The 235,522-nt window shown below is 43.3% G+C and overlaps 9 protein-coding genes, 2 long non-coding RNA genes and 1 pseudogene across 18 annotated transcripts; 4 read left to right on the forward strand and 8 right to left on the reverse strand.

Moving 5' to 3' along the window:
• Positions 1-30,739: 30,739 nt before the first annotated feature.
• Positions 30,740-36,964, forward strand: mych (myelocytomatosis oncogene homolog). 3 transcript variants are annotated; one of them, XM_035152116.2, is made up of 3 exons: positions 30,740-30,939; positions 32,556-33,110; positions 34,075-36,964. In XM_035152116.2, the coding sequence occupies exons 2-3, from the start codon at positions 32,567-32,569 to the stop codon at positions 34,662-34,664; spliced, it is 1,134 nt and encodes a 377-aa protein (XP_035008007.1). In that variant the 5' UTR covers positions 30,740-30,939; positions 32,556-32,566; the 3' UTR covers positions 34,665-36,964. The 3 variants fall into 3 exon arrangements, with proteins under 3 accessions (XP_035008007.1, XP_035008006.1, XP_047195368.1); XM_035152115.2 differs by having other exon boundaries at positions 30,740-30,928; XM_047339412.1 differs by lacking the exon at positions 30,740-30,939 and having other exon boundaries at positions 31,566-33,110.
• A 68,762-nt stretch (positions 36,965-105,726) lies between these two features.
• Positions 105,727-109,942, reverse strand: LOC118105033. The gene is made up of 5 exons (XR_004695085.2): positions 109,837-109,942; positions 109,578-109,644; positions 108,580-108,722; positions 107,653-107,780; positions 105,727-106,259 (listed from the first exon to the last, which is right to left on the reverse strand). It is a non-coding gene; the product is annotated as an uncharacterized LOC118105033 (long non-coding RNA).
• A 1,028-nt stretch (positions 109,943-110,970) lies between these two features.
• On the reverse strand, positions 110,971-112,846 carry LOC124851558 (annotated as a pseudogene).
• A 1,256-nt stretch (positions 112,847-114,102) lies between these two features.
• Positions 114,103-115,812, reverse strand: LOC124851557 (nuclear factor 7, ovary-like). The gene is made up of 2 exons (XM_047339339.1): positions 115,648-115,812; positions 114,103-115,560 (listed from the first exon to the last, which is right to left on the reverse strand). The coding sequence occupies exons 1-2, from the start codon at positions 115,727-115,729 to the stop codon at positions 114,167-114,169; spliced, it is 1,476 nt and encodes a 491-aa protein (XP_047195295.1). The 5' UTR covers positions 115,730-115,812; the 3' UTR covers positions 114,103-114,166.
• Positions 115,813-118,052: 2,240 nt separating this feature from the next.
• On the reverse strand, positions 118,053-163,570 carry mtss1 (MTSS I-BAR domain containing 1). Of its 3 annotated transcripts, XM_035151989.2 has the most exons (14): positions 162,632-163,570; positions 149,165-149,226; positions 144,756-144,829; positions 136,774-136,858; positions 135,451-135,542; positions 135,286-135,360; positions 126,605-126,762; positions 126,286-126,491; positions 125,825-125,903; positions 125,335-125,508; positions 123,851-123,973; positions 123,066-123,216; positions 122,923-122,949; positions 118,053-122,333 (listed from the first exon to the last, which is right to left on the reverse strand). In XM_035151989.2, exons 1-14 carry the CDS (start codon positions 162,701-162,703, stop codon positions 121,060-121,062), a joined length of 2,652 nt encoding a protein of 883 aa, XP_035007880.1. In that variant the 5' UTR covers positions 162,704-163,570; the 3' UTR covers positions 118,053-121,059. The 3 variants fall into 3 exon arrangements, with proteins under 3 accessions (XP_035007880.1, XP_035007881.1, XP_035007882.1); XM_035151990.2 differs by lacking the exon at positions 122,923-122,949; XM_035151991.2 differs by lacking the exon at positions 125,335-125,508 and having other exon boundaries at positions 162,632-163,569.
• A 5,120-nt stretch (positions 163,571-168,690) lies between these two features.
• On the reverse strand, positions 168,691-181,008 carry osgn1 (oxidative stress induced growth inhibitor 1). Of its 3 annotated transcripts, none has more exons than XM_035152930.2 (8): positions 180,834-181,008; positions 176,105-176,167; positions 174,712-174,848; positions 174,399-174,590; positions 172,517-172,608; positions 171,874-172,073; positions 171,438-171,781; positions 168,691-171,111 (listed from the first exon to the last, which is right to left on the reverse strand). In XM_035152930.2, exons 2-8 carry the CDS (start codon positions 176,160-176,162, stop codon positions 170,542-170,544), a joined length of 1,593 nt encoding a protein of 530 aa, XP_035008821.1. In that variant the 5' UTR covers positions 176,163-176,167; positions 180,834-181,008; the 3' UTR covers positions 168,691-170,541. The 3 variants fall into 3 exon arrangements, with proteins under 3 accessions (XP_035008821.1, XP_035008819.1, XP_035008820.1); XM_035152928.2 differs by having other exon boundaries at positions 180,830-181,008; XM_035152929.2 differs by lacking the exon at positions 180,834-181,008 and adding an exon at positions 179,598-179,832.
• A 15,352-nt stretch (positions 181,009-196,360) lies between these two features.
• Positions 196,361-201,107, forward strand: LOC118105064 (tubulin-specific chaperone cofactor E-like protein). The gene is made up of 8 exons (XM_035152451.2): positions 196,361-196,508; positions 196,869-197,008; positions 197,278-197,459; positions 198,131-198,387; positions 199,115-199,241; positions 199,353-199,469; positions 199,590-199,701; positions 200,447-201,107. Exons 1-8 carry the CDS (start codon positions 196,361-196,363, stop codon positions 200,678-200,680), a joined length of 1,317 nt encoding a protein of 438 aa, XP_035008342.2. The 3' UTR covers positions 200,681-201,107.
• A 926-nt stretch (positions 201,108-202,033) lies between these two features.
• On the forward strand, positions 202,034-206,649 carry LOC118104994 (membrane-spanning 4-domains subfamily A member 4A-like). Its single transcript, XM_035152358.2, has 7 exons — positions 202,034-202,239; positions 203,578-203,688; positions 204,584-204,640; positions 205,041-205,178; positions 205,471-205,584; positions 206,194-206,268; positions 206,357-206,649. Exons 1-7 carry the CDS (start codon positions 202,093-202,095, stop codon positions 206,438-206,440), a joined length of 726 nt encoding a protein of 241 aa, XP_035008249.2. The 5' UTR covers positions 202,034-202,092; the 3' UTR covers positions 206,441-206,649.
• Positions 206,650-207,480: 831 nt separating this feature from the next.
• ccdc51 (coiled-coil domain containing 51) lies at positions 207,481-211,615 on the reverse strand. Of its 2 annotated transcripts, XM_035152355.2 has the most exons (7): positions 211,472-211,615; positions 210,394-210,486; positions 210,077-210,287; positions 209,783-209,920; positions 209,142-209,306; positions 208,730-208,936; positions 207,481-208,545 (listed from the first exon to the last, which is right to left on the reverse strand). In XM_035152355.2, the coding sequence occupies exons 2-7, from the start codon at positions 210,396-210,398 to the stop codon at positions 207,958-207,960; spliced, it is 1,314 nt and encodes a 437-aa protein (XP_035008246.2). In that variant the 5' UTR covers positions 210,399-210,486; positions 211,472-211,615; the 3' UTR covers positions 207,481-207,957. The 2 variants fall into 2 exon arrangements, with proteins under 2 accessions (XP_035008246.2, XP_035008247.1); XM_035152356.2 differs by lacking the exons at positions 210,394-210,486; positions 211,472-211,615 and having other exon boundaries at positions 209,728-209,920; positions 210,077-210,218.
• Positions 211,601-213,950, forward strand: tma7 (translation machinery associated 7 homolog). The gene is made up of 4 exons (XM_035152359.2): positions 211,601-211,747; positions 212,302-212,357; positions 212,664-212,748; positions 213,439-213,950. Exons 1-4 carry the CDS (start codon positions 211,732-211,734, stop codon positions 213,471-213,473), a joined length of 192 nt encoding a protein of 63 aa, XP_035008250.1. The 5' UTR covers positions 211,601-211,731; the 3' UTR covers positions 213,474-213,950.
• A 135-nt stretch (positions 213,951-214,085) lies between these two features.
• On the reverse strand, positions 214,086-217,115 carry LOC118104996. The gene is made up of 2 exons (XR_004695082.2): positions 217,054-217,115; positions 214,086-215,171 (listed from the first exon to the last, which is right to left on the reverse strand). It is a non-coding gene; the product is annotated as an uncharacterized LOC118104996 (long non-coding RNA).
• Positions 217,116-219,786: 2,671 nt separating this feature from the next.
• LOC124851570 (NLR family CARD domain-containing protein 3-like) lies at positions 219,787-221,815 on the reverse strand (the record flags this gene model as incomplete). The annotated part of the gene is made up of 1 exon (XM_047339426.1): positions 219,787-221,815. A coding segment is annotated over one exon (1,707 nt), but the record flags the coding sequence as incomplete, so codon positions are not given.
• Between the last annotated feature and the right edge of the window lie 13,707 nt (positions 221,816-235,522).

Genomic DNA, 235,522 nt, shown 5'->3' on the forward strand with positions numbered 1-235,522 from the left:
ATCAAAATCTTTTTCATTGCTATTTTTGTTTAGTTTTTACAATAACTCTGGAGAGTAAAAACCTGCACCGAGGCTGATTGGCCACTTTATCACCGTATTGCCGGTCTTGTGTTTCTTCTCAGATTCGAATGTGTAAAAGTTTTAATAAAACCAGGTCAGTAGGTTTTGCGGTATCCTGCAAACAGACAGAAAACACAACCTCTTTGTCGGAAGGTAATAATGCTTTAGGGCACAAAAGCTCCTCTGAAATCAGTGTGTGTGTGTCTGTGTGTGTGTGTCTGTGTGTGTGTGTGTGTCCTCACTAGTTAAACTGCCTCCAGCTGATTCTAATGCTCAGAAACTTCAGTCTGCTGCAGCCGCCTCCTCATCGATCCAGGAGATTTGCAGCTACACTTAATACAATACAATACAATACAATTCAACCAGAGTAAATTTATACTTTGAAACGCAAATCAACCACGTCAGCGAACTCATTGCTCCGAGTCCGAAACAATAAGTGAATTAAAGTATTTTTAGTTCGCTGTTCTTCCCTCTTTTTGTCGCTCCAGCGCTGAAACACTCAGGGGAAACACAAAGGGAACGTTTTGTACAGAAAAGACCTTTACTTTGGAATTCACCCAGATGGCTGAACTTCTTTTTTTTTTTTTTGCATGGAAGAAAATACCGTGGACCTCGTCCCCCGTCACTTTGTTCATGTTTCCTGTTGTTCTCAGCTCATCTGACCTCTGTAGGCTCAGTTGTAAATGGTTGGCAGACACTGAACTACAATATTTAGACGTTCATGACGTCGTTGAACCCAGTGCAGGTGTACGGCTGAAAGGAAAACACGGAACAGTCGGGGAATGAAATGATTTTCTCCAGGACGACTGAGAGATGAACTTCCTGCAGAGATTTCCTTTGCCAAACAGATGCAGACACTTCTGAAATGACCGTACTTCCCTCAGAGTGTGGACGGGTTCTGGATTTGACTCATTTCCTTCCCCAGAAAAATGCAAAATATCAAACACGAACCCAAAAAACGCACCAAGAGGAGTCCACCACCGGTTTAACCAGATTTATTTCAGGACGTAGTCAGACTCTGATCCACTGTGACTCACGGTGTGGTTTATAACCTGGTGGAAATTATAAGAATCACAACCGATGAATCAGAAGAAAAGTTAAACAGTCAGTTTAATGGCCCGTGCTGGTGGAGCAGTTCAGCCCATGCCACAGGATTTTAGATGGTTTTCTTAAATAAACAAAAGAAACCTGGATATTGTGCTGCTGCCTCGTTCACCGCTGGTATCAACATGTGGTTTTTGTGATCCGATCACAAGCGAACAGCAAAGTTCAGGTGTGAACACACTCAGATCGGATAGTGATCCACGCCAGACCAGATTCTGAGGTGGTCTGGGCCACTTGTGTCCACAGTGCGAACGCAAAATCCGTCCTGGGCCACATATGAAGGAGCTGAAAAAAACTTTGTGAACAGAAATAAGGAACGTGTTTATTTGCACATCGGGAAGTGAGGTCACCAGACGCAGACGGGGACTTCCAGCGTCTCTGGACTTTCAATTTAAATGTTATGAATTTTTGTTTGGACTTTGCTTTTGTGTATTTGTGTTTCTGGATTCGCATTCTCTGTTTAATTAATTATCAAGTTCCTTTTGTGTCCCTGCACCAGTTTTGTTACTCTCCGTGTGTCATTTCCTTTTTTTTATTTTGAAACTCACTTCTGGTTTGAGGTCACTCCACTTCCTCCTTTTCCCTGCTTCCTTGATCACCTTCACCTGCATCATCATGTGTCTCACCTGAGTCTCATTGTCTTCCACAGTATTTAGTCTGTGTGTCCCTCCTGTGTCCGTCCGTCCGTCTGTGTACATGTGGAAGTTTCTCATGTCGTTGGTCATCTCATGTTTCTGTGCTTTCCTCGTCACCTTCACCTTCCTGACTCATTTTGACTTTTTATTATTCTACTGCTCTTGTGTTTGACTGTTTAATGAGCTAGTCGAAGCCTAAACTTCCCTCAGGGTCAATGAAGTGTCTCTCTATGTCTCTGCCTTCACCAGCCTGAGCTGCATTCAGGTCGTCCTGGATATCACAGCCAGTGGTTGCCTGAAATGAAGGAAATCAGTAATTGACGAGTCAAACACAACAACAGGCGTCGAAACCCCTGTTTTTTCAAATCAAAATCAAATCAAGTTTATTTATAAAAAACAACCAGAGTGTTGTACAATAAAATATGAATAGAATAAGAGGAGATGAGATCGTTTTCGACATTGGGAACACTGGTCGTTGTTCAGGATGTGCTTTTACCCAACAACGCCCGTAAGTTTCAGACACAACGTAGAGAATGTTTTACCAAATTTTCTGAAAATTAACAACAACCATGAGCACAATAAAAGAAGAAATTATAGTTTTTAGATGAACTCACAAAGGCTTGTTTTGAACAAGTCGCCAAAAACTGTCCAATAAACAAGCGGCTTGTCCGTCGTGTGACCTTTTCTTACGATACCTTGTTTCAGTATAAAATAATATATCAAATAATATGTTTTAACGTGAAAGAGCCAAATACAAACAATCGATTCAATTCCTGCAGACGTGTGCGACTGAGCTTGGTTTGGTAACATGTGGTTTTATATTTACAGATGAGGAATCACTCCTGATTCACTCCACGTTCCTCCTGCTCCTCTCTTGTCTTGTTGTGTCTGACGTGACTCAGTCCAGCATCTGAAGCCGAGGAGGGAAGTTCATTTTTTATGGATAATAAAAAAATAAATATTGTGTAAGATTCAGTGGATGTGATTCAGTCTGTCTGTGTGTCTGTCTGTCTGTGGTCAGTCTGTGGTCAGTCTGTGGTCAGTCTCCTGACACTCGGCTTTATTTTTGTTCAATCTGAGCCCTGTTGCACTTTGGGGTGTTTCCAGAGAGAAGTCCCAGATACACATGTGTCTAAATCCCCTTCCACCTCCTTATGATCAAACTTTGTGAGTCAAGTCTCACAAACGCAGACACAATTTTGTGTTAAATTGTGTCTGCGTGCATCCAAAGTGAGTCTGTCGCTGATGTTCCTGAACACGATCAGTAAAACTCAAAAGACTCAAAACACAAACCTGAACGTGATTCTTTCAAACGGCTCATTCAGAAAACAAAGGGAAGCAAGTCAGAGGCTTCTTTAGACATTTCCTTCATGAACAGTGAGAACACAGGATTTCCATCGTCCTTCATCACACTGATATTAGAACTCGGACACCTGACCCGAGCCCGTCAGGACCAGTCGTGTCTGATTCTGACAAACGTTTTGGACGAGGGTCACGATTTGTTCCTCTACTCTTTATGTCCTCTGCACATCAGGCTTGGGTCTTGTTCACACATAAAAAAAACTGAAAGTCTGTCGGGCGCTGCTCATTTTCTCTTGGACTCGGTCGGGGTCGGATCAGAAAATTGTGTCACAAGCCGCCCTCTGATTGAAATTGTGTAATAATTGAAATGCATATAATTGAGGCGTCAGGCAATTCAAGTAATTTAGAAGATTGAAAAAAATCAAACAAAACAACAAACTACTGATGCTGCATCTCTCCAACAGAGACGCTGGGACTTCACTGATCCTAAATCCAGACAAAGTTTCATTCATCTCTGATCTCAGGAGCAGAGACAAGAATCCATCTCAGTTATTTAACAAAAAACCACTTGCAAAACATAACAAACTTTGGTTTTTGGGTCAATAAGAGAGTTTATTGTTTTCAAGACAGAAAAAACCCAACATGTAAATACTCGCTCGTCCAGATTTTGCATGCATGTGCCTGTGTCTCGACGCTTCTAGGTTCCTATATTGAAATAACGTGTGTGCACTCAACGACCCTGTGCAGCCTGTGGGAATCTTCAGAGAACTTTAAAGGTGGACCTCCCCTTTAAATCCAGCTGAAACCTTCCCCGGCGTTTTTTTTCTCCCTTTCCTCTCCACACATTACTCCACGTGTGGACGCCACGTCAGCTGGATCAGCCTGCCTCTGTGTGTGTGTGTGTGTGTGTGTGTGTGTGTGTGTGTGTGTGTGTGTGTGTGTGTTTGAGGAGCTCAGTGTAAGTCTGTCTCCAGCAGCAGGGAGCAGGCTGAGTCCATCCTTCGCCACCAGACCCTGGGCTGTGGGTGCAGATGTGAGTTTAATGTTTTCGTAAAAGCTGCACTCACAAGCCTCACAGGCTCAAAGAGTCACTTCAGCGTCGGGGCTCGGAGTGTGTCAGTTTACGGCCTCTGTGGTTTCCTGCTGTAAATACCGTGGAACCAAATAAAAAAACATATTGTACGCAACAAGCTGGATGAAGCTCTCGACGAAGAGTGAAGTCAAACAGGTCGGTGGAGACGGAGAGCGTCCGGCGGCCGAGACGCTGGAGTCTCGACTGTGGTTAATAATCACGTTAGACCTCGTGCTTCATATCAATGCAAACGGTTTCTGTATAAAACAAAGATCACGATGTTTCCATGATGTTTGACATGTTCTGTGAGAGGGTTGAACAGTGGAGCTGCTGTAGTCCAGCTGGCGTCATGTTCTCTGAGACATACACTATTTACTCTGCATATTTAAACGTGTGTGTGTGTGTGTGTGTGTGTGTGTGTGTGTGTGTGTGTGTGTGTGTGTGTAGCCTGCTGTATATGTAGGTTTTCCACATGAATGGTTAATTTATGTATTAGGCAGTAGTCGTTATTTATCTTAACTCTTCACGATTAAAGAAATACTTGTGATCTTGTTAAATAGGTCAAACTGTTATAGGCTCAGTCAATGTGCAGTTTTAAGTTTGTGGAACTGAATTTATATCTTTGGAAGTAAATGTGATATTTTGAGTTACTAGTACAAATCAATTGATGTGACCTGTTAAAAAGTGATGACTGTGTGTGAGCTGGGGGGGAGGGAGGGGGTATCTAAGTGGATATCTAGAGAGCAGAGTCAGGTGCAGAATCTGTGACGAACCCTGACATATCGTTTTTTTTTAGTCTCCAAAGTGTCGAGGCAGCGAGCTGCAGCCAACACATTCCTGCCTGAAATAGAGCGAGTGTAGAGTTCCTCTGACTTGACCCGCCCAGCTGCACAGCACAGATCCGATTCTCTGTGATGACATAGTAGTGAGTTTATTCTCGGGCAGGCCCGCGCGCCGACAGAGGCCCGCCACGGCAGCAGTGCCGTGTGGGCAGGGCCTGCTGCTGCTGCGGGACCGGCCGCCAGGCGTTGGAGGCGTCCAGGCTGCTGCAACACATGGTCAGAAGTGGAGGAGCGGACTGGGATCTGTGGGACAATGTGCTGTACGTTGTTGTTACATCTAAATCCTCCGTGTTTGAAAGCACTTCATGCTTCTGGCTCGGTTAGTAGCAACAAACTCCAAAATGTCAAACCCCCCGTTGTAATAACATCTGAAGATTTGTTTCATTCCATCCTTCCTATACATTCACACATTTCACCTCCAGGATGCAACGTTCCTCCTCAGATGTGACGTACAGCAGGTTGAGATCCAAGCTCATAAATAGACTCTGCAGCCAAACACAGTTCAGGCTCAGTGTCACTCTGCGAACACTTTGTCACGTTGGCTGCGACAAAAAAAAAAAAAGAACAACCGCCAAGCAGCTGTCCAAGAAGAGTGTTGCTGCTTTTCTCAGAAGATCACCCAGTGAACCTGCAGGAGGAGGAGGAGGAGGAGGAGGAGGAGGGTCGTCAGGTTCCTGGGTTCAGTCCCGGTCGGGAGCAGCAGGGGAATGTGAGTGTGAGTGTGTCACACCGAGCCGCTGCCAAATATGGCGAGGAGAGATGAGCATCTAAACATGTCCGACGACTACAGTGTGTTCCCTTCATACTGCCGGTGTGTGTGTGTGTGTGAGGGAGAGAGAGAGAGTTGTTCTTGCTCTTTATTGGTATCAGCTGATGTAGGACACGGTTTCTCCTCCACAGACAAGAGCAGACTCACGTTAAAACCAGTGGACGGACGGACGGTGTCACATCAGTGCAAGTTGGTCGAGTCCTGAACGAGAGCCGACTGCAGCCGCTGCTGGAGACAGTGTGGTCACAATAATAAATAGGAAATGATACATTTCACACAAAGCGATGTACAACCCTCGACCACACACCGAGAACTGGAGCTGAAATGCCTCCTGTGTATTCACGCAGGAATAAGGGCCTCAGTCTTATAATAACAGCAACAATACATTTTATTCATAGAGCAATTTTCAAGATGTTTACGCAACAAGTTAAACTCAAGAAACTAGAACACACAGCGTCCTTATCCAAATCTGAGATTTAATGGTTTTCTGCAGCAATTACCACCTGAGCCTGATCTGCACAGTGGTCTGAGTGGAATAATAATCATTTGAACACAAAAATAATATAAATCTAAATGTTTAATGACCAGAGTATGAACTCAGAGTCGGGTTAAACTAAAAGAAAACAGAAAGGAGATGTTTGAGGTTGTTCTGAATGGCCAGTCGACGATGAACTGGTCTTGTGCTACGTCCACATTAAAAGGTATTAAAAGTGTTAAGTATTAAAATGCATCTGAATCATTCTGATCTGGATCTTCACTGATCATCCAGTGATGAACTCTGAATGTGATCTCATGCAATAACAGTGTCTCTAGGCGACCTCATATTGACACCTACGTTCAATTTAGTCACCAGTTAACCATGTTGGGAGGAAGCTGGAATACCTGCAGCTCGGAGAGAACGTGGCAACACCACACAGAGGCTGCTGGGTTCAAAACCCGGTACCTTCTTTTTGTCAGAACATCCGTGTGTTTTTACCGTCCTCTGCAGGCAGGTAGACATCTGTGTAACACCTGCCCTCTCTTGGGGCTCTGGTGAACATGAGACGGTGCTGCCTGCATGTTCAGTCAATTATTTACTTTAAAATGTATTTTTACTTTACTTAAGTTAAGTTAAATTCTACTCTGAGGCTCTGCAGGTTCAGGCTGGAGTCATAGATCCAGTCACTCTTCATCAGGTCTTCAGAGACCTTCCTCTCTCTGTGAAACTCTCTGTCTCTGTGTCTTCACTGTGTTGGACAGTCTGGATTAAACCAGATTGTGATGCAGTTCGAATGAAGCTCCGACTTTCTCTTCGTGTTTTTTGTCGAGAACTGAACCAGACACTGTCAATATCCCCGTTTGATCCACATAAAACTATTTGTCTCCGCACTTCCCTCGCTCTGTCTTTTTCTAGTCCTAAAAATAAAGTCCTCTGGTAACACCACTCCACCGCACTAACCCCGCTATCTCCCGCCCTGTTTCCACCGCTCCTCCTCCTCCTCCTCCTCCTCCTGGTCTGTTCCTGAAGTTCCTAGAATCTTCCACACTTCTAGTTTCAGGGAACTCTTTGAAAGTCAAGACACTCCCAGCTCCAGAAAGGGTGGTTGGCCTCAGACTACATGTGTCGCCACATGTAGCTCACATGTGAGCTGGTCTGCAGCCAAAATGCTCTTTCTGTCCATCCATCTGCCCGTCTGATTGGTTCACTACACACAGCTTCTCATTGGCTGAAAGTTGACCTGTCTACTGCTGCAGAACATCCACTCAATATCTTCCAGGTTAGCCTCCAATCAAATTAGTTTTAGAATCCAATATCAAATAAAGATCTGATTATAGCATCTCCCAGGTTATTTCAATAATATAAATTCTAAATGAAAATAAATAATCTAGTGGGTTTTTTCTGTAGATTTTAAACACGGCAGCTTCGAAGCTCCAGTGATTTTATAATAACTCATCAACTGATGAACGCAAAATATGACTCGTAGCCACTAACGTCCAAGTTGATCACCCAACTCAAAAGTTCCCCTCGGCTCTACGGAGGAATTTAAGTTTGTACTCTTGGTTTTGTATCACATTTACAGTCTGGTCTGTTTGTTTCCAGCTGCAGGAGAAAGACACACTCTGATAAACCCACCGTTCACTCAGCACCAACCCACAGACACAGGCAGAGACAAGCTACTGAAGAATGTGGAACATTCAGGGAATAAAGAAACTTGGATTTGTTGGATGGCACCAGATGTAAAACTGCGGCTTATGTGTGCTCAATATGTAAATACTGCATGTTCACATGTCAGCGGTATTTATCAGTGTATAAAGTTAATATCATCATAATGTTGCCTCTGCAGGTCGACTATTGATGCTTTAAACAACAAGTGAACAAACTTATAAAACACGATTCCAACGGTAAACATCATGTTTCTGTGTCGTTCTGTTTTCAGTATGTTTTCTGGTTGAACCCTCACCTGCAGTCGACCCTCCACGTGACCTCTGTTTATTTGAGTAGTGTGAGTTCCTTTGTTCACGGTATAACAGTTTGTTTTACCTTGGACGGTTAGTAATTTGTTTCTGAAACTCTTTTTCTCATATTGGTCAAATATAACGTGTCCTGGCCGCCAGTGTGAATAAAGGGATCAAATCTGCTGTGTTGTGCTCGTGTGAAAGGGAAACTCTGTGTAAACGCTGCACTTTATCCACAGGTCACTACTGGACACTTAACAGACCTTACTGCCATAACACGTATAAGGAAATATGCTCATCTGAATGCAGCAGCAAAACTAAAGCCTGAACTAATCTTAGCAAACATTTAGGCTAAAAACAGCAAGAAAAGAACTAAATCCAGAAACGTCCTTCATCAGGGCGAGAAGCCTCAGACACCACAACACTGCAGCGGTTCATGATTCAGGGAGACCGGACTTTACAGCTCTGGGAAGTTACGCCAGCAGCACTGGATGACGGTGGATTGTGTTGTTGTTCTGTTTGAGCCCAAATCAACTTTTTTACTGGGCAATTCCGAGTTTTACAGCCTGCGCTTTGAGCCAACGTTGTGTTTTTCATGCAGCCCCGAAACAGAAAAAATGCTGTAAAAGCTAAAATACTTTTTTTATTGACAAAATAAAAGAATTGTTTCTGATGAATGTCTCTGCCAAAAGGTGACTAACATCGTGTGTAGAGTCTCTGATCGTAGAAACAAAAACACGATAAACCTTTGGAGAGTAAGAAACTCAAAACCCTTTGAAAGGCAAACATGCAGAATATCATTTTAAAAACAACAATGTGCAACGTTTTTTTTTAGGCTTCTCCATCTGTGCAGTGGATGTGCAGCTCCCAGCCAATGACCGCACTCGGATGTGAGGACCAGGCTCCATAAAGAGGTTCTTTTACTGTGACTCACTTTTGTATAAAACAGAAATGTTCTTTGCGTTGTGCAGAGTTGTGGACGTGTTTGTTTGGAGCAGAACTGCAGAGAAACAATTAGAAAAACATCAGTGTCGCAGGCAGCTGTGGCTCAGGAGGTAGAGCGGGTCAATCTCTACGCATATATTGTTCGGGTTATGAAAGGGCTCTTATTACATTTTTAGAAAGACCTGAAACACAAGTCAGGAGACTTTTATCAATATTGAAATTGAATCAGTCCTAAATATGCCAGACGTTTTTTATCAAGGTCAATCACACCATCTCCTAATGTTATAATAAGTGAAAAATCCCGTGATCCGACCCCTGATCTGGGTTTGTGGAAATCCGTTAAGTTGTTTTGTTGTTTTTGATGTAATCTTGCTCACAAAGAAACAGACATAACTTCCTTGGTGGAGGTAAAAACAATGAACCCGAAGATGCAGAGTCAAAGTCCTGCATCTCACAACAGATCCTGCTCACGTAACAGAGCAGACCATGGAGGATTCACAGCTTTGAAGACCATTATCCATGCTTTGTGGTGATCTCGACTCAACAACACTTCCCAAGCCAGGCTCTCTCCTACATGCACTGTCAGGTCAGACAAACACAATCAACCACTTTGTTTGTAATGGATGAAAACAACCTACGATTAAATTAATATAAAGAAAAGCTTTCAATAAATATCCCAGGGCCAAAATGATCAGGTTACGGTTCACTATCTAAAAATCCATCTGGCACATTCTGTTCGTGTTTATTTCCAAAGTGCGACACAAAGGCAGCTGGTCTCTCAAGGTTATTTCACCTTTCATCTGAAAAGGCCTCCTCAGTTCCGACCGACTGGTCGACAGTGTCAGGCATTTGACCTCTTGTGGGGTCGTTAACGCCTTTTAGAGGCGAGGAGGTCAAATGTGAACCTTTGACCTTTGTGAGTATTTACATGTCACACGAGTCACGTGTGAGCAGGTGTTAAGACGCCTGAGGAGGGATCTCAAACATGCATCTCGCTCAGACCTGGTATCAACGTCCATCTGATCACAAGCTGACGGCTCTAAGAAAAACCAGTGTGAAGATGCATTTGGGATCTGATTCGGACGTGGTCGGGGGTGCACGTGGCCATTTGAGCCTTTGGTCTTTGCAAAACAGAAATTAGGTACTTGTTGTTTTTCTGCATTTAGAGCAGAGAGGGAAAGTGAGATCCAATCACAGGTCATGAAACACGTGTGACGACACAATCTAATTCCAGTTGTGATGTTTTCAGAGCACTCAGGTCCTGATCACCAGAGACGGATGATGATATTACATCCGAACGGGACCTGAGACTCTGATGTTTGGTATCGTGGACGATCTTTACTGTTCCTTGATGGTTGCTCCACTTTCATGTCCATAGCAACTAGAAAAGAAATATAAAGGAGAACATGATTTCATTTTTTATAGATGTGCTTTTAATGCAATTACCGTAAAGTAGCCTCCGGGCCTGCGTTTCCCAGCCAATGATCCAACCTTGATCAAGGCAACGATATCTCAACAGCTACATGGACGGACTGTCCTGACATTTACGGTGGAGATACTGCCCCCCCGAGATTTAACTCATATTATTTTAATTAGCCCATGACCTTTTCTCTAGTGTCACCTTCAGAACAAACTTTGTGATAAGGTCCACGTCATAAGGTCACTACAGGGCTAGACGCGATTCATATCTTGGGTTGTAATCAATATTACAGCTTCTTGGGTTTGCAGGAGGAGCTTTACGGCTCCTTTTAAACAGCCTAAGTGCATTTAGGGTGGGTCAAAATCCACTGTCACTGGTTTAACGGGAGAAAAATAAGGTCACTATGCTCATGGTTCACAAGGGTTCTACGAGATTCTCTGAATCTGTTTTGAGTTTGCAGTTTTGAACGTAGCGGGAGATTGTCCGGTTCCGACTCGTTCACAACAACAGGTACATAGATCAGTGGTTTTCTTTACAGCACATCCGCATCAGCCTTGGCCCTTATCGCCAAAAGTGAGGAAACTGATCTTGTGCACAAAGTGAAAGTGCACAGTTCCAATTCCTCTCCCTTGGAAGAGCCCCATGCTGGGTGGTGTCCCCCCCCCAACGGAGCCCCAAGGGGGAGACTGTAATTCGTCCCCCTTGGAGTTGGGACAACACTTCGCTCCATCATCCGTAGCCAAGTTTCAAGTTTTTATCTGTGCGCACCAAAGTTAACCACGGTGTTCCTCAGGGTTCTGAGCTCGGCCCAATTTTATTCACATTATCTATGTGTCCACTAGGAAACATTATCAGGACCCACTGAACTCAGATAAAACAGAGGTGCTAATACTCGGCCCTTAACACCTCAGAGATGCATTATCGAATGATATAGCTGCTCTAGATGACATCTGGGAGTTAATAACATTGAAGCACTGCTACGCTGACTTCAGATCAGGTGTTTGGTGGTTAACCGAGCAATCGGTCAGTAAAACTTACATCGTGCCCGGCTGCTCTTTGCACCAGGTTTTATTCTGTTGGTGTATTTGTTCATACTGTTCAGTTTGTGACCACCTCTGAGCGAATCCCTGCAGTTTCTGCTGTCGAGCTATCGGTTAACTGCTGCGTCACATGATTCCTGGAAGCTGCCTGCTTACAGCTCTACTGTTCTGGGTGAGATATTTACACACACACACATACTTCAGATACTGGAGAGCCTCTTAAACCCCCCACCGTGTTATTAGCTCAACTGGTGCATGTCAGTCAGGAAAACATGCCGCTCCGCCTCATTCATGAAAAAGGTTTTGCGGGCGCTGTGTTGTCTGACAGGAGGAATTCACAGCATGTGTAAAATAATTTGTTTGTGTTTCTTCCTCTTCCAAGAAAATGTCTTCATAATGTTTGGAGTTGAGAGAATGTGTGAGTGTCTAAAAAAACATTTGTGGTCCTGTAAAATTTCTCCTCACTTACATGGTTGAGTCCACGAGTCGATCAGTTATGAAAACCTCTGACCCGCCAGCTTCTTCGTTGAGCTTTGAGGATTCATGGACTCAAACAGACGGAGCCTCTGAGCAGAATCAAGCACTTCACATATATCAACAGTGAGGTTGGTTTCTAACCAGCGACGTTTAATCCAGTTTTCTAAACCACCTTTTGAGAAGAACAACACCCACTGTGTCTAAACATATTCATAAAACTACAGTAAGCACAGCAGGTCAAAGGTGAGGCAGGAAGCAGCTTCACATCTACCGAGCGCGGCCACACTGGAATTCAGTTGGAGGTGTTGAGAAAGTCTCTATGAAGAAGTCATGTAGAGTTTCCACTGAACAGAGTTACACAGTGTTCAGCCACAGAGCGATTACATAACCTGCAAACTGGCCTCACTCTCTGTGTGAATGTTTAGAGTCATAAAAAACCCATTTGGTGCAATTTTGAGAAACAGCGGCGCTGCTTATTAAATAAAATAAAAAAACGGCAAACTTTTAAAATACTCGTTGTCAATATTTAGTCTGATGCTGCAGAAAGTGTCTTTGCAGATCAGGGTCACATAAGAAAGTCATGGAGTGTTATCATGTCACCAGAGGAGAGTTGACTGACATGAGGGAGAGCTTGGTGTCAAAGGATGGTAAAAAATATCATGGATGTTTTGAGAGTCCACCCGCAGATGGACCAATATACTCGTGAGGGAGAAAGCGGGTCAATGAAAGTCTGCACACATATAATGAAGCTCTCTAGTGGATCATTATGGAACTGCCTCATCATTTACATGACTGGAGTGGCATCGTCATCACTACCATCCGACATCAGACGCCTCGTGTTTATTATTTAAGAGCGGCCCGCAAAGAATGTTGAAAATACCGGAATTGCTCAGCTTCAATCTGTTCAATCAAGTGTCCACTCGAGAATCGAATGAATGAATCCAGAGACAGAATGTCCCCAAACGAAATACAAGCAAAGTGGCATTAAAACCTCCTGTAGCTTCTGTCCCGAAATAATATAATAACCGACCGGAAAAACAGACATGTGATGATGAGAGGCACAGAAAAAAATGTCCCTGCAGGGCTGTACGAGTGTTCGATCACACAAAGGAGCATCTGTGGCCGAGGTCTGCAGGGGATTAACTGCTGCTCAATAGGACAGTGTGTTTTGTTTATGTCTGTGTACAATATTGGCGGCGTGACAATAGCCGCAGTGTAACTGAATGACTGTACCATAAGTGGGGCAGGCCGGTGACTCAGTGGGCAGAGGCTGCTCACTCTGATCCGGTGGCGGTCCAACCCTCACTGCTGGCTTCTGTCCCGTGTCAGCTGCTGTATCCCTTCAAAATAGGAGCGTGAAATGGGATGAGGGTGATTCTCAAAAGGTTTAGAAAGTCGCAACCCACGAGGAAATTTAAATGTCAAAGCTTGATTTTCAAAAAAGTTGCGGGAACATCGTGTCATTTATCGAGCTAATCCAGAATCGGCAGTAATTGCCGTTGTCGTGAACACACTCGTGTTGGATAACGTCACTTGCGTCCGCGATTTCCAACCACCGCTTCGCCACAGCGCTGGTCACCTGTTTGTTCAGAATGCGTGTCTGAATTGCACCAAAATCCACACTGCACTTCCTTGAGCCTGTTTCAATGCACGTGCTTGTGTGTGAAACCGATAAGTTGAACGGTTCTCGAAATGTGCAAGTTAGACGGACGGAGACTTCTGGAATTATTAGGTAGATGTTTTAAAAAGTAAGATTTTAGCTGCAATTCAGTTTTATGGTAATTTGTCAAATAAAATCCTTCTATAGCTGCTGTACATGAATTAAGATTCAACTTAATGTCCTTATTTAGTTCAGATGTAAGTGTGGTGATGAAATTAGTGCAAAGGGGAAAGGGAGGACGTCCATGCTTTGAGCAGCTGTGGTCCAACTACACTGCCAAGCTGTGTCTTTTATGAACTTGTGCACATTCCTGGTAACGTAAAGCTGGTGTTTCTACAACTCGCCCACGACATCATTAGGGATCAAATTATTCTCACCGTGATAACTTTCCAGAGTTGTGAAGTCCTCTCTCTGTGCAGTGTTTTGGCATCTGATGAACCTTTAGGGATCTGTTACTCAAACTCTCCTTCATAGATCCTATTTCAGCGTCTCAAATGTAACTGGAACAACGTGTCCTTATAAATGTAGCTCCTGGTACTATTTTCTCTTTGCAGCCCTGTTCTCGGCCTGACTGCCTGGTAACACTACACACCTCTGTGAAACTAAATAACTCAGGAGATAGCAAATAAAATAAATAAATTAGAGTATTAATGTTTTGCGTTTGTTTGAAAATAAGTGAAAAATAATTAAAAAGCAAAATGAAGTTGGGATTTTTTTCCAATTCGGTTTCAGATCACTTTCAGACATGCACATAACTATTAGATAATCTACAGATATTATCCAGAGGGGCTGTATGACAGAATGAAAATGTTGGAGCCAGTTGCTCTGGTCATTCTCCTGCAAAACTGATAAATACAAATAGAAAGCAAAAGCCCCACGAATAAAAAACCGGAGCCATACATGAAGGAGATGCCGACACAAATGTCAGTGACAGCTTTTGGTGATGCAGGCTGATACCTGTGTCAATGTGCTGAAAACAAAAACATGTGATCTCTGCAGCGGCTGTCCAATTTGGACACATGATATGTTCAACAAAAAGCTTTGAATAAACAAGCAACCGGCACCCTGCAGAAGCGGAGGCTGGGATTCATCAACGCAGGTAATGTTCTTGAGCACGACAACATTGCGCTCTCAACACACAACAACAACAACAACTTTTGTTTTGCGCACTGAGTTGAGCATCGTTTACCTTTAAATAAGCAGGTGAACAGCTCTTTGTGCAGCAGCAGCAGCAGCTTCAGGTTCTGTGGACTGACTCCAGCAGCAGCTCTTAATTTGCCGCAGCTCAATTACTACAGGTCACTTCTACAGTTTCAGAAAGAACTAGAATTACCGCACTGTGCTTGTACGCCTCCGCCAACCAGTGCAGTTTCTGTGTTCACATTTCTACACACTTTTTTTCATGTGAAGGTCACTGTTACCTTTACCTTTGACAACTGAAACACAGTAACATGGGGTCATTGTGACCTTGACCTTTGACCTCCAAGCACCAAAATCAGGCAAATGAATCCTTGGGTCCAAGTGAATGTTTGTGCCAAATGTGAATGGATTCCTTGATGGCGTTCCAGAGATGTCACCTTCACAAGAAGAAAAATGTAATCAGTTCATCCTGGAGTACAAGTGAATACATTATGCCTCCGGCTACTGGCTGTGGCAGAGGCTAAACTGAAACCAGCATCACCAGAGACCAAGTAAACAGCCCATTCCAAACAGGCAGGTCACTGCACTGGTAGCAACAATAACCAGAACCACAGCATGGTGGTGTTACATCACTTCAGAAACCTTATCTCGTTTATCTGCTCATTTTTGCCTGTCAACTGCTCTTCACACCTCTCCACTGACATGAAGAGTTATTTCTTTTTGTGCAGCATGTTCTCACAGACAGAGACGTACTGTCTGCATGCAACACGTTCTCGCCACTTGCGACATGAATCGTCCAGAACATCCTATACTTGCTATTTTAGAGCAGAAAGAGGAAGTGAGAGCGGGTGGTTGGGGTGATGGAGGCCTCTTCCTCTTTCTCCCGTTCATCCTGTTGCAGAGTCATGAATGAGCAGGTTTTTGGCAAACTGAATGGAGAAGTGGTGTGTGTGTGTGTGTGTGTGTGTGTGTGTGTGTGTGTGTGTGTGTGTGTGTGTGTGTGTGTGTGTGTGTGTGTGTGTGTGTGTGTGTGTGTGTGTGTGTGTGTGTGGCCTGCAGGCAGATCTCCTTGTCATTCATGTCCATTCATTCAAACAAGAGCGTGTAAAACTCTCATAGGCTTGTTGCTTTCCCCGCTGCTTGAACGAATGTGTGTCCGACGTCTCTAGCTCCACTTGAATGAGATGTGAAATTGACCTATTGTCACATTGAAGAAATAATGACCTGAAACCAATCAGGCTGAGAATCTGGACTTGAATGGACCCCGAGGATACGGAAACTAACCACGGTGCGAAAACCCTTTGTGCCTTTAGATGGTGTTAGATGTATAAAATGTGCTCATGACTACATCTCATGGTTTTTCTATCCACTCATTCATTTTCTTCCACCACTCTGGGGTCACGGTGGCGGCACACTAAGCGAATTAGCTTTTACATGATGGTGGGGGGTTTCCGGTCTCTGTGACTCAATCAAACCTCTCATGACACTAATTGATTTTCTCTGCAATAAAAGAAAATATCATAAAACATTCAAGGTGGTCCCCTCTGGCTAAATGGTCACAACCAGGGTGAACAAACACACACGTGTCCTCAATGGAAAGCTCATTACTGACAAGCATCACGGCTACAGAGCACACGTGGATTGTCACACAAGAAATAAAGAAATTATTATGTTTTAGTTCAATTAAAAGCGAAGCCAGAGTTCTTAGTTTGTGGGAATGTGGTCAATGTCAAGCGTGATTAGCCGCAGCTGGAAACATGCAGCTGAACTGGACGAGTTTCAAGGACAAAAACTCTGGGATGTCTTGTCACCAAGTTTTCACAATACAACATTTTGACAGTGACAATGTTACACAGGTCAAATTGAAAGTTTGTCTGATGCAGCTATTTATGATTTGGCTGCAAAACCAATGAGAAAATCCCATCGTCAGCATTTGCTAATTTGCTAATTGTAGCATGGAATCGACTTTACCCGGGATAGTTTAGCTTCATTAAACAGGAGTGGAGACCAGTCGTCCATATTTCCAGTCTATGGTGCAGCCTCACACAGCTGCTAGCAGGGCTGGGGACTCTTATCAATACATGTTTATGTGTGTGAAACAGTGTGAGATGGTAACTGTTACATACAGATTGTTTATCTGGCCCCTGGTGTTACTGAATTCAGCTGAAAACCCCATCGGCACGAGTGATGCACAAATAGATCTCATTGATTTGAATGAACTTTCTGTCTGTTTCACAGTTTCCTCCCAACGTAAGAGTTCTTAAAGTAACAGGATCCCAACAGGCCCAGGGAGTGTTGACGTTTCCCGTTAGCTCTCTAAGTTCCATGCTCTGCTAAGAAGTAATTCATTACTTCTGACAGTGAGGTATGATTTCATTGTAAATTCTCTGTTAGCAGGATCATGCAAAAACTATTGAACAAATATCTCCAGGTGAAAAAGCGAGTGTCAAGAGAGTTTGTGGTGATAGGAGCTGGCGATGGTGTCGGGAAGATGTAAACACGATCACATGACCTCCGCAGCAGAATTACTATGTCACTTCCTGTCTCTGTCTGCTGCACCCGGCTGCTCCACCTCTCATCTGAATAATGAGGAGGATTTGTTTCTCCTTCTTTGTTGGGAACGCGTCAGAAAACCTCCCGCTGTGTTGCGCATGTGTGAAAGGAAACTCGGGTTAAACTCCGCAGCCGATTCTCCGGAGGTCATGTCTGAAAATGGCTTTACCGATCAGCTTTGGTCGGAGGCACACGCTCTCCGAGTGCCCTTCTAGTTGTACATGGTTTGGTGTAAAAAGGAGATTGGAGCCAATTTCCAGGTTAAAAGTTCATTTTTTTAATGTTCAGAACAAAGTGGTCAAAGGTGTCAACACTTCCTCTTTGGCTTGGACCTGAAAGAGCTGCTTCCTGGCACACCGTTAGTCTGCGTGAAAGTGTTTGGACACACGTATAAATGTCTTAGTTTATATTTATATGCACATGTGTACATGTGTTTGAGTCCTTATCTTTCACAGTTTGAGGTGTCTTGTTCTGCTCTGCGAGCTGTCAAACTGAGAAAGAGGTCTAAAAGAAGAGGAAGGAAAAAGCAGTAGTACAAGCAGTACTAAAGATATTGTCACGGATACTGTAGCTGTTGCATTTGACCCCAAGAAAACTGTCAGTAAGTGAGTAAGACCACGAATACTGTCGGAAAAAAGAACACAGTTGGAAAATGTCCAAATAATTCGAAGTGATTGATGCAAAACTGAAAGAAACAAATATCTTAGGATAAAAAAACACCAACGTAGAAAACTAGACTCGAGAGCTTTTGGCAAAAAGAACCTGTTCTGGTGTTGATGTGCTACGAACAAAAACATCTGATTCCCGCAGCAGAGTTTATACGTCATTTCTGCTCATACGCCATCAATCTCCTGCTGCGTTCTCCGGACCCAATTGTCCGCACATTTTGCAGAAATCACGTCTGACAACAACTTCAGTCTCGCGGCAGTTCTCGTGTATGTCACCGTTCTCAGTAACAAAAACTTGACAGTAGACTGGAGCAACTGGGCCGGTTTACAACGTACCGTCAGGGACCAGTGTGGAAAGTGGGTGGCTGGTAAAGGGCAGGAAAAGGGCTTCGTGGTGGGGGGGGGGAGAGAGGCCGGTGTCATCTCGTGGTTGGGCTGCCCTGGTGGCTGAAGGGTTAAAGTGCCAACTGTGCAGTGTAACGTCCCTGGCTTGAATCCAGGGACGTTTGCTGCATGTTACGCCCAACCCCCCCTATTGAACTCTGTTATAACTGACCCAACTGACCCCAGATGTACTCGAGAAATGAAACCCTGAATTAAAGTTTAAAAAAAAGAAATGATGGCCGTATCGTGGTGGTGGATCTGCTTGATAAACAATACGTCAACTCACATATTCTACCACAACTGACAATAACTCCTCCATTCATCTGAGGCTTGTAACTTTTTCCCCTGTTAATAAAGTATTTTTTTGTAGTTTTACTCGCACCTTGTTAAGATCTGTGAGACAAATTGAGTTTTGTGAATATGAGCTATAGGGGTACATTTTGATTGATTGATTGATTGTAATAATCTTATTGGGTTTGCGCTTGAAGAATTCTGCGTTTTACTCTGACACCAGCTAACCACACCACCTGAGTTACTGGTGACACATAAAACAGGTGCTTCCTGTAGGTTTCTGCATATCTACCTGAAAGATGGCGAGCAAGTGGCTGTTGTATTAACAGACCTAAAATACGTACATTCATCTTCGGGGAGTTTCAGGTGAATCGTGTCGGATTTGGAAGAACGCAGCTGCATGAGGTACTTACAGTCGATTGCGTGTTGCTTAGTATCCGAGACGCTGCCAAAAATGCATCAATGTGATGGGAGCCGTGGCGGCATGGAGGCTTTGTGTTTGTCTATCGATTTATTTAGGCATCCAGACTGATCGCCGCCACAGCTGCCATCTTGGTTACTATGGTTACAGGTGTAGCTTGAGCTTTACACAGGAATCAGTTGTTTTTTTTATTATGGAGTTTTATAGTGTGTGTGTGCGTGCGTGTGTGTGTGTGTGTGTGTGTGTGTGTGTGTGTGTGTGTGTGTGTGTGTGTGTTGGTTGGGTGTGTGTTAGTTGGGTGTGTGTGTGTGTTAGTTGGGTGTGTGTGTGTGTGCGTTAGTTGGGTGTGTGCTTCTGAAGAAAAAACACTTTCTCTAACGTTTATATCATCTGACAAGAAGGCGGGCATTAAAGTGTGTGTGTGTGTGTGTGTGTGTGTGTGTGTGTGTGTGTGTGTGTGTGTGTGTGTGTGTGTGTGCATGTGTGATGCAAGCAAAAGGAAATGGGTTGTGTGTGTGTGTGTGTGCAGTGAAGTGATAGTGTGTGTTTGTGTGTGATCAGATGCTTGTGTTGCACCATACTATCAGGCTTTTTATCAATGAGCTTGTGTCTGGTGTGTGTGTGTGTGTGTGTGTTGCGGGTGCGTGGGTGTGTGTGTGTGTGTGTGTGTGTGTGTGTGTGTGTGTGTGTGTGTGTGTGTGGCAGCAGCAGCATGTTGGTACTGATAGCACTCTGGAGATGAACAGTGTGTTTCTGTTTTCCATTGATTGTCAGACAGGATTCACTTATCTGTCCTGACACAGCAGGCAACTGATTACACACACCACACACACACACACACACACACACACACACACACACACAAGCAACTGATTTCCTCTGTTGAAACACATTAAACTGTTTCCTGCAGCAGGAGGTTTCCACAAATTTACAAATTAGCTGTTATTTGATGATGTCATAGTTACAGCAGGTCTCGCCTTTTTGAATTTCCCGTTTCCATGTAAATTATAAGTTGTTCATTTATTAAAATGATGTAAAAAAAAAAAAAGGAAAATAATGGAGCATCATATGTGCAAATGTGTCTGACACGGAACGACAGTGATGGCGAAGAATTGAGATATTGTGTGTAAATACTCTGTTACATACAAAGACCTGTTAACACTGTTGGAGCACAAAATGTTCCCGTCACAATTACAGTTAATTGCCAAGCTTGAAGAAAATCCGCATCAACTTTTGCCAAAACAAAGTTTCAGCTTGGAATAATGGTTATGGAATATTATGGAATAATCACTGCGGTGTCCCTCAGGGGTCCATCCTTGATCCACTTAGAGCGAATGCATACAAAGATTACATATCGACTAGACGTCTCTTTTAAGTAACTCCGTTAAACCTGCACCGAACTTAAAACTTACATTTCCAATCAGCTACAAGTAAAAGAAGGATGTTGACTTCACATTGACCTCTCCTTTCCTTTCCTGTACTGTCTGTCACACGCACACACACACACACACACACACACACACACACACACACACACACACACACACACACACACACACACACACACACACACACACACTCCTTTGTCCTTATGAATACATGCATGCAGAACAATGTGTCTATGCATGGCATCCCTCACCACGCACACATGGGAATTTGCACTGAAATATGTTTGTGTTTATTTCTGTTCTCAGATCAGCTGATGAAGCTCCAGGACTTGAACTCTTCCAGTCAGAGTTAGGAGGCTCTGAGTCTTTAAACTGAAGTATTCAGTTACCGTGTTTGATTCAGTTCAGATCAACACAAAGTTGACTTATAACAAATAAATGTTATTAATTTCATGTCAAAATTCAAATGGTCGGACTCAAACCTTTTATTAACTGTCCAGCTGCATCTGTGGCTCCCAGCATTAATTACTGATGACGTCGGTTCACTAATTCCATTCATTTATTTTTTTATTAAATTAATACCGTAAATGACTCAGGGATAAGTGGAGCATTATCCCTACTTTTACTATTTTTAACAGCAGATTAATCAAATTAATAATAATTCTAGAAATTTCGACTCGGAAAGTCGGAGGAGCCTCACCACCCCCGACTTCGAAATCAGAGACGGCTGCACGATGTAGTAACAGTAGTGAAAGCTGTAGTGTTTACAGTTTATAAATACTACTGTCATTAAAAGTGAGGACACACAGCACTGTCCAATTACTGTCTGTGTGCGGAAGGCGTTATCAAGAACTGGTTTTGCAAACAATGGCTCGCTGGCTAACGTAAACACTGCTCCTGTGCAACTGGAACGCTGTGAACTCGGGTTATTTGGGTGTGATGTTATTACGAGCTCCGAGATGTGATGGAACGCTGCATGAACATCAGACTTTGGATGAACAGAGAATATTTGTTAGTAAAACCTCTTTTACACCAGAATTAGCAGGTACACGATGAAAAGGAGCAGGCACCAGACAAACTGGGACTCAAACCTGGAGACGTGTTGCCCGCTCACGGCACTGTGTCGAGTCTTCATTGAGGAAATCATCACATGGATCTGAGCCTGCGGTGTGATCACAGGACTTGAACTGTGATCACAGGACTTGAACTGTGATCACAGGACTTGAACTGTGCATTAACATTATGACAGAACGTCCCATTAAATGTGGGCGTTCCCATGAAACAGGGGATACGAAGCTGCTCAGAGCTGAAAACTATTTTTAAACATTGTTGTGAAACATCTCGACAAGAAATAGACATAAAAGAAAAAGCATTGTATGTCTAAGTGTGAATTTTAAATGGCAGTAACATTACAATACAGTGATTACACACAGGGAAGAGAGAGGAGGCCCAGGGGCCCAACAGGCCTACAAGGCCTCTTATCTGATTAATATGAATATTCATTGATTTATAGACACAGAACTCTGCTAATGAGACTTTAGAAAGTAAATTTAGTTAAAAGACACAAAAAAAGTCCTCATGGACATAAAAATGACTAAAGAAAGATGAGAGGAAATGACCACAGAGACAAACCACCACATTCTCCCAGAGGGTGGTGTTCAGGGCTCAGTCAATAAAAGAACAAATGTGAGAAAACACACACGTCTCCCTGACTTCAGAGGACATTACATTGACTTACATTCATTTCCTGGTCACTTACTCTGACTCCCAATCCTTTGCTCTAAACTTAAAACATGTTTTCATCTTAAAATATAATGATTTACATGATGAGGATTTGCAGGTCCCCACAACATGAGTAATACCTCGTCTACACACACACGCAGCCCTGGAGAAAGTACAGCAGGATGCACTTTTACATGTTCCTGGCAAAGCTGTGGTTACTCCCTTTGATGATTACCACCAAGTAGCTGACACACACACACACCACACGGAGGCTGTTCCAGAAGGAATGCTTCATGGTTGCCTCCCTCTCTCTCTTCGTCTTCCAGCAGCTGACTGAGGTCAGACAGACGTTCGCTTCCTTTCAAAATCCTCGTAGGAAAAACTCCACCCGACCCAACTCCATTAACTCCTTTAGAAACCGGCTGCTGGTGGTCGGCTGTAGGTCTTTGGCTCAGGCTGGTGTTTGTGTGGTGATATGATGGCAACATAATGTCCAGATATTGACATTGTGTTGGCAGAGAATGATTCTTTGCTCTGAAACAATAGTTATTGTCTGGTTTTGGGGTCAATTTGTATTAAAGCTCCATATATATTGTTTTAGAAATAGGCCGAGACAATGGAATTCATTCTCTTTTGTGGTCGATTTTATTTCTTGAGAACACGTGAAATTGTGTCTAAGTTTATTCACTTTTTTCACGGATTTCCCGGATTTTTCATCGAGATCCTTGAATTATTAATCAAATTGGTAAAAAAACTGTAAAAATAGAAAAGCCTGATGGTGCAATGTGAAAGAAAGTGAAAGTAAAATCCTGGATCTGCCTCCAAATTTTGTGAGTTCTGTCTTTGCCCATGTTCGTGACCTTCTACCGAGTTTAGTGGAAATCTGTTCAGCAGTTTTTGTGTAACCGTGCTGACAGGGAATTACCCACAGTTCATAGCGTTGTGACAAAGATAAACAAACCAAACGTAGTAATAAACACACAAGCTTGGAAAGAGCAACCGAACCGGATGCTGAGTGTGTTGTTACTTGTCCTAGCAATTTTTTTTTATGTTTGCATTATGATGCCATCCAATGAATTATTAACTTGAGAGGATCCTGAAACCTACTCCCTGAAGCACTTAGGAGCACTTGCTGCCTCTCACACTTTTCACAGCTGATTCTGTGAAGGTTCAGGGTTTGAATTCTTTGGGCGGACAGCTGAGCTTTCCTTCTCCTTCAGCCTCCCTCTGTCAGGTGGAGCTAATTCTGCCTGACGACTCTCAGTGGACGCAGGTTGAAGGTCGTCAGGGAGAATTAACTCCACATGCTCCACCATCATGTGCCCTCATGTGTCTCCTGCGCTCTGGTTTGGTTATATCTGGGCTGAATGCTGTGCCGCACCACATCCTCAAATATCTGCTTCCCAAGCAGCACTGATGAGCCATAAAACCCTCTCCTCACTTTCATTTGTACTTGGCATTTCTATTTTCGGCTCCTGCTCGTGTGTGTGTGGTCTCTCCTCTGTGTTCTCTCTCTCTAAAGAGCTGAATCGTGACAGTTGTTCAGGACCTTTGTGTGATTTTGGGTGGCGCTTGTTTCCCCCCAGTTTTTCAGCGGTGATGGTACAAGCCCCGGTCGTCTTCTTCTGTTTATTAAAAAACGACCTGGAAACATAAAACGCTTCGCTGCCTGTGTGTGGGAGGATGATTTCTGTCAGGACAAATTTATACACTCCCCCAAACATGACAGCACTAACATTTAGAGAGGAGCAGTGTGTGTGTGGGTCTGTCATTACAGTTCGGTCAGATCCTGTGGTGATACTACGAGAGCTGTAATTACAGAGGAATGAGGGGAAGACGGCGACATGTCTCTTTCTCTCTGTCACCTTTTGTCCCACACACTTTCCTTTCTCTTTTCTCATATTTCCATATTATCAAATCACTGAACTCTAACCCCTGGAGGAAAACTGTACCTCTGCAGCAGAACCAGTCCTTTATGGTGTCGGAAAAATCTGATAATTCCCATGAATGTCTTCTCAAGTCGGAAAAAACTACTCAAAGTCTGAGAAAAAGTTCCAGAGTTGCTGACTTCATCATTTTTAGATCGATTAACAGAATTTTACAATCAGCTCTAAACAACGTCGACCTTTTAGCTAACGGAAAAAAAATATTATGATTAACGTGCAAATAATCCATGTACCTTCTGAGGAGCACATGACGGCACAGTTAATTCAGATGGGGATTAATATTCCCAAGAGGACAACGGATAACTGAATTATATTAATAGATTTAATAAATATCAAATTAGAATGTCACTCAGTGCTCAAACCTCCAACAAGGCCTAACAGTCCCTTTAAATTCAAATAAAACCAAGATCCATGAATTATTCTCTGGGAAAATTTGGAGAAAAGGCAATATTCAAGAAAGTCATGAAACATTCCGTGATCCACCTCAAATGAATTCTGTTAAAACCTCTTCTTTCTTTCCCCCGTCTGACTTCAAAGCTCAATATTCTGTCAATAAAAAGACCAAGTTACGTACGACTGAACCTTTTCCATGTGTTTCCCCTTTAAGAAGCGGTCTGAAATACGTTCACGTAATTAAACGCACATTTCAACACAACTCAAAAGCCTTTGAGCTTGTGGTCTTTAACGTGGAAAAGAAGACAGGATGAAAATATCCATTATTGGCTGCAGAACATTCCACTCTTGATATATTACCATCAACTATGCAAGATAAACATAGATTAAATAAAGATGGATGAGCTATTGGTCATTATTATTTAAAAAGCACTCACTGAGCACTTTATTAGGAACACCTGTACACCACTGGGCAGACAGGAGCTTCATTTAATGCTCACATCTAACATGGGACCAGAGTGATTCTGTCTGTGGCCTGATTGTTGGTGTTGGTTTCTGAAACTGATGATCTCCTGGGATTTCCATGCACAACAGTCTCCAGAGGTTTTACTCAGAACTGTGAAGAAAAAAACCCATCCAGCGTGAGGATAAACCCTGCAGGAGGAAACGCCTTGTTGATGACAGAGGTCCGAGGAAAGTGGTCAGACTCTTTGGAGCTGAGAGAAAAGCTACGGTAACTCAGAGAACCACGCTTTACAACTGTGGTGAGCAGAGAGGATCCGGATGAGCGAAACCTCGAGGTGGACGAGACCGTGTTGCTGAGATCTGAGCGGCAGCCACCGTCACGTCTAACTTGAAGCCTTGACTTTGGTATATTGGTTTGGTTTGTTGAAACCAGAAGGAGCCATATTTAGAGGCGCGGGGGGGGGTGGTGGGGGTGGGGGTCAATTACATGGTACCCACACCTCAATGCTTACGCTGCTTTATCGTCTGTTTTACTCTGTATTGGATCATATTTAAACTAAATGAACATCCCGCTGTGTTGAAAAAAGACCTGAAACTAGACATTGAGACCATAAACTCCTGGTTTCACACATTGACTTCACTTTCTATGGCGATTGTTCTACACCGTCGATGGGCTGCACCAAACCTGGACAGTAGAAGTTTGGGTTTTTCTGCCGAGGCTGCAGATGGATCCAAGGACCGAGCCGACCTTGTGTCAACAGTCCAGGCTGGTGGCTCTGGTGCGATATGGTAAATAAATTACAATAGTAAAATGAAATATAATGGTAGTAAAATGTAATAATAAGAGATGTCTGATCCAGAACCAGTCCTCTTACCAGAGTTTGAGAACCACCCTCTTCAGTGCTGTGTGTGTGTGTGTGTGTGTGTGTGTGTGTGTGTGTGTGTGTGTGTGTGTGTGAGAGAGAGAGAGCGAGCTTTATTCAGTATGTGCTTCTTTCTAATTAAAGCCGCTGCAGCCTGTCTGTCTGCACACTGCAGGATGAAGAGTCCTAATAAGGAGGAGATCACAGCGGACCCACACACACACACACACACACACACACACACACACACACACACACACTCACACACACACTGGTAATCCCATTCCCTCGCCGTCTCTCCCCCCTGTGGTTTTGGCTGTGTACTTGTCCTGAGGGCTTTGTTGTGCCGTAGAGTTCACTGGGCCAGTCAACCAGTCAGTCGGTTAGTCGGTCACTCAGTCAAACAGCTGATTAACCTTTCACCTACTCGGCCAGAAAGGTTCCCATCGCAGCTAAAAGACGCTGAAGAGCCGAGCAGGAGCCACAGAGGAACAGACTGTGTTGCGTGTTCGATCGTTCGATCAAGTTACAGACAATCTGTAAATCAGTTAAGATAATATCCTAATAGAGACATGACTGGTTCCAGTTACTGGAGTTACTGCAGCTAACTGAGGCGACGTCCAGGGTTCAGAACAGCTTAAAAAAAAAGGATAAGAGCATTTCTCAGAATACAGAAAGCTGCTGAGTGAACTACAGTTTTCTACACTTCTCTAATTTCCCAGCGAGTCGTGCAGTGGAAGTTAAACTAAAATTAACTTTGACCTCAAATACAGTGACATCCATAATGCACGTTCAGTGGGAGTCTAACCACGGACACATTTATGGTTAGAAAGACCAAAAAAACGAGGAAGTACATTCCCTTTATATCTGCTCTCTGGTCCTAACAGGGTTCATGTGTTCCCGCAATATTAGCTTCGCATTCCCGTATGTGTGACGGTGCCTCGACACATATGCAAATGCAAAGCAAATATCGCAGGTCAAAGTTCAGCATAGTTTGACTCCACGACTCGCCACACAAAGCGAATGTTGTGTTCGCCTCCTCGCTCGCAACGATTGGAAGTGACCGGTGGCCACTGCTACGTTCAGATATGTGGGAATTTGCGGCATTCTCGTCCCCCGGTGAAATGTCTGTCTTTTCTTGACTTTGTATTTAATCTAATCGCGTTGTCATGTGCCGCAGCCGATCTGGCGCTAACTGCTGGTTCTGGCTCACTTGGTCTGTAACTGCCATCAGGGGAATTTCACATGTGCCTCATGAAAACAAACAGCAGTTAAAATGCCATTTTCCAAACCCAGGTCCTTAGTTGTAATGTAAATGCTCACAACTTGGCAAAAGATTCCCGTGTATGATTGTTTCCGGTTACACTTCAGCCGTCACCCAGTTTGAAACCCACCACGTATAGGCCTGACTTTAAGAATATGAGCTTTGGGCTTAAACAACATTAAACTAATGTTTTTAATGCAAACTGTGTTTTGCACATTCTTCAGCTGCTTATTTCCACGACAGAAAAACACACACAGACAAGGTTTCATATGCAGGACTGTTACAAAAGCTCTTCTGTACAACAACAACTGGGATATTGGACCATTCGGCCAAAACCATGAGTTATGTTCAGAATCATTTCTCCCTGCAATACGTATCTGTGTGTGGAAAGTACAGTGTTGTGAAGGCTACAGGAAACGATTGTGGTGTAAAAACAACATTAATTGCAGGTCTTTTGCATCAAACTCCGGCGTGCCAGTCGTCTTTCCACTTCCCAGAATGCCTCACCATCACTTTCCAACTAAACACTAATTCTTGGATTGAGCTGTTGGCATCTGGTGTAAAAAACGTGAAGCGCACAATCGTCCAATATGAATACTTTCAATGTTACTGCTGTAAACACTCAGAGTGCCTCCCTGCTTCCTTAAAATGTTTTATTTGACTACTTTATTTGTCAGATAGAAACTTGATGAAACTTGTGAAAAAGCAGAAACACACAGCATCCAGAGAGCTGACTTCAAAGTATACAAGTTATGTAACAGTGTTAAAAAATGAATAGATCAACCACTGACATGCTGTCTTTGTCCTGAATCTGAGAGAAAATGCTCTTTTCATTCAGGACGGATGTTGATACCAGGTCTGAAAAGCTCCTTTTACTTTGTTCACCAACGATTACTGATGAGCGTAATGTCAGATTCCATGTGTGTGTGGCCTGCAGCGATTTAAGTGTCTCCTACCAGGAACTGCGGCTAATTTAAGACCCAGTAAGTCTAGATGGTGGAGATGTTTCTGGAAAGTTAACTCAGGCAAATGACATGCTGGAGAGTTATGTAACCCGGCAGTTAGTCAGAATCTAAACCGGCGAGTCCCCCCCCCACCCTGCCAGACAGCAGGTTTAGTATTCAGGGCTGAATCCAGTCAGTCAGTCTGCCACTCGTCCTGTAGGTGGCACATTAACCCACTTCTTCACTGATGCTCCTCTTTGTCTGGGTTTTTTTCGCTGCTGTTACAGAATGTCCTGTTCTGCTCTGCTGCTGTGATCCGCCCCACGTCAGCTGCTCCACACACAAAACCCCAGCCTCCAAATGTGGAACGGCACATTTTCTGTTTTTTAAACCCCCCAGTGCAGTTCAGTGGGAGGATGCTGCGTCCTGCCTTTGTGTCGATGCGTGAAAACAAAACCCAGCGTGCAGGGGGACAGACGTCCAACCGGGCTGAGGTTATTACTGAGAGAGCCGAACGCATCATGCATCGATCATAGTGATCAACAAAAACAAAGAAAGAGTTTATTTACATGCACGAGGACACAAAGGATTGTGATGCAGCTTCATACACCAGCCTGATATCATACATAGACCAGACTTCAGGCATATTTTGACCACTTTAACAGAATATACAGCAGCAGGTCTTTGGGTTATTATTGTTATTACTGCAAGAATAGATACAAAAATAATAATTAATTACAAGCTATGTGGCGTTTGTCTCTATATATGTATTGGTTAATTATCAGATGACTTACTAACCCTCACATGCTAAATATCAAAGGCAATAATATAGGTGAGGGTGTGTATTTAAAGAGCTGGATATAAGTGTGTGTGTGCGCGCGCGCGTGTGTGTGTGTGTGTGCGTGTGTGTGAGATCCACCCCCCGTTACAGGATCCTTGTGCTGCTGAGAACTCACGTGACTCGCGCTCTGATTGGCCGGCGCGGCTGCACGTGTACCGGCGTATCCCCGTCCGTTATGTAACGTGATTTGTTCAAGAGACTTGTGTGAGCGTGTGTGTGTGTGTGTGTGTGTGTGTGTGTGTGTGTGTGTGTGTGTGTGTGTGTGTGCGTGGGTGTGTGTGCGTGGACTGCGGTATTCGAGTGGGACTCCTATGGAGTTCATTCATCCCGATGGACAAACTATGTTTTATATCTACATTTTTTTGTATTTTCTTATTTTATTTGACAGCCCTTATTTTAATGTTTCCTGTCGTTCAAAGTGTTGTTATTTATTTTATATATCGTTGGGGTTTATAAAGAGCATTTGAGTGAAGGTGACACAATGTAAAAACTTAAAATACACTTCAAAGTAAAACAAATAAAAGAAATGAGCATAGATTAGAGGATCCTATACAACTGTAAGTCAACTTCTCATAGGAAGAAAATAAGTAAAAGTATATATACACATAGGTAACACGAGACTATACAAATTACCCTTTTACTGCAAAAACAATACAAAATACACACGCACATAAGTTAGAGGATCCTGTGCAACTGTAAATGAAAGTTTTGCAGCAGAAAAAAGTAAATTTTAAAATGTATGCACAGATATTACATGAGCCTTCACGACTATAAACTGTTCAGAGCAGATGAATAGATACAAAATAATTTGCACATAGGTCCGAGGAGTTGTATATTGTGCATGGGCTGAAAATGGAGTGAGTTTTTATTGTAGTAGTAGTAAGTAGCAGCAGTAGTAGTAGTAGTAGTAGTAGTAGTAGTCGTAGTAGTGGCATGGTGGGGAGGGAGGAGCTGGGATGGATGGACGGATGGTGAAATCCTCCTGCAACAGATTCCAACGTGGCTGCGAACGCCTCCCTTTCTGTCCCTCCGGCACATTACTGCAGTTAAAGGTGAAGCCGAGACGGGCTCACCGTGCCCGGTCCCTGCCGTGAACATGCCTCAGAATCCCCCCCCCACACACACACACATTCACACTGCACTGTGACCACCACATTCCTCAGCCATGACCCACTAAGTTTACGTTTCTCCGCCACGAATCACACATGTACTTCAACGGGCACCATTGACCCCTGAACGCACCGCTTCACTTTGTCCTTCTTTTCGTGAATACGTCTTGTTGAACGATGAGCTGTAAACAACCTACGCTCTTTGCGCGCGTTACGCAGAGTTCCTGGGGGGCAGACAGACAGACAGGCAGACAGACAGGCGGACAGACAGCCGGCTTCTCTTCTCGGTCCACGTGTGTTTCTGTCCTAACTTTGCCGCCACCATTTTCCAGGAATCCCCGTGTGCGCCGCGTCACTCCGTATCCCTCCGCACGTAGACCCGCACTCCGCCGCGGGATTGCCGTGAATCCACCGGTCCCGGTTCCCCCCGCGAGCGCCCGTTTGACCCGCGAGCCGGCGGAGAATTTACCCGCGGTGGGTTCGATTCCCGTTAACGACCCGCCGGGGGTTTTGGCGTTTTGGCGCGATTTTTCCGCGGAGGCACACCGGCGGATCTCGGTGGGCGTATAAAGCGTGCGCCGCCGCCGGGCCACACCCACTGTGTCTGACCGAGGCTGCGCCGGACGAAACGCGATGTTTCCCCGCAACGACTTCGCCCTCACACGCGTAGAGAACAGCCCCGGCTCCACGTTGTAGCTCCCGGTGGACTTTACTGGATCGCACTCGGTTTTCCCCGGTGGCTGTGACTTCTTCTCCCCGCACGGACACTTGGAGGTGAGGCAGCTGTGCGTAATTCTAATGCCGGACAACTTAACCGTGTGCGTCATGGGCTGATGTTAAATTGTGATTTATTTTTTTTAATTTTTTTTGCTGTGGTAATTTGTTTGTTTGTTGATTGTGCGTTTGCGGTTGTTGTCGTTTTAAATGGTGCATTGGGGAGAGCGGGCGGGTTTCACGTGGGGACCCGGCGTGTCTCTGCCCATGCTGGGTTTAAATGACCCCTGCAGCGGGTTCATCCCCTCCGCCTCTCTGGTGCGGTGACATTAATTTCCACTGGATTCTTTTCCACGCGGAATCACCCGGCCACCCAGAGACGCCACTTTGCGAGGTTCATTTTTCATTTCGAGCCGTTTTACGAGTGAGTTGTGGAATTTTCGCCCAGATTTGACGCAGCTGCTCAACGAGGGCTGGTTTACGCACATGCAGGCAATGCAACCGGACGGCAGCTGTAGCGCTGAAGCGGACCTGCGTTCAAAACCTCGTTCAGAAAATTGGTTTTTTCTCAAATTCCCTTCGCCCAGACTCGTGTTTCCGAGCAGCTGTACTCGGTCTCCACGAGTGTCAATCGAACCTGTGCGTTCGGCTGCGTTAAACAGTCGCTCAGTGTTGAGGCAGTGGGGGGGGGGTGTCATTACAAAAACACTGTTAATTACCTAATTTTGCTGGTGTGTGTTTAAGTTTTGGCTCGGGTTACCCAGGCAGTGATGGGAGAGACGCACAGTCTATACACACACACACACACACACACACACACACACACACACACACACACACACACACTGCTGCTTTGTTCTCCTGCTATACATCCACATTCCATTGCACCCCATAGGAACAGTAAGGGGATTTTCCCCTCATCACTAAATAGACTCCACTCTCTGTCTCCTCCACCCGCTGCTCTGTGGATTTTAAACATTAATCAGTTTGTCTGCGTTTTGCAATGTGAACTTTTGCATGATTTTTTTTTTTTTAATTTTTTTTTTTAACGGCTGCAAAAAATCCTGTATATCCCAAATATTAACTGTCGTCGTGCGTAATGACTTTTTTAAATTGTAATGTGTGTTGATTAAAGCGGTTTATTTACTTTGGCTGGTTGTGTGTGTTTGTTCCCTGCAGTGAAGTTTAACTGCTTGGTCATATGTGTGTGAAGCAACACCAGAGGTTTTATAAGAGGAGGAAGATAGAGGCCCCCCCCACCCCCCATCTCTTTTCTTTAGCAGTGTTGTTTCCCTGTCATCACAAAGCCTTGCTCCCCTTGTGGGTGTTTCCTTTAACTTTAAGAGAAGGGGGGGGAAATGTAAATTGTGGAAAAGAGGTGTAAAGTTTTTGTGGCCCCAGCTGTTCCTGTGATGTCACAGGCGGAGGGGGGGTGTTACTCTTCACAGTGATATATGAGCCTCCTCCCGTGGGGCCGTGGGGCGGGGACACTGATGTAAACACATTTAAAAGGGGCTCAGTCCCTGTTGGGTCTCAGTGTGGAGGAGCTGCTTTAACCGACTACGCGTGCTGCTGATGTGATTAACCCTGCTGCACTCGAGGGGTCTGCGCTGAGCTCCTGGATTTAAACTCTACAGCTGGTCCACCTCTCTGATTGTACTTTTCCTGTTTTTTTTATTATTCTCAGATTCTGCAAACATGTTGCAAAGCTTCGCTCAGTCGCAGGACTGGCTTTACACAGAGCCGCTGCTCTTTGACGACGAGTTCTGCCAGAGTTTGATGAAGGACCTCCAGTCTCTGCCGACTCCCCCCCAGTCCCCTCCCATGAAGGCCGGAGTGGGCAGCAGCAAGCCCCTGTCCAAGGAGGACCAGCTGAGCTATGTGTCGGACATCCTGCTGGAGGACCACGACATGCAGCTCACCTGGAACTGCGACTTCTTCCACTCCGATGCTGGAGAGAAGGAGGGCGAGACGAGCCAGCCCTGCTCCCCTCTGGAGGAGAACAACGAGGACTGCCTGTGGCAGTGCCTGACAGCAGACAAGAGCCTGGAGGAGAAGCTGGTCTCCACCGTGCTCGGCTCCAGCCCCCTGCTGTCTGACATCGACACCAGCATCTTTGAGGAGATAGCTGGCTCCACACTGGACTGCCAGAACCTGATGGACGCTCAGGAGCCCAGCGAGGCCACATCGGACTACGGATCAACTGGTGGCGAGCTGTCCAATTATTCATCCAGTGACTCTGGTGAGTTCCGAACTTCTTCTCTTTGTACTTTTACTCTGGTAAAAGTTTAGCCTGGATGTATTGGTGATAAGTGGTGATGCACTTGGGATCAGATTTGTAACGAAATGCTGCATTTTTGCAAAGATTAAGTTTTATTTACGTTTCGGTGCTGATAGTTGGATCAGACTTTAATCTCATTCCTGCCTCGTTAGTCTGCATCTTATCAGTATAAACAGACCTCGCCCAGAACACCTCCACATGCATTTCATTGATAAATCACTGTTAATGTTTAGTGGCACTAAGCCCAAGTTGTTCTTTGCTCTCAGCTTATCTGGACCAGAACGCCCACCTGTAATCTGCAGAGCCTTTGTGACTCGAGGATACCGGGGGTGCATGGGCGGGGTTTAGGCTGTTGACTGACACCAGTTGATGAGAGGTTTTATAAGAGATAATTGACTGAGGGCGTGTGTGTGAGTGACTCATGTGCAGCGGTAACAGTTGTAACGGTTGTGGCTTCGTCCATTAACTTCCTAATGAGTCATTTTACCGACTCCAGCCCTGTGGTATCCCTGGCTATAAATCAGAGAGGAAGTGGCAGAATGGCATTTCTTTTATGACTCATTGTTAATATTTATTCACTTTAAATAATGTAAGCCCTTTTTGTGGATACATGTTTTTCTGTTATACTTCCTTTCTTCATTACATAAACATAAGCAGTTATGTTTTCGTGCTCCAATTTCAGTAGATACACTGAACTGTTGGTGTAATCTTGAGTCACCTTGCAAACGATTACGTGTGTTTACAGTAGAGGTATATTTTCACTGCAGCTATACACTGAACCAGTCCCTCATGTTGTGCTGTGTACAGTGTCTACACTCTTGTTTTGGTGTCAGTGCGTCTGACATGTCGTCACACCCCCCACAGAGCAGATTTACCACACAACGCCATAATCTAACCCAAGTTTCTCTTATCTCCCCCCAAACAGAAGAAGAGATTGACGTGGTGACGGTCGTCCGCTGTTCCTCCAGCCCCTCCCCTCGGCCCCCATTGGCGGAGCTATCTACCCGCCATCAGAGGCACGAAGAGGAGAAACGGGCTCTTCAACGCCACCATATTGAGATCCAGCTGCAACATAACTACGCTGCGCCCTGCCCCGCCTCACCGCCCCCATCCTCTTCGTCCTCGTCCAACAAGCGCTCGAGAGGGAGCGAAAGCTCTTCGCGTTTCCACCACTCTTCTCGCAGCTCCTCCTCATCGTCGTCCTCGTCGCGGTACCAACACCACCACTCGCCCAGGAACTCAGCGGAGACTGAGGACGAGGAGGAGCGGCGACGGACTCACAACGTGATGGAGAGGCAGCGACGCAACGAGCTCAAGAACTGCTTCATGCGCCTGCGCGACAACGTGCCGGAGCTGTCGCACAATGACAAGGCCTCCAAGGTCGTGATCCTGAAGAAGGCCAGAGACTGTATCTACAACCTGGAGGACCAGGGCCACAGGCTGCAATCCAAGAGGGACAAACTGAGAGACAAACAGGAAGAGCTAAAAGCCAGGCTGGAAAGGCTCCACAGCTAATGGACCATGGGCAGACCACCATTTACAGACAGTGTGTGTGGGGAGGGGGGGGAACAGACTTTGTACAAAGAGGGCGGCGATAAAGGAGGGCGTGTCATGCTGAAAAGAGCGCACAAAGTTTCACATTTCAAATACTTTATGGCAACAATGGGTCCGGGCTGTGTGGACCCACTGTTGCCTTGGACAGACGCAACACACTCATTGCCTCAGAGTTGATCATTCTCATGCCTTGACTGCTGACTGTTGTAGAACGTAGGATGGGTTTTTCTTTCTCTTAAAGCCGAAACGAGGAAAGAGCAAGCAGATATTTTATTTTTTTAAGTGTGGCTGGACGCACGCTGAAAGGCAAAGATGAAATCTTTTCTAATCGTGTCCGTATGTTGTGGAGTGTTTTTTACTTTGGCAGGTGTAAGATGGCACAAGTGATAAGTGTCTGTTGGGTCAAATAACTGGAAGCCACAGCAGCTGAGTAGTTGAATGAAACTTGAATATTGTGTTTTCAGGATGTCTTATAGCCATACTAACCAGTGATCCCTCCACTCTAACCGGTGTGTGTGTTGGTGGCTCCGGAGTTATTTGGTCGACCGTCACTTCCACTTAAATTCCAGTTCTAATGCTAATTCAATTTTTCCGTTCAGGAATGAGGTTGTTCAGTGTGCGTTCAGCCCTGTCTGGCCTCAGGCGGACCCTTGGGCCCAACACCACTCTGTTATCAGGTTAATGTGTGTTAATGACTATCCTGTAGTGACCAGGTTTGATACTGTACACATAACAATGCACAGCATCGGTTCAGTTCACCAACAGTTCACTCACCTCAGCGTGCGCGTGTGTGTTCTCTCGAAATGGAACTAGGTTTTTGTATTTAACTGTTTGTCAATAATGAATTGTTCAGACTTGGACTTAGCCATATTTAAACTTCATTCAGGTTTTGAGGCGGCTGAACCGGAACGTGAACTGAACCGCGAATCGTGCCGTCGTAGCAAATTAGCCAAAGTTGGGACAGAACAGCTCTATATAACATTTTGATTCGTGCTCGTCTGACCGTGTCCTGGCTGATTATTTAATGGTTCTGATTGGGGGACGCTGCAACAGCGGCAATACTGTGACATTTAGTTGTGTAGAGTAGCCATTTTGCCAAGTGTCAGTTAATAAAAAAAACCGGTCAAGATTTTTTATCTTTTATACAACCATTATCCAGTGGAAATGGATTCGATGTTCTTCTGTGGCCCTCGTTGATGACAACTGCTGGAAATTAAAAATATTTTGAGATTGTGTCTCCATCTGTGATCATGAGAATATCGAGGTTTACAGGGAAAGAGATTTTCTGTCCACTGCAAGACCTCCTTTGAACCCGGTGTTACATCAGCGGGGGCCACTGACTTTGACCAACATTCCCCTGTTGTTCAATTTGGACGACCTCCAATGGCGCCACTTTGTGCCCAGTCAAACGTGGCTTTGATCACATGGTAACCAAACCGCTGCTGACAGAGTAATGATGTCAAGAGGTAAAACATTAAACTTAAGGCTGTATGTGTTCACCAGGAACCGGTTGTATTTGTTTAATATCGGGTGTTTTGTTGAACTTGTACCATGGGCTGGATCTGAAGTTTGAAATTTTCAATAATGGGGGTTGAATATTTAACGGAATGCCATTTTATCCCGAATATCAATTATTGCCAATGTTATCAATGAACGTGCTGTTTTGTAATGAAATGCGCAGGTGGCAAAGTGTTTGCTCATTTGTGTCAAATGTCTTAAGATGCATCCTGTTTTTATGAATAGAGTTCTTCCTCCCCCGGACTGAGTGTACTTGAACAGCTTGGTAGAAATAATGAGAAAACAGGTGTTCGTTCAGGACTCTTTGTTTCGGTGATTTGATTCTGTCGCTGTCTGGTTAAAACTTTGTCTTCCTCCACCTCATGGCTTCGCCTTCTTGGCCTTTTTCTTCCAAATGTCTCCAATCCTCTTTCAAAAGATGTCCTCTGACGTTAACTGCCTTCTGAAGAAGCGTCAAGGTTTTAACAAGACAGCAGATATATTTTTTCTTAGCATCTATAAACCTACCTCCACCTGGCTGCTGTCTGGCCTGTATTGTGGTTATTTTTTATTTTTTTTGTGGTTTAAATATTGTACAGATTTTGTAAAATAAAAACTATTTTATGTAAATATTTTTGTTGTATCATAAATTATTTTGGTTTATTTTCCCTTTTAAATTTTTTAATTTGAGGATCCTCAAAGAAATGTTATGTTCTTTACCAAGCAGCACTTTTTAAAAAATGTAATTAAAGAATGAATTGAGAGTTCAACGTCTGTCTGGTTTATTACACGCATGTGCACAGTGTCATATACTGAACGTTTCCATTTCAAGAAAGAAAAGCAGAGAAATCATAGCATTATATCTTTATACAGTTTAGTCTTATTACAATTAATGGGATTGTCGTAATTGTACAAGCTAAACAATATAATACATGTAATTTATATTTCATTTTGCCATCCGGGCCTGGGTCGATGATCTGGCCAAGTGGATTTCCCAGACATCCCTCTCTCCTGAGGTGTTCCCAGCCCAGTTAGGTTATATGATAACTCCAGTGAGTTCTGGGTCTCCTCCCAGTAGGACGTCCCATGTGAACTCCCAATGGAAGATGCCCCAACCACCTCAAGTGTCCACTTTCAATGTGAAGGAGCAGTGGTTCTAGTCTGACCTCCAGTTTGGGGTTCATTGTCTTGCCCAAGGACACTTTGATGGAAATCGAACCACTGACCATCTGATAAGTGGACGACCAAATCAACCTCTTAAGCCAATAATGATATTTAAATGAAGTAGCTGAACCAAGAACACATGTTTTAAAATGTTTTTTCATGGGTTAAGTCGGGGTACTCCTGCTTCCTCTGGGTTCAGTTAATTGGAGAATCCTAATTGGCCGTATAGGTGTGAATGGTTGTGTGTGTGTGTGTGTGTGTGTGATTCGCAGGTGGACTGTCCAGGATGTACCTCAGCTGGTATTTGGCTCCACCTTCCCCCTGCGATCCTCAGAGGCTGTAGATAATAGATGGAGACCTTATTATAGACTTGCATTAAGTGGGGATACAGGTGACCTCACATAATTCATCTAATGGGTCAATGTGAGCAGCGGGTTAATCATCCAGAACCAGTGGAAACATCTGTGTGGCTCCACTCGCTCCACTCACACCGATCAATACGGGTTCAGGTGGAGTTTTGAAAGGTTCAATGTAGTTATCATGATTATTGGGCAACACTAATACTTGGTATTAATACTTTTAGATAAAAAGCAGGTTGAATGCATTAATATGCACAATATAGAAAATCCATATATCAATCAATAAGAGATCTCAGTCTTCTCTCAGACTGGCTCACGTCAGATATCACCTGAACTGAGAATTAAATCATCATTTCAAACCCCGATTGAACTAACAGTGCAGGTTTCAGTGGCACCGTGAGAAATCCACAGTCCTTCGCTTGCCTGGGGGCCAAACTGCTCACATTCACACACCTGTCACCCTCGGGGGCCCCTCCCAGGTGTGGAGATATGTGACTGCTTCCTCGGGGCAAAGTATGAAGCTGCAGGAGGTGGATGTGTTGTGCAACCCGAGCTCCGTCCACGTGTCTCTCCACAGTTTCCATGTTATCTGGTTTCTGTGCGGTGTTTCTTTCAAGGTAAATTCTGGAAACCTTCAGTTTCACTGTTCATTTATTTTCGTGTCCAGTTGCTCTGTCTGTCAAATATTAATTTGTTTAGACATGACATGATTCCTAACTCAAACTATAACCTAAAGTATAATAGATATTATATACTTGTAGGGGTTTAAATAATGAAATAAAAAGAAGAAGAAGAAGAAGAATACACCTGGTTGGCTGTTTTGGTGTTTGTAATAAATAAGAGTGAGCAGTAATTCAGACTCAAAACCTTTATCTAAAGCTTAGTTGGTTTACAAGCCAAGGGTCGATGCATGCTCCCAAACTGTGTGCATTAACAGCTGTGACTCAGCCGGAGGGGTTTGCTCAATAGGATTTTAAAACACTTTTAACACTTGTAAAAACAGCCAGAGCACAATCAATCAATCAATCAATCAATCAATCAATCAATCAATCAAATTTTATTGGTGTGGCCCATATTCACGTATTAGAATTTGCCTCAAGGTCTCAATCCTCTGTATGAGGTGTGGAACTACACATTGCAGCTGCGCTAGACTGCAAGAACTGGGATTGGTCTCATTCATGTTTCTCCAGGTTCACTCTGCTCGGTACAGTGGTCGCACACATCATCTCATTTTCTTTCTATAGATGCTTCCAAATCTGAACTCTGGAGATTCTCCGCACCTCCGGGTAAAGTTTGGACCCAATTCTCCAGACTTTATCCACAGATCAAGTGTGAAAAGAACTTATGTTGCAGTCATTTTAGTAGAAGTCATATCTATTTGCTCACAAACATGTATAAGGACACACAAAGGCGATGCAGACGATGTCGGCCACGTGAGTCGATCTGAGGCAGAAGTATAAACCCGACTCAAAGATCCTGTTTCCTCTCTGCAGGCTCTGCCAGTTCACTCAGTGTGGTCTAACTTTTCGGCAAAGCTCCAGTCTCTGCAGAAGTATTTCCTCGTATTTGCCTTGAACTTAGCACAATCCTGTGTTTCTCTGTGCCTCAGGTTCTAGATTCCTGTCGTGCCTGTTTGTAAACCTCACCCTGCTGCTCAGCTACTTCCTCTGAAAACCCAGAACATCCCGCTTCTCCGTCAGCCAACTCCCCTGAATGCGTTAGAGGATTATTTCAAAGACTCAAGTCAAAGAGTTAGATGTTGTATTAAGTAATGTAAAGATGGTGGCAGACTGTGTGTGTGTGTGTGTGTGCAGGTATGTAGGTCAAGGTGAGCGGGTGGATGTGACTGCCATGTGTGTGCGATAGCAGCGAGCAGATGCAGTAAAAGCCTTTTCATGTGCGAGCGACAGATTAGGTTTGTTGTTTTATGAACGAGTGCAAGGAGAGGCCTGATAATGAGTCTGCTAACTACACACAAACACACACTGTCAAAGACTTGCAGCAGATTGTGGTATTACTTCTTACATGTGCGACTAACTCATACAGGTTCATATCAGAGTTTATATGTTTCACCTTCATTCCTCTATAATCCTGATCAGATCAGGAAAACTACAGAACCCTTTTCACAATCCTGATTAATATTAGATATAAGATATTACCTCTTATCTTATCATTCTCAAGTTAATTCAATCACATGATAGAAAACACATCATTAAAAGTGACCTTTCACGTTGAACTCATGAATTAAAGTTACGCAGAAATTTCAAATTGATATGTTTGACTATTAGTTGTGAGCGTGCAAGATATTGTCAGTTTGTGTGTTTCGATTATTTAAATTATTATTATTATTATTATAGTTGTGAAAGCTGACCTTTAACGTGTGATGTTCACAGGCGGCATCATTCCCGGTCGACCCAGGCTTCAGCAGGCAGCCATGTTTTTCTGATCCGTTTCTGTTTTTCCAGAAGTAAAGGAAGTATTTAAACTTGTGAGGACGTCCTTTATGTGTCCACAAATGTAATTGTGACCAAAAGAATTTAGAATAGATAGCAACAGAAAACGAGCTAATAAAATAAACTGTAAAGAAGCTAAAAGTGGCTTTTCTGTCTTTTAGGCTTTAAACTTTTTTATTTTTTTTGCTTCCCCCAGGAAGAGGGAAACTTGATTTATTCAGGGCCACAGAGCTGAGTGCATGGTTTAGTGTGTGTGCGTGTGTGCGCGTGTGTGTGTGTGACTGTGTTTGCTTCTAATGTGGTTCAGTGACCCACATATTCTGACTCAGAAAGAGAGAGAGTGGGAGAGAGAGAGAGAGAGAGAGAGAGAGAGAGAGAGACAGTGGGGAGGGATGGAGAGATGGAAAATAGAGACAGAGTAGAACAAAGAGATTAGAAGTCAATATAGAAAAACAGATAAGACAACAAGATAAAAAACAATATCTGCTCACTGTGGGTTTTTCAAATAATTAACATTTTAAAAATACAGGTCCTCTGTGTGTTAATAGCATTTAGCAGCAGATTCGGCTGCGTGTGGCAACATGTGGCTAAATAAACAGCCTCTGTAGCTAAGCAACAGATCTAAACACCTCTAAATGCTTCAAGGATAAATAAATAAAGAGATAAAGTCTTTAACTGAGAGCCACTGTTTAACTTGTGACAGTTGGAGAGGATGCCTTCGGGACGACTGACCAAACCAAAAGGCTGTTTGGGATTCAGACCATAGACTGCAAATAAAGATGGACGACGTGTCTACGCTTCCTCCCGTTGTACTAAACTGAAGCCAAAGTAAATACGCCTGAGTGATCGTGATGTGTGAGGCCACGGTATCAAGGTCCCGCTGACCAATCACGCGTCAGTCTCAGCTGTCAATCACAATGTTTGGACTTGTTTTTATGGCATCAAATAACCGATTAAAACCAAATTTATCAGTAAAATGAAGAGCTGATGGTCGTTCCAAAACTTTTTGGACTGAACGGAAACCGATGAGATGAGGGACATGGGATGAGGAATCATTTCTGAGGAAAATATTTGTAACATGACTTTCTATTTGGGAAGTTTTCCATCTGCGGACCTCCCTTCACCCAAGAGATCATTCAGAAAGTCCAGTTTGTCTCCAGAACAGTGTCTGCTGATGAGTCTTTCCTGAGTCTTTCCTGAACATATTTAAACATACAGAGAGTGTGAAAACTTCATAAGTCATAAAATCGCACAGTTCATCTGTCGGACAGTCGGTGCCTAGCAGCTGTCGACCATCATCCTCTTCATCATCCTCTTCATCATCCTCTTCATCATCACGCTGAGATGTTAAATCCACTTTTTGCCTGGATGTGACTCAACAGCCGGTAAATCGACAGTCTTTCTAGGTTGTTCCACGGCTGACGCAGCTGCCCTACATTCCCCTCATCTGTAACCCATTACCCACAAACCTTTGCTCTGGTGGCTGGCCAGGAGCTCCCCCCCCTAAAGGGCCGCCAGCCAACACTGACGATGCATTTCCCGTCTGCACGTCACCGACTTCAAGACTCATGTAAGGCTATTATATCAGAGCTGTGTCACAGACACGGGATCCTGAGCTGGGCTGGCTGGCACAGAGTGTGTGAGTGTGTGTGTGTACAGAGCCGGTGGGGATGCCAAGAGAGTCTGTTCACTTATTTGTGTAACTGTGTGTGTTTGCCTTTGTGTGTGTGTGTGTGTGTGTGTGTGTGGGTGTAGTTGTTCTATAAACAAGTTACATGCAGAGAAAATTAACGTCATTTCCAGCTTGAGGTAAAACAGCTTCACAGTCAAACTCGTGACCTGGAGCCAAATGAGTGAAGTGAGCGAGACACAGCGTCAGAGTGCGTTCACGTGTAAACGTGAGGGACGGGGGTCCAGCGCCTGTCGCAGGTTTTCACCTGATAGTTTAAACACTTGTTTACGTTGCCTGTTTGCTCACACTCCATTCAGCTCCTCCCCTCTTGCGTCGCTGACCTCCTCCGATCCATCAAACGTGTGAAGGTGTTCTCACCGACACATCGTTAGCATGCTAAAGGAAGTAGCCAACTGTCTGTCTCACACGTCGGCTGCGAGGTCGCAGAGACTCCGCAGAGTCTGCTTCCTCAAACTCTGACCTGACTCGTGCTTCCACGCAGCCGACGACGAGCAGATGATGTTACTGCAGCCATTCCCAACGTCACGTCAGCAGCTGTAGAGTTGAAATGCGAGGAAGTAAACGAAAACACTGACGACATCTGAATAAGACGTTGTTAAAACCCAAAGACACAAAGAGCTTCACAGCAGCAGCAAATTAAAGTCGACCAACGAGATTAAACATTTAAAATATAAAGTCTTGTGAGATCTCTGGACTCACTTCTTGTTGTTGACAGTGTTCCGTTACATAAGATAAGAAATAAAGCAACAATTCAGGTAAAATCTCCATAAGCTGTTTGATGAAGGGAGGATTTAAAGATGACTCAGCAGGCGTGGGCAGGTTCCTGAGTGACTCCAGAAAAGACTAATGCATGATTCTAAACGCAGGTCAAGTGTCCTGAAGCTTTCAGACCAGTTCTGTAGTTTGTTTCTTACCATGAATGCAGGACGGTGCTCTCAGGCTTCTGGAGCCCACAGTTTATAATGTCACTCTGCCGGAGGTTCACGTTAAACATGTTTCAATTAACCTATAAAACAAAACGAATCCCTGCGAGACCAGCGCTGAGGCGTCGGACGTCATGTTTCCAACGCTCGTCGCAGATTTCATAACACGATCACGGGATCCGAGCACAGCTTGTTCTCCCATAAAGGTCTACGAGAGAATACTCACTGGCGTTTAATGTACTTCAACATACGGGGAAACATTTTACGAGCAATGTTAGCTTTTGTATTTCCTGACAGCAGATATTTTCCACTTTGGTTACATTTAAACACGTTTCCCACACTTATATCTATGTGCAGCACTTTCTCTATCACACATCGCTCACACACGCGATTGGAGGAGCTGGGAATCTAACCACCGAACTTCTGGTTAGTGGAACGACCCGCTCTTTTGTGAATTGTAAATCATGCAAGTGACTAAAGAGGAATGCACCTTTTCCCCAGGGCCGACATTACCCACGATGCAACTTCACCTCCAGCAGTGTGGTATGGAGATTTGGGTTTGTTATGCTAATGGGAGCTAATGTCGACTCAAGCAGAGATGGTCGTCCTCAGACCAAAACTCATGCTGACTTAGCTGATTCACATTTATCACATTCCGTGCAGCTCCTTCTAAAACCCACAACTGGACTTCACCTTTAAGTTCTATATCATACTGGGTTATTCCTTTTGTGAATCAACGTTCCCGCCACTTTACCATCAGCACCTGAATGCGACACCGAGGAGTTTTTAACCGAACTGCGACACACATAACGGACTCGGGTTCTTTTCACATCCTCGTCAGTTCATTTCCATACGATACTGAAACCAGCACAGAACAGAGAGATTTGGAAATTCACTTGATGACTGTAAAACCTCATGACCTCTTTACGGTGCTTGATTTGGACCATTTGGCCTCAGTTTGGGGGGGAGGAGGGGGGGTGCTTGGACACTGCAGAGTCGAGGGGAACCCACAACAAACTCTCTCCCGCTACCGTTGCTTTGTTATTCAATCGAGACGCGGTGATGTGACACACCCACTCCACAGTTGAACCTGACACAGAAAAGCTCCACTCGCACTGCGGCCGTGCACTTTGATCAGGCTGATACCTTTATCTGCTGCTTCACAGAACCGGGGTGACCGGGTTCACGCGAGCGGCGAGGGGAGGTCCCAGTGAGCGTGAAGCGCGTGAGTGGAAAAACAAATGCAGAGGCTTTAAGAATTCCCCCATGACATCTGACTGATTTCCTCTGTGGTTTGCATGAATGGGGTGTGAGAGAGTGAGAGAGAGAGAGAGAGAGAGAGAGAGAGAGAGAGAGAGAGGTTTAGTCATCTGGTCCGACATCACTTTTATGATGGATCAAGTACTTTGAGTCTGGGTCGGCTTCATGTTCACACTGACTCACACACACACACACACACACACACACACACACACACACACACACACACACACACAGGTTAACAGGAGTTAATATTGACTGACAGGTAACTCATTCACTGGACAGTTTTGGTAACATCATCATCACTCTGTCAATAGATCTAATCCTGGTGACTCTGGTGCGTTGACTCCTCTTCCTGACTGTAACGTATTAAATCCCCTTTTCCTTTGATAGAATCCTGGAGATGAACCTAGATGTGGATGTAAACCTGAGCGGTGCTGGGACTCTGCTGCTGTCGGAGTGGGATGGTATTAATCTCCCTTATGTCTGCGCTGAGCAACGCTGGAGAGAAAATCTCTGAAATGCACTGGGGGGGTTAAAACTCCTTCCAGCTTCAGCAGCAGCTAATCCCACTTTGTAACTCATTAGTCTCCTGCACTTTCTCTGTCTTTGTCTCTCGGGGACGCCCGGTGAGACCCCCCGCCGCACCAATAAATCCACTCAGTGTTCCCGGTGAAGTGGCTGAGGAGCCTGAAGTCGTGCTGCAGAGCTGTTCAGATGTTAAGAGGCCGTTAGGCAGTCTGCTCCTCAGAGGGGATCGGAGCCAGAGGAGTCCTGCAGCCCTGAAGTCGGGTTTCATGCACATGGACCAAGACACCGACACCTTGATGATCACTTCCTCATAACCTTAATTTGATTATTGCTTATTCTGAGTATTATTCAGGTTAAGACGCGTGGAGGTTTTCTGATTTCAGGCTTATCGACACATTAACCGCTGCTTTGTAATGACTCATGTCGCTGAGTCACTCTCTTCATGCTTTACAGGGATTTCCCCCCCACAAAAGATAAACTTTCTCATCTCAGTGCCACATAAAAAGCTCCTATCCAGGTTTGTGGAGTTTCTTTCCTTTGCACTTTGGCACATTTTGTTTTGGAATTCACTTTTTTATCAGGTTGTAACAAACACATAACAAGAAGAGACAGTAATGACAAATAGAAACAAACACACACAGGGTCCCTCAATTACTGTCACAACACACGGCGACAATATCAGTGCTCAAGACGAAACACCGATTCAGATAAATATATATTTTATTTTCATGTAATCGCCCCAATTTCCCCAAATACCTCCTGTCTGTTCAATATACAAATGAAAAGTTTTAACTATTTTCCACATTTCTCCCATCACCCGTTAAAGTTGATTTAAAAACCTGTAAATGAACCAGCGTCCCACTGTGATCTGCTGCTTCAACTTTACAGTATTGAAACCAAGGATGAATTATAAACCACCATGTGGCTTCTTCACTTCCTGCTCTCGCTCTTTCCGTGCCCTGACACAACCCCCTCCCCCCCCCCTTTAAAACCCCCGAACGTTCACCTGCAGGGGCCCCGAGGGGACACGAGGGGCCACATCACAGCTCAAATAAAACAATAAAATGTGACAAATGCACCAAATTGTTGGTGTAATTACGAAGCTCCTTTCTCTGATTACCCCCCCGACTTTCACAGACACTTTCTAAACTTTCAGGAGATTTTCTGGCGTCAGTCTGAACTGTATCTTCCTCAAGAGGCTGCAGATGATGAAAGTGTCAAATGTCCACTTTCTTTAATTCGTGATTCTGGTTTTCTTTACGTCATTGATTCAGTCATTTAACAGTTTTATCTTTTACAATCGCATTTTTATTTATATCTATTACTTTTTCACTTTGATCTGCACAAAAAGATGCTAGAAATTATTTAAAAAAACTAAATCGATTGTCTTTACTTCCTGATCAATGTGAAGGGAAGAAGGAGGCGATGGGGAGAAACACGAGTGAGGCGCGTAAATATAATCAAACCTATAATCAACGTTAACGTGTAAATAAAGTGGGAGTTTGTTCCTTGTGCAGTTGGGAGCAGTTAGGAGCAGTTAGGAGCAGTTAGGAGTTGGGAGTTGATTTCACGGTTGTCGGACGCAGCTGCTCATCCTGACCGATGAGGCCTGTTGGTGCACGTCTGCTCCTGACTGACCCGACTGGAGGAGTAACTGGTTTATCCTGTGGTTCTCTCTCCCTCGACTGCTCTTATCTAAGTTTCCCCACATTCCCTCGCTCAGAAACTATTTCCTCCTGAGCTGAGCTCGCTCCCTGCTCTTTATCCTGCTGCTTGGACTGGTTTGTGATGTTGTAGAGTATTCATTGAATTGTTATACAGACAAACAATACACACAACACATCTTGATAATAGATAGAAGATAATGACAATCTATTTAGCTTTCAATAAAAGTATAATGGGACTTTATTGAAAACCCCTTTCAGTGTTTTGAATTTTAAATTGGGAGAAACCTTTGAAAAATGGGTAAAGGGCTTGTAAAATAAAATAAATGTATTGACAAAAGTAACTACAGGATATTAACATCAGACATTTTCAGACATGACCTCTGTCGTTACTGGTTTTATTTGTATTTCGCTTTATTTGTTTTATTAACGAACAAGACAGGATTTCTCGGTAGGAGGACGTTTTACTAGAAGAGCTCGTGTTGCATTTCTAGGAAAATGTGTCAAGGCCAACAAGCTTTAACTGTTGCTGTTGTTTGCAGCAGTTTGTCCGTTGGGTTCGTCGCAGGTGTTTTGGCCTGTAAGAATGTAAAGAAGATAAATTACAGATTTAAACGAATGTTCCATAAATCTTTGAATCTGAACAATCCCTCAAACTGCTGAAATGAACGAAGCCGTCATGACGATGCCACTAATGTGAGACTTCAGTCAGATTCCCGGTGTTCTGGAATCGGAGGCGTGACGTGTGACACAACAGTGTCAATGTTGGTCCCCCCCCCCCAATGTCGGCTCGTCCTCTTACAGAGACGTCGATCTGCCTCTAGGAGGGAAGACAATGTCCCCACTACATGTTAATACAGAACATTGACTCAGAATGAAGGTCTAACATTCACACCTTCACCAGGGTGACTGAGAGGGGGCTTGAGTTGTTCTTTCCCGTCTCACCTCACTCGTTTGGCAGGTTTGTCTACGTGTGAAAGTTTTTTTTTAAATTCAGACGCTGCTCCTCTGCTGTGAGACGACGGTTATCTTCTTTTAGACTGAGAGGAAAATGCTTCAGAAAACATCAGAGACCCCACACGCTTCCCCCACCTCTTACTGTAAGACCTGATGTGCTGATGGGAACTGAAGACGGAACTGAAAGTGGGCTTCAAGTGTGTGTGTGTGTGTGACGTGTGACTGTGTGTGTGTGTGTGTGTGTGTGTGTGTGTGTGTGTGTGTGTGTGTGTGTGTGTGTGTGTGTGTGTGTGTGTGTGTGTGTGTGCGTGTGTGTGTGTGAGGAAGTCAGCAGTGGGCTGGGTGGGTCGTGGTCGTGTGTGATTGGTAACGGTCTCTTCACACACTCACACTCACACCAGCAGCAGCAGCCTCCTCGTTTGTGTCACTGTGCTCAAACATCAAAATCTCACTGATAAAGTTTCCAAAAACAAGTCTTGATTATTCTTGCTCTGGTGTGGACCCCTCGGTTCAGGAGGAATCTTCATATTCCAACGTGAAGATTTCAACTTAACACATTAAGACTCGAACAACATTTCATATATCTGCCAATACATTTCAAAAGGGATCGATTCTCAAGATGTTATCAAACACATATGACAAACGAATGTAATTGAGGATTGGTATTTTAACTTTATTATAAATAACAGTTAATAAATAAAAAAAGTACCAATACAATCAAATAGACGGAGCTGGAAATAACAAAGTAAACTTAAAGGCATTGTTTATTCTGTGAAATAAGTTACTCTCAGCAAACATAGAGGCCGACGCCAATATACACGATACGTCTGTGACAGGCTCACATCAGCCAGTGTTTATTTTACATGGGTCCGGTTCTATCCAATTATAATGATCAAGATACCAAGAATCTAAATGATGCAATTGGTTTATCTGCACACTACGTTAATGATTATATTATTTTATCGGCTTGTGTCTAAGACGACATCGTGAAACGTGTTGTACTTAAAAACAGTGGCCAATAAGATTGTCTGATGCAGCTTTTTAACGTCGTGCAGAAGAATCGACTTCAGAACAGAAACCGGCCCGGACCAGAAGAGCTTTACCTCCGACTCCCCAAACTACAGAGCAGATAAAGACCAGCTGATACAGGTCATTTAACGACTTGTTTACTCGCCCCGGAGCAGCTCGTAAATCTGACAACACAAGATGCCGGTGAAAAATCTCATCTCTCCCGTTCCGACCTTTTCTCTGCTCTCCAGCGATGCTAACATTAAAAAAAAAAAATGGAGGTGTGGGATGAGAATTTATCGCACACGAGTGCAACTTCACATTCAGTCACATCGCTGCTCCGTGCATTCTTTACAGTGTGTGTGTGTGTGTGTGTGTGTGTGTGTGTGTGTGTGTGTGTGTGTGTGTGTGTGTGTGTGTGTGTGTGTGTGTGTGTGTGTGTGTTCGACACCCCTCACAATCAGCCAGCTTGTCTTCACTTGTCTCCACTACAGGATGAAAGACATTTGTCGAATATCAAACAACCTGACACTCGCAAAGACTCGCACCTCCTCCTCCTCCTCCTCCTCCTCTTCATCACACTGCAGCAGGACATATCTGAGTCCTCTACATTCGTCTGACGGCTGCAGTGACTCTTTACATGTCGGTAGAAACACGTGACACTGTCCTGGTTACTGAAAGTCATGGTTGAGGTGAAATGTATCATTTTCTATATCAGAACAGCAAATTACAGCTTGAACACCAAGACCAGTATCAGCACTATCAATCTTTCCTTCTGGAAACTATGGGAATGAGCCAAGACTTAAAGATATTGTTCTTAAATTGTTCCTGATTTTAGTTTTTCCTCCCTTTCTGTTTTGAATTGGATCTCTTCTCTGATTGTTCCTCACATTTTTCTGTCTTCCACGTGTTTTATCGACCTCGGACAATGTCTCTGTACAACCAGATCACAGCCGGTCAGAGACACATCGATCTTTATCAGAGAAATGGGTCAGGACATTTTCCAGAGTTTCACACATGAAGAACACAGCAGGAGATTCACACTGGACTTTTTGTGGAACATCCAGCTCTCGAGGCTAAACCTGTATTCTCACATGGGCTCACTCGGACATTGGGGAAATCAGATAAATGTGTTATTTATTTAAAAATGCAAATTTCATTGCCTGTTTTTGCTGTATCAACGATTTTAAACACATTCTCCTGGTACCTTCGTTGGGCAGATTCAGTCGGGGAAACTGGACAGTGTTTAGACTAAGAACAACGGCCTCTTGTTTCCCTCCCAGGTCAGAAGGAGCAAGTCGTTCACAGTAGCACAGTTTTCACATTATCTTGTTCTGAAGATGCCTTTTCACCTTTTCAACTCGTCTACTCTTCAGAGTGCAGAGACCAGCTCATGAAGGATGAGTGTGAGGTGAAGTGAGTCACTTACTAACGTTGTGGGTCAGGTTACACTGAGTCCAGACCCTGTTCTACCTTTTCATTACTGTTCTTCCACTTGTTTACTTTATTTTCTTCACTTCTTCTTCCTAATCGTTGACAAGATTGTAAAATATCGAACATCTGCCAAATGTATTTATTCCCTCTGCTACAATCCTGTTGACACTGATAAGCCACAACAATAAATCTGGTATCTGGTTTTAATGCCTATAACTGGTTGTATTGTATGGCATCCCGGTTTACACACACACACACACACACACACACACACACACACACACACATTCACACACACACACTCACACTAGTGGGTGTGGATCTTTCCAGGCTGTCAGGTTGATGTATGGAGGACAGATGGATAAACACAGGGACACAAATCACTTTTACTTGTGCAACTCTCCTGTTGTTCACGTTTGACTTTGCGTATTTTTCTCTCTTCAAACGAAGCGCCAGTTTCTGCCGGACGCGTCGTGTCTCAGGTCAGAATCCTTACGAAACCCATAAACTCTTGGTGTGGATTGGTTTGACTGGTTTCCTATGGACTGCGCCTCAATCTTTTGAAAGTGACAGATCATCAGCCGTCGACAGTGTTTGGTTTTCGATCCATAATTTATGGAAACAGAATAATGACTTATTGGATCAAACACAAGTAAAAGTCGAGCTTATTTCCTCATGAGCTGTGATTGACAGATGAAGCACTCTAACTCCGTTTGGTACCGTTGTGTTCAGATACGCTGCCGCTCCCGCCCGACACCTGGTTTGAGCCTGAGATGGATAGAAACTTGTTGTTAGCATGTGGCCATATGTCCTGTAGCCTCCCAAATGGCTGTAACATCTTCAGCAGTCAGTGCAGTGAAGGATGACTGCACAGCTGCTGCAACACACACACACACACACACACACACACACACACACACACACACACACACACACATCACAGCCTACTAAGCACATACTGCATAACATTTGACAATCGACCTTATGAACGAATATTAAGTTCTTGGTGCACAGACAGACACACACAAACACTATCGCGTGCACAACTGACACAGATGCACACACTCACACACTGACACACTTCTGAACAGACAAGGAGGTGAAAACTCTGGGAAGTCTGGAAGCTAATGGATGATACAGAACGGACGGACAGAAAGACAGACAGACAGACAGACAGACAGACAGACAGACAGACAGACAGACAGACAGACAGACAGACAGACAGACAGACAGACAGACAGACAGACAGACAGACAGACAGACAGACAGACAGACAGACAGACAGACAGACAGACAGACAGACAGACAGACAGACAGACAGACAGACAGACAGACAGACAGACAGACAGACAGACAGACAGACAGATAGATAGAAGTGGTCTGACAGACTGATTTGTGGAACTGAGGCTGGGGACAGGTGAGGGGTCGGTTTCATGTTAAACTCATATGTGACAGTGTGTTTGCATGACAGGTGTGTGTATGTGTGTGTTGGGTCTCTCATCACAAAGACACACACACACACACACACACACACACACACACACACACACACACACACACACACACACACACGCTCAGTGGGATCCTTGTGTCTGACAGCAAGACGAATGGAGGCGACAGATGGACTCATAACTTTTACTTTACAAAACAGTGAGTGTGGAAATAAGAGAGAAGTGTGTGTTTGTGTGCGTGCGGGAGACAAAGAGTTGGTTAGAGACAGGAGGAGGGTGAGAACTCAAATATAGAGGACGAATAAAGGAGCGGGTCAGAGGGTCCGAGCTCAAGACACTTCCCGAGTTTCAGAACAACACATGTTCCCGTCCCGCACCAATGTTGTTTGAATAGAAAACACACAATGCAGCCAACTTTCTTACAACGCTGCACTAAATACAATTTGAAGACGCGGTGGAGTTATGGTGGCACTCTCTCATATCACAGACAGTCCAGGACATCAGTGGACATGTGGGGAGACGATGTGTGTGATGAGCGACTGTCTTTGAATTGAAGTTTTCTTTCTGCAATTTATAAATATTTATCCTGCAGATTACAGAACTGCTTTTCCCGGCGGGAGGCCGAGTGTGAACAGACTGAATAGAGACTGTGAATAGCTAATCTAGTGAGGACACTGTTTCCATTCTGAGTCACTTCACTGTCAGGACTTAAGCTGACCTCAGGGGTCAAGGGGGATTTGTGGTGAAAGGGTGAGTTAGGTGTTGAGGGTACTGGGGTGGGGTGGGGGGGGTCACCAGCTAATGATCTTAAATCCGTGACAGGTCAAAGGTCTCCTGAGGATCCACTTCCAGGACACAATAGAGTCCTGTTCTCTATTGGAGTCCGCTCGGCCGCAGAGCGCCGACCTTTGAGCAGCAGAACCTCCTGTGGAGACGCAGGTCCGCTCGCTCATTTCATTCATAATCACTGCAGCGGTTCTGCATGTTGCAACATCAGAGCAACAGCTGAGGCAGATGAGCGGGACCCGGTCGTGGCGTCGGCACGGAGACATTCATTAGGTCTCTGGTTTCCCCCGGGCATCTTAAAGCTAAGATCATTAAATCCCTCATGAACTGTGTTAAGCTCAAGTCATGTTTCACAAAGGGTCGTAACTTAAGATGCTCTCAGGAATGATCAGAGATTATCGAGTGGCTCCTTCCTCTTCAGAGCCAAGAGCGACTCTGGTCCCGTTCAGACCTGATTTTAACGTCGCATCAGAATGCGACTCGAGTGACCACTTGTGATTGGATCTCACCTCCCCCCCCGCTTGAGGCTTCGTCCTCAATGAAACCTTTTAGTTTAACACCTCATATTATCATGTTTACACCAAAACGTCCTTTAAGAAACTCTGCTGGCCCCGTTTATCTTAGATCAAGGTGTTTAGGACACCAGATTAACCATCATGGCTGCCTCGCGTATCCTGCGTTAGTTCATGACCGCAGAAATGAACACTACCTGACGCACTTGTATGCACATGACAGTGTTGGGGCAGTACGTGCAAATCCAGATGTTTTATATCGTCTGAATTCTGTGGTGTGGCCTCTAGTGGAATACTGCAGTAATATGCAGAGTACACAAAGTATGTGGACACTAGTTGTCCACAGAAACAAGGGGCTAAACGATAAGTATATCTGCAGCCTTAATCTGGATGGATTGGAAGCGACGATGTCGATGCCCACGTTCACTTCCTGATTGGTTTGCTAACTTCTACTCTCACGTTTCCACTTCGTCGTCAGTTCAAACAAGGAAATCACTGCTTTTACTTTTCACTGTTGCCGTTTTCAGACATGATCTCCAGGTAAAATCTGTGTAAACATTGACAGATGTCCACTGTGTCCATTCTCAGTATTTCTCTCTGTGCCTGCAGGTCCTCGTATGTATGTCACATGCATGTCTGCAAAGATCCCTGCGGACCTGTTGACCCCTACATGTTCGTTTTGTGAACATACAGCAAATGTCCTGACTGTAAATTCTCTAAATGGATCAGCGCTGCAACTGGATCGTATAATCGTACAACTCCCTCCAGCCATGGTGCATGTCCCACAGGTGTCTGGGGGGAAAGTGTGAGGTGTTAACGGGCGTTTGCAGCTCGCAGCGCAGTTTGTGACGACAGCTGCGTTCAACAGATTCTCCTTCTTCTCCTTCTTCTTCTTCTTCGTCTTGATTTTTTATAGCTGTTGGCAAACACCTCTGTGGTGCATCACTGCCTCCAACTGGAATGAGGCTCGTGGAAATGCGCAAGCGTTGAATTGCCGGACAAACGCGGACTTTCAGCTACAGAACAGCGTGTGCAGCCGGGACAAGTCCGCAGCTGTCCACGGACGCAGAGGCGGAAAGTTGGTCCGAGCCGGAGTTCACAGACATTCCTGTGTTTTGATGGCCTAAGAGTTTTCTGAGAAGTGCTTTTGTGTGTGTGTGTGTGTGTGTGTGTGTGTGTGTGTGTGTGTGTGTGTGTGTGTGTGTGTGTGTGTGTGTGTGTGTGAGCACTTGAGCTCTAAAGGCAGCAGTGTTGAACAGGAGCACCTCTCTGCAAACCCAAGTGTGTGTGTGTGTGTGTGTGTGTGTGTGCGTATGTGTGTGTGTATTTATAAGTCCCACTATGAAATTACAGGGACGGGTTTGAGGAGTGAGGAGGTCATGTTTGTGTGTGTGTGTGTCCTGCTCGTTGCAAACTGCCCATAAAAAAATTATAGGGCCTGAATGTGGGTTTATAGAAATGTGCAGTGTGTTTGTGTGAGTGTGCGTGTGTCTGTGTGTGTTTATAAATGTTCCCTAACAGTCTGTCAAATTACAGGGAGAACAAAGGACTGTGGATACACAAACGCACAAATGCAGTGTGTGTGTGTGTGCAATTACAATTTCAGACGTCTTACTGTAATGTGAGGAATGTCTGTCTGTCTGTCAGAATCCTTTGGTCCAATCTACTTGCAACTTGAATGTGTGACATGTTTTTAATAAAGAGACGAGCCGCCTGGGACTCATCGAGGTCAAGCTGCTGTCAGACACTGAAGTCGTTTTACTGACCTTTTTCCGACAGGGGCTGAATGTGAGAAAGCAACCGTCCGACTCTGTGGCTTTGCATGTTTACCAGAACTTTTCCCTTGAATGTCCCAGTGAGTCCATGTGAGAACGCAGCAGGAGAAAATGTCCAGAAGTGTGTTGACGACGTTTCTAACATCCCAGCAATCTGGGAGAGAACGAAGGAGCAGCCGACGAAGAGGGCGAGGACGTCTTATATTGTTTGTTTTCCATCACTGAAGACTTTTACTTCACAGTCACAGACACTGACAGTCTTGTTGTCTGTTGATTGGACGGCAGGCGGTGGAGAAACTCAACATTCATTCTACAAACAACACAATGGTCTTTTGATGGAAAACAGCAGTTTGTAATTTTGTTAAAAAGTTTAAATTACACCTCAGTTGTCAGTGACGTTATGGTGGCGAGTTTCCCACAGTGTCTTTGTGACTTGTGTCCTGCAGACATGAGCTGCTTTCAGACACTGATGGTTTCCTGCCGGCCTGGAGGATGAGTGATGACCGACGTTTCCTCAGGGGCCCAGCAGGCTACATGCTACAGGCTACATGCTAATGCTACATGCTACATGCTACATGCTACATGCTACATGCTACATGCTACAGGCTACATGCTACATGCTACATGCTACAGGCTACAGGCTACAGGCTACAGGCTACATGCTACAGGCTACAGGCTACAGGCTACAGGCTACATGCTACAGGCTACAGGCTACAGGCTACATGCTACAGGCTACAGGCTACAGGCTACAGGCTATATTCTCATGCTACACACGAAAACACCTTTTTAAAACTGTTCAAAAGTAATATCATGCACATTACCTTTCATGCAGTCCAACTAAAAGGACAAAGACAATTCCTGTCCACACCGTGTCCCAGTAATGAACAGTCTCCTCGGTTCAGACTGTTTTCTGACTTTCTATGAACACTATTATTTAACACATTTCCCTCAGCATTGCACTTCAGAGTAAAAGCACATCGTCATTCTCTGTCCGCACTAATATGTTTTCATTTTAAAACGATCTCCAAACGCACAGCTGGTGTAAACAGGAAGCAGAACATAACGTAAACACTGCGAATGAGGAGGAGGAATCGTTACTGAAGCCGTTTTCAGACTTTTCTCTGGTGAATTGGCTCCGAACCTTCTCCACAGTTTCAGTTTCCATTTTTTACTTTTACGTCTCAGCATCAGTGGAACAAATAAAAGTCACTCGTCAAAAGTTTAAAATCCCCAAAACACTTTCTGCAGTGAAACCCCAGAATGCAAAGCCTCTAATTGTAATTTGATTAACTTCACAGACGATAGAAGTTTTCTTCCAGCAACTTAGTGACTAGTTTCCAGTGAAGCATCTTCAGCGTACCAGCTCGTGGGCCGTGCACACTCGCCAACATCAACCCCACAGAGCATGTTTTTTTCGGGGGAACACATCAAACATGTGCCCTGCATTACTTTCCCAGAAGCAGCCATATTTTCCTGGCATGTGTCCCACTCCTTGAACCCCCCCCCGCCGCCCCACCACTCATAACCACAATCCTCAGCAGCATGGCGTTTCCAATGTGTTTTTGGGGTAGGTATAGAAAAAGGTGGGGGTGCTGGGCTCTTTAAAGCTATGGCCTTTATAATCTGCAGGGGCCCTAACTGTTCAGGAGAACTCCCTCTCTGTTCTGTATTGTTGAGTCTGTTTTGAGGTCGGACCTTGAAAGCGTCCTGACTGGTAATCAGCAGTTTTTAAGATGATCAAACGGCCTCCATTATGACGGAGGACAATAGAGCTGACAGGAGATTGGTGGGGGGGGATGGAATGTTGGGGAGGGGGGGCAGCAAGAAAAGATGACAATAGATTTCCTCTTTCTTTCCCTCCTCACTTGTTCTTTCCTTTTTCCTCTCTTAGCCATTCAGTCTTTTCTCTTTCCATCCACCACTGGGCTGTTCACCAAAATAAAAGTCCTGGAGCTGTCACTCCGGCTCAGCCTGTGCACGTTAAAAAGTGAACATGCGTCACTTTTAATGTGGATGGTCGGAGTTTAGTGTACGCTCAAGAAAATATTTTACAGCGCAATGCGTTGAAAGTCAGTTAGTTTAAACTCTCGAGGGTCTCATCTGTGCAGGAACCAATTAAAACCCGATTGGGTTCGTACAAACGTACTTACTGTAGCAGTCGCTGGTAAAACACGAGACGGCTGCTGTTAAATCTGTCATAGGCAGAGAAATCCATATGTGACGTCTCTTTGTCTTCCACACTGCACATGTTGGGTCCATATGTCGGCAGCAGTTGTGTCTTTTTTGGACGTTTGCCATGTGGACTATGTGCTAGAGCGTCTTAAATAAAATGTAGCGTGAACAGTTTCCGCAGTAACTTGTGTGTGTTTCAGAGCAGTTATGAGATTTTAACACGGTGACACTTTGACGAGAAGATCGAATCTAAATCAATCTGTCTTTGTTTTTGACTCCATCACTGTCCCTTCGGTCACTCGTGTCGTCTGCAGTGCTGTGGAAATTCAAGCACTTGATTCAAGCACGCTGATTTTCCCGTTACTGTTAAAAAAATAACCTGCTTCCTGATTAATTCTTATCAGTTATGACTCATCTAGGGCTGAACGATAAACATTAACACTTCTTATCAGTAACATTTCCACCTCTTGTTGGTCCCAGACATAAAAATAATCCCTGGTTCCACTTTGCTGTTTCTGCCACATATATATTTTGTGCATCTAAGCAACCAACTGCAGATATAGTCATTCTACTTCCTGTTTACACTGGTGCACTAATGCCCCGAACATGAATGGTCATGTGATATGTGTGTGTTTGCATTAATGGAGAATGTCTGTGCAGTTTTCTGTTTGAACCCGACCGAGTCTGAGAGAAAACTAACAGAGCTCCACTCAAACCCAACAGGGTGTTGGTTCTTTCTGCCTGAACCCAATGTTTTCACCGATATAAGGCACCTGCACTGTATCCACACTGGTCGGACATCGTTTTAAAACTAGTGGGTCTGTATATAATTATTAAAAATCCTCCTTCAAGTAGTTTTTAAATTGTACAAATAAATACTTCATGTATTTGTTTAATCTCCACACAAACAGTTATTATGTTGACGTTTTGGTTTGTGTACAAAAATAGCTCCAGCACACAACATGCATGTTTGTTTTGTGAAGTTCTCAGAGATCATGTAACTAAAAGTCCAAACTCATGGAAAGTGAACATTCAGTTTGAACCGGACCCGACTTCACGTTGCTCGAAAAAGAAAAAATGTCTCCAACTTGTTTACATGTGAAAATCAGATAATGAGGCTGAAGCGGTTCAAATGTGGTTATTGGAGTGGATGTAAACAGAGAGTGAGACCACCTGTTGAACTCCCAATATCCAGAAGACAGGAACTGTTCCAAGAAACACACACACACACACACGCACACACACACACACACACACACACACACACACACACACACACACACACACACACACACACACACACACACACACACACACACACACACACACACACGCACAGAGTGTTCATGCCTGCATGTTAAGTGTGCTGCTGCATGTGAGGAAAGAGCAGTGGGCGAATTTAACCACTTTCCTCCTGACCAATAGAACTGAGGGGAACCTTCTCTCTCCGGCCAATAAGATGCTGAGGAGGGGGAGCGCGGCCACGTGAAGCCAAACAGATCCCAACACTGAAGGAAGGAAGGAAGGAAGGAAAAGGAAGGAAGGAAGGAAGGAAGGAGAGAGAGAGAAAGAAAGAAGGGCTTTGAACATAAGGAAAAATAAAGAATATATTTGGGACAAAGAAGGACAAGATGAAAGATAAAAAAGATGGGCAGTAAAAAGGCAAAGAATAAGACAGAAAAGCAAAGAAATATAAACACATTAAAAAAATCTGTGTTTATGTTTAAATAAGGAATAAGGAGCATCTTCTTAAATAACAAAATATGTAACATTACCAATTACCACTTAATATTATGACTTTTACTCTACTTTATTCCCATAATCCAACTTTTTTCTCTTAATAACAATGTTCAGCTCAAGAAAACCAACAGTTTCATACGTTTACTGTAAATATATTTATCTTCCTCAGGGATCCCCAGTCTGACTGTGAGTAAAAACAGAACAAAACCACCTCTTGTTTGTTTGTCAAACCGAACACATCCGTGTCGACTTCTCCTTCATCTGACAGCTGCGCCGGTGACAAGTGTTCCGACAGCAAACTGTGAATTACTTCAAAACTTTAAAAGACCCTTTTCCACCTTCAGACCAGTGTCGACGACCACATGCTCACAGAGGGGGAAGCAGGGACTCTGTTTCTCAATGGGAGATGAACAGTTCTTCTCAAAACATAAAGAATAACTTCAGACACAGTAAAAACTCCAACTCTCCCGCTGTGTTGTGCACGTGTGAAAGACAAACTCTGGATAAACCCCGCAGCCGATTCTCAGGACTTTACCCACAGGTCATGTGTGAAGTCCGCTTGTTGCAGCTGAACAGAGGATGTTTGGGCTTTGCTCTGTTTTCTGACGTTAAAATGTGTTTTTGATGTTTTGGCGGCAGCAGGTTTCCATCCATTCAAACATGATCTGCACTGATGCTCCCATTGCGTCACGGTACTGATGCTCTCTCTCTCTCTCTCTCTCTCTCTCTCTCTCTCTCTCTCTCTCTCTCTCTCTCTCTCTCTCTCGCTCTGGATAATTGTAATTTCGGTACTTTGCGTTTATTCAAACAGAAACTACATGAACCGTTTCTTTTACTTCTCACCTTCAAACCTCCATAACCTCAAACCTCAAAACAGTTTCTCAAAACCGGGTCACAGGTCTGTAAGACAATAAACTGCACCTCAGTGGGTTCAGGACCTTAAAGGTATTGTTCAGTTCAGTAAGTAGATAATTAGATCAGGTTTATATTTTGTCCTTCTACACGTATATTTGATGTTAAGAGTCTTGAGTCAATCTCAGAATTCGTTATTTCAGGGCAGAAACAGATTCCCCTTCAATGTGAGTCATTTGTAATTCTGTGTAATAACGAGCTGCAGTGTTACACCCAATAATGTTTCATCTGGTCCCTCCACACCGCTCTGCCTCTTCTAAAAACCCTAAGTGTCAGTTTTTAGGGAGCAGAGTCAGTTTATTAGTCACAGGGGTGTGGGGGGGTCTTCTCCGCCTGTAGCAAGGCGCCCTGTGGCTCTGGAGGTTTGTGGAAATGACTCAGGCGACTTGACTTGGGTTTCTAGATTTCGCTTCTGGGGACAAATTTCTGGTTTCAAGCTGAAGGTGTAAAGTTGTGGGTGTTTGTGTTGCTGGGAGCGGCTGCTGAGAAGATGTGATGGAGTTGAATCATGGGGTAATGAGAGGGAACAGCATCCCTCACTGAAACAGCACAGACCATTATTATTATTACATGTGAACATGTAATCATAAATATTACAGACAGGCACTCAAGAGCTTTTATAGTTATTATCACTTTCTTTCTTTTCTGTTTTAATGCATATTTTTATCGAATTTTTGTCTTTCCTTTTCATTTAAATGTAATTTTAACGTGTTCTTATGTTACTTAAAATGTGTTCTTTTATATGATATATTTATTTTTATTAGCGTGTTTTTAAATTGTATTTATATGGTTTGTAAAGCACTTAGAGCTGCATTTCTTATATGAAAGGTGCTGTACACATAAAGTTTAATATTCTTATTATTCTTATTATTATAGTAACAATCTTTTTATAATCATTGAAAGTAAAAAGGCAAAAACTCCACCAAGGAGGATCCAGTTTTCACCCGTTTGTTTGTTTGTTTGTTTGTTTGTTTGTTTGTTTGTCAGCAGGATTACACAAAAACAAACTGAACATATTTAATATAAATGTGGACGAATGGGACGTGGACCAGGATCTGTGTAGACCTGTGTAGAGAACTGATGTCTGCAGGTTTGGTGCAGCTTGATGTGCATTATAAGTTTTTGTGTGAGTCCCATTTTAATAAAGAGCTTGTTCTATGATAGAAAAAGGTTTCATTTCCAGTGAAGCTCTCAGAGTGAATCTGCACCACACAGTTTGCAGACAGCAGCAGGAAAATGACTTGTTTCTCTCTGGTTTGTTTAAAATGTCACCGAGCGAAAATATGCAAACTGACAGATCATTTAGATGGAAGCAAATGATGCTGAACGCCCAAAAAACCCACTTCAGACGTGGCTCAACCTTTAATGTGGCCCATCAATCAGTCTGCTGCGGCGGGGGGCTTTTCCAAGTTGCTCAGTGGTCCCTCGGCAGAGATGGGCACACAGCTTCATCTTCTCCACCGTTCGCTCGGAGCCGAAAGTGAAAAACACAAACGTGTGGTTTCTTCACTCAGTCTGTGTGAGTCACTGGATTGGATGGAAAACACATCAGGGGAACTTTCTCTGCCTCTCTGCACCGGCAGCGTTCATCGAGAGTGTGTGATGAAGCATACCGAAATACATGTGTGTGTGTGTGTGTGTGTGTGTGTGTGTGTGTGTGATGAAGCATACCGAAATACGTGTGTGTGTGTGTGTGTGATGAAGCATATAGAAATAGGTGTGTTTGTGTGTGCGTGTGTGTGTGTGTGTTTTCTGCTCCACTGGTTGTCAGTTGTTCTCACTAGGAAACCCACTCAGTTCTGTGCAGCCCCTTCAACAGCAGCACCTTAATGTCACAAACATAAAACCGAAAACATGCACACACACACACACACACACACACACACACACACACACACACACACACACACACACACACACACACACACACACACACACACACACACACACACACATATCACAAGCTTGGTCAGTAGTTCACCTTCAGATTTATAAAGACAGTTAGTTGCCAAAATACTGTAATCTCATTGGTCCAGGTAATCCAATGTGGGCGGTTCCAAAAGAGCAAACAATCAGACTGATTGATCACCAAACAGTTGCTGGTTTGATTCCTGGCACTGGCAGGTTTTCTGGCGATGAGCACACAGGCACACACCTTCCAACTGAAATAAACCATTCAGTTATTTTCACAAGAATAACTGGGAAACAAACAAGTGTGTGTGTCTGTGTGTGTGTGTGTGTGTGTGTGTGTGTGTGTGTGTGTGTGTGTGTGTGTGTGTGTGTGTGTGTGTGTGTGCGTGTGTCTTACTCATATTGTGGGAACATAAAGTGCGCAGGAGGTCAGAAGCACCAACGTTGGCTAACAATGAATCGTAACCTTCATTTGACATCAAATCTGTTCCTCTTTCAACATCCTCACTTCTTCTGTCTGTGGAACTTGAATTACCTTGGAACGTGTGAATGTCGCTGTCGTACAATAAGAACAAAGCCGGACCTCGCAAGTCAAAAACTACATTTTTCTCCATGACTCCAAACCGGATCCCTCCCTCCCAGACAAGCACAGACATTTCCCTGGAATCTTCCAGAGGAGCAGTATGTGTGAGAACGCAGAATTTCAGTTGCTCCGGGCATTTTCCCAAAACTGTTCCTCCCAGTCCCCTGGTAAAATGTCCGCAAGTGGACGTGTTGGTGACGTTTCAACATCGTGTAGATAGACGCAAATCTGGAAGAGCACAAATGCCTCAGGATGAGAAAGAGGAGCGGTTCATGCAGAAGACGTTGATGGAGACGTCAACTTGGAAAGACACTGAGACTCGAGAGCTTTCGGTCTGACACGGACAATCTCCTGGAAATATCCACACCCAGAAAACAGCTTTACTGTGAGTGACAGTTCCACATTTGCAATTGTCCGGACACGTTCAGAGGAAGCAGACTATTGTCAAATAGTCTGCTTCCTCTGAACGTGTCCGGACAATCGCGTCGACGCATTTCACATCTGAAAACGGCTTTTGTGTCGAGCTATTATTTATCTTTTTCCAATGAAAAATAGATTCCGGATTTTTGAATGAAGACGAAGGAGGAAATTTAACTTTGAGAATTTCTAGTTCGAAATATCGGACACGTTATTATTTGCCAAACGACGGAGGACTGAATGTGTGTGTGATCTGCTCGGTGCAACGCTTGTGTCGTGACCTTGGAGGTGGAGGACGCGGGTGGGGGGGGGGCGGAGGGTCAATAGGGCCCCAACTGTAATTCTCTGCCACATATGGCATCACTAACTAATATGGTTACGTGTGTGAGTGACAGTAACAAGCCTCAGCGCAGACAGAAGAAAAACAACATTACATCCGTACTTTAAGAAGCTGGAGCTCTGGGTCTGTAAAGAGATTTAAAAAACACACACACGACACAATAAATCTGTAGTAACACAATGAGGTCACGGGTGTTTTTCATGTTCGTCCCTTTTATCTGCTGCAAGTCGAACTGTTTTATATTCAACAGATGCACGAATAGAGTTTCTGAGACGGAAATGCACTTCCACTGTCATCCAGCCAGATTATAAACCGCATTTGCTCAGATTATCTTGTTTCCCCTCTTTGTAAAATGATAATCACCCTCGTGTGTTGTGCTCGACGTGAGCAGATGGGATTTTCCTGTCACAAGAGAAACAGCTGGTGGTTTGAATAAAAGTCGAGAAAGTTTTATTTAGGAAACAAAAAAAAAGCCCAGTAAAGCCTTTAAATCCACGTTAAATGCCGGATGTTGTTTTGTATCGTGAAACTGTTCTTTTAGGAAAATCTTTTTTTAAAACAGCTCATTGGCAGATGGTTCGGTCGCTGCAATGTGGCAACTCACCTGCAGTGGACACACACACACACACACACACACACACACACACACACACACACACACACACACACACATTGTTCGGACTGAACGCTCTGCAGGGGGTTAAATACTTCCTTTTTCATCACCCCCCCACACAAGCCCCTTCCACTCAGCCTGTTCAAGGCAGGATGGTTCTGGATAAAACCTTCAAACGTGGAACAGACGGGGTCATTGTTGTTCCGCCTTTAAGGCCACATCGGACGTAGAGAACCAGAACAATGTCTGTGGAAAAAGGAAACGTCGGGACAGGACGCCGGCCTCGTTGGAATACACGTCACGCCCCCCTGAACTGGCACGCCATCCCAAGCAGCGGTTGTGCTCGATGGATTGGTCACCGCGCTCGCCAACTGTGTCGACGTGACGTCCTTTCACTTTCATACGTAGGTGACGCCACTGAGAAAAAAGGTCGGAAAATGTAAGAGGCGGAGAGAACAGTTCGTAAACACGAACTAGGCTTAAGTTTAAGTTAACCAAACCGCTGTCGCTTCCTTTACGTCGGCCGTCCACACAACCGCTAGAATTTTTCTCACGCCTAAAAGTCACAAGTTTGGAAAAGCTTCTGGTCCCATTTGAAATGTTACAACCCCGGGGCTGAGTTGTAGTTTTAACGAAGACAGAGACGTATCTTATCAGAACAACTCGAGCGCCAGTGGGTGAAAGAGAAAAATCCCTCGTCTCAGTTTTCATTGTAGTTTCGCCTTCATTTTATTTTACAACAACCAACAGTTAACAATCTGCTCGCTGTTGCCACAAATGCTAATTAGATAAGCGTTTTCGCTAAAATGTTTTCGTTTTAAAACAGAACTGAGGTTTGAATCGGAGGAGCGATCATCTCTCTTTCTGATGATTCAACACAAACTTTCATTTTCAACTCAAACACCCCCGTCGCCTGGAAACACCACGGGGCCTCGACTCACCTCAGTAACCAAACTTATTGTGTTTTTTGTCAGACTGAAGTTTCACCTGTTTGTTTCCTTGTCATTATGTAACCAGAAACCATCAGACCAATAAGTTCTACACCAAACGTCCCACTAAACTGAAACCACTGCAAACACGGGAAACTCCATTATCGTTATTTTAAACTTGATGGGAAACGTCTTAGAGGAGGTGATGTCAAAGTCCTGTTGAGATGCAAAAGAGATATATATATATATAGTTTTGGGGATGTTTTGGTTTTACAAATATCTCGCCCACTCACTCTTTCCCATCAAATCCAGTTAAAAAGTGAAGTAACATGGTCACGAAATCCAGTTAGAGAAACAGATTCAACAGAATATCCGTTTTTTAAACACTTATAAAAGTATTTACAACTCTGGAAATTGTTATTATAATTACAACGAAAGTTATTTCATCTGTTTCATCAATGCAAAGTGAACAGCAGCTCATGAGACACAGGGATTTTAAAAACAGACGACATGAAAAGATGTTTTAAGTGTGAAGAGAACAAAAAGTTGTTCCAGTTTTGGTTCCTGTTTATCTCTTTTCTCACTGTGATGTTTCTAATACATGAATACAGTTTTTTCAAATGTCATCTGATATAAAAAAGATCTCATCATAGATATCATACAACATGACGGTGTTATTTATAGCAACATTACTGTACATCACAGCGCATATTCTTCAAAAGGTTGTGATTGGGCAGATTAACGGTAAAAACAATGGTGTCGGGGGTTTGAGGGGATTTTTCATGCTGTGACAGAGACCGGGTGAGATCAGTGAAGCGAACAACACAACCACCGCATCACAAAAGTTCTGCAAAACACCCACAACCTCATCTGCATGTTTATTATGGGTCAGAGTTGGTTTTTGTGTGTATTTTCCCAGCAGATTAAACTATTGTTCCCTTTTTTTTTTGTTGTTGTACTGAGTCACAGTCACACGACACCTGAGCTTTCTGTCTTATCTGAGAAAATAGGTATAAAATTCAACGCCCCCGTTCAACAGTAATTAAAATCATAACTTTAAAAAACATTCTCTGGATTTTTCTTTAAAACCCATTCACCATTAAACGCCTCCACATCTCTGAGTCAAAACGAAGCTTCCCCAACACAGCTGCAATTAGACGGCAATGAGATAAATGACAAACGAAGCACAAAGAGAGAAAATGCACCTGTTTCTTACTCTGTATTTTGAAACTCTTCAACCTTTGAAAGATATGAAATAAAAGGAGGTGAGAGAGAGAGAGAGAGAGAGAGAGAGAGAGAGAGAGAGAGAGAGAGAGAGAGAGAGAGAGAGAGAGGCGAATGAGCAACAAAGCTCAAACAGGAAACCACGCAGGAAACAAGGTACCTGTGTGAGAGAGTGAAGGTGTCATGGTGTGACATGGACAGAGAACAAGACAGACACTAGTTTAAAAATATGTTCTATTCTTTCTCTCGAATCCGCCCTCATAGTGTTTCTGTTACGCTGTTATGCAGATGACGTTCTCTTCTGTCTCCCGGTTCACATTATTTTAATTCAGTGCTCTTGACCCCTTTATCCTACTGTAGAAAAACTGTTTTCAGACATGAACTCTGGGAAATGTCCCAAACAACAGGGTCCACACGTGAAGGAGGAGATTCTCTACAAGGCTCTTGAATACCCTTGTTTTTACCGAGTTGACATCTGGCTTTTTCATCCGAATGGAGATATTTATACTTTTGCAGATTTGCACCCACCACTTATTAGAGATGTCATCAACGTTCACTGGGAATTTTTCTAAAAAGATTTCCTCCTGTGTCCTCATGTGGACTCAATCTGACATTTTCCAGACATTTTACTTATCCATCCATTAAAATGTCCCGACTTGTGTGTGTGCGTTTGTGAAAAGCAGAACGATTCTCATCCGTCCCGTATATTTATCAGTGTTGCAGGTTTTAAATCTTGAAGAGTCGCTCTGTGGCTTGTTTGCATGTTTGCTTTTGTACCACAAACGTTCAACCACACGACTAGAAAGATGTGAACTTTCCCTTGAGAAAGTTTCCAAGAAGACGCGTCGCTGTTCGCCTGCTGCCTGCAGTCGTACCTGCTGAGCATCGCCACTCACCTGTAAACCTGCGTGTTCCTAAAACAAACCATGCAGCAACTGGGATGTGTAGCTTTCAAAACAGATGCACAACAGCTTTAAACCTGCAGTAATGTGTGTGTGCATGTGTGCGTGTGTGTCTGTGCGTGCGTGTGTGTGTGTGTGTCCTCATCTAGCCTCTTTATCAGACGTGCACTAACCAAATATAAATGCACGTTTCCTGGCGTAGCCTCGTTTACTATTCGGTGACTCATTCCTCTGCAGCAGAAACACTCTTCTAACCGACTCTGGTGCGGCCACTTTCACAAGTGAGCCGACTCAGTCATTCAGAAAACAGCGTGAAGCGCTCCCCGCTCCGGGTCGCTGGTAAAACTGTGACCTGAAAGTAGATAAAAGACTTTCAGGAGGTTTCACACGAACTGCCTCCGAACGCTTGTTATACTTTAGATCCCGATAAGCTGCTCAGAGGATTATAACATAATTCAGTACGATATCGTGGATGTTAAATAAAAGCAGTCATTGAGAAACCAAGCTGTCAATAGCTTTGCAGACAGAATTATCTTAATGGAAATAATGAAACAGGATAATACAATAAAAGAGGAACGGCTCATTAGGACGAAAGTGGGTTTGGCCGACAGCCTGAGCATCAACTGTTGATATTGTTTTGTTGAGTTTTATCACAGGAGTTAGTGGATTGTTTGTTTTCGTTGCTTTGACCTGAAGACGTCTTGTTTTTCAAGTTCTGTCTTGGACTCTCAAACCTGTGGGACAGAAACCAGCTGACCAGTGAGTCGTACTGGTTTAGAGCAAAGTGTTTAAATCAGGGGTCGGTCCCACTCCCACATGATGTAATGGAGACTGTTCTCACCGGATCATTTTCACAAGGCGACGGACAACGAGTCAAACAGCTGCAGTGCAGACTCTGGAAAACTGAGAAAACTCAAAATTTCAGGCAAAAAAATTGATTGATATTGATTAAAACGTTTAATCTGTCAACATATTACGTTTGCAAAACATATTATTTTATAATCACACTTAAGAATTGATGTGTTTTAATTGATGATTGATATTAATTTAGTCCAATTTAAACTCATACTTGCTTAGAATAAATGCAAATAAGATCAAAGTTATTTGCATATCATAACTTGATATGATGAGGTGAATATACTCATTATGATGTAAAACTAATTAGATAGAAATAGAATAAAATAGAAAGCTTTATTTGTCATTTAAAAACTGGGCAAATTCATAAAAACTATCTGAATGCGACAAACACAAGTGAGCAGAACTTTAAATTCTATGTTATCAGGACTCGTTTACTTTCATTTAGACAGATAGAAGTACATAGAAGTACATAGAAGTACATAGAAGTACATAAAGTTTAATGTTTGTGACTTAAATTAAAATGAACCAAATAGCAGCAAAATGTTTAAAGTGTTAAATTACAACGCTGATAATGTGATGAAGCAGTGAAGCACAACAGCGACAGTACAGTTGGTTCATTTGGAGAAGTTCTTTACGGTAAGTGCTCACTTTTTATTTGGTGTCGCAGCCATAAATACCCACGTGAACGGGTTAATGGCGACTTTCTTTGGTCTCTTTTTACTGTGGGAGTGGAGCAGCTGCCGAGGGTCTTTGTGTGTTTGAGTCATTAAGTCTCTCAGAATGAGCAGAGTGGACGAGCGCAGTCAGAAGGAGAGTTTAATCATTGACAGGCTGAGTTAGAGCCGGAGGACGTTTGCTCTGAGGTGGTCTCTGCACGTCGGCCAATCGCCTTCCTCTCAGAGCGGGAGCTCAGCGGCTGATTGGCTGCTCGATCGTTTGAATTCAAACGCTGCCGGTTCTGTTAAACACGTGTTAGTTTCCCTTCTGCATATTTCAGTGGAACGAGTGATGGTTGGATTTTTGTTATTCGCTGTTTTCCCTTCCAGATCCTTTTCTGAGCCTTCTCCTCTCGAACATCTTTTCCCGTACTTGCTCTCGAACCCTGATTCTGCAGAGGAGTCGTGTTTTCTGTGTCAAATCGTAGGCGGGTAAATTCCCCTTCAGACTGTAATTGAGCTGAATTGCTCTGCAAACAAAATAGGCTGTAACCAATGATCATCAGGTAACACAGTCTGAACCCACTGTCAGGACCACGACTGATTGCAGGGCGGCGAGATGTTTGTGCCCAGACCTGCACTGACGACTAATCAATCCAACTGCAGCAGCAGCACAGAACGAACCTGTGTCCATCCTCCGAGTGAGGAGGAGCTGGATGCTGCCGTTCAACCTTTCACACGGACAATAAAAACATGTAGGTGAACTGTCTTTTACTTTCATTATTATACAATAATTACAAAATTCTGTTGTAAAATGAAAATACTCCCCAACCAGGCTCCTTGTCAGACATCAGAGCTGCTTTCAGACGGGCACTGAACTCAGTGTGAGAACCCAGCAGAGGATCCTCCCCCCCCACGAGCGAGTGGGCGGGTTGATGAAGCTTCTAACAGGCGACAGATAATACAAAACCAAAATAAACAACAAATATCTCCCGGTGAAAAAGCGATGACACACACGACGAAGACACCGACGAAGACGTCAAGAGAGTTTGTGGTGATAAGAGCTGGCCACTGTGTCGGGGGGGGGGGTCCGGAGCCAATTCTCTGGACCCGGAGGTCGTGTCTGACAGCGGGTGAGGCGAGTTCCAGATGGACTGAGTCTGACAGCGGGTGAGGTCATGTGTCGACGTCGGACACTTTCTACTTCAGCCATACAAAGAAAATCTTCTCCAATCCATCCCATGTGATTTTAGTCCTTGATGAAAAATGTGTCCTTGTATAGTTTATTCATGTCCTTGATAATTAAGATAATGACTGATATTGTTTTATTGCCCGGCTCCACCGAGGGAGTTTCCGTTTCCACACGCGTCCACTTGCTGGTTTATTTGTCAGCAGGATTCTGCAAAAACTAAACTGAACTCCACCAAACTTGGTGAAGGGACGAGGCCTGGAAAGAACCAACCCATTCGATGTTGGAGCGCATGTTGATCAAGAGGCAGACGCAGGGGGTTCCACTTTCTCTGGATTAGTCGGCCTTGGTTGGAAGTAATTACATGTTTTTCCAGGAGCTGACTGGCTGCAGCTCAGAGCCACAGATTTTTAAAAAGCAGCTCCTGCAGCACTTCACGTTCACTGTGATCCTGGTCCCATTATGTCAATATGAGCAAAAAGGCATTGTGGGAAACAAAAGAACATAAACTACTGCATCAAACAGGGCGAGTGGGGACAAACACAAACTACATTATTGCTTTCGCACGACAGAGTAACTCGATCCGGGGACAGGAATCTCATCTGAGGCTTTGAATTTGGAAAATGTTGAAACTCCAACCACATCCACTTGCACAGAAACATTTTTCAAGTCGATAAACGTCCCGTCCGTTGAGAGACACACATTCATTCAGCAGGTGTGCGGAGTCGTGGTGTTGACAGGGATTTGTGAGCGTATCGTGAACACGTTTAACAAAACAGAGGTCAGCGTAAGAGTAACTGCCACGCCACCTCTCCGCGCCGGCGCCGGCACAGCGACGGCTCACAGGAGGAGAAGAGCTGCCCCGACAGGAATGTTTCCTCTGGTTTCCCCACAGCTCAGATGAAGAAAAGCCACGACGCTCGCCCTCAGGTTCGTTTCCACTGACATGCAAATTCCATTCAAATCTGCCGACGTCACATTTGAATACCGGCAACTTCTGGAGCAGCTCCATGAAGTCTTGGGAGTGTATTTTTATCTGGAACTCACTGAACAGAACACGTGTGGAGAGATTTACCACTGAGACGTAACTGTAAGGAACCGTGCTTCTGTAAAAAACTCCCAAACCAATTATTATTCATATTGTATACTTCTATAATAAGTGTTTTGAGTAGACCACGAAAAGGGTTCGTCACCGAAGCGCAAAGCATCCTGGGATTGGTCGGCCCGAGAAGGATCCTCCCCTTTGAGCTTTAAACATCAAATACAAATATTAAAACTTCAATTTAGAGATTTCATTTCAATTTTTCCTGCATAAACACGATCTACACCACCAGTCTTTATTATGTTGGGTTTTCTTTTATTCAATTAATGATTAAGAGATTTGGATTGAAGTTCTTGATTTCTTTTAAAACCCCAATTATATATCAAAGAGTCCAACTGGGAACATAATAACGTGGGTTATTTGATCGTATTGTTTTAGTGTTTGTTTTGTTTGAGTGTTTTTATCTTCCAGCTGTTCTCAGAATCTCTCCTCCCGAAATCTCCAGTTGTCTAAATGCTCTGTTGACGGCTCGGCCCTGAGGGAAAGTTTACAGAAATGCAAATCTTATTCAAATACTTCAGTCAAGAATGTGAGATGGGTTATCTCTGCAGGCCGGAGGAATCGCAGGCGGCCCTTTACTGTAAATAACAGAAACTGGAAGTCTATGGAAAGAGAAAAGAAAACACATCTGGAGGCGGAAAGGTCACGTTAGTGGAAAGTTTCACACTTTGGCCCGTTTTTGTTTCTCACTTTGATCGTTTTGCCTTTTGAGAAAACACCTCGAGAAGAGCAGCTGAGCCGTGATTTCCAGATATTCAAAGTGTCGACAGGAAGGTTTCAGAGGAGGAGGTGGGTGTGAGGAGGCAGACGCTCGAACGCGTAGTTTCACATCCGCAATGAGTGAGAAGAAACTAATACAATTCAGTATCTAATCAAGATTATTAAAATTAAGATTGGTGTTTTATTCATTTCTCAAGAATGTTGTTGCAGTTTTTTCAACACTGTTGGTTCCCAGAAAATAATCTTTGAGATATTAAAGCATTTTCAGGCTGTTACACAGCTCAGAGACTTTCTGAAGGACACAACTCCCCTGAAGGTGTTTCCTTCCTGAAATGTGACCACGACTAACTCAGTGTTCAGGTGCACGCAGGTGACATTTGCATGTTTATCAGCAGGACGTTTATCTCAGTAGTTTCCCAGCAGTAAAATGCTTCAATGACACAGTAAATAAAACAAACACAGAATGGACAAAGTAAATCAGTGAGTGTTTGTCTTGTGTCTATTACTTAAATCTTGCAGAGGTTTTTTTCATGGTTTGTCCAGGTCAAATCAGAGAGTCGAGGTCGTAGATCAGTTCTGTAGCATGTCGCACTTTACGTGTGCTGTTCACAGCTGCCTTTAAAAAGAACCTGTCTGGAAAATTATGTCCGCACATTTTTCTGGATTTTTCCTTTCACATATGAAGAAGGCAGTAGGAGGTTGCTGAGGTCAGGTGAGGAGTGACGCCTGACGTAAAAGGAAGTATCGACACCGGCGTCGGTTCTTATCGCCTCTTGAATCTTGTCGTTTTTCCAATTTGGCCTCTTTGTCTACGTCTACGTCTTCTCTTTTTCACCCTGAGCTATTTGTGCAAATTCCAGTTTCATGTCCGTCTCTGGTTAGAAACATCCTCATCACGCCCGGAGAACAGATCCAGAACATGTCTGGAGCAGCGGTGACTCTCACATTTGCATTCTCACATGCAGCCTCTCTGGAAAATGTCAGGAAAGTGTTTAACCTTCCGAAAGCAGCTCTCATCACAAACCAACTGTTTCCTAACTGTTCCTAACATGATTTCCTCCCCAGCCGCGGCCACTTCATGTGTGTTTGGATTGTTGGTGTCTCGACGTCGAGCCGCTCGGATGAAGTGAAACCTGAAACGCTGACTCTCACCATCAGAGGTGGAGACAGTCCCATTAAAGCAGCGGCAGATGGAGGCCAGCTGCCTGTGGTTCAGTCAGTCACACAGTGCACGGCCACACAGCAGCAGGTTATATAATACCACACACTCTTTCTAGGAACACAGAGAACAAACGTCCTTACTACTGAGGGCGCTGACTCCTGCAACCTCTTTCCAGGGAATGTGTGCTTTTGTGCACGTGTGCATGTGTGCATGTGTGCGTGTGCGTGTGCGTGTGTTGTTTTTAGCCAGCCTCTGATTTCTTTTCATGTTCTTCTTGTGCTGAAACTTTTATTGCTCCTGCTAATATCCCTTGGACTTCAGACTCCAGATTTATTGTTCGTCATCGTCTACGACCAGAAACAGAAAGGGCCGAAAAATCCGATGAGGGATTTCTCCTGTTGGACAGACGACTGAGTTGGAACTGTCAGCGATGTTGTGCATTTACTGCGGCTTGTCAAGTGGAGACTGATAAGAACCAACCTCGTAATTTCCAAACGACTCTGGATCTGCACGTCCAACGCACGAGTTTTCAAACAGGACCAGCAGCTTCTCCAAACTTGGCAAAGGAGAACTAGGGAGTTGACGGGGTCTGTTGACTAGTTTGGGCGGCAGGCGTAAAGTCCGATTCAGTTTCCGCGTACGCAGTCTGCTGGGTTCCGCTGTCGTCATTCGACAAAAAGTGTGGCCTCGCTGACAGGATGCTTTGCACATGCCCCAGTTGCAACATACTGGAATGGAAAGTGGGCTCAGGTATGAATGTGTGGAACGTCAGAGCGATGTTGTAAGAATGGAACCGTGGGCATGTACGTGAACGCAGAAAGTTTGGTCAAAACTTAAACATAGCAACAGTGATGCATCTTAAAACTTACACCCAGTTATGCAGATGAAGTTGAAGTTGCATTGTGGGTAATGTAGGCATGTAGGTATTGGCTCGGAGGAGGTGGCATAGAGGGAAACATTCGAAATATCTCTGGTTCTGTGAGCTTGTTAAATCCTATTTACCATAAATCTCCCCGAGGAGTCAAGTCGCCTGAATGGAGCAGATCTCTGAGCAGCAGCTGCTCGCTTCGGGCCACACAAGCTCCTCCCTGTTACCTGCATGTGGTCGTTAAGCTGTCGTTCACATACCTTTCTCTTTCTGATGTCAGACGGCTACAGGAGCAGTAAATACTGATCTAATCACAGGTCACAAACGCTACCTGCTTATCATAGTGATTGTGATTATTCAACTTTCTAAGAAATCACTTCCTCGTACGCACATTTGCTGTGGAAGAAAAAAAACGTTTAACTTCCTGACGGCAGGAGATGAGTCGGGTGTTACCGATGTGTTTACTTGTTGTTGACTGTGCGAGTCCATCGTGAAAGAGAATCCTCTCCGATGCCTTCAGCTCGTGTTCCCTCGTCAGGAATTTATCTCCCCTGAAGCGGCACTTGAGCTGTCAGACACTTCTAGGTTCAAGTGGGATTCACAAACACTTTCAAACACATCAGAGCCGGCCGAATCCAAATGACTGGCAATAAACAGACTAATAAACGTGTTTGTCTGGGAACATTAAGTCGTTATGAAAGAATGGAATTTAAAGCAGGGGCCGACACCCATCTGCTCTGAAGAACAGTTTGACAGGTATAACACTTAATAACAGTCCAGTTACACAGTCCTTCACAAAAGGACGAGAACAACAGTAGAATTGAAATAAAAATCAATTTAAAACATGTAGAGCTGAAAGCAGTTAATAATAACGTTATAAATTGGGATTTAACTGTAGAAACTAGTTGACATTATATGATTTTCAACCCTATTTGCCACCTCCAGCCAATCAGAGCACGGCACGGGGTGAAGGTAGTGGTGAGGTGATCCTGGATTTTTAAAACCGCACAGGTCTGTAAAGAGGGGAAACCAAATAAAAGCCATGTGTGGACAGAGTAACACAAACTTACATGAACTACCTCGTTTTTTAGTATTTTTGGACGCAGCGGTGAAGCCGGAGTGATACCTGTAGAGAATTCTACGAGCCGGTGTAAGTCCTGCCAGGTCGGGAAAAGATTTAGTCTTTAAACTCACCTCAAAGTTGAATAAACGAGACTGGACAAACTTACTTAGTCGGGTTTAGTCTTCACTACATTTAATACCCAGAAAATTCATTTTGGGGCCGACACAGTATTTACATTCAGTCGCGTTCCACTGTGAAGCCTCGGCCTCGTCTCCGAACATCACACGGCCAGAGGGTTCCAATCTGGTCAACGGTTATTACCAAGAGAAGGGAACCTGCACTTTATTAGATTTTAAACCATACATCTAGTCCATGGAATTCCCTGGATCCTTATTTATTAAGTCACCACACACACACACACACACACACACACACACATGTAGAGATAGAGAGACACGCTTAAATTTGGCCTCTGCTGTGCAAACCCCTCACACTTGAGGTTTCTGTTTGGATGGGCTCGTAGCCAGAGGACACACACACACACACACACACACACACACACACACACACACACACACACACACACACACACACACACACACACACACACACACACACAAACACACACACACACACACACTGTACACTGTGACCTGTTGCTCAATGGGCTGTGACCGGAAAGCCTCTGAGCTCAGCAGAAGGAAACATGAACCCTCAACCCCAGAAGGGATGAATAGACTATTTCAGATTGAAATTTGAATAAAAAAAGAGAGAGAGTAGAAGGGAGGAGAGGGAAAGGGAGGAGAGGGGGAGATATTCAGGAGACAAAATCAAAGAAAGAGATCGAACCAAAGAAGAGATTAAAATCTTTTGAAGATAATAAAATACAAGATGAAGGAGAGGAGGAGTTTTAGAAAAGGAAGTGTGAAAAGCAAAACTCCTCAAAAAGGAAAGTGATTGAGAGTCTTCTCTGTAAATGTCTGACAGAAACATCTCCATTACGTTTCCAAGAACTGATGCCTTTACCCTGGAAGTCGTTGAACCACCCACCCAGTGGATGTGCTCGTGTGTGTGCTTGTGCGTGCGTGTGCATACGCGTCAGCTTAGCAGAAAAAACATGCTTGAGTTCCTCGAAGACAAAACATGGCCGTCAGTCAGGGGTCGGGGTCACAGGTCGGAGGCCGCAGAGGAGAAAAGTCCCCGTCTCATTAGTGACCTCGTCGCAGAGAGGAAGGTTTGAGAGGAGGAGGAGGAGGAGGAGGAGGAGGAGGAGGAGGAGGAGGAGGAGGAGGAGGAGGAGCGAAGACTCTGAGCTTCTCTAATACACAGACAGACAGTTTATGTCATCAACGCTGGGTGTGACGTGACAGGCGTGTGACGGCCTGTGTCAGAAACTCTAAAGTGGATGTCTCTCTGCAGGCGTGGGAACAGAACTGAGAAAGAAATTACAGTATTTACAGATTATAATCAACACTTCTGCTTATTAGTTTTTTAAAAAAAACCACACTTATGCTACTTTACATGTGGCGACCGCCTACGACTGAGACGTTTGATTCAGTTTTAGATTGAAAAAAATCTTTTGTCGACAATGAGCCAACTTCCTCCTCCTGTACTCTATTAACATGTAATTAGCTTGCGTCAGAGTTGGTTTGTCTCCTGAGTGGAAGGTTCACATTCCTCTCGTTCATCTGATCAACACCTGGATGAGCTGTGAACACACAGCGTGAGAAAAATGCTTGTTCACTTCTGTGTCGTCGTTTAAAGGTCCAGGGTGAAAGATTTAGGTAGATTCATGTTTACATACTTTATATAGTCAGAAAATCACGTTGAAAACAAATAACGCTGAGGTGTGGAGATGGATTATCTTTCTCTTTACGAGTTGTTTTTATTCTAAACTGGATTAAACAGCAGCACGTTGCTTCACCAGACACTGAAACGACTGCACACAGAGTTTAGGATGAACCTGCTCTGATGACCTCACAGACTGTTCACAACCTCAGCTCCTTCATGTACAAAGCAAACAAACCCAAAGTAAAGATGGAGAGTTCAGCTCGTCCAACTGGAACAGCTCAGACACGCGCACACACACACACACACACACACACACACACACACACACACACACACACACACACACACACACACACACACACACACACACACACACACACACACTTCAGTGGGTATTAATCACAGACACACACTTACACATACACAAGCATTTTTCCTGGGATTCTCCTGTGGGGTTTAGGTGCAATCAGCAGTCTGTCTGTAGTTTGTGTGCGTGTGTGTGTGTGTGTTTGTGTGTGTGTGTGTGTGTGTGTGTGTGTGTAACCAGGCCATTTCCTCAGAGCGCATGTATTTACATACATGGCCTCAGTAAAACAAACACACACACCAGTTAGCTTTCTCTGCTAATAACTAACAGGCTGAGAGTAGTAGCGCTGAAATAATTTACATGACAATTATCTGTTTAGCCATGTGTGTGTTTGTGCTACACCCACACACACACACACACATGTTTACACACTCTCTCATAGCCTTGTACATGCAGTGCGTTTCACTGTGTCCTTTGACAACATCACAAAGAGCATTTACACAGTGTGAACTTGACCTCTGACCCTCTCCAGGCTGTTTAAATTGTGGTGTAAACACTTTCATGTGTCTTCACATGCGCAGCAGTAAAAGTCACTGTGCAGGTCAAAGGTCATCGGACTAATTTGATACGTGGAAACTGGTTTATTAGAGGATACGGTGGCGTGTCTTAAGAATAAAAGAATGTACTGAAATGACAGTGAATTAAATTTAGGATCCATTCACAGCCGTTTTTTAATCAGTAGCTATCGTTGTTGATGTATTTTTTCCGATATCTACGTTACAGTATCTGCGGCCCAATTACTTTCACGCATCAGCAACTTTCTCTCACTTCCTGTTTTGACTCGATGTCGTCAACACAAGAGACGGTTCCCGTATGAAAAATTAGCCCGTGGGTCAGTTGTGCAAGCGGCGAATTACGTCACCTAGCTGCGTCTACGGGTTGAGCGACCTCTAGTGGCCATAAAACACGGGACTTTCCCACAGGAGACCAGTGTTTGTTTTTTCCATTTTAAACCAAAACTTAAACCACACATGTACTTTATGGGATGTATTTACACTGTTAATGTGATACTTTAATTACAGAAGAACACATTTCCTTTAGCGGCTCTGACGAAACACGTACAAACTTTACGTAGTTACTGAATTTACAGTTAGAAAACACTTTCCTCTGTTACACTAAAGTTCGTATTCAGTCCAGAGCTGTTTTTCCTCTCAATTCCTATGAATGTTTTTTTTTTTTGCTATTCTTAGAGAACATAATGACATTTTAGACAATAGCTTGCTTCTAAATCAGCCGCAGCACTTTTGGGAAGGTCCATTTCCCCTCAACGTGACAATGCCCGCCTGTGCGCTGGTAATGGTTTTCCCAGTTTGCTGTGGAGGTGTGACACCACGTCCTGTGTGTCGGCGCGCAGCTGGAACACTGAGGTCGGTCTCACCACCCGACGTCACTGACGGAAATGTCCGCAGCCTGGTTTCAAATCTGGTGGAAAAGGTTGAAAGCAGAAGAGTGGAGGTTGTTTCTAAAAATCACTTATTCGACGGTCACATATGGCCGGAATGTGCTGGTGTCGATTTACTTTCAGCCATATGCTGCATCCTGTCCCCTCTGTCTTTCTACTCTCTCTCTCTCTCTCACACACACACACACACACACACACACACACACACACACACACACACACACACACACACACACACACACACGCACACACACACAATGTAAAACCCCACCGGACTCCACTTAACTACTAAAAACAGGAAGTTGCTCACATCCCACACAAATTCCACATTGCACACACACACACGTGCAACAGAAAGAGCACGGGACGGACGGACGGATGAAAAAAAAAGGAAAACACCAAACCACCCATGAAACGCTCAGTGCTCAGGAATGAATGGAATACCGTTCATGTCACTCAACACTCGCTGTTCATTGGCTGAGAGGAATCCCGTGGGCGGCGAAGAATGTTGTGATTGGCTGGAATAGAACGCCACGGCCGTTTGAATTGGCCGGGGTTCAAGCTGCTGTGTAATTCACTGTCAGAGTGACTAACAGGCTTCTTCCTCTTGCCCTCTCAGTGATAAAAAAAAGAAGAAAAAAAAGAAAAGTGATTTACTTACGGGAAGGCTGGCAAACCGGATCCACCCTCCTTTGTTTCATTCATTCATCCAGTTAAAGGCAAATGGGTTTACAGCAGACTGAGTCACCAAGATAGATGACATTTTTATAACCACAATACAGGGAAGGTACAGATATGCCTTTGTTTTCAAGCAAAGGTCATGGAAAGATAAGAATATTACAAATGAAAACAGGAGAGAACGGAGTCATGAGGAGGGGAAGATGAATCGAGGGAAGAGGAAGGGGAGGACGGGGGGTTGAGATTAGAAACAGCCAAAACAGTAGGGATGACAATCAACAAGGGATTTTCAAAGGAGGAAGGAACGATGAATAACCCAATAAATAAATAGACCGGGAGCAAATAACAGGAAGGAGGAGGAAAATGAGTAGAAAGGGACACGTGCCAACGTGAGGGACGCATGGGAAACGGACGTTTCTCTTTACACTGCAGATGTAACCAACTGTAAAAATCCTATAATCCCATTAACAAATATGTTGGTCTTGTCCTTCCATTCATTGTCTATACGGCGAATCCCCAGAGTGTCACAGAGACAGCGACTCACATTCCCACCTACAGTCAGTTGAGAGTCTCCAGTTCTGCTCGTGTTTGGACTGTGGGAGGAAGCCGGAGAAAAGGAACCCACACGTGATGAAAACATGCAAACAAAGACCTCGGCTGAACCCGGGATTCAAACTGGAAACCTTCTTGCTTTGCGGCGACACTGCTAGTCGCTCTTGTTTTTGGTGAAAATTGATTATCTGCTGTTTTCTACGTAAGATCATTTGATTTAGTTCAAGTAAACGTGATGGAGTCTTGTCTTTAAACACTTTATTTGAGGGACGTTTAACAAGATACAATGGAAATGTGATGACATCTGTAAACATGGCCCTGTTTTAATCATCCATCCACACTGGACAGGTTTCCCTCCAACCTACTTTAATCATGCAAAGACAGAATCAGCAGAACGTGTTGTATGTTGTGGGCAGGGACAGTTTGGACATGTACGTGCATCAGCTCCCTGCTGTGACTCCTCTTCAATCAGAGGCTTCAGATTAGTTCAAATATCTGTGCTGCCTTCACATGGCTGCAGGGATGTAAACCGTAGGAGGAGGATTTCATTCAATGTGAAGCAGCTGTGCAGAAACAGATATTAGAATCACCCTCTTAGTTCCTTACTTCAACCGAAATTGACGCAGAATTTAAATGCATCTGCTGGTTTAATTTGATTTGTTCCATTAGAAAGTCGACCTTCCACACACACAGGATACGGAAGTCAAGTTAGTTTTCTCGCTGTGTGGCACGCGCACACGTATGAGCTGCAGCAACAGCGCTGCTCTACCTTCTGACCTCTGCGCCCACCCCCATCAGCTCAAAACACACACAGCAGGCCGTAACCCCGTCTCAGCAAAGGTCAGGGAGGGTCGCTGAGGATCAGAAGGTAATGGGATTTAAAAACAAAGACGTTCACACATGAAGAGTTGTAGGAAGGAAAGAGAAGAGGAGTGGAGAGAGAGAGAGGAGCTAAACTACACAAGTACAAAAGCAATTGTTCCATAGTGATTTTGAGACTGTACCACATAATAATCATTATAATTAACTCTATATAATTAGGGAGGATAGATAGTTTCACGATGGTTGGGCTTCTACAACTTACAACTGCGTCAGAGCACTTTCACTTTCTTCTGCAGCCTGAAGTTCGGACTTTTGAACAAGTTGAAGTAAATTCGAGACGAGAAGAAAAGAAGCGGCTCGAGGATTGTTCGTCTCCACGTCTGATGATAAAACAACCAGGAAAAGTGCATTGTGTAGTTAGGACATAACGATATTGATGAAGTGAACCGGTTCATTCATTTTCTCCACTCGAACAGAAAGACTACTTCTTATCTGTGCTCTTTATTTAAAAAAGTTAACTAATGCAACAGTCGAATCGACAGATAAAACCAGTCAGTGTCAAGTACAGGCCCGTGCACGTGATGACAGCATGACGTGGAAATCTAATCAGATCAATAAACAAAGACAGGACTCTTCTCCACTGGCACGAGTCAGTCTGCTTCAATATCAACCCCCGAGTGAGGTCTAACCTGAAGAGGATCCCTGTCTCGTCAGGTCTTGAACTAAACTTGCTGGGGCACAGAGACGAAGCTCCATCATCATCCTCATGTTGCTCTTCACTGGATTACAGCTGATGTGGCCTTTTTTTTACGCAGCAGATGCTTCACATTAAAAGCTTTCCACCGGCGCAACCAGCGGGGTGCTTTTATTGTGAAGCAGTGTATCTGTTACCATGGTGCCGCTCTTCAATGAAAACAGGTTTACACACGAAGATATGAACGTTTCTGTTTTATCCGGTTGCACAACCGTCCCTGGTCTCTCTCTCCCTCTCTCTCTCCTCCCCCCGACCTGTCAAAGCAGACGGACGCCCACACTGAGTCACGTTGTTGGAGGTTTCTTTCTGTTCGAGGGACCTGTTGGGATTTTCCATAATATCGTCCGGTGTTGACCGAGCTGTCGCTGCTCTCAGACATTCACTGATCTCCGCACACTTTCCAGCAATTTTCCGGAGAGGCTGCATGTGAGGAAGCAAATCTCTGCGTCAGCTGCTGTGGATATTTCCGGGGAAATGTCTGGAAAATATAGACTGTAAATAAAGATGGACGACGTGTCTCCATTTCCTCCCACTATCCAAAACTGAAGACGTCTTTTGGAGTCTGCACATTAGCGATCGGGGGGGATGGACGCTTCATTTAAGAAGCGTTGTTTACTGAGACAACTACTTACATGCATACAGGACGCGGGCTGTTATTCAAGCAACCTGCAACAATTCGGCATCTAACAACCAAATGCTTCCTGTGGCCACCACACCTGCACATGCATGATACTGGAGTGTGAGCGGTCATGTGACGTGCGTTAGGAAAACCGACGCGCAGCCCAAACGCCACCTTCAAACGGAAACCTAGTCGTGTGGATGTGGCCTGAGGAATGTGTTTGTATCGTGTTTCATTTGTCTCCTAACATCTGGAGTTGCAGCGGCTCTTTGACTTGTTAATGTGCAACGGCTAAAACTGCAAAGTGATTAAGTTGAAATCCGGCGACGGAGAAGTTTGGCTACAACACTTTTAAAGAATTTACAGAGAAAGGAAAGAGAGAGTAAGAAAGAAAAAGAGGATTAATCTTCAGCAGCGGAGCGTTTCCCAGCTTAAAGCCAGTTCTCCCATTCACTGACACACAAAGACACTGGGAGATGCTCTGCTTTGTGTGTGTGTGTGTGTGTTTGTGTGTGTGTGTGTGTGTTCACTCGTGCTTGTGTGAGCAGATCCTTAACTCTCTGTTGACCTTTGACCTCCATGTGTGTGTTACAGCCTGTCTGTAACCGCAGGCTCTGAATAGACGCCCCTCCTCATATCAGGGTATCAATCTAGTCTCTTCTCGCAGCGGCAACACCAGGACGAGCTGTCAATCATCACACCCGGGTACACACGGTGCGTCTTCGTAAACTTTGAGTAAACGGCACAACAAAAACATTTGCGTTCCCCCAAAATCAACAGGACTTTAACGTCTGGAACGCTGGACGCCACCGAATTGCCTCCGATAACTAATCGTGGCGAGGACACGCCCCCCTCTCTCTCCATGCCGTCATCTCCGTAGCCCCTCCCACCGCCCCCTCTTTACCTCATTCACTCTCTCTTTTTCTCACACACTCATTCACACGTTCATCCTCTGTCTCTGTCGGCCCGAACGCTGCAACAACAAACCAGGGGAAGTCTCATTCATCTGCAGGACCCGTGTTTACACAGCACGCTCCCTCTCCCTCACTCTGTTGTTTCACTCGCTCGACCACTCTCTCCCCCATCCTCACTTCATGCATTCTCTCTTTCTCTGTTTGTATTAGTCTGCAGTTTTTTGCTGATGATACTCTCTGACGCTATGGTTTTAAAGTTACAGTCCTTTCCTGCTGATACCGCTTGTGACCCCCCACTGGACAGGACGTCCCCAATATAACCGATCTGGGACATTTTAATAATAACGGCAATAAACTTTATCTTTATGTCAAAACAGTTTCTGTGCACAATTTGTTGAAAGCATGAATGAAAGTTCTATGTTTGAATATTTCTTTATGATTTCAAACTTCTCTTCCATTCTATCAAGCTCAGTTTAAATTTCAAACAAGGAACAGAAACAGGAAAAGTAATTGTCACAGACTTAGGTTCTGTCCAATTCTTCCACTGTAAATAAAGATGGACGCTACGTCTCCATTTCCTCCTAAATGAAGCCAAAATATTCCAAATACGAGTTGCAGCCATCTTGCTCAAAAACATCCTGCTCAAACCTGATTGGTCAGAGCACAAACTGTATTTTCCTAAAATGACAGAAACCATCTTTGGGAACAATTTATTTAATGTGTACTTTAACTATTGAGTTCCGTCCACTAACATGGATGAGGTGAGGTTTATGACCTATACTGCAGCAAGTCACTAGGGGGCAGTCATGATGATTTGGGCTTCACTTCTGTGGAGCTAATGTTACAAAAATAAAAATGCTTTGATTCCTTCAGGTTCCCACGAGAAACTGTGTCGTCTTCACTATTCAGTTCTTTTTCTCATGCTTCATTTCTGTGTTTGGTGTGAAACTTCTACTCTAACGTGTTCTCTGATTTCCTGTTGTTGAGGAAGCTCCTCCTCATATCAGTACGCACTGATCTCACCTTAAAAACCACACATCCTTTCCACCTTTTCTCTTTTCTCTTTCATTGTTTTGCTTTTCACCTCTTCTAACTCTCCCGTGTTGTTTCGGACAAACTCTCTGACAGCTGAACGTGGAGCCGCTCTGTTCTCCGCTCAAAGGGGGATCGGGGAATTCTTCACGGTGTGGATATCGAATTTGAAATATCTTCCTCTCACCCTGGGACCTCGGCTCATTAAATCAATTCTGTTGTTGGGGGGTGTTGGGGGGCACCTGTGAACCATTTGTGGGTCCTGACCCCTACTTGTGAGAAACCCCCGCTGCAGTAATGCAACACCTCTGGGAAAGAGAAAACCTGAGCTATGCTTTGAATGTCGGAGGCCTCCAGTAGCTGATGATATCATATCTGTCAGAAGATGAAGTGAGCGGATACAATTAGATTTGACTTCACTGGGGATTCAAGAGTAACAAGAAATGTTATTACATCATCAGTTTGCTATTGAAAATATCCCCAAATACAGTATTTTATTATAGTGTGAGAATAACAGGTTTTCCACTTGTTTACTTTATAAAAGCGACTACTAGTGTAGAACACCAGTTCACCTCCAGTTCGACCTGCTACCAAACAGCAGCCAGTGAGAGCTTTGACAAATGTGTGTCCAACTTCCAACAAACCTTAAACCTGCATTCTCACTGGTTGTATTGGTTTGACAGCAGCAGCAGCAGCAGCAGCAGCAGCAGCAGCAGTCCCACTGTATAGAAAATGCACAGCTCCAGTAATATTCATATAACATGAATCCAAACGTGGATCCCACTGTGGATATGTGGGAAAAAGATCATTTGTTTTGCGGTTCTGGTGAAACGACCCTCTTTCCCTCCGCTCTCCCCCGAGGTGGATTTTCCAAGGAATTCCCACGCCTTCCTAGAAGTGGCTGAATGGAATTCCTCAAGCAGCTTTTCTCCTTCTCCTTTACTCCCTGTTTTTTTCTTCTTTCTCTGACAGTAAAAGAAAACTGCAGGCCTCCATTCATTCTCCACGCCTCTCTTTCATCTCACCCCTGCTCTCTCCCACTTTGTCTTTGTCCCCGGCTCTCGCTCCCTCGGCCTGACACTCTCTCTACCCACCTTTCTTTCTTTCTTCCTTTCTCTCTCTCTGAGCCACTTTTCAGCCCTGCTTTCTTTCTCTCATGTTTGTTTCTCATCACTTTGTTTTCACTTTGACAGGAAGTTTTGGTAACCATGGAATCGGAGCAGCTTCACCTGTCTCTGCACACACACACACACACACACACCCACACACAGTGACATCAGCAGTGTCTTTCCAGTTTGCAAGACGGCGAGCTGCAGGTAAACCTCCTGTCAGGGAGGAAGTGGTCAGCGGTGATGTCGTACTTCTAGGAAACACATGAAGAAGAGATCTGTGGCAGGAAAAGAGCAGCGGCAGGTCACGGTCTGTTCAGGTTATCGGCCCCAAGTCGTGACTCCAGGTGACGCTTACGTGTGTTGTTTTGTTTATTATGGTTTGCAAAAGTTTGTGTTTGTGTTTGTTCTTACCAGCTGTTGGTGACGGTTTCCTGTCGTGCAAGCGAAGACATCACATCACATCTGATAAAAGACAGAGGCAGTCGACAGCTCGTCAGACGTCAGCTTGTTACTGATGCAACTAAAACTAAATCACCTGAGAACCTCCGTCCTGCATCGACGGTTATGAAATTGAATTTGTGGAATGTTTTAAACACTTAAAGACACTGGCTGGATCTCAGACTGGACAATTACAACTTTATTTATTTTGTTAAATGTTATTTTTGTTAATTAATATGAGCCAAGTCAACACAAAATGATGCATCTAATGACAGGTGATTATTTCCTCACTTAGTGTTGCATCCAATACAAAAAGTTGTGATGATGATTGACGAAAATGCAATGAGGTTACAAACAAAGTCTAGTATATAAAGTATATTATAATCACTTGGTTGAATGATGTCATCATGGTGTCACTGTGAAATCAGAAAATGATGTCATACAGTGTAGTGATGCGTGGACACATGGACACAGCGTATTCAGATTAACCAATCATTCATCATCATCAGGACATTATTAGGAATTGAACATAACATAATTACCATATAGAAAAGTTTGCATTGGATTATTTGGGTGAATACAATGTGTACGCTGGGTATGCATCACCCCCTCGGTGCTTTTTATTTCAAAATCTTGAATTTGGGGTGGGTGGGGGGGGATTTAGCAAATACCCTTAAATCTTAAGAGGATTTTTTTTGCAGTATTTTTCTTTTCATGTGAAACTTGTGGGAGAGCAGAAGCTGCCGTGGACATGATTTCTTCCGGCCGGCAGGACAAACAGTATTAAACTCGTGTGTTTTGGCAAAGAGCCGGCGTGGAGCGGTCTTATATAATTGAGGGTTAACCAAGAAGCACACAGTGTTTCAGGCCAGGCAGGAGTGAGATCTGCCATGAGACGCAGGGAGGAGCCGCAGAAAAGAACACTGTCAGCAAACACTGGCTGTGTAACTGGGGATTAACTGAACAAAAGCTCCTCAGCCAGGTGAAGTCCTGTAAGTCGTGTCTCTTTGCTCCCTTCGTTCGGTCTGTCATCTCAGTGAAAGGGAACGAAGACACTCCCACTGTTCACACAGGTAGCTATTATCTCCCTGGCACTTCGCCACGAGGTCGTTCGGCTGCGGGAGGAGTTGGTGCAACTTCATTACACTGACTTTCACCCCAGTTTGCTAAAATGTGAACGGTGGCGATTTTAATCAAATGCACTCTTTGTCAAATTCTGCTGATATCGCCTCACGGCCCAGTAACGGTACGTTCTGTGGAACAAGTCTTCGTGACTGGTATTTGCTTCAGCAGGTGAGCTACCAGTACGTAACTCTTTCTAATAAATCCCCTGTTTTAAAGCTTACGTAAGTTAACCACAAAATAACTTCCTAGTGCTCAATAGATTAACAATAAGTCATCAGTGATCATGTTTGGAGAGCGCTCATAACTTACTGATCTGTTGGTTTTTCATGATGCACCAGATCCGTACCAGATGTTTCCCAAAGACAGAACGTCATGATTGACAGAATGATCCGTCAAGTATTAGTGGGACCTCGTTACCACGGCTACACTCGGTGATCACCACTGCATGCGCCCGTTTATCCAGGATGTTTGGGCTTTTACTTTCTTGTACAACAAGAGGAAGTGAAGCTGCATCTTCATAAACAATCTGTGCAACCAACTTAAACAGAGCAACATTGGGATCAATGTGGAGACGTGTTTTTTTACTAGATCCGCTCTGGAAACATCTGTCTGCTGTGGCGGCCGAAAACTGTTCACATGTAAATAGTGTTTTATGAAATATAAAGATGAGACAGAAAACGGATTGTGTAATATGTTGTGCAAACTAGAAAGCGGGTTGTGCAATATGAATGATGACATATTTACAATGTGAAGGTGTGCAGGTAAGATTGTGGCCGACCTGTCTCCACCTTTGACTCTGACACTTACACTTTAAATGGCCAATAGCAGTCACACTGTACATATATACACACACAACCCTCTTCTACTGTCTACGACATATTGCACAATCCTTTTTCAAGTGTTTGTCATATTCTATAGTGTATATAGTCTGCTATTTTATATAGTTTTATATTCAGGCCTTCACAAAACACACCACAGCAAATTCCATGTATGTGTAAACCTACTTTGTAATATTTTTCCCTGGTCATCCCACCACCACCCCCCCCCCCCCCTCACACACTGAGGCTCTATGCCATCCTAGTTTATTAGTCACCACCCTAACCTGTATGCACACACACACACACACACACACACACACAAATCCCATGGGAATCTGTGTGTGGGTGTATTTGGCCAGGCACATTTTCATCTGCACGTTATCTGAGAGACACGGATAAGGGACGTGTGTGTGTGTTTGTGTGTGTGTGTGTGTGTGTGTGTGTGTGTGTGTGTGTGTGTGTGTGTGTGTGTGTGTGTGTGTGTGTGTGTGTGTGTGTGTGTGTGTGTGCGCGTGTGTGTGAAGTCTTAAGAAAACAGAGGCTGCTTCATACTGATGCCAACTTATACAACACCCACACTTGTGTTCATTCATTCAAAATGACATGAAGCCAGTTCATGATTTACCAGCCGGCATTATGTCAGATCAGTGACACCTTACACACACACACACACACACGCACACACACACACACACACACGCACACACACACACGCACACACACACACACACACACACACACACACACACACACCAACTTCCTGTTATTACAAGAAATAAGTCAAATTAACTGAGAATTTCCACGTTCATTTCTCTGTAAAATTTACATATTTCTTGTAATAAACAGAAGAAACCAGTGTGTTAGAATAACTTTAGAATTCAACGATACTTCAATTTCAACGCCATTTAATTGTTATCGCACCAAATCACAATCTACATTATCTCAAAGCACCAGGAGACCAGGGATAATTATGGATGTCAAGATGTTATTAATGAGAGCAGCAACAGTTCATATAATAATGATGATGATAATACAAACAATGGTAATAATTATTGTGTTGTTTTGTTGAAACTCAGCTGCTTCTGTCAAGATTTACCATAAAAGAAGAAAGACACTATTTCACCACAGATTAAACTTGTAGATTGAGTTTGCTGCTCCTGCTTCACAGAAACGTTTCCAAGAAAAAAGTCTGAACTGTGTGTGTGTGTGTGTGTGTGTGTGTGTGTGTGTGTGTGTGTGTGTGTGTGTGTGTGTGTGTGCGTGCGTGTGCGTGTTTTACTGACTCACACAGAGAGATACCGTTGTTGTTAGTTGACTCTGTAAATAGCGTCCTGCCCTTTCTCATTGTCGATACATGGGAAAGTATTTCAGTGGAGGAGTGAAATCCACTGTCAGCTGCCCTGGTATTCAAAGAGTGTGTGTCATAGTGTGTGTGTGTGTGTGTGTGTGTGTGTGTGTGTGCGTGTGTGTGTGTGTGTGTGTGTTTCGGAAATGGTCACATCTGGAGAATGTTTAAATATTTCACCGATTATTGACCTTTTCTGTGTCAAATGATTCACTGACCGAACGTTACTTCCCTTAAAGCCGACTCAGAAATTGACTCAGAGAACTGAAAATCATTAACTGATATAATATTATATGGAAATTATCTGTAGTTATTTAACGCTCTTCTACACTTATCGGCTACTCATTCACACACATACAGCTCTACTCTATATTCTATATTCTATATCTTGCCCAAGGACACTTTGGCAAGCAGACCGAAGGAGCCAGGGGATTGAACCACTGACCTTCTATTTAGTGGTCGACCCACTCCCCCTGGGCCACAGCATCAAGAGGCTGTAATGGGTGAGGGGGCCGTGAGTCCCCGCCCACCCTCAGGGCCGGTCAGGGGATAATCCAGATTTACACCACCCACTAAACCAACTCATTAACCAGCAGAGGCCGTTGGGATCTCGATGGTTTCTTCAAATGTTCAGCTTCTGGATATCTCGTTGTTTTAACAAGTAGTCCATGTGTTTCACTAGTCCCTCAGATATGTGACTAGTCTTCAAGGAGCATCTCACAGATTTGACATGTCCCTCACACTGTTGAGTTGTTCTCTTCCTCCCCGGCATTAATTGTCCAGTCCCCCTCTAACTAATCTGACTATTCCTTTGCACACTTGACTGGTCAGGACGACTTAATCCGAGTTGTCCCTCAAACAATTGTCTCCTCCCTGAGTCATTGTCTGACTAATCCCTTCCGTGATTGACTAATCCGTCCACTTGTCCTTTACAATTATGGTTATTTCCTCGTCCCTTAGATATTTGACTTGTTCATCCAACACTCAACTTGTCCTGCATATTTTGGACTGTGCATACAGAACTTTGACTAGTTCCTCTGCCTAGTCCTTCTGTTATTTGACTAGATCTTCTAGTATTTGACTAGAAGCCATTTGAATAGTCCCTCCATCATGTGATGAGTCACTAAATCATCCCCTAAACACATATGTCTTTTCTTCCACTTTATGACTTATCGCTTTGACTAGTCCCTCATTCAATGTATGCCTAAGTCGTTTGACTAGTCCCTCAGACATTGGTCAAGTACCTTTTTTAGATGTTTGACTAGTCACTCAGGCATTTGACTAGTCACTCAGGCATTTGACTTGTCCCTCAGACATCTGACTAGTCCCTCAGACATTTGACTTGTCCCTCAGACATCTGACTAGTCACTCAGGCATTTGACTAGTCCCTCAGACATTTGACTATTCCCTCAGACATTTGACTAGTCCCTCAGACATTTGACTATTCCCTCAGACAGTTGACTAGTCCCTCAGACATCTGACTAGTCCCTCAGATATTTGACTAGCCACTCAGACATTTGACTAGTCCCTCAGACATCTGACTAGTCCCTCAGACATCTGACTAGTCACTCAGGCATTTGACTAGTCCCTCAGACATTTGACTTGTCCCTCAGACATCTGACTAGTCACTCAGGCATTTGACTTGTCCTCAGACATTTCCCCACTCAGACATTTGACTAGTCCCTCAGACATCTGACTAGTCCCTCAGACATCTGACTAGTCACTCAGGCATTTGACTAGTCCCTCAGGCATTTGACTTGTCCTCAGACATTTGACTAGTCCCTCAGACATCTGACTAGTCCCTCAGACATTTGACTAGTCCCTCAGACATCTGACTAGTCCCTCAGACATTTGACTAGCCACTCAGACATTTGACTAGTCCCTCAGACATCTGACTAGTCCCTCAGACATCTGACTAGTCCCTCAGACATTTGACTAGTTCCTCAGACATTTCAAGTCAAGTCATTTTATGTTCCTTTGCATCTAACTAGTCTCCCCGTTAAAAAAGTATAAACCCAACAATTACTCCGGTTTAAATCATTATGAAATAAGTTCTTTACACATGATTCATATAATGATAATGACAATACAAGTTATTGAGATAATCTGTTTTGTTGCTCGTCAAAACGTTACAACATCCCTCAAAGCAAAAGTGACATGTTTCATAGTGTGTGACTTCTTTGGAAGGATTATGAGTCAGTAACAGAAATGTAGCCGGGAGGAATCATGCATAGTTGTGGTTAAGTTGTGTGTGCCGGCGGCACAGGGACCAATTATTTATGTATTTGCGTTGTATTAATGTGTGTAACTGTGTGTGTGTGTGTGTGTGTGTGTGTGTGTGTGTGGGAGAACTCCTCAGGGGACTGTATCCATTTTAAAGGTGTTCATCAGAATTGGACCTTGAGGGTGTGGACGTCTCCCACGATCCTCTGGGAGAAGGAATCAGTTTCACAACCCAAATGATTCACTTCATTTTGTATGGCGCCAATTCTTTATATACACATTATCTCCAGGCACTTTACATAGAAGAATATTAGAGAGACCCAACAGTTTGAATGATCGTGTTACTTTATCTCACACACACACACACACTTATAAATACATCATTACTCATTGATGACACTCACACCAACCATATCTCGTTCTTTCTTTCACGTGCACGCTGTCAATCACTCATCTTCCCGTCTCCTCCTCTCATTTCTTGAACCTGTTCTTCCCTCCTGTCGTCTTCGCTCCTCACTTCTCTCCCCCACATGTGAACACGTACAGTTCCTATGTGAAAACTCGGCTGTTCGTCAAACATCACAGGCAGGAACTTGCAGGTCAGGTGTACCTAATCTGCTCGGGCTTTACTGCTCAGCTTTATTAGAGCTTTCACGGGAGGAATGTCTTTGATTCATCATCTGAAATGTTGCTCAACTTACTCAGCAGCTCAGGGACGAACTGTAACTGTGCAGACTTCAAACGGCAGCGGGACACTGACATGTTTCAGCCTCAGGGACACATACACATGAGCAATGTATAAATCAGCCCAGCTTTTGTGGGGACAAGTATTTGCACTAGCAGGTGAAAGTACATGTTAATAAGAAGGAAGCATTTCAAAAATGTGATTTAACGTTTTTGACAGTTTGCAGCTTGTCTGAACAGATGCGCTTCAATCACCATCAATTCAGAGATCGATACCAGCTCTTGGAGGCTTTGCACACTTCAAACCGTATCAAACCGTGACCACGAGAGTGAATTACATGCCTCGTTCTTTAAACTTTGTTGAGACGACCACAGCAGACACACATTTGTCTTATAATACAGAGAGAAAATCCCAGTATCATGTTTCAGCTGAGTCAAACCAGTCTCAAATCCTGGAAGGACGGGAACTCATTTATAGGAAAGGATTGGCAACGGATTGTAACTGTATCACACACACACACACACACACACACACGCAAGCACACACACACACACACACACACACACACACACACACACACACACACACACACACACACACACACACACACACACACACACACACACACACACACACACACACACACACAGACACACACACGCCCTAACGGATGCCTGATCGTCTTGATGCCTTATATGGCATTTCCTGTGACACACTGCACTGATACACGTGAGAGTTTTAAAACCGTTTCACCCGGCTGCAAGATCATGTTTCTCACACACACACACACGCACACACACGCACACACACGCACACACACGCACACACACGCACACACATGCACAAACACACAGAGACAGGCGGGGCGTGTATGTAACAGCTGCTGCAAACCAAGACATTTCTCTGGAAAAGAGATAAGGAGAGTGGGAACAAACTAAGAAAAGACAGAGGGAGGGAAAGCATGGAGTTGCAAAAAAGGAAGAAAGCTAAAAAAGAGAAGAGCAGATGAAGAAAGTATGAAAGTTGCCGTAGAAAAGGACAAAGGAGAGAAGGAGGCATGAAAGAAAGGACAAGGAGACAGAAAGGATGGACGGTGCAGTGTCGGCAGAGAAGGTGTGATCGAGTTATGGAAGCAGGGATGAGGAGGATGAGGAGGATGAGGAGGATGAAGGAGTGATGCAGACATTGTAAAGCGACTGGAGGTCAGGAGGTTAAAGGCTTTACACTGCAGCTCTGACAGTTTTACAGGAGGAGCATGCGGCAGCAGGAAGTGATCAACACTCCCAGGAGGCACCTTGTTCTCTAAGAGAGCAGCGAGCACAGAGCAGGGTGATGACAAACATGGACGCCATCAGTTTTCATAAAGACTTTTACATGACAGTGACCATCAGGGGGAGAAACAGGTCTCCTGTTAAAAAGAGGGAAATGGTTGTGTTGGTCCTGTGTTGAGTCTGGACTATAGACTGTAAACAAAGATGGACGACTCGTCTCCACTTCCTCCCACTATCCACAAATGTTCTGAATACCAACGCGGCCATCTTGCTCCGATGACGTCATTTAGAGGCAGAATCTGCACAACAGCGATCAGGAGATGTAGCGAGGTCGATTAACAAGCTCAACCAATCACAAGTCCTGGTCGTCAATCATGACCGAGTTGCCATAAATAACTAATTAAAGCCAAACTTATCGGAAACAAACACTTGAACAAACATCAGTGCGATGAGAACGACCCAAAATGAAAATATGTGACGTGTAATGTTAGTTTGGTCCATGTGCCATCCGCTAACATTGAGGTTTTTGACCTGTACTGCAGCCAGCCACCAGGGGGCGATTGAAACAATATGGCTTCACTTTTGGACATGTCGCCCATGGCTAAATTCAGTCTGTGGTCTGGACCATCATCACGGTAGGGATTAGAAAGTATAACTTGAACTTTAGCGTTAAGTTTGGCACTAGGTTAGCATTAGCTTACATAAGGAGAAATATTAATTAGTTTCAAGCAGACTAATCTCTATGAAGAGATATCTTCATATGACGACAGATACATTTTAAAATCAGAGAGTCGATGCATTTCCATCAACGTGTTTCACCTCTTTTGCTTTCTACACAAACTGTTTAGTTTGGACAGGCTCTCCATAGGCCGACACTGTGTTAGCACGTTGTTAGCACGTTGTTAGCACTTTAAGTAGTGCTGGGTCGTGGATGTTTGTTGCATTAGAGTAACATTTTTATATTTTATTCTATTTTGTTTTTGTCTATGTAGCTAATTCAGTTTCAATGTGATTTATGTGACGTGGCTGCAGTTTTCCATCGGGACGAACTGCCCCGAGTGAAACGCAGAGAGAAATGAGGCAGAGGAGCAAACATCCATCATGGTATAAATGTCAAAAAGGGGCTGGGCTTGCAACACATTGCACATACACACACACACACATACATGCACAGGAGGCCAATGAACACGTGTGTCTGCAGTAGATGGACACACACACGTGCGCACAATCAAATACACAAAGGACATAAACACACACACACTGTCCCTCACAAACAAGAAGCCATTCAATTCAATGCGAATCCAGATACAGGAATATTTTTATCACATTTTCACGATTTCCCACAGAACAACTTTAAATTTAAGCTTTAAGATTTGAGAGTCTGAAGGAAAAAAATCAAATAAAAGTATTTTAAACATTGAAAAAGGAAATAAATATGTCCTTTACTCTTTCTATTGTCTGAGCTTCTCTTCTCTTGCAGCTTATTGCTATAGTTTCATGTGGTTTTGTTTTTCTCGTGTGTCATTTTACTTTTCAGGGATGTTTTCATACTTCCTCCTGTGGTCTCGACCCAACCCTGAATCTCCTTGGAATGAAGTTAATATACATCATGTGGGAGATGTAATTACTGACTGTATTAAGTAAGGAGGCAGCTTTTAAAATAATTATACTGACTGATCAGCGTCACCCGGGAGGTGGTTGAGGTGGATGTCGGCCACGCGACCACACGACTGTCACACCAGAGACCAGGGTTCACGCCCAGAGGTCTGTCTGTGGTTAAGGAAATACAAGCTCTTTGGTTTGGGTTAGAGAACGATAATGGTTATGGTTGAATATAAATAAACACGTGTTTGAAATCCCCGGGGAGGATTTTCTGTGTTCAAACCAGATCTCACATCTGTGGCCTCCGTGTTTTTAACCGACTTCTTCTCCGTGTTTACGTCCGCACACAGCGTCCATACGTCAGTTCACATCCGGGCCGCGACCAGTTCACACTGGAGTCTGGTCAGTTAATCAGGACAGTAACATTGAAGTCAATGCAATGGAGGCAGATGTGTCAGTCAGTCGGTGCAGAGCAGTGCAACATGGGTAAAAATGATTCAATGACAGCAGAGACGAAACAGACATGTCGGGACATGAGCGGAGAGAGAGAGAGAGAGAGAGAGAGAGAGAGAGAGAGAGAGAGAGAGAGAAGAGAGAGAGAGAGGGATAATCAGCAAGGAGAGAGAAAGAGACAAAGGGGCCCCACATGAAGGAAGGATTCAGTGTCCAGCTGATGTGTGGGTGTGTGTGTGTGTGTGTGTGTGTGTGTGTGTGTGTGTGTGTGTGTGTGTGTGGTGTGTGTGTGTGTGCGTGTGTGGAAGAGAATGGTCCCTAATATGTCAACTTTTATATCTATCACACACTCACACACACACACACACACAGACTCAAAGGAAGAGACACAGTTGTGTGTCAGGCTGAATGATCTGGAACAAAAGAAGTCAGCGGTGGTGTTTCATGGATCTCCCATGGCTTTGAATTGACCCCACTGACTCCCTGTGTGTGTGTGTGTGTGTGTTACACGCACACAGGAAGAGGATGGTTATTTTAACCATGTGTTGGACGGAAGGCGTTCATCAGGACTGATAACGCTGCAGGAATACATGCAGCTCCGTGTTGTAAAGGTCAAAGGGGTTAAATTTAGATATGTAGAAACGTCTGGGTCCAGAATAAAACACCAGGCCTCACACCCCATCACATCCCAACCCAGTACTGGAAATGTTTTACTCCCTTGTAAGGGTAACAGCATCGACGCCAGAGAGTCCACACTGGCCCGGCTCTATGAGAACCAATCAGGGAGAGAATGACACCGTTACCAAAAGTCTTAATTGGCATTTTTTGAAAATGTCCACATCTGAAAGTCTGACCTAAGCTTCATGTCTTTGTTACACTGTTGGAAATTGGTTTCGGTTTCACATTGTAATTTAGGGAGAATTTTAAAAGTCACACTTACGTCGTCTATACTCGTCGTTGGCGAGTTGTCGTTCCGGTGGTGGAGTAATGTTTCTGTTTGGTCGCCACAGTCACTCGGTTCGTTCACTCTGCAAAGGAACCGAATGAACTGAACCTTGGTTTTAGTTTATTGGTTTGAATTTTGGTCCGTTGGTCCGACGCACCTTTCTCACATTTTATTGTGGTTTGGACTAAACTGAAAAGTCTCAAGATCCGGACGAAACAAAGAAGGTGTGAAAGTGCCACTTGAGTTTAACCCCAGTAAAACTTTGCATAATCTCCACCTGCCCTGCCTGTGAGTCATGCATCTGTGTTCCCACCTGAATTACTCTCACTGTTAAGAAAAGCAAACACGATCGATTGCAGCAGCGTGAGAGGAATTATCTCCGCAAGTTGTGTACACATATTTCTGTGTTTGTTCAATGAACCGCAGTTCTTATGACACAACTGCTCTTTGTTTGTTCCGGGGATTTAACCCGGGATGAAACTTGTTCGAGTGCACCTCTATAAAACGTCTCCCTGCAGAGACGATGTGAAACTGTGCTCCTCGTTTGAAACCATATTACATCTCCCCACTGGACAGCACGTCTCCAGGACCAGATCTGAGGAATCATAAAACTACATCCACTCAGCACCCGATTGTAGATTTTTAAAAACTCTATAAAATCGCAGCTGTTTGCAGATTTTCACGGTCGGTCGGTCGGTCGGAGCTTTAATCTGCAGCCAAAGGAAGACGATAAAATGTTTTATTATTAATGACTAACAGAAAGCGCGGCAGTTGAGGTGAAACACATCCAGTGTGTCACTCGTTCACAAACACACAGTCATACTGAAACTCTCTCTCTCTCTCACACTCACACACACACACACACACACACACACACACACACACACACACACACACACACACACACACACACACACACACACACACACACTGCATGATGATGACATGATGATCATTGTGTAACCAGGTAGTTAATGATAATCGCAGTAAGTTTTCCTTTCCGGTCTGAATCAGAAGTTTCTAGATTACCTGTTGCTTCTCTGACACACTTTCTACTCGTGCTTCATCATCCAGCTCATCTTCATCATCCAGCTCATCTTCATCATCCAGCTCATCTTCATCATCCAGCTCATCTTCATCATCCAGCTCTGTTCTGCACGTTCAACTCGTGTCAGGTCAGAATCCAGGACTGGGACATGAGATCCGTTCAACCTGCCTGCTCTTTTGTTTGGAAACCTGTTGGACCGCCTGAACCCAATCTCATTAAATCATCTAAGTAAATATCTTAAAGGAGAAATATTCTGCTCATATTCAAGTTCATTATTTTAATTACTGTGATGATTTGAGAAGGTTTTCATGCTCTAATGTTCAGAAAACACTTTCCTCAAACTGTGCATTGCTGCAGCTCCTCTTTTCAGCCTCTGTCTGAAACGGCCCCTGTCTCTTTAAGGCCCTTTAAGGCTCCTGATAAGCCACCAAGTCTGCTCTGATTGGCCGGCTGTTGTGATTGGTCAACCGCTTCAGGCTGGTGTAGATAATGTTGCGTGCCGGACTGGCTGGGGTTTGGTATGAAAGTAAACTAAATATTTGTTTCTGTTTCTGCTAACACTCGTTCTCACTCAGACATCCTGCGCTCGGGCTTCCATGCTTCTCCTCGGGACGAGAACCAACTCAATTTGTCATCACTACACTTGTTATTCTGTTGGTTGGGGACTTGTTGCACGAAGAGGAGAAATCCTAGAGCAGGATATCTGTCCAAGCAACAAGACATCAGAGTGTAAGCTCGCAGTTTGAATACAAGCATACCAAATGTGAGTACGAGCAGGGGTTTGAGTGACAGCACGACACAATCTGATCTGTGATGAGATGTGAGCTCAACACGTTCGTATCTGAACCTGAGGACGTCACATCTCCTGCAGTTCAGTTCTCATTGGGAATGAATGTAAGCGAATGAATGGAGGGTGCGGCTCATTCAGTCAACTGTGCTTGGATAAATAAAGATTAATCAGTAGACCAACCACTGTAACCTACCGGCTACCTGACTGACAATAGCACCGCTGTTAATGTTTTACACTGTTAAATAAGAGTGTGTGTGTGTGTGTGTGTGTGTGTGTGCGTGTGTGCGTGTGTGTGCGTGTGTGTGTGCGTGTGTTTGATCACCTGCAAAGAAAGGAAACTGATATCAAAACTTTTCCAGACCTCCGCAGGCGGCAAAAAATGACCCTGAAGAACTTTTCATGAAACATTCCACGTGATTTTATTCCAAGAAATCAAACAAAGGATTTTTTAATGAATATACAGATCAGTGATCAGTTTCTATAAGTTAAATTTACAAAGTTCATTGTTATATGGTCTTCAGCTGCTTTCAGACATGCACTGAAACATGTTCCTGTAAAATGTCTTGTGCAGGAAAAGTGGCGCGTTGATGTTTCTAACATGCAACAAACGATGATGAAGAAGAGGAGACAATTTATGTAGCTCAGGCAGATGAAGACGTCAACTTGGAAAGATGCCGTAAACTAAAACACATGATTTTTGCAGCAGAATTCAAAACGACTTCCTTCCTCCATGTTCTTCACCCCTCGCCTGAATGTTGTGGACGTTGTGAACTCGGACGATCTCCTGCTGCTTCTTCATGGGAAAGACAAACCCCAGAAAAATACCTGGACCCAATTGTCTCTCCAGCTCGAAAACACATTCTGCACTTCTCAGTAAAAACATCACTGCCTCTAAACAAAGAAAAGAACCAGTTGCTGTTTGTTCTGGTGCAAGAAGAAGCAACAGTTGGGATTTAAGATCGAATGTAAATCATCTGTGTAAGTTCGCGGCCCACACTGATGGATTCACTCTCTACTGTAGACGTAGTAGAGATGGATGACATGACAGAGCCCCAAAAATGAAGCTAAAACATCTGGATCGCCCCCTGGTGGCTGGCTGCAGTATAGCTCAATGAATGTAGCAACATCACTCGAATGTCGTTCCCTTGTCAAGTTGGATTTTGAGGCTTTGGAGGCGGGGACAGTGGCGGATGGCTCCCCCCCCCCGATTGGGCATCTGGAACACTCCAGTCCCCAGAATATTGTGAATCTATGTAAAATATGACCTGGAGGATGAAGACTAATTGTCCTGTTAAAAATTTTTTGCATAAATGTGACAAAGTCAGTTACACACATTGAAATAAGGCTGATCACTAATCAGTGGGTTTAATGTAAAATAAACTGTAGCAGTGGAGATAAAGAGGCGTGTTCCTGTTACGGGGAAACGAACATGAAAGACATTTAGGGCAGAATTCCCCCCCCCCAACCGTCAGTGCGCCTGTCAGGTGGGAACCAACTCACCTGTCACTGCTTTACTGCTTTACATAAGGTGTGTGAGTGCGTGCGCTGCGTCTGCTCGACAAACCTGAACTAGCTGGAAATGTGCCCTCCAGCCGACATGCAGGTTAAGACACACACACACATCCATGTATTTATATATGTGCACAGTTTATCTAAGTGTGACACACGAGAGCGCTGACTGAAGTCAAACGGAGCCCGGTGAACCTGGCACATGAGCCGGCTCCATTCTCTCACACACACACACACACAGTCACAAATCACACTGACACTTCATAATTTACTAAATGTAGTGAACTCAAAGAACTCAGAATGTACATTAAATCATTTATTCACTAAAGTATTACTCGTTCTGTGCAACACAAGACACCGTCATTCTTTTGCCGGAGGTTATGTTTTGTTTGTTTGTGACCAGGATTACGCAGAAAACTAGCAAACAAATTTCCTCGAAACTTGGCAGGAGGACGGGACATGTGCAAAGAGAGAAGCCATTACATTTAGGGGGTTGTTGGACGGAATTTTTTATGACTTCCTTCAACATTGAGCTTCTCATTTTCAACAGTTTCCCTGGAAATACTTCTTGATGAAAAGAATCTGGATCTGATATCTGCGAGTGTGAGCAGCTTAGAAGTTAAGGACCTTGGCGGAGTCGGAGCTCCACTGGGTCATCTAGTTCGACAAGCATCCGTAAAACCAATCTGTAATCCTGTGATACTTCATTACCTTTGAGTCTCTTTTGTTCACTTTGCCTCCAAACAAACTAATCAAATACATTTACTCTTTAAACCACTTAAATATTTCTTATATCTTATTTATTCAACATATGTAAATACTGGCTCCTTTTGAAGATAACGGTTTCCGTACCAGACGAATCAGCCTGAACATATCAGTGTTTGAGCTGCAGTATGAGACAGTGCGGTGCGAGTTTGACACGAACTCTGTGAACCTGAGACGTTTGTCGGTCACCGTTTCTCAGTTGTGTGTTTAAACTCTTTTCTCAGTCGAGTGCTGAAGTTTCCAGAGGGGCGGTATGTGAGAACACAAGAGTACGGTGGCTGAGAGAGCTCAGCGCACTGCAAATTTAGAAAACAACTTCATCAGTTTGACACTTTGCTGCAAATTGCAAAAACAACTACGGGAATGTTTCCAGGGGACCCAACTACGGGATGAACCCGGCTGTAGGTCGATGCTTTGTCACGTTCCATCACCACTGACGAGCAGCAGACTTCAATAACTCCACAAAGCTTTGAACTACAGGTTTGTACTTAAACTTTACAGCTTTTATGTGAATGCACAGTCTGACCTCTGCTTACGTTATCGTCTCGTTTTTGAGGGGGTCTCGCTTTTCAAAGGGGTCTCAGGGGATCTGTCCCAGAGTTGAATGGGTTCTTTCCTGGCCCATGTCCCGTCCTGCCTCCTTGTTATTTATGAGTCACTTGACGATTGGAGGGTGTCATGTGTTTCTTTGGGGCTGGGGCCCCTGGTCCCTTTGCCTCTGGCCCCCAAAGTCCTTTGATACGCTCCTGATTGGGGGACAAAACACACTAATCAACATCATTGTAAACACACCAGTGTTCACCCTGCTGGGTTCCTCGTGAGTGAGAACCCCTCTCGTCAGCCATTGGAGACAAATCTGACAAATTGTGAATGATGAATAATGGTTCAGACCAATCAGCGTCCAGCGAGGGAGGAACTACAGAGGAGTCAACAGCAACAGATCTGATCATTTCTCCTCACGTCAAAATGTCCAATGGGCAGATTTCCATGATATCTGGTGTTTTAAATGTCTCTGTTGCTGTAGCGCCACCCTCAGTATGTTTGCATCAGTGCGTGTTGCTCCATCAGTCCGTCAGCTGGGGCTGTGCAGGTCCACGTCAGCACTCTGCAACACTGCAGGTTAATGTGCAACTGCTGTGCGTGTGTGTGTGTGTGTGTGTGTGTGTGTGTGTGTGTGTGTGTGTGTGTGTGTGTGTGTGTGTGTGTGTGTGTGTGTGTGTGTACTCTGTGTATCAGACCAAGGTCACAGTGACATGTGTGTGTGTGTGTGTGTGTGTGTGTGTTTACCTGCGATAGTATCTAAGAGAGTGCGCTATCTGTGAGCTGGGTATTGGTATTGGTTGCACTTATTATCAATTCATTAGAAATTTTTGTTCAACAAATCATCGACTGATTGAAAAGTCCGACTCAGTGAGAACCACGACAGTTATTCTTCATCCTCACCAGCTCCCATACAGGGGCGTTGCAAAAGGTTTGGCAAAGCAGCAACTACCTGGGGCCCTGAGCTGAGAGGGCCCCCCCTCCTGAGAACAGCTGATTTCATGATTTAGACTAGAGCGTCTAAATGTGTGTGAGGTGTCTGGGATGGTTTCCATTTGGTTCCATTTGGGGCCCCAGTGTTTCCTCCAGGATTAGCGGGAACCCTGGGGCCAACCCAGGTACCTTTAAGCCCGGGCCCCCGAAGTCCCTTGAAACGCTCCTGCAACCACGTCAAACTCTAGTTTTTAAGCACATGTTATCAAAGATCAGAACGTTAACAGAGACCGATCTCAACTGCGCAGATTGAACGTTTCACCACTTTCATTGTTACGTTGCATTTACTCAAAGTGTTTTTCGGGCACAAAGATCCAAGGGTTTGATAATCTGCTGAAAATCTCTTTGACCCTGAGCTGGAGTCGGAGCAGGATCCTGTTGACTGTCAGCAACAGCCGGAGTTCTACTGAGAAAAATGACATATTTCCAATACATGTGTTAGAAAGCTCATGAAATCCGATCATGTCAGTGGAGTCGACTGACGGAGAATTGGAGCCTCTCAAATGGAGAAAGATATGAGGATTTTGAGAATAAAGTTGTGATTTAAAGAGAAGAAAAAACGCAAAAACGAGTTTTAAATGTACAATAAAAAACGTGTAGCTTTACGGGAAGAGGAATTTGTCACTTAAGTGGAGGAGGAATGTTTGTTAGTGGTTGACTGGGAGAGACTGGTTCAAGATGATGCATCAGGAGGATTGAAACTTGGGTTCTTCCTGCTGCTTTTCTTTACTCCCATAATACTACAACTCTTTTAAACTGTATATTTATAATATTCTGACCTTTTTTATCATTAAATTACACATTTATTCTTGCAATATCATGTAATATTAACAGAAACACCACGTTGTCAGCTCGGCTCTGCTTCTTGTTCATATCAATTTCACCAAGAATTCAACTTTAGTAAAGTTTTCTACTCTCTACATGTTTTCAGCGTTGGTTTATTAACCTAACGGCAGAAATGATTGAGCGTTACACTTGAGTAACAGACCACAGGTTTCACCTTCAGCCTTCAGGGTAATTTCTCGAATCTTCTGCTGAAGATGCAACAAATGTGTGAAAATTGCTCTTGTGATGCAAGAGCCTGCAACTTGTGGATTCCTCTCCAAACCCCAACTTGAGTCTTGACTCTTTTCCCAACCACAACCTGAGAGTGAGTTTCAAAACAGATGCACGGCTGCCAGAAGAAAATCCAACTGCTCAATGTTTTCTGTTTCTCTAACTTTATTTGTTGGAGACTTGAGCTCCGGTGCAGCTCGAACTCGAATTATCCGACATAATCGGGGACATAAACCCGGTATCATCTGTTGCCAGGGAAACCATCCAAACCACAGGCAGTTGTGTCTCAAACAATAAGTTTTCCAGTTTAGCGTAATCCTCCTCCAGAGACCTTATGTGCCTGCTGAGCAACGCTGTGTAATTATGGGCTCAACCAGACTAAAGTTGGCAATTAGGAAACGCACATGATGAAATCTACAGTTATCTGCTGAAAGTGAAAGCAGAGTCATCTTGATCGCCCCCTGGTGGCCGGCTGCAGTGTCAGTCATGAGCCCCACCTCCTCCACCTTAGTGGATGGGACACGGAGTCAGTCCAATAACAAGTCGAAGTGCGCATTAAATACGTTTTTCTCAAAGATGGTTCGTATCATTTTAGGTTTTGTCTTATCACACTGATGTTTGTTCAAATGTTCAATTTTTCATGATCACGACTGAACAGACCAAATAACATCAAAGACCAAATAACATCAAAAGCGCAAGATAGCGGCGCCCATGTGCAGGATATTTTAGTTGTTAGTATGAAAAGCGTCTGTGAATCAGATTTTAAAGGAAGTCGGTTCGGCAAGTTTCGCATAATCCAGCTGAGAAATAAACAAACACACAAAAACACACACAGGTGAAAACGTCCTTGGCAGAAGGGATATATTCGTTGCACTCTGTGGACAGAGGGTGTGTGTTATGTGACACGTGTTGCTAAATGTGTGGACTGTTGTGAGAGGTGTGTTGTGGAGTCCTGCCGTGTGTCCGTCTGTGTCCTCAGAGACAGATTCAGTGTCGGTGCTGCCGCCACAGGTTCGACCTTTGACCTCCCAGAGAGGGTGATGGTGCCGAAGCCTCCTCCGTTACCAGAGGTGATCGCCGTCAGCTGATCTCAGCAATCAGTGAAAAGTGAGTTCACTGCTCAGCTCTTTTTTTCATTGATTTCACATTTGTAGATTTATAGAAATTATATGTTGAGTTGTTTCTTGTTTTTATGGTTTTTATTTTTTCAAACTTTCACGATCAACCGACTGACATCACTGTTTTTGGAAATACGTCCTTAAGACAAAGAACCAACGGCAACATAATGAGGATATGTTGTTGACACCGATCATATCCGATGTTTGAAAAAAATAGATTTGCTGTTGCAGTGAAGTCGTAAACTTCTGGGAGACGGAAACTGGTTCTGCCGCCGACAGACGTGCACAAATACAAAAAAGATTCATATATCTAAAGGGAAAGTTTGACATTATTAATCAATATTTACATATGTAATGTGTGTTTAAGTTAGATGGAAATGTAATGTGATTGTAGCTTTAAGCTTAATTAATTGTACTGTACTTTGCAGTGTGTGTGTGTGTGTGTGTGTGTGTGTGTGTGTGTGATTGTGTGTGTGTGTGTGTGTGTGTGTGTGTGTGTGTGAACATGTGACGGATCAGCACGTGTCAGTGTGCTGCTGAGAACACACCAGAGGTATTCTGTGTGTGGTGTAACTTTACAAAGACACACACACACACACACACACACACACACACACACTGAGTGAAGGAAGGGGGTATGTACTTAAATGTTTAACTTTTACCTTGTTTACAACGTTAACTTCAGTGTTTCCACTTTGATGATGTGGCTTTATTATATTTTTCTGTTTGAGGTTTTTCTCTGTCTGGTTTAACGTCATCGTTCATTAGTGTGGGGAGGTGTGTGTGTGGTGAGGGGGCGTTTCTAGGAAAACTGTGTGTGACATTTGAAGTCCAAGTCACACCTCAGCTGCAAGTAGGCTGCAACCTGAACTCCCCCTCCACACAACACACACACACACACACACACACACACACACACACACACACACACACCTGAGCCATGTGATACGATAATGCATTAGTGGTGTTTTTATTTGAAGTGTGCGTCGTTTAACGCTCCACAGACATGAAGTCAGTAAAGAAGTCACATGACGATGACATGAGTTTTATCTGTTTGTGCTGACGTCTCCAATGCTTCATTTACTCACTAGCTTTTTTCCTGTGGTGCAAAAATATCATAATTTCCGCAGCTTTCATTTTGGCACAAATGTATGTGGTGCACGTGATGTGAAGATGGACACACACACACACGCACACACACACACACATTTGTGAATGAAAGACTTTCTTTCTCTCTCTCGCTCTCTAAGATGAATGTATTCCTGGCCGGATGCCAGAATTTTCTCAGTGGCGGGAAAACACACACACACACACACACACACACACACACACACACACACACACACACACACACACACAGTTTTATAGGCAGTTTTCTGCCTATAAAACTTTATGTTGATCAACACACAAGATCTGAGTTATTCCGTCTTTTAGGAGAGAATTGTTTTTTGTTCATTTGGGATATTTCATGATTTTACGAGGAAAGAAATAATAAACAAAAACTGAATAAAAATAAATACGAATAAAACTGAGTGGGAAACTGAAATAAACAGAACCGTCATGTGTCCAGTTTACTGCATGTCACAGTATAAGGCTACTGACAACTAAGAATTTTTTTAGTTGTCATTTTTTGCAGTGTTTGACCACCCACACACACACACACACACACACACACACACACACACACACACACACACACACACACACACACACACACACACCCTCACTCCCAGCTGCTGTGTTTTCCTGCTGCACGCTCGGCCCCTCCCACCTCAGCTCCTGATTGGCTGCTGAGCTTTGGCGGGCTTCTCCTCGTGACAACTACTCCTGCCCGGAGTCAACCAGGAACAAAAGTTCAGCAGGGTGGTCGCCCCGGCGACGCATCCCCGAATACAACCTGCTCCGTAAACAGGCCGACGCCGGCCCGGGGCCAAAACACTGAGAACCAGCAGCACGAGGAAGAGAAGCAGGAAGTTTATCTGAACACATTGGAGAATCAGTCGTTCTCCAAAAGTTTGGAGAATCAGTCGTCGGTATATTTCAAACATTTCCATGTGTCCAGTTCTGTGCACGTCTGTCTACACATCTTTTATTATAGCAGTAACAAATATTTATAAAGTAAGTGTATGAAAACATACGAGAGCGCTGTCACTTTTAGCAATGAAACAACAAAGAACATCTGTACTTTCATCATGTCCATCTGTCATCTTTTCTGTTTGCAGAGCAGAATTTGAAAATCTTTCATACTTTTTTCATTAAACTTCACAATTTTGACGCCTTTTGGAATTTTAGCCTTGATGAGAGAAATGTTATGACTTCAGGTATCTGGGACGAGGCTGCAATTCACCTAGAGGGCAGTAGAGAGACAGTGCTCAATGAATTAAATAGCGAAAATAATTGTTTACACCTTTCTCCGCACAAAAAAGCTACGTTTTATCTTAATCTTGGTAAATTTAGAATCAATAATATATCAGAATCTCTTCGTATTTCTTACACTGATTGTGATTTTGCTCGTATCACGCTAGCATTCTGCTAATTCTAATGCTAACGCTAAATGCATGCTTGATTGTTTAGTTCAGGATTTACAACGGACGCTCTGCGTGAAGTGAACGAGCATCTGAAGCAGAACCAGGAGGATTTAAATATAAATCAGGTGAATGTAGCAGATGCTAACTGGTCATGGTGGCGTTAACAACTTTATTCTACGCTCACACAAAGACAAATTTAAAACATAAACGTATCTCATTCAAGTTACCTTTAGGGACTGTAGTTTTATAGGATCCTGTCTATTCTGGACTACCTCAAGAGCGCCCCCTACACGAACTAGAAGTAAAGAGGGTTGAAGTTCTCCTTATGTGATAAATTCCTTGATTTATGCCTTTTTGTACCTTCGCTACCGTCAAATGTTTTTTTTAACATGTAAAACCATCCCATAATTACAAGTGGTGGCTCGTTGTACAACTTGTCGCAATGCTAGCAGCTCTCTCTCTCTCTCTCCGAGGCTAACATGAGGCTAATGCTAACATCGGCGTACTGACATTTAGCACGCGTAATGTTAAGCTACTACTCGATCTAATTGGCTTCATTTACCGCTAAACACAACGTAGGCTGTAGCGGACGTTAATCGCTTTGGTTCACGTTCTAATCTTCACCCGATATTGGCGATAAATAAAACTTTTTCAGTTTCCGGGACTCGCTCCGGGGTCACAAAGGTCATTTCACAGCCGACGTTATTATTGTCTGTTAAAGTGCAGCATCATGACGTGAGCAGGTTATTTCAGAAGCAGGTCAGTCGAGACGTCTCGTACCGTTACGTGGAATCAGATTCCACATCTATTAATACCTTGACCCAGAATCACCAGATACCTCACAATGCTTTAATATCAAATATCACACAGCTCTTAAGTTTCTCAGAGCGAGAGGTCAGTCTTCCTTCCATCTGATCTTCTCTTTTTCATTTTGATGATACATTTAAATACAAGATGAAAATTAAACAGGTCGGTGTTTTATTTTATTGATTGTTGTGAAATGAAAACAAAATGCTGAAATATCAAAGTGATATTCTGTCTCCTCGGACTTTCTGAACGAAAAACATACTTTTGGTGTTTTTAATGAGTATTTACAGAAGGGGGTAGTGTAAGTTGTTTGGAGTTAAATAAAACTACACTTTGTTCTAATGAATGAACAGTGAAGCTCTATGGTTCAGATCTATAACATCTGGATATCACACATTGGATGCATCACACAATCTAATTCATATTATGGAGTTTTCTCCGATTGGTTGAGCAGTCGTGGAGATTTTGATTTGAGGCCTAATTGATTGATTTCTGTTGTTTTTATCTCATGAGATGTTGTTGTATCAAACCCGATGGCAGACGCTCATCGAGTTTGTTCTGGTTCCAAGTCAAACCAGCAGCTGGACGGGACCAAACGTTCGGGACATTTGTTCGCTGTGTCGTCCTGAAAGGAGAGAAGAAGAAAAGAGGAGAAGAGGAACAGAGGCGTCGGATCACAGAGAGCAAACAGAGGGAGGTGAAACCTGGCAGAAAGTTTGGAACAGTATGACGTCTGTTTACTGGACGGATCAGAGGTTTTGTTTTCGGTCAACGGATCAGAGAGAGCGAGAGAGAGAGAGAAAAAGAGAGAGAGGGATGGAGGGAGGGAGAGAGAGAGAGAGAGAGAGAGGGATGGAGGGAGGGAGGGAGGGAGAGAGAGAGAGGAGAGGGAGGGAGAGAGAGAGAGAGAGAGAGAGAGAGAGAGAGAGAGAGAGAGAGAGAGAGAGAGAGAGAGAGAAAAGAGAGAGAGGGATGGCGGGAGGGAGAGAGAGAGAGAGAGAGAGAGGAGGGAAAAGGGAGGGAAAGAGAGAGAGAGACGGGGGTGGAAAAAGAGAGAGAGAGAGAGAGAGAGAGAGAGAGAGAGAGAGAGAGAGAGAGAGAGAGAGGAGAGAGAGAGAGAGAGAGAGAGAGGGAGGGAAAGAGAGAGAGAGAGGGGGGTGGAAAGAGAGAGAGAGAGAGAGAGAGAGAGAGAGGGAGAGAGAGAACCCTCCAAACTGACCCACTGAGGACCTCTAGTGGTGAAATGTGACTCAACGCTCACTCTCTTCCTGACGCTACAGCTTTAATCTTCATATTATGCTCGTCTGTTATTTATCCTGTTTATAACTGTTTTTATGTTTTTCTTTTAGTTTTTCATTAACTCCTTTGAAGGTAACACGTTGCTTTGATTCCAACATGTGATAAATGCGTCATAACACAACAATAATTTAGGTGTTGACAGATATATAAGGTTATTGTGTTTCACCTCATAATAATATCAACCAGAATGTTTTTGAGAAAAGAAGTGTGTGTGTGTGTGTGTGTGTGTGTGTGTGTGTGTGTGTGTGTGTGTGTGTGTGTGTGTGTGTGTGTGTGTGTGTGTGTGTGTGTGTGTTGGTATAACAGGCTCAGGTTCAGCTGTGTTTTGGGTTTGTAGCGCGTCATCTGTCACGTGGCGTCATGGCAACATGAGACAATGATATTTCATCTCCATGGTAAGAGAAGAAAGAGTTGGTACTTTCTCCCGGGCACCACCGAGCTGGACGATAGGTTTGGCGGGAAATGTGTGTGTGTGTGTGTGTGTGTGTGTGTGTGTGTGTGTGTGTGTGTGTGTGTGTGTAAGTACAGTGATGAAGTAAATTGTTGCATCAATGTGGAGCAACCTTCTAGTTGTGAGTCATGTGTTGGATGTGAAGATGAGGAAAGAAGCAGTTTAAGAATCGCAAATCACACACATGTAAAATTAAACAGCAATAAAATAATCATAGGCATAAAATCAGGAGTGTGTGTAGAGAAGTGGAAAGAAAGAAAGATCTCACTTTTTGAAACATTTGACTTGTTGTGAAGTTTTGTCGCAGCAGCAGGAAGAGAAGTGACGTTTCTCAGTGGTTTTCCTGAGATCACGTCTCTGGAGGAATCGAACAACGAGTCGTTGTTGTGTCTTCACCTGGCAAACGAATTCAAAGTGGGTGTGGTTCTCTTCCTCAGAAAAACAAACAGAACAAGTTGTCGAGCCGGTTCAGTGACTCTTCATCAGCTCAGCAGCTTTGATCAAACTTTAACATATATTCAATACTTTCATTTATACTCGGGTCAATCGTGAAGTTAAGATAAGATGAAAGGTCTGTGAGACACGTGTTTCACAGACAGACGGACAGACAGACAGAGAGAGACAGAGACACAGACAGACGGACAGACAGACAGACAGACAGAGAGAGAGACAGAGAGACAGAGACACAGACAGACAGACAGACAGACAGACAGACAGACAGAGAGAGAGAGACAGAGACACAGACAGACAGAGAGACAGACAGAGACACAGACAGACAGACAGAGAGAGAGACAGACAGACAGACAGACAGACAGACAGACAGACAGACAGACAGACAGACAGAGAGAGAGACACAAAGACACATAGAGAGAGACAGACATCTGTGGAGTGAGTAGGTAGATAAATGTTGTTTCTAACATTTGACAGAGACACTGGAGCCTCATGTTATCTTTAGATAAACAGTCACTATCTGAGCTGCTGTGGTTTGACCTTCCTCTTGTTTCACTGTGACTCAGCAGCTCGCTCAGAGGAGACCTCAGGTGACCTCAGGTGACCTCAGGTGACCTCAGGTGACCGCAGGTGCATCAGGTGACCTCAGGTGACCTCAGGTGACCTCAGGTGAGTCATCATTCGACCTGTTGAGTCGAACAACACAAACAAAGACTCAGAAACACACACTCAGGGATTAACTCACCAGTTTCCTCTCTCTGCTGTGTTGACAGATGAAAAGTGGCTGAACAGACAGAAGACGAAGTTTCCATCATGAGTCTGTGCTGCAGGAGACCTCCGGAGGTCGAGTGGTCCACAGACAGGGGGACGGACGTTAGCCTCACGTTACTGAGACGGGAAGGAAAAAGACTTTTAACAGGAGAAAAGACACAATAGAAGAAAACAGAAGAATAATGAAAAGCATTTGAGGAGCGATACAAAGCCTGTTCTGTATATTCACAACTTTTCCTATTGAAATGATGCAGTAAAGCATCGATATTCTCTCAAAGTATTTTTGAATCTATAGAAGCTGTAGAGGTCGTGTCTGCAGTCGTACAAGATGCAGAAATACCTCGAAAAATATATATGTGAATAATGCATCATGTCATTTACTGACATCATCGTGACGTCACTCATATGAATCATTTTCTGATCGCAGCTTTTGAGCTTTGTGATATTTGTGAGAATATCTCGACTGTTCATCTTGCCTCGTTATTCTCTTCGTCTCCTCTTCACTCTTCACTCTAACATTAAAAGCTCCGCCTCAGAACGTCAGTCTCAGTTTTTTCAAAGTGAATGAGATGAATAAAAATATATATATATAAATAAATACAAATATTAACAGTAAGAAATAATAAAAATAATGCTCGACGATTGAAGACCTTGAAGTATTTTTACATTGTTGTATCGTTGTAGAACATCTGAGTTCTTATGGTGACGTAAATGATCTGAGATCGTCGTCCTCTGCTGCAGATGAAACTTACAAACCATTACACTGACTTTTTCATTTCAGAAAACATCTTTTAAAACATCTGTTTGATTTAGAAAAAGTCAAAGTTCACCCATGAACGGCACAAAACCAAAAGCTGTGAGTGTTTCAAGGCCAGAGAAGCTCTTTATAAAAACAGAGTCCGATGGAGAACGATGAAATAAACTGAGAGAGTTCATAAGAGTTTTCATGCAGCTCAGTTCAAGTTCACTGACCAGTGGTGAAGCTGTGAGCTGCTGTTTCCCCCTGGGGGCGTTGAGTGGAACTGCAGCTGGTGCAACACTGGTGCAACAGACCAGAAACACACACACACACACAGACAGACACAGATTTGTGCAGAGTCACTGTGAGTCATTGAGCAGCTGAAATACAAACACAAACACACACTCTCTCTCCCTCTCTGAGAGAAAGTGGTAGACGAGAGAGAGAGAGAGAGAGAGAGAGAGAGAGAGAGAGAGAGAGAGAGAGACTCACCTTCAGTCGAGGGTCAGTCTGACTCACTGTGACATGATCAGTGTGTATGTAACAGTGACTAAGTACCTTTGTTAGTCTCTCTCTCTTTGTGTGTGTGTGTGTGTGTGTGTGTGTGTGTGTGTGTGTGTGTGTGTGTGTGTGTGTGTGTGTGTGACTTAAACTGTGACAGATTACAGTAAATAATATATTTAATCAACATTAATAAATGGACCAATGTTATTTAAAGAAAAAAACAATAACACAATAACATGTGATTTACCAGATGGAGGTGTGTGTGTGTGTGTGTGTGTGTGTGTGTGTGTGTGTGTGTGTGTGTGTGTGTGTGCCCTCGCCTCCCAGCTGCTGCCCCTGAGCGTCATGTGTCTCTGATGACCACAAACAGCAGGTGATGCAAAGAAAGAACAGAGGTTGAAAGAAGAGAAAGAAGAAGCTCAATGAGTCACTGAGGTGATGAAATGGAGAAAGAGAGAGAAAGAGAGAGAAAGAGAGAGAGATAAAAGAGACAAAGAGAAAGATAAAGAGATGAGTCACTACATCGCTCTGATATCCGTTTATCCTTCCCACAGTGCGCAAAACGCATGCAACGCCGAGCCGTGTGCCCGCTCACCGTGTTATATTTACATTTCGACTTAAAAAAGGTCAGAACTCAGTTTCTGTTTTATAGATTTTATTATTTTTATCACAATATTAAATCACATCACTAGGCTGCTGTTGAATAAACACTTTTACAGACAGAATCATTTTGGCTTCATCACATCAAACAGACAAATGTTCATATATGTTGGATTATTTCATATGTGAACAGACTTTATGTGATTAAACATGAATCATGTCTCATGTGTGAGTTTTAATAAAGTTTGTTGAATGTGAGCAATGATCAGCTGTTATTGATAAATGTGTTTTTATGTGGATCTTCATCAGTTTGCTCGACTTCATGGATCCACACAAAATCTAAATGATAGAAAACATTTTCCATGAAAATAAAAAACAAACCAAAGATAAAGATCAGAAAATAATCAAATCTTTTTACACACGTGGAAATAAAAATGAGTGAGAAGTAAAAGGAGAAATAAACAAAGCTTTAGAATAACAAGTTTAACATTTAAATTCAGCAGATTTCTCTTAGTAGAAATAAACATGATTAATAAAATCTTTATCTCTAACTGCTCTGATCCAGCGTCACAGAGACATTCACAGGTAACAGCTTCATGTGATCTATATTGTTAAAGTATGGAAACATCTTCTGAGTGAAAGTGTGTGTGAAGGTTTGAATGTGTGTGTTAGTATCAGGATCAGAGAACGACAGTTCTCCTCTGTTCCAGTCCAGTTTCACTCTGATCCTCTGGATCTTCTGCAGAGAGAGATCAGATGATGCTGATAGTGACAATGTTTGGTATCTATCGAACCATTGGCTAAAAAATCCAAACGGTTTTCTTCCCTTCCTCTGGTCAGACTCTGCTCTTACACCCAGTGTCCAGTTTGTACTGTCTCCAACCAGGACGTCCCAGCTGTGAGTCCCTGAGTTAAAACCCTCAGATCCCAGGACTGAGGCGTAATTCAAACCTCTCTGGATTGTCAGGAAGCTTCTGTCTCTCTCCTCGTCTCAAACTGGTCAGATCTTCAGACAGGACGAGTTCTGGATGAGCAGAGTTTGGGTCCAGAACCACAGGACTGTAGGAGACCACGTCCTTCATCTTGTTCCAGATGTTGAAGGTCAGGTTGCCCAGATGTTTGGCCTCGTCTATCAGAGCTCCTGAGGCCAGCTGTGGATCACCCAGCAGGGGGTGCTGCTGGACTCGTTCCACTGCAGCCTTGTAGTTGAGCAGGAACGAGACGTCTTCAGCTCTCAGCTCGTCCTCTGTGGTTCTGATTGTGTCTGAAAGAGCCGTTATGTCTCTGCTGAGAGACACAATCTTCCCCTTCATCATCAAACTCTTCTGCTCCTCTTCCTCCCTCAGTGCAGCCATCCTGGTCTCCTCTTCCTCCTCCAGAAACCGATGAAGCTTTTTAAACTGCGCCTTGATCTGCGTCTCTGTGAGTCCGGCCTGGACCTTAATGTGTTTTGCTGTTTGTTCAAACTCTACTTTAACACGTTCAAAACACTGTAACTTCTTCTTCAAGGGCTCCAGAGTTTCCTGAAGCTGCTTCTTGTGTTGTGGTGCAGCTTCATCGATGGGTCTGAATCTGTGGTCGCTGTGTTTTTCTGAATCTCTGCAGACGAGACACACTGGCTGCTGATGGTCCAGACAGAAGAGTCTGAGTTTCTCTGAGTGCTGACTGCAGAGAGCATGTGAAGAGCTCTGATCTCTCTCCTGTAAGAAGGTCTCACACAGGTTCTTCAACACCAGGTTACCAGGTGGTTCGGACCTTGAAGATCTTCTCTTACAAAGTGGACACACTTTTACTTCTTTGTCTTTCCACCAGCTCTTCACACAGTCTTTACAGAAGCTGTGGCTACATGACAGAACGACAGGATCTCTGAAGACCTCTTGGCAGACGGGACAGCAGAGATCCTCTTCTAATCTGGAAGCCATTGAGTCTCCAGGTGAAGCTGAAAACAGACAGTCAGTCAGTCACAGCTCCACGAACTTCACTGAGGTTCACTTCCACTCTGAGTCGAGGTGTTTGTAAAACTCACGGTCAGTGTGTGGAGCGTCGGCAGGTTGTAGTGTGACTCTTCTCTCCTGTAGCTGGACTCACTCAGGACGTTTGGTCTGGTTTGGTCCAGTTTGGTTTGGAAGGTGAATGTGATCGTCTGGTTTTCAGCCTGCGTCTCTTCAGGGAGGAACAGATGTGTCCTGGTTTCTCTGGTGTGTCAGGACACGATTGTAAAAAGTAATTCAAGCCTTGGATCTGATAACTGGTCAAAAGTAATTTGGCAGCAACAAGCTCACACAGACAAGAGACTTGGTGTAAAATAGCTGCTTGAATATGTTTGTGATCTGCTCAGTGTTCAATGTTCAAAGGTCGTTCTGCAAAAGTAAAGATAAGTTATGATTAAATATTAACTTTGTCGAGAAGAGGTTTGTGTCAGATCCTATAGACAAAAGTCAGGAAGTGCAGGGGGAGTCTGTGACGTAACTGCAGAGCTGAAGTCTTATTAAAGAGAAAGAAGCAAAGTGCAACCAAATGGACACAATGTCAGAAATTAAAAGAGGGTTTTATAAATTCAAATCAGCTCAAGTTTGCTCATTAATTTGTGTGTGAGTGAAGTAAAAAGTATGACATCATCAAATGATTATATATTTGACATTTACATGAAACAAAAAGCAATTTCTGCCAATGCTCTTTATTGCTTTTATAATCGTTTTGACAATCGTTTGATTTTAGAAATGAAATTCAAGAACTGAGTCTTAAACTTCAAGAAAATCAACATTTCATTATAAACCAAAACGATGTTGAGCAGGCTTTCCGTTCTGCAAAGGTGAGCCCCTACTTGAACAGATCTATTAGTCTGTATGTAATAATAGTGATGGCGCCACCTACTGGCAACAAGAAGTAAGCTTTGTTTTACAACTATCATACGATTTACATAACATTTTAACCGTGTGATCTGCAATGGATAGCGTGGACCGTAATGCGCAATTAGCAGGCAAGGATCGACGTCTCGTGACGGACACAGGAAGTGAAGTGTTTATCCGTCCCGCAGTGCACAAAACACATGCAACGCGGGGCAGTGTGCCCCCCCCCCCCCGATCGCTCTCTCCACCAACCGCAACAGGTCCCGAGTTGCGTGTGCTCGGCCCCGTTCAGTGCTGCAACGTAGCCCTAGTGTTATATTTACATTTCAACTTAAAAAAGGTCAGAACTCAGTTTCTGTTTTATAGATTTTATTATTTTTATCACAATATTAAATCACATCACTAGGCTGCTGTTGAATAAACACTTTTACAGACAGAATCATTTTGGCTTCATCACATCAAACAGACAAATGTTCATATATGTTGGATTATTTCATATGTGAACAGACTTTATGTGATTAAACATGAATCATGTCTCATGTGTGAGTTTTAATAAAGTTTGTTGAATGTGAGCAATGATCAGCTGTTATTGATAAATGTGTTTTTATGTGGATCTTCATCAGTTTGCTCGACTTCATGGATCCACACAAAATCTAAATGATAGAAAACATTTTCCATGAAAATAAAAAACAAACCGAAGAAAAAGATCAGAAAATAATGAAATCTTTTTACACACGTGGAAAAGTCGACAGTAGAAATAAAAATGAGTAAAAGGAGAAATAAACAAAGCTTTAGAATAACGAGTTTAACATTTAAATTCAGCAGATTTCTCTTAGTAGAAATAAACATGATAAATAAAATCTTTATCTCTAACTGCTCTGATCCAGCGTCACAGAGACATTCACAGGTAACAGCTTCATGTGATCTATATTGTTAAAGTATGGAAACATCTTCTGAGTGAAAGTGTGTGTGAAGGTTTGAATGTGTGTGTTAGTATCAGGATCAGAGAACGACAGTTCTCCTCTGTTCCAGTCCAGTTTCACTCTGATCCTCTGGATCTTCTGCAGAGAGAGATCAGATGATGCTGATAGTGACAATGTTTGGTATCTATCGAACCATTTGCTAAAAAATCCAAACGGTTTTCTTCCCTTCCTCTGGACAGACTCTGCTCTTACACCCAGTGTCCAGTTTGTACTGTCTCCAATCAGGACGTCCCAGCTGTGAGTCCCTGAGTTAAAACCCTCAGATCCCAGGACTGAGAGGTATTTATGAAACCTCTCTGGATTGTCAGGAAGCTTCTGTTTCTCTTCTCGTCTCAAACTGGTCAGATCTTCAGACAGGACGAGTTCTGGATGAGCAGAGTTTGGGTCCAGAACCACAGGACTGTAGGAGACCACGTCCTTCATCTTGTTCCAGATGTTGAAGGTCAGGTTGCCCAGATGTTTGGCCTCGTCTATCAGAGCTCCTGAGGCCAGCTGTGGATCACCCAGCAGGGGGTGCTGCTGGACTCGTTCCACTGCAGCCTTGTAGTTGAGCAGGAACGAGACGTCTTCAGCTCTCAGCTCGTCCTCTGTGGTTCTGATTGTGTCTGAAAGAGCCGTTATGTCTCTGCTGAGAGACACAATCTTCTCCTTCATCATCAAACTCTTCTGCTCCTCTTCCTCCCTCAGTGCAGCCATCCTGGCCTCCTCTTCCTCCTCCAGAAACCGATGAAGCTTTTTAAACTGCTCCTTGATCTGCGTCTCTGTGAGTCTGGCCTGGACCTTAATGTGTTCTGCTGTTTGTTTAAACTCTACTTTAACACGTTCAAAACACTGTAACTTCTTCTTCAAGGGCTCCAGAGTTTCCAGAAGCTGCTTCTTGTGTTGTTGTGCAGCTTCATCGATGGGTCTGAATCTGTGGTCGCTGTGTTTTTCTGAATCTCTGCAGATGACACACACTGGCTGCTGATGGTCCAGACAGAAGAGTCTGAGTTTCTCTGAGTGCTGACTGCAGAGAGCATGTGAAGAGCTCTGATCTCTCTCCTGTAAGAAGGTCTCACACAGGTTCTTCAACACCAGGTTACCAGGTGGTTCGGACCTTGAAGATCTTCTCTTACAAAGTGGACACACTTTTACTTCTTTGTCTTTCCACCAGCTCTTCACACAGTCTTTACAGAAGCTGTGGCTACATGACAGAACGACAGGATCTCTGAAGACCTCTTGGCAGACGGGACAGCAGAGATCCTCTTCTAATCTGGAAGCCATTGAGTCTCCAGGTGAAGCTGAAAACAGACAGTCAGTCAGTCACAGCTCCACGTGGTTCACTGAGGTTTACTTCCTCTCTGAGTCGAGGTGTTTGTTAAACTCACGGTCAGTGTGTGGAGCGTCGGCAGGTTGTAGTGTGACTCTTCTCTCCTGTAGCCTTGGATCTGATAACTGGTCAAAAGTCATTTGGCAGCAACAAGCTCACGCAGACAAGAGACTTGTGATCTGCTGAGTGTTCAATGCTCAGAGGTCGTTCTGCTAGTGTGAAAGTGAAAGATAAATATTAACAGGAAGTGCGGGGGGAGGGGGGGGGAGTCTGTGACGTAACTGCAGAGCTGAAGTCTCATTGAAGAGACAGAAGCAAAGTGCAACCAAATGGACACAATGTCATAAATTAAAAGAGGGTTTTATAAATTCAAATCAGCTCAAGTTTGCTCATTAATTTGTGAGTGAAGTAAAAAGTATGACATCATCAAATGATTATATATATCTTACATTTACATAAAACAAAAAGCACACAACTCATTTTAGATGGTTTTATTTCAGACACTACCTTTGCCAATGCTCTTTATTGCTTTTATAATCGTTTTGACAATCGTTTGATTTTAGAAATGAAATTCAAGAACTGAGTCTTAAACTTCAAGAAAATCAACATTTCATTATAAACCAAAACGATGTTGAGCAGGCTTTCCGTTCTGCAAAGGTGAGCCCCTACTTGAACAGATCTATTAGTCTGTATGTAATAATAGTGATGGCGCCACCTACTGGCAACAAGAAGTAAGCTTTGTTTTACAACTATCATACGATTTACATAACATTTTAACCGTGTGATCTGCAATGGATAGCGTGGACCGTAATGCGCAATTAGCAGGCAAGGATCGACGTCTCGTGACGGACACAGGAAGTAAAGTGTTTATCCGTCCCGCAGTGCACAAAACACATGCAACGCGGAGCCGTGTGCCCGCCCCCCCGATCGCTCTCTCCACCAACCGCAACAGGTCCTGGGTTGCGTGTGCTCGGCCCCGTTCAGTGCTGCAACGTAGCCCTAGTTTTATTTATTTTCTTACTTTTATCAATGTGCATTTTCATTTCATCTCTTTGTGGTGGAAAATAGTTTTGTTTTATTTGGGTTTAATGATGTTGTAATAATCATTTTATGTTTTAAGTTTTTATAATCGACCATGACTGATCTTTTTTGAATTTTTACAGATTTACGGCGACGTCTCTTAATATCCTCGGCTCCTTCAAAGTAAAGGAATATGATCAGGCTTAAATAAAATGACCCTAAGTGACATTAAAAAGGTAAAATAAAGTTTTTGATCGGTATAAAAAATCCCCAAAACCTGCCTGCGAGTGTCAGCGAGGTCGTGAGTGTGTGAGTCCTCGTCTCCTGGCTGCAGCAGCATGCGAGTCTCAGATGGGAAATAACTCACTGAAATGATCCTGAAGTGACAACACATGATAACAGAGGGAACAAATTACAACTCAGTGTGTGTGTGTGTGTGTGTGTGTGTGTGTGTACGCCCCACCCTGGCCTAAATTGCACCCTGAGGATGATGGGTAATCACTGGGGACGTCCACCCACAGACTGTGACTCAGCTCTGAATCTGATGGGACATTCTGCAGGGACACATGACAGCATTTACAAGAAGAGACAAAAATATAGAAAATGATCATCTCGAATCGACATGAACTGATCTTTAATAATAAGAAAACAACGTGAGACAGTGAGACGGGTCGGTCCAGAAGTTCTCCGAGATTTTACTTGAGTAAAAGTAGCAGCATCTTGAAGAAACACTTGAACGTTGGATTACTGGTGTGATTACTGATGCAGCACTTATGTAAAGCAGCGCGAGAAAGTACATGTATGTCAAACCTGTACCTGATGCATGTTCAGCACCTGAGTAAATGTACTTCCACCACAAGGTCACCTTCTAAAATGAAAAGGTGAAGGAACTGGAGTTTTCCAGACTCGTATGAGGTCACCGTGACCTTTGACCTTTGTCCCACTGCAATCTAATCAGTTGGTCTTTGAGTCCACTCGTCAATATTTTAAGAGATTCCTGAAATATCATGATCAAGAGGCCACTGTGACCTTTGACCTCCCAAATCTAACCAGTTGATCCGTGAGTCAACGTGAACATTTGTGCCAAATTTGACCGGTTCTTCTCGAGGGGAAATAAGGGTTTTATGAGGTGACAGTGACCTTTGACCCACACATTTTAAATCAGTTAATCCTCGAGTCCAAGTGAATGTTAGAAATTTGAGGATATTCTTGAGAAATCACGTTCACAAGACTGGAACAAACAGCCGGACAGCAGAGAACATAATGACCGTCACCGGAACAACAACAACACAAATATTAAAAAAATTCCATCGGCAGGTTTCGACTGTTTTAAATCTTCAAAATTCAAGAAGAAACTTTTTAATTTTCCGCTTAAAAATAAAGATGTTTACAGGAAACAGGATCAGTTCCAGCAGTGGACACAGAAAAGAAAACCACCAGAAGTGATGAATCAGTTGTAATTATTATTATTGATCCCACAGTGAACGTGAAAAGATGACGAACAACACATTTCTACATTCTTGTTGGTTGGTGTCGTTTCTCCAGTCACTCGTCCAATCAGGCATCAGATCCTCAAACCTCAGAAAGTTCACTTTCAGTTTCCTCCTTTAAAGCTTTTCTACAAAAATACGATCGATCAAGTCGTCAGATCATTAAATCAATAAAAATACAATCAGGATATGTTCACATACATTTTATATTTAGATTTCGGGCTCTCCCAGGAATGAAGCATTGATATATACACAACTGAGGGTTCAATCAATCAATCAATCAATCAATCAAATGATTATCAGAAGCTCAGACTGATCAGAAGGCAACTTTCATCTCAACAACAAAATAAAACACTTGAATAAGCTGCAAAAAAAACCATCCCAAAATACACAGAAACCTTTTCTCTGAAGTCAGACCAGGACCAGAGACTGGACTGCATTTCCCAGCATGCAGCGGGTCTCTGGCAGGCAGCTTCCCAGCAGGGCCGGAGCCGGGATCACGGAGGTCAAACACTGACATTTCATTTTCATAACCGACTCATGTTGCTTTTAAATGTCATTTTCCAACATTATGGACTTTAAACCTGCAGGTACTTAATTCAGGAGGAAAATATTTTAGGTTTTCTGGTTCAAGAAATATCAGAAAATCAGAAACAGATCATGTGTAATGGTTTTGGAATCTGTAACAGAGCTGCAACAAACAGGCAAATATCTAAATAACAGTTTTAATAAATATTACGTCATTCGAACTCTATTCTACTTTAGAAAAAATAAACAAATTTTCATATTTTGATTTTACTCCATTTCATTTTCTTATGTTGCAACTTTCGCTAAAACCTTCAGATATTTAATTCTTTTGAATAGTTTTATAGGTTTTTGACTTTATTACAAATTGACTACATTTTTTGATATTTCTTGCATAAAAAAAAAAACCATCAGAAAATCATAAACAGACTTGAAACACACACTTGCAATGTTTTTGGAAAATGAAAAGTAGGGTTGAATCGAATAACCGACAAAAATGACTTGGCCACCGTTTTGATATTGTATTTATTGTTATATTAAGACAATTTTAAAGCAAAAAATGTTGAAACCTTTTAGGTGATTTTATGATTATTAACTGAAGATCAGAGATATAGTTTGAACATTTGAAGATGACACCTTTGGCTCTCTGGTGGTTGTCAGACATTTCTACTTAATTTCTCTTATTTTACACACTAAATGATTTTAAGGAATAAAAAAATATGTTCATATTAATCCGATAGAAAACAATGACTCAGCAACTCTACTCAAACTCCTGCTAATGTGATTTAACCACCGAGTTGATCCACTGACCGATGTCGTGACCCCGGGGCTTCATGGTATCTACGGCCCTGCTCTGCTGCTCAAACTGGTCCCAACGCCGAGGCCACGCTCCACAAGCAACTTTTAGAGGCAACGGACTCAATCTACAGTCCAGAATATTAAACTGTGCATGTGAACTGAGAGGAGATCAGATTTAACCCACTAGTTTGGGAACAGGATCCAAATAGAACCAGCTACTGGAGCCAAACCCAACTCTGCAGATAAATACTGTTTTTAATGTAAAGTTAAAAGTCTAAGTTTAACAGAACCTCAGTGACGGAAGCTGAGGTCAGACGCTTTAACATGTTTATTTAACATGGCAGATCTCATAAGCTTATTGTTAATTTGGATTTTTTTCTTTGTACAGCACAGATACGCAAACTCCAGGTATCAGAATCTGGATCAGGAAGGGAAATAAAGTATCAGAACATCTCCGGGCTGAGAAACCAGATTTATACATCTCGCCAAAAACAGAACGCTTCCTGTTATTGTTCATCATCAGCCTCACGCATTGTATGTGGGTCAGACTTTAGTTATTAAACTGAGATCTAAAAAGTTCAGTGGTAGCCGAGTGTTCGATCAGGTCTTTAAACATGTCTGCTCTTAAAACATCACAGATCTGAACACGTCATATGAGCAACTCTACTTTTTTCTTTATTCTAAGAGCGACTGTTTTCTTGTTGCCTCTAAAAGCTGCAAACGAACCGGAGCGTCCCATTTCCTCATACGATTACAACCATTCCACATGTTAACCAGATGATTACTTACACAGTAAACCAGACATTTGCCCGCAGTAACATTTTTAATCCTTTTCCACAAATAGTGGCACCGTTTGTCGTCCCGGAGACAGAAACTGCTGCCACTCAAACGGGGAGGAAATCAAGAAATCAAGTTCAAGTTTCAGTTCAGACGACGGAAACACCCAAGCTCCCCCCGGGTGTTCCCTCAGCTTTCTTTGTTCTGATATATTTACAGTCTACAGACACAATAGTGGATGTTTTATTCAGGGAGAGTCTGGTTCTGTGTTCAACTCTTTGAGATGTCCGGGACCGAATGAAACAGTCTACGACAAATTAAAGCAAATTAAAAGCTCCACACGCCGCGGTTCAACCACGTGACACAGTGGAGCTACTGGACTGATAACTAAACCCCACCCTCCTACTGGGAGGAGGAGGAGGCGGCAAAAGGCGAATCAAACGCACAAAGGACTGAAAAGGATCTGAGACACTAACAGCTTCATTTTGGGCCAATTAACAAGCCACAGAACGATCACCTGACCAGGAGGTGAGCGCTAACTAAAACAATCAGCTCTTTAGGCGAGACTGGGTCAAACAAAAAACTTTATGCACAATCAAAATGCAAACAAAAAGCAGAAAAAAGCAGAAAGACGGTTGCTACAGCAACAGGAAAAGACATCAACGTCTCAAAATGTTTTAAAACAGAAATCTAAAACGTCCTAAAGGGAAGAAAATAAAACACGATACACATCAAGTACCAGCGATTAGTCAGTGTGTTTGCAAAGTCTGTGCTAACACCCTCAGGTGCCTCTTTTGGGCGTTGAACCCATTAAACGTAACGTTAACCCCCTGGGAAGCAAAACAGTCTGTCGCTCAGCCTCATTTGTGATTGGTTGGGCCAGGCAGAAGAGGGGCGGAGCGATCGTTGGTGAGGGTCCTTTTGAGCTTTACTCCTCTCATGAGGGTCAGCATGTCTCGCCCTCCTCCCCCTCCGTCCTGGGTCAGCGGCTCCGGGTTCTGATCCTGGCTGGAGGGCGGAGGAGGCTGGGGCTGGTCGTGAGTGCTGTGGCCCGGCCAGGAGGGGTCTGCCTGGGGAGTTGAGGGCTGGAGCTGGGCCTGGTGCAGCTGCTGGAACAGCTTCTGTTTCTGCTGCTGGTTCTGCTGGTTCTGCTGAAGCTGCTCCTGCTTCTGATATTGATCCTGCTGCTGAAGCAGAGACTGCTGAAGCTGGAACTGCTGCTGAAGCTGTGGAAGCGGCTCCTGCTCCTGATATTGATCCTGTTGCTGAAGCAGAGCCTGCTGAAGCTGGACCTGCTGCTGAAGCTGCTGAAGCTTCTGAAGCTGCTCCTGCTTCTGATATTGATCCTGTTGCTGAAGCAGAGCCTGCTGATGCTGGATCTGCTGCTGAAGCTGCTCCTGCTTCTGATGTTGATGCTGCGGATGCTGGAACTGCTGCTGCTGAAGTTGCTGCTGCTGAAGATGCAGCTGATGTTGCTGCTGCTGCTGATAATATTGCTGCTGCTGCTGCTGAATCTGGAGTTGTTGGTTGTGCGGATGCGGATGCAGTTGCTGCTGGTACTGTCTCTGTTGCTGCTGTCTGGTGTTGCTGCCCTCTGCTGGCAGGGAAGGTACAGTGGGAACAGGCACCGGGATGGGCATGTGGCCTGGGACCAGCTGGTAGTACGGGGAGGAAGAGGGCGGTAAGGCGCTGAGGCTCTGCGTGGACGTGCAGAGTTTGCTGTGACCTAAGCCTCCCGCTCCTACAGCAGGGGGCGCTTTGAAAACATTATCGTCGCTACCATCGCTTACTCCGACAGCTTTCATGGGGACCTGCGGAGTGCTGATGGGGATGGGCACCCCTCCGCTGATTGTTCCCCTGCGATACGCCGGCTTGGACGACGGTTTGCGCCTGATGGTCGCCGTGTGGGACGGCAGCTGGCGGACAGACCCGCCAATCAACTCGGGGTCGGCCAACAGGCTGACGGTGGAGGCGGGGCGTTTGGACTGAGCGAACTTCCTGTACTGTAAACTGAGGTCAGAGTTCCTCGGGATGGTCGAGGACCTGTCAAAGTCGGACTGGCTGTTTCCGAGGGACAGGTGATGTAAGGAGATGGAGTCGGCGTCTCTGTGGAGAGAGATGCACTCGTAGTCGACTGCAGAGAAAGAGGCAGACGAGCACATTAGTCATCAGAGTCAAACTGGACTCTGGATTATTTCTGGATTGTCTCTATGACGGCCAGACAACAGCAGGAACTCATAATTACATCAGTGACTCTGTAACATGCAACTCAATTACTTTAAAGCCACGCACACATATATTCAACATAATGTTCTGAATAACACAATTAAAAACAGACACAGACGTCACTTTAAGAGGATAAAACGTAAAACTGTCCGGCTGTTTAAAAAGGTCACACACACACACATACAAATAAGTATTGTATTTTATAGGTAGATATCAGTATTAAATGATCATGATTAGGGCTAAAAAACTTGATTGGCACATCCTTCATGATTTGGCTGCCATTTCAAACTAGTGTTTTCAAAGACGCTCTAATTAATCTCTGCAGTTTCAGCGGAGCACAAATAATTTAAGTTGTGAAAAATGAAAAACTCAAGAGATTCAATAGAGCGGTGCCATGTTGCATGCGGATGTGAGGACATGCAGTTAGACCCTAGCTCGGAGACACGCAGGCAAGAAGGCAGACAGACAGATGAAGGGACAGGTAGACAGAGACCTACCATAGAGGGGAGGATCTCTCTTTACAGCTGGAAGACAAGGAAGGAAGTTTAACCGAGAAAACCAGAGAGGAACTGACACACAGAAGCTTCATCCAAACAAAAACAGGAAATACAAGTACAACAACAGAGGGGAGCTGACGTACTGTGTGAGTGTATGGTGTCCTCGGAGCAGGACGGGGTGGTGGTCTGGGTGCTGTAGCCGCTGGAGCAGTGCAGAGAGTCCCGGCTGCTTCTCGGGGCGTCCGAATTCAACGCACCCAGGGTCAACGCCAGCTGATCCCGGGCCGAGCAAGACTGAGAGAACGAGACGGTTTTTATTTATTAGTCCGTATTAAAACTTTTCATTTACACTTTTCCTAAATATGACAGATTCTATTCGGAGAAAGAAACAAAGAAGGGAAAAGAAAACGAGACGTGGAAACAAGGAGGAGAGAGTAAGCGAGGTCAGTGAAAGGAAACGAGGGGCAGAGGAGAAAGGACCAAGGAGGTGAAACAAGGACAGAAGGAGATGAGGAGGACTTGAAGAGAGAGGAAAGAAACAGATGAGGGTAAGAGTGAAAACAAGGAGAGGAGGAGATGAGGAGGACTTGAAGAGAGAGGAAAGAAACAGATGAGGGTAAGAGTGAAAACAAGGAGAGGAGGAGATGAGACCAGAGGACAAAAGGAAACAAGGAGAGGAGATCAGAGGTTTTCCTCTTCTCTGGTCTCCTGCTGCCCTCCGGTGGCTGATATGTATTTATAAATCAGGTGTATGAACTTAACTCTAGTAAAACAGAGGAGCTCCAGCAAAAGTTACTTTGGTCGTTTTGGCAATTCCCAAAACATAAAGACACTTCTTATAATCTCCCAACGTTTAATTCCTCACACCAATAACACCACTGCAGTGAGTGTGTGAGTCTGTGTGTGAGTCTGTGTGTGTGTGTTTTACCTTCCCAGACGCAGACATGGCTCGTGTTCTCTCTCCGTAGACGCTGTGTGGTGGAGCCAGCAGCCCGTTCTCCGGGCCTCTACTTCCCCCAGCAGCCATCTGATTGTTGGATCCCAGTGTGTCCTGTAATAAACAAACCAGTCAGTCAGTGAATCAACAGGAACAGTCGGCGTAAACACTCAGGTCAAGAGTCTAATAACATGGAGGCTTCACAGACGTCCCTCATCAAGTATCAGATTATTTTTTTGAATAACAGGTACAAAGAGGTTAGCAGGTAAATAATCTATAATTAGCACATCTATTCAAACAGGTTCTCAAACTTTAATCAAAAAATAATTGCTCTCTTTGCATCCCAGCTCTGCACTTAAAGTTAAAAGGGTTTTAAATAGTAGGCGCTCTCGCTGATTGAAACCAAGGCTGCGTCCACACTAATAACAGAAAGTGCAGGACAGAGATGTTTCCTCCTGAAGAGAAAACGGCTGATGACAAACAACCGAATGTAATCGAGGAGTTTGGATCCAAAGTGAAGCTTGAGTTTAAAAAAAGGCTAAAATATATTTAGGGAAGTTAAGGAAGGCCGACATCTCTATTCTCTAAACTCTATGTTCTTCACAGATCTTTAAAAGAACAGTATCTCATTCAAATCATCATTTAAAATCCCTGACTCACAACAATATTAATGTGGACTTTGAATTATTGAGTTGGATCGAAAAATAAACTCTTCAATTTAAAAGCACAATCAGATTTCCATCATCAAACAAACACATTTCTATCTCGGTTTAAAAAGGAAAAGGAAACATTCAGTAATCACATGACCACTGACGAGACGCCACGACACCAACATGACACCAACATGACACCAACATGACACCACTGTAAAGGAGCATTACACCAAATCTCCACCACACAGAGGGCAACAGCAGAGAGCGATGTGACGAGGTATCTGGAGGTGGGACGGAGGCTGGTTCAGGTTGGCAGGGGAAGATGAGGTGAACGCAAACAGGACGTTGAATGTAGTGAAGAGGTAAAAAAAAAAAAAATGTTGCTGCTTTGAGCTTTTTCCAAAAAGAAAGAAAAGACTAAACCGTCAAAGAGTGACGGGTACAGACGGTAAAATAAAAACATTTAAAGATGTAAATTACCATTAATACATGTACACTCACTGAGAGCATCAATCACTGTACACGTACACAAACGTTAGATGGAATGACTTCAACGACGAAGTTAAAAATAACAACACGGGATGAAGCTGGTGCTGGATTAGAAATATATGTGGTTCAATCTCAGACATTTGGAATGGATGAAACAAAAAGTGGAATCAGAGGACGAGAATCAAATCTCTTTCTCGTGTGAGCGGCTGGAAAACACGAGGGAGCAGCTGGAGATGAGGTGAAGTGGAGGAGGTTTCACACACAACACGGCAAGGACACAGGACGGCACGCCGGGTCGGGAGGGATGGAGTAGTTGTAGTTTTTTTTTCTCACTGTGGTCATATCCCTGCGGCTAACGCGGCTCAGCGTGGGCTGATGGCCATGGCCAGCAGCGTAACCATAGCGACCACGGCTGCCCTGACGACCGAGGTGAGAAGGGGAGTTCCCTTCGCTGAGGGAGCGCCCACTTTCATCGCAGCCAATCCGCAGATAGGGGGAGGAGCAGCGCTACACACAGGAGAGGATTAGAGCAGTGTGTGTGTGTGTGTGTGTGTGTGTGTGTGTGTGTGTGTGTGTGTGTGTGTGTGTGTGTGTGTGTGTGTGTGTGTGTGTGTGTGTACAGAAAACTGTTTCCACCTTATGAGGACTTTCACCTTTAACATCTCCCTCCACTGGAACTGGGGCCGAAACAAGGGAAAGAGCTAAGAAGAACATTTCAGTATGTGGTGTACGTTTACTGTAACTTTGAGATCCTCACGAGTTCAGATACTGAACTGTAAATCAGTATATGAAGTGAGTGTGTGTGTGTGTGTGTGTGTGTTACCTGGATGTGTACTCCATCCACAGCAGAGCTGATAGAGTCCAGTGAGGGAACGTGTCTCACAGATCCCAACTGGTAGTTACTGAAAACACACAAACATGAAAACTTAATGAATTGACAGAAGCGCTGCAACAATTGGCCAGTTACTTAATCAGTGACTGTTGTGATAATAAACTCAGGTAATCTTTCAACATTTCATAGATCAACAAAAGGAAAATGAGACAATGATGGCAGAATTATCAATAGTAAAACAATATTTAGCTGCAGCTCTGACTGATGGCGATGAAAAGGCAGAGTGACGATCAGATGAAAATACAGCAATAAACTGAAATGTCAATCAAATAAGAAGAAAGCGTATTATATTTGTCTTTTTTATCAGTGAGGCACAACTGAAACAGAGTAAAAAAAAGCAGCAGACTGATAATAAATAATAATAAAACAGGTAAGTGGTATCTATGTGTTACCTGCTGATGCTGCTCTTCCTGGACAGTGTGCCACTTGGAGAAGCTGGAGGTGTCTGGTAGCTGTAGTTGAAATCAGAACCTTTCAGGTCTGAAATGACCTGCTCGCTGGCCGGAGGAAGTTTATTGGGCTCAGCTGTCAGGTTCATCAGATCTCCCAGGATGGCCTGAAGGTGGGTCACCTCACCCAGCATGTTGATCTCGTGGTCCTACACACACAATGATGTTGATGATGACAGTTGTATAAAAGGCTTCAAAGGCTGCCTCACACTTGTATTGGTGGATTTGAATCAACACACAGACACACACACACAGGACTGACCAGGACAGGTTTCAGCATGGTGACAAAGTTGCAGTAGCGCGCCCTCTCCTCTATCAGCGCCCTGCACACGGCTCGCTTCTCCGTTTCCTCCAGGACAGCGTAACGCACGTTGACGTCCTGCAGTGCGCTGTCCAGCTGTCCCCGCGCCTGGTCCTTCCCTACAGAAACACACACAAGAGGAACTGATGTTAGGAAACTGAGCGGGAGGCTGAAGTGAAAACCAGCGAGTATCATGTCCCGGAATTTCAAGTTTCAGGAAGGAAGTCAGGTCACGTTGGTTAAAATTTACTGTTGGTTTCAGACAAAACCACACAGGTTGTATAGTCACCACTATCTAACTCTTACAGTTACATACATACATACATACAATACATATACAATAGTGTCAGTCATCATCAATACACACACTCAGACTGCGACACTGAGTTTCTACCAGCAGGGGTCAGAATAACACCTCGTGTAACAGCAGCATCAGCTGTTTGTCCCACATGTGCTGTCTGACCTTGTGTCTGAGTCTGAAGCATTTCTGTGATTTAACGCCAAATCTATTGCATATTTATATCTCATTAATAATCTAAACGTAAGGAAACTACCAGAGAAGGGAAATTAGGAAAGAAAGTTTGAATTTAGGAAAGAGAAGCAGCGTTGAGACATTTTTCCGTCTCTGATGTGATTTACTACATTGTTTACTGGACTGGTGTGATCCTGTCCTGAAACCCAGTTCACCGCCTCCTAAAACCTCAAGACTTTCTTAGACAGAAACCACTTTCACAAAAACCAACCAGAGGATTTGTAGACAGAAGATATTTTGTGGCTCTTTCATCCCAAATTCAAAACAGTCCTCGTGACTCCAGCTGGTCAGAGACAAGTTTAACTATCAGACATTTTCAGTGTTAAAAACCAAAAACCTTGACTGTAACTAGAGGATTCAATCCTGATATTAGTGGGGTGAAGGTTGGTTGGTAAAGTGGAAGAGAAGCACTTGCTCCCTTTGCATCGTTTCCACTGCTGGAAACCTGTCGTACTGGAAGCTTCCAGATGTGAATGTGTGTAACTGCGAGTGTGAACATGTTCCTGTAAAAGAGCTTTTCTCTCCACAAACATCTTTACACTGCTGAATTTTGACAGAATGTGTCAGGAAAATAATATAATATCTGTGTGCCGATATAAAAAATCCTAAAGACATCAGAACTATTATTTTAAAGATCCTTAACTGCTGCACACAACTCTATTCTTTGTGTATATCCACTGGAGGCTTCACTTTTCCACATCACACTTGTTAAAGCTGCATATTGAAGCATGATTGGCTCCCAAAGTAGTGATGTCACTAAATCCTGCTTGTGTGTCCACAACTCAAACGGAGATTTAATATAATTCAGGGTTTCAACAAGTTGATATACGTTTTTTTTAAGAGCCTTAATAAGTGAAACTAAAAGGTAGGTTTGTTCATTTGTTTCCAAAACACTATTTTTATCTTATTTGTTGAAATCCTCTTCACATCCAGAAAGCCGTCAATAAATAAAGCTGGTGTCTGTGGCCCCAACGGGACTTTAGTAATAATCCCATTCTAAACAGACGGGTTTAGAATCGCCTTTGCACGAGTATTGAGTCAAACTGAACGACTTGAACACAACAGACGGAGACTCTAAAATGTCAGGAACCGTGTTTGCTAACCATCTGACGAAGCCGAGCTGTAACCGTGCGGTTGAGTGCCGATCCGACCGGAGCCTGGTGGGTGAGAATCTGCAGGTACAGAGCGGACACACGCAGCGCCGACCTGCAGACCACCCAGCTGTGGAAACGCCCACTGGATGTAAAAATAAGTCCAGAGGTGGTGGAGGGTGGGAGTGAGGGAGCGAAGATTTCCATCAATGCAGAGGAGTTTATGAACAAAGCACAGAACCAGCTGCAGGGTTTATTTTCAATCATATTCAATTTACTAATGTAATGAAGGCGTTTGTAGTTAATCTTATGCTAATTTATACTTTCACTTCACTACATTTACTATAAGAAAAACTGTTATTTTTTATACATTTGACAGCTTTAATATTTCACATGTGACCAGTTTATAAAACAATGCACTTTTAAAGAATTACTAAAATTGTACGAGTAAAATTTTGATGCAGAACCACTGACGTTGAAGCCAGAGCATTTATGTCACCCCCTAGTGGCTGGCTGTAGTATAAGTCATTACCTGGCTCCTCCATGTAAGCAGATGGGACGTGGACCAAATTAAAACGTATTATGTTAAATAAATGATTCTCAAAGATGGCTTCAGTCGTTTTAGGTAGTTCTTATCAAGTGGTCGTGTTTCTAATAAGTTTGGTTTTAATTTGTTATTTGATGCTATAAAAACGGGATGAAACGTCATGATTGACAGCTGACACTGACTTGTGATTGGTCGAGTGTGTGTATGGGCGGGACCTCGATATCACGGCCCCACCCCCTGATTGCTACTGTGCAGATTCTGGCTTCAAATGCAAGATATGGCCGAAGTGATATCCAGGATATTTTGGCTTCATTTACTGGACAGACTCACATTTAACATCTGAAATCCCAGATTCCCTGAATTCCCAGAACTTTCTCCAGGTTTAAAATTTGAGATACTTCTCCAGCCAACGTGAGATTCACAAATCTGTCTTTGTGAAGTCACGAGAGAGCAAAGAGCTGAAAAAGCAGCTTCTCGGACAGTAAATCCTGTTCCAAACAGTGAGAAGCCGTTTCCACAGCCACACACAGACACACACACACACACACCCACACCCACACCCACACCCACACAGACACACACACAGACACACACACTGCAGACTTTGTGTCATAAAGCTCAACCCAAACACAGCCTGTTCACTCAGGTGAGTGAGAGCACAGGGAGGACAGAGGGTAATTTCCACGTCGGGAACAGAAGCTCAGTGTCGGCGAGCTGTTGGTTTGCCTGACGTCGGGCCGGTGTGGAAACACAGACGCGCTGTGTGCTGTCACACTGTTTCTTCAAGGCTCTGGCTCGCCCTCGCCCCCCCCCACGAAAACACAGAGACCTGAAGTCAGAAGCTCTGTCCTGCACGGACTCAACTCCTTCACTCTGTTAAAGGTGAAACACAGTTCACATGCAGCAGATTCTCACAAGCTGAAAAACCTTCTCTTAAAACCACCTCGTGTTTGTTTCTAAACAGGATCTCCAGCTTTTCACGTCATTATGTGGACGTTACCTTAATTATCACGCTCTGACTTGGAGAAGGGGATCAGGGGGTGATTATGTCGCCGTTGTTCCCAAAGCTCAGATGCATCTGACTCTGCAGTAAATCGTACAGAAGCGACTGAGAAGCCAACAAACGTGATGCGCAGTGTCAGCCAAAATTCAAGTAACTTAATCCTAATTTAATTCTATTTAATCAGACAAAAGTAACTCGGAGGAATTAGTGTGGCGAGAGGAACCTGTTCCCATCGCTGTAGACTACACTTCCCTAAGAGAGTCTGTGAGTCAAACAGCAGCGTCTGCCACTTCTTCTGTATTTGTGTTTGGAAGATCATGTTTGTCATTTTCCAGCTCACAGTTCAAAATAATAAACAGGTCTTGGTCACAGGTTTTGTATTTATTCCTAATGAGAACATAAAATAAAAGTCTTATCATATTGTATACAAGCGTTCACTGCTTTATCTGCTTCATCAGCATCTCAGTCACATGCTGCTGACACATCCATTAGGAGCAATTTGTTGTCTTAAACTTAGGCCCATTGACCGGACAAGCCGGGTATCGAGCCGCCGACCCTCCAATTAGTGGGCGTTCCGCTCTACTTCTTGAGACAATCTATCTATCTATTTCTCTCGAGCTCAATAGTGTAAACTCTGTTAAGAACACATCAATGACACAAACTGACGTGTCTTCATCAACACACAAGCAGATCATTTTGGACTCAATCCCACACAAACCTTCCTGCTGCAGGAATATTCACTTTAGCACCAAATGAGTCAATGAGTTTATCCGCTGTGGAAAATAGTCCCTAATTCTTCCCATTTGGTGGAAACTAAGTTAATGCAAAAACTAACTAGCCCCAGGAATGATCCCGGGTGAGGGAACAGGAACATGTTCACCACAAACCATTTTCCTAATTGTTTAAAACCACCACAGTGCAGGTGCAGATAGACTCGAGGAATGAAGAGTGAAACCAGCAGTTACGACCGCTCATAGAGTCGAGGGCCTCTGCAGTCGCATGTCCTGCAGCGATAAACCAGTCTGTTAACATTCCTCTGTCACACAGGTACTGTAGCCTCAGGCTGAGGAAAATGAGGAATCACCAACACTGTGAACAAGCCACTGAGAGAGGGAGAACGATGGTGTTTGGTTCGCTGGGTCTGCGGATCCTGTAGATGATGTGGGGATTTTTTTCCAACATCTGGTTTCAGAGGGAATCTAACCGTCACTGTGTTCATGACGTGTTCAGCTACAGGGGTTAAGTTATCTGATCGGGTCCAGTAGGTTTTTGCAAACGGTTCAATTCAGATTTGTGAATCAATGAAGACGTATTGACAGCGTATGTGAAGAAGTAAGAGGGACATAAGAATAACTAGAGGGGCGTTTGGAGGACGCTAACAGCCTCTCGCCATGTTAAAGACAGGGGAAAAAACTAATCCTGGATACGATCCTAATTTCATAGTTTATCCTTGGATCTACAACATTTTATGGAAATTGTTTTTTAAGGAGTTTGAGTGATTCTGCTGACAAACAGACAAAAGGCAACAATGAAAACATGACCTCATTAGCAGAGGTAATTAAACTTAATCCAAAATGTGTTCGGCTAAAACAGAGAAAGAACAACAAGACCAATGACTCAAGTGCAGGGATGGAACCAAGTGGGTCTTTTACCACATCTACCAGTGATGACTTTAAATGATGATCTACGTTATGTTCCAGATGATCGCAAACAGCTGTCATGGTTCGTTTACTTTCTGCTGACGCCTGTGGTCCATCACCATGACTAACTTCCTCAAATAGCCGAGCTCTCACAGTGTCTATGTTGTGCTACTGTCGCTATAAAGTCTTATTCATGCAACAGTCTAGACCATGTGCGTCACACACTGATGATGTCATCAACAGGAGGCCAGGTAGCTGGGTTCAGGTGTTTAATGTGACGCGGTGCGGCTCTCGCTCTCTGAGGCAGGTTGAGACTCGAGGCAGCTGTATGCAAAAACTGCTTCCAGATTCAAATGAGATCATTTTACACGCTTCACCTCCTTTGACATCTCCGACTGCTCCTCACTCTCGTCTTAACTCTTCCTTTAAAGGAGACATGTGTTTTTTAGTGTTTCCTTTCATCCAGTGTGTTGTTTTGAGTTTTTGTAGATGTAAAAGTTCTGGAACATTGAAAAGCCTAAGATCTGATGACGTCTCGTCAATCGTCCGGCTGGTACACGTCTCGTTTGAGACCGTATCTGTCTCGTGTTGGAAACCTCATCAACGCATTCCCCGTCTTGGTGTAAATTCTCCAGACATTTTCCTGCTGTATTCTCACGTGTTCCCACTTGGACGTTTTCTGGAGTTCACCGATGTCTGAAAGCAGCTTATGTGTTGATTCCTGCCTCATTCCACAGTATTGTTCTTGTCCTTTTAGTGTCATAATGAGCTGAAAACACTTGTTAATTCCTCGTTTATATATTGAATGTTTTTTTGATTGGAGCTTCTTTGTTTAGACTTTGCACAAAACAGTGACAATCATTGTGAGATCAGTCTGTTCATCTTGGTGTCATCCCAGGACAGCGCTTCCTATACATGAACTTTTGAAAGCGTGACAGCGCTGGCGTGTCTCGTTTTACATCCCTACAGAAGACGGGATAACCAACAGCACCTTTATGTCTGCCTTTCATTTGCCTCGACTCCTCAATTCATCCGTCTCTCTCTGTATCTGAGCGGTTGGAGATTCCCTATCTGAAGTGGTTACGCACCACATAATGACAGAGCAGGCACACATGCACACACAGAGAAAATCATATGGGATGATTAGTGAAGGAGCAGATGTTTACGGTTACGGCGTTTCTCTTTCCATTCCAGTATATTATATTTTTGCAACAGTCAACAGAAGGAAAAAGAATTGAAGTGAACTGAGAAAAGAAAGACAGGAACAAACTGTACAACTTGAGGAAGATTATTTTAATGCTGCGGCAAAACCTGAGTTTCCAGGAAATACCCGCATCCAAAGAACTGATAAAACTATAAAGTTAAGTCTATTGTGTTGTAAGTGAGACTGTGATACAACAACGTCATGTCTGTAATATGCGTCCGCACACAAAAAGTTGTAGGTTGAAAATAACCAGACTTTTGTGAGGAGTAGTTTCCTTTTACCGGCAGCAGTTTAGTCCGTCTGTCTGTCCTTACTTATTATATGGAGCGCACACGCACACACAACTGTACAACAGCGATAATTATACTGTGAGTGTACAGAAACTGTTTTAGTACACTGCAGGAGAAGGTTCTCATGGCCGTGTGTTTGTGAAGTCGTGGCTGTGGACTGTCTTTGCATCTATTTTGTTTGCGTCCTCACAGTATCGTGGCACACGGGTTATAATTCTGCAGATTTGATCACTACGTATATAACGTTGCTCACCAAGTTAACACCTGAGATTGAGTGAGACAGACTTAAAAAGAAGGCAAACTGCGAAACCATTGCTCAAAACATCTGTTGTAAACATCCGTCACAGTTTACAGACCAATGTTATGCTCAAACCTTCACTCGCTGTGTAATCGTCGTCCTACAGTTGTCCTGTACGACGAGGGAGGACTGCTAACCTTTCAGATGTCCTCGCCTTCAGGCCGACCTCCAAATACAAGTGTTTTACATCAACTGGATAAATTTGCTTGTTTATAGCCTGTTCAACCGCGTCCCATATTTCCTATCCTGTCAGATTTATGGTGGTGCGTCTGTATTCCCACATCTCAGAAGATGACTTTACTGAAAACATGATTCACAACCAAGCACAAATTCAGATAACCTCATTCATGGTATGTATCCTGCTCCTCTGGATGCTGCTGTTTTCATTCCCTCGTGACTTTAATATACTGTTAATTTAAACTTAACATGCTAGGATCAGGTTGAATGCTTAAAATTTATTATTATATTTTGAGTAGCTTCATAAGAACTGATAGAAGACGTGGTAGAAACTTTGAAAACGAGGGATCCAAGTTGTTGAACAAACATTTCAAATCAATTTCTGAATTATTTTGCGCTAGAAAAGGTTGTGATGGTCGATTGGACTGAGAGAGAAAAGAGAGTGAAAAGGAGAAAAGAAGTAGGAGACTGGAGGAAGGAAAAAGAGGCACATAGCAGAAAACATGTTCGGAGATGTTAAACCCACATCAGACATCTCTGTTTACCATGGGCGGGTCTGAAATGGGACTGTGTGTTAGAGTGTGTGTGTGTGTGTGCGCGTATGGTCTATTTCTGTGTACTTGTGTGTTGGATTTGTTGAGATGGACAGTGAGGAGATTTGTATAAAGACGTGAAGGTATCATTTTGATTTGTGTGTGTTTGTACACGTTTTCAGGCGTTTCCATGCTATTTCTTCCACATGAGTGTGTCTGAAGTCTGACGAGCTTTCAGTCTCTGTAGTTACAGGATGGCAGGAAAAAGGTGCAACCATGGTAACCACCGGGGTGTGTCACTTTGATGGCAGGGGAAAGGTGTTGCCCAGGTATTTGCCTGCCTGGCAATACGTCTCTGCTGCTATGGACACAACCAACACTCCAGGAATCACGACACAGAACCTCCTCAAACAATCTGAATGTGGTAATGGTTCAAAGACATTACAGATTCAAAATAGGCTTCTGTTTTAAAAAAACAACTTATATTATCTAGTTTTTAAATTGAGAAAAGTCAGAGATGTAGTATTTCATCTTCTTCCCTACCTTGTAAACCCTTCAGACATATTCTCTTGCGCCTTCATTTCCGTTATCCAAGCAGGAAGCCACTGCTGTTATGTATGAAATCTCAACGCCATTGTTTCCTTGAGGAGAACCCTGTCACCGTATCTGAAAACATCCTGTTACTCATGTTTGTAAAATGGCTCCATCCTCCTAAGGCTGCATTTGACAAATCTGTATCCAGAGGGAGTAAAGTGTGGAATATTTACCACTAAACGCATGAAACAGATGAATAAAATCTATTCTTTCACGATATCAGGAGGGTAAACTCAGGTTTTGATCTCTAAAGTGCAGATAGAAAGTGTTAAACCAAGCAGTATGAAGTTACCAACTTTCATGTTAAAGAAAACTACATAAAACCTGGAGCCGTGGCAGTGAAGTTAGGGAGGACGCATGTTCCAGGGGGATTATTTCCTCCCTCTGGGTGTTGGGTGACAGACAGGCGGCAGAGCATAGCGTAACGCAGCGGAGGTCTGAAAACACTTATCTCAGCACAGAGGGCAGGATCAAACAGGCTCCTCGTGTTTGCTGAGGAGGATTATCTCACTCTGTGGAAGACGGTTTTTATATATTCAGCAGGTGGCTTCCTCCGCTGAAGTAAACTAGCTCAGAGTTCTTCGGCTGAGCAGATAATCTACTCTCCTCTTCCTTCTCTTTGCTTTTGACTAATAAAATAAGTGGACTGAGGATTTTATGTTGCGTTGTGCAGCTGACACGCTCGTGAATGTGAGATGAAGCCAAGGTTGGAGGTGACTGACGTTCTTCTTACCCTTTTTCACCTTCTTCTGCAGTTTGATGGTGTCTGACGACTTCTTCTTGATGTCTGCCCGGGCTTTTTTATACTCTTAAATAAAAAGAAAAACGTGCAGAGAGTGAGGAGAATGTTTTCGTCTGTGCAGGTTTGTGCGTGAGCAGGTGTAAGCATGTTTCATACCTTTGGCGTGATCTTTGTCCAGCTGACTGGCCGCTTTTTTCCACTCCTCCATCTTCAACTCCAGCGGAGTGATGAGACTTTCTGAGAGAGCTCTGAGAGAAAAGATAAAGAGTCCGTCATTAAATTTAAGCCCTTTGTCTTGAATTAATCCTATAAACTTGAGTTCAAGTATAATTTGAGCTCATTATTCTCTGGCAGGTCGAGGAAGAATTTGATGTCATTCGTTATCCCCGTCAAGGAGGTTACATTTCCCCCCCCGTCTGTTTGTTTGTAAGCAACATTACACAAATCAAGTCAGGAAGAACCCATTAAATGTTGGTGTGGATCTTTCTTTTAGATGAGAGAAGGTGAGAGAGAGCATTTTTAAACATTTTCGTTGAGTTCTCCGATAATAATTAATGGCTGTTGATGGAAAAAGGAGGCATTTTTTACAGAACTGTTATATATGAGTGTATAAATTAGTGCATCTTGAAATTTAAGAGGCATTAGCTGAGGTATGTGCTCTCACATGGCTGTCACAACTATACAATGCACCCGTGTAACACATTTTATCTAATACGTTTCCAAAGTGTCCCCATAAGTCTGCATGTGCTAACTTGCATGTGTGAATAAAGTTAGGAGCACAAGAGGACAAAGTTGAGGAGAGGCCTCTGCAGTGGAATTTACAACAACACAGTTTGGATAATAACTGTAATTTACACTGTTCGACGACCAAATCAGTGATTCAGATAACGGGATCAAACTGTGGACGTCTTGAAACGACGACGCGTTTATGGTTCTTCGTCCGACTTATTGAAGAGAGGGAGGCAGAAAACTAGAAGCACGATATGAAGCAGTTAAGTTTAAAAAGTAACTTCATCCATCCAACAAAACAGCTGATGACCTCAATGCTAAAACATATATAAACATGTTCAACTGAACCGAATGTTGCAGACATCAAGTCTGTGACAGAGCTGTTGTTCAAGTGACCTAATAAAATGTGTACGTGTGTGTTTCTCTAACGACAGACAGTACTGACAGTGATGACAAGTGAAACCAGGACAACCTGCAACTTCTGCATACGTCGGTCTGTCTCACACACACACAGACACACAGACACTCTGTCACTGTCATGTATAACGAGCGTACGTTACTTATGAGTAATTGTGGAGTCAAGTTCCCACACTGTCTGATGAGTTGTCAACACGCAATCATTCACACCTCACCTGCTTCGCTTGTAGATAACAAATGCAGTGCTACCGTGTGTGTGTGTGTGTGTGTGTGTGTGTGTGTGTGTGTGTGTGTGTGTGGTTGTGTGTGTGTGTGTGTGTGTGTGTGTCTTACGTAGTGAACAGTTTGAGTTTGGACTCGATGCTGCGGTGTCTCATACACATCCTGGTCAGGGCCGAGCCGATCTCCTTCGTGGCACCTGGAAAACAACACAACATTCAGATGATGAGTTTTACTTTGAAAAGAACCCAAAATTGGTGTTGAAAACAATACATTTTTCAAAATAAAGCTCACTTTGAAGCACTGAAACTACAAAATAAAATGTATTTTGCGATAACTGGGTCTAATAGGTGTATTCATTGTCAAGAAATATTTGTTTGTAAACACATTAGGGCTGAAACAATTACTCAGAAAATGTGCGTGTGGGTGTGTGTGTGTTATCATTGCTTCATAAAGTGGTATTATTGAAAATCAATCTGATTAAGATCTACGAGTGTTGTAATGTGTTTGGAAACAATGGGTGCGTGTACGTGTCTCAATACTTTAATGAATTATGTAAGAGATCAGTTCATTTCATAACCAGCCACAGTTAATTGGATGCAACAACATTTTCACACACACACACTGATGCACTTCATGGGACAATAATAAGTATTTTGACTGCGTGCAAGCACACACACAAACACACAACTCCCAATATGTTCTAATCAAACACATAATAACATAACAGACACACAAACACAACACACCAAATGCTGAGCAGCTGACTCTCAGACACTCAATCATAACACACAATTACTAAAAAACACACAAAAAACATCAGAAAAACACTTTCAAAAATATATTTTTATAAAAAGCATTAAAGATGCAGGATTCACTTTATATTGAGTGTATCTGTTTTGTGTGAAACAAATTTACACACAATATAAAGTGAATCACACACACACACTTTTCTGAAATAATTGGCAGATTAATCAAAATACTTCTCATTGTCAGTCAGTGACTTCAGATATCATTCTGTTCTGTGATGGAACAAAGTGACACAGCAGATTTACACTGGACAGTCTGAGTTCACACTGACTCACTTAACGTCACTTGAATATCTAAATCTGAGAGCTGCACGGGGAGGGAACACATGCGTGCGCACACAGACACACACACATGCGTGCGCACACAGACACACACACACATGCGCACACAGACAGACACGCACAGACACACACACACAGGCTGCAGTGCTGACTCACGGCTGAGTTACATAAAGTAAGGAACAAGCAGTGAACGATCAGGTGTGTGTTCATCCGCCATCTCCAGTGATGTCAGAGTGAAACCTGGACTGACTTTACACACCGACTCTCGTTTTATACATTCACTCATTCCATCCCTCCCTCCTCCCCTTTCTGTCAACGTAGCAGGAGTTCTCTCTCTTTTTCCCTTCCTTGGTTCCAACAAAAACTCATCGATCCTCCCTCTCTCCATCTGCCTCTGTACATCCTCTCCTCCCTCTCTCATTCCCTCCATGTCCTCTAAGCGTCCTCCTTCCCTCTCTCTCTCTCTCTCCCTTTTAATCCATCCCCTTTTCTTTTCCTCTTCCATCATGTTGGGACTTCTCAGAAAACAAAACATTAATTATCAGCTACACCCACACGAACATGTGCAGAAATGTGGACACACACACACACACACACACACACCCTCACACACACACACACACACACACACACAGGTATGCGGCTTGGGTTAATCGTTAAGGTGTGGCGAGGTGTGTTTGCTGTATTTGCCTTTCCCTCCCTTTTGCACTTAAAGCTCTGAGCACAGAGAACGTTTAAAGTCTTTCATGCTGCGACCTCAGAGAACATCTAAATTGAGATGGAGATGTTTCAAAAGTCTGTCTGGTTTGATCTGAGTTACATTAAAAACGTGACCAGGTGGATCGGTGGACGTCAGGTTTGACTGAGACTGCCTAGCGAGTGGGTTTATAAGAGGGACATCAACACAGAGACTCTACGTCCGTACCGCACAGCACTACAGCAGCGCCCTTCGGGAGGAAGTGGAGACCCCCCGCGCTTTCGTTTTTGGAGTAACCGTCAGAGAGGGGAACAAGGCGTCACTAAACTATTCCATGATTGCAGAAATGTCAGTCAGTCTGTCGGTGGCTCGCATTTCTGAAGAACCACTCATCGGCTTCACGCTTGGCATGTGTGTTGTCAAGGGCCCAAGGAAGTGCAGTGTCAAATTTGGTGCGATTAGGACACGTGGTGCGTTCAATTTCAATAAACTTTGAATCTTTAATCCAGTTTGAGGTTCTGCGCGCTGAGCTTCACTGAACTTTGAATAAACAGGTGAACAGCTCCTCTTGCAGCAGGAGGTGAAACAGCTTCAGGTTCTGTGGACTGAGTCCAGCAACAGGTTTTTATTAGCTGCTGCTTAATTACTACAGGTCACTTTTACAGTTTCAGAAAGAAAAGCTGTAACCAGCATCACCATAGGCCAAGAAAACCGCCCATCCCCAACAGGCAGGTTTAGAACAGACACGATTACAGCTGCAATAAACCTGAATGATGCTTTACTCTCAAAAAATATTTACATCAGTGTCGTTGACTTCAGCATAAAACCAAAACAAGATTTTTATGAGTATAGTGCCCAGCCCTGTCCTATACCATATAAATTGTTTTTGTTCATTTAGCAGCACATGAATCACAACATGTGTGACAGTCAGAGTGTGTGTGTGTGCGTGTGCGGTAGCCAGGTGCTGAGCACTGTGGGCGTTTGTTGTATTTGTGTTCAGACATGTTCAATGGATCTCAGAGTCGAGTGGAGATGACTTGTAAAAATGTAACCTGACAAGATCAGACACACTTGGTACGGGTGGCAGTTTGCTTTCGATTCTCAGATTTGGTTTTAATGTGCTGTTCATCTGGAAAGAACTCTGCAAACTATATGTCTACACGACCAAAAAGAAGTGGGACAGCTGACCATTCGTTTCGTGCCGTGTCTCTTCTGACTACACTGCACGATCAAGAGATTGTGGACGACTGACAGACCGAAACAAAAAATGCATATACTTCCTCATAAAACAGTTGGCAAAGCAGATCCTTTATGTATTTTTATGGGGAACTGCATTGTTTCACTCCACGTTCTCCAACTTGATTCCTGTTTCGCTGGTGCGTCGCTACCTCACTTGGCAACGCTTCCTGTTGATGAAGCCCCTGGCAGGAATATGAGTCACGTCACACGCGTGATTGTGCACAGGCTTTCACAGCGTTTGCATCAAACACAAACATTGCCACACAGCGCTACTCGAGGTCAAACAGTCCACAGGGCTCCTTAAACCTGCCGCTGCAAAAGACTCTGCTCCCATTCAAGAGCTTCAGTGACACGTACCGATGAAGAAACTGCCATTCACAGATACAAACTTCATCCAAGGAGACTTGCACCGAATTCACTATAGCAACAATCACACAGCCGGCTTTCAAGTTAACGTGTCATGCTAGCTATCAGCTGTCTCTGGATAGAAAGAATAAAAAGCCGCTCCACTCGTTTATAATTTACCTCCATTTTCCAACAACACAAGGGCAGATGGACAGAGAGAGAACTGTTCCCTCTCCTCCTAAACCCAAACTTTCCAGCTTCCATCTCCTCCTCACCGTTCATAATGTGGCCCTTTCAGAAACGCCTGTGAGTCTGTGTGTGTTCATTTCTGTCGTTTTCTCTGCTCCCAGGTTGTTCCTGTGTTTACTTTTCCTCTGAGTCGACTCCCTGGCGTCTCCCTGAATGTGAACATCGGCAAATAAGCGTCTGTTCACTGCAAGAATACATTTTCTCTAATGTGGAATTCATGTGCAGGTACTGTTTTCTCCTTGAAGACGAGCGGCACAACATTTTTCAAAGTCAAGTATGAAAAGCCGAGCACTCGCTGCCGCAGTTCCAGTTTGTGCCTCTCACACGTGTAGCTGGTGGCGGCATTAGAGTATTAGCGAGCCTAATAGGCACTAATTTGTGAGTGTGCGTGTCCGAGAAACGACGCTGAACTCATGGACATGATTTATTCCTCTGCAGTAGAAGTAACCACACACACACACACACACACACACACACACACACACACACACACACACACACACACACACACACACACACACACACACACACACACACACACACACACACACACACACAGCAAATCTCTCAAAGGGCACCGACAGTAGCTTCTCGTGGTTACTTCTGATCACCACCTCTAAAACCTTACTGTGAAGTCAGTCTGGGGGATTCCTCGCGGACTTCAAGGGTGAAGGTACCCTTCAAAAACCATTATAGCACTCTTATTGTGCATCAAATCCAGACTGACTTCCAGTCTGCGACAATGCCAGCCCCCAACTCCCTCTCTCTCTCTTTATATTGATTAACTGACCAGCAGACCAGTCAATCAGTCGGTCAGGAGGGAGCAAACAGATTCCAGGCTCCTCATTTCTGCACATTCTGCAGCAAACTGACACACAGAGCTGACCTTAGGAAACTAGATAAAGTCAGCACCCAGTAAGTCGTCTTGTGATCTGTGTCTGTGTCTGTGTCTGTGTGTGTGTGTGTGTGTGTGTTTGTTTGCGTGTGTGCTTTGAAAGCCACATGATGCCCAAGACGTCAACAGTTCCTCGGCTGCCGGGGAAACCGGTCATGAGGAATCACCAGAGAGGAGACAAGAGGACCCTGCTTTCAAAATCAGCTGATTGCGACAAGATTTATTGAAGATTTATTTTTAGATCTGGTTCTGTTCACTGATGTCTGCAGTTTTCTACACTGGTCACTTATCTGTGTTTGAGTGTTGCGGATACATTTAGTCATCTACGGTCCGTGTATCATCGGGATTATAATCTACACTCTATCAGTCTGCTACTTCACCAATACTCCTCTCTTTCACAACCTGAAGCTACGATGCTAACCAGCTAACCCTGAGTTTTTCCCTTGAAACCAACAGATAACCTGCTTTAGATGTTTTTAGGGGCCTTGTGGCTCTCGCTGTGATAACATACTTGCCCACACAGCCACAGCATGAGAACAGAGTCGGTCTCTGAGGCATGAAAACAGAGATAAACTGCAGGGGAACACGTTTTGACACATTGTGACACGGAGAAGCTCTCCCATCAGTCTGTCTATCCTGATAAACAATCTTCAAACATGCCGTGTTTTCCAGAAAGATGAGAACGCGACCTTAACCATGGCAACCAACCACAGAACCCAGAGAGAGCCACCAGACCGGTTCTAACACACAGACGCATGCACCCACCCACATGTGCACACGCAGAGTTTCCCTGTGGGTGTTTATGAGAGGCTGAAGAAAACAATTAAGGGTTTTTCTATGCTGAAAGGATCATCAATGCTGAAAGGATCATCAACACGACGAGTGTAACAGTGTGTGTATGTGTGTGTGGTAACTATTGGCCTTCCTTAAATCCAGCTCTTCTTTTGTCTTTGTCACACACTCAGCAGCTGACAGACTGAAGAAGCTGGAGGGAGAGAATAGTGCACGAGGAGGCAGCTGTCAAAACACAGGTGCACGTGAACACACACATGCACTCGCACACACACACACACACACACAACTAGTGGAATGTGCTTGGTCAACAAATGGTCTGCAAAGGCTGTGATATCGTTGCACTGAGCAAACTGCTAACAGATGACAACAGTCCTGTGTCCACTGCAGGGCCAAGCAAGGTTAAACCAGTTGGTTTTATAGATTTATCTGCAAATTATTAATTATCAAATTAATGAAAAGTGTGAAAAACACCCGGCATGATTTGCCAGAACAGCTGACATCTTCACGTGTCTTGTTTTTTCCAGCGAACAGCCCAGAACTGAGGAATGTTACATGAACAATGATGCGTTAAAGCAGAAAACTCTCTTGTTTCAGCTAAAACTGAAGATACTGGTTGAAATTTGATATTGATTGGCATTTTGCATAATAGGACTTAAATGTGAAATAAAAAAATCATTGTCTTAATTCAAGATCTATACATTTCTTTGTCTTTGTCATTTATTCATTGAAAAGTTATGGTTTAAACTGTAAAACATTGAACCACAATTACATTTCTTTATCATAAGGGTTTGATAATGTCCTCTCAGGAATCATTGACATTTCCTCTGTATATATATATATCAGCCAATACATCTGTATCAGAAATTTTCAACTCCCTAATATTGGCATCAGCCCTCGAAGACCCATATGTCGGGCTCTACTATGTGAAAGTGTGCGTGTGAGTCAGAAGTAAACGTGTTGCACGTGCTGACTGCTCACTGTCATGTGATGCGAGATAACATCTTATGATACTGCGGCAGTGAAACTTTACTCTTTATGCTTCAGATGATGGCGACGAGCTGCAGAGTGGCACCAAAACTTTCCTGCAACCGTTTATTTGACATTAACTTTCTGTATCTAAAAAGGACTGTACTGTTAAATTCCTGGATCCGTCAACCTGCTCGGTCGCCACAGGGGAAATCCTGCCAGCACCAAACAACTGAAGCTACACATTTATGTTCTCTGCTCCCGTTTCTTAAATGTGTGTTCCCTCTGTTTTGATAAACCAACATTGACACAAGACGTGACGGAGCAGGTCCGCTGAGGCTTCCACGGAGGGGAGCGGCCATGACTCACCTCCCACACACACACACACACCCACATGTTACTGGATTTCCTTTAAATACCAACTGAATTATGGGTTACATAATCATACCAGCAGCTGACTGGCTTAACAAAGCACCAACACACAGGGTCTGGTTGTCTCTGCAGCCCCTGTGTATTTATACAGCCTGTTGTCGGCATCACCCGGCCCCACTACTGATAACATTATGCACATGAGGGAGGACGTTTTTGAATTTCAGAAGTCGCCCAACAATAAAAATGTTTTATGTCTTTGTCGGGTCAGAAGTCTACAAGACTGAAAATGAAAGAATCTGCTTGTCTCGAGGAAGTGAGGGAGAGGAGTGAGCTGTAGCCTGCTCTTCATCCCTGTATGACGATAGAGCCTCCAGGCTACATTAGCAGCTACTAGCAAACCACAACCAACTCCCGGACGTCTTCTTCTTCATTTATGGTATGTTCCATTACTGACAATGCATTTCAACTTCCTTCAATTGTACAATAACAAAGCCAAATTATCCCAGAAAGAGGTGCCACCATTTTGCACTTTTGATGTCATTGGGAGCTACAAGCTGTGTCCTAATTGAGGGGATGCATCCTTCAGAGGACTTGGCCTACGAAAGCGTGGCCTCCATAAAATTGTCTCCTTATGATGTCTTGTTGTTTTGCCAGATTGCCCCTTTCTTTAAATTGCAGCATTAGCTCTAGTTACCTTGCTTTTTTAACTGTGTGACTGGAGAAGCTTTATCTGTGGAGCATTGTTTTAACATTGAAATGTCCCATACGTGTATAATATTTGTCAAGGACATGACCTCAACACTCATACAGTGAAACTGATTGTCGTATCCAATTCAGAATACAAACGCAAACAAGAGCATGTCAGATTACTTCGGGTCTGAAGAGCTAAGACCGACCTGCATTATGAAGTGTCTGTGTGTGAACGTTAGTGTGTGAAACCTAATCCAGGGCAAAACAAAGACAGCTGAACATGAGGTGTCACTGTGTCACTTCACAGCACGAGAGAAAGACAGTAATACAAAAAGTTTAGAAGAAAAATGACAACGGAACAGAAACAGAAAGGCACAAAAGATGAGAAAGAAAAAAGAGAAATGTGCTAAATATTGTCAGGGCAATTTTCCTGGCACTTTTCATTCTCCAGTAGCAAAAACCTTAATGGTTTGGCTGCATTATATTATTACAGACACACACACACACGCACGCACAACGCCTGGTCTCCAGAGAGTAACTGGAGTTAATTAGTTCCCTCATGATCTCACTATTTAAAATAAAAAGCGACAGTGAAAGATCACACTGTGAGAAGGAAGGAACAGAGGGAGAACTTTTCTCCTGGGTCACTTTTATGATGTTGCACATAAACGTATAAACAACTCACAGAGTGACTATTCTCCTGACTTGTATGGTACAGTGTATATCTGTGTGTCTCTAGGAGAGTGTGTGTGTTTACCTCGGGTCCCGGTTGCCATATCTGCCACCTTCTGAAAAGCATCCAGGAAGGCTCCAGTTACCACGATGGTCGTCCTGAATCAAAGACAAACACATATAAATCAATTGAACACAGAGGTATGTTGTATAAATAAATAATTAAAATGACAAATGTGCCATGTGGACGAGGTGTACACATTTGCCTCATTAAGACACAGTTCAAAGAGAAGTGGGAACCAGTTTTTTGAAAGGCAGAAGCTGCTTTCAGACATGCACTGAAGTCTGGATATTTTCCAGAATATTTCCAAAGGGGCTGTATGGGAGAACACAAACGTCTCGAGTCAGTTGCTCCAAATATTTTCCCAAACTTTTCCTGCCAGCCTCTTAGGAAAACCTCTAGAAAATGTCCAAGTGAGCCTTTGTGAGAAAACAGCCGGAGAGCAGGAGAAAGTATGCGTTCAGAAAATATCTGCCGTAGCGTAGACGAGGCCTAATTGTCCTCAAGTTCAACCCTACGAACACACATCCAATATGACAAACTGACTTATATTAACTAAATAGGATCGACTAGCCGTATTGTTGCACAAACAGCAGATAACAATGCGAGTTGTCAAACCTTTATTTGCTTAGTGAACCATGACAAATTACAAAAGAGTTTCTTCCCTTGTTCAGATCAAATGACCACAGTCCGCAGCCGAGGACACGTCACAAACAAACCTCCGTTGGTTTTTAAAAAGAAAAATAAAGGACTTTTATTTTGGTAGCTGGATTGGTGCAGCCACATGAGGCCCGCCACCCTCAAAGGCCAAAGTTAGGAGTGTAACTGGATCCGTCCTGACACACACATCATCCTCATCAATGGACGTATTGTTTCTGTGAGTGTCCCATTACCAGTCAGGTCCATGTTTCTATAGCTGCACCATGCACACGCACGCACACACAGTCATTATCCCTGCAAACCTAACTAAGAGGATCAGGTGACAGTGCCGTCAATGGGTTGTGTGTGCACATCTACGCTAAAACACACACACACAAGAAATGGATTAGCTTCACAGTCAAGGTTTGCATTGTGTGCAGTGAAATCTCAACTATATCTGAACTACAAAATGATTGAGAAAAGCACAAATTTCCTTGATGTGCACCAACAGTTGCAGAAGAACCATGAGCTACAGGACACCAGAACCCCCTGGTTTTAAACGTATGCTTGATTTGCCGTCCCACGATCCCGACCAGTCAAAACAATCCGACGGCTCGTCAGGAAAAATCCCACGTTCATCAACGAAACACCAAAAACTCCAATGGGTTGCGACTGAGGCTCTGGTTTGTCTTTTTTCAGATGATACCCACTGTTGTATAGTTCAGATACTGGATTACAAGTCAGGGTGGAGCTGTTATGTTGTGAAATTCAACACCAGACTTCTTGAGCAAAATTTGTATTAATTAAACGGGTCTCCAAGAGAGACTCGGAACCACCGGTCTGCCGGGGACTGTCCTTAGATGACCAGAGGAGAGCGTGTGGTTTTAAAGCCAAAGTGAAGCTTCTTCAGACATGCACTGAAGTCTGGACATTTCCCTGAAGTTTTGCAGAGGGGCTGTATGTGACAATGCAAAAGTTCAAGTCGGCCCAGCATGTTAAATGTTCGTAAAATGATGGAATGAGCCCACGGGAAAGACATCAAGGTTTGAGATCTTTTGCCGATAAGGTCCGGCGCTGATCTTTATAAGCAAAATCATGGGATTTCCACAGCATATTCGTCACGTCATGCCTGAAACCACCGCTCGTCTCACTACTTCAGACATTTTCCTGTTGTTGTGAACGTGTTTGATCTGGACAATCTTCTGCTGTGTTGTTCAAATGTGAGAGATAACTTCTGGAAAATGTCCAGACCCAATTTTCTGTACATTTTGCTGAGCTCATGTCTGAAAACAGCTTGATTTGATTTGAGTTTTTTTCTGTTTGCGGCACTTTTGAAGTGAACTGAGGGCAACTGATAAAATATATATATGTTCATGGCATTTTCACTTTACCTTTTGTGCATCCAACTTCTGCAAAGTACTGTAACTGCCTGTATCTGCCCACTTGTATTTTCAGAATAAGAGACTGATGAGGAGTTAATGATAGTAACAGTTTAGCTGTTATGAATATTTTTCGGGTGGCGTTAGCACCTAAAACCTTTGCACAGGACTGTCAATGATTTAATCTGCACAACAATAAACACCACAGCCTCGAGATTTGTGCTGGGTGCAGCAAGATCCCAGCTCCCCACCCTCGTGACTCCAGCCCATAGTTCCCATTCTAACCACCACTACTGTTTGTCATTTTTAACCACGTCTGCTGTGTCTACATTTGTTTCTGTCGGAGGCCTTCAGACTCGTCTACAGACAAACTCATGTGAATCACGTGAAGACTTCTTCTCGTCTGAGCCACAGCCGCTCTTTGACAATAATCTAATCAACTGTTCTCTGCGACAAATCGGTTTAGACTTCATTAAACTATGAAAAGTTATCTGATGAAGAGTTGAGTTCAATGAAGCTCGGGAGTTCGGATTCAAGTCTAGAAGATCCTGCCTAATTATCCCAGAAATGCTCACTGACGTAAGGTCAAGTTAATGTCTATGTTTTTATGCATCAGATTTTAAAATCGTTTTTATTAAATATATTTTTATGGTGGTTTAATGAACAAACACAACAGTGGGGGTGGAGTCTTGATTAAAGCGTATTGTGTCTAAAGTGTGTGTCCGCAGCAGATCACCTAAGTAGCATTCAAATTTTGTGTGGATGTCCTATTTGTGCCTACATCTGTGTGTGTGTGTGTGTGTGTGTGTGTGTGTGTGTGTGTGTGTGTGTGTGTGTGTGTGTGTGTGTGTGTGTGTGTGTGTGTGTGTGTGTGTGTGTGTGTGTGTGTAGCTGGCTAATGGCCTGTAACTGGCTGCAGCAGGCACAGAGATGCTTATCAAAGTAAACTCGCCCACTGGGAAGCACAGCCATTATACTGTCATTAGACTGAGCCGACTACTGGGTCACTGTGTGGGTGACAGAGTCAGAGTCAGAACACATGCAGCCTTCATGTAAAGCACCGAATATAACAATCACAGTATGTTTAGGACTATTTGCAGGGTTACTAGACGTCAAACGCAGACCAGGGGCCAGAAGAAAACCCATGAGGAAGAACTGTTTTCAGTTACTACCTGCGCCAAGGAGGTTATTTTTCCTTTGCCAATTGTCTGTTGGCAGAATTACATAAACACTCCTGACATTGTCATGAAGTTTGGTGGAGGGGTGGGGTTTGAGCCAGGGAAGAACCCTTTGAATGGATTTTCTTTAACAGTGCGAGATTGGGCGTCGGCCTGGGTGGAGGGATGTTCTCTCTCTTAGTGCCCTTCTACTCGTTTCAAATGTTTTAATAAAGCTGCAGATAACATACCTGGATTTTAAGACTAATGATAAACATCCTACCATTCCTGAGTCATGTTATAATAAAACAAAAAAGATTTAAAAAATACAGAATATTCACCAACTGAGATTTGGATCAGGCAAAATCTAATATAAGAAAAACCTGAAAGAAACCCAGATATTTGTGTCAGTTTTACTTGTTGGATGATGATGATGAGTCTTAGTGGGCGTTTAGACCAAAACCCGCCTTCAATGAAAATAGAACAAGATGCTGGATTAACCAATTTCAAATCATTTTCATCTCAAAGATCCCAAGGTAAACGGCAGGTGAAGCATCAGCATTGACATGACAAAGTAATCCAACAGGAAGGTGCACTTCCATTGGCCAGGGGAGCCTTTTAGAAAATAACATCACTCTAAATTAAGCCAGATTAAACTTTTTTTTTTTACTGAACATCACTATGCTATTTTCCAGGGATGAGTGTTTTTCACCAAGTGCTAATGACAACCTGTGCATGACCCCCCACGCAGCTTTCAAACCAAACCTAGGAAGATTTGTGAGACAAGCCATTATGTCCAATAGAGAGATCAGCTCTGTTGTCTCTAGCGTGGCAGGAGACCAGTTGTCTTCAACCAGGCTGCACAGTGAGTTAAAGTAAACAGAACTTCAACCCCAAATATATTGATCCCCATAACCGCCATCCAATGGGATTCTGGCATGGACAGGAGGCAGGTGTTGTGTCAGCAGCAGTTTTACACAAGAGAAGAGTGCACACATCTACCTTTGACTCCTGGCAGGACTTGAATAAAGGAACATATGCATGACAAAATATAGTATAAAGTATTTAAATACCAAGTTGTAAAGTTAATAATGTGATTGTTTGTCTGTAGCATCATGGTGAGCCTTTTGGTGCTGCACTTCGCCTGAGATTTGATTTCTACGATAACATTGACTCGGGGTTTAGTCGGGGGACTACGAGCTGATAATACATCACTAATGACCCATTGAATTTAAATGTGAATGCTTGTGTGTCTTACCTGAGCTGTGACTGCAGTTTGGCTCCTTTGGTCACAAAGTCCTCCCATGTCGGATAACTGGCCTGCAGCAAACACACAGAGGACACCAAAGACATTAAATCCACAATAGCATCACACGGGTGTGACTACAAGAGGACCGACAGTTTATTATTAGACCTGGTTCTTTAACTATTTGTATTTCATAACCATAAACCTAAGACAATTGTGTGTGTTAGCAGACAAAGGGAGAAATATCTGAATATCTCGTGACTTTCCCACACAGCTGCAGTACGAGTGTTTAAAACTGTGAGGATTACTGGATTTAACTGATGTGAATTAGAGATCAGATCTAAATGAAAATCAGATTATATGAAATCCACTAAGTGCAATAAAAAAACAAAGACGTGAAGACAGGGCACAGAGGAAATCGCTGACATAATGCGGGGAAGAGAAGGAGCAAGGTAGAGGGAGAAGGAACAAATGAAGAATGACTGAATGTATTTTGACAGGAAGACATTACACTTCAAGTTAATGAGTATTATGTAGAGTAATCAGTATTTTTGTGTAAACTTAGTATCCTACACAACAAACTGATTATCAAAATGTTTGCTTCACTGTTCTGTTGACTGCAGCTCTAGGTGTGACCTCTGCGTTTTTTTAACCGTCACTGAACATCACATTCCTTTTACAGTTTTCATTTCACCAGCAGCTCAGAACCGTGTAAAAGAAAATCAACAGTCGACTGCCTTGTGTTAGTTTTGGCTTCTCTGGGTTTCACGTGAACACAGATGCTGCCGGGTCTCAGGCCGACCAACAACATAAACAACCTTTTACAAGCAGAACAGTGCTGCTGTCATCCAGCTGTGATCGATCTCCCCATGAAATCACGTTTTTATGTTCAAAGTCATCTCGGAATTTCTGGGTTCATTTCAGTTTTATTTATGACGTGAATTTCACTGGGCTAATAGATGCATCCCCATTCACCAACCTGGTGTATAAACTAAAAAACACTGCCTTGAATGTTGTATGCTTCCACAAACCAGTTACTCATAAGCAGTTTTCAGAAAGCAAAATGTCCAGACCCAGTTTTTCAGATATTTTCTGCAGTTTACCTTTCAGGTATAAAGAACGCAGCAGGCAACTGTCTGGTTCAGACACGTTCACAACAGGAAAACTTCCAGGAGACGTCTGGGTGGAGCAAGAGGCAGGACATATGAATTCTGCTGCAGAGAGCATCGTGATTTGTTTACAGCACATTGACACCGGGCTCAAGCCTAATTTCCAAAAGCTCTCCCTCGTCTTCCCGAGATCTTTGTTGCCGTCTTGCACGTAGTTGAGTGAGGATATAGAATGCCATGACTTGATTATTTTATCCCAATAGACATTGGAAAGAAAATGTGTTTGTGAGGTCACAGTGACCTTGACCTTTGACCACCGAATACTAATGAATTCCTCCATCTGCGCCAGATGAAAATCCCACCAGGCATTCTTGACTTTACAACAACGCGACAATCACTGTAACTTTGACTTGCAGCCAAACCTTGCCTTACGTTCCTGAGGCACAGTATCACGGTCACAAGAATGGGACAGAAGGATGGACAGACGGACTGACGACCCAAAAACAATACACCCGCGGGGGGGCTGAGGCTGTCACCAACACAGAGGCTAAAAGATGAATTGAAATGTCAGAATAAAGCAAATATATCAGGGAATAAATAAAGATTGACTACATTGGCCCCCTCATAATATCATTAAAGATCTCTAACAACGTTTTTACACTTTGCATGAGCTGTCAGAGAAATTCTGAAGAAATCTGACCCACAAATAAAACCATGACGTTTTTGCTGTCCTTGGCATGAAGGCATTACGCTGCATATTTTCATTAAATGACTACTATGTTGATGAAAACAACACAGCACAACATCTGTTGAAAAGCTGTCCATGAAAAAAATAATGCTATTACAGTCTTGAACAGAAATTAGAATATCTTAATCTGTAGGAGGCAAAATGCTAATCTGTCTTTTCTGTAACCACAGCTGATTGATTATGTAATCTAAGGCTGCTTCAGGCTCCAGGGTCTGACCTTGGGTTACATCTGCGCCCAACAGCTGCTGGTGCTGTGTTCTGGTAGCTGAATGTAAAATGGTTGGAAACGAACGGTGAATCCCACTTTCTCTCGCTTTATCTTCCTGAACCCAGTCACCCTGTCTGTCCTCTGTCTCTGCTCGTCCACCAGAGAGAGGATAATACCGATTTAACCCTCAACGCCACACCATTAGCCTCTTAGCTCCACACCGCTAAAGCTGTTAGCTGGCCCCGGCTTCCCAGCTAGCCAGGCATGCACACGGCATGGGGCTGACAGGTTTACTAGCTGCAGGGATTTAGCACTGCATGATGAAATACTGCAGGTGACTGACTGAATGCCTCTGTGAACAACTAACAGTAACCCTGCGATAAATGGAAGAGGAAGGAAATGAAACTCTCCAAAAACTGAATCGATCCCTGCAGAGCGGGAAATAAGTTATGGCTAGAACAAAATTTGTAGTGAAACTAGATCCAAGATGAAGCACATTTAGAACTTGGAAGTCATTTTACAGCATTGGTACGATAAATAATGCTTTTGTCGTTAAAATCGTCACTGAACTGATAGAACTGAGTAAATAAACCATTTCTGACAGCAGGACACTTGTATAGATATGAGAAAATAGTGTTTTAAACTGAAGGCATCCACAATATGATGAAATCTTTACAAAACTTAAACTCATGCTGTGGAGGGACTATCGGCTGAAGTTGAACTAAATGTACATTTTTCTATCCAACCATATGATTTTATTCTTGTAGAGACCGGAGGAGTTTTCAATGTGTCTTCCCTTGGAGACACATTGAAATCTTCAATTCAAACTCTTAAGATCAAATTAGTTTATCTTGCTGAAAATTGCTGAAACCCTTAATTGATTGTTGTGTTGATTGACCAATCAATAACTGATCGTTGCAGCTCTAATTTGCTGAAACGTTTGTAATCTATTACTCTAATACCAATGTGGATTTTTGAGCAAAACAATTATCATACCATTATATTTGCCAAAGTATTAAATAACAATCAAATCCAAATGATATTTTACTGTTTTAACTATAAAGTTATTCATAAATAATTGTGAAGGAAAAAAACATTTATCTAACAATCTTCTTTATCGTTTATTCTGTAAAATAAACGCTTTTATTTCAGTGCATATAAGCAAACAAACCCTGATATTGATGTTATCAGGTCAGACTATTATCTATGATGTTATAGGAGCACACAAGGTCATGGAGGAAAAAGCTGTTGAGCTAAAAACCAAGATCACACAATATAAAACGTCTCTGCTGCTTGGATTTCAGCTCTCGCAGTGCCGCTCTTGTTCCCTCACCACTTCTCGCCTAAACCTCAAATTCTGCCAGGATTTGTTGTGACTGCCAGGAATGTCACACTCAGTCGGAGACAAAATATACCAGCCCTGGCTTTCCAGCCGGCCGGGCTGGGAACACCACAGAGAAGGGTCTCAGGGTCCAGCCTGATACAGAGAGCTTTAAAGCAGCGGTTGCTAAATTAGGGTCCCAGGCCCCACAGAAGGTCACTCACGGCGTCCGCGGGGTTCCCAGAGACAGCTGCAAACAAAACAGCTGTCGACCATCATTTGGCTGGACAGATACACTTACATCTTTACTCTGCTATGGTTCTAGAGACAGGGGGAGAAAATCTATTTAGTCTGAGCCAACAATTGGGTGTTTGATTTGATTGTGATTTTCAAGGAGGCAAAAAGTCTGGCCCTGCCTCAAATAGTGGGTTTTTTCCTCTGGTTAAAATGGTTTCTCCTGTCTTCTGACAACAGTTGAAAGCTCTGTCAGGTAATCTTTTTCTTTGGAACTTGTGATGGACACTTGTCTTACACGCATAGTATGTTAGTCATTAATCTGAACCAGCTTTTGGTGCATAAACACCGTACAGCCGAGTGGAAACAGTCTGCTCTACTGGCACTGACACAGTAAACCCATTCACACAGCCATGGCTCTCCATGTATAGAAGATATACAGCTCTGTTATCTTATCTGCTTAGTCAACCAGACAGCGTGACCAGGTATACAGTTACTTTAGTCAGTGTGAGTGTAGTCACCCTGCCATTGTCTAATCCTGCCCTTATAATCCTGACTTGCTCTACTGACCAACAAAAGGACAGAGATGAAGACAGAACATTGTGGAGGGACTGACGAGACAAGAGTACTTTCCTGTTGACCTTTGCTGAGTCCAGACTGACGAGACAAAGACCAAGTCAACTAGTCAGTCAGAGAGTGAGCTGCCATGGTTGGAGATTGAAGTAGAAGGAGAGTAGAGCTGAAAACAACAATTATTGCTCTTCTCAATATATTTGCTTGGTTCATTGATTTAATGTTTGGTCTAAAAGTGTCACAACATAAGTTTCCATCCCAATTTAAAGCTCGAATGGCACCTAGTAAAACATATACCTCCACCATGTAACAATTGCTTTAAGTTACTGTAAATCAAAGATATCAATTCCCTGAAAGTGCCTGATTTTTTTCATCAAGATCAAACAGTCGATTCTGTTGAAATTGTGGAAAATGTCAGAACCATAAGTTGGCTACAGCCTCGGAGACACTACACACGCTGTGGCTGTAAGTTAACATGTACACAAATGTATTTAACAACAGTTAACAGTCAGCAAACTGACAGCAGAATGATCTGCCTTTTAAAAACACATTCGTAACTTTAGGTGTGTACGCTGCAGCTTCCTCTGCATGTGCGGCCATGCGAGCTGCTGAGTAAATGCATTTAATTTACATATTGGTGTCCAGATGCACTGGTAATAGATGATACATATTTGGTATAATTCAGAGAGTGTTTTTTATTGGTAACGCGTTTAAAGCTAATTCCAGTGAACTGTTTTTTGGGTTCAACTTTGGAAAACACGTACATGTGTAGGAAACGTTCAAAGATGTCATTCAAGGATTTATTCTGTAAATAAAGATGGACAATGAGTCTAACTCCTCACGTTGTACACGAATTACGCTAAAACATCCTGCATGCAAGTGCCACCATCTTGCACTTTGGAGCCAGGGTCTGCCCAGTAGGGATCAAAATCTGGAGCTCTGGTATCAAGGTTAGCGGATGGATTATAGGTTTTCATATTTTGAGGGATTTGTATATAAATAATCTACTATTGATTCTTAAAATACAAACATCAATCTTTGCATGGATGCCTTTCATTTAACAAGGACATTCACCCTGAATGTGATGTTTTCCTTTGATCCGTGAGGACTGCATTATCTGTTGAATGCTTATGGAAGTTGAGTTTAGAAATGTGAACAAAACAGGGAATAACTAACTTGATAACTTTGTAGATGGCTGCCTACAGCGGCCACCTACTGACAATGGTCTTGAAAACTGTGACTTGCATTCGTGAACCTGCTGCAGCTCCTGCACAAAGAGTTGAGATATGAGGTGTGTGTACAAGCTCCTCGGCAGCCTACCTTTACCTGTGCTACTGTTAAAGATAAGCGTTTAAGTTAAGATAAGCGAAGTATAATCCCCACATAACTCACCTGCCACTTTCCCTATGTAGCAGCCAAACACATGATACTAATAAGCCAGGATTACAAAAACTGCTGTTTCACTTCTTTGCCAGAAACAAAACAAAATCTCTTTCACCACGGCCACCAGAGGTTATTTCTAAATCTGTTATTCATGCAACAGAACTAAAGCTGGGTTCGAGTGACAACAGCCGATACTGACTGGGACGTCTGTCATCGAGACTTCTCTCTAAATCGTTGTTGGACGGGAATTGTCCTGGTTTGAAGTGCAGCGAATATTAATGACCCTCTTATCATAAATCACAAAGTCTCACAGAGCGGAGAAGTATTGGCTCGAAGAATGCGACAGTGCAAATTCCTCAAAAACCAGTTTGAGAGTGAAACCGGACAATTACACAAGACGGAGGATCACTATAAAACTATCTCCAAGGTTATGGGCATTTTGGCCATAAAATCATAAAGTTATGAATAAACCCTCATGGATATAAATATGTCGATACATTGCAACAGCCCCACAAATTGGTCCCATAAGTTTTCAGCAAACTTTACTAAAACTGGAGGGAAGTAGTTCATTTGTTGGGGACTATTTTCAGCAGCAGATTAATACACTAATTTGGTGCTTAAGGGGGCTTTCACGCGTACCTTTTTTGGTCCAGACATTCTGACCTTTCAGTTTAGCCTAATCCAAAATAAGGGGTATGAATGGTAACTCAAACCAGGGTGTGGACCAAAGGACCAGAAATCAGTCCGACCAAAAGAGGTGGTCTCTGCCCGCATCAAACTAAAACCCCTGTTCTGGTTTGGGATCTTGCCCATGGACACTTCCACATGTGAAATGGGAAAGACTGGAATTGAACCGCCGACAGATCAGTGGATGGCCCAGTCCACCTCCTGAGCCACAACCGCTTTGGACAGTCGTCGAGTTGAAGTCACTGTGCTGAGGCAACAAAGAGCGAGGGACAGCGGGCGAGGGGGACACTGATCAAACAGCAGGATTATGGGTTTGTTTAACGTTGTGTTTGAGCAACACTGGTTAACGCAAAGAGAGAAAGACAAAAACGGAGAGAGAGTGAGTGAGGGGAAAGGAGACAGGTAGGGTGCGTCAACACCAGGTTAATGGTTTGTTCAGTGCAGTCGACTGCTTGGTCCTTTATCTGAGAAGTAATGAGGTTTTCATTAAGTCAGACAAACAAATAGAGGTGAACATGAACTTTCCATTCCTCTTCTCCTTACACAACTCAGTGTTTTAGCTCTGTGGTCGTTCTTCTATTCCCATTTGTCTGCGTGTTTAATTCTTTACATACCAAAGCTCGTGATAAAGTTCAGATGAATCGAGAGGTGGAAAGTCAGCTGGGCCGGCAGCAGCCGTCGTATGACAGGTTACTAACGGACATGAAGTCTGACTGGAACATTCCTCAGTTACTCTCATATAAATACAATTAAAAATTATCACACTGATACATTAGATCTTGATTAATTTTTCACTCACTTTTTAAGTAGCCTCTATTAAATCAAGTGTACCAGAGATTAAAGAAGATGATTTTGAGACAGCTTTTGAAAGCTGGTGATTAATCAGCGGCTGAAAAGTCGTTATGTTTCACTTAAAGATTATGTGTATTATCATGATTTAAGTTCTTTCCTCGGTTTTTTAGAAGTTCTGCAAAGTTAACAGGGACACAGAAGCTCCTAAAATACCTTGTCGATAGACTGGCCCATACTTCTGTGATGTAACTTGACAACATGGCAGCAAGCGGCTTGTCTGAGCCTCCTTACAAAGCCATGAAAAGCAAGAAAACACCTCAGTCCATAGTCCCATTCATTTAAAGAGCCTGTGTCTGTACAGCATGTTAAAGAAGTATCTGAGTAAACAGATGAACCATAATAATGTTTGTCAGGACAATGTTAATGTACCTGCTGTTTAATGTACTTGCCCGTTACTGGGATTAATCATTGCCTGCTCTGCACTGGAATGTGTTTTCTCTTGTAATTCAACATCTGAATGTGACTCAGAGACTTGAATGTTCTATGAGTCCAACGAGTCCAGCTGTCACTAAGCAGCACGTTTCTCTGCTCCACTCTTTTTCCCTTCGGGCGTCTCACTTGTCTTTTAGTCAGAGTGCCCTCGGTTCCTGTTGGTGCAGGAGATGAGGAAGTAAGTGGAAGCTGATCTCCATGTGACTTTTGACTATTTCTGTAATTTTGCATCGTATTTGTGTGTCTCTCTGACATCGGTGTCTCCATTTGATGAAACGCTGCCACTACAGTTCTACAAAATCTTTAAATCTGTCAAATCAAAGACAACGTGGTAAAATTCCCAGTTTTGGGGGGAAATTGCCTCTAATAAATCTACCCAACACCAGCTCCTTTAAGATCTTCAATAAAGAAAAACAACAATGAAAGCATTCACTTGTGATTCCAAACACTTAACTCCAAATGAGACGATTCCAAACCTCCATCAATAAAATATTTGCAAACATTCATTCATAAAACCCTCACAATGCCCAGATAGCTATGGAGATATCTCAGTGTGCAGTGACAGCAGTGTTTTATAAATCCACACCCTCTATGGAAATTCACTCATCCTTGATGCTTCCCCACCTCCTGCTCCCAGTTGACTCATGTCCATCCATCCGTTTCCCAGTTATTAGTCCATGATTCAACACGTCAGAACGGATCGGCCCGAGGTAAGAGGGCCCATCAAACCTAGTTCAGTAATGCAGCCTTCTTCGACTAAATTTAAAGGAGATATATATATTCATACATTTTTAAAGATATACACTGTATTTTCAATAAGTCTGAAATGATCTATCATAATTATCTTTTATATTAAGTTTTACAATTTAACCACACTCTTTTTAAATATATATTTTTATTTATAACAATATTATACTTGTAAATCAATTTATCAATGTATGGGTGATGTGTAATGTTGCTGATATATTTGCTGTCATGCTCCAAAAATTGTTAAGCTCCAAAAATTGTTAAGCTCCAAGGGGGTTTCATTGGTTTCTGATTTTAACACTTTTATAAACACACAAATTATTCAGATTTATTTGTTCTTTAGATATTTAAAGCATTTCAGCTTTGTTTGATAGAGAGACAAGAGTGTAACAGGAAAGACAGAGGGAGACACGGCAAAGGGCTGGATTCAAACCTTGGCTGCTATGGCAACGTGCTCTAATCATGTGAGTCACTGGGACGTCCCATGGTTTTTATGACAATTAAGTTGCAGAATCAGCCGCTCCCGTCAATCACTTTAGTCATTGCCCTAAAGATAAGATCTTGTTTTAGTTTTATGTGGCACATAAAACTAAAAACAACAGGCGATACTATCAAACAATATGTGTAGCATAACACTGCCTCTTTGTATTGTGTTTACTTGTGTAATGTGTTGCCTCATTTAGGTGTTACACACGTTCTACCAAGTTATGGGTATCGAACACACCCATATTCACCTGAGGCTGGTCATTTCCCCATCAGCACCGACTTCCCTTAAAGCTCCCACACACACACACACACACACACCCCTTCCTATCAGGAACTATAAAGCATATCAGTGATGTCACATCACATTGTGGTTTCTAGTTGCACGGTGTGTTTCTGTTTGTACCCTAACCCCGAGTGTGTGTTTGTTTTATTGTGAAAAGCCTTAAAAAACACAAACGCATGAGATTGCACCCACAGATAATCATATACAAAGGTCTGATTCAAAAACACAGTAATGCAGCCATAACCATTACTTAAAACTGTGTTGTGTGTGTGTGTGTGTGCATGCATGTGTGTAGACACTGAGCACATCTGTAACTCGCTTCTAAAAGCCATTTACTATTCAGCAAACACACACACACACAGTTTTGAGTGACATTATCCTTTAAAGTTAACAGTTAATAAGGAAAAGAAATGTAATATTCAAACGTTAACCGAATCCTCGTGAAGCAGCAAATTACACTGGGAAGTGCTGGTGGAGGCAGAGAAGGAAAACTACAAGGAGGAAGAAGAGGGGAGCGAGTGGAGAGACATACAGCAGGCGAGGAAGGAGGGATGAACATGACAAAAAGACAAGATTGAAGGTGGGGGGGGAAAAAAGAGTGAGGGCATGACAGAGAGTGAAGGTGCGTACTGAGCATGTCTGGATGGAGGGATAGATCCGAGCGGGGGAGTGTGGAAGGTCGATGGCTCATAATGTCAACCCTGATATAGCCGAGACAAATCAATAAGTCGTCTGTCTCTGTCCAGGGGGACTTTAAAAAAAGGTCCCATGAAGCTTCTGCAGGACGACAATTATATAATAAAATCTTTCCCATTTCTTAAAACGACTGTTAACTCACAACATGACCTATAATCTGCATTAAGACTCGCTGTGGCCTCACGTCGACGCACTGCCTGAGGGTTATGATGCCCTAAGGAGAGATTTATCTGAACAGCAACTCTCTGCTTAATTAGATATGAGTGTGCGTGTGTGTGTGTGTGTGTGTGTGTGTTTTATTGATTCAGAGCTTGTGGCATCATATCCTGGTAGTTTACCAACATGGCACAGAACCAATGGGGGCACTCCTGCCATCTGCCACACACATCACCCCTCTTCCTTGTTATCTGACAGCAGAAGTGACTCGCGTGCTGATCACTGTTCTCACCACAGGACGTCTGCATGTTCCATCATGTCTCATCCAAAACAAAATGAGACCTGCGCCGTTGCCGTCACGTTCTTTCATCTCACACAGATCGAACCCGTCGTCTCTCAGGTAGCGCTCGGTCGCAGACAGGTGACTCCACCGTCTGTTCCAATCAGGATTGAGATAAAACTCGCATCTACTTTCCAAAGACAAGAAACCTAACCACAAAAAAGCAGAAGTGCACCACTCACATCCTAACCCTATAGTTCCCACTCAACTGCCACTTAACGCCATCAGGACACAGGTACCTGCAGCATTGGCAGGTCTCTCAGATCCCATCGGCTATCATCTAAAAACCTCCCTAATATTGTCGGACGTCGGGTGTAGACATCTTCCATCTTCTGTTCAATCCAACTACTTTCTTTTATCACAGGAGTCGAACGTTTCTCCACATAAAACACAAAGCGTGAATTTTTTCCGTAGGCGTTAGAGATCCAGATAACATTTTGGCTGATCTCTATGAACAGCTATCTGCATATGAAAGCAGATAAATTTACAAAAAGACAACAACCAATGTATTTCAGTCAATGTGTTCCGCCTACTTCCCCAAATCGTGTCCCTCGCCTTCGGGTGATATACATTCACACGCAGAATCTGTTTATAGAGAGTAAAGGGGCAGCGTTGTGAAACTGAATTTCACAACACAGCAGGGCGAGGAATTCTATGATTCATCTGAAGATCCACACTTACACAATAATCCTGCATGTTGCGTGAATCCTGATCTTTGGTTTCATGACACACAGATGTTAAAAGTGCAAATAGCCACTCTTTGGAAATATCAATTAAAATCAACGAAAATAAAATGTGTATCTCAAAAAAAAAAAGAAAATCATTATTATTGATTCATTTTCTTCCACAGACCGTCGTCATCATTGTTTGTCAGTTTACTGGAAGGTTAATTCCGAACTCTTACTGCAAGGCCCCTAGAAAAAAATCCTAAAAAGCCCTTAGAGCAGGAAAATGTCACGTTCACAGCGAGTGAGCGGGCGTGGTGACGTTTCTAAAAAACACACAACTGTCCAGAAACAGGAAGAATACAAATATCTCTGGATGAAAAAGAGGAACCATGCAAGCACCCCACCCGTTTTCTGAATGTCTTTCCTGCTGTATTAGGGGCTGATGCAAATTCGTGAAGCATTTAGCACAAAAAGAAATTGTCTGGAGCAGCTGACTTGGAGATTTGAGCTCTCAACATGCATCCCCTGCAGAAAATGTCAGGAAAATAAGCAGCAGACTGAAAAGCTGCGATACTAAACCCAGTAGCCAGGGTATGTGTGAGATGTAAAGTCTGCCGGGAGGACGTCGCTCCAGCAGCAGCAGCAGAGGCTTTGCTCCGGCTGTTTCAGAGCCGAAGTCGGGTTGAAAATAGAGGCTGATAACGACGACCATCTGAGAGCAGTGAAACACAGACAGACAGCAAAGGGCAGCCTGCTTAACAAACATCAAAGAGCCCACAGCTGGTAGAATCCTCCCCCCATCCAGCCTCTCACCCTCTCACATGGCCCACTTCCAGTTTTAACCTCTGCTCACTCATTACCCAATCAACATCGGACCCAGCCTCTAACATGCACTCATTAATAACACACATTTAAAGGCCTTTTAAAAGAAAAAAAAGTATGTTAAGCTCAAGTCAGTTTCTGTGTTTTCCTTTTTGAAGTCGACCATTTTTCTTACGTTAGCCGAGGAGGTTGTTTCCCCCCCGCCCCTCGTCTGTTTGTTTGTTAGCAGGATTACGCAAAAAAGATCTGAACAGATTTCCAGGAAGCTCGGGAGGAAGGATGAGGGATGGATCCAGGAAGAGCCCATTAAATGTTTTCACTGTATTTAACACAGCGAGAGATAAGACGTTTTTCAAATATTTTCACCACTATCCCAAAAATAAATAAAACCTGGTTGTTGACGACTGGTATCTACGAATGCGCGAAATGTGGTACAGCTTGATTTAATTTATGGGGATTGGAGGTAGGAGTCTCCTGGGTTCCATTTAAATGTTTTAATCTCTTTATTGCTTTGACTCAACCAGTCTAAAGGGCAGAGAAACAGTTTAATCGCTTTGTTTTTAAAAGTGGTCGATGTAATTTCCCAATCCCCAAGATGGTGCATTTCAAATGAACTGGTTTTTTTTCCAGTCCAAAACAAATAGATGTCACAATTTAGCAGATTACAACATTGTTTGAATGATTAACACAATTAATCCATTATTTAATGATTGACCAATCAATTACTCAACAAACAGGAAGCGCTGACATGGATGATATAATTGAGGAAGTGAAGCAATGCAGGAAGAGAATGAATGGAGCAGCCAACTCGGGCCTCCAGTGTTTAGATCAAACTTTACTCTTTAAAAATCCAATCAACTGTTTTATATCACTTTTAAAAACGCATGATTTTTATATAATTTGTACCCGAGTATAATGACAATATACAGATATTTCATTGCCTCATTTTACTCTCAGTATATAGATATAAATGTCAATTTATGATGTGTCATGACGATAAAGATCTTTTAAGTTTCAAGTTCAGTGTGTGGTTTGTACAAGAGGAGACTAAAAAGATAAAATACGACACAACTAATTGTGAAATGGAAAGTTAGAGAAGAGGTGGAAGAGGAGAGATGAATTATGAAAATGAATTAGGGGCCACTCGGCTTTTATAAATTAAACGAAAAAGCAGGTGATATCACTCAGTGTGTTGATGTCAGTTGTTATTCTGCTGCTTTTACTTATATATTTACCACTTTTACTTATTAAGTTTAAAGACAAACCCAGTTTCATGTGTTGAATGTGGTTTTTTTGTAAAGTTTTTTTTTTACAGGAGGAAGCTCAAAGAAGTCACATATATCAATTAGTGTGAAATGGAAAGTTGGAGAAGAGGTGGAAGAGGAGAGATGAATTATGAAAATGAATTAGGGGCCACTCGGCTTTTATAAATTAAACGAAAAGCAGGTGATACCACTCAGTGTGTTGATGTCAGTTGTTATTCTGCTGCTTTTACTGGTTTTATTTACCTTGCTTATATTTGTTACCACTTTTACTTATTAAGTTTAAAGACAAACCCAGTTTCATGTGTTGAATGTGGTTTTTTTTGTTTTTTTACAGGAGGAAGCTCAAAGAAGTCACATATATCAATTAGTGTGAAAAGGAAAGTTGGAGGAGAGGTGGAAGAATAAGAGATAAAGGAGGTAACTGAGTTTGAGATACGAGTGGACGACGTGTTGACGTGTGGCTCCTCACCTTCATGTCGGTCATGATGAGCTGGAAGAGCCCTCCCAAGGCGCTGCATTCCTTCTCTATACCCGCATCCATTTTCCACAGGCTCGGAAAAATCCTCAACTTCTCCCAAACTTTTTTTTTTTTCCCCTCTTCCTCTTTTTTACCTCCTCCTCCTCCGGGAAAAAAAAATAAAAACACGCACAGAAAAAAAAAAAAAGAGCCAGGCAGGATTTAGTAAAACACTCGTCCGACAGAATGAGATTAAACCCGGGGGAGGACTGCGGCTTAAGAACAGCCCGAGAGCAAAGTCCAGCTTTAAAAAACAGGCGAGCGCGGAGAGAAGCAGAACCCGGGAGGAGAATCCATGTCCGCGGAGCAGGCGTCGGGCTTCGGTCAGCCGATGCTAGCAGCCGGCCAGCGGGACACACGCCCCGAAAAACACCACATCGTGCCCCGGTGTGTGGAGCGGGCCTGCGTGCGGAGGGTCCGGCCGCCTCTGCTAACTTGAACTCCGGCTCCGGCGGGGTGTTTGGTCCCGGTGGTGGTGGTGGGGGAAAAAAAAACGGCGGAGGACACGGCTAGCCGCGGGGAGCTAACGTGGCTAGCTCGGTTAGCGTCAACTCCGCTAGCAACCTGTGACTGTGTGTGTGTGTGAGAGAGTGTGTGTGTGTGTGTGTTTCCAAACGAAAACACACACGCGCATACACACGCACACACGAACCGAGGGTATCGATCAGTGGTCCTCTGACCCGCTTTCCCCCTGCTCTCCTCCGGCTCGCATTCAACCCCGCGTCCGGTGCTTGTTTCCCCCGCAGAGTGTCCGAGCGGCACCGCGGTGTTTTTCCAGTGACTTGATCCGACAGGAGGACGCTTCCCTCCGGATACTTCCAACAGGAGTCCCGACCTGGAGCGAGTGAGTGAGGGTTCGATCCCCGCGGCAAGTTACACACACTGATCCACTCTACATCCGGACCGCGGGGTTTCAAAATAAAAGCCCTTTAAAGCCACCCCAAGTTCTTCTTGTTCTTCTTCTTCTTCTTCTTCTTCTTCTTCTTCTTCTTCTTCTAATTATTTGTATTGTTAATTATTATATAATTTTTGTTATTACAAAAAATTACTTGTATTATTATTATTATTATTATTATTATGATCATTAATTTATTATTGAAACATTTCTCTTGACTCCAGACTTTGACTAGATCTTTTTTATCATTTTTTTTCTTTTTTATTTAATTTAGTCTTTTTCTTTTTTATTTCCTTTTCTTCTAAATGTCATTTTAATGTGTTTACATTTTTAATACATTTATTTAATTTTTTATCTATATTGTATGTAAAACAATTTTAGCTGCATTTCTTGTATGAAAGGTTATATACAAATAAAGTTTATGATTAAAGTTTAATATTATCAATAATCAAATTTAACTTAAACTATGCAGTTTGGCTCATACAGTATAAAATCGTACACACTCATAGATGTGCTCAAAAGAAATCATTAAGATCCATGAACTAGTCTCTGGGAGAAAACTGAAAATGTTGTTTACATAAAAAAAAGCCTTATTGCATTGTGAAAGAATATGATTGTGTGTATGAATGCACGCCAGAATGCAGAATGGCAAATGACAAACACAACCTTGAATGAGTTTTTTTCATTGTTAATTTCTAAATGTATGTTTTATTCAATATTCAAAACAATACACTGTAGGCCTGTGTGATAATATTTTATATATTTATAATGTTTGTTCCAATCATCCAGTTTCCACCCACCTATTAGCAATAACACTTTAATGTCCTTTAATGTTTTGTTTTCTGTATCTTACACTGGTTGTTCAAGTATATATATAACTCATCTCCCTTTAGCTGAAATAATTATTTAATAGTAATTTAAAGTAGTTGAGTTCACTTTATGTGTTACAATGTTTTAAATATCAATTCAAGGTCATATGTATTGATTACAACTCAGTCAAGTGATTTAAAAATACTTTGACAATTTTCTTCAATTTATTTTATTTTATTTCTTGTTTCAGTTTCCTGTTGGTGCAGCCAGTGGAGGGTGGAGGTATGTTGTGTGTCGTAGAGGGGGCGGAGCAAAGATAAAGAGTTTTAACCAAATCAAGGAAACTTAAAGTGACTCTACTGACACTTTGCTGAAAGTTTATGAAACTTTACTGTGAATTAAATAATAATCTTTGCAACTGGATACAGAGGAGAAAAATATACTTTTATGATATTGGTGTAAACAAAGTAATCTCTTAATATAGTTTTTTATCTATTAGATATGTAAAAAAATATATATATAATGGTAAAAAACATTAAGAAAATAAAAGTTGTGCCAACGGTTTGCATAATTTGTGCCACACAAAAATATCCTGAAGAACAAAAAGTGTTGAGTTACTGTAGAACCTTGGTTCCCAGCACGTGGACGACAGAACAGAACAGATCCGCAGAACATTTGCTACAAGTGAACGATATAATTTGGGGGGAAAGTTGAATGATGTGTATGTAACTTTACACCCTGTATTTGCTGTAATTACCTTGAACTCTGCACAGCTCGTCTCTGTTGTACTTTCCCCCCACATTTCCCCTGATGTTCGAGTCCGAGCGTGAGCAGGCGTCCTCTCACATCACAGTTTGGAGGATGTGGTTCGAACAGCGCGTCGTCAGAGATGGAAGAGTCCAGACCTGATCCACACGAGAGTAAAAAGTCTCTGAGCAGCAGGATTTGAGGTCACTAGACCAAAATGTGGGATGAGGGGAAAGGTCAGGGGAGTCCAAAACATCTGATAAACGCATCATGCTGACACTTTAATGTGTTTACATGTGAATATAAGAGCTGAGACGGATGTATTAACTGATAAGGAATGACAGCAATGTGGTAAAACAGTTGTAATATTGAGCCGTTTTCCAGATGTGAACTTCTGATAATGTCTGTCTTTCACATCGGAAGAAGCAGCAGGAGATTGTCCGGGTCAGACTCGTTCACAACAACAGGAAAATGTCCGTAACGTAGTGACGTATAAATGCTGCTGCGGAGTTCGCGTGATTTTGTTTACAAAGCATCGACACCGGCTTCGGCACTCGTCAACAAAAGCTCCCGAATCTCATCGTCTTCCCAAGTTGACGTCTTTGTCTGCGTCTTCTACACTGAAAAAAGGAAATTGTCGGGCCAACTCAAGAAATTGCTTAAATTAAGTTTGTATGAATAAAATCAATGGGTAACTTTAATTTGAAAGAACTTCATTTACTTGTGTGTTATCAACTGAGGTTATTTCTTTGCAGGTGGCCACAAAGTTTCTCTTCCTCACACTGAGAGATTTGTCTTCTTTTTGTTTTTTGTTTTTTTTTCAGTTTTGCATCCGACACATCAACAGACCCACTCGCTGGGACATTGTCTTCTCACACGGGCTTTATCTCGAGTTCAGTGCACGTCTCAAAGCATTTTAAGGTTTGTCTCCATTGGAAGAATTATGTTGTAATTGCCCGACATATACTGGACATTAATTAAACCTTCAATATTTGCTTAGACTCTATCATAATGTGTCATAATTCTTAGTGTGTGTGTGGGGGGGGGGTGAATCAACCACATTTAATATGTTTTTATTTTTGTGTGAACTTTCCTTTTGCTTGATCCTCTTGTCAGTCTGTAACTATTAAAAGGTCCAACAGTTACAGTTTATAAGAGACAGGAAACCTCTGGGACATGAGTCACTGATGATAACGCACAGTTGTAACTGAATCTCTCGTTATCACTCTTTCAGGCTGTTCCTCTTGTTATCATAAACAGCTGATAAACGACACAAAGCGTTTGCTCTCTGTCTTCGTCACGGTGTATTTGACTGATTCACCAGGCAACGAGCTGAGTCACAGGAACCGCAGCCTTCCTACCGGTCCCGTTACCACGGCAACCATCATGCCACAAGGCTGTACATATGTGTGTGTATCTGTGTTTGCCAGTGTTTCAGTGTGTGTGTGTGTGTGTGTGTGTGTGTGTGTGTGTGTGTGTGTGTCAGGTTGGGACCAATGCCATCAACACTCCAAACACCAACATGGTTTCTATGGAGACAGAGCATCAGGGTCTGTGCAGAACAACAGTAAAACAACACTTTTTATTTTCATAACTCCTGTTCTATATTAAAACTGATTAGATTATGCATACGTATATTACTTGTATATATTTATATATTCATATACAACACGTGCAAGACCCGTGGGCGGATCAACTTCCTATTGGGCCCCGGGGCAAGAATTCGTCATTGGGTCCAACCGACCGGTGCTTAAGACGTGAACTGACCGGTTGATTAATCAGTTAGTTGATTGACAGAAAATGTAATGGGAACTATTTTGTTAAATGATCAACAGTCCAAGTCTGTGATTGAAATGTCACAGAAAATGTCCACAAGTCTGTGTCACACCTGCACAGGGAGGCGCAGCAGTGAAGACCAAGAACAACAACACGAACAGATTCAGTTTCCCAAAGTGAAATAAAGAGATTTCATGAATTTCAACCTAAAGAGTTTTTCAACCACCTGAGTCAACTCGTGTCTCTGAGCTGTATATGTATCAGTACAACAGTGACACCTGCTGGTCAGAGGGAGAACTGACATGGCGTCTTTCAGCTGATTTCTTTAGAATTATTTTGATATAAACATTTGTTCTATTTCAGTAGAAAACTCCAGATCATCTTTTAAATCTCTCTTGAAGACACGTTTTACAGATGTGGATTTTTCATTTCTGGATCTGTGCTCTTTTGCTGTGTGATCTTCAAATTGAAGATTCATTATTTTAAATAAAATAAAATTGTTTCCCACTGTTTGCTTTTTAACTGTCTTTAACGGTTCCATGTTTTCATTTTTAACTTGTAACTGTGTTTTGAAAGGTTCTATATAAATAAAGTTTGTCATGATTTCCTATTATTGGTGAAATGAGGGGGAAACAAAGTAATGTTTTGTGAAGCTTATTTCTCAGCTCACTCCAACATGTCCCTCCATCATTCTGGAGCGGGAGAAGAGAGGGAATCTGTTGTTCATTTCCTTCAGTATCTTTGAAACAGTAACGTAAGCTTAGTGAGTGGATAATGGTAGAGATACTATTGTTGTGATGTTATTGTCACACTAGAAGACCGATTTTGTTGCTGTTAAAAAACAATATGTCACATAAAAACCTACAGATCTCTGTGTCGGTCAATGAAAAGTCATCGACCAAAAAGACAAACACAACATTTGCTGGAAATCTTTCTGTTTAATAGAAACTCAGTTGTATATTGAGACAAGTAGATTATTGTCAGTATAAATCAGCCCATTCATACAAACAAGGCATGTACAAACAAGTTGTGTTAATAAAGCTGGACATGAGTTTGACCTGATAACATCAGAGACATGGAGGAAGTTCCGAGCAGCTGGTAAGGCACCGCAGGCTCCTCCAGGTCAGAGGTCACCGTCAGTGTTCAGGCATCAGGAGCCGTCAGGAGGAAAGAAAAGGCTGCAAACCAGTGTTAACTCTTCGATATAACCAGCGGCAGAAGTGGGAAAGACGTTCATGTGGGATTAATGAAAACTACAACTCTGACTGAAGTTAAACCAAAACGATTAAAATAATATTTGATGTCTGATGTAAAAATAAGCTGAATATTTTTATTGTTTTAGGAAAAATGTAAAATATCGTGTATCTACACGTGTTGTGATTGATTTGAAAAGAAAATGATCAGCTGACTAATTAATAATTAAGAAATAGTTAGTTGCAGCTTTAGTTCTCTGTATAATTTACATAGTTTTACAGTAGAGGACAAAATATAAGAATGAATCTTTTGTTTTTAAATTTGACTTTTAACTTCTGTAGCCTATACTGAAGGTGTTTTTGTATATACATGTTTGTATATTGTGTTATATTGAAGTTTTTAATGTCTTCATTGTAGTGAGTGTCACACACAGGGTCTGGAAGTAGAATAAGAGCTGGACTCATAAAACATAATAATAAAACTTGGTCCATCGACTCATCACAAGTTGTAATTACAGCGTCGAGCGCTTCAACTTGTCTCCTTCACCGAATCTTTTTATTTCAAGCAAAATTATTGAGAACGATTAATAAAAAAAAAGTGAATCTTATTAGCGTTGGTTTGTCGTCAGCAGGATCACGCAAAACTACTCGACTTGTATGAAATGTTGTAGAAAGGTGGCGCGTGACTCAGGGAAGAGGCGATTCTGTTCGGTGCCGATCCAGACGAGGGGGCGGATCCAAGCTTTTTAAAAAAGAACTTCATTAAAACTTAAAGCTCAGCATTTCATGAGCATTTTTTTTTTTACCGGATCATCAAAACATTAATAAACACAGTGGAAGGCGCATGTTGAGGAAGCAAAGTAAAGTAATGATAAAAATCATCTTTCTTTATAGGACTTTTTTAAAAACCCTCCTGTTGTCATTTCAAGTTACAGAAGTGGTTTTATGCCTCATGAGGAAATAACATTAAAGTCCACAGGGCTACAGAAACAGTGCTGGTTATCTGGTCTTTCTCTCATTTAACAGCTGCAAATTCAACAATTTGAGTGAATATTTTAAAATATATATATCTATGTATATATATATACGTATATTTCTCTTTTGTTAAGTATAAAATATTTGTTTACGGAGATTTACAAAGATATCAGGTAGAATTTCAGGCTGAGTTACATGATAAAATGACGCTAACATGGAAAAATAGAACAGTTCAGATTCACTACACAGAAAACTCATAATATACAAACATTCACATAAAAACTATGATATAAAGACGCAGGAATTCATTGTTAGTCAGTTTGTGAAGACACGAGCTGTTGATGATGAAACTTCTTAATTATCCTCGTTGCAAACTGATAAATAAAAAAGAAGTTTGGCTGAACGGTTCAACTTCAACCTGGAAGTAACTGCAGTGGTCGAGGATATTTCAGTGATAAGAAGCCGATATGTTAAAGATCACTTCACTTGGTTTCTTTTCTCATTTCTTCTTCTCTTCTACCTTTTCTCTCCACTTCCTCCCCCGTCTCGTCACCATCTCACTTTTTCTCTGCCGCTTTCGATTGCACGTTTCCTTTGTGTGGGATCAACCTGTAAATAAAGTTGGACGACACATCTCTGCATCCGCCCAGAAATAAAGTTCACATATCCCAGGTACAGGTGGCGCCATATTACGCTTTTGATGTCACTTGGGGGCCTCAGTCTGACGGTGGTGTAGAGCCAACGATTATACACGTGCTCGACCAATCACGAGTCAGCCTCAGCTGTCAATCAAGACTTACACTAACACTTCCTGAAGGAGGTGCGAGTTTATGACCTACACTGCATCCAGCCACCAGGGGGTGATCAAGATGTTTTGGGTTTATAGTTTGAGAGCTGTCATGTCGTCCATCTTTATAAACAACCTATTATTTAAACCATGAGTAATTCACGGCTATGGAAGCCTTAAATCCTAATAATGAGATATTTAGTCATTATTTTAAGAAAGTTTCTCATTAGAATAACTTGCAGTTAACCCTAAGGGGCAGAAATGTGCTCCCACACACAGCATAAATATAAATAACAGAAGCCAAGAAGAATCTCGGCGGTTCGTTTACACAGGATTGAAAGTGTTTAAGTCATTTTAAGGCAAAATCCTGATTATTAACCATCCTCCCACATGTGATGTGTCCCCCCTCCGTCACTTCCTTCATTACAGTGTCACCGTCCCGTTGCCCTTTCACGGCTCCGGCTTTTTGTCTGATTATAACCTTCAGGATTCCTCAGGTCTGGCGGCTTTTTTTTTTTTTTGCCAAACCAGATCTGAGGTGATGCCAGAGTCCAGCTGTAGAGTCTCTTGTCTGTCCTCAGCAGCATGTTCGATTTCCCTACTCTGTGATTAGTGTAAAACGTGAGCTGTGTCTTTAGTTTGCTTCGGTCCATTTCATTGCTCGGTCCCTGACATCCTGCTACGAGTCCACGACACAGGCCTCTCCCTCTGTCTGTGTGGTCGTCTGTCTGTCCAGCCATTTGTCCATTAATGTGTCTGTGGCCAAATCCCCCCCTTCCCCCCCCTCTTTTAGTCTCTTGGCGAGGTCGCTAGCGATAGCCAGCGCTCCTCCCTTCAGGAACCTCACAAAGTTCTCGCCAACCAACGGCCCCATGGCGTACATGCCGGGCCCCTCTGCTGCGACCACCTTGCTCGTGAACGGGTCCACCTCGATCGGGTTCCTCCGGCATGTGATCGGCTCTTTGGTGTTGACGCCGAGTTGACGCCCGTTGTCCTCCAGAAAGGAAAGGTTGGGATGGGCGCCGATAAGAACCAGAGCCTTGGAGACCTGGACCACTGTCCGCTGGCCGGACTCGGACTCCAGGATGCACTTTCGGTCTGGTCTGAACGCCACGACCCGGTGACACGGGAAGCTCAGGTATCCCGAGTAGGAAGAGGGGGGCGAGGAAGGGGTGGAGTCGGTGTTCTGGGCGTGGTCCTGTGGGGGAGGAGTCGGTTGGTGCTGCTGCTGAGTCATCATCTGGTGAACCTGGACGCCAAAGGACACAAAAGCAGAGTTTTCATCCGAATCATCCTTCAGTTAAATAACTGATGTGTCAGTCAGCAGGTTAATTCATTAACAATTATTTGCATAATAAATTAACTTTTTATGTAATTTATCAAGCTCGTGGCTTCTCTGCGGGATTTATAAAACCAGGTGAGGTTCCATGACTTTATAAAAGTTATAAAAGTTATTTAAAGTTATTAAATACACACATGGAAACAGCAGACGTTTCACATTACAGAAATGACTGATTGCTTATCGGTCATTTCTGGTATAAAACACTCCTCAGCTTCAGGGTCCGCTCTCCTCACCTTGTGGTATTCTGGGTAGAGAACTTTGGGCAGCTGGTTGAAGATGAGACCCGGGTCCGTGACTGACCGTCTGAAGGCGTGGTAGACGGGCGTGTTGAGATGGTGAGTGGCCAGCACTGCATCAGCCGCCGTGAGACCCGCCCCCACCACCAGCACGGCGTCCGACGTCTGGTCGAGCTCGCCACTCGAGATGGCCGCCTCCAGCTCCCAGAAAGAGTGGCAGACAAATGGCAGGGACTCGCCCTCCACGCCGAGTCTGGCTGGGATGTCGTGGGTCCCCGTTGCCAAAACCACATTGTGGGCCAAGAGTGAGAAAGGAACCTCGTCCGAAACAGAGGAACCGTCTAACAGGAGGAGACAGATGAAGGTGGGAATGTGGCTTTTTCTTTCATTTTCACACTATGACATGAATCAGCAGAGATTGAACTCAGCGTACCTCCCAGCTCTTCCCCCTCGCGGCGCTGCAGTCCCGTCACTCTCCAGTAGGACGGCGACCCCTCCTGGTTGCTGAGCTGCCTGGTTACCGAGGTGACGGTGGTCCCGCAGGCGAAGCTCTGCTCCAGGGACATCTGGGAAACGTAGTGTTGATAGTAGGAGGCTATCTCGGCTGGTGTGGCGCGGTCGTTGCGAACATTTCTGGAATAAAAGGAACACGAAAAGACAGTTTTGTTTAAATACAACACAGGAAAACGTTATATATTATCAATGTATCCAAAATAACACAATTATATAAGAATTTAAAGAGTGTGTTGTAAAACTACTGTTAATTGAAAACAAGAAGTGGAACAGGAGGAGTGTTATTTAATCACTCGTTGTCATTGTATGTAAATCAACGATGTTTCACCCTGTTGTAAATAATCAAATACTAATTAAGACCAAACTTTGCAGCTCAGTGTGATAAGAGCTTCCTTAAATGATGGAAACCATTTTTTGGGAGAACCTATTTGCCGTGTGACTCAGGCCGAAACGAGGAAGTGGAAGTGAAAACAATCTTGTCTCTGATTTAAAGTGACGAAGCTGTGAAGACACACGTGATGCGAGGGAACAAAGTTTGACGTTGTTGTCGTGGACGAACGAACCTGCGCTTCTCTCTCATCCAGTCCTTCAGTTTGAGTCCGGGAAGCTCCATCCAGTTAGCCAGGCTCAGAGTTAGCATGGAGCCCTCCATCGCCTGGGAACAACACACACACACACAGACACACACGGTGTTGATGTTGATTAAGCTCTTAAGGTGAATCTACAGACACCTTGTGTATTCTGCATTCACCTGAGAAAGAAAAACAAAGCTTGTTTGAACACATTAGCTTCAGAGTGCGGATCACAATGTTCGGCCTCACGGAACTTGTTATCGTGACTTCCGTCAGACTTACTGTTTGTGTTTAAGCTCAGGCTACAGTGTCGCACTGAGAGAGAAGAGAGTTGAGTAAGAGCTTGACTTGGTGAGTCGTCAAGGCGTCGGATGAGGTTGATTTTATTTAGCTGTGGCGGGTTGACGTGGAGAAACCAGTGGAATCACTGAACTGGGTGGCGTGTGCGTTTTCTGCAGCCACCCCGAAGACTCTGATCTTCTCCCGGGCTTTTAAATTCATTTTTATTCCATTTCATTTAATGCTGATCGATGTAATTTTATTCCTTTTCCATATTTCGTGTTGTTTCCTTATAATTCCTCAGCATTTTGGTTCACTGCAGTTTTTAAATATGCTATATCAGCCATTCCCAAACTTAAGAATGCCGCGGCCCAATTTGAAAAGTGAAAAATGTGTGCGGCCCACCCACACCTTTAATCACAACTATATAATCCACACACAGGACTAGAATCAACTATTACATACATATTATTCATTTTATAGCTAAAATAATTGTATATGAACGCAGGCATATGCAGTGCAAATCCAATAACATCCACATTTAAGCGTAACAATTTGCAAAGCAACCAATGAAAAAAAACATGAAGTGCAAATAGTGGATTGTTAAACATATATTCTTGCTGTTTGTGTAACAGAGCACAACAAGAATATCCGGGAGAAGACGAACACATTTGAGGCGCAACCAAATATACTTAAGGTCCCAGGGTCTTGTTAGCTAGCATCTCAGCACACACACACACACACAGGCTTGGGGGTTGTCCTCTGGGCCAGCGACAGGTCCTCACTTGAGTCCTTTCTGCGAGACATCTATTTAGTTTTGAATGATTCAGTTTGACTTCCTGATTCCCCTTCGTCATCAGCAGCTTTCCTCTGCTCGACCCAGCTCACAACAAAGTTCTCCCTCACCTGTGATTCCCCCGCTAATGATGCGTTCAGGTGTTAATGTGACGGTCAGCAAAAACAATGACACCTGCTCTATAGGTCAGATAAAATAAGAACAACGTGGAATTTATATCTCATTTCTTTGTTTCATTACCTGTGATGATTACTTTTTTTTAAATCAATCATAATTTTTTTGTGGTAATCAACGCTTACTTACAAATCTGAAACTTTTTTATCTATTTATTTTCTGATGACCTCTCACGGCCCACCTGCAGTGGCTTCACGGCCCACCAGGGGGCCGCGGCCCACACTTTGGGAATGACTGTGCTATATAATCAAACTTGACTTGACCACAATGTCTATATATATATATAAAAGTAATAAAAACTAAATTTTGGAATAAAATATTTGATATATTTGAAATATTATAATGATATATAATGTTGAATTCCAGCATAATGAGCTGATCATATTCCTGCTCTGTGCTGTCACCTTAGCATGTGTGTGTTTGTACAAGTGCAAAGATCCGTCTGTGTGATGCTCACATTTGATTCGAGGACCCAAAAATACATAAATAGACGATTTACAAAAGATTATTAAGTTTTTTTTAAACTCTCTGCTGACCTGATCTCATTGGTTTTCACTTGCATCACAGCAGATGACATAAGAATCATCAATAATCTGTGTATAATCTATAATTCCAGCAACGTACATGCCAGGCTCCTCCAGGTGGACCCTTCCCCAGCACCAGGTGTGGGATGGCCCGCTCGGGCTCGAACCTCCACTCCAGTGGAGAGGTGTAGTCCAGGCCGAAGTCGCTGTCAGGCAGCAGCAGCGAATCAAAGAGCACGGCCATGGGATTGGTCGACCGGCCCTCCAGCCCCTCACACAGGTACTCCAGATCCTAGAGGAAGAGACGGTGAGATGCACTGTGACTTTTATACTTTCTCTCTTACAGAAAAACGACCGGCTGCACGTGTGTGTGTGTGTGTGTGTGTGTGTGTGTCTGTGTGTGTGTGTGTTACCTGCTCCAGCAGCGACAGGTGAGGCTGCTCTCCCAGCTTGCTGTGCAGCAGGGGGTTGGGGTGCGATGCCCCAGGCGACAGGTAGGGGGTGTAACCTGACAGCAGGTATGACAGACAGATGCCTGACGGACCGTTACCTAGGAAACAGAGAGAAACAGAGGTGGGGTGAGTGTAGCTGAGCAATTTCCATTGGTTTCTAGCTGCACTGATAATCCACATAATGCTCTGACAGTGGAGTTATTGTGTGAGTTATTGTGTGCATATTGTGCGTCTCTAATTGGTTGCTGTGGTTACAACTGCCGTTTGTTTGTCGTCCGTCTTAATGTATTTAAAGCTGTAAAACCTTCAAAGAGAAGAAAACTCAGCTACTGTCATCACAGACTAGGACAGCGTTAAAACTCGTTGGACAACCAGACAATCACACGCGCACACAAAGGCACGCACGCACGCACGCACACACACACACGCGCACACACAGCGCCATAAAATATCAAATTTGCCTAAAGTCTCTCATTTGCCTACAAGTGATGAGCAATGTTTTCAAACAAAGCCTCGTCTTCACAGAGACAAATACACACACAGTGTTGTTGTGTTTATAAGAAAACAGGAACTTTTAAAGAAGCAGATTTATTCTAATAAAGTAAAAGGCCTAACAAACACTTTCTGCCTCGTTCCAAAGTCCCTTCACAGGTTTTGCCCTGAAAAGACAGAACGAATAGGGAGAGAGTTCATAACTGCACCTTTAACAATCACCGGGGAATAGAAATATGTTGCTTTTTATCTTTGTACATCTGTGGCGATAAGGATCTTATAACATCCCTGACTCCTGCACTTCCTGCTGAGGCTGAAGCCAACACTTTCTAAAGTCGTTTACAGACATGAACTTCGTCTCATGTGAAGAACGCACCCGGATCATTCAGGCGAGGAAAACTGGAGGAACTGACTCTAACATTTGTGTTCTCACATTGACACAAACATCCAGACTTCAGTGACATCGTTACATCTCACCACCTTCTTTGCTTTGCTGCTCAAATCCTACAGCACTGTAAAAAGACGCTTCTGGGATGTAACTAGATGTGACTACACTCCCTCTTAATCCATCGCAGCCAACAGCGTGTCTGTGACACACGACTCTCATGCTTGTGTCACAGTTTCCCGACCAAGCGGCTCACAGGAGTGAACTTTACTGTTCAATGTGAGTTCAGGTGCTCGTGAGAAAGCAGGAAAACAGACTTGAAAAGAGCCTTGTGCCATTTCACCGTTAAGTAATCATAACACACGTATCATAGCAACCGCAAAAAGCACAACGAGCTGCTGCGCCTCTGAGGTTTCCTGTGACATCACCAAAGCGATGAAGTGCAAGTATGTGTGTGTGTGTGTGTGTGTGTCTTACCAATTATCACCACAGGCACAATCTCTCCGGAGAGAACTTCTTTATCATCGAGATCCATTTTGACTGAAAAGAGAAAAACTTCATTGTTATTATAACTCTGCAACATTTGAGTCGGTTCTATAATCAGCACTTTTATCTAAGAATGAGAGTAAAGGTGATTTAGTTAATCATTGCCAGGTCATGTCACTGGTCACAATGGTCAGTCAGTATATTTCCACTGTAGGACACACACACACAGACACATACAGACACACACAGACACACACAGACACATACACACTTCCTCTTGGCCTCAAAGCTCAACAAAGCAAAGCAGCATGACCTCAAACAGACACCCAGATACGTTGGTAACACACACACACACACACACACACACACACACACACACACACACACACACACAGGAAGAAATGAAAGAGGAAGATCTTTTTAAAAATCCACAGATATAGACAAATATATTTTTTTTAAATTTCATTTCTTCTTGACTCTTTAATTTCTACTGACTGTGGCAGATGATGAACTTCCGTTTATTTACAGACTCACTGCAAACAACCCCGAGTTTGTTTAAAGAATCAGTTATGTCACATGGAAATATGTGTAAGTCGAGGAGTTGCTGAGTCATTCCACACAGGACAGGACACGGGCGTTGAAAGAATTTCTTTGTTTCAGCTACAAATAACTTTCAGATAAATGTCTTGACACGTCACCTACTACGTCTTTTGACAATGACTTGGTTTTGACCTTGAGTTAACAGCCCTTAAACCAACAGACTCTATAATAACTGAGGCGTATGATCTGCTGTAACCGAGCTCTGCCACATGATACAGGTCTTTCAGATGATCACAGGATGCCGGCAGCCGTCAGATCATATTTCACAGCTTGCATGTGTACAAACAAACACCACTGTTACTCCTACAGTCACCAAACTAATTCATCTGCATCAGCAGCTGGATTAAACATCTGGAGGTGGACAGAGCTCGAGGATGTGAAAGCTGTCTCTTGCTTTATGTAATTTTTAATGAACCACTTGTTGCCTGACTGATTTATCAGTTGGGCAAACACTATAAGTTGATATGGAACCTTTCACAGAGAGATATGCACGACTATTACAACTTTTATCATACAGAATAAACTGTATAATATATGTATATGTTTATTTTCTTTATTCGTGTTCCACATGTTCGGTTGTATTTGTGTTTTGTTTATATATTTATAGTTATTTCTAATAGAATTAACGGTTAAACTTTGACACTTTAAGCCTCTATTGAATTTGAAGTTTGAAAACCACCTCGGCCGAATGCAACAACTTATGCAAAGTGTTGGAGGCTGCAGGAGGTTTGAACTCATTCGCAAGTTCAAGGGCGGCGCTGAGTAGCTGGGAGCGTCGGACAACCTGCACAGTCATGCTTACACAGGCAGAGGGAGAAAGGTACAGAGAGGACAAAGGAGGAGAAGGAGGAGAAGGAGGAGTGTTGGTGGAGAGGAAGACTGACGGGGGAAAAAACGAGGAATAGAGAGGAAAAAGTGGAAAGAATGAAGTGGAATGAGTGAGAGAATTTGGGACGAGTGCAGATGGTTACATAAGGTCAGAGCGGACGCTGGCACAGAGCCCGGCCCTCTGCTACACACACACACACAGACACACACACAGACACACACACATACTGTACACAGCGGCGTGCAGCCCCACTAGCCTACATGTGGAGCGGCTTTCACTCTCTGGCAGAAAACTCTAAAGTGTTTTCCAGGAACCAGCAGCGATCACCTGATTTACAGTAAAGACCCCACCTCATTATCGTCTGAGTCACTGGAGCCCATTGTTTTCTGTTCTGTGTTTATTATTGGAAAATGGAGGAATGAAGCTGTTTTTTTAAAAAAAAACATGAAACTTGGTGAAAATCCCAAACTAGGGCTGGGAAATCAACCCAAAATGTCTCAGACCAACATTTATGACCCATAACTGACTTGATATTGCTGGTGTCTGTTAATTTGGTTAATGCTTTCCCCGGTGCGTGCATTTAGGAACTTTAGGTTTCTGACAGGACCTTGAAAACACGGCTCAACACAACCACTCGTCTTCTTCAGCTTCAAATCCTAAGAGTTGTCACCTTGCCGCACTTTTAGTTTTCTTTGAGACTGAAGTCTGCCACGTGTCTTCTTGTTTTCACCCCAAAACACACACGAATACACACACATGCTGACATTTCATCTCCATCAGTTGAGCTTGTCACAGATGAGCGGCTCAGTAGGTCATAATATAATAATAATAATAATAATACTGCACATTAGTAATGACCCAACCTCACCGGCACAAGTTGCTGCTGCAGGCTACTTCTCAGATTGGAACAACCGGTCCCAGTGACCGTTCAACTGGTTTGCACAATATCAAACTGGTTAAAGTTCCTCGACCAGAGCGGACTGTAGTGAACCAAACCAGTCCTGCCACTCGAGTTACGTTTCTGATGCTGTGAAGGAATTCAACTCTGGTGTCCAAAGAGGCAAAGATGCTAAAATGATTAACATGGATACTATGTTCTCGTAAACTTTGAATTTGACAGATTCTGGTTTTTTTGGGAACTGCATACTTAAGTACTGCCTACTACCTACTGAGTTAGTATTTACTGTTTTCTACATAGTAAATAAACGGTTGAGTTTACACTGAAGTACGCACACAGTATCCCAGAGAGCATTTTGCATTGGCCAGCAGCTACAACAAAGTGAAGCATCGCTCGTGACTTTTGTAAGTTTTAACGTGTACATGCTCATTCCAAATACCTCTTATTTAAATACCACCTGCCTGAATGTTTTGAGAAAGTATTTAATCTCCTGTTTTAACTCCGATCTGTCCATTGCATTGAGTTTTATTCACCTGATGCAGACAAATGTGTTCTCTGCCTAATCCGAAGGCATCATATCTGCTCACAACCACACAGCCAAACAGGCTCCTCGCCTCAGATTCACTTGTGATCTCTGGTGTAGGGATGTGCACGTGCAGACTTGTGAAACTAGTTTCCTCCTCAACAAACTAAACTAACTCTCTGTGAGAACTGTGTCGTTATCTAAAGTTTCCTCGTGGCACCATCAGAGCTGCAGGTGCTGGAACACACACACACACACACAACAATTTATTACCGGTTTATTAAAACCAATAAACGTCTTCGACAACAGTGACACAGCACTTCTTCCCTCAGCGTGCATGTTCGGTGTGTCAGCACTTTGTGAATTCAGCCTCTATCATTGCAACACAATCACAACACTCCCATGTAATAAGTTGAAGTTGTGAATCAGCTGGAAAATCCTTCCTTTCAGTTTGGGGGCCGAATTTAAAAGTATCACATTATCTCTGTAAGTAAGTAAACTTTCATTCATCATTAGAAATTTTTACAACAGGTGCTGCTGCTATTGTTAAGGATATATTTACATCTGTTATTATCATTATTAGAACTGTTCTTCGACCCCCCTCTCCTCCCCAATTCTCTCGGATGCAGCTCACCTTCACCTTTGCTCGTCGTCTGCGTCCAACGTCAAGTTGTACTGTCAACGCACGGAGACGTCTGGAATTTTGTTTGGTTTTTTTCCAATTAGACGTAACCATATATATGGAAGAGCAGGGGTGGAGCCTAACCTGCTACCTGCACCCATTGGACGCTACAAGCTGTCAATCACACAGTCTCCACGCCCAAATGCATCCAGGGCTATTTGACTTTAAACAAGACCATCATTTACTAAATGAATATCGAGCTGCAAAGACTTCAAACTTTGGCATTAGCTTCCCTTTGTGGACCCACTAGAGTCCTCACTTCTTTCATCCAGTGAAGGAACGACTCTTAAAACCTGAGTATAAGTTCAAATTGAAGAGAAGACCCAGCCCTGGTTGTTGCTTCTCTGATGCTAACGTAGTAAAGGTCTTTCTCCAGGTGCGGATGTTGCAGGAACACGGACACAGCTCTTTAGTTTCGGCTCTTTTCATTTTGAACTCCCACCTGACTCCACGGCTGCTCCGTACGGCACCTGCTCCGGCTCCCTCCTGACCTCATCCTGCAGCCGGCCCATCTGCCACGAGCACCGGCCAGACGGCTAATGACATTTTAATTATCTTCCATTTGAGAACGGCTGCTGGAATCTGTACAGCAGTCTATGGAATTAATAGAATTATGATGATGTGTGGTCTGCAACATAAAGCTTTAAAGCCACTGCGCTGACAATTAATTATTAAGTTAATGTTAGTTCCTGAGTGTAGTTTGAAAGTAAATGTACTTTACGCGTGTAATTATTACTCACTGATGTGAGCTGTTAAAATGCTACTTTCAAAATAAAGCATTCGTCATAATATTAACTCCCACAAAGCACAAGATTAATTCAAGTGTGAATTGTGGTGTTTTGCATTAACTGTACTTTTATTTGTGATCTAAGCAAAAACGCTCAGGGACACAAAAGATGAAATAGTGAATCATATTTGTGTTGATGATGTAATTACACTTTAATATATTAACATTGTTAATATACTTTATGTTCTCCTCCACTGAACCCAATGTAAAAGTGAAGTCATTATAAATAAAGTTTTATATGAGACTTGAGGTTCAATTCAGGGGGTACAGTATCACACCCCCTCCTCATCCTCGGCTGACCTCCATGACGCATGTGCGGCAGTGATGTGCGCGGAGCCGCAGCGTGCACGCTCGCGGCGCCTTGTTACATATGATAGACTGGATGAAGGTTACTCACGCACACGCGCACACACAAGTCTCTTCCTCCTGCGTCTCTGCGTCTCTGCGTCTCTTCGTATCTTTGTCGCAGACTCTCACGCGCTCATGTCGCTTTGTTCTCTCCTCGCGTGAGAACGTGACTCCGGGATGTGTGCGCGTGTCACGTAGAGCTCGAGCTGCCGCCCTCAGCCGCGCGCTCTCAGGTTATATACCGCGATGCGCAGGCCCGGCCTCCGACCAATCAGCGGCCAACCCATCGCCGGCACGCCCCGCCCCCTTCTGGCGCCGTGTTGTAAAACGCAAGGATCGTCTATGGCGGCGAGATGCTGGAGACACGCGTGTGGCCGAAGATAAGGAAGACGAGTGCCAAGTTGTTGCATAACAGTCGATAGGGCTGGGTTCGAACCTGTGCAGGCAGGGGCCCCAGACCCCCAGGGGCCCCAGACCCCCAGGGGCCCCACACACGACAGATTCCCTCCATTTCATTGATGTCTGCATAATCTAATCAGAAATGTGTATGTATTATATAAGCATATATGTTGCATATGCAATTATAGAGTATATCTATATAAATGTATTATTACATAATTTATTTTATTACATTTTCTTATTCTTTTTGTATATTTTATTGTAATCAATTTTAAAGTAAACTAAATATATCTGTCATCTGTCTGTCAGTCTGTCTATCTGTCTGTCTGTCTGTCTGTCTGTCTGTCTGTCGTCTGTCTGTCTGTCTGTCTGTCTGTCTGTCTGTCTGTCTGTCTGTCTGTCTGTCTGTCTGTCTGTCTATCTGTCCAATCAATTAGAAGATCCAATCCTCAGTCAGAAGAGAGTTGGTGTTTTCCCCGGCTGCACAGAGGTGTGTGTGTGTCATAGTTCATCCAGTTTTATTTAGGTCATATTATATAAAAAAAATTAAATTCTAATTTAGTAAGAAAAAATATAATGTTCTTTGGTGACGGTGGTCGGGTCTGGAAATGCAAACAGAGTGAGGCCTCTGGACTTTCTCCTCCTCTCTGATGGCCAGACCCTCCGTGAGGCAGAGCCCTGAACAACAGGAGTTTGGTCAATGTTTCCAGAAACCTCTTTCTGTGACGTTAGCAGAATAATGTTTATACCCTTTCATCTGAGGGTTGGTTTTCTTTTACCTTTATTTCTTAATAGCGTTTTTTTTACCGTTGCTGGGAAACGGGAAAGTAAAATGTTTGTCGTCTACAACAGACAATTCCCGCCTGTGTGGAGTGAATCTATTAAATACGTTGGTCCAGGTTAAACTCTCTCAACATCTGTCTGATAGAATGCAACGAAATTAGGTACAACAATTCATGTTCCCCAGAGGACGCACCACTGAGCTTGGTGATCCTCTGCATGTGGTTCCAGAATAATTCGAAAATCTGAGTTTTCAGGTATTCTGTGGTCTATCTCGTTGTCATCTACTCAATGGATTGACACTAAAATTGATTAAAAATAAAACATTCATGTTCTCCAGAGGATGACCCTTAACGATTTTGACGATCTTCTGCATGTTGGTCCAGAGCAATCAGCTGATGAAAGTTTCCAGGTTTGCAGTAAAATATCTCAACGTCGATTTAATGTGGCATTAAATTCAATAAGATCATTCATTCTCCCCGGAGGATGAACCTCACTCCCTGGGGCGATCTCCTGTCTTTTCATCTCAGACAAACAGCAGGTTTGTCTTCTGGAGGCATCGTTGTAGAATTAGCGACATGTATTCATGTTCCCCACAGGATGATTTCAGATAAATTAAATGATGCCTTTTCATCATCAGGTTTAAAATATAGTACTTTTGTTTCTATACCTGTGAAATTAACTTCCTTAATGTTATTTATTCAAAAGGGACAGTCCACACTAATAAACATGGGTGTAATATTCATCTGTAGTCACTGGACAGACGCTACAAATTCATCCTAAAAACATTTTTGTGAATCAAAATATTATTCCTTATTTTTCTTTATGTCTCTTATAAAAAAATTTGAAGCAACTTTGTGCGTTTGTATTAAAAAGTTACATAAGAAGGTTGAAGGTTATGTGATCGAAGGTTGTAGTTATGCTGTATTTTCTATATATTTGCATTATTATCCTTACACTTAAGTATTGCATGTTACTCATTATTACTAACTGATGCTTATTTTTGACTGTTGCTGCAAATTTCTTATCTTATCTTATGACCTGGATATGATTGTTAAAGTTTAAATATCTCATCACAATGGAAAATAGTGTTGGTTTGTTTATTTTCATAAACAAAAGTCATATTTTAGTTTCTTGATCTTGACATTTTCCTCCTGGTGTCCCAGTTTCATTTGACACAACTCTGAACTCTCAGCGGCTCTGGTTTCTGGCTCTTTCCATCGTGACGTAACAAACTGGCCGCTCACCGCTGCGTTGCTTCGCTCATCGCGCACGTTTCTCATTGGCCAAAGTCGCCGCAGTGACTCTCAGGGAGCCAATCAGTGGTGAGAGCATATAGACTGAGCAGGAGGCGAGCGAGCTTCAGCATGACGACACTGCGAGGTGGTTAAATGTTCCCAGTCCGAGACGTGAGAGGAGAGATCTGCTCTTCAGGGAACTTTTCTTTTTCTAGATCATTTATTATTTTTATCATGAAAATAAAGTATAACTACATAAATAAAATGATTGACCTCGTCCTGCAAGTAGAAGCATGAATGTCCTGCAGTCTTCTGTTTGTGTGATAGTAAATTGTGGCCTGATGCTGAGGGGAGAGACACTTGGTTTAAACCGACCCTGCAAAGTTACCACAGAGGTGATTATTTAAACTTTCATCACGACAATAAACCAGGATTATTAAGGGATGGAACTCATCTTTGATCCTGTGTATAACTCTGTGGACATATGGACAGGAGGCCATGTCACTGTGTGTGCAGAAGCTTCGCGTTGACCCAGTTTGTCAGGGCTGACTCAGCTTCACGTGTCCCCGTATAGAGTGTCCTCTCCCTTCTGAACGCAGGAAATTACAGGTTTGCCTCGGAGGATTTCTTCCACAACGCCTCGGAGCACGAACCTGGGCACCACATTTATTCCCACGCATTCCATCCATTCATGGAGCCAATCCCAGGTGACAATGGGTAGACGATGGGGTACAGGTCGCTGGCGTATCGCAGGGCCGACAAACAAGCATTCACACTTTAGAGCCATCATCTGCATGTCTGTGCGTGGTGGGAGGAAGCCAGAGCATCTGCAGGAAACCCACACAAATGCAAATCTTTCTTGTTGCAGGAAGGCACCATGACTTTGAAGAGTGTGTCCTTTAAACTTTAAATGTTTGCACTTTCAACGGTGTTAAAGTTTGCAACATCCTTTGTGATGGATGTGTGACGATGAATGCACAGAAGGGCGTCCGGGCCTTGGTTTAGTTCATTGGAACTTGTGAAAATCTGTCGCTCCACTGTAGGCAAACGCTTCGAGTTTCAAATCAGCCGCTCAAACTGCTCCTGGCGTGAAAGCGGAGCGTCGAGGTTTCTAAAGGTTCCTTTGGGACACCAAGCGCCGCTCTGAGTCACCGTGTAATCCCATCCAGGAAGCCCTCCTTTGTCTGTGTGTGAGCGTTGCAGCGGCGACGTCACTGGGATGTGCTTCCAGCAGCAGAGATCACAGGCAGAGGATGAACAGATCAGGGCCGGACAAAGGGTTAAAAGCACACAAAGCATTCCTCCTCTGGCTCTTTTCCACGAACAGAGGGGAACATTTGAACAAGACAGAGACATAGAGAGGACGAGCGGTGCCAGGACACACAAACTTCACACAGGCCAAAGAAAACAGCAACGGGTGAGACATGAAATCAATGAATGTGGGTTTTTATGGGCTCATCGCTCTGTGCAGGTCTGTACCGTCTCTTTTTGGGATGAGCTGTCGGATCACATCAGAAATCAAATGTGTCAAATCAGATTATTCAGTTTGCAAACTGACGTGTAGCCGCTGTGTGTGTTTCAACCGATTAATGTCGTCAAAAAAACGGCCTCTGTGCTCGTACAGGAAATAATATTGTTATTCCTCTTGATTAAACATCCACTGGCTAATTCGCTCATTGACTTTTGAAAAAGAGAAAACATTCTAGAATAAAATATGTTATCCATTGATTTATTATAAAGAAAACCAGTCGCTCGAAGCCAGAATGAATGTAGGCGTCAGAAACAGGTGTCGTTATCGACCTCTGACCCCATTCAAGCCTCCTCCTCCTCCTCCTCCTCCTCCTCCTCCTCAGTCTTGGCCACTCCTTCCTGTAGACGGTACAGTGTGTTGACACTGAGATTAAGATATTACATAAATAAGATTATGTAAAAGTTTGTGTGTGCAGGGATGCTGACTGATTAGCGGTGATGTAACACATCGTGGCTGAAACCACATTATGACCAGAGCTGGGATTAACAGCTCGTAACGGCAGCAGCAGGTGTGTGATTATTCATTTATTTGATCCTAGTACGTGTCTCTTTTTTACTCTTCAGATTGTTGTTTTCTTTATTTCTGCTTTAGTGGCTTGTTAGAAACGTCTTCACCTCACTTGTGGTGACACCGGCTGAGGATCTCCTGCTGTCGTCTCACATCTCCTTCAGACCTTCTGCAGACCTTTTCCTGGGGGGCCGGCAGGAGAGAGTCTGTATAACTCTGAGGGCTCTAAATCCGACTTACACCCCATTTCCCGTTCACACTCTGCCACATCAAGTCAAGTCGAAGTTCACATATCAGGTTTAAAATGGCCACAGTGGAGTTAAGCTCTGAACAGGCTTAAAACAAAAGGAAAACAAATATAAAAAAACAGAGCGTAAGAGTGTAAAAAGCAACAAAACGTTTAACATCGTTAAACCTTCTTGAAAGCCAGTGAGAAGAAATGGATCTTTATCTGTGATGTATATGTTTTCTAACGTCTATGGATTCACTTGAGGCAGGAACCTGTTTCTGGAGATGCTTGCAGGTGAATCTGCCAAGTGGAAGATTTAAGAGAAGAGAACGACTGACACAACCTCGTACTCCTCTTCTCCTTTGTTCGGTTTATTGCCCATTGACAATCAATGTCAAGGTGCATTTTGCCAAAGCCCAAACCTGTGCCAGCGCTTTTAAAGTGAATGTCTTCTTCCTAACAAGCCCCAGAAATGGCTTCAGGGGTTTTTGATTAAACCTGCCGACGGACAAATGACAATGAACCATGTGATAATCAATCAAATTTTAATCAACACATATAATCTTATGTGGTTAGAAGGTTATGTGCTGACGTCTGACATGTGACATTGAGAGGATCAACATTCCTTCATCGCTGCCGAGTTCATGTAGGAAGCTGTTGATTCTCCTGTCACGAATAATTTGACTTTTAATTTGGTGGCGGGTGAATCAACCGCAGGACACATCTTTAAATCAACTCAACCAACTGGGTTTATTAAAGTGAAAGATGTGAAATTCAATCCCGGCTGAGCAGTCCCCACGCTGTATACGTCCTTTTCCCTCTGAGGCCTCCTTCCCAGACCAGGTGGTGTCCTTGAGGCCCCGGGCGGAACTGCAGAGGAGACAGGAGAGGACAAGGAGCACCGGGAGCGTATTGAGCAGAGACAGATATATGCATACACATGGCTTTCATTAGATGTATACAGCTGTGCGAACACCTGGCCCAGGTCCGTAAATCCCAGTCATTGTGGAAATGGACACGATGGACCTGTTCCTCATTTTCCACCACGGCTTGTGGAAAACTGCTCAGATGCAGCTAAAACCAAGTGTTTGAGACAGAGGCTGAAGAGAGGAGCTGCAGCAGAGGACGGTTCGAGCAAAGAGAACTTAAGAGCGTTTACACCTTTTCAAACACACGTTAAAACGAGCAACCTGAACGTGAGCAGAAAATGTCTCCTTTGGAATAAATGCTCAATGAGCTGCAGTGTGGTTAGCGTCGTTCAGCTTGAAGACGGAAAGCACGGGAAGGTTTCAAGGGAAATTCCTTGAGCTCGAGCAGAATGAGGAAGTTGTAGTTTCTGTACTTTTGCAGCGTTTGTCTCAATGATTTCATGTTTGAGGTTTTCATGCACCTGCGCCTCCACATTAAATGACTCAAAAAAAAGCCGGGGTTTCTCCCTAATGTTGTCAGTATTACACAATGTATGTTGTGATTTGAACTGAATGTTTGCAGCTGTAAAGACGATGACATTCTCCTTTTTCTTCACCGCGAGACGTGGACCCGCACTGACTCGTCCTTTACTTCCGATAATAAAATATTTATTGGCCAAAACAATGAAAGCACGTCGTTCTGCAGCTTGAGGATGGCTACATCTGTTTGGGGGCGATTTTTAAGCAACATCACACAAAATGGGACAAACACACAAACCAAAACCTGCTCTTTTGATTCGTCTTCTTTTCCCTCCTGCAGTTCCACTTTTATTTGTTTCCAGCGTTTGAATTGCAGAAAGGAAACTCCCTGAGTGATTACTGAACATTTATCTCTGTTCGTTTGACTCAGCCGATCATTGACGTTTTCTTCTTCCCTCTGTTTCAGCTTCCTTCCCTCATCCCTCTCTGCTCCGTCCGGCCCTGACACATCAACATTTCTGAGTCCGAAGTCCGTTCTTTACTCTTTTACTTACAATCCATGTGTATTTTCCTCTGACGGTGAAGTTAGTGATTAAGAGGCTGATTCCTTCTATTCTTCTGTTCTTGTTACGACCTGCTCAACAAAAGCTGGTTTTTGGTTTATTAGGATTTCTCTTAACTTTACTGTCAATTTTTGCACATTGAGGTAAAAAGAAAAAAACATGTAATGTAATTTGTAATATAACAAAAAGTAGAAAGTGCAGTTTGTTTAGAAGACTTAAGGTTCTTTTTTTAGTTTCCATTTTAGATTTTTAATACTTTCCAATAAATAATGAGCATCTATTTAGGAGAATACTAATTGGATTGATTTACATTTTAAATCCAGATGCCATGAGTGCAAGTGCAGGGCCCGGACTTATATCTGCGGTTGATCCTTTCCAAAAATCTGTCAAATCAAAAAGTCACGACACGTCACGACAGCTGCAGCTCAACAGGAACTTGGCAGCATCTGCATTTACCTGCGAGAGGAGAGAGATTTGCATGAAGGAATGTTAAACCTCTCAGTTATAAAACCAATAATCCACCAATCAGCTTTTAAAGATTCAGGACAACTTTCTGCAGCGGCGTTTCGAATTTAGAGGCCAACTGCTCACCAGGGGTTTGAACACCATGCTCCCTGTGTAGACGGTGGGACAGAGGTTGGCACCGTTGCCCCTCCTCCAGAGGATTGTGGGTTCGATCCTGACGGTGTGAAGTTTCTCATGTTGCTGAGTGGATGTAGGTGTGAGTCTGGTGTGAAGGATGGTTGGCTCTATACTCTATATGCAGGTGTAACCCACCTCTCAATGTCAGCTAGGATTGGCTCCTGCTCGCCACCTGCGACACTCAGCAGTGTAGATACTGGAGGGAGGGATGGGATATGTTTGGATGGACGGACACATTAACATTTCAAAGTCTGAAGTACGTTTCTTTTTTAATGATCCATGTGTATTTTAATGTGTATTTAATGAAGTATTAAGAGCTAAAGTTGGTGTGATTGACACTGAAACCTTCGAACGTCTCTTTGAAGAAGTGACTACCAGACAAACTGCTCTTTGTCGCACAACACACACACACACACACACACACACACAACATGTCAGCACACATGGACACGTCTAGACACGCTCGCTCACATGTTTGACCCCGGGATCCCGTGTCAATGAGAGGAGGTCTAACACACACACACACACACACACACACACACACACACACACACACACACACACACGTTGCTGTTTCCATAATCCCTCCGTCGGCTGAACTCGCTGACCCCAGAACTTCAACACCGATTGAATTCAGAACAGAGAAGAATAACGAATTCAATTCTTTAAACCTTAGTTTTAACCTTTTTAAATCAGATTTCTTTGTAAACTTGTATCATGAGCTGAAAGTTTAGATGTGAAAGTCAGAGCTCTGACGAGCCGGTCTGCAGGTTGTACAAAATCTTGTTTAGCCTCTTACACAGAAATTAGTTTTCCCTCTGTTTCCTCAGTTTAAGCCTCTTTGCAGAGTTCACAGATTTATACTGAAGAATGAATTAAGTTCCCAGGGAGAATTATGACGTCCTTTAGGTTGTTTACCAATAAAAAACTTTTTCCTTTGACTACACAGAGTTCTAAAAGGTATTTGCCATTTGAAATATTCAATGTCTAGTGATGAAAAACCTTCTTTCACTTTCTTTGTCCTTTTTCTTGAACTTGATGTTGATTCTTTCCTACGATGTTTTTTTGGCTCGATGATTTGATTTCTAAGAAAGAGACGATCAACTTGTTAAGAATTGAGTTAAGATGAATGACACAAAAACACCTAACTGCATAATCTACTTCTCCTTTTTTTATCTTTCAAGCATTTTGCTTTTTTTGTATAAATCATTTCTGCCGACGTTTGCTTCACTTGTTCTTATTTCATTTTGTGTTCCTCCTATTTCAGAAACTACAACAAAGACCCATTGATCCTATGACTGTGAAATAGCATATGACTTTACACAGGATGGGAAAGTGTAAAGTTCAGACATGTGAGCCGCTGACACAGTGACCTGCACTTTATTATTTGCTTGTTCATCCCGTTGCTGAGCTGCAGTGTTATAAAACACTGAGGAATCTCAAACCATCTGAAATCACGGTTATTCCCATTTGGTTGAATAAACACAAAATATTCTTTGTTTTAAGTTCATTTTAGGCATATTTCATCCAAAGCAACCTCTTCAGGCACAGACTGCATAACCATCATGTGTATTATGTAAAAATAAAGAGAAGAAGTGCTGTCACTTCATGTATATCTTAGTTGTATTAACCCCCAGTTTAAAGAGTGGGAGTAGCAAGTCTTTTTAATTGTATGTTCTTTTTGAAATTCTCCGTGTCGTCTGGACAAAACTCAAATGAACCCAATAAAGGAAACACATGTTTTCAAGAATCTTATTCCACAGAACTAACATGTAAAGTGATATTTGTCATTTGATATTCAAGAAGCTTTGAACAAACAGCAATAAAGCAGAAGGTGAGTGAACGATGGGGCTGAATATCAGACACTTTGAACCATGTATTAAGTCGATCATGCGATATAAGAAGAAACACTGATACCTGCAGGTTGAGTGAAATGTAAATGATCATCCATCCATCCTTTATCTTTTCCACTTATCCTGAGGGTCACGCCTCGTGCTGGAGGAAATCATATCATCACAAAACTAGACAAAAAGGAAACACTTGAAATTAGTATTGATATTTAAAGTCAATAAATAACCACAGGAATTTGATGAAGGACGTTTATTACTTTTTCGCAAAGACACCGACTGGCTTGGTTTTTCATTTTTCATTTATCGTCCCACAATCTCCTCACGTTATTTCTGCAGTGACAGAAAAAGGATAAAAGCATCACCACTGTCCGGAAAGAATCGCTGTTCAATTAAAATTATTACAATTAAAAATTGACATGTCACACAGCCGCCGCTCAAAGTAGCTAACGTGCATCGGTACGAGCCGAAGAAGTTGGTGAAATCCAGAACGTCTGAAACTTCAAAAGAAAGAAAGACTGTTCAGCATCTGGTGAATAGGAAATGTACCTGATAACAAGGTCAGCCCAATAAACCTTACAGTGTGTGTGTGTGTGTGTGTGTGTGTGTGTGTGTGTGTGTGTGTGTGTGTGTGTGTGTGTGTGTGTGTGCGTGTGTGCGTGCGTGTGTGTAAACAGAAGTTACATCCTGTAATAAAGTCACATTTAAGTGCATTTTATAACATTGTGAACGTGTGAAGTCACTTAACGAAGCAGCAGCAGTGGTGACCACCTGAAATACAAGGACATATGTTTGTGGCCACAATGTCACAAGTTCGAACCCCCGCGTCCAGATTAAACATGTCAAAACTCGTCGCATGACATAGGATGAAAGAGACAACACACACGTGCAGAGCTTTCAGACCTTTCCACAGTGAGCAGCGTTATCAGTGTCACTTCAACCCATTGAGATAACGGAGCTATAACGGTCAAAGACATTTTTACAATCGGAGTGCCGTAAAACTTTTCCTTTTTTTCCTTTGTTGCCTGAATCTTGTCATCGTCACACCAAGCGCAGGTTTTCATCGCTGGCGGCCTGAAGGAAGAATTTCTGTCAACTGCTGAACCAAGAATACAAAATAAAATCACTGGTGGGCTCTCGCTGAGCACGAGAGGGGTCAGGGGTCGTCCTTCTGGTGAAAGTGACAAGTGATGCACGGCTCTTTTTAGGCTTCAGGATTCACTCAAGCGCATATCCAGAGAAAATCAAGATGAGATCTAAGACACCACGTCCTATCCTATATAATCACGGTCTCCACTTCCGCCCACGATCCAGAAATCAAGCTTAGCTATCAGGGAAACGAACGCTGCCATCTTGCATTCGCCAACGCACGAGCTCGACCAAACTTACCAGAAACACTTACACTTACATCAGTGTGATGAGAACTACATAAAATGACACACACCATCTTTGACTTTTTTTGCTCCATGTCCCATCTGCTAACATGGAGGAGGCGGGGTTTATGACCAGCCATCAGGGGGCGATCAAGATGCTTCAGCGTTCACTTTTGTCATGATACCGTTTATTTATTGTTTTATGTAGAAGAATTTCCTTGTCGTTGAAATGTGCTCTACACATTGTGTCGTCCGTATTTAAAGCCAGTCTATGATCCCGCATCCAAGTTTAACCAGTAAAGTGGATCATTGTATTAACTTCATTTAGAACATTCCCCTTCTAAAAACAACTGTTACTACTTTGAGTGTGTCTGACCCACACAATCCCAGTGTGTGTGTGTGTGTGTGTGTGTGTGTGTGTGTGTGTGCATCTGATCGTGTTAACATTATTGTGTACGTCATGTAAGTACGGCCTCTAAAAAGAAATCACACCATGGCCGGGAAGGAATTTCCCAGAGCAGAATAAAGTGTTAAATTAGGTGACCTGGATACCGTTGTCATGGGGAGAGCAAACTGCCTCACTCCCCCGTCTCCCCCTCTCCTCACCCGGGTTCTGTCTAATCCGTCTTTGTTTCGCGTCGTCGTCTCTCTTCTTCAAATTTATGTGCAGTTTGTTAAATCAATCGTGTTTTACAGACACGGCTCGTTGCAGTAAACATTCGGTGCAGGATGGATTTATGTGGGACATAAATAAACAGAGCAGGACACTGACAGAGTTCTGCTCTGTGACACATGACTCTGTTGCTCAAAGGGTCGATGTCAGCATTAATAATACTACTAATAATTATGATGGTGCAAGGTGGAACAATTTCAGCTTCAACCAAATACCAGATGAGAGTGCACCTTTCACACCCACACAGGTCAAAGGTCAAACCGTTCGTCTTTGTTCCCTGCATGTTTGACTGGACAAACTAAACCTTTTGAGTTTTATGACAACTGAAGCTGCCACAGGTTCTCTTTAATGTTCTGAAGGGGAAGGTGAGGTGAGGGGTGTTCAGCTGCAACATGCAACTTCACCACTAGATGTCACTAAATTCTACACACTGCACCTTAAAATTAGTTTTCTGGTGCTTTCAGTTTTGCATTGTTTTTGTATTTGCCACATGTTTCCATATGATTTTGTTGTTTGGTTGTGTTTAGTTTGTTCTCTTGTTGGAAGCAGGTCTTCATGTCAACATGCTGAAGCAGACGTCCTGGATCGAATGGCTCAGGTTGGAACGTGTGAATTCTTGCACCAGTGAACAGGATCAGTGTTTGAACCGAGTCGACTGAGCTCATCAGTCTGGAGTCACGTTAGCTGCATTTCAAAGAAATTAGATCCTTTCTGTTTTTTTGAAGCGGCGCCTGTCGCTCCACTGGGTGTGTCAGATCACTAACATGGACCTGATCACGTGACCACAACACAGTTTACCTGGAGGGGTGGAAAATACAAAGGGCGGGGGGGGGTGGAAGTCTGTCTTCAGGTTACATGACAACAAGCAGGTTATTGAATTGACAACACTGAGGTGTAAACGTGTGTGTGTGTCTTTGTCTAAGTGTGAACCATAGACTGTGTTCAAAGATGGACGACGCTTCTCCAATTCCCCCCACTACCCAGAAATGAGGCCAAAATATCTCGGGATGGATCCACGGTATCGAGGTCTTGCCGCTACAGGCACTCGACCAATCAGTCTCAGCTGTCAATCATGACCTCCCCCCCGGTTTTATATCACCAAATAACTAATTAAAACCAAACTTATCCGAAGCATAAACACTTGAACCAACATCAGTGTGAAGAACAACCTTTGAGAAAAAAGTTATATATAGTGAACTTCGACTTTGTAGCTTGGTCCATGTCCCACCTCCTAACATGGAGGAGGCTAGATGCATGACTTGTTTAGGTTAAGGTTAGGGCAAGGGGCTAGGGAATGACTGTATATGAAGAAAATATCCAGAAATGAAGCCAAAGAATCCCTGAAACGAGCACTGCCATCTTGTGCCAATGACATCATCTGGAGCCAATGTCTGTACAGTGGTGATAGAGGGTGGAGCCTTGGAATCAAAGTCCCACAGATGAACATACTCGACCAATCGCGATAAACTACAACAGTGTGGGTGTGTGTGTCTGTGTGTGTGAGTGTGTGCCATTGTTCTAAGTAAAGACCCAACACCTGCTGCACAGGATTAACAGCACAGAGACAATGGAAAGACACAGGACACAGGACACAGTAAATATACCACATTTACCATTTTATTATTTTTTATTTTATATACTTCTAGTTTTTATTTCTGGAGCATAGAGATTCTCCTGCTGCTCCCTGTGACCTGTGAATAAACTGCAGGGAGAAGCAGCTGCTGCTCCCTGCTGGTCACAGGTGGAAATTAAACAATTGGTCTTACAGTAATCACTTGTTACAGGTCTGATCCTTTAAGGAGGTAAACCAATGTGTGTGATGTAGTAAAACCCAGGTGTTGTGGGACAGAGAACGTCTCCTCATCCTTCTTCAATGGAAAGGACCGGACAGCTGGTTACCAGCCAGACAACGAGGCAAACTACCAGTGAGTTCCCAACCACAGTTCAGAGTTGAGACACTGGTCCTTTGGAAAGGTAAAACTGATTTATTATGTTCATTGTGTAGAGGTTTTTTTTAATTTAAGGTGCAGTGTGTAGAATTTAGTGACATTTAGTGGTGAAGTTTGATGTTGCAGCTGAACACCCCTCACCTCAGCCCCCCCCCCCCTTCCAAACATGACAGAGAACCTGTGGTAGCTTCAGTTGTCATAAAAACTCAAAAGGTTTAGTTTGTCTACTCTGGACTACTGTAAAAAAACATGGCGGCCTCCGTACAGAGGACCCGCTCCCGATGTAAATATAAAGTATTTAAATATAACGTTCTTTTAAATTCTTTTATAGAAGGCTCCTTTGATGACTTCTATGTCATCGAAGGCTACTTTGATGACATAGAAGACTCATCTTTGATGTCATCAAAGCAGCCTTCTTCATTTAGGAGAGCTGGATCCCACGACACACCAACAACTCCAGCTTGATCCTGTAGAACATAGTCCAGGTCCTCAGCATCAGAGATTTCAGACTCAGAGTCAAGACCAAGAATTGCCTCCTCATCTTCCTCATCCTGTTCTTTATGCAGCATCTTTATGAACATTAAACCGTAAGTCTGAAATGATTGTGACCAGCCATACTAACACTCTGGATAAAGAAAATCAAAAGCATCAGTCAGATAATCAGATTAAAAGGTTAATCAGTCTATTAAGTATATACTGTTATCAGTCAAGTTTTATTTTGTTGATATAGCTATGGTTAGCTAGCCAGAAAAGAAGCTAGCTAGCTAACAGCTAGTTAGTGTTGTACATGTTTCTCTTTCTCACTAGAAGTGGATTGTAAAATAAGTCTCACGTGCATCAGATGTGCAAAAGCAGCTGTGTGAAATGAATGGCAGGTGTTCTGTAGTGAATACATACTGTATGCGTCGTTTGTTTATAAAGTAAGGGAAATGTTGATTTGTGGTAATCAAAAACAAGATATTTCATGAATACTCAGAATATTAAATGATAAAATACATTTATTTCAAACATATATTAATTTTCTGTGTTATTTCATGCATGACCCTCATGAAAATGAATACGGGTCATTTTTGACCCATACAAAAATGATTTTTATCCAAAATTATTTAAAATAAGGATTTGTGATGATCAAAAACAAGTTAATTGGGGAATACCTGAAATACTGGATGATGAAATTAATTTCCTGCAAAGATATTGAAAATAAGAATTGATTGTTTGCGAGTTACTATTTAACTCAACCCATAAAATAACACTTCAAAGAATTTCTTGTTGTCAGTTGGCTTTAATGTCACGGTGTCAGTGGTCATAGATTCCTTTGATGTCTTAGACTGTTGCGAAGGGGAAAGATTTATAGATCTGAAGAGAAACAGTCTCTTAGTCTCCATGTAGGGATAGCACCACCTACTGCCAAAAGCAGGTAATCCTCGTTTTACAACTTTAATTCGATTTACATTAAGTTTTGCCCGCACGGTGCTGCTCGCAGCCCTAGAATATAACCTGCGTTTGTGTGGATGTAGCCTGACTCTGGCCTCTTCCTCTGACAGGCCCTCAAGTGCAGAGACAGACGGAGACAGAGACAAGTGATAGTTCAGGTGAGCATCACTTCAGGTAACACCTCTTCTGAACTATGATATTATACAGCTGGAGAGGACAGAAGCAAAAAGCTGGAGCAACTTCAACAGGACACTGCGTTAGACGGCTGACACACATGTATCTGTATTTTATTTGTGTCTAAAACTAACTGCTAATAGCATGATTCATGAGATGAGGAGTAACAAACTGCCTTCATACATCACCCCCCAATTTAACTGCAGCCTGTTTATATTCTTAAATACGATATTGAAACAAGATCCTTTTTGTTTCTTTATTCCGGCAAAAAACACTAAATAATTGATGCCTCCCTGCAGCTCATTGTACAGCGAGGCTCCGCCCACCACATGCTCGTCATTTTAAATACACTCACTCAACTGATGTTCAGCTTAAAGTTCAGCTTTCTTCTTCCTTTCCTCCAGACGGATTAAATGTGAGGACGTTTAGATGGGACAGTGTCTCTGAGACCAGCTCTCATTTAGTCTATTTTTAGAACGTTGAAGCAAACATGTCCGTCTGTGCAGTTTGATCCAGTTTTTTGGGGGTTTGGGTTTGAGACACTGGGACGTACTATTGTGTATAATGTGTATGTACGTGTAATGTAACAGTTTAGTATAAAATAGATGTTATTGTTATTAGTTTGTCGGCTTTTTGCAGGAACATCAGGACTTTAGAATTGTTCAGACAGAAAGTACAAAAAGCCTTTTGAGCCATCTCATGAATCCAGAAGAACAGGGCAGAATTTCTTTTCTCAAGTGAATGCAATAAGACAATAAGACTTTAATCTTCTATTAATGACATGTAGTGATATCTTAGTTTCATCCCACACCACAGATCAGCCGAGGGGGAGGCCATGCAACGCTTCGGATCAATGGAGACACAGGACGACATAAATGGTCGTACCTTCGTGGAGGTGATCAGGGAACGGTACAGTCCAGAGAACTTCCCGTGGTGCACAGGACCTGATATAAGGGTGGTGGTCGTGCCCAGCGCAGGTCCTCAAGGTTCCCCTGTGAAAGGTGAGTCGGGCTTTGTTAAATTAAAAGATAAAGTTATGTAACTTTCAAATTAAGTTTTTTAGTTTAGCACAATTTAGTAGCACTTAAATGGCTCTTACTTATAGCACTTTGTAGTTTGGCTTTCTTGAAGAAAATTGTACTTTTTTGATTCTTGTTGTTTTGGGTTTGTACCCAGAACAACAAGAATCAGCTAAATGTAATGTAATGTAATTTAGACTTAGACTCATTGCATTTATTTTTAAGCTGACTTTGCCCAAATGTAAGACCATTGAAAACGCTCTTTTCCCTGTGTGAACCTGCCCCTGGGTCCAACTAATCCACATCCATTCTTCTCCCCATCCTCCCCCACCTCCCCTCCAGACCGTGTGAACCTGCCCAGTGTGCTGGTGTTGGATAGCTGGGGCATCAGCCAGGCAGGAGACCAGGCGTGGATCGTGGCTTTCTGTGCTCATGTCAGTAAGCTGGACTTGTCCCACAACAAGCTGCAGGACTGGCACGAGGTGCAGTTTATTAAAGTTGTTTATTCCCATTAAAAGAGTAAAAGATCAAAAGCAACGATGAATTGTCAGCGCTTAAGTATTAGTCGTATAATAAAAGGATAGAAAACAGACTGTATGTGTTAGCAGAGGTTGTTTTTGTGATGAAGAGATAAAGATCCTGATAAGCAGTAATTGTCCACTAAGTAAAGTCCATGTTGTGGTTTTGTGTAAATTAATGGTTTCTAAAGCTTCGGGACAAATTAAGACAATGTTATTATTTTTGTTTTCAGATCAATAAAATTGTCTCCAACACCCCAAACCTGGAGTCCCTGAACCTGAGCTACAACCCGCTGGCAGGAGTAACCCTCGAGCCATGGTGCACCAAAGCCTTCTTCCGGGTCCGTAGTCTCGGCCTCAACAACACCAAAGTGTCCTGGGACACGGTGCTGCTGCTCATTCGGGAGATACCTGAGTAAGAATAAGGCCAAACAGTGCCCCTTAAATTCTGCACCAAATCATTGTATGTCATCATTTTCAATGGGACGTAGTTCTAAATCTATGGAAGATACACATTAAGTGTTGCTTCCTCACTGAATCCACATTATCTCAGCGACACACTGGTGGTAGTTACACAAAAAACACATTTAAATCCTTTAGATCTTAATATGCCTGATTGTTTTCATCAAGATCCATTAATTATTTCCAGGGAAATCCTTGAAAATGTAAATAAAAGTACTAACTCATAATGTTAAAGGGAAATGAAATGTTCCTGTATCTGCCCCTTTGTCCGGATCCATGCCAAAAGTTAATCGGGTTCTTACTTGGCCCATGACCCATCCTTAATCAGGATTCATGGAAATTGGTTCTGTAATTTTTGTGTAATTCTGTCAGCAAGAACACAAAATCCTTGCTGGAGGTAACTTATATATATGAAATATGTTTCAAAAGTGTAAAACCCTTAATTCAGACTCATCCGAATACTTTCTTTTGCAGCACAAAATCAGAGAAGTAAAAAGAACTACACAAAGTACCCGTTTTAGTTCGCCATTTAGTGGATCACTGAAGAGAATTGACATTCCAAGTGGAGGAAGGCAGTTTTCTGTTGGATATTTAGTCTCCACATTGTCCTGTGTCCTCCTGCAGGCTGGAGGAGTTGTTCCTGTCCCTTAATGGCTACAGCAGTCTGACTGCCCCCAGTGTTGCCTTTCCCAGCCTGCGCCTGCTCCACATCACCCACAACAGCCTCCAGGACTGGGCCGAGGTCCGCAAGTTCAGCTCCATGTTCCCCAGCCTGGACACGCTGGTCATGGCCAACAACAACTTGGCTTCCATTCAGGACAACAAAGACGTCCTGCAGCGGCTCTTCCCCAACCTGCGCAGCATCAACCTGCACAACTCAGGTCGGGGGACACAGCTACTTGCCTGTTTGACATGGTTGAATATTTTACATGGTGTGGTAACTGTCTCACGGTTTGATTTCAGTAGGAAACTCTAAATTTCTCCTCGGTTTTTCATAATACAGCAAACATGCCGAGTTGTAGCATCAGCTCTAGTCTGACATCTCAATAAATCCAGATAAATTTAGCACAAGAAAACATGTCACCGTCTCCTAAGAGCTTTGAGCTATGATTATGTTATTATTACAACAGATTCCTCACAGACCAGCTCAGCTTTTATCTCATGACGGAATTGTTTCTACTTTGGATCAGTGGGGAAACTATTTTTAGAGTTCGGTTGAGAATAGTGGGAAGAGAAACGATACCAACAAGTCATTTAAATCGGCTTCAGTGCATTACTTTGTCATATGTGCTGAGCCTGAGCAACAGAAAAACAGTTGATGTTATTAAGAGCAGAAACCTATTCTGCCCACAGACTGAGATAAGGTCGTATTCCACTTGATTTTAGGAGGGGAAACGATTTCTCGTGTCACTTTAGAGCAGCAGCGTTCTGACCCGCAAAAGATCTGATGCCACCTGTTTGCATTCATTCCTTTTTCTGTTGAGGTCACTGGATAACACAGCTTGAGGACGTTCATTAGGCGTCATGCATTTCTCTCTGGAGGCGCAAACACCTTAATACAACCGGCTCATACCCAAATGCATGACCTGTCCATGTTTGCTTTGTCAGGTCTAAACCGATGGGAAGACGTTGAGAAGTTGAACTTCTTCCCCAAGTTGGAGGAGGTGCAACTGCAGGGCATCCCCTTACTGCAGACCTTCACCGAAGAAGAACGAATACACCTCACGATAGCACAGTGAGTCCCAGCAGTGACCTCAGGGAGAAACGAGCTCGTTTTGTTTCTCCCTGCACTCAGTAGGGCTTCACACTGAATTCGTGCACATAATGTTCACGTGCTTCTCCTCAGGCTTCCTGCAATATCATGGCTAAACGGCAGTGTTGTGACTGACTGTGAGCGGGAAGCTGCCGAGAGGTTCTTCATCCGTTACTACTTCGACTACCCTGAAGAGGAGCTGCCTGACAGGTACGCTGCACTCTCGTCTGACCTCCAGCTGCAGACGTCTTAGTTTCTTGTGTTGGTGTCATGTGGGTCTGTGCACGTGCTTTTAAGACTGACAGCGCAACCTGCTCCTAACCTCCTCAGATACCATTCCCTGGTCACCAAGTATGGGAAGCTGGAGCCCCTTGCCGAGGTTGACCTCCGACCTCGCTGCTGCGCCCAGGTGGAGGTTCACTGTGAAGAAAAAGTGCAACAGGTGATTTCAGCATTAGTTCACAATAGTTCACAAAAGTAGAACAGCTTGATTTGATAAGATATATCTCATCTAATTTTGGACAGATGGACAGACAGATGTCCATGTGGCTGTGTTAAAGGTTTATAGCTTTTCACCGCCAGTGGCTAAGAACAGCTGATGCTCCCAATATGTTTTTATGTTTACAATGAATCACGTGACTTTGCAGTTCCTCTCAGGTGTGTGTAGCCTCTTTCAGCTCTTTGTTGTTGTTTTAGCTTTTAGTTTTTTTGTTGGCAGCTTCTTTGTTTTGTTTCACTCTCACCAGTCTCACCATCAGGTAGCTGTTTTTTAACCCAGTCCATACGACACAAACCCAGATATTTCATTTAGGCCCTAAAGGGATAGTTCACCACTAAGCCGATGGACGGGTGGACAAAGTGTTTGAGTCCACAAAACACTTTGGGACTTTCAGGTGTAAACAGCTTTGCACCAAAATCGAATGCAGTTGAAGTAACTCGGGGACCACATCTTCAAAGACAACAATAAAAACATAAAAGGCCTCCTCACTGCTCCTGTGGTGTCCCCCAAGTGTCCGTGAGCCCCGACCTTCGAATTCGACTTGAAACAGCATCATTTACACCGTGTTTTGAGCCTAAATGTCCACAGCCGCAGGTAGCGACGCTAGTGGGCATCTACTCAGTTCCTCTGAGTGAAAGTAGCATCAGTTTAATGCTTACAATGTACAAACTGTTTCTTTGTGTGTCAGCTGACCATCCGTTTGGACCAGACAGTAGCTGTGCTGAAGAAGCAGCTGACGACGGTGGTCCAGCTGTCCACCAACAGCATGAGGCTGTACTACATCGACAGGACCAGCGTCTTCGGTCCAGAGGAAATGAAGTTCAACACCCGGGCCCTCCACTCCTACAGCATCCAAGATGGTGATCAACTGTTGGTGGTACCCAAGACCAACAGGAAAGCGGGTGTCAAACTGGCTGATTAGAGTCACTTCTTTAGTGATTGATTGATTTGATTATTTATTTGCTGGTTAACTGGCATTGCAAAATAATTGGAATATGCATATGAATATTTTTATAGCACCGCAACATCACAAACATTGTTGAGCCAACTTGTGTTATTCTCAGGTTGCTCCTACAAATAAATATATGAATCTATAGACAGATCGATAAATGTGCAATGGTACAAAGTATTCATCATTTGATATTTTAATGTTTCATAAAAAGAGGAATAAAACAATATTTACAAATGAAAGATGAACCCATCAATCACTATTAACCCTCTCTACTCCTTCCCTCTACATACTTGTCTAATAGGAACACAAATAATAGTAAGATGAGATCAAATAAGTAAAGAAAATCAATGATCATCTTGTACTTGTCCCACGATGGAGAAATGTGCCGTGTTACAGCAGCAAGTGAATAAAGACACTATGAAAACATGGAAATGTAAAAAAAAACTCTCGTTTTTTATTGATATTTCTTTCAGCCACTGGTCCATTTACTCCATATGCACTTTATAGTTTCATGCTACTTTCTTGCTACTGTAAATCTTGGCACAAGCTGGCACAAGAGTTTCCTTCGGGATTAATAAAGTCGATGTTATCTTGTCTTATCTTAGAATCTAGGATAATAATAAAAGTTTGAATCAGTCAGCAAAAATCCTCCTGAATATGATGCAGGTCTGATCTGCAGCTGGAGAAACCACTTGTTTGAGATGATTGATGCGTCACAAGGTTTTGAATCCACTGACTTTAGACCCAAGATCTGGTTCAATGTGTTCAGTGGGTGTTAAAACATAAATATTACAGTTGTAGTAGCTGACTTTGTCTACACTTGTGCTGTGGATGAAGATGAACATCACATTTCACGACCAGTTACTGTAAAGAATCAATTGATTATAGAAGCATTCACGTAATTTTCTCTACATCGTAAAGATTAACTTGGCAAAAAAGAGCTTCCCGGCAGTCACGCCAGCTGTAATACAAGCTGGAAGATCGTGTCCAAAGGTGAAAGTCTTTAACTTTATTTGTCTGATAAGTGTTTCCTTATTACACACACACACACACACACACACACACACACACACACACACCATATAAGAAGCAGACAGTCGTGTGTAGGACTGTTTGACCTTGTGGTGGAGGAACCTGCTCTATAGAGAACTGCTCTAGTTTCTGGGTCAACTACTCTGTTTATTATATTCTGTAAATGTTTGGCTTGAACTTCATGATTTTATTTCCCTGTGCATCATCTCAGTTCCTGTTCCAGTAACAGGCACCGCAGAGTGGTAAAGGGGCAGTACATCAGGGCTCTGCGTTAATGATTCTCTCATCATTGTTAACCCGTCATCTTAAATGTGACTGAGCAGGAAGCCGTGGTTCAGAAGAGCAGAAACATGTCTTCATCCATGTACACGACGGCGGAGGGCGTGCTGGTGGTCACCCATGTGCACCCATTTCCCCACGGTGCTCCCCAGGGTGCTGGACTCCCACATTGTGTGGGAGTCCAGAAGTTCAGCAAGAACCATCCAACTGTGCTCGGGGTAAGATTCAGCATCAGTGTGTGGAGACGATACACAGATTTCTACAGTTATCCGAGGGAAATGCAACAAATTTATAAATTTGTAATCTTCCCATATGGATCTGTAAATGCTACTTTTGATTAGAACGTTATTTCCTTGTGTTTATGATCTTTCATTTGAAGCTTTTATTGTGAATTTATTTCCAAAGTCGGCTCTTATTTGTTAGATGTGCTGTAAACTCGACTAATGACAAAGACATTAGAGCTGAACAATCAAATTCATAAATTTCATGTGAAGGTTTTAAGCTTTTATGAAATGTCGACCAATTCTGAAGGAAAGTGAAATCCACTCGAACCGAGTGGATAAACTTCTTTCATTTTACCTCACATTTCACAATTTCGGGTTTAAAATGGCAGAAGCAGTTCTGTTCATCTCTTCTACTGTCCATCAAAATATGATCGTGTACCACACACACACACACACACACACACACACACACACACACACACACACACACACACACACACACGTGTATTTAATGTAGTTTACAGGTGTAATGTTAATTTGTCAGCTTTGGAGTTACTGCGTTCCTTAAATGCTGAATGTTACTTGTGAGCAATAGGGGCTGGATGATATGGCCAAAAATCACATTAAGATACGAATATAAACGTCACATTATTACTTATTTCAAGTTTAAAGACTGAATGACAATTCAATTATGCATTGTATCTCCTTACTTTAACTGCATAATGCAAAATATATCAATATATTAGATTTATGTTATTGCTATTGAAGTAAATTTGATTGTAGTAAGTTCTGATATTGTTAAATCACCCAGCCCCTATGAGTAATTATCTGATTTCATATTGTTTGTTAGAAAAGCAAAATGAACCAAACAAATCAGAGATGTAAAGGTGCAGTGTGTAGAATGTAGTGACATCTAGTGGTGAAGTGTCATGTTGCAGCTGAACACACCCTCCCCTTCCAAACATGAAAGAGAACCTGTGGTAGCTTCAGTTGTCAAAAAAACTCAAAAGGTTTAGTTTGTCCAGTTTGGGCTCCTGTAAAAAACATGGCTGCCTCCGTAGAGAGGCCCCCGCTGCTGATGTGATTATAAAGTATTTAAAAATAAAGTATTTAAATATAAACGGCCCATTCAAGGGTAAAGAAAACAACAATTCTTACAATTTAGATGAAACACTAGTGAAAACATCACTAGGGTTATTTTATATTCAATTTCTGCCAATCGATCCTTTCACCTAAATCTTACACACTGGACTTTCATTCTTCTTCTTCCTTCTTCTTCATTAGTTTGTCTGAAACCTAAGTTCACTCCTTTGTTTGTGTTTGTGCCTCCAGACAATTCAGATCATGGTCGGCCTCACCGTTCTGCTGTTTGGCATCGCCATGGCGATTCCAGCGGACACGATTGCCGCGTTCTCCGGCCTCTGGGTCTGGGGAACTTTGGTCGTGAGTCAACCTTAATGTGCTGCTCTGTTTTCAGGCTGTAAGTACTTTATGTACTGAGCCAGAACATGAAGGAGGAGTCATTATCAATTATACTCTTTCAACACACATGGGGAAAAAAGAGTTATACAGCGCCCTCTAATGGTAAATCTCCTTATTGTTTTTCAGGCTTTTTGGAACTTGCTGCTTGCAGACAATGAATAGAAAATGCTGCTGTAGCGTGCAGATGTTTCCTTTATTAAATATTTAATTATAACCTTTATTATAGGATAGAATTAAAATTAAACATTAAAATACAGAATTTAAACTAGAGTACGTACCTAGCAAGACCAAAAAAGTCCCCTTAAGATTTTATTTCACTAAAGCCAGGATTTTATTTGGATCTGCACCAAATTGCACAAACTCGTAAATATCAGTCCCCTAAATATATCAGATGATCTCCATCAGGATCCAAGAATTATTCCCTGAGAAATCAATGAAAAGGTTAACCCTGATTGGTGGAGGTAAATAAAGTGCATACTTCGGTCCCCTTATATAAATCCTGTAAATATGTCTAAAATAAAATCTACAGTCATGAATTCTGTGAAAACGTCCAAAAATGCCCTGGTTTCTTGCAATGTTAATAAAGTGGAAAGAAAAATCCCTGCATATTCCCCTTTGTCCGGATCCAAGACAAAATGTTATGGATTCTTTCTTCGCCCACGTCCCATCCTTCCAGTAGGTTTCGTGGAAATTCGTATAACATATAACAGAAACATAACCTCCTTGGTTAATAATAAATCAGAAAACACATGTTGGTAATATCACGATGTACGGGGATTAACATGGAAACATGTTACAGGAAGTGATGTCATTGAGGTCATAAACTAAAGATTATCTATGTGCTTGTCTGTTGCAGTACATCACAGCTGGATCCCTGACAGTGGCTGCTGGGAAATATCTCACCCGCTCTCTGGTCAGTGACTCACTGCTGCTACTTTCATTTTGATTCTTCTGGCCTTCCAGGTTCATGGCGGTGATAACGGCGCCGTTAACAAGGCTGAAAAGGCGGAGTTGATCAAAGCCAGTGGCCGGTGCGAGTCGTCCCTCCACCAGCCAACTCAACGATCAATTTAGAGTCTGCGTTTAACTTAACCCCAGTCTGTCCCAAGTCGGAGTGCCAGGAAGAAACCCATGTGCTCCATCAGCGGCCAATAACATAACGACATATATGGTTGTGATCGTGGCCTAATCACCTCTGATACAAAGCCCCATTGAACAAGTCAGACTAGAGTAAAGCCGGGTCGGTCAGAGAATAGCAGCACCATCCCCTCTGTCCAGGTGTCCTGACGTTGTGTCTCTCGTCTCCCTGCCAGGTGAACGCTGCTCTGGCTTTCTGTGTCATTGCAGCAGTTTTTTCCACCACCGGGACCATCCTCTACTCTCTGGATGCTGCAGGCTTGATCCCTCAGTGCTGCGGCGAAAATGACCAATATACCTGCTACATTTATCAGGTATGCAGTTTGATGGTCCTTCACACTTAACACCAGGGCAGCAAAGAAGTTGTAGACTCTTGGTCTGGGTCCTGCAAGCTTCAGTCTTACTCATCTTACTCATTATTTGATCCTTACTGCGCTAAGTTGGTCATTAAGATCTTTTTGAATAGCTCTTTGCATGGCTCTCAAGTTTTAAAAGTTTTTTGTGTAATGAATTTTGGGGAATCAAAGCTTTACGAGCTTAGCAGGGCAGACAAGGCTGTTGATTTACCTCAACTCTGTTATTCTATGTGTGTGTGTGTGTTGCCAGGGTCGGATGGCGGGCTTTTCGGGGGTCTTGGCTATTGCTAACCTACTAGAGCTGATTGTCTCGATCGTCGTCGCAGGAATCGCCTGCAACGCCACTTGCAACTGCAGCGGAGAGGTGAGTCAACCAGTGACTGAGAGCAGATCAGTGTCAGATAGATTACTCTTCAGTGCTCAACATACGATGAACTGATCTGATGCCTGCTGCACACTGGAGGATTATCGGCCCCATTTCTCTTGTGTCCCGCACCAGGTCAACAGTAGAAACGGACAAACTTTAGTGCAAGCAGCTTCAGACAGCGGCAACCCGCCTCCATGCTTGTTTTTATTCCGAAGTCACATTTGATGTCGCCGCTCGGAAATCGCTTGTTTAAACGCCAAGTGTGTGTTCGTGCGTCTCGACTGGATCTAGTGTGTGCGTTTTATTAAAAGAGTACAAATCTGTTACACCTGTCGTTATGTCTGTGGTTATTAAAAGCAGTTCAAATTTGAAAATCCACAAGTGTGCAGCAGACATTGGTTACAAAGATCTAGGCCACAGATAGCCTTGAACAAGATGAAGTAAATAGAAGTAAATATGACTATTAGACAATTGAACAGAACTGTAGAAGCCACAGGTGATCCAGCTGTGATCCAGCCGTGACATCAGAAACAGATGTGGCTTCTTCTCTCCTCACGTCTGCAGCTCATGAGGAAACATTGAATCACCCTGTGTTTTGTCTTCCAGCCGAGATCAGTTATTGTTATACCTGCAGCGTTGGGTTTACCCGAGGTACCAGCAGCGGCTCCGCCCGTCTCACAGGTCAGGTCACATCTGTGAAGCCATGAGCACCTGTGGATTCTGTCTCTAACGTCAGAAGGAAATTTGAACCCTTATGTGTGTTTTACAGGTGCAGAACAATTCTAAAGACCCACAACAACCGAGAGCCACAGGTGAACCTGAGCCTCCAACCTACGATTCTGTCATCAGCTGAAAACAACCTGCCTCTTCTGCATTACCTGGCAACATTAGGACTGATACAGATCTCTTTACGTGCACGCCCGTGAGCCATCCAGGAAAATGGCTTCAATGTTTTCTCGCTTTCAAAACCTAAACTGACTTGTGTAAGATTTGACATCAGAAAAGCACAACGTGTCGGCTGTTCACCTTCTGAAATGATTAAACTACATTCTTATATCTGCACTACTCCGGTTTGCACAACTCTCATCATATCCTCTGTGTGTACTATGTCGTACTGTGTTCTAAGTTTTGAGTACTTTTTACGAGAGGAAAAAAAAAAACAGAAACCAGAATGACATGGAAGAATTCCGACATGTTCAGGGAGTTGGTATCGATTGAGTTTATGCAATAAAAAAAAAAATCTGGATCTAGTGGATTTTATGAACCACTCGATTAATCAGCGAAGCATTGTAAAAACATGTAAAAACATCAGTGAGTCAGGAAGACAGACCTGCAGTGATCATCTTCATCATCATCATCATCAGCTTGGTGCACACAGTCAACATGACAAACATGACGGCACAAAGCAGCTCTGGAGGTAGAGTAATGGAGGAGTCTGCCAAACCTCATTTACGTTTTCAGACATTTTCTCACAGTTAACATTTTACAGGATTACAGTGATTACTGGTGAGAAATGAGACCTTAATTATTTGAATTAAAGGATGTTTTTCTTACCCTGATTATTAAAAACTCACTTATTCTCGTTATAGCTTCATCAAGACTTTATGAATCTTGTCCCGAGGTCCAGTTCATGTCCTGTGAGATGAGATTTTTGTTTTGTGATCTCAATAATCTGAAGAGAATCAGTGAACCGTCACTGTGTGTGTTCTCCATACGTATGAGCACTGAGTTATTTTAACATGGAGAGACGGAAATATGGTCCATCACTCTCAGCCGGTCCAACTCCAGATACAAACACTGAATCCTTACAAGAGGGAATCTGCTTTCAAAGTTCAGGTATACCTAGTGGGGGGGGGGGGTCCAATAGATAATGAGACAAAATAAACAAATACATTTAGAAAATCAAAGACGTCCTGATTCCAGCTTAACAACTGGGAGGATGTGCTTTGTTTTATATCATGAGTCGAAGTGAATTAAACATTTATTGTACAGTGATGGAAAAGAGATGATGAAAACTTATATTGCTCAGTGATCATGTTAAATTCTCTATATATTTTATCTTGATATCACAAAGTATCTGAAAGCAGCTTTAGTGGTTCAGTAGACATCAACCCAAAATACCTGGAACTCGTTCATTAGAGATTACTCAAACACAGACTGTGTATAAAGATGGACGACATGACAGCTTCCAAAATCGGAGGCTTAATATTTGTAAAACAACAGGAAGTGGAGACGTGTCGTCCATCTTTATTTACAGTCCATGCTTCCAACCACATCAATGTTATATTATGATATAATTCAGATTTTATTTCCCCAGTGTCTGATAACGTATCAGTGCACGTGGACATACTCAGTCTGGTGGTATCACGTCTAACCAGCTCCCCTGAGCATCAGGTAGACGGCAGAGATGGTGATGGCGGTGGCGGTGCAAGTAAACACAGCATTATAAATAGTGTTTGTCCTTATTCCTTCTCCCAGCGTCCTCTGGGTCTCCTCAAGACGCCTCGCCGCCGCCGCCGCCTCAGATTCCCACAGGTCCACTCTCTCTTCTCTCTCTGGTCTCTCTACCCGCGGCTCTGGAGCCTGGGTTTCGGCCTGTGGTTTGGCGTCCAGCAGCCCTTTCACCACAGACAATTTGCTCTCAACTCTACCAAGTCCTTGCTCCAGTTGTCCCAGTTGTGGTTGGAGGGACTCGAGCAGGGACTGTGTCCTTTGGCTAAAGATGGTGAGGTCTTTTAAGGCTGAGACAGGCACACTGGGTGGCTCTGGTGCTGGAGCTCTCTGGACTTTGAGGACTGCGCTCCTCGGTGTGAAAGCGTCATTCAAAGTGACCTTGAGGCTGTCAATGAGAGCTCGGAGCTCGTCCCGCTGGGAGCGATGGTTTCCTGCCTGGACTTTGAGAGCGTCTTGCAGACTCTCTGGACCTTTCTGGGCCTCCAGCAGCAGAGTCTTCAGCTCCTACAGATGAAAGAAGTGCAGATGCATCAGCTGAGTGAAGATCAAAGCACACTGAAATCCTGGTGAGGTGCTCGTACAAGGAAAATATACAGCACACGAAACAAAGAGCAAGTGACAAAATCTGTCGACACACATAAAAAAAACTACCAGCTGAGAGACCAAAGCTTTCATTAGCCCTCCTCACCTGCAGGCGGACACGGTTGACATACGTTGATCCCATGACCCCGATCAGGGCTCCCAGCACCGAGCCAATGATGGACCAGTTCTTGGTCCGTTCGGCTCTTGTCCTCTCCTTTTCGTGGCTCCCTCTGACGGCTACTGAAAACAAATTGAACTTCTCCCTCTCCGAACCCTCAGCATTCTCGTACGTTGTCCGGTGACGACGCTCCTCCTGTGGTCAGAAGAGAGAGAGCGAAGGACGGGGGGTATTTTAACAGATGTCTTTGGAATATGCATGATCACTTAGTCGCTTGTAAGATACCACTTATAGAATGAATGTACTCCCACTTCTTCTTCTGACATCAAACTATGTTCATCTTGAACACAGTGAAACCTTAGACAACCTCACAGGAGCATTTTCAGTCACCTGAACTAACCTGCAGCAGTTTGTGCTCCAGCGTCGCCAGCTCCAGGTAATGAGCCTCCTCCCTGGACACTCGGTCCAGCCGGTCCCGGACCTCCTTCAGCCTGACCTGCAGGGCCTCCAGGCTGGCATGTGCCTCCCGCACCATCCCCCTGGCCACCATGAACGCTGCCTCGGCCTAGAAGAAACACATACAACCTAAGACATGTAAAGATTGGTGGAGATCCCCTCTACAAATTGCATCATACACATGCTGAAGAATAAAATCACTCTAAAAATCACCCTGTATTCACAGCACCTGACTTTTCTTTGAGATTGAGACACACACACACCTTGTCTGAATCAGGCTTAAAAAAGGGACAATGCATAAGAATTCAACACCTGTCAAATTCATATTCCAAACAAATAAGGGGCAGCAAATAAACAGAAAGCCAGGTGTGTCCCCCTGTCATCAGAAACATGGAGCCTCCCTCTTTGGTCCCTTCTGTTTCGAAGAGGTGATGATTCATGGTCGTTTTGGAGGCTCCAGATTGTGATGTTGTTAAATTGTAATGAGTTATACTTAGAGCTGTGTCCCATATTTGAGCTAACCCATTTACATGAGAGTGGGTGAACTGAGCTTGAGGGTTGAGGTGCATCTTGCTGTCTGCTGACCTCAGTGACGTTGGTCTGAGCCTCCCGGACCTCGTTGAGCCCGACAAACTCCTCGTACCTCTCCCACCAGTAGTTGACTGAGGCAGTGGCCGTTTGAGCCGACCTCTGACCCCACTGTCGCCCCAGCTCACCTGCATACTGGAGGAGGGGGAGAAAGCTGTGTTTCAGGTTGGTTCTGTGTTTCTTTGCAGTAGTAGATGATTGTTATTTTTAAATACAGTTTGAATAATTCATATTGGCAGTGAGGTCTAGGATTTGGAAAGTTTGTATGAAAAGGGAAAGTACTTCCTGTACCTGTAGGGCAGCCAGGGCCCGCTCCTTCACCACCTCAGCTCCACCCTTCCCCTCAGGAGGTGCAGGGTTAGGGGGTGGTGGGGAGGTTGGCTCATGATGAGCACTGTAGGTTCGGACTAAAGTAGTTCTGCCACACAGAGATCCAGAGAGGGAGAGGCGGGACAGGCAGCACGAGCCATGAGCCCAGCGACAGAGCTGTGCTCCTCTGTACCTGAGGCAGTAAGGATAATGTTAATCATTAAGTTCTTCTGTTTGTACATAGAAGCAGCCATTAAGCTCATGTCTGCCCTGTACACGACTAAATTATATAGAAGTACCTCATGGAGAAGAGCAGCAGTCAGAGGAGCAGCTGGAAATCTGTCAGTGCTTCGCACTCAATGCAGCTACAGAGTTCAAACTGGAACAGGCACCTGTGAGAACAAAGAAACAATTGGATGATTGATAAACTACAAACTGTTCATGTCGCTGTTGTGTCAGATCTCACGACTGAACAGGGTCCAGCCTCTTAAAACATTATTATCTTATCTTATTTAGATTTCAAAAGTTTTGGGTCAGTAAAATAGACAATACTGATTATTCATCAGATTTCCCCTGCCATGCTATTTTAACTTTTTGTCAAAACAATAAATGACGTTGCAGCTGAATACAATGTCATACAAATAATGTGCTTTAATGTCTTTTGATTTCAATAACAGTAATTGCTACCAACAGCGTTCTTATTAACACCTAATTCAAAGAAGTGTATCGTTGAACTGAAGCTTTGTTTTGAAAATCCCAACCCAGAGATGACACTGAGAAGATCAAAACAGCACGAGGAAGAATAAACGACCCCGCTGACAAAATCAATCAAACTTTAAAATAGACAAAACAAATAGAAATGCAATCAGTGAGATACCGTTACATTAATTTAAAGGCTATAAACTATTTAAAAACAGGACAAGAAATGAAAGTGAATGAAATGGGATGAAAACACAAACTCATAATGTTCACAGACAGATAGAAAAATGTGACATATTAATACTTGCATCTAAAATATATTTGTTAATTAAATAACACAACTGATCCCAAGCACAATGTGACAACTGAACTAAAGTGTACGACCTACAAACAGCGGAATGACACACACGTCTCTAGACACTGTGTCCTCACCATTGAACATTACAATTCGTGCCTCGTGATATTATTAAATGAACAATCAGACTATAGAATAGTGATGTTCACAAGGTGTTTATCTTATTACAATACGTGTTCTCTCCAGATCTCTGCCCTTGCCCTTGCTTCATCCCCAACTAGCCAGTTAGCACCACGCTGCTAACAGCTAAAGAGGCTTTTTCCGGCGTAAACCTCCCGTGTCGTGGTTTCACAAATCCAACGCGGCATTAAAAATGAACGTACCTGCTTCCGCCGACGTTGTCACCGCGCACATGACACTCGGACACGGTTGCGTTGTGGCTAACTGGTTAGCATCTCCGAATGGGAAACGAAACAGCAGCCGGGCGAGATTTCCGATCAGGCGCGCCACAAGTCATTCTGCTTCCGGTTCGGGGGCCACTGGGGTCCTGACAGCGCGGATTAGAGCGACAGCGTCTTCATCCGGTCGCGACACAGACACTCGTCCATTTCTTCCCTCTCGTCGAGTGCAGCCCGGTAGAAACATGTCTGGCAGAGAAGGTGAGGTGTTGCTTCACACGAGGCTCGGTTTAGACTCAACGGAACATGTACACCATTGGGTTTTCTTTTTAACGGTGTAATGCAACTCAGCGGGGCGTGCTACACTGGCGGCTGCAGCTAGCTGTTAGCCGCTAGCTAGCCCGAAAGCGTGACGCTGAGAATCATCTTTTTCACGTATTAAAAAAAAAAACCAAAAACCCTCCGCGTTAACAATTTGTGCTGCCGGTTAATATTCAAACACACCAGATGCTGTGTCCAGTGAGTGGCTCGTGAACCCTGCGCTGTCTTCTGAGGGAGATGCGCAGCGTGACATGTCGTTTAGATAAATTAGCCAATCAAAATCGACGTCATTTTTTTTTTAGCAGCTTGACTTACCGACAGCTATAATAACCGTATGTTCTAATACAACTGACATGATCTCATCGATGTGCACCAATGACGTCGAACGATAACGTGCTCTCGATGTGCATGGCATTGGAAGTCCACGCCGTCAGTGTTTTTAAGATGTTGTTATTTCCAGATTGTGCGCTAACATTCACTCATTGTGTCCTCAGGAGGCAAGAAGAAACCACTGAAGGCCCCAAAGAAACAGTCCAAGGAAATGGACGAAGTGAGTTTTCCTCTCGGGCTAAACTGTCGCTCCATGACGATTGTACATGATGAATAATATACACAGTACTTGTATTGTTTACAATTTGCCAGGAACGATTATAGAAAGCCCCCACTTGTTCACAAAGCTCCGTCTAGTGTCCGTTGGATATGTGTTTCAGGAAGATGATGATGATGAAGCTGTTTTTGTGTATTTTTTTATTATTAACTAATGGTTAAAAACTGACTGTTAGTTGTAACCCAGATATAAGAGCGACATGGGACAGGCGTGAAGTCAGAGGATTGTAAGCTTGCGTTGTGTCTGCAGGAGGATGTCGCCTACAAGCAGAAGCAGAAGGAAGACCAGAAGGCTTTGGATGCACTGAAGGTCAAAGCTGCAAAAGGAAATTTAGGTAAGAGCTAGTTAGTTAGAGGTAGATGAGAAACGGTGTCATTATAGCTCCTTTAAGTTGTTTGCATGAACACACAGTGGAGAGAAGAACCATAACAACCTGATCTAAACATATGATCTGAACACCGTGTCACATGGTCATTTATACGTGGTATCAGGCACACGAACAAATTGGAAGCAACCCACCCTCATAAAACATAAAACTTCCAAATGATCATGATATAATTATCAATATTGTCTTAATCAATCATGTTAGTTTATTCTCAACACGGTGCTGTGGTTGACTCATAAACCAGCTCCTGATTTCCCTTGTTGGAGCAGCACTGCAGAACTAGAGGGTAGAGATGCTTCCTGATGTATTGAAAGCGTCTCAGTCTGATATGTGTAGTTTCTTTTTTTTAATTTTCTTTCAATGTGACTTTGCTGAAGCAAGAACCTCAAGAACAAGAGAGTTGTAAATTGTATAAATACTCATGGTCTGGACTGTAATGTGAATGTTTTGATTATTTAAACCTCACATGTAATGGATCATATGAACTCCCAGGAAGTTCAAATTCCATGTATAGTCTTTGTCTTTTAGACACACAAACACATTCATTCACCTATTTGATATTAAAACATGGCTCTACTTGACCACAGGAATAACTGGTCAGATTGGAGGTTTTGTTAACTTTCCCTTTTTCCCCTCCAGGTGGCAGCGGAATCAAGAAATCGGGCAAGAAGTAAAATCTGAACGTGACGGTGATGTTCATTTCCCCCCCCGGCCTCGCTTCCTGCGTCTGCGGCGTTTGAATGCTTGCTGAAAGACTCTGTTCTCTGTTAAACATGAACCCTGTCAAACTCAAAACTGGCCTTGGTGTTAAGCTGCTCCAGTGGAAATGTGTAGAAAAAGAGTCATAATTTTGAGGATATCGGGGACGGGAATATCTGTTGCCAATCTGGCCTGGTACACGCATCATGACACCCTACTATCGTGAAATTAGATGTTCCACACTGTGATATTTGTTGTTGAAAACACTTCCCTCAGTCATACACACTGACCCAAAACCTGCAAATGCAGTTTAGAAGTGGACATCTTAACAAATTCTGATCTCCGCTGCATCTTGTTTTGTCTCCAAGTTAAACTCAAATCACCCTCTTATTTCTTCAGTTTTTTTGTTTTGTTTTTTTAACAGGGAGATACCAATAAAGTTTTTGTAATTACTTCTTGTTTTTTAAGTTCTTTTGTCAGTTGTAAATAATCCTTCTCCAATCTCAACCATCACAATGTGAGTAAAGTAACAGCAGCAAGGACAAATTTCTGTTTAAACTGAAGTGATGATCTCATGAAATCAATAATTGGCAATCAAATAATTTTATTTTTTTCCATAAAAGCAGTGACACGTTATGAGCTAGTACAACAGATTCTATTGACCACAATTTAATAACCTTGGATTTCTCATCAGAATATAGGCCATTAATAAAAAACTCATTTTCTAGATGTCTACCTGATAGTGCTGTAACTAAATTTAAGGAAATAATTCCAATTACATTTAAACCCATATTATCCCTCGATATAACCAACGAATTCTTTAAGAACCCGAGCTCCACTGAGATTGACTATCTTGTCGATAGCTCAGTAAAGTCATTACGATTTACATTAGACTCCACAGCGCCTCTAAAGAAGAAGCATGTAGAACATAGTAAATTAGCTCCCTGGTATAATTCCAACACACATGAATTAAAACAAGCGTCAAGAAAACTAAAGGAAGTGGCGCTCCATCAACTGTGCTGAAAATCACCTAGCCTGGAAAAATAGTGTTAATGTTAATAAGAAGGCTCCACAAAGCAAGAGCTGCCTACTAATCCACATTAATATAAGAAAATAAAAACAACCCCAGGTTTCTCTTCAGCTCTGTAGCTGACAGAGTCACACCTCCACCCAACCCAGTATCCCTCCATCCCTGAATAACAATATCTTTAATGATAAAATTCTAACAATTATAAATAATATCAACCACCATCTGCCCCCAGTCGGCACTAATACACCATCAAGAATAGAAATATCAGAAACAGCTGAGAATCTTATCAATTATTTAGACAACTTCTCTCTGATCAGCCTTGATCAGAGTGTTTATATATTCTGCTTGTGTTGTGTCATTTCAATAAACACATTCCTCATGGCGATAAACACAATCGGGGCAAGAAGGTTGCTGGTTTGAATCCGGTTCAGATGGGGTCTTCCTGTGTGGAGGCTGCACGTTCTCCCCGTGTTTTAAACAGGTGCTCCGGCTTCATCTCACAAACACATGCAGATTAGGGGTTGTGTAGATTGGAGACTACACACAAGCTGCTGCTGCTTCAGCCTCTGGATCCTCAGGACACAGCTCAGCCTCCGTCCACACACACTGTCCTCTTCACACTCTCCTTCACAAAGATCACAATCTGTTGAGAGAAGAAGACATCAGTGTTTACAGAGACTCACTTCATCAGCTGAGAGTCAGTGATGCAGCACATCCAGTAGAAAGAGCAGCAGGGACTTCAGTCCTGTTCAGAGGTGGAGCAGCTTCCTCTCTGCTTCATGTTCACGTGTTGGAATGAACACGCTAAGAGCTAAGTGTGTTTCCTCTGCATGTCAAAGTGCAGAGTGGACACCTGAGAGGTGGATTTACTGCTGTTACAGGTGAAGCCATGTTTCACTGTGTGTTGATGAACATCTGCTTCTGACAAACTGGGACCAGATGAGACAGATGGACCTCAGCAGAGGTTCTGCTCTGTATAAAGAGCTCCTGGTTACCATGGTGATGAGGAGAGGCTTCAGTCACACTGATCTCAGAGCTGTGACAAAGATCCACCTGATCAGTTCTTCACTGACGAAGTGAGAGATCAAACTGTCTCAGATCAGATGAAGACGACCCCGTCTCTGTTCATCGTGTGAGGCTGTCAGCTGTGGTCCAGCTTCATTTCCTGTTCACATGAAAACAACAACGACTGTCGTCTTCACGTCAACTCAATCAAATGATCCCAAGCAGCTTGTGGCTCGTCTGATTGGACGACTGTTGTCTCTCTGTGTCTCTGTCCAATCCTGACGTCTGTCCTCATTCTCCTCTCACAGCTTCACTGAGGAAACACTGAGGCCTGAACTACGAAGCCACTTCAACATGTCCAGGAGATCTTTCTGAGATCCAGCTCAACTTAACCTGACAAACACAGTCAGGCTAAGTGGTCACATGACGCTGGTTATCAACTCGTTAAGTTAACTCAGGTTTTCCTCATCGAGATCTGAGCGTGCACATGAAAGGGGCGGGGTTTACTGTGTGTGACCAATCACAGACATGGACAGTTTGACTGACAGCAGAGCCTCATATTTCACAACCAGGATCAAACTGTTCTATCATAAAAATCAGAGGAGAACAAACACATGATCCAGAATAAAATAAACTCAGTCACAGCTGCTAAATGCAGGAAGAACAGCTGCTAAAACATCTGGGATTGTGTCAACGTGTAAGTTACAGCGCCCCCTGGTGGCATTTGGAAGAAAATATATTACGTGACCACGACATAATAACGTGAGTGAACGAGATAAATAACTCGAAGCCACGAGATCTGAATCTGTTGTTTACTAACAAGACGAGTGGAAGAGAAGAAGATTCTTGATGAGAAACGTTTGAATCCCAGGATGTGGCACACACTGTCTCACTGACTCTGAGGACACACACTGTCTCACTGTCTCTGAGGACACACACTGTCTCACTGACTCTGAGGACACACACTGTCTCACTGACTCTGAGGACACATACTGTCTCACTGACTGAGGACACACACTGACTCTGAGGACACACACTGTGGTGAAACCTCTGACATCACTACTCAATAGAAACACATGGACCTATCTTCAGGAAGCTGACTGAGTGCATCTGGTGTTTTGGTGACAGGATGAGTCTGGAGAGATTGAGATGTTCTGGGTGAGTTAGAGATCAACTGAACCAACCAGACGTTGATTTAAACTTCCCTTATCCTTCCCTTTAAGGAGAGTGTGCACCACACAACAGTGTAGAGTCACTGTGGTCAGTGGGCGGAGCTTTTATACGGGTTGATCTCCAACTTAACCTGGAGCAGGTTAGCCGTTCATCAGAAGTTACCATGGTGATCTACCTCGTTAAGAAGTGGACGAGCTTCGTAGGACTGAAAAAACTAAACCTGAAGTTAACCTGATAACCACAAATCCTGCTTGGTAGCACAGACCCTGGATCTGTACTGTGATACTGACTGTGTTTAGTAAAATACTGATGAAAGCAGCGTAGACTGACTCCAACCATCTACTGACCTCACAGTCTCCAGTCGACAGGTTGGACTCTGCTGTAGATCAAGCAGCTCCTTCACTCCTGAGTCCTGCAGGTCGTTTCCCCTCAGATCCAGTTTTCTCAGATGAGAGGGGTTTGACCTCAGAGCTGAAGCCAGAGAAGAACAGCTGATCTCTGACAGTCTGCAGTGATCCAACCTGGATAAAGAATAAAACTTAACTGTAAATTAAACTGAGTTCATGTGTGAAAATAACAAACAAATATCCATGTCAGCACAGACTCATAACATGGAAGATAAATATGAAATCAGACATGTTGGACTAAAAACGAGTCCTGATTCAGTAAAAATAGATTATTTGGACCCGGTCTCTGTCCTGCAGATCAGTTTAGGAAATCCAGAACTAAACTCAGTGTTTTAACAAGTAGCTGAATATTTAAAATGTCACAGATTAATTAATGAATGGATTCAAGTTATGTATGAAGAGGAATTATGTTAAATTAGAATTAGAGGAGATAAATTGTGTTTAAATGCTGTTTTATAGATATGAGATCTACAAAAGTCAGTCAGTGAACTGACCTCAGAGTCTCCAGTCGACAGGTTGGACTCTGTAGAAAACCACACAGCTCCTTCACTCCTGAGTCCTGCAGGTCGTTGTTGTCAGTCAGATCCAGTTCTCTCAGATGAGAGGGGTTTGACCTCAGAGCTGAAGCCAGAGAAGAACAGCTGATCTCTGACAGACAGCAGCTCCTAAACCTGGATAAAGAAATATGAATATTTGAATGTGTCCTCCTGTTGTTGTGGATCGTCATCATGTCAACACAGACTCTCAACATGCTGCTGACCTCAGTCCAGTCTGTGACCTGAAGATAAATATCAGATCAGACATGTTGGACCATTGTTTCATTTATCAGCTTCCTCTCTGTGTTTGGTCACTGAGCAGGTTTGTGTAATTAAACACTGTTTAAAGTAGGGATGGCTCCTGACAGTCACTTCCTGTTTGTTTCTATACTTATCAACTGTCCAACGTGTTTCAATAAGAATGTGTCTTATTTTGAAAACCTGAGGAGGACGAGTGCTCGGCCTCAGTCCACATGTTATTTACTGACACTTTCTTAGTGATCAGGAGCAGGTGAGTGCAGGTGAATGGAGTTGATGAGGTGGACGTGACTGACAGGCTGGGTGAGTGACAGATGACTGAGGGACAGTGAGCAGAGCAGAACTGAGACAATTCAAATAAATAATGACCGAATAAGAAAGAAAGTCTGAAAAGTGAACAAGGATTTAAGGACCTCAGAGTCTCCAGTTGACAGTTTGGACTCTCCAGTCCAGAACACAGCAGCTTCACTGCTGAATCCTGCAGCTCGTTGTCACTCAGATCCAGTTTTCTCAGATGTGAGGGATTTGACCTCAGAGCTGAAGCCAGAGAAGAACAGCTGATCTCTGACAGTCTGCAGCTCTTCAACCTGGATAAAGAAATATGAATATTAGAATGTGTCCTCCTGTTGTTGTGGATCGTCATCATGTCAACACAGACTCTCAACATGCTGCTGACCTCAGTCTAGTTTGTGACCTGAAGATAAATATCAGACATGTTGGACCATTGTTTAATTTATCACCTTCTTCTCTGTGTTTGGTCACTGAGCAGGTTTGTGTAATTAAACACTGTTTAAAGTAGGGATGGCTCCTGACAGTCACTTCCTGTTTGTTTCTATACTTATCAACTGTCCAACGTGTTTCAATAAGAATGTGTCTTATTTTGAAAACCTGAGGAGGACGAGTGCTCGGCCTCAGTCCACATGTTATTTACTGACACTTTCTTAGTGATCAGGAGCAGGTGAGTGCAGGTGAATGGAGTTGATGAGGTGGACGTGACTGACAGGCTGGGTGAGTGACAGATGACTGAGGGACAGTGAGCAGAGCAGAACTGAGACAATTCAAATAAATAATGACCGAATAAGAAAGAAAGTTGGAAAAGTGAACAAGGATTTAAGGACCTCAGAGTCTCCAGTCGACAGTTTGGACTCTCCAGTCCAGAACACAGCAGCTTCACTCCTGACTCCTTCAGGTCGTTGAAACTCAGATCCAGTTCTCTCAGATGTGAGGGGTCTGACTTCAGAGCTGAGGCCACGACTTCACACTGAGTCTCTGAGAGTCCACATCCACGGAGTCTGTAATTAAAGAAAATATCAAATCTGTGAGAATTAAATCAGAGCCTCAAGAGAATCCTTTCAAATTTGGTACAATTCATTCAGACTAACAGAGGAACTCATTAGATTCAGGTGGTCAGAGGTCAAAGGACAAGGTCACAAAACATGTTCATGGCCTCTTGAACATAATATCTCAAGTCTGTCTTTAGGGGATTTCTTCACATTTTGACTCAAAGATAAACTGATTAGGTTTCAGTGGTCAAAGGTCAAAGGTTACAGTGACCTCATTATTGTGAATGCAACATGTCAGGAACCTGGAGGGACGGACACTGCACTGGTTGGTGGTGGCGTACAAACGCAGGCTGGGAATTCTAGTTTGACAAGAAAGAAGAATAAACTATATTTCCTGCTTCTTCAGTTTAAAGGAACAGTCAGTGATTCTAATCCAAAACACTTATTCAGTGATCGTCTCCTCACACTGTGCTAGCTGTTTGCTCATATATATATATATATATATGTGAATATATATATATATATATATATATATATATATATATAATATATATATATATATATATATATATATATATATATGAATATATACAGTATATACAATAATCTCCCTTGCACCCCACATGGTCGTATGTCTGAACCCTCAAACTCCAGCACAGTGATCACATTGGATTTCACTCTCCACATCTGATCTAGTTGTTCCCATATGTACATCTTTGGGTTTGAGGAGGAAGCTGGAGAACCCAGAGAAAACCCTGCAGACACAAGGAGAACCTCCTCCTCACAGAAAGGCTGCACTAACAGTGTTGACCATTGCAACACCATGCTGTCCAGAACAATGAGAATCATTTAACACTGAGTGTATTTGAAGAACGACTCATCTACACTGATTGAACATGTTACTGATCATGTCTGGACTCACAGAGCCTTCCTGCAGTTCCTCACAGCTGGGATCAGTCTCCGTCGACCCTGGTCTGATGTGTTGAACTTCTCCAGGTCCAACTCATCCAGAACCTCCTCTGACATCTGCAGCATGTAGGCCAGAGCTGAGCAGTGGATGACAGAGAGTTTCTCCTCTGATTTGTTCTCTGACGTCAGGAACTGTTGCATCTGCTGATGAACTGAGTGGTCGTTCATCTCAGTCAGACAGTGGAAGATGTTGATGCTTCTGTCAGGAGAAATATTAACACTGTCCATCTCCTTCAGGTTGTTGATGACTCTCTGGATGATCTCTGGATTGTTCCCTGTCAGACCCAGGAGGCCTCCTAAGACTCTCTGGTTGGACTCCAGACTGAGGCCGTGAAGGAAGCGGACAAACAGGTCCAGATGACCATTTGTACTGGTGAGGGATTTCTCCATGGTTCTCTTCAGGAGGTCATCAAGGGAGACTTTACTCCATGTGTTCCTATATGTTCCCAAGAAGTTGTTGAGTTCTTCTGTGTTCCTCTTGGTGTAACAGTGGAACATGTAGACTGCAGCCAGGAACTCCTGAACGCTCAGATGAACAAAGCAGTAGACTGATTTCTGGAAGATCACACACTCTCTTCTGAAGATCTCAGTACAAACTCCTGAGTACACCGAGGCCTCTGGGACATTAAGACCACACCGCTCCAGGTCTTCTTGGTAGAACATGATGTTTCCTTCCCTCAGATGTTTAAGCGCCAGCCTCCCCAGCTTCAGGAGAACGTCCCTGTCAGCCTCCGTCAGCTGCTGTGGAGTCGTCTCATGTCCCTCACCGTACTTGTTGTTCTTCCTCTTTGTCTGAACCAGCAGGAAGTGTGAGTACAGGTCAGTCAGGGTCTTGGGCAGCTCTCCTCTCTGGTCTGTGGTCAACATGTGCTCCAGAACTGTAGCACTGATCCAGCAGAAGACTGGGATTTGACACATGATGTGGAGGCTCCTGGACGTCTTGATGTGTGAGATGATTCTGCTGCACAGCTCTTCATCACTGAATCTCCTCCTGAAGTACTCCTCCTTCTGGGCGTCAGTGAAGCCTCGTACTTCTGTGACCCTGTCAACACATGTAGGAGGGATCTGATTGGCCGCCGCAGGTCTGGAGGTTATCCAGACGAGAGCCGAGGGAAGCAGATTCCCCTGGATGAGGTTTGTCAGCAGCACGTTGACTGATGACCTCTGTGTGACTGACACAACCTTCCTGTGGTTGAAGTCCAGAGAAAGTCTGCTTTCATCCAGGCCGTCAAAGATGAACAAAGGTTTACAGACAGCGAGCGTCTCTGCCGTGAGCTTCTGTAACGCTGGATGGAAAACACGGAGCAGCGTGAGAAGACTGTGCTGCTGGTCTTTCACCAGGTTCAGCTCCCTGAACGAAAGCACAGTCAGCAGACCCACATCTTGGTTTTTAAACCTCTCTGCCCAGTCCAGAGTGAACTTCTGCACCGAGAAGGTTTTTCCAACGCCAGCGACGCCGTTGGTCAGGACGACTCTGATGCTGCTCTGCTGGTCAGTTGAGGCTTTAAAGATGTCGTGGCACTTGATGGGAGTGTCGTGGAGGCTCTTCATCTTGGAAGCCGTCTCAAGCTGCCTCACCTCATGTTGAGTATTAACCTCTTCACTCTGTCCCTCTGTGATGTAGAGCTCAGTGTAGATCCTGTTGAGGAGGGTTCTACTTCCTGTTTCATCAGTTCCTTCAGTCACATGTTCACATCTCCTCCTCAGACTGAGCTTATGTTCATCTAAAACCTCCTGCAGACCACGATCTGCTGAAAGACAAGAAACAATGTCAGAGACAGAGAATCTGAGAATCTGCTGATTGTTTTCATCAGATACAGAAAAACTACAGAAAATAAAAGCTTTTTAACTCTGTGGTTTTATAACGATGTTAAATGTTGATGCTGTATGAAGGAACAAAATAAAACAACATGTGCTGATGTCAGAAGTGAAGACATCAGCAGACACATGTACAGTGCTGCTCTGACCGGCTGTCTGAGCTCCAGCTCCTGTTCGGGATCTTTTTCCACACTGGGGACAGGAGGAGTCTCCGGAAGAACCAGACTGGTCCCAGTATGAGGTGATGCACTGTCTGCAGAACCAGTGTCCACAGCTGGTGGAGACTGGATCCTTCAGGACGTCCTGACACGAAGCACAGCAGGACGACTGCTCCTCCTCAGAAACATGACTCCTCTTCCTCTCTCTGTGAAGACATTTCCTGGTAACTCACATGTCACAGTCACAGGTTGTCATTACTTCTGTCAAGGAGGTTTTGTTTTCACCCAGTATGTTTCTGTGTTGGTTGGTTCGTTAGTGGGATTATAAAAAACAACAGATTACCAGTAAACTTGGTGGAAGGTTGTGGTTTGTGAACCAGATCGGGGGGGGTCCTCTTTCACAGACACGTTCAGAGGACTGATGTTTACCAGTGTGTGGAATTTGGTGCAGATCCAAATAAAAATGAGTCTCTAGTGAATTCCAAAGTGGTTTCATAAGGAGCGTGTTGGTTCTTGGTGGAGGTCTGAGCTCTTTGAGTGATTCTGAGAAATTAGTCACCAACTTCAATGAAGCTGTGTCCTAATGCAGGGGCCACACTAGAGGAAACTAAATCCTCTTCAGAGCAGTTCACAGTAGAAACAGTCTCTTACTCTGTGTGTGAGGGTCCAGGTTCAGGACTGAAGTTTGGAGGCTCTCCTTTGGACTGGTCACTCTTCAGAGACACACAGCTGGACCCTGGAGACTCTGCTCTCAGTCTGTGGTCCTGACCTCTGCAAACACAAACATGTTTTTATTCAGAACACATCATTCACTGGTTCATTCTCTGAGGATTCAGTTTGGAGGTTCACATGTTTGTAGCAGGTCTCTTACTTTGTGTGTGAGGGTCCAGGTTCAGTACTGAAGTTTAGAGGCTCTCCTTTGGACTGGTCACTCTTCAGAGACACACAGCTGAACCCTGGAGACTCTGCTCTGTCCTCCTCTTCCTCCTCATAACCACTCATCTTCAGTCTGAGAGGAAAAACACTGACACTGACTGTGAGCTCCAACACACACAATGAAGCCAGGTACGTAAATTCAGTGTTTCTTCAAATATAACAGAGTCAACGCTCCTACACTGTTTCCCTGTTGTCACGGTAACCTGAGACAGTTGTAGGTTTAATGTGTTGGACTCAGCCAATCACAGCGTTGAGTCAAACTGTTGATTGACTGACAGAAGTTCATCCTGACTCTTCTTCTCTCTAAAGTCCACGAGTAGAAAACTGACTCAGAGTCTGTGACAGTAAAATAATATGAATGAATAATATAAATGTTGCTGAACACTCACCAGCCTCAGACTTCACGTCTCCTCCGTCTCCTCCTTGTTGTTCGAACTAAGACTGAACACTTTCACTTTCGCTTCTCCTGCGCTCTGCAGTTACTGGAAATCACATGACTGTGTGTGTGTGGGCGTGTGTGTTACGCACCTAAAAAAGGGGAAAAGACCAAAGTGTAATGAACGAGCCCCCCCTACTGTCCAAACCCGGAACACCAGTGTGATAACAACCCAAAGACCAAAGCAACAGACCGCAGACGTCACCGATAATTTAACCCCTGCAAACAACACTAGAAAATGACACATCCACCACGTGTGTGTGTGTGTGTGTGTGTGTGTGTTGTGTGTGTGTGTGTGTGCGTGCGTGCGTGCGTGTGTGTGTTTTAACATTAAAGTCATATATTTACATCCAATATGAAGATAAACCCATCACCATGTTGATGTGTTCAGGTATGGTTGCCGTAGCAGTGTCGTGTAGGAGGGAACGTGGACAATCTGTCTTTGACAAACAGGACAAGTAGCTGAGCCTCCGCTCGCAGTCCCTCGACTTGTCCCCCGACTTGTCCCTCGGGAGCCCGGGGCGGCTGGGTGACTGCCCGGAGGGGGCATCGTGCTATCTTTAAAAAGCCCACGATTAAAGAGCCACCAGCTCACGGTTCAAACAGATTCTCTCTGCTCAACGGCTGCGTCATTGAGAAGCAAACTCTGGTTATTCCGCTGGTTAAATACAGTCAGGTCGTAATTCACGTCGGCAGCAACGACTCCCGGCTTCGTATGTCGGAGCTCACTGAAGTTAATGTGGAGTCCGTGTGTGCTTTTGCAAAAACGATGTCGGACTCTAGTTTCCTCTGGACCTCTTCCGAACACGACCGGTGATGTTTAGCCGCATGTTGTCTTTTACCCGCTGTCTGTCCAGGTGCTGTCCTGTAAACGGTTCCGGGCTTTGTAGACAACTGGCAAACTCTTTGGAGGAAACCTGGTCTTGTTGGGAGAGACGCGTTCCTCCCACTTGGGATGGAGCAGCTCTCTTATCTAGGAATATTACCCAGTGTATAAAATGACGACCCAGAGGTGGGACCAGGACGCAGAGCTGCAGTGCTACACACTTCTCTGCGCTCCCTCTGGACCAGTCACACAACCACAACCCCATAGAGACTGTGTCTGTCCCCCGTCCCATTACATTATTTAAATCAACAATAACAGAGGGAGAATTCCACACAAAAAAAAGTAATACAAATTAACACAACCTCTGCAACAACACAACAAACAAAGACTTTTAAATGTGGACTTTTAAACATAAGATCACTGTCATCGAAGGCTATTTTAGTAAAAAAGATCACAACATTGATTTATTGTCCCTCACTGAAACCTGGCTGCATCCTGATGAATATGTCAGCCTAAATGAATCTACCCCCCCAGTCATGTAAATACACACGTTCCTGACACTTTGGCCGAGGAGGTGGAGTTGCTGCTGTTTTTAACTCCAGTCTATCGATTCATCCTAAACCTGAACTAAGCTACAACTCATTTGAAAGTCTTGTTCTTAGTCTTCCACACCAATCCAAGAAATACCAACAGCCAATCATATTTGCTGTAGTTTAACGAGCTCCGGGGGCTTATTCTGAATTTTTAACGGAATTCCCTGAGTTTTTATCAAACTTTAAAACAAATAAAATTATTATTATCGGTGACTTTAATATTCATGTTGACATAATAATGATGCCTTAGCGTAGCATTTATTTCAGTACTAGACTCAATTGGTTTCAGTCAGTGTGTACACCTACCTACTCATTGCTGTAACCACACACTTGACCTATAGTACTTCCACATAATCCTATCAGACCATAATTTAACAACCTTCAATTTCTCATTATCCCGTATTATCCTTCGATTTAACCAACGAATTCTTTAAAAACCCAAATTCCACTGAGATTGACCATCTTGTTGATAGCTCAGTCAAGTCATTACGATTTACATTAGACTCCACAGCGCCTCTAAAGAAGAAGCGTGTAGAACATAGTAAATTTGCTCCCTGGTATAATTCCAACACACATGAATTAAAACAAGCGTCAAGAAAACTAGAAAGGAAGTGGCGCTCCATCAACTGTGCTGAAAATCACTTAGCCTGGAAAAATAGCGTTAAAGTTAATAAGAAGGCTCCACAAAGCAACAGCTGCCTACTAATCCACATTAATAGAAGAAAATAAAAACAACCCCAGGTTTCTCTTCAGCTCTGTAGCTGACAGAGTCACACCTCCACCCAACCCAGTATCCCTCCATCCCTGAATAACAATATCTTTATGACCTTTAATGATAAAATTCTAAGAAATAATATCAACCACCATCTGCCCCCAGTCGGCACTAATACACCATCAAGAATATAAATCTCAGAAACAGCTGAGAATCTTACCAATTATTTAGACAGCTTCTCTCTGATCAGCCTTGATCAGCTGATCAAAATAATCTCATCTTCGAAACCAACAACTTGTATCTTAGATCCCAGTCCTACAAAAGTACTTAAATTAATTCTGCCCCTAATTGATAGTACGTTACTGAACACAATCAATCTGTCATTATCATCAGGATCTGTACCACAGTCCTTTAAACTAGCTGTAATCAAACCGCTTCTCAAAAAATCTACCCTGGACCCGGAGGTTTTAGCAAACTGTGAGAGTCGGTCCAGGCTCGTCTTGGACCTGCTCTTAGTTCTGCTGCTATAGGTTTAGAATGTCGGGGGACACATGACACACGGAGCTTCTCTTCCTCTTCTCACTCCTCATCACATCAAAGAAATGAATATCTCATTAATACATGTTACTGACTTGACTTCTTCCCCAGAGTCCCTTTGCCTTATCGTCCACAGATCCAGAGCCGAGGCTGCGGCCACATCGTGGATTGTGATGGTCGACCATGAATCAGACATCGTGTGAGAGGGATCAATCAATCAAACTTTATTTGTATAGCACATATTCACAATCACAATTTGTCTCATAGAGTTTAACAAGGTGTGACATCCTCTGTTCTTAACCCTCAACAAGAGTCAGGAAAAACTACTAAAGAAACCTTTTAACAGGGTAAAAAGAAGGTAGAAACCTCAGAGACACACGTGAGGATCCCTCTCCCAGGACGGACAGACGTGCAATAGATGTCACGTGTAACAGAGAACATCAGAAAGATCAGATTATTTACAGCATTGATTAGAATAAACAGTTTGTAGCATAATGGAAGGTCAATGAATTGATGGATTATTGTCAGTAAAGGTCGAGTATCTGAGGAGACATATTGTACATCAAGCAGTCTTGTTGTAATCATAGTCCACGGTCAGCAGCCACCACGATCACATGCCACCATATTCCACAATCCATCGTCATGATCCTCTGCCGCCATCAGGATCCACTTCAGCTGCCAACAGGACCATGGTCCACTACCACTGTCCACGATCACATGCCAACACGATTAATTAGCTCTCAGCAGCCTTTGGGAAAAGGAGCTAACTTTGACTCTTTCAACTGAGGAAGCACAAACTGGCAGATCAGAATTTCCAACTTCTTTCACTGACTTCACTCCGATGTTCAACTTTAAGGTGAGTTTGAAATCCTTTTTTCAAATGTAATCTTGGAATGGGATTCATTTGAGTTGTTTTGTTTACAAACACATAAAATGAAGTTCAGTACAACCACTTTAATTGTATTATATGCAGGACAGATGCTAATTAAAGGTGAATCAAATTTCAATGAAATCATGAGTAATTATTGTTCAACAAGCAAAGTGTTGAGATTTTACTGAACTCGCTGTTTGATTTGCAATATTTCATCTGTTCATATATTTAATTTTCTACGGCACATTTAATTATGTTGTGTGTTACTCTCGGTGGCAATGTTTTGGATTTCACAAACACTTTAAAAACAATGTCCATCTTGAGAATATGAAATGTGTAAAGACGTACATTTGAAGTTGTGGATTCTGGTCGATAATTATTTTAATGTTTTTAATGAATCAGTGTTGATTCAGGCTGATGAAATGTTTGATGTAATGGTTAAACTAACCTAAACTTAAACCTGGCCTGAACTAAACCTGATCTTTTGTGTCAAAGACAAAACTCTGATTTTAAATCAAAGTGATTTAAATGTGTTGAACTTTGTGTCGAACTAAATCAATTTGTGACGTGAATCCAGGAACTTTAAGTTCATAAACAAACAAACATATACACAGAATGTGGTTCTACACACATGGAGACATACTGAGGGACAAAGGTGGAAAATAATAAAGGCAAACTAAAATACACTGTATGTGACTCTTTAGAGAGGGTTTATATATTCTGCTTGTGTTGTGTCATTTCAATAAACATATTCTGCATGTGAATAAACACAATCGGGGCAAGAAGGTTGCTGGTTTGAATCCGGTGCAGATGGGGTCTTCCTGTGTGGAGTCTGCACGTTCTCCCCATGTTTTCTCCAGGTGCTCCGGCTTCATCTCACAAACACATGCAGATTAGGGGTTGTGTAGATTGGAGACTACACACAAGCTGCTGCTGCTTCAGCCTCTGGATCCTCAGGACACAGCTCAGCCTCCGTCCACACACACTGTCCTCTTCACACTCTCCTTCACAAAGATCACCAACTGTTGAGAGAAGAAGACATTAGTGTTTACAGAGACTCACTTCATCAGCTGAGAGTCAGTGATGCAGCACATCCAGTAGAAAGAGCAGCAGGGACTTCAGTCCTGTTCAGAGGTGGAGCAGCTTCCTCTCTGCTTCATGTTCACGTGTTGGAATGAACACGCTAAGAGCTAAGTGTGTTTCCTCTGCATGTCAAAGTGCAGAGTGGACACCTGAGAGGTGGATTTACTGCTGTTACAGGTGAAGCCATGTTTCACTGTGTGTTGATGAACATCTACTTCTGACAAACTGGGACCAGATGAGACAAATGGACCTCAGCAGAGGTTCTGGTCTGTATAAAGAGCTCCTGGTTACCATGGTGATGATGAGAGGCTTCAGTCACACTGATCTCAGAGCTGTGACAAAGATCCAACTGATCAGTGGGATGGAAGTTTTCTGGAAGCTGGTGAAAGGAGAACTCAGGCAGCAGCTGATGTCTCATGCAGGAGAATTTAATGTAGACTTGATGCATCAAGGAGACCAGAAGGTGAAACAATATACCAACGCTAACAGAGTATCATGATCAATGGTCACCCATAAGTCTGAAGATGTCTCCCACAGCATCCCAGTATATCTCCCTCACCTTGCGTCACCCATCCCAACAGCGAATCCACTAAAGCATGCATACCTAACCTTTACGGCTAGCCACTGATGTCATACGCAAAAGAATTGGAGTTGGTGCTTCTCTGTCTGGGCGTCTGAATTAGATATGAAAGTCCATGAGCGTAGATCCTACAATGTACTGCGAGTTGGCCCTTTATCTCTAACCTGACCTTGGGTACTGCTTAGAGCAAGGGTCGCAACCCGCAGCTCTGGAGCCGCATGCGGCTCTTCAGCCCCTCTGCAGTGGCTCCCAGTACAGTGTCGCACATATTTTTCACGAACGGTGAACTTAACGAATCAGTTTTCATATGATGAACGTGAACGTGAGTGAACGTCACGTTCACGTTAATTTTTTAAATCATCGTATCAGGCCATCATGAAATACCAGGAGCGGGCGAATGTGTGTGTGTGTGTGTGTGTGTGTGTGTGTGTGTGCGTGTGTGCTCTCAGATAGCAGACACACAGGCCCCGGGGCCCCGCCCCCTCTCGCTCACTCAGAGACACACCCAGTGAGATTAGAGCTCGTTCACGTGAAGCTGCTTCTTAACAGTGGAAACAGTGAAAACACCCAGTTTCTCTGGTCACAGCTGCTCAGAGATCAGCCCTGCAGCTTCTTGATCAGAGCAGAAGCTGCAGTTGGTTTGTACTGAGCTTCAGTTTCTGTGTTTGCCTCCAGTCTGACCTGCTCTCACTTTTTGTTTTAATATTTCGTCAACTAAAATATGCGTCACATCCTTTCACCCGACGGTTGATCGCTGTACGTGGCTGAGGGAAAAAACAGAAGAGATGACAGCACTGAAACGGACTTTAGTCATTATTGAATACAAACTGGCCTTTTTTTTATGTTTACTCTTTTTAAGCTATTATACGGAAGCGTATTGCATTCAGTGCAGAGTGGACACCTGAGAGGTGGATTTACTGCCGTTACAGGTGAAGCCATGTTTCACTGTGTGTTGATGAACATCTGCTTCTGACAAACTGTGAACAGATGAGACAGATGGACCTCACCAGAGGTTCTGGTCTGTATAAAGAGCTCCTGGTTACCATGGTGATGATGAGAGCCACTGATGTGCAGGCTTCAGTCACACTGATCTCAGAGCTGTGACAAAGATCCAACTGATCAGTGGGATGGAAGTTTTCTGGAAGCTGGTGAAAGGAGAACTCAGGCAGCAGCTGATGTCTCATGCAGGAGAATTTAATGTAGACTTGATGCATCAAGGAGACCAGAAGGTGAAACAATATACCAACGCTAACAGAGTATCATGATCAATTGTCACCCATAAGTCTGAAGATGTCTCCCACAGCATCCCAGTATATCTCCCTCACCTTGCGTCACCCATCCCAACAGCACATCCACTAAAGCATGCATACCTAACCTTTACGGCTAGCCACTGATGTCATACGCTTAAGAATTGGAGTTGGTGCTTCTCTGTCTGGGCGTCTGAATTAGATATGAAAGTCCATGAGCGTAGATCCTACAATGTACTGCTAGTTGGCCCTTTATCTCTAACCTGACCCCCGAGGCTGAGTATAACGCTGCTCTGTTTCCTGTCATTTGAATATGTGTTTACTTTCCGTGCCTGTGTGCATATCTACTCGTAGATACTATAGGCCTAGCACTCGTTCACACCATTACGTAACCTTTCCTCTCTTATCTATCCCACCCATTCCACACATACCCAACACCTTGTCACAGGGGGCCTATGGAACTTCCCGTCAGCTACCTGCAAGGCAGACTTCATCTCTGGCTTTGCTACCCAGCAATCACTTGACTTCCTTGCTCTCACTGAGACTTGGATCACACCGGACAACACAGCCACCCCAGCTGCTCTCTCCTCTGCCTTCTCTTTCACCCACACACCCAGACCCACTGGTAGGGGTGGTGGTACAGGTTTACTCATCTCCCCCAAATGGAGTTTTTCTCTCTACCTGCTTCCTCTTTTTACCCCGCTGTCTTTTGAATTCCATGCTGTGACAGTTACTCATCCAGTACAATTAACCATTGTTGTTCTCTACCGTCCATCAGGTTCTTTGGGAGATTTCTTAGAGGAATTAGACGTTCTCCTATCAAACTTCCCAGAAAATGGCCCTCCACTTATCCTTCTGGGTGACTTTAACATCCAGACAGAGAAGTTATCAAACCTATTACTTTTACTGTCTTCCTTTGCTCTCTCACTCAGTCCTTCCCCTCCTACTCACAAAGCTGGTAACCACCTTGACTATATTTTCACCAGAAACTGTTCAACATCTAACCTCACTGTAACCCCACTTCGTGTCTCTGACCACTTCCTTATCTCTTACTCTCCCCCACTCTCTCAAACTGACAACCCTACCACATCAACAGACTCTGGACCTGTCCGTCGCAACATTCGCTCCCTCTCTCCCTCCTCTCTGGCCTCCTCTGTTTTATCAGCCCTCCCTTCAACTGACTCTTTCTCACTCATGCATCCTAACTCTGCCACAGACACACTCCTTTCTACTCTGTCCTCCTCTCTTGACTCTCTCTGTCCTCTTACGTCACGACAGGTCCGCAAGTCCTCCCCACCTCCATGGTTGTCTGACTCGGTGCGTGCCGACAGAGCCACTATGGGCGCATCAGAAAGGAAATGGCGAAAAAGATAGATGACATACGCTCCTCTTTTTCTAATCCTCCTTCTATAATTGCATTTCCATCAACTTCATCTTCATCCCCTTCGCTTTCCTCTTTCACCCCCATCTCCCAATCTAGTTCTTACCTTGGTAACCTTCGCCCGCCCAACCACCTGCCCCCTTGACCCCATCTCACATTCTCCAGTCTATTGCTCCTGACCTTCTTCCTTTTCTCACCCATCTTATCAACACTTCCCTGTCAATTGGCTGTTTCCCTAACTCTCTGAAGGAGGCAAGAGAAAACCCTCTCCTGAAGAAACCCACCCTCAACCTGTCTGAAGTAAACAACTACAGACCTGTCTCTCTTCTTCCCTTTCTTTCCAAAACCCTCGAGCGAGCTATCTTTAATCAAGCCTCCTGTGTCCGAACCTTGTCCTTTCACTACTGGGGTCCCTCAAGGTTCCGTCCTGGGTCCCCTCCTTTTCTCTCTTTACACCAACTCTCTCGGCTCTGTCATTCACTCACATGGCTTTTCCTACCATAGCCATGCTGATGACACCCAACTAATCCTCTCTTTTCCCCAATCTGAAACACAGGTAGCAGCACGAATCTCTGCCTGTCTGACTGACATCTCTCAGTGGATGTCCGCACACCACCTGAAAATTAACCTTGACAATACTGAACTACTTTTCCTTCCAGGGAAAGGCTCCTCCCACCCATCACCTGACTATTACCTTTGACAACTCCGTGGTAGCCCCCCCCCCAGACTGCTAGGAACCTGGGTGGTACACTCGACAGTAAACTCTCCCTTACAGCCAACATTACTGCAACAACACGTTCCTGTAGATTCATGCTGCACAACATCAGGAGAATACATCCCCTTCTCACTCAGAAGGCGGCGCAGGTTCTGGTGCAGGTTCTGGTCCAGGTTCTGGTCATCTCACGCCTAGACTATTGTAACTCCCTCCTGGCAGGTCTACCTGCTAGTGCCATCCGACCTCTGCAGCTCATCCAGAATGCAGCAGCTCCACTGGTCTTTAACCTAAATTCACTCACACTACTCCGCTCCTCCGCTCCCTTCACTGGTTACCAGTGGCTGACCACCTTCGTACCGTGCTCGGATCGGGTCCAGTCTACATCCAGGACATGGTCAAACCTTACACCCCAGCCTGTTCACTCCGCTCTGCATCTGCCAATCGGCTTGTTGCTCCCTCACTGCGAGCTAAACACTCATCAAAATCACGACTGTTTCAGGACAGCAGAAAGTCTATACATCATCCGCAGCAAACTAAAAACACACCTCTTCTGACTACACCATGAATAAAAGTTTAAACTAACAATTTAGCAGGACTTAAATGGCACTTACTTATAGCACTTTGTAGTTTGGCTTTCTTGAAGAAAATGTACTTTCTTGATTCTTGTTCTGGGTTTGTACCCTCATGGCTCTTATTGTAAGTCGCTTTGGATAAAAGCGTCAGCTAAATGAAATTTGATGTAATGTAGAGAGAAGGGAGTATCTGTGGAATGAGTTGGGCTGTTCTCTTCATGCTGAACAGATTTACTGTGTGAGGATGGTCAACAATTCCTCAACAATCAGTTCTTCACTGATGAAGTGAGAGAACAAACTGTCTCAGATCAGATGAAGACGACACCGTCTCTGTTCATCGTGTGAGGCTGTCAGCTGTGGTCCAGCTTCATTTCCTGTTCACATGAAAACAACAATCAATTGATCACAAGCAGCTTCCAGCTCGTCTGATTGGCCGACTGTTCTCTCTCTGTGTCTCTGTCCAATCCTGACGTCTGTCCTCATTCTCCTCTCACAGCTTCACTGAGGAAACACTGAGGCCTGAACTACGAAGCCACTTCAACATGTCCAGGAGATCTTTCTGAGATCCAGCTCAACTTAACCTGACAAACACAGTCAGGCTAAGTGGTCACATGACGCTGGTTATCGACTCGTTAAGTTAACTCAGGTTTTCCTCAACAAGATCTGGGCGTGCACATGAAAGGGGCGGGGTTTACTGTGTATGACCAATCACAGACATGGACAGTTTGACTGACAGCAGAGCCTCATATTTCACAACCAGGATCAAACTGTTCACACACATTGACTTTGAGGACACACACTGATTCACTGACTCAGAGGACACACACTGACACTGACTGAGGACACACACTGACTCTGAGGACACACACTGTCTCACTGACTCTGAGGACACACACTGTCTCACTGACTCACTGACTCTAGGGGCACACACTGACTCTGAGGACACACTGTCTCACTGACTCTGAGGACACACACTGTCTCACTGATGATGAAGAGACACTGACTCTGAGGACACACACTGTCTCACTGACTCTGAGGACACACTGACTCTGAGGACACACTGTCTCACTGACTCTGAGGACACACAGACTCTGAGGACACACACTGACTCTGAGGACACACACTGACTCTGAGGACACACACTGACTCTGAGGACACACACTGTCTCACTGACCCTGAGGACACAACTCTCTCACTGACTCTGAGGACACACACTGTCTCACTGATGATGAAGACACACACTGACTCTGAGGACACACACTGTCTTGGAAACCTGTGACATCACTACTGAATAAAAACACATGGACCTATTTTCAGGAAGCTGACTGAGTGCATCTGGTGTTTTGGTGACAGGATGAGTCTGGAGAGATTGAGATGTTCTGGGTGAGTTAGAGATCAACTGAACCAACCAGACGTTGATTTAAACTTCCCTTATCCGTCCCTTTAAGGAGAGTGTGCACCACACAACAGTGTAGAGTCACTGTGGTCAGTGGGCGGAGCTTTTATACGGGTTGATCTCCAACTTTACCTGGAGCAGGTTAGCCGTTCATCATAAGTTACCATGGTGATTTACCTCGTTAAGAAGTGGACGAGCTTCGTAGGACTGAAAAAACTAATCCTGAAGTTAACCTGATAACCACAAATCCTGTTTGGTAGCACAGACCCTGGATCTGTACTGTGATACTGACTGTGTTTCGTAAAATACTGATGAAAGCTGCGTGGACTGACTCCAACCATCTACTGACCTCACAGTCTCCAGTCGACAGGTTGGACTCTGCTGTAGATCAAGCAGCTCCTTCACTCCTGAGTCCTGCAGGTTGTTGTTATTCAGATCCAGTTCTCTCAGATGAGAGGGGTTTGACCTCAGAGCTGAAGCCAGAGAAGAACAGCTGATCTCTGACAGTCTGCAGCCCCACAACCTGGATAAAGAATAAAACTTAACTGTAAATTAAACTGAGTTCATGTGTGAAAATAACAAACAAACATTCATGTCACACAGACAAATAACATGGAAGATAAATATGAAATCAGACATGTTGGACTAAAAACGAGTCCTGATTCAGTAGAAATAGATTATTTGGACCCGGTCTCTGTCCTGCAGATCAGTGTAAGAAATCCAGAACTAAACTCAGATGTGTTTTAACAAGTAGCTGAATATTTAAAATGTCACAAATTCATTAATGAATGGATTCATGTTATGTATGAAGAAGAATTATGTTAAATTAGAATTAAATTAGATAAATTGTGTATAAATGCTGTATTATAGATATGAGATCTACAAAAGTCAGTCAGTGAACTGACCACAGAGTCTCCAGTCGACAGGTTGGACTCTGTAGAAAACCACACAGCTCCTTCACTCCTGAGTCCTGCAGGTCGTTGTTACTCAGATCCAGTTCTCTCAGATGAGAGGGGTTTGACCTCAGAGCTGAAGCCAGAGAAGAACAGCTGATCTCTGACAGTCTGCAGCCAATCAACCTGAATAAAGAATACAACTTAACTGTAAATTAAACTGGGTTCATGTGTGAAAATAACAAACTAATATTCATGTCACACAGACTCATAACATGGAAGATAAATATGAAATCAGACATGTTGGACTAAAATCGAGTCTTGATTCAGTAAAAATAGATTATTTGGACCCGGTCTCTCTCCTGCAGATCAGTTTAGGAAATCCAGAACTAAACTCAGATGTGTTTCAACAGCTGAATATTTAAAATGTTGCAAATTAATTAATGAATGAATTAATGTTATGTATGAAGAGGAATTATGTTAAATTAGAATTAAAGGAGATGAAATTGTGTATAAATGATGTATTATAGATATGAGATCGACAAAAGTCAGTCAGTGAACTGACCTCAGAGTCTCCAGTCGACAGGTTGGACTCTGTAGAAAACAACA

The sequence above is a fragment of the Hippoglossus stenolepis genome, chromosome 3, assembly GCF_022539355.2.
Source record: "Hippoglossus stenolepis isolate QCI-W04-F060 chromosome 3, HSTE1.2, whole genome shotgun sequence".
In the NCBI taxonomy this organism is placed as follows: domain Eukaryota; kingdom Metazoa; phylum Chordata; class Actinopteri; order Pleuronectiformes; family Pleuronectidae; genus Hippoglossus; species Hippoglossus stenolepis.

Coding starts and splice junctions, on each gene's coding strand:
- tma7 (XM_035152359.2), top strand. Junction 212,358..212,663: donor AGTCCAAGGAAATGGACGAA/GTGAGTTTTCCT, acceptor TTGTGTCTGCAG/GAGGATGTCGCCTACAAGCA. Junction 212,749..213,438: donor AGCTGCAAAAGGAAATTTAG/GTAAGAGCTAGT, acceptor TTTCCCCTCCAG/GTGGCAGCGGAATCAAGAAA.
- osgn1 (XM_035152930.2), bottom strand. CDS start 176,162: ATGGATCTCGATGATAAAGAAGTTCTCTCCGGAGAGATTGTGCCTGTG. Junction 174,849..176,104: donor TGTGCCTGTGGTGATAATTG/GTAAGACACACA, acceptor TCTGTTTCCTAG/GTAACGGTCCGTCAGGCATC. Junction 172,074..172,516: donor TGGATGAGAGAGAAGCGCAG/GTTCGTTCGTCC, acceptor CTTTTATTCCAG/AAATGTTCGCAACGACCGCG.
- LOC118105064 (XM_035152451.2), top strand. CDS start 196,361: ATGGAGACACAGGACGACATAAATGGTCGTACCTTCGTGGAGGTGATC. Junction 199,242..199,352: donor ATACACCTCACGATAGCACA/GTGAGTCCCAGC, acceptor GCTTCTCCTCAG/GCTTCCTGCAATATCATGGC. Junction 199,470..199,589: donor GAAGAGGAGCTGCCTGACAG/GTACGCTGCACT, acceptor TAACCTCCTCAG/ATACCATTCCCTGGTCACCA.
- LOC124851557 (XM_047339339.1), bottom strand. CDS start 115,729: ATGACTTTTGACCAGTTATCAGATCCAAGGCTACAGGAGAGAAGAGTC. Junction 115,561..115,647: donor CGACGCTCCACACACTGACC/GTGAGTTTAACA, acceptor GTCTGTTTTCAG/CTTCACCTGGAGACTCAATG.
- mtss1 (XM_035151989.2), bottom strand. CDS start 162,703: ATGGATGCGGGTATAGAGAAGGAATGCAGCGCCTTGGGAGGGCTCTTC. Junction 126,492..126,604: donor CCATGCTGAAACCTGTCCTG/GTCAGTCCTGTG, acceptor TTGTGTGTGTAG/GACCACGAGATCAACATGCT. Junction 122,334..122,922: donor GAGAGATCCTCCCCTCTATG/GTAGGTCTCTGT, acceptor CTTTCTCTGCAG/TCGACTACGAGTGCATCTCT.
- ccdc51 (XM_035152355.2), bottom strand. Junction 209,307..209,782: donor CTCAGACCAACGTCACTGAG/GTCAGCAGACAG, acceptor TGTTTCTTCTAG/GCCGAGGCAGCGTTCATGGT. Junction 208,546..208,729: donor TCAACCGTGTCCGCCTGCAG/GTGAGGAGGGCT, acceptor TTTCATCTGTAG/GAGCTGAAGACTCTGCTGCT.
- LOC118104994 (XM_035152358.2), top strand. CDS start 202,093: ATGTCTTCATCCATGTACACGACGGCGGAGGGCGTGCTGGTGGTCACC. Junction 205,585..206,193: donor CTTGCAACTGCAGCGGAGAG/GTGAGTCAACCA, acceptor TTTGTCTTCCAG/CCGAGATCAGTTATTGTTAT. Junction 206,269..206,356: donor CGGCTCCGCCCGTCTCACAG/GTCAGGTCACAT, acceptor TGTGTTTTACAG/GTGCAGAACAATTCTAAAGA.
- mych (XM_035152116.2), top strand. CDS start 32,567: ATGTTGCAAAGCTTCGCTCAGTCGCAGGACTGGCTTTACACAGAGCCG. Junction 33,111..34,074: donor TTATTCATCCAGTGACTCTG/GTGAGTTCCGAA, acceptor CCCCCCAAACAG/AAGAAGAGATTGACGTGGTG.